We start from the raw sequence: 288,358 nt of genomic DNA, 5'->3' as shown, positions 1-288,358 counted from the left end.
TCTTAAAGGCACCTTCTAACATTGAAAAGTCAATGAAATATACCTGTAAAATGGAAATAATGTGTGCCCTGCTTAGTGCACAACACTGTTGTGAGGATTAAATGAGATAATGAATGCAAAACTATTTTTAAAACCAACAGTGCCAAAGAACCATAAGGTATTGTTATCAAGAAAAGTAGATTTCACTAATGCAAGAATTATAAGATGTATTCAAAAAGAAGTGAGCAGGTGGAATGCACACTGGAGAAGAGGTGATGATTGCAGCAATGAATTTAAGTAAACAGATCATGATAGCTACTTCCAAATACACCAAAAGTACTTCATCAGAGTATATCAAAATGCTCTCCAGATATCAATTCCTTATGTCTTAGGTTGCTTCCACAACTGTACAGATAGAGAAAATAAAAAACAAGTCAGGCTAGCTACATTATATATATGTGTGTGTGTATGCAGAAAGAGAAATACAATTTGATGGTATATAAAGTTGGTTAGAATTCTTTAAAACTTAAAGAGCTAGATAAATAGAAGATGCAGTTCTATGCCATTAACTTTGCAATAAGCACGTCATTAACTTTGTAAGGATATGTTCAATCTTCCAGATAGCAAGGGTTTGAGGGCATTCTGCAAGCGGAATTTTATTTAGTTTAAAAAAGTTCAGCCTCCCTGGTTTTGACATTTCTCAACTGGGAAAGCAGATTGGCTCCTGTAGCTGTCTGTGATCAGAATGAACCTCACTGTGGATAACCTGGACCATTTTCTGATAGGTTTAAGGTCCTGAGATCCAGGATTTCTGGGAAGATTAGTCAAAGTCAATAAGGCGTGAATGTTTTGTTGTGGTGGTGGTTTTGTTGTTGTTGTTTTGAGATGGAGGCTCACTCTGTCACCAGGCTGGAGTGCAGTGGTATGATCTCGGCTCACTGCAACCTCCACCTCCCGGGTTCAAGCAATTCTCCTGCCTCAGCCTCCAGAGTAGCTGGGATTACAGGCGCGTGCCACCACGCCTGGCTAATTTTTTGTATTTTAGTAGAGATGGGGTTTCATCATGTTGGCCAGGATGGTCTCGATCCCTTGACCTTGTGATCTGCCTGCCTCTGCCTCCCAAAGTGCTGGGATTACAGGCATGAGCCACCGCGCCCAGCAGGACTGAACCTTAAGAGGTCCTCTCCATCCTTGCACTAGATCTAATACTTTATCTCAGCAGGATTTGACTCCAGAAGCTATCAACATGGAAAAATGTGGTTTTAGTCAACATGTGCATCCCAGTCCTGAGAAGAATACGGAAGAAGGAAACAAATATTGAGCCTCAATTTCATGCTAGGCCCTGAGCTGAGCATTCTACCTACTAAATTCATTTTATCCTCACCACACTGACATATAAGATGTCATTACTATTCTTATTTTACAGATGGAGAAACTGAAACTCAGAGAAGTTAAATAACCAGCACTAGCTCCTTCGCTAAGACACAAACCCACTTCTGGCTCCCTGACCTTCTATGTGTGAAGTACACACATGGGAAACCACCATGGATTTATCAAAAGTCTTGCAGTACTTTGGGGAACATGATATCTTTTCCTTCAATTTATATGATGGAAAATTTCAAACATACGCAAAAAGAGAGAGAATAGTCTAATAAATGTCCATGTACCCATCACTCAGCTTCACCAAGTATCAAATCAAGGCCACACTTGTTTCACCAGGCCTCAACCTGATTCCACAACCACTCCCCTACCACTAGGTTATCTTAAAGCAAAGTGACATTGTGTCATTTTATCCACAAATATATAAATATGTGTCTCTTTAACAGAATCACAATACCATTATCACCCCTTTAACATTTAACAATTATCCCTCAATATCTGCGAATACTGAGCCCGTGTTCAAATTTCCCCAATTCTCATTTCATTTTTACGATCGTTTTATTTCAGCCTGAGAGGCAATCTTCTTGATCCAACTAAGGGTCCAAAGAGGAATCATGGATGCTTTCTACCTGTCCATCTTTGGCCATGATGGCTTTTAACCCATGGCATTCAGCTGCCTGTGTTCTACATCCACCTTCCACACTGGGTACCCAAGGAACATTCTGTCATCCCCTCAACAGAAATACACTAAACAAAACCTTAACATGTGGTGGATACCTAGCCATGGACAATCTGGGTGTTTGCGCCCTGGTCCTTATTCACACATTCAGGTGACCTTGCTCATATCCACTCACTTTCTGACCTTAGTTTCCACATCTGTAAAATGAAGGGTAAGAGTCATTATCTCTAAGTGCTCTCTTGGCCTGTCTCTGGTCCAGTGGATTCGCATTTGTAAATTGGCACTACTATGGCCCCAGCAGCCCTCTTTTACCAACCTAGTTGGCACCTCGTCCTCTCCCCTAAATGGCCAACTCTTCCCAAGCAGGCTTTGTGCCCTCTCTTGTTCCATGCCCACAGCACCTAATCCAGGAAATGCTGATGGACTAATAAGTCCCCTTTACTTTCTCAACAGGAAACCAAATTCTTCTCCAACGACTGAGTCCTATTATCTTTCCTCCTATTCTCAGACAGGACCAAGAAAGTGGTCAAGTCCAGTGTTTCCTCATGGCTTAGTTTCTTAGAACATTTAAAAATTTTTCAGTAGTCATATATTTATTTTAATGAGTAATGGGAAAACATACCTATATTAAATACACAGGCATTTTTAGACATGACAAGGATCATGATTGAACTTCAGGAGAACATTGATCCAGGACAAACTTGTTTTTTTCCTGTGACATTTCTCTGATCCTGATCAGAGCTAGCTGGATTTAATCCTTAAAGGAAAGCTCTTGGCCTTGTGAAAATTCTTCACCCTAGTCATGTACCCACTCAGGATGTTATTGCACCAATTTTTCCCCTACATTAGTGTCAGTGAATCAACTAATATTAATTTGACATCTACTGTGTTCCAAGCTCACAGACCCTGCCCTCAGGGAATTTCCAGTTGATTTGAAGAATCAGTGAATAGCACCAATTACTTTTGGTGCAAATGAGAGAAGTCAAAATGCAGGAAGCATTAACGCAGGCAGCAAGGTGTGGGGAATAGGGGACTAGAAATGATAACATCTCCAGAGAGTTCTGGCTCTGCACTATATGAATGCATGACCTTTACAAAGTCACTTCATTTCTGTGCCTTAGTTCCTAGAAAATGTGGGTGTTGACATGAATGAATCAGGGCCAACCCATATATTTTTGAAATGCCCAACTCTAAAAGGTGCTATTCACTGTTACTGCAGTGCACAACCTGTATAACAACCTCACCAACATCTGCCCTACTTCTCTCAGAGGGTTCGTTGTTCAGAAATAAAAGGAGACTTGGAACATTTTCTTTGTTTATAAAGAGCTGCAGACCTGCAAGGGCTTTTAGAAGAGACATTGCTTAGCATTTCTTTAGAGAAAGATTATATAGAACAAGAAAAAAAGTAACACTGAGTGACTATAATGTGTCAGGTTATATGCTAATTGATTTCTGTATTCATATGTAATATCTTACCCAAAAGAACTGGCATGATTCTGCATAAGATTACATAGCTAGTAAAGGAGTGGAACCAGGGTTTAAAATGAGGATATTTGACTCCAAACTCCATGTTTATTCTAGCACTTCACAATGCTCAGACATTTTATTTTGCATGTGCTAATATCATTACTTTGCAATGGTTCTCTTACAACCAGGCCTCTCCTCTCCCCATATGAGTAAGTTGCAATTATCTAAGCACAGTGACATATCCCTTGTTTTTGTGACATCCCAAGTCTTGGGAATTAGAAAGCAAATTTCACATGCAGTGGAGGCTTAATGAGTCCTTGGCAATAACTGAATCAACCAAAATACACTGAAAGATTGGGGGGAAATACTAGGTTGAACCATAGAAACTGTTAACATTTTACCATTTTTGGCCTACAAAAATGGCCATTTCTTTATCTTAACATATTTAGTGTATTTGATAAAGCTATATCCTCATTTCCATTCATATTTTAAGACTTTAAAATAGTCCCAGGGCAAAGCTGTTATGGTATGATGTAAAATCTATAAGCATGGAGTTTTCCTCACGTGAATTCCACAAACCCCTAGGTTCATCCATGTACTCCCTTAGAGGAAGCTCCCACCACCCCCTGCACACAAGCATGCTAGTGGTCCATTTCATCATCTTGAATATATAATCCAACAAGGGTAAAGGCCCTATATTTCCAGTAACTTTGGGCTCAAAAGTCCTTCCTTTGACTGCTCTTGAGAAAGTCACTTTGCCTCTCTGAATGCCACCTCTAAAATAAGCCTAAACATGGCTGCTCTGCCTACTTCCTGGGGTTCCAAGAGGACAAGAAAGTGGTAGGCAAGCTGTCATAAAGACTAAACAGATGGTCAGTTCTACTGGTAAGGTTTAAACATACCCGGCCTAAAGCGCTATGCAACGTGGAGGATATTTCTTCACGAAAGGGCTACCCAAAAACTAAGCATCTGAGCTCAGCAAACATATGCAGTTCCAGGATTCCAGACCTCCTTGGCCTATGTTAGAAGCCAGTTCCTTATCAGTAGGACTTCTCGACCAGTGGTATCGCTGGATTGGTTTCATGGGCCAAGCTAACCTGCCCTGATATGCTTTAGCCCTTGACAAGAGGTCTATGCCAATACAAAGCCCCAAGAATACCCCAGTAATATTCTCCTAAGCCTGGGAGGTACAGCCTGTGTAGCATGGTGCAACTGATCATGAAAAAAAAAAGATTGTCTCTTTCCTGGTCTCTAGGAAATGCCCTCACATAGAGATCCAGTAGGTAGGAAAGAAAAAGGTTGGCTTCTTCATGGAGGAATGGGATATGTAGCTGATGCAGAAGAGGAATAAGTTGGTTATGGGCTCATCATGCCTTCCCGTCGGGTGCTAGAAAGGTGCCAAGAGACTCTGTCCTCAGGGGAAATGTGCTCATAGCTGTAACCCAATGATGCATTAGTGCCAGGGATCCAGGAAGGGCTGTGGACACGAACATCGCCCTTACAGAAGCCTGATGTCCCACCTGTGGATTGGAATTCTTGCTTAGCATTCTTCGTTAGCATTAGGTCTGGCACCCTCCTTGGTCCTGGAAGGAAAATGCCTGAAATCCGCCACAACTGTGTCTTTGTCAGATCACCAACCTGGTGGCAAGTGAAGAACATGGGGGAAGGGGACAATTGAAAGAAGGGAGGCAAAAAGCAAAGGCCAAAGGGCAAAGGGAAAAGGGGAAGTGAAAGCATCAAAATCTCTTACTGGTGCTACAGGACTTGTAGCAACAGGTCTCTCTGGGTGGGACCTTCTGGGGTAGAATTACTGGGGTTGTGGTTTCCCATCCAAAGAGTTTGGGGATGGGATTGAACAGCAACTAGCCAGGCTTAGCTGACACACACTGATGTCTTTCCACCCCTGGAAAAATGTGGCTACCACAGCCCAGAAAAGATGTCCAAACACTGCTGATAGAGTCCAAGCCTGCTTAAACACCAACTTTGCCAACATTACTGAGGGTTACTATCAGAGAACATTCAGCCATCTGAGGTACTTTTAAAGCATGTAAAGTTGAGAGTCCCCAGGATTCTGGAAGGAAAAGCCAAACATGCTACTGATTTTCATATGAGATGACAAGGCTATGTCTCGTTATTTTAAATTAATTCAGCTCCCTGGTACCATGGCAAAGTCAATGGTGGTTTTAATAAATACTAACAGGTAAAAGGATAATTCACAAGGTAAATGTGATTGATGTTGATAGAATTACAACGTTAACAGCAAAGAGGATAAAGAAGATATCATATGTAATATGTTTGCATACTGTTTAACAGAGACTCTCCTGAAATCTTCCTGGGAATTCAAATTGGCAGGTGCCGTCAGCAGGAATTCACTGCTTCTGAGGAACAAGCCCAAACAAAGGGGAAGGAGAAAAGGCAACTGGGAAGGATGAAGGAGGCACCGGAGGGTGCTACTGGAGCCTCAGTCTGACCTGGTGTAGCTCTTTCATTAATGATCTAGGAGTAAACAATGCCTTAATGAAATTCACAGAGCACGTTCATTGGGGAAACGCGAAAGTCTGTGAGAACTGAATCATTACGTACAAAAGGAACCAGGAGATCAGCTAGCTTGGGCTGGAAATGACATTGATGGCTTGCAAGTTAATGTGCTGGAGGGGAAGAGATCAGAAAACACAAATATTTAACGTGAGGAAGAAAAACGGGAAATCAATGAGTCCTGAAAAGACCTAAGGGTGATAACAAGTAGTGATCACAGGCATTTGCAATGTAATTGAGAAGCTCAAATGCACAGCAAGGCTGGGAGCTGGGAGCCAGAGGCAGTTTCTGGAGACAGAGCTGCTGCCACAAGTCCTTTCTGAAACAAATGGAAAGTGGACTCCGTCCCAGAATAGAGCAGCTTTGGGCAAATACAAAATAAGAAGCCCAGAGATGAGTGGTTAAGATGTGGGGAGAAGACTCCGTCTCCAAAAAGCAAGAGAAGAACCACAGAGCTAAGATGCAGCGTGGCCCAGCTTAGTAGCATGTGCCCTAGTATAGCAGAGAACATGGGCACTGATTTGAGTTCAAGCCCCTTCCTCCAGCTCTGCTATTACTAGTGGGGTTCCTGGGGTTGCCAGTTCCTGTACCTGTAAAATCTCTACCTCACACTTGCTTGGCCCCGTGCCCGACACACGATCGCACCAACATTCAGTCAATATTTCTTCCTCTCCTTGCTTCCCAGATCAACCCTGTCCCCTAAGCCATGCGCCATCTCATTTAGGAAGGCAGAGTGAGCACACTGGTCCCTCTCGCAGGCCTGGTGGTATTTTGGTTCAGATCATCCAGTTGTAGACACCCACACCTGTCCCCCAGAGTGCCAGTCTTGAGCATCCTGACAGGTGTCCAAAACCTGGTGCATGGCTTGTGCCCTCTTGGCAGGTGTACGCATGAAGCTGCATCTGCCCATGTGAGGTACATGTGCCCAGACAGGAGATATCCTCTCATTCTTTACCCACTCTGTCCCACAAGACCCCAGCAGCAGCACCAGGTCCTCCAGCACAGGAAGTAGGCAGCCCCAAGACAAGCTTGAGCTGTCTTAAACCACCTTCTCTTCTCCTTGATTGCTGGGCTGTTTCTGGGAGTTGGGGAGAGAAAGTTGCGGTGGGTGTTGATGGAAACATCATTCCAATTTCTCTATCACATGACCGCTACTCTTTCAAATCCTATCCCCTCCTTCACACCCACCCCTAGGTTGGCATCCTCTGCCTGACCAAGTTTCTTAAACACCAACTTTGCCAACATTACTGAGGGTTCCTATCAGAGAACATTCAGCCATCTGAGGTACTTTCAAAGCATGTAAAGTTGAGGGGCCCCAGGATTCTGGAAGAAAATAAAGTTTATATGGGCTCTGAGGAATCACAGCAGTAATACACACTCTCGGGGGAGTAGTGGCCAATACAACTCCCTGCGTATTTCAGGTGGAAAGAATCAGGCCCAAAAAGATTCCTACAGCTTGTTATCCTGTTGAATGATCAGGGGGAAGTTATCATATATTCTGGCCAAGATTCATGAGCTAAAAGTAATAGAAAAGTGACTGTTCATTACAAAGTTATAAAGATAATGTGAAAATAAACATCCAGGATGTTTTCTTCTTCCATATTTTTGCCTCCCGCTGAACATACTTGCCTAGATTGTTATAATTATATATATGGAAGGCCCACCAGTGGTCAATCCTCCTCCTCCTACACATCCCTGGACAGAGCTCTCAGATAGTTACCTCTGCATTGGATTCCTCCATCCTACATTTCAACCCCTCTGGTTGCATGGCCCTGGTCTTCCAATGAGGCCTTAGGTGACTCTGGAGAAAGCAAAGGCACCCCTTTGTGACATAGCAGCAGTAGAAACAATTCAATCAAGAGGACTCCACTAAGGAAACAGCTGATTGTAGGCAGGAGGAGACCTGAGACTCTGTAGCCTGTAAGGACTTCACCAATTCATTGACCACAAAAGCATCTATGCCCATGGCCCCTACATCTGTCTTTGGTGCATAGCAGGACTTAATTCTCTTGACAGCTCCAGATAACTCTGTACCCCTTTGTCCACGGATGAGGTTTTCTTCTCATGGATTCATTCTTATGCATTTGATTCCAAGTCCCAGTTCTAATTCTCCCCCAGAAATCCAGAGTGATTGCACAACACTAAGCACCAAAAGATCTCGTTTTGAGAAGGCTGGGTTACTTCAGAGTATCATAGAAACTTGGAATGATAGGACTGGAAGTTCTTACCAGATCATCTGACCCAGCCACCTCATTCGTGGGAAAAAGAACCCAAGGCCTAGAGGGGCTATGTGGCCTTCCCCAGCACACCGCCTGCTGGCACCCAACACAAACTAGAATCGGAAGCCCCGACTATCTCTGCTTATTCTACAATCTCTTGCTAGAGTTTTGAAGGAGGAAGTGGGGGGTTATTCTGGCTAACACTGATAGGTTACATCCTTCTATGATTATCCCTACCTGAGATGGAACCACATTGATTGGAATTTCTAGGCTTTCAGGTCTGGTATCTCTTTTTCTTGTATAATTTGGCCTTGAGTGCTGTGGAAAAGAGAAAAGAAGATTACTGCTTCCCAGCTCAACCTCTGGGCCTCAACTGCTCGCCTAAAACACACAGAACTTTCTACTCATTTATTTCCCTCTTGTCAATTATGTACAATTATGAAAGTCTGAGTCTGAAAGAATGTGTAGATGATATCTGGCATGATGGTTTATCAATCTCTGAACAGATATTAAGCTAGATATTATAGTTGATGTAAAAGGCTTTTGAAAGTCTTTGAAGTGGAGATAGCTGTACCTGCTTCCCTGTCTAAGATGATTATTTCTATCTCAAGTAAAAAGCCATACCAATGTGAGTTGCCAGGTATAGGTCCGATGCAGAAGTTGGTCACCAAAACACTCAGAACATTCCAGAGGTGACATCACAAAACAGTGTGGTGTCTTTCAGAGCTCATGGTTTCTCTCTGAGCATCACAGGTGGGAATGAGGCATCTGACAGACAGGAAGAGCTTCTGGGGGCTGTGACTACTTGGCTGGTCAGGGTCAGTGTGACACACACAATAGCCCAAACATTAGCCCCCTGTTGGGTCATTCCAGCTGCCATTCGTATTCTCACTGCCAGGCTAAGTTGAGATCCCTATTCTCTCTCCAGAAGTGGCATCTTCTTGGAGTTGGGTCACTCAAGAAGAAAGATACACAAACTGAACTGTTCCCACACCAAGGGAGAAAGTGTATTCTGAGGTGTTTTCTGACACTACTCAATTCCTTAATTCTCTGACACCAACTGTGTGCCCTACAATTCAATTTCATCCTGATGCTATCTACCTGGAGTTAGTGTTACAGAGCTGAAGGGGCTCACTGCCCAATGCAATAGAAGCCAATACTAAAACACTAAGTTCTTTAAAAAAGAAAAACATATATTGAAAGTCAACTCCCAAGGAGACAAGAGTCAAGCTCAAATCTGTCTCTCTGTGCTGACATTAAGGTAGTATTTTTATTAGAAAAGTTTCAGAGGGTGGATTCTGAGATTAGTAGGTGATTGGTGGATGGAAACGGGAGGTCTGGAAAGTCTCAAAGAGTAAGAAACCAGTAACTAACAGAAATTTTTGAGTTCAGGATAGCAGATAAGAAAAGAAAAGCTGCTGAAACTCCCTCCACTTGTGAGATCAAGAAAAACCTGGCTGAAACTGGTTGGAACCAAGATGGCTAACTGGAGCTTGCACAGAATAAGCTTGCTGATGTCGTAGCCTGAATTTCCACCATGTTTCATACTAACTCCCCCTGAATTTGCACATGCAACTCAGGAGTTAACATAAGAAATAACTGTGCATGCCCAAGGACTTTCCAGACCTCCCTTTTCCTTACACCAATCACCTACTAATCTCAGAATCCACCCCCTGAACCTTTTCTAATAAAAATACTGCCTTAATGCCAGCACAGAGAGACAAATTTGAGCTTGACTCCTGTCTCCTTCAGAGGTGACTTTTAATATAAAGCTTTTCTTTTTTTCAAAAACTTGGTGTCAGTATTGGCTTCTAGCGCATTGGGCAGTGAGCCTCTTTTGCTTGATAACAAACTAGAACCCCAGGTGAGACGAACAGCCTGTCCAAGGTACTGTTGCCCCTAGTGATGTGCAGGCCCCCTTCACTGATCCTGAGTGGCCACCTAGACCAGTGTGTCCAGAGGCTCGACTATAGGGTCCCTGCTTCTCCACCATGGCACTTCAGGCTCCCTTGGCACTTTTCTTTTGGGAAAATAAATTGCTTCTGGATTAGACATCTTTCTGGTGAGTACCTTGTTAATATCCACCTGTACTTTTAATTGTCTTTGAACTCATCATAACGACTGTGGGTTCCAGTCCTATCCTGTGGTTTAAGATTATGGATGAGAGTCCCACCCTTGTCTAGGATTGTGGATTTGAGTCCTACCCAAGGGGGATTCTGGTCAGTTTAGAGTCCCAAATCTGGTGTATGTTCAAGTCCCAAAGAATTAAGGCAATACTAAAAAGCTACAGCCACTGAGATCATCTAGTCTGGTTCTGATTTTTGTTGGTCTGTCTGTATTTTTGGTCTGTGTAGCAATATTTGGCTTAACAGAGGTTGAAGACTGTGATGGCTACAGCAGAAGCCTTATGAGATCTCCAGACTCCTGCACACTCAATTAGAACAAAGCAACTCCATACACTAGAAAACCTGAAGAAAAATGGCACATGTAAAACATTTTCAGTCAATCCCTCTTTCTTCTTCTGTCCTTAAAGAGTTACCATGTAGTCTTCTAAGTTTTTTGCTTATTTTTTCTTCCTGACTACTTTGAATCTGCTGACTTTTCTGCTGGTGTTGAAATAAAACTTACTGTTCATGGTATTACTAGTTTCAGGTTACTGGCTGAAGAAAAAAAATGAAAGGTCTTTTAAAATCAAAGTGCCATGGAAACTGCTTTGCTCATCAGGGCAAATAAAATTTAGCCATGTGAACAGATTCCAGTTTTATCAGGAAAATAAGTTATATCCAACTGTCTTGTTTACACATATACATGCATTATGTTATATGTTGTGTCTATAGGGTACCAAATTAGCTTATAAATAAGAGAGTACTGATAAATAAATAAGCCCAAATGCTTTTCAAGTTCATTTCACTTTAATAATCTTTGGAAAATAAAAATAAATTAAAATTATTGATAAAATAAAAATAGATATGTCTTCAGAGTTGTCGGCATGTATTTTTGCCTGCGTTTACTGGTCAGCTGATATGTGCATCTGCTAGTTATTTTAAGATGTCCAGGTTTGGCAAAAAGTTATGAAATTACAAACCCGGCCAAAACAGAATAATCTTTGTTTATGTGATTCTTTTGATAAATAAGACTAATTTAATATTGTTGGTTTAATGAAAACAATGAAATCCTCTGATTTATCAGCAAAATATCTGTGTATTTCACTTTAAAGTTCTTGCTTAGGTGAACACCTGATATTCACAAGCTGTAAAATGGTTAACAAGGAAGTAACTTAAAATGATGACTAGCTTTGTCTAATGTCTCTGTTCTCATAACTAATCTAGATAAACTGTTAAAAACAAATAAATTAGATAAATGTAAATGGGATAAATGTCTGTAAATGAAATTCTTGTGTTTTTCAAAATCTTAAAGTTATGATATTTACTATCATACTTTACTTACTGAGCAGCTGGGTCACTTCTAATTAAGAAATAGATAAGGAAATGTTTCTAAAGATTAAAACATGGTTTTAAAATACATAAAATACTTGTAATATTTTATCTTAAAATACTGATATATTGCAGACAATTCAAGATTTCTTACTTCCTAGGTTCTTCCCTAAAATCCCTAAAATAAGGATTATTAAGAGTTAATATTGTGACATATATGTAATTGAAACTACTAGATACAAGAGAAACAATTCTATTTGCAGAATGTATACGAAAAATAGGATGTGCTTTTGGTAAACACACAAGAAGACAGGAATATGGTTTTCATTTAAGGGCAAGTAATTTTGCCTAGTTTAGAGGTTCTAAAGGATTGTTTTAAATTGAAGGAATAAAAAAAGTATAGATAAAACTAAATAAATATAAAAAGTTGAGAAAGAATGAAAATAAAACAAATTGTAAGAGCTTATAAAAGGTTTACAGAAATCTTACCTTGCAGTCAAAATGAATTGAGAATGAATAGATTTGTTTATAAGGTCTTATTAAAATTAGCTGCAATATTAAAAATGCGCCAATACAAAACTAAAAATTTTGGTTAAAGCAACAAAAGTTTTTGAAGTATTGATTTGCTCTCAATGATATTGCAAGAAATATTGAGTTTAAATTCTAAAATTAAAATGTCAGATTTATATCTCAGAAGTTCAACTTTTCCTGTGCCTTGTTACATATAAGTTGCAGATCACATTCATTATCTTCTGTTTTTTTCCCGTTGAAAAAAAATATATCTTTTTGCTTGGCTGGAATGATAACACTCCTCTTCAACTTGTTCATCAACTCTTACAACTTTTTACCCCAGTCCTAATGCTGTTCTTATGGCATAATGCTAAAATATTTATCTTAAAAGTTTAGAAAAGCAGTGTTTTCCTCAAATGTAATATAATTTTATACTCTTGGCTTTATGATATGTCTGAATTATTTCATATAACCAGGAAAACTCCCATGTAACTTTCGGTATTACTTTTGAGGTCTTTTGACTGTCATGCTAGTTAAATGAATAACTGTTATTTTTAAATGACCTGTAGTTCTGTTTTGATCAAATGTTTTGAACCATTTAACATCTTTGGTAGGATTTATTTTGTAAAACTGTATGGGAGACACTATCAAATGCTAAATAATACTAGATCTTCTTTTGGTTATGTTTATGGGTATGCTATTGATATAAATGTTCTAAGCATTACATAAATTTATAAAAATCTCATGCTATCAGTCATAATTTTGATATGTCAAATATTTTTTAAAGTTATATTTGTATAGATATATAATTAATATAAATATTCTTAAGATTACATTATTATAAAAATCAGATGGTCCTGATGTTATGCTGTCAATCATGGTTCTGGTTATCTTAAAATGCTACATATAATAGAAATAACTAAATTTTCTTGACAATCGAGAACTTTTATCAGATTTTAACCATGGCTAAGTTTTTGTAATCCACAGTTATTGTTTTGAATTCTTCTCTAAAAAGCTTTCCAATCAGCCAAAACCCAAACTACTTTTCATGGAAAGGACTCTGACAAGTACTCTTAAATACAGATTTCTGATAACTTTGGAGATAATTCCATCAGACTAGGAAGTCTTCCAGGACTCTGATTAAAAAGTTGCATGAGAATTGCTAACCCAACATCAAACTGAACAAGAATTAGTTACATGGGACTGAACTGATAGAGGACTAAAAAGATCTTTTATGACCTTTTCATTTGAAACATTGATGATCTCTTTATGTTTTGTTTTCCTGAGTCAAGAAAACATTTTCCTTTTGAACCATGTTTAACTTACAACACATTAGATAAAATATACTCTTGTGAACAAAAATTTGAGGCATTTACCTTTCTCTCTGATTTCTCCAGAACTTGGAAGCTGTTTGTGAGTATTCTCAATTTGTGGCAATATACTATTTGCATTAGTTTTCAATAAAAATTTATTTTCTTTTGTAATAGAACACAATTGGAGACACTGGTTATTTCACTAAGGCTTTGACTGGAATGACATGTTTTTAGGTATGACCGGAATGGAGGCTAACTTTAAAGCACCAATAAAAAATGACCCTTAAAAAGACTGGCCTGGTAGCTTGTCTATAAGGTTCCTTTACAAAGTTTCTGTCCTTGCAGTAAGTAAAGAATGTCACTTTCTGACAGGTCCAGCAACCTATTTTGGGACCCTGAGAAGAGAGGAATAATACATCCATTCATGCAGGTATTACAGGCACAATCTGATGGCAAATCTTTGGCTTGACTGATCTCAAGGCTTTTAAAAGTCAGAGATTCCTTATTTTAAAAGGTCCAGCAAAGCCTATTTAAAAACAAAAGCCTATATGGTGAATCATTATTCCTGCTGTACTTTATGCAAATAATCAGGCCAGGTATAATAAGACTAGAACTTATTTTATATACAAATTGGTCCTACAATGATTTGTCTTTGGTAAAAATGGGGTACTGGAGAGAGAGAAATTATGTTCAAAAGATAACTATATATAACACACCTGTCTCTGACCAGTAGGCCAAAGCCTTAACTTTCATCATTTGTCAGGGACCCTATGTGCACCTCCTGGATATACTTTTTTTTTTCAATGTGTCTACCACCCATGGGCTTATGAATGTGCTGACAGCTGGTGCATGAGAGGTATTTGTCTATTAGGTTATCTAACTACTTCCTTTACTATTTATATTGCCAGTGTTACTCAAGACAGGACTATTTCCTTAAAATTATTTTCCAGGACTAGACAAACCCTACCTGCAAACCAAGGAGATGGATTCTGGCTTATGTTTGGCAGGACTCTCTTGCCATGGTGGGGAGTAGACAATCATGAACATATGATTAGAAATCTGTCAATCACTCTAGGTAACTTAGCAAATGAAGCAGTTGAAGCCATAGCCAACCAACAAAAATCTTTAGGCTCTTCAGCCAGGATCATAATGGATAACAGAATAACCTTAGACTACACATTAGAGCAGGGAGAAGTTTGGATAGTAGCTAACATATCATGTTGTATTTACATGAGCACATCTCCTGAAGTTGAAATACATGTAGAAAAATAAGATAGCAAGTTGACTGGTTACAACACATTTCTAGAGAAGAACCAGCTGCCAACTGGTTCTTAGGTTTAGTTTCCTGGATCTCACACTGAATCCAATATGTGCTCTAGGGTTATACTAAAAATGGGACTTTCTCTATTTCTAATACTTATTGTCGGATATCTGGTAATCAAATTCTGTCTCCAATGCTATGAGGTGGGTGGATCATGAGGTCAGGAGATCGAGACCATCCTGGCTAACATGGTGAAACCCCATCTCTACTAAAAATACAAAAAATTAGCCGGGCATGGTGGCAGGCGCCTGTAGTCCCAGCTACTCAGGAGGCTGAGGCAGGAGAATGTTGTGAATCTGGGAGGCGGAGCTTGCAGTGAGCCCCGATGGTGCCACTGCACTCCAGCCTGGGCGACAGAAAAAAAAAAAAAAAGAAACCAATGCACTAGTAATACAAAATGTTAATATTAAACCAGATATTAGAGAACATCTTCAACCTAATGCAAAACAATTTCATTTCTGAGGCCCAGACTTGTATCCCTAGTCAGCAGGAAGAAGTTAGAGTAGTTGTCACCTCTCATCCCTCACAACTGAGGAATTTACATAGAACAGGGGGAATTAAAACTATGCCCCAAAGAGTTAAAGAAATCAGTGGTTAAATTCTTGGACTTACAGGATAACAGATAAGAAAATAGCTTGCTGAAAAGCTGAAACTGAAGCTGTGCCCCAAAAAATAAGAAGCCAGTAACTAACAGAAATTATTGAGTTTGCCAGATAACAGATAAGAAAAGAAACAAGCTGCTGAAACTCTCTCCATTTGTGAGATCAAGAAAAACCTGGCTGAAATTGGTTGGAACCAAGATGGCTAACTGGAGTTTGCACAGAATAAGCTTGCTGATGTCACAGCCCGAATTTCCACCACATGTTTTGTACTAACTCCCCCTGAATTTGCACATGCAACTCAGGAGTTAACATGAAGAAATAACTGTGCATGCCCAAGGACTTTCCAGACCTCCCCTTTCCTTGCACCAATCACCCACTAATCTCAGAATCCACCCCTTGAACTTTTTCTAATAAAAATACTGCCTTAATGACAGCACAGAGAGATTCCTTGACTCAAATGAAAAAAATCTTTGGTAATGTAATTAATCATCTCCTTGGTTTTACCATAAGCGGATTTTCTTCATTAAAAGCTGGCTTGTAATGTGGGTGTGGGACTGCGAGCAGGAAGGGATAGTGTCTCTGGATCTGCTGACCCTGGTCTATCTCTTGGAGTTCACTTTCAACATAAAGCTTTTCTTTTGTCAAAAGCCCAGTGTCATAGTATTGGCTTCTAGCGCATCAGGCATCAAGCCCCTTTTGCCCAATAACATTAGCATCAGATCCCATAAGTTAGGGGCTCAGTCCCACAATCCCACCTCACTTCAGATGCCAATCACAAATCTGAGCCTCCTGTACTTCTGATTGATCAGCTATACACATCAGGGGTTTCCACAATTCCCTCCTTGGGTCCAATAATTTGCTAGAATGGCTCACAGAACTCAGGAAAAATATTTTACATTATTACAGTTTTACTATAAAGGATACAACTCAGAAACGGCTGAATAGGAGAGATGCATAGGACAAGATATTGAGGATGGGGAGGCATGGAGCTTCCATACCTCTCTGGACATTCACCCTCCCAGCATCTCAAAGTGTTCATCAATCCAGAAGCTCTTTGAGCCCCATTGTTTAAAGGGTTTTTGTGGAGTTTTCATTACATAAATATGGTTAATTTAATCATTGACCATTGATAACTGAACTCAGTCTCCAGCCTCTCTCCCTTTCCCAGAGGTGGAGGGTCTGAAAGTTCCAACTCTCTAATCTAATTCTACGTGGGTTCATCTGGCAACCACACTCTAACCTCCAACAGTCATCTCAGTAGCTTAAACTCAGGTGTGTTCCAAAGGGCCTCGTTATGAATAAAGAAAGATAGTCCCATCACTCAGGAAATTTCAAGGATTTTAGGAGCTCTCTTTCAGGAACCAGGGACAAAGGCCAAATATATATTTTTATTATACCAGTGTAGAAACCGCATCAAGACCACAAGGCTCAGCTCCTCTGGTCTCAATTCTATCAGATTATTCACCTCTTGAGACTCTTAATGGCAGCCTTTTTGTGTATCTCAAGACTTTTATGAGCCAGACAGCCCCAGTTCCACATGACTATGCTTTTGTGATGGGAAGGGTGTGGTAGACCAGGGTCAGCAGATCCACAGACACTATAACTGCCCACTTGCATCTCCCACACCCACATTACAAGCAAGCTTTGCTTGAAGAAAATCCAATATACAAAAATTCAAAGATATATTTATGGAAAAACCAAAAAGGTGATTAGTTACATTACCAAAGGTTTCTTCATTTTACAAAGAAACTTCTCCAAGGGTTCATTTTTTCAAAATTTTTAAATTGTGGTTACAAACATGTAACATTAAATTTATCATTTAAACATTTTCAAATGTACCAGTAGTGGTGAGTATAGTCGCATTGTTGTGCAACTCATCTCTAGAACTTTTTCATCTTTCAAAACTGAAACTCTATGCACATTAAATACTAATTCCCCCTTTCCACTCCCCTCAGCCCTTGGCAACCACGCTTCTGCTTTCTGTTTCTATGATTTTGACTACTTTAGATATCGCATATGAGTAGAATCAATATATTTGTCCTTTTGTGACTAGCTTATCTCATTTAGCATAATGGCATCAAGGTTCATCTACGTTTTAACCCATGACAGAACTTCCTTCTTATTAAAGGATGAATAATATTTTATTATATATATACTACATTTTATTTATTCATTCATTGGTTGATTAATATTTGGGTTGTTTCCAGCTCTTGGCTATTGTAAGTAGTGCTACACAATGAACATGGGTACGCAAATAATACCTTCGAGATCTTGCTTTGAATTCTTTAGGATATGTACCCAAAAGTGGGATAGCTGGATCATGGTAATACCATTTTACATTTTCTGAGGCAACCTCACATTGTTTTCCAGATCAGCTGCACGATTTTACATTCCCTCCAACAGAAGGATTTCAATTTCTCTGCATGCTCACCAGTATTTGTTTTCTATTTTTCCAAAGGATTATTTGGTCAAGCATGGTGGCTCACGCCTGTAATCCCAGCACTTTGTGAGGCCAAGGCAGGTGGATCACTTGAGGTCAGGAGTTTGAGACCAGGCTGGCCAGCATAGTGAAACCCCATCTCTAATAAAAATATAAGATTAGCCAGGTGTGGTGGTGCACACTTGTAATCCTAGCTATTTGGGAGGCTGAGCCAGAAGAATCACTTCAACCTGGGAAGCAGAGGTTGCAGTGAGCCGAGATCATGCCACTGCCCTCCAGCCTAGGCAACAGAGTGAGACTCTGTGTCAAAAAAAAAAAAAAAAAAGTTTTTTATAAAAGCGGTTAAGTCCCATACTGCCTGAAAACAGAATTCCACTTTCCTTTACACGCACACCTCATAGAAGCACCTGCACATCCACCAAGTTATGGAAGAGGAGCTATGAACAGCACAAGGGAAACGTGGATGTCACCAAAGCAGGGAGGCCTAAAAGGAGCTGTACAAGTCGCTGGGCTTGCCGCCCGCTGGGGCTGAACAAGGGAGACTCAACAGAGAGGGACGCAGCTATATTCATTTCCTAGGGCTTCGGTAACAAAGGACTATGAACTTTTTGACTTGAGCAACAGAAATGTATTATCTCACAATTCTGGAGGCCAGAAATCCAAAACCAAGGTGCTGGCAGAGCCACGCTCCCTCTGACATCAGAGGGGAGGGTCCTTCCCTGCCTCTCTCCCAGCTTCTGGTGGTCATCAGCAATCCTATTCTCTGACTTATGCTGCAGCGCTTCAATCTCTGCCTCTCTTATCCAATAGTATTCTCCCCTAGTGTGTCTGTATCTGGTATCCTCTTCTTATAAGGATACCAGTCATATTGGATTGAGGGCCACTAGACTGTAGTTGGACCTCATCTTAACTAGTTACATCTGAAATGATCCTATTTCCAAATTAGGTCTCCTGGTAGGACTTCAATGCATCTTTTTGGGGGAGACATAATTCAACCCATAATAGAAGCTAACATTAACTCAAAGCATAGTGAGCACTGGTCCTGTGCTACTTTACATGGTTGTTTCACTTAAATCTGAGTTACTGACATGTATGCAGGCCCCCCCACTCTTGGGATATAGCCCCACCCTTGGGGTCCCTAAACCCATCACCCTGGCCTATCCCCAGCAGGTTCAGTTGAGCCACTTCCTCCCATAGGAGAGGTCTCCAGTGCACAAGCTCTACTCTGGAAGGATCCACATGAACAAAGAAATCTGCTAGTATGCCTGGTATGCCTGCATTACTACTACATGTTATATCATTCATATTTATTATTATTTCTGCTATGTTGTTTTGCCTACTCTTAGTCCCTCTGCATCTCCACACTTGTGTTTGTCTGGCGGCTAGTTCCAGTGTAGTAAAAACCCAACCCTGGCTCTGTTCTGAAGGCTGTATCTGAAGGAAGATACATCCCACCCCATTTAAGTCCCTCTGTGGTTTTCTAGCATGACCCCAAAGTTATATCCATGATATCAGGGGAAGCTGGTGGCACAGTCCACTCCTAGAAAGGAAGTCTTGCTAGTAGATGACCATGAAAACTGGTCTGGACCCACGGTGCAAATTATTTTTTTCCAACTGCCTCACCAATCGGTCCCACAGAGTCCTCCTTGGTGGGGCATCCAGGAGGCCCTTCTCTTTGTGATCTCCCTTCCTCCTCCCTTCTGCCACAGTCCTTTGCTTTTTTCTCTCTAGAGGCCTGGCTCCAGGTAGGGGGCAGCCCAGATCCTTCTGGGTCTCACAGTGGAACATGGTCAGCACCACTGTATCTCTGGCTGATAGTGATGGCTCTCACAGCATGACAGAGACTCACCGTCAGATCTGATTAAAGACCCTTTCCACCCCGTTCTGCAAGGAGGGTGCTAAAGGAAATAAAGAAGGCCCAGATGGACACACAAATTGTCCTGAAACATTGGTATAAAAAGAGCTCCTTTTACTGAACCCAAAGGAAGGGTACTGATACGAAAAAAATGAGGCTGTGAAAAAACTATGCAGCCATTAAAAAGAATGAGATCATGTCCTTTGCAGGGACCTGAAAGAAGCTTGGAAGTTGTTATCCTCAGCAAACTAACACAGGAACAGAAAACCAAACACCACATGTTCTCACTTATAAGTGGAAGCTGAATGATGAGAACACATGGACACTGGCAGGGGAACAACACACATTGGGGCCTGTCGGGGTAGGGGGGAATCGGGGTGGGGAAAGCCCCAGGAAGAATAGCTCATGGATGCTGGGCTTAATTCCTGGGTGATGGGTTGATCTGTGCAGCAAACCATGTAACAAATCTGCACATCCTGCACATATACTTCAGAACTTAAAATAAAAGTTGAAGAAAAAAAAAATAAATGAGCCTACAGAGAACAAGGTCGTGGCCATTGTACATCAGCAGACCCATGTGCAAAGCCAGAAGCCAAGAAACAGTTACTTATTTTATGTCTTCATCATCTCAGCTGCTATATCAAAATGTCACAGACTGGGTGGCTTAAACTACAGAAATGTATTTCTCACAGCTCTGGGGACTGGGAAGTCCAAGATCAAGATGCCAGCACTTCTGGGCTTACTTCCTAACTTGCAGATGATGTCTTCTCACTGTGTCTCGCATGGTGGGGAGACAGAGTTCTGGTTTCTCTTCCACTCCTTATAAAGACACTAATCCCATGATGAGGGCCCCTCATGACCTCATCTAAAACCTAATCACCTCCTAAAGACTCCACCTTCACATTTATCACATTGAGAGTTAGAGCTCAACATATAAATTTTAGAAGGACACAAACATTCAGTCCATAGTAGTTTATGACTTGAGCAAGTCACCCTACCTGTCAAAAGCTCAGTTTCCTCCTCTCCAAAGTGGAGAAATTATATCTAAGTTGACATAACATTCTAAAGAAGCTGACAGTAACCTCTCAATAAACACTCATTGTTTTGACTCCCTCGTACAAAATTACCTTTGACTCAAAATCTCTTGCAGCTGACACACAGTTAGTGCTTCTGTTAAAAAGGCTTGAAACTACAGCTTCTGTAAGGGCTTGTTTGTTTGCTTGCTTGATTTATTTCCTTTTTGTTTTCAAAGGGAGGAGCATCTTAAACTGGGCCAATCTGGTCCCAACCTCAGCAGTTGCCCATTAGCTGGGTTTCTTCCTCCTCTGTAGGGTACGCATCTGTAACTGAGTACTGAGAAGCTTCCCTGAGATCATGCCCAAAATGCCTGTTATTACCGAGATTAACACCATCATCAATCATCCACGTTCTGTGAGCATCTGCAATTGGGTGCTACACAGAGCAGGGAGGTAGACATGCCTCACAGGTTTGTCATCTGAACAGACAGATAGAGCAGAGACAAAGAAAAGGGCAAGCCTGCATCGAGGCTCTCCAGGCTTCTCCCGCCCGCAACTGTCTGATGATGAATCACAAGGAGAAATTCAACAAGCAGGAGGGCCCATTCCAGGGTGCAGGGCTCCCTGCCCTTCCCTAGAAAAATCACAGAAACTGTAGCTTTTGGTGCAGGAGTCAGAGGTGGATATGGGCTCTATGTTCTGGCTCTTCTCTCATTCTCATTTGTGGAAAAGGGGATGGGAAAATGGTGGGTGTAGCAAATTGACAGGATGCCTGTCATCTCCAAATTGCAGGATGCAATTGAAAACATAGGTCATTTTTGCTACCTAGGGCAGAGGGTAGCTCTACTCTGGAGCCAGAAGGGCAGCCCAAGTACAGCAAGGTCTCTTGGGCCAAGCTGCTCTTAGGACTGGCTGATAGCTCTTGCCTTCTGAGGAAGCAAGAGTCAGCAAAGGGCAAGAGAGGATGCTGGTGAGTCTATCAAGCAACAAATAAAGACCAGCTGTTGGAAGAGTCTGAGAGTGGAAGGAAGCAGAAAAATAGAATGGCAGCTCTCAGGAGCGTGGCCAAGGTGAGCGGTTGTTATAAGATAGAAGAGTCACTCACATTTGCAGGAATATCAGAAGAAACAATGGAGGTGGAAGGTGCCAGAAAGTAGGGCAGTTGGCACTCCCAAGTTCCAGAGGTAATCAGGAGAATAAATCTTGGTGAAGAATAAATCTCTTGGTGAAGTCAGGAAAGACCTTACGAAACTTTTCCTTCTGAATCCAGGAGCCGCTGTAAATTGCCCTGAAGCTCTGACATTCTCCCAATATTAGGTAATTTGTTTGCTTGATCCAAGAATGAGGCTCTATCAAAAGACAGCCCATGAAAAAGACATTCAGTCTCTAAAAAATGGTCTTTTATTTTGAAAAAAGACAAAAGAAGTGACTAGGGGGGTCTCTGCCCCCCTCCACTAGCCCATCCACACTCCCCCATCCTGAGATGATAACTGGCCTTGAGTCCCCAGCAGGGCAGGAGCCATGGAAGTGAATTGGACACTTCCAAATTAAGAGGCAGGTGGGTCTCCACTTCATTTCGACCAATAGCAGCAAACTTGAAGGCTTTGTTTATTAGGACAACTCTAATCATGTTTTATGCACATCTGTGTATTTCAATTTAACCAAAATTAAAAATTACCAGATTAGTTAAGTGTGTAATCCTGTAAATTAATTGCCAATTAGTTGCTCCCTAATGATAATGAAATGCTTACCAAATAGCATATGATCTCTGAGTAGTGCCAAATAAATTGATTAAAACATTTCTTCAAGAACTAACAAGGGTCCCATTTGCTCAGTTTCCTTGATAAGTTATAGTATGGTCAGGACTTTGAAAAATGGGTCTGAGATTGGACTTGCGTTACACTAAGGAAAGACAAACTTTCCAGGTGACCAGGTCAGAGGAGTGCTCACCTCCACACCTGGACCCCATTGCAGAGGTAGTTGAAAAGACACAGAATCTAAGTCAAGGTGCCTATGCTGGAATCCTGTTGCCAACCCCAGCTAGCTGTGTGACCTCTACTAAGCCTCAGTTTCTTGGTGATTAAATGGGTGTGATAGTTTTTCCAATTTTAGGTTGTGGTGAGGACTAAATTAAATAAGACAGGAAATGAAGGACTTTAGAGCTGTGGCAGGAAGGCTTCACCCACAAGGTAGTCAATATATATTGATTGATTGAAAACTTTAGGTGAACTCTATCATTATTACATTTTTTTTTCTTTTTTGAGATGGAATCTCACTCTGTTTCTCAGGCTGGAGTGCAGTGGCACGATCTCAGCTCACTGCAACCTCCACTTGCCAGGTTTAAGAAATTCTCATGCCTCAGCCTCCCAAGTAGCTGGGACCACAGGCACGTGCCACCATGCCCAGATAATTTTTTGTATTTTAGTAGAGACGGGGTTTCACTGTGTTGCTCAGGCTGGTCTATGAACTCCTGAGCTCAGGCAATCTATCCACCTCGGCCTCCCAATGTGTGGGATTACAGGTGTGAGCCACCGCGCCCGGCCTGAACTGTATCATTATTAATAAGGGCCTGCGCATTGTCTCTGAGCAAGGCACTATGCTTGGGGGTGGAGATAAAGAAGGAAAGGGAGGAAAAGGAAGTAGCAGAGGAGAGAAGAAATCAGATACCATCCCTTGCACACAAAAGGACTGTAATCTAATTAGACAACAAAAGTTAGGGGAAACAGGTATCATGATAACAATAGCCAATATTTCTTGAGTGCTTTTTCCTATGCGTCAGGCACTAGCATAAGCTCTTTACGCATTAAACTCCTCACAATCCTAAAAGAGAGTACTATTACTTTTAGCCCTATTTTACACATAGAAACTGAGGCACCAAGTTAAGTAACTTGCCTAAGGTCACTCATTAAGTGCCAGAGCTAGGATATGAGCCTCAACTCTGCACCCTTAATATTGCCTGTTGTATGGAGAGGAAGGGGGAATCAGAAGTCCTGGATTTGAATCATTCATACTATCTATGCAGCCCTAGGCAAATCACTTTACCCCTCAGACTCAGAGACTCCTCATCTGTAAAGCGAGTTCACATTCTCCACAGCACAGTTTATGGTAATCATGAAATAAGTTGAGTGAGAGTACTTTGCATTATGGCTGGCATGTGTTGTGCATGTAATAAAGTTTAGATGCACCTGAATCTGCCTTGCCATTTATACCAGAGCTTCTGCCAGCTAAAAATGCCCCAAGCTCTCTGGGTAAAACCTGGACACTGAATGTGCTTCAGACCCTCTCTGCAATGGATTGACTCGGAGTATTTCAAACACGGCATCAGGGAATTACATATGAGCAAAGGTAGTCTACAATCAGTGGGCTATAAAATCTTTTCATAATACATTTTATGGATGAAACATTTTGGGCATGGTTCCAGGCGGGGGTCTGGGAAGCTCAGCAGCCATGGCCAGCCACCTCAAGCTCAACAACACGGCCAAAATGCCCATCCTGAGGCTGGGCACCTGGAAGTCCCCTCCAGGCCAGGTCACCGAGGCTATGAAGGTGGCAATTGACACTGGGTACCACCACACTGACTGTACCTACACCAGAACAAGCATGAGGTGCAAGTGGCCCAGGAGAAGCTCAGGGAGCAGGTGGTGAAGCGTGAGGACCTCCTCATCGTCACAAGCTGTGGTGCACATACCAGGAGAAGGGGCTGGTGAAAGGAGTCTCCCAGAAGATATTCTGCAACCTAAAGCTGGACTACATGGCCCTGTATCTTATTCACTGGCCAACTGGCTTTAAGCCTGGGAAGGAATTTTTCCCATTGGATGAATCAGGCAACATGGTTCCCAGTGACACTGACATGTGGACACATGGGCAGCCATGGAAGAGCTGGCGAAAGCTATTGGCACCTCCACCTTCAACCATCTGCAGGTCGAGAGGATCTTAAACAAGCCTGGCTCAAAGTGTAAGCTGGCAGTTAACCAGATTCAGTGTCACCCGTACCTAACTCAGGAGAAGTTTATCCAGTACTGCCGGTCTAAAGGTATCACAGTGACTGCCTGTAGCTGCTTTGGCTCTCCTGACAAGCCCTGGGCCAAACCCAAGGACCCTTCCCTACTGGAAGATCCCAGGATCGAAGCAATCACAGCCAACCAGAATAAAAACTACAGCCCAGATTCTGATCCGGTTCCCCATGCAGAGGAGCTTGGTGGTGATTCCCTAGTCTGTGACACCAAAACGCATTGCTGGGAACTTCAAGGTCTTTGACTTTGAACTGGGCAGCCAGGATATGACCACCTTACTCAACTACAGCAGAAACTGGAGGGTCTGTGCCTTGGTGAGCTGAGCATCCCACAAGGAGTACCTCTTCCATAAAGAGTTTTGAGGCTGTGGATGCTTGCTTGTCCACAAGTGACCTACACCTGTTTTCCCTGCCTCATCTTTTCTTGCAAATATATATGGCCTGTGTCACTCAGAGGTGGAACAGCAACCTGAAGACAGACCATTGAGGGCTTTCCTAGCTTGATGTTGGGTTTGGAGAGCAGTACCCACAGAGTACAACTCTCTTCCTGTTTTCTTTGCCCTTATTTTTGCCCAGCTGGGGAAAGTACAACTTGAATACCCTTTTCTGACCAAGGAAAAGCAAAATGTACAAAGTCAAAATAGTGCCACTAATAGTTGAGTTTTGATGCTTGGAACTGTAATCCTTTCAGCAAGACTTCTCTTTGCCTCAAATAAAAATGCTTTTGTGGAAAAAAAAAAAACCACAACATTTTGAGCACAGATTCCTACAGGTATATATATATATATATATATATATATATTTTTTTTTTTTTTTTTTTTTTTTTTGAGACGGAGTCTTGCTCTGTCACCCAGGCTAGAGTGCAGTGGCGCGATCTCTGCTCACTGCAAGCCCCACCTCCTGGGTTCACGCCATTCTCCTGCCTCAGCCTCCCGAGTAGCTGGGACTACAGGCTCCCACCACCACACCCAGCTAATTTTTTGTATTTTTTAGTAGAGACGGGGTTTCACTGTGTTAGCCAGGATGGTCTCGATCTCCTGACCTCGTGATCCACCTGCCTCAGCCTCCCAAAGTGCTGGAATTACAGGCATGAGCCACCGCGCCCAGCCACTATATTTCTTAATTTAAAATTTGGATGCTTTTCCTATTAATATTATCATAGTTATACACATTATAAAGCATACTCAAAAATAAAATTTTAACAGGATAAACAAAGATGAAATAACAGTTTTAGATTGTTATCTTATTGATTAATACAAAAATCTTTTGCTTTCACAAAAATTAATTGTCAGTAGGAACATTTGTAATGAACACAGTGTAATTAACTGTGGTTATCTCTTAAAATCTTAATTTAACCCAGTGAACCAAAAGTCAGCTTCTAAGTTCAATTTCCCTGGATTTTTTGATTTAATGGCTGTCTGTTATCACTGAAAAGGGTACCTCACAGAGATCTGTAGATTTAAATGGAAAAGTACATTACTGACTGCAATTTCTAAGTCACAATACTCAATATAAAGTCCCATCCTCAAGCAATGCAAAGGTTTTTGCTAAAATTTCCACACTAAATTTCTATCTTTCCTCTTGTCAATGGTTATTCTTCAATACTCATTGACTGAGATGTTGAAGACATTCTGGAATTAGACAGTGGTGGTGGTGAATAGACTAAAAACCACTAAGTTGTACAGTTTAAAAGGGGGGATACTTTTAATTTTTATTTTTATTTCAATAGTTTTTGGGGTACAGGTGGTGTTTGGTTACACGGATAAGTTCTTTAGTGGTGATTTCTTTGATTTTGGTGCACCCATCACCCAAGGAGTGAACCCAATATGTAGTCTTTTATCCCTCACTCTCCTCCCAGCCTTCCCCTGTGAATTTCCAAAGTCCATTATGTCATTCTTATGCCTTTGCATCCTCACTTATAAGTGAGAACATACAATATTTGGTTTTCCCTTCCTAAGTTACTTCACTTAGAATAATGGCAGAATAATGGCCTCCAACTCCATCCAAGTTGCTACAGAAGACATTATTTCATTCCTTGGTATGGCTGAGTAGTATTCCATGGTGTATATATACCACATTTTCTTCATCCGCTTGGTTGATGGGCACTTAGATTGGTTTCCTATCTTTGCAATTGCAAACTGTACTGCTATAAACATGCGTGTGCATGTGTCAAAAAGGGGGGATTTTATGATATGCAAATTATCTCTATTTTTTAAATAATCATCAGAAGATTTTTGACAAGTGGGTCAAAACCCAGTGAAACTGTTTTTTTAGAAGATTTTAAAACAGATTAGAAATTTATCTTTCCAACTTTCTTCACTATAAAGATAGGAAAGTTTTTATAGGTTAACTTCTTATATCATTTGGGCAATAAATGCATAGAATGATGGAAATGTTTCTAAGCATCCATTTTCAAAACATTCTTGTTATTAAATAAGTTTCTTCCAAAAAAACCCTAACTCCCTCATTCTGTTAAAACACCATCTTTACTAGGAAAGAAAAAAAGTAATGTGCCTTATTTTTCTCTTCAAAGTGGCTCCTAAATAAGAGACTGTTAACAGCCACTTGGCACCATAAGAAAACGTCAGCAAATTTAGAACACTTGTCTTTTTGTAAAAACAGATGACTGCAAACAAGAGGTCTTCATGATCATTCTTTATCTTGGTGCAAAGTATTTCAAAGATCCTCTCATTTTACGTGCCTCTCTCACTGGTTTTGTTGTTGTTGTTGTTGTTGCTGTTGCTTGAGACAGGGTCTCACTCTGTCACCCAGGCTGGAGTGCAATGGCACAATCATGATTCACTGCAGCCTCGACTTACTGGACTCAAGTGATCTTCCCGCCGCAGCCCCCAAGGTAGCTGGGACTACAGGTGTGCACCACCACTTCCAGTTAATTTTTTAAATTTATTTAATTTATTTATTTATTGGTGAGGAATAATATATTTATTCAATGGAATGAGTAAAGTAAAAAATATTTGATATCCTTTCAGTCCTACCTGTTTTTAAAGTATTTTTTGCATAATAACAGCGTATCTATTGTGAATTTAAGTAGAGATGAGATTTTGCTGTGTTGCCCAGGCTGGTCTCAAACTGCTGAGCTCAAGCGATCCTCTGCCCTGGCCTCCCAAAGTGCTGGGAAAGTGCTGGGATTACCGGCATGAGCCATCATATCCAGCCAGCTCTCTCATTTTTTAAAATGAGATTAATTGCATCTGTGATCTCCTGTAACTCATTCTGCACTTCTGACTTCAACTGCTCTGCAACAATAGTTTGCCTGTGAGTTACTACCCAGTGAATCAATTTCCCAAGTGATGCTCTCCATACTCCTATCCAGCATCCTCTTTTAATTCCAGTGAAAGCTACCACTCCATCAAATGTCATTTTAAACAATTGTTCCATGAGAACATTGTTTCTTGTAGAGAAGTTATTTACAATTGAGAACTCATCTTTTCTGGCATATTTCCTATAACTGGTTCACCAAATAACAGCACTTGTTATGTTTTATTATCTAAGCAGAAGCTACATTTGTACTTCATCCAGCTGTAAAGCAAGCACTACTTGATTTGTTTCCATATTTGTTTCTTTAAAGTTTTCTCTGCATCCATCAGCAATATTTGCTGGCTAAAGGTATTTTCATTCAATCATTCAAAAAGGATATTTTGAGTATTTTGTATGAGCTAGTCACTGTTAACAGGTGCTGAGGAAGTAATGAACAAAATTAAGTTTTCATGGAGCTATGTTCCTATGAGGGACAACAGACAATGAGCAAATTTTTTTAAAAATCTAACGTATATCAGAGGTAAGTCCTCCAAAGAAAAGTTCAACTGGTTCTTGGGACAGGGAGTGATAGGGTGAGCCATTTCAGATGACGAAGAAGACCTCTCTAAGGAGGTGAGGTCTGAGCAAAGGCCTGAATATGTGGAAGGGTAAGCTGTAAATTATCTGTATCCAGCAGAGGGAGCAGCAGCAGGGGAAGGACCCCCAGGCAGGAGTTTCCTGGGTGGGACTGACCCACGGGAAGCCAGTGTGCCTGGAAGCAGAGAGGGATGGGGAAGTGGGAGGACCAGAGGACAGAGGGCAGCCTGGGAGAGGTCATGTAGGGCCTTGAGGGCTAGGGTGAGGATGATGGATTTCATCCTGAGCAAGACAGGAAGCCGGGGTAGGGGACTCAGCAGAGCGCAACACAGTCTGACTTAGGTTTAAGAAGATTTCTCCAGCCTACTGTGGAGAAAAGACTGCAATATGGCAGGACAGGAACAGGGGACCCATTTCAATCGTCCAGATGAGACATGGACTGAAATGCTAGTGGTGAGAGAGTCGGACATCGAAAGATTTGGACATATTTTGACATAGAACCCATGAAATTAGCTGACGCTTTGGATACAGGATAAGAGAGAAAGAGATAGGACACACATGGTTTTTAACGTAAACACTTGAGGAAGGCAGGAGCCACTTGTGGAGGAGGAGACTGAGGGAGACACAAGCAGCAATGATCAAGAGCTCAGTTTGGATGCATGAAGCTGCAGAAGACTAGAGATCCCGGGAAGGTGTCAAGAAGCCAGTCGCTTGTAAGAGTCAGGCATTACAGGGGAGGCGTTTGGAATGGAGATACAATTTAGGACTTGTCAGTATATTAAAAGCCTCGTCACTATATTTCTTCATGCATTATTTCAGCTGTATTTATTGCAGTAGGAAGAACAAGTATTTCCCGTGGTCGTATGCACCTTTTTTTTTTTCACTATCAAGAAACCTCAAAAGAGGCATTTAAGCACTTTCCATTACACTAATTAACATTTTGAGAGATACTGCACTGAATAGTACATGATTTTAGGTCAGTTAAAAAAAGATTGCAGACATTTTTATTGTCTTTTTCAAAGCATAATGGCTTCAACTCTTGCTAGCCAGTATCTCAAGATGTAACACAGTTAGGTAAGGGGTGTCATTAATGATTGTGGCTGTAAATTTGTGTTTATACATCTACTGAGCAACTTCACTGAAAAGGAGATAGTTCTGAATGCAAAACTGTCACTGCGGCCTTTTCTTGTTTACTCCTGCTTGCCTTATCATTACATTCAACCCACCCTCTCTTTGCTGACATCATCTTAAACCACGTGTCCATTTTGCAGTGACTTGCTGAGTTAAGACCAGACAACATCATCCATAAATCCACTTTGCCTGACACGTATAAACTGCCATCCACCATTGCAATGTGCAACAAGGGAAAGGTGGCACCCTCAACCTCTTGAGGAATTTGGTTTTTCTCAGGACACTCCCCTTCCCTAACAAGAAATGTGACCACTATTCACTCCACATGAAGGTGCCAGTGCCTGTCCATGCGTTATACATTAGCAGACTGTAGAGCTTAGTGTCTTTCTTTTTAGGGAAAATAAACATAAACAGAACTTACAATAGTTCCTTTTTTTTTTTTTTTTTTTTTTTGGAAACAGGGTCTTACTCTGTCACCCAGGCTGGAGTGCAGTGGCATGATCTTGGCTCACTGCAGCCCCAACATCCCAGGCTCAAGCGATCCTCCCGCCTCAGCCTCCTAAGTAGCTGGGACCACAGGTGTGCACCACCACACCTGGCTAATTTTTGCACTTTTTGTAGAGGTGGTACAATATTTTCTTCCACATCTCAGTGAATTACCTTGCGCATCCCTTGGAGCTCACATTCAGGGCTCACTCTCTCATCTAGTCCTTTTCACTGTCAAAGAAGGTGACAAATAAAGCTCCTACCATGTCAGAATGAGGATTGGCCCCAGCTCCTGGGCAAACAGAATTCCTAGAAGAATGAAAGATCAAGTTGAGTTCCTACGCCTAAAAAAGAAAACATTAAAAAGCAAGTGTCTCTTGTTAAACTTTAAAGGCTTACCTACAGACTATTAAACAATGAAAACTGTGCTAATTTTCTTTCCTGGGGCAATTGTTATTAAGTTGTTTTCGTAGGCTGGTCAAAACCTAACTGAAAAAAAGTTTATTTTTACCTGTCTTTGTGGCCTTCTTAATAAAATTGCCTATTCAAAGTGGATTAGGAACCTGAACTTCTTTCCTTAGGAAAGTTTCACACCAAATGTAAAAAAGAGAAAATGATATAGAAATTAAGTTTTATTTTTTATTTAATATTCTATCTGAAACTGAAAACTTTGAGTTTTACTTAGCAACAAAATAAGCAATGTTCCGTCTTCGGAAACACTAAGTCAACATAAGGTGAAAGACCTTTATTTCTCAGTAAAACTGAGATTTGAGGTGGCGGCAGGAATGTGAATGACCCTCCTAAATTTTCTAGCTCCAAATTACTTGGCTGCTAATCAACATAGGCAGGTCCCTAAATATAGGACCACATTTCTAAAACATCCATTTCTCTTATTATTCACAGAAACCCAAACTGGAGAACATGTTCAGTGAAGCAACCAGAGCTAAATCATTTGAAATGCATTAGCCAGTACTCGCCGCAAATTAATTTAACACCAGTCACACGTGTCTGGGTGATTTTCCCCTGAAAGGTGGTGTGAGTTGATTGGACCCCAGGAGGAACACTGCGCTGAATGGCTCAAGATTTACTGCTAACCACGCACTGCACAGAGAAGGCTGCGTGTTACTAAGGCCTCTGTGGAATTAGGGGGAACTGCCAACAAACCAGTGCAGAGTCTGCAAATGTCAGATAGAAGGAGGATGAGACATGATTTGGATATTTTTCCGAGAAGCAAAGACTCAGTTCATTTAAAAGAGTTTCCTTAAGGATAAAGGAAGTATCCAGAACCCACTCTAAGAAAGGGAAATGGCTTCATGCTTTCCTCTCCCATTCCCATACCTGCAGGAAAATCAGATTTCCTCATGGTCCTGTCATTTTCTCAGGCCTGAGAGGAGGGACACTTCACCACCGCCCCCTCCCCCCCTCCGCCCCAATCTCAGTGGGCTTAGCAAGACAAGAGGCAGACACCAGCTTCGGAGAGACGGGTAGGAGATGCATTTGGCCCGGTTCAGCTACTACTTTAGCTATAGATCTTGAACAAGTTTCAAAAATGAATGAAAGTAGCTTTTTATGAATATGGGCCCGATCTCCTGATTGCCCCTCCACAGCGGCTCCCTGCCCCTTCCTGCCCCTGAAGGCTGACCGGTGAGCCCCTTTGGGCTGCTGATGGACCTGTGCTCCCACCCAGGCTCAAAAGGCAAAGAAAAGGGAGTGGCTATCAGAAAATGGAAGAAGAGAGTAAAGAAGATAGCTCTGGCTTGAAAGAAGCAGTGGCTTCAGGTAAAAGGCTACTGCCAGTGATATGGACAGGAGATAGGGAAATGCTAGAAGAGGGTGGCTCCCCAACAAAGGCCCCACCCACAAGCCTGGACACCTGTGGCCCTAAATGAGAACAGGCATTCCTGTTTTTGCACCCAAAAAGTGGTCTTTTGGTATGCCACACCCCCTATCCTATACCCATATAAACCCTGAACCCCAGGCTCCAGCTCAGACCAGCAGAGGAGGAGACAAGACAAGCAGACAATGTGGAACAGCGCAGCAGAGAGAACTCGAGAGGAATTCAGCCAGGGTGGTCAGAGAGGAGTTTGGCTGCTGGACAGCCCACTCCAAGGGAAGATCATCTTCCCACTCCATCTCCCCTCCTTCCAGCTCCCTATCCATCCTGCCGAGAGCCACCTCCACCATGCATTAAAACCTCACATTCATCCTTCAAGCCTATGTGTGACCCGATGCTTCCAGGATGCTGGGCAAGAGAGCTCAGGATACAGAAAGCTGTCACACTGGCCCTCTGCCCTTGAGAAAAGGCAGAGGGTCCATTGAGCTGTTTAACACTTAAAGCCATCTGTGGATGGCAAGGCTAAGAGAATATTGTAACATTGGGGTTGCAGGCACCCACCCCAAGACACTACCATGGGGCCAGAGCCCAAAGCACCCACCCCAGCCTCTGCACCTGCGCATCTGAGTGCTCCCCCTCCTGCAAGGGGTTTGAGGCAATGGAACAGGTCTCCTGGGAGGGGGATCAGGGGACTCTCCCATTTAACCAGCCCACAGACATGAAGACACCACGGGGAGTGTGGGGAGAGCCAGGAGATGTGTACTGTGACTGCACCATCTTCCCACCCTCTGATCTCCTGTTGAGGGTTCCCACTGATCAAATCTAAGAAGCCAGAGGGGAAGAGAGTTCCTCAATGTAGTCGGCGTCCTGGAGCAAAGAGAGGGGAGGAGAGGATCCAGGAGCAAATAGAAGACAACCAGCACAGTTCCCAAATGTGAGAAACTGATTACAGCAGAATCGACATGAGGCACATTTTAAATATACACATGAATTCCTCAGACTCCCCCACTCCCAGTTTCAGAGTATGTCAGGGGTGGGACCTAAATAATTTACGTTAAAAAAAAAAAAAACTTGGCCAGACACAGTGACTAATGCCTGTAATCCCAGCACTTTGAGAGGCCAAGGCAGGCAGATCACTTGATGTCGGGAGTTCGAGACCAGCCTGACTAACATGGAGAAACCCCCTCTCTACTAAAAATACAAAAATTAGCCGGGCATGGTGGCACATGCCTGTAATCCCAGCTACTCGGGAGGCTGAGGCAAGAGAATCGTTTGAACCGGGAGGCAGAGGTTGCAGTGAGCCGAGATTGCGCCATTGCACTCCAGGCTGGGCAACAAGAAAGAAACTCCCTCTCAAAAGAAATAAAAATAAAATAAATCTTAAATGATTCCAAAGCACAACCATGTTTGGAATATCTGGCCTTACGAGACACACAAATTACCTTGAAGATTTCAAAGCAGGTCCCACAATCCCTTCTCATCACAAGATTAGGCCCAACAAGACCAAATCATCTTAGTTGGGCATAGTGGCTCATGCCTGTAATGCCAGCACTTTGGGAGGTTGAATCAGATGAATCATCTGAGGTCAGGAGTTCGAGACCAGCCTGGCCAACATGGTGAAATCCCATCTCTACTAAAAATACGAAAAATTAGCCAGGTGGGTGGCACACACCTGTATTTCCAGCTACTCAGGAGGCTGAGGCAGGAGAATCACTTGAACCCAGGAGGTGGAGGTTGCAGTGAGCCAAGATCATGCCATTGCACTCCATCCTGGGCAACAAGAGTGAAACTCGGTCTGAAAAAAAAAAAAAAAAAAAAGGAAGGAAGGAAGGAAGGGAGAGAGAGAGAGAAAGAAAGAAAAGAAAGAAAGAAAGAAAGAAAGAAAGAAAGAAAGAGAAAAGAAAGAGAATGGAAGGAAGGATGGAAGGAAGGAAAGAAGCAAATAATCTTCTATAAAGCAAGCAACTGCATTTGGTACTATTCTAGTGTCCTCTCTGGAGTGGCACTTATCAAAGAAAACATTGTGTTACTTTCTGTCCTCAAGTACTAACCCCTAGGACAGCTGAACCTAAGGATACATTTTATACACTTGAACTCATTATTGTCCTTTTACCTCCTGAGTAGAAAATACAAGTAATAACTCCAAAAGAAACACCTGATTCCTTGAAAATGCTTCACAGGAAGCCAGCCCCTCAACTTGAAATGGTATCAGGTTCCGATGGCTGAAGGAGACTGTATTTCCGCAGAGACCATTCATTGACAAGGCATGCCATTCAGAAGTTTCACTGAAAGATCATTCTCTCCATTATGATCATTGAAGTGAAGCCAAAAGGGGAAAAAAATTGACAGGCTGAACTCTAGAAACTTGGCTTCAGAAATGCCTATTAATCCAATACAATTCAATATAATAAAACTTACAAACTCCTGGTAATCCTCAAGGTGCTCTTAAAATTGAAATTGATTCTGTGAAAACTGCTTTCACCTACCATCATTAAGGAAAATTCCATTTTAACTCAATTCTGAAAAGGGAGGACATGAAGAAAAGTATCATGTCCAGGAATACAAAACATTATGAACACTGGGACCCCAGGAAGGCGAAACAGGAGGTCTGTACCTAATCCAGACCTTGCCTTTGCCTGCTGCTACAGGTTCCAGCTCTAGCAACTGCTCATTTTCCTAGGGAATTAAATGGAGAAGATATCTCATAATTTCCAATCACACAGCACAGTTATATGGCAAGTTGTTTTCCACAAAAGTAGTTTTATGGTTAATGCACCCAACCTGAAAAGAAGTTTGGGCAGGAGGTCGCGGGGCAGGGGAATTAAAGCAGAAGATATTTATTTCCTCACGTGGTCAGAGTAACAAAAACACTGCATTTAACTGCAGGAGCTGCAAAGTGTAAGTTTATCCATGTAGTATATGGGTCCCACAAGCCGTGGTTGGGATTGCTGGACTCCTGAGTCCTGTTCCCTGACAGGTTATTAATCTGCCGTGTAAGCTTGAGCCAAGACCCTGAAATGTCTCCTTCTATCAGTTTCCCACATGATACATGAAAATAAAAATATACCTACCTTTCAAATCCTATTAGATTCAAAATCCCTTTCTGTCCTGGGGTGTCCCACTGTATCCAGTAGATTATGTCCCTAAATGCACTGAAATGCTGCTTACAAGGAATAAGAAATCAAATGGTTGACAAGTGGTGTTTTAACTACTCTCAGGCAGGTAACTTTAAAAGCATTCATTTACAAGAGTGGCTAAGAGGTCAGGTGCTAGCGACAGACAGTTCTGTTTTCTTACTGTAACAAGAAAATTTTTTTGATAGATTAACCAACATTTTCTCCTTTCCCCTTAATTCCTATGATCCCATGACCCTTCTCCTCTGTGTGCCAGGACCTTCTGCATTTAGCACTGTGTCAACGACAGTTTATTGATGACCAAGGATGCATGTTCCCACCCCACCATAATGTGAAGATGTTGCTGGGAAGTGACTGCCCAGCCAGGGGTGGACTGCCTCTCCCACCCACCTTAAGCTAGGCAGAGGCCATGAGACTGAGTTCTGACCAAAGCATTGTGGGTAAAAATGATACACGCTTCTTCAGGACCATCTGCAGGATCATTAGCAAGACAAGGAACAGAATAGGATGCTTCATTCAACAGGAAGACTCCTTAAATCAATTCAGGGAAATAGACATGGCCCTCCTTTCTTGTGAGTCTTTCAGCATCACATACTTCCTGAGAAATCTGTGTAACTGCTTCCCTGACAAAAACTTGGCATGTGCCTCCTTAAAAATCAAGCTACGCATCTATTGACTGCCTACAATATGCCAAGATCTTTCACATACAAATACAAAATCTCATTTTTAAGAAAGGAAGAATTATCTCCACTTAACAGAGGAGAAAACTAGGGTGAAAAAGATGCAAGCGACTTGTCCAGCATCGTTCACATAGAATTCATTAGCACTGAGGTTTGAAGCCAGGGTTTCTGGCTTCGATACAGTGATGTTCACACCACTTCACAGCTTCCTCTTCTGGACAGTGTGCTCAGAGGAACCCCTAGCTCTCAATAGCTGTCACACTCAACCTTAGGCATTCAATACAAAATCTGAGGATGACAAATTGTAACCCACCTGTCTCTAAGGGGCAGCTTACTAAGATTCTGAGGAAAAAGAAAAGTTTTTTCTAAATTGTTTGATCTACATGAATGCATAGGCTACAGGGTCCGACCATCTGTCCTCCATTATCCTTGTGTAGCTGACCACTGCCAGGTGTCATGCCAGCCAGCATGGATTAATTAGTTAGTATAAACCAAGTCCAATGCAATTAATCATGCGAACTTGAACCCTTAATGTCCAATACTGCTAAAAAACATGCCTTAAACTCAGGACACTATAAAGAATTACCAAAATGGAGATAGAAATAAGGCTTTGGATATATGTGATTCATGTTTAAATCAAGCTTGATACACATTTGCCCACCAGGGACTCTCTCTCAACTTGCTATTGCTATCAATGAAAAATTTATGTGGCCTGAACACATATGGATTTCAGATAATGTGACCCACCGTAGAAGAACCTCAGACAACCCTCCCGTGAACCCTTCCCTTTGCTTGTTCCAACCAATTAGGCCAATACATTCCAGACCTACTGGCAAGAGATACAAGGAGTTCAATGCCGAGGTAACCATGGCAGCCCCCCAATGACCCCCTTGAGAAGGGCTTCCATTTGCCAACCCTATCCCCTCCATTACGGGACTACAACACATTTATCACCTTAGCTTCCCAAGTGGGCTCCCAGATTGTCTTTGCTATTGATTGTTTTAGCAATTTAGGTAAGGAATTAGAGTGATGGATTGGCAACTTCTTGTGTGCTTCTTTCTTCACTTCTTAAAGTTTGGTGCTAATTTAATCCATGTAAGAACCCTGTGTTGCTTGGGTGCCCTGATGGTGATTCAAGAGCTGGTTATTTATCTGCAAGACTTTTCAAAACTCACTGACTGTGCCTATGTCCCTGGCTGATGTAAGATGCAAGATCAGGTGCCAAGCCGGCACAGTGGCTCACGCCTGTAATCCCAGCACTTTGGGAGGCCGAGGCGGGCGGATCACGAGGTCAGGAGATCAAGACCATCCCGGCTAACACGGTGAAACCCCATCTCTACTAAAAATAAAAAAACAAAATTAGCCGGGCGCGGTGGTAGGCGCCTGTAGTCCCAGCTACTCGGGAGGCTGAAGCAGGAGAATCGTGAACCTGGGAGGCAGAGCTTGCAGCTAGCCAAGATAGCGCCACTGCACTCCAGCCTGGGTAACAGAGCGACATTCCATCTCAAAAAAAAAAAAAAAAAACAGATCAGGCACCAAAACCTTGTTCAGTCAAAAGCAAAGACTGTGAACAAATAAAGGAGCCAGTAAGACAGAAAATGCCAAAGCCAGAGAAGAAAAGCTTTGCATTGTTCTCCGAAGGATCACAGAGCTGGATTTGAGAGTCAGTGGGAAGGAGGGACTTGCACTTCTGTCAAGGGAAACCACATACCACAAGCATTTACCTCCTGCAATTCAACTCCCATGGCAGTGTGCCAGTTTATCCCAAGGCATTATCACTCAAATATGTTCAACCAAGGAAAGCCAAAAACAGGGATAAATGATCCTCACAGGAAACCAAATGCCAGCAAGCAGCTCCCTTCCCCCACTCCTCCTCTCTCCCTTCTTTCTCTTCTTCCTCCACTTCCTCTTCCTCCTCTTCCTTTCCTTCCTTCTTCTTCCTCCTAATGCTTTTTGGGTGATTCTGAAAATTTTCATTCCCTGGGCTGGAGTGATTTACTGCACTATGAATTCTAATTTTAACCTACTCCCAACTTATGGGTGACTGAGAAAAGCCACTGAGCCCCAATTAATTTCTTCAACCTCCTTACCCCCAAAAGAGAGATTGCCAAGGAGTTTTGCTAAAGACTTGACCATCTGAGACATGGCCACTTACTTAGACTTGAGCCAAAGCCTTTCAATCTAAGGAAGTGTTTCCTAACCTGATTTTCATTATTGCGCCACCCCCCAGTGGCCTTTTTCAGTTTTTTTTCCTAATTGCCCCCACCTATAAAATTTTAATACCACAGATACATAGATACTGTGTTTCAGTTTGTGCATTCTATGTATATTTGTAACTTATACATAAAAATAGTAAGACTTTTTTGGCCCCCAAGGACTACTTTTTGCCCTTTGGGAGAAAATATATAGGCTTAAATTCACACACAAAGTGTGACTGATATAGCAAGGCATGTCCTGTTGAGTGGAGACAATTGAAAGCCTAGTAAATGGTAAAAGGAAACAACTAGGAGAAAAAGAGTACAGCGGAAGCAGGGGGACCCAAGACCAGTTTATATATTTTATGATATTGTCAAGGACTGGACTTGAAACTAGGCCTCACAGACCCAGTAGTGTCTATTTATTGATGAACAGCATAAATATCACCTCCAATTGCTGAAACTACTGCCTTCCCCACAATTTAACAGGATCAGTCTTTAAAGGAAATATTATGCCAGGACTGATTTTAACTAATGAAAAAGGGCTTTATTAGAACAAAGCCCTTTCCTCTGCCCCTTCATCCCCACCATGGGACACCCAGTTGTGCTGTGTCCCTTCAGCTGTCCAGCAGTTCAACACCGGCCTCAACCCCCTCTGCAGTGCTCTGTGCTAGTCAGTCTATTAAAGTGTTCTGTAATTAGCCAAGAGTAATTTAGACCCATATTTGTATTCCTCATGTCCCTGATTTTCTAAATTATGTGAAGTTGTTAAAACACACACACACAGAGAGACAGAGAGATAGAGAGAGAAAGAGAGAGACTTAGCAGCAATTAACCGCAATGCTTTTAAAGCTTAGTTTTCATTTCATAGTTCTTTACGAGTCAGAAAAAAAAATAGCAATAGCTACTAAAATCAAGCCTTATTTTACCTCTGGTTAAAAAGGCAGCAAGTGGCTTGAGAGGCACTATTATCTAAAGCAACATTTGTGAATATTTTCCTTTTCTGCCTCATTTCTAGCTGTCAACATTTCTTAGACACACAAATACCATGGATGAAAATATATTTGGGAAAGATTGAGCCGAAGTGAGCATTGCTTATTGCTGTTTGAATGTATCCCCAAAGTTCATGTGTTGGATGTTGAAAACTTAGTCTTCAATACAACAAGGTTGAGAGGTGGCACCTTTAAGGTGGTTAGCTCGTGAATAGATTAATGCTGTTATCTCAGGAGTACCCAGGGTTAGTTATCTGAGGAGTACATTAGTTATCACAAAGTGGGTTCCTGATAAAAAGATGAGTTTGACCCCCTTCCTTCTCTCATGTTCTCTGTCCTTCTGCCCACCACCGTGGGATGATGCAGCAAGAAGGCCCTCACCAGAGGCCACCACCTTGATGTTGGACTTCATAGTCTCCAGAACTGTGAGAAACAAATTTGTTTCTTTATAAATCACCCAGTCTGTGGTATTCTGTTCTAGCAACACAAAAAGGACGAAGACACTCACAAAGATAGTGTTGGAAAGAATACTCAAGGTCTCTGACCACTTTTGGAATACCAGCATTTTATTTTCGACAATGCTTAAGTTTAGGACATTTAGTGACATCCTCATTTATTTTCTAGAACTGAAGACACTGAGCCTCTAAAAATGCAACCCTCAGAAGGGTTATTCTCAGACAGCTGAGATCAAAGAGTACAAGTAAGAAAGATGGAATCACTCAGCTGTCAAACACTTGTTGAAAGGGCCCTTGATTTACAGGAAGCTTGTAGACCTGGTTATTTTCGGCAACAGTGAGCATAGGACCCTCTCTGGAATTTAGTATTCACTTGGGGATCTGAGCTTGCCCCTGGGGTACTTTTGAGAGATTACTGCTCTCAAAGCTCAGTTGAGGATTCTAGACATCCAAGCAATACTGCAAGTCAGGGAGAAGACTTAGATGGCTGATGTAAGAAGAATCTACTTCATCATCTAATATTACAGAAAGATGGAGGCTGACATCTGGGAAGAATGTTCCCTCAACCACTTGCAGACACTAAGTGGCCACTTAAAGCTTTCTGTTCCCATTGTTCCTTTTAAGGAAGCCCTTGATGCCAATTTTAACCACATCTCACCTTCCACTTTTTTTTCATGGAAACTGCTCATTTATTAGCATTGGCACTATTTGACATAACGAGTTTCTGGTAAATATGCTGAGTTGCTTGGCAGTGACAGAACAAGGCAAGGTTCAGATGCACAAACAGCAGACTTCTGCTTCTTCCACTGGTTCTTGTTGTAGTACCAGTTGGCAGAGAAGTCCTAGACGGGACTGACTTCATGTCTAGCATCCTCTTGGTCTGCATGCCCACACTCTTCATCAAAGCTGCGGGGGATGAGACCATACACAGTGTTTCTCCCAGGTCAGAACAAGAGCTGTGAAGCCAAAGAACATGGCAGTGCCCACAACCATCTTCCACTTTTTCATGCCCCTGTTTATCCCAGCAAAGCTCCTGTTGAACTGAATGCAACACAACTCAACTTTTTCATCCATGGAGAGGTTGCTCCAGGAGGCTTTCTCCTTCTCCTTCAAGTCATCCTTGAAGGCAGACAAAGGGCTTAAATAGGCCACATCAGGCAAGGCAGTGAGCAGCCACTCTTTGTGATTGGCCTTAGATTGCTTCAAAAGATACAGAATTAGGCCAGGCATGGTGGCTTATGCCTGTAATCCCAGCACTTTGGGAGGCCGAGGCGGGCAGTTCACTTGAGACCAGTAGTTCAAGACCAGCCTGGCCAACATGGTGAAACCCCGTCTCTACTAAAAAGACAAAAACTTAGCTGGGTGTGGTGGCAGGCACCTATAGTCCCAGCTACTTGGGAGGCTGAGACAGGAGAATCGCTTGAACCTAGGAGGCGGAGGGTGCAGTGAGCCGAGATCATACCTACTGCACTCCAGCCTGGGCGACAGAGTGAGACTCCATCTCAAAACAGAACAAAAAACAAAAAGATACAAAATTAATCTTTATTCTTGGGCTAGCTTGTCCACTTGAGCTCACACATCTAAAATCCCCTTGTCTCATAGCATATTTCATTTTATCAGATAGAGACGTTCACAAGTCATCATGTTTGCCTTTTATCCTTGGCTGCCAGGAATCTCAAAGCCCAGTGTTATGCTTAAGTGCAGTAACTGTCTTTAGTGCACATTTTTTACCACCATCCACCAACTCCCCGTCCTATATCCATTACCCAGTATTTGGTCTTTGTTCTTTTAACTTCCTTGGATATACTTTTACAATAAGCCACCCTACAGCTTTTTTGGTGAAAATACAAATAAAAGAAAAAGAGCTAAATTATCTTTAAATGACTTTGCATTTTGGAGCAGCCAAAGTCTTTGGGATACCCCTGTGTTGAGATCCTTATTGAGAAAGGCTGCTCTGGAGGCCATGCGCTTTAACGGGGTAATTAATACAGCACATCAAAAGTCATAAAACCTCTACATGTAATGTGCCCTACATGAACTGAAAGTCATCTCTGCCTCCATTGGTGAAGTTCCCCATCTATAAAATGATGACAATGCTTGCTCCTTCTCTCTGTTACACTCGTGTTACGAGGATCAATGGGACAGCAACTATAAAGTGCTTTGAGCTCCTCAGGGGACAGTGCTCTATAACTATAATTACCATTATTGACAGCAGCAAGGAACTGCTGTAGGCTTTTCAAGAAATAGTTTCTTGTTCTCTGTGCCTACCACAGCTCTGCAGAGGTGATTGGAGCAGCCAGTGGGCTTGCGCACAGCAGTCTTCCTTTAGCTAGGGAACATACTTGCCACTAGTTCAATAAACGTCCAAAGCTCCAACACAAAAAGAGTGCTCAAAATGCAGAAAAGTTCAAAAAATGCTGAAAACAATACACTGTCACTACTGCCATTAAAGGAATATTTGATGCACCCCCCAGTGCATCAGTGTAAACTGGCATATTGTAGGGACAGCCGGCAGCAGGTGGCATAGGGCCTGGATCAGTACAGCTAGTCTACACAAAGATAATCCTTTTCCTAGTTAGAATATTCTTGTATAGGATTCCATTATTTACTTTGTAAAAAAAAAAAAAAGATGTCCACATTCATCAAGCTGTCTTTTTATACCCCTTTTGGACCACCTCTGGAAGCCTGAGTTATCTCAAGGAAATGCCCAGGCTCATGTCCATAACTTTGCCACTCTGCCTCCCGACTGTGACTCCTCTCCTTTCTCTTATCTGAGCTGCCGCAACATCATTTTCAGCTGGCAAATTCCTCCTTTGGACAGCTCTGATTTGTCCTCAGTCTGAAATATTTCTCTTTGCAACTGACAGAATTTTGTATTTCAAAAGCGCCATATCTTTTTATTCCTTCTCCAGTCCCTCTGTTTTGAATATTTTCTTCCAAGTCTTTTCTAAACCTAAAGAATGCCAGGACAAATTGTAAAATCAAACATCATTCACTTGACTCCAGAGAAAGTACATTTTGGCCAGGCACAGTGGCTCATGCCTGTAATCCCAGCACTTTGGGAGGCCGAGGTGGGCAGATCACTTAAGGCCAGGAGTTTGAACCAGCCTGGCCAACATGGAAAAACGCCGTATCTACTAAAAATACAAAAATTAGCCAGGCATGGTGGTATGCACCTGTAGTCCCAGCTATTTGAGAGGCTGAGGCAGGAGAATCACTTGAAGCTGGGAGGCGGAAGTTGCAGTGAGCCAAGATCGTGCCACTGCACTCCAGCCTGGGCAACAGAGCAAGACTTTGTCAAAAAAAAAAAAAAAAAAGAAAGAAAGAAGGAAAAAGAAAGAAAGAAAGAGAAAGAAAGAAAGAGAAAGAAAGAAAGAAAGGAGAAAGAAAAAGGAAAAGGAAAAGAAAGGAAGGACATTCTGTCTGCTATGTTAAAAATCTGGGCACTCATTAAAAAGTCAGGAAACAACAGATGCTGGAGAGGTTGTGGAGAAATAGGAATGCTTTTACACTGTTGGTGGGAGTATAAATTAGTTCAACCATTGTAGAAGACACTGTGATGATTCCTCAAGGATCTAGAACCAGAAATACCATTTGACCCCACAATCTCATTACTAGGTATATACTCAAAGGATTATAAATCATTCTACTATAAAGACACATGCACATGTATGTTTATTGCGGCACTGTTCACAATAGCAAAGACTTGGAACCAACCCAGATGCCCATCAGTGATAGACTGGGTAAAGAAAATGTGGCACATATACACCATGGAATACTATGCAGCCATAAAAAAGGATGAGTTCATGTCCTTTGCAGAGACATGGATGAAGCTGGAAACCATCATTCTCAACAAACTAATACACGAACAGAAAACCAAACACTGCATGTTCTCACTCATAAGTGGGAGGTGAACAATGAGAACACATGGACACAGGGAGGGAAACATCACACACCAGGGCCTGTCAGGGGATGGGGGGCTAGGGGAGAGGTAGCATTATGAGAAATACCTAATGTAGATGATGGGTTGATGGGTGCAGCAAACCACCATGGCACATGTATACCTATGTAATAAGCCTGCGCATTCTGCACATGTACCCCAGAACTTAAAGTATAATTTAAAAAAATCTGGGCACTCATGGAGTAATGTTGGTATTGTAAACAATGGCTCACCAAAAATTTCAAGAACTAAATGAAATGAGATAGCTTCTAGGTCAGAAGATTATAAATTCACAGCAAAAAGAATAATAGAAAAAGTATACATATACATATATGTTGTTCTAAGATTCATTTGGGTGCAAAAGAAAAATATACTGTCCTTAGCAACTTAGCATCCTGCTTCCAGCATAGCATCAGTGAATGCCAGGAAATGAGATTTCAGAATATCTGAAATTCAACTGCAAACTTGCATTAACACTTAGGAAAGAGGAGGGGAACATAAAATGACAAATTTACTTGGAGTCTTGCAGACTCTTTTTTAGCCAAATTGCTGGTTTGAGACAGCTCATCATCTTTGTAAGAACATGAACTGCAGACTTGTCACTTTCCCTGCGCTGCACTAATACAAGCTGAGTGATTATGTGTCTGCCCTCCCCAGTCAGCAGCTGGTTCCTGTTCTCTGCTATGCAGTTAGAGTCAAAGAAAAGTCCTCTCAAGTGGATAATGAAGGACTGTCATCAGGCTCTATGATTGGATAATAATGGAATAAATGTTATAGACGAGCAGCACCTTTGTGCAGGGAATACAAGTCTCACTAACAGAACTTGGTTGAAGGCCCCTCAAGCACAGCATTCAGCTAACAAAATGCTGCTTTTAGTTGCTTCTGTTCCCTAGCCTGTCCTCATGGACTGCTACCTCCTTCTTCCACATAATCAGGCTTATTTCAATTCAGCCAATCACTTAAATTGGGAGCACACCTCCAATGAATGCCCTCCCAGATATTCCAAGAAAAAAACCGAGATCAGGGTCTATGAACACTTTGGCATAGGAGTTAGTGTTGATCTGACTCTACCTGCCCATAAGGATATCAATAAATGCTTTGTGAGAAAAAATAAATGTACGGAATGATTTATTAAGTACTTAAATTATGGTTTTTTGTGCCCAGTACTTGGATTATTACATGCCTATAATAGTGTATTTTCATATGGAAACATAATTTAATCATCACAAGTAACCTATAGGCGTATCATTATGTTCATCTGAATAGGTGAAGAAACTGAAACATGGTATGTTATTTGCCCAAAGTCATGCAGCTGGTAAGAGTCTGATTCCAGACTCCGTGTGCTTAACTTCTACACTGTGTTGCTCCTGCATGTGAGCAAAGGCCTCCCCTCACAGAACTGCCTCCCTGAAGCCAACAACATCAAGGCAGACAGCCACATCTAGGTTGGAGAGACAGGCAATCAGAAGCTTCGTGTGCCCATTAAAATCTCCTTTCTGTTCTCTGTCAGGCCCTTCCCCATCAAATGCTGGCAAAGCGGCATGAAAGACAAAGGACACGCCAATGCCCTCAAAAACCCATCTTCTTGTCCCAGATAGAATCTCATCTGGAATTGTAATCCCTACATGTCGAGGGGGCGACCTAGTGAGAGGTGACTGGATCACGGGGGTGGTTTCCCCCATGCTGTTCTCATGATATTGAGCAAGTTCTCATGAGATCTGATGGTTTAAAAGTGGCAGTTTCTCCTGAGCTCTCTCTCTCTCCTGCCTCCACATAAGAGGTGCCTTGCTTCCCCTTCGCCTTCTGCCATGATTATAAGTTTCCTGAGGCCTCTCCAGCCATGCAGAACTGTGAGTCAACTAAACCTCTTTTGTTTATAAATTACCCAGTCTCAGGTAACTTTTTATAGCAGTGTGAAAATGAACTAATGCACTGTGTTTCTCCCAACTTTAGCCACTGTTTTTGTCATTCATCCTAGCAAAGCATTGAGAAAGGGGTTGCACTCCTCTGCAGCTGGGACAAGTTAAATTCTAGAGTCCCTCTGTCTCCAAATTTCCAGAACTAAAGTTCTTGAATTATCAAGAGAGTGCATAAACCAGTCTCTCTTTTCTGTATCTTTTTTTAAATTTTAGACTCAGAAGGTAGTATGGTTTGGCTCTATGTCCCCACCAAAATCTCATGTTGAATTGTAATTCCCAGTGTTGGGGGAGGGACCCGGTGGAAGGTGATTGGATCATGGGGGTGGATTTCCCCCTTGCTGTCCTTGTGATAGTGAGTTTTCACAGTATCTGATGGTTAAAAGCATGTAGCACTTCCCCCTTTGCTCTCTCTGTCTCTTTCCTGTCGCCATGCGAAGATATGCTTGCTTCTGCCATGACTGTAAGTTTCCTGAGGCCTCCTCAGCCAAGATTTCTGTACAGCCTGTGGAACTGTGAGTCAATTAAATCTCTTTTCTTTATAAATTACCCAGTCTCAGGTAGTTCTTTATAGCAGTGTGAGAACAGATTAACACAGGGAGTACATATGCAGATTTGTTACATGGATAATTGCATAATTATGAGATTAGGGCTTCTAGTGTACCTATCACCCCAGTAGTGAATATTGTATCCAACTGTTAATTTTTTTTAACCTATAAACCAGTCTTAAAGCCTAGATGCAGCTCAGCTGAGATGCAAGACTGAAGCCATCCTGCCCAAGGGATTGTGGTGCTTGGTTGACACCAGATACCCTGTGCCCTAGTCGTCATGTAAATATGCAATCAAGGAAATTGGCCTGGGAGGGTCCTCAAGGCTATTTATTCCAAACCTTGTCTCATGGTAGGAGACCTTTTCCCAAACCAATTCTTGCAATTTGGTTTCACTGTGTCAAATCCTATTTGGTTATGGTGGTATTATCTTTTTTTCTTTAAAAATAAACACAAAAAATAAATATGTTCTCAAAGGGACTCTGTTCCATGTCCTTAAAGTATGACTGGGTTTGGTAGTTCTAACTCCCTTTGTGTATTTTATTCCTGATTCTTACCTTCGGTTCACAGAGGACAAAAAAGGGTGGTTTATGCCCTCCTCCCCCACCACTGTGGGCCATACTAGCCTTTGAAAAACTAGCACCTTCGTTGCATGTGCCTGCTCTGTTCCTTCTTGCCCTGCCACAGAGAAATCTACAGGAATCAAGTTCACTGTCAAGCTAAAATAATTTCTTCAAAATTTATTGTCACATCAACATGATATCATCAATTGATGAAATTATTTTCTTGTACAGGTAAATTAAGACTAAACCAAACATTGACTTAAATCATTATCAGTAAGTCTATTCTAGCCTGGACAACATGGGGAGACCTCATCTCTACAAAAACATTTAAAATAAATAAATTAGCCAGGCATTATGGTGCCTGCCTGTGGTCTTAGCTATTTGAGAGGCTGAGGTGGGAGGATTGCTTGAGCCCAGGAGGTCAAGACTGCAGTGAGCCATGATTGTGCCAGTGTTCTACAGCCTGGGCAGTAGAGTGAGACCCTGTCTCCAAAAAAGTCTATATGCTTATTTAAATGTGATAATAGATATCAAACTGCTAAAACATTGTGCAGGATAAAGGGTGTATGTGTGAGAGAGAGATGTATATGATACATACATGCACATATATGTGTGTATATGAGATACATATGCATACATATGACTAATATGTGTGTTTAAGTGAAGTACTATTAGGTTCAAATAGTTTTTCTTATACAGCCCCCTTCAAAAAATTTCTCCACCCATGTGTATTAGGCATAGTTTCCAAATATGTTTAAATTGTCAGTCATCTGGGCCTGACAGCAATTCTTCCTGATTGACCCAACTGGCCTTTTTGTGAGAGGATGGCTAAGTGTCAGAGGGCCAAAGGATTCACTGTAAAATTCCACTGTATGAGGGCTCATCTCACATTCTCTGCCCGCACTCACTGACTCAATAGGGAATTTCTGCCAGAGGCTATTAAGCGCTTTTTTAAAGCTTGCTATGCTATTCAGTTATTCTTCTTATAAATGATTTCCTTCTCACAACAACTGAAATGATCAATCAAGAGAGGTTTTCTGCGGAGAAAAGAAGAAATTTTACATTCCAGTGAGGACACGTTTTCACAAATTATAACACAGGCTCCCACAGCCCACGGTAATGATGGCAAGAGCTTGCCAGAAGGCCCTGCTGTTTTGCTGAGGTATTCTTGTGGCAAGGCAGCAGTTGGCCAAAAGCAGAGACTCAACCCAAAAAGATCTAGTCAGAGAAAGCAAGATGGATGGCCTTCACGAATTATTAGGTGGCCAGGCCATTAAGCAATGACCATGACTTTCAGACCTCTGTTCTACCTTCAGAAAATCCAAGCCTAGGAAAAGAGACTCAAACAGAAAATTACTGCTCATCCTCAGCAGGTACATCCTTCCTGTCACCACCAGCCACCCACTCCTGCCCCATGGCAAAGGCCTTGCATCCTCTAGTGATGATAGAAGATGGAGCTAGAGAACATTTTTTACGCCTTCTGTGGACAGCACCATTAGCTTTACGTGATCTTCAACCACACTGAATGGAAATTTCAAGGCACTTACGTATATTTTTCTATATTTAACTTTTTTCAAAGTTCAGAATTAATATGCTCATTGTAAAACATGAAACAACATAAAACTATTCATTTCAGTATACCTCCACCATGCTTACACCCAATTCTCCACTACTTTGCATCCAGAGTCAAAAGCCTGGTATATATTCTTCTGGAACTTCATCCTCACTTACTTATATGTATTCATGCAGACATGCACATATACAAGAGGTTTTCTGGGTTTCTTTAAGGGTTTTTTTGACAATATAAAATCACACTCTATACATCATTCTGCAACTTGACTTTCTCCACTTGACAATATGATGGACATTTCTCTTTATCAGTTAGTGATTGCTGCATAACTGACTAATTTAATAGGGGGTTGCCAAACTACAGGCTGTGAACCAGCCATCTGTCTTTGTAAATAAAAGTTTTATTGGAGCACAGATAAACCATTCATTTTTTTATTGTCTATGGCTGGCTTTGCCCTACAACACAGAGGTAAGCAGTTGTGATAAAGACCATACGGCCCACAAGCCTAAAATATGTACTCTCTGGTCCTTGAAGAAAAAGTTTGCTAACCTCCAGCTTAAAATAGCAGTCATTTATTTCCTTATGATTCTGAAGGTTAGCAATTGGAGCAAGGCTCAGCTGGACAGTTCTTCTGCTGTTCTCCCCTGGGGTAATTCATGTGAAAACAGTCATTTAGCAGCTGAATAGTCCAAATGGCTTCACTCCCGTGTAGGTAGTTGGTGCTATCAGCTTGGCAATATGTGTCCAGCAGATGTCTTCACATGGTGGTAGCATTCCAAGAGAGCAAGCCCAATGCACAGATAAAAGCTTCTACTTGCAATATGTTTGTCCCATTGGCCAGAGCAAGTCACATGGCCAGGACCAGGGCCAGAAGAAGAGGAGACTGCACAAGCATATGGCTTCATTGGAGGCTATTACTACAACAGACTATTCTACCCTCAAGGTCAGTGAACATAGGTATCATCACTGGATATAGATTTAATCCTAGTTTTTATTCTAATTTCTCCAATCATAGTCATATATGTGCACAATAATATAATTTTACATGAATGGGATCATATATATGCTTGAGTTTAGGACAGCATTTTTTGCCTCTCTGCTTGCCTCCTCCTTTCTCTCCTCCCTCATATCAGCTTCAACACACACACACACACACACACACACACACACACACACACAGAAAGAGAGAGAACGTGTGTCTACTACCTAGTGTAAAGCACTCCATACTTTCCTCTGTGTTCATAAAATCTCACACACACCATTTTACCTAGATATGATCATATCATACATGCTCAGTGGTGACCTCCTCAATGGGTCAGTTCTGTGATGTTTTAGGAGTCAAAGCCCTTCCAATGATTGAGTAACCCTATAATTCCTTGTATTACATCTCTTTCTACAGAAAACACATGGAGTACTTTCTATTTCCTGCATTAAATCCTGACTGATACACTGATACAATTCAACCATTCCTTTACTGATGTGCATTCATTTTGCTTCCCAATTCTTGCACTACAAACAATGCATCGATAAGCATCCTTGACTTAAACCTTTTATTTCTACAAAGTACATTCCTATGAGATTGCATTTTGAAGAGGGCTGGTTTGAAAGGTAAGTGTATTTTTATCATAATGAATTGTGATAGATAAAAATTCAGAACACTTTTTAAAATGGCAATAACAATTCATATTTTTAGTAGCAATTTAGATTTTCTTGCATACCTGTCAGTAATAGGTGTTACCATTGTTTTTCCTTTTTGTCAGTCTAAAGTCATATTAATGTAGGATCTAAAGTAGTAGCAAATCATTTCCCTATTACTAAATCTGACCACCTTTTTCTATGTTTCTGGTCCCTAGTATCCGCTCTTCCATAGTACTTACTCGTATCTTTTTGCCCATTTTGGGGTTTGTTTCCTTTTCTTTATGTTTTTGTCAAACTTGTAAGAGATCATTATATATATAGATTTTAACACATTGTTGATGTAGTTTGGATGTTTGTCCCCTTCAAATCTCATGTTGAAATGTAATCCCCATTACTGGAGGTGGGGCCTGGTGTGAGGTGATAGGATCATGGGGATGGATCCCTCATGAATGGTTTAGAATCATTTCTTTGGTGATAAGTGAGTTCTCACTCCATGAGTTCACATGAGATCTGGTTGTTTAAAAGTCTGAGACATCTCACCTCACCCTCTGCCCTTTTATTTTCACTCTAACCATGTGACATGCCTGCTTCCACTTTGCCTTCCACCATGATTGTAAGCTTCCTGAGGCCCTCAGCAGAAGCTGAGCAGATGTTGCTTTTATGCTTCCTATGCAGCCTGTAGAATGGTAAGCCAGTTAAATCTCTTTTCTTTATAAGTTACACAGTCTCAAGTATTTCCTTATAGCAACACAGAAACAGCCTAATACAGAAAATTGGTACTAAGGAGTGGGACATTTTTATAAGGATACTTGAAAATGTGGAAGCAGCTTTGGAACTGGGTAATGGGTAGAGGTTGGATGAGTTTGAAGGGCTCAGAAGAAGACAGGAAGATGAGGAAAAGTTTGGAACTTCTTAAAGACTGGTTAAACGGTTGTAACCAAAATGCTCATAGAAATATGAACAGCCAAGTTCAGGCTAAGGAAGTCTCCGATGGAAATAAGGAAGTTATTGGGAACTGGAGTGAAGGTCATTTGTGTTATGCCTTAGCAAAGAACTTGGCTGCATTGTGTTCATGCCCTAGGGATCTGTGGAAGTTAGCACTTAAGAGTAAAGACAGGGTATCTGGTAGAAGAAACTTCTAAACAGCAAAGCATTCAAGAAGTGGCCGTCTGCTTCAAACAGCCTACAATTAGATATGGCAGCAAATAAATGACTTAAAGTTGGAACTTATATTTAAAAGGGAAGCAGAGCATTAAAAAAAAATTGGAAAATTCACAACTTGGCCATTTGGTAGAAAAGGAAAAGGCATTTTCAGGAGAGAAATACAAGCTGGCTGTGGAGCAGTCACTTGCTAGAGAGATTAGTATGACTAAAAGGGAGCCAAGTGCTACTATCAAAGACAAAAGGAAAAAGGCTTCAAATGCATTTCAGAAATCTCTGAGGCAGATCCTCCCATCATAGGTCCAGAGGCCTAGGAGGCCTTAGGTGTGGGCCACAGCGAGGGCCCCACTGCCCTGTGCAGTCTCAGGACACGGCTCCCCATATCCCAGCTGCTGCGGCTTCAGCCTCGGCCCAAAGGGCCCCAGATATGGCTCAGGCCCCTGCTTGGGAGAGCACAAGCCACTATAAGCCTTGGTAGCTTCCACATGGTATTAGGCCTGCAGATGCATTGAATGTAAGAGTGAAGGAGGCTTGGCATCCTCCACCTAGATTTCGGAGGATGTATGAGAAAGACTGCGGCCCAGGCAGAAGCCTGTCACAGGAAGAGAGCCTTCACAGAGAACCTCTACTAGGGCAGTGCAGAGGGAAAATGTGAGATTGGAGGCCCCACACAGAGTACCCACCAGAGGACTGCATAGTGCAGCTGTGGGAAGGAGGCTGCTGCCCTCCAGATCCCAGAATGGTAGATCCACTGACAGCTCACATCCTTAACATGGAAAAGCTTCAGGCACATAACTACAACCCCTGAGAGAAGTCATGGGGGCTGAACCCTGCAAAGTCACAGGGGCAGGGCTGCCCAAGGCCTTGGGAGCCCACCCCTTGAACCATTGTGCTCTGGATGCAGGACATGAAGTCAAAGGAGATTATTTTGGAGCTTTAAGATTTAATGACTGCCCTACTGGGTTTCAGACTTGTGCGAGGTCTGTAGCCCCTTTCTTTTGACCAATTTCTCCCTTTTGGAATGGAAATATATATCCAATGCCTGTACCATCATTGTATCTTGGGATTAAATAATTTGTTTTTGATCTCACAGGCTCATAGGAGGAAGGAACTCATCTCAAGATGAGAATTGGGACTTGGAACTCTAGTCAGTAACTAAAGTGATTCAGTCTCAACTCAATAACTTATGAGTTATTACTGCAACAAGTTAAGACTTTAGAGAACTATTGTGAAGGCATGATTGTATTTTGAAATGTGAGAGGAACAGTTTTGGGGAACCAGGAGCAGAATGATATGGTTTGAATGTTTGTCCCCTTCCAATCTCGTGTTGAAACACAACTCCCAATCTTGGAGGTGGGGCCGGGTGGGAAGTGAATGGATCGTGGGGGCACATCCCTCATAAATGGTTTAGCACCATCCTCCTGGTGATAAGTGAGTTCCCACTCAGCTGGTTCATGTGAGATCTGGTTGTTTAAAAGTCTCGAATCTCCAACCTCGCTCGCTTGCTCCTGCTCTTGCCATGTGATGTGCCAGCTCCCACTTTGCTTTCCACCATGACTGTAAGCTTCCCAAGGCCCTCACCAGAAACCAACCAAACGTTGATGCCATGGTTCTACAACTTGAAGAATGATGAACCAATTAAACCTTTTTGCTTCATAAATTACCCAGCCTTGGGTATTTCTGTATAGCAATGCAAAAACAGCCTAATACATCTGTCAAATGCATCTGTAATCTGTATTTTTTCTATATTATATATAATATAATAAGTTAAGCTTTCTTTTTATAAATTCTGGGATTTCCATCTTAATAAAATTTTCCTCAAATCCTGGGTAGTATTTTCAGCTTTCCAAATTTCTTTTATAATTTTTATTGTTCTCTTTTTGTATTAACTTTTTTCATTCTAGACTATGATATAAATTAGGAACAAATTTGATTTTCCTCAAGATGGAGAACCAGTTGAGCCAGCATCTTTGATTAAATAAATCAAGCTCTTCCTACTGAGTGGAATCCATTTCTAATTCTCTACTTTGCTCCATATTCTTTTTTATCCTGCTTATATCAGTTTGGTTTTATTACAGTGACTTTAGAATATGTCCTAAAATATGGTAATGGAAAGACTCTCTCACTATTGTTTTTAATATTTTTTAGCAATCTCACATACAGTTATCCTTTCAAATAATCTTTAACATCACATTACCCAATTCAAACTAGCAAACAAACAAATGCAACACTGTTGGCGTTTTGATGGTTAATATTAGATGTCAATTTGATTGGATTAAAGGATGTCTAGATGTCTGGTAAAGTATTGTTTCTGGGTGTGTCTATGGGGGTGTTGCCATAGGAGATTGATATTTACGTCAGTGGATTGGGAAAGGAAGACCCACCTTCAAGGTGGGTGGGCACCATCCAGTTGGCTGTCACCTCAGCTAGAACAAAAGCAGGCGGAAGAAGGTGGGATGAGCTGGCTTGCTGAGTCTTCGGGCTGCCTTCCTTCTCCCATGCTGGATGCTTCCTCCAACTCCGCCTGCCCTTGGACATTAGACTTCAGGTTCTTTGGCCTTTGCACTTTGGGACTTGCACCAGTGGCATGGCAGGGGCTCTTGGGCCTTGGGCCACAGATTGAAGGCTGCACTGTTGGTTTCCCTAGTTTGAGGCTTTCAGACTTGGACTGAGCTACTACCAGCTTCTGCCTTCCCAGCTTACAGATGGCCTATTATGGGACTTTGCCTTGTAATCGTTTGAGCAAATTCTTTCCAATAAACTCATATATATATATATATTTTCCTACCCTCTGACTAATGCAGAGCTCTAACTGAAATTGCTTTAAATTTATATTAATTGGGGGGAAATACTTTTATGATAGCATGTCTTCCCATCCATGAATATAGTATGATTGTTCATTTGTTCAAGTAATGGTTTATTTTCTCATAGGTGCTGTACATTCTGTTAAGTTTTTTCATAGGTATGTTATAGTTTTTACAATGACAGATAATGAAATTTTTAACCTTTACTTGGGTATTGATAAAATAGTGAAAGACATTGTTTTTCTGTATTTAGCTGGTATCTGAACACTTCAGCAAATTCTGCATTAATTCTCGTAGATTTTTACTAAAGACTCTGATTTTCTGAGAAAACCATCACATGGTAAGCAAAAAAGGGTTTTATCTTTTTCTCGTTGCTTATATTGATTAAAAAAATGCCCTCTATGACAATGCAAATTCCACTCTAAAACAATCAGCAATTGAGTTCAAATGAGAACAACATAACTTTTTATCTGCGAGCAGGGGTGGGAAACATGTGTAGGGGAGGTAGATGATGAATTCCTGTAGCCCCATTATTTTCTTAGACCAATCTCCCCAACAAACAGGAACCAAAGAAGTGGGAAATTCCCAGATTTGCTGCCAATGTCCTGAAGAGTCCAATCAACTGATATTTAAACTGGAGCACACATGTTCTATCAGTAGTCCCAGAATTGATTTAGACAATACACCCCAACTCCAGAATTCCCAGCTAGCTGCACAACTGATATCATGTTATTAACTCACAAAAATACAACTCCACATTCTTTACAGTTGAATTTTAGAAGATTCATTTATGGCATTATGGTAGGGTTTTACTAGTTTGTCTTCTTTTGCTTTGGTGTGTCTGGGGTGTGTGTGTGTGTGTGTGTGTGTGTGTGTGTGTGCATGTGTGTTTCGAAGTGATCTTTTTTTATTCCCTAGAACCTTCAAGAAAATTGTTGAATAAGAATGGCAGAAGAAGGCATCTTGGTGTATCTCTTGCTTGATTTGAATTGAATTAGCATCTGTATTTTATTACTTAGAATAATATTTGCTATCGGTTTTTGGTAACTGTTAGGGGTTTTAGTATTTGGTTTTAAGTTGCTTCTTTCTGATTAAGTCAGGAGTGTGTTTGGGTGAATGTAATAGAAAACCTGATTGTAATTTAAACAAGAAATTTAGAGATTGACAACTACTGGTGTTGATGTAGCAGCTCAGCAAAGTCAGAAATACATTTGTGACTGGGTTGGCCTATCTCTCATGCTTGTTGCCTCATGGCTGCAGAATGGCTGTGCCAGCTCCAGGCATCACAGTCACATTCAAGGCAAAAAGAAGGGAGAAAGGGATGGCACCAACTACTGATCTTTTTTTATCAGATTAGCAAAAGTTTTATTGGAAAACCTCAGCAGATTTCAGAGAGCATGAGTCACATGGCAAACTCTCACTTCAAGAAAGCAGTTACTGAACATATTTAACCTCAATAATTAAAGCAGTCAAGGGAAAAGGAGGTTGGAAATGGGTTATGGTTAACCAATTACAGTATGTGCCAGACATTCTAAACCAATTATACTTCACTAAAATCTAGAATGGGCTGCTAATTCTATCAAAAGATGTTTCAACATTGATATGATAATTTTTCCTTCAGTGATGTGATGAATTATGTGTATAGATATTTTTTTCTTTTGTAATTTTTAATTTTTTTTAGATATGGGGTCTTTCTATGTTGCCCAGGCTGGTCTCAAACTCCTGGCCTCAAGTGATCCTCCTGCTTCAACCTCCCAAAGTGCTGGGATTACAAGTATGAGTCACCATGCCCAGGAATAAAATATAATTCCTTATATTTTATTATGCTTGCACACTTTGACTAAACCCTAGTTGGTCATAGTTATTAGTTGTTTTTTAATTACTGGATTACATGTATTAATAATTTTTTAGGAATGTTTGCATACATAATAAAATTAGTCTATAGTTTTCTCTATACTATATCATTACCAATTTTTAATGTTAAAATCATACTGAGTTCACAAAAAGAAGTGAGAATACCTCCCTCTTTTCCTTTGATCTAGGATCATTTACATAATATTGGAATTATCTGGTCTCTAAGAATTAGGCAGAATTCAACAGTAAATTCATCTGGTCCTCATACCTTTTTCAACTTCTTTCATGGTAATTAATTGGTCTAGTCGAGTTTTCAACTTCTTTAGTCAATTTTAGTGACTTAAATTATGATTTCTCATGGGCCAGTAGTTGTGCCTTCACATTTGTATCATAATCTAAGATATATTCTCAATCTCTCTCTCCCTCTCTCGTTCTCATTCTCTCACCCTCTTTCTCTCACCACCACCATTAATCAGGCTTGCTTGCAAGGAATTTATTCTCACTTTTACTGATTTTTTAAAGAAATCATCTCATTTAACTTCCACATTTGGAGAAAGTTCCATTTCATTAATTTCAGCTCTCTGTAAATTGCTTTGTTACTTTTTTTCTAATTTCTTAAGATGAAACTAAAATCCTTGTTTTATGTCTTCTTTAATAATAAAGGTACAATGTGTTTTCATTTTCTGTCTTCTAGATCATTTGTAATTTCAATTTCCTCTTCAATTCAAAAGTTATCTAGAAAAGTCTTGATTTTCTCTTTGTTTTTTTTTTAAGTGAAAACAAGCTTATTAGGAAAGTAAAGGAATAAAAGAATGGCTACTCCATAGACAGAGCAACCCCAAGGGTTGCTGGTGCCCCATTTTTATGTTTATTTCTTGATGATATGCTAAACAAGGGGTGGATTATTCATGCATCCCTTTTTTAGACCACATAGGTTAACTTCTGGACATTGCCATGGCATTTGTAAACTGTCATAGTGCTGGTGGGATTGTAGCAGTGAGGACGACCAGAGTTCACGCTTGTCACCATCCTGGTTTTGGTGGGTTTTGGCCATCTTCTTTACTGCAGTCTGTTTTATCAGCAAGGTCTTTGTGACCTGTATATTGTACTGACCTCCTATCTCATCCTGTAACTTGCAATGCCTTAACCATCTGGGAATATAGCCCAGTAGGTGTTGGCCTCGTTTTACCCAGCTCCTATTCAAGATGGAGTTGCTCTGGTTCAAACATCTCTGACATTTCCCCCTTTCCTTTCATAAGAGAACCCTTAATCCTAAGGGTTGCAGAGGGATAAAGATCCATCTTCTGTAACTTCTTCAGGCTAAATATGGATAATGATATTCCTGCCTAACTGTGAGTGTCTCTTGTATTTGGGGTAGAGAGGAGCTCAGTCAGAAAGCATCAGTATGGTAAGGGCCATTCATAACTCTTGAGTTCCAACAAAAGGTGATACCTGGAAGTTTAATACATGTTCAATTTAAGAAAATATTCAGTAAGCTTGTCCTGCCTTCCTACACAAAGAGCACAACAGCAACTTATTCCACAACAACAGTAAAACACAATAAGTAAAATTATTCCAAGTAAACTAAATAAGAAGGCTTTCTATGAACTGGGCAACTGTGGAACCACGCTGATATGGGGTCGCTAGCTGACTCCAATGTACCCAAAATTAGAATATTGATCCATATTTTTACATTACCCAATCCCTCTTGTTTCTTCTGAGCAGCAGTCAAGAGACCACTGGTTGGTTCACAGGAATAAGTAGGGTTAGCCTAAATTGCAGAAACAAACTTAAAAACAACTTATGGGACTAAAATTTAGTAACAAGTGTACCATAGTTCTTGGAACATACTTCTCTCTCATTTCCCATTTTTACTAAAGACAAATCATGGTAAGACTGATTTGCATTATTATGCTTGGCCCAATTATTTGTATAAAGTGCAGGAAGAATAATTATTTTTCACATAGGTTCTTCTTAAATTGGCTTTGATGGAACTCTGTTCCATAGAAGAAATCTCAGATAAGACTTTTCTTTAAGCCAAGCCTGCCATGGGTTTATACCCTCAAATACCTATGAGTTGAGTAAATTCCTCTCCTCTTGGGGTCCCAAGATAACTTGGGGCTCCTGGGTCTGTAAGAAAGTGACATTCTTTACTTATCACAGGTCATAAACCCTGTACAGGGACTGCATAGGTAAAGTATGAGGCCAGTTCCCCAAGGGGCTTTTATTGGCTTTAAAAGTCAAGTTTGATTATTCCTTAAAGCATAGCATAGCATTCCAGTCAAAGTCTTGGTAAAATAACCAGTTTTTCCAATTGTGTCCTGTTACAAAAGAAAACAGATTCTTATTGTGCTTATGCAAATAACTATGTTCCCATATGTTAAGAATACTCACAGATAGTTTTCAAATTTTGGAGAAATCAGGTAGAGAGAAACAAATATGGTCCAAATTTTGTTCACAGGAGTATACATTACTCAATTGTTAAAAGCTGTAAATAGCTCAAAAGAAAAGTTTTCTTGACTCATATATAAAACTGTTTCTTCAGTAGTCTCAATTTCATATTACAGTGTTGACTCTTAGTGACTTTTACTTTTAGTGAAAACCTTAATAAGTTTGGGATTTTAATTATGTGCTGTGTGTAGAGCCTAGGACAGCAGACGGAAGCGCAGATAAGGTCTGATTCTTTCCAGCATCTAACTTCACGTGTGCCAGGTCTTACCTAGAAAAAGTCAGCCCCAATCAGTTCTGCAGTCTATTTCCTTTGGATTGGAGTCTCCTCAGTATCATCCCTTCCATGATTCACCAGAAACATGTTGCCAGACCCCACCGCTTACCAAAAGCTAGCCTTTGGGTTGGGGGTTTCCATACTATAGTCTCTTCAGTGGTCACCAGAAAGATGTTACAGGAAAGGGGTCCTGATCCAGACCCCAAGAGAGGGTTCTCAGATCTCGCGCAAGAAAGAATTCATGATGAGTACGTAACATGAAAGCAAATTTATTAGGAAAGTAAAGGAATAAAAGAATGGCTACTCAATAGACAGAGTAGCCAAGTCTTGATTTTCAAATAGTTAAATTTCTAGAGAGGTGAAAGCAGCAGTAAGAAGAATCTTTTTCTTATTATTTTACTGTTATTGGATTGTTACCAGAGAATGTGACCTTTGAAATCTCTATTTTCAACTCCCGGCCAAGATGGCCAAATATGAACAGCTCCAATGTGTAGCTCCCAGCAAGACCTAAATAGAAGATGGGTGATTTCTGCGTTTTCAACTGAGGTACCCAGTTCATCTCATTGGGAATGGTTAGACAATGGGTGCAGCCCATGGAGGAAAAGCAAAAGCAGGGTGAGGCATCACCTCACCCGGGAAGTGCAAGGGGTAAGGGAATTCCCTTTCCTAACCAATAGAAGTCATGAGGGACTGTGGCATTAGGGATGGTGCTATCCAGCCCACATACTACGCTTTTCCCACTGTCTTCACGCCTACAGACTGGGAGATTCCCTTGGGTGCCTATACAACCAGGACCCTGGATTTTAAGCACAAAACTGGGCGGCCATTTGGGCAGACACTGAGCTAGCTGCAGGAGGTTTTTTTCATACCACAGTGGCGCCTGGAACACCAGCAAGACAGAACTGTTCACTCGCCCTATAAAGGGGGCTGAAGCCAGGGAGCTAAATGGTCTTGCTCAACAAATCCCACCCCCATGGAGCCCAACAAGCTAAGACCAATGGGCTTGAAATTCTTACTGCCAGCACAGCAGTCTGAAGTTGACCTCGGATGCTCAAGCTTCATGGGGAGAGGGGTGTCTGCCATTACTGAGGCTTGAGTAGGCGGTTTTCCCCTCATAGTGTACACAAAGCCACCGGGAAGTTCGAACTGGGTGCCAAACCCACCGCAGTATGGCAAAGCTGCTGTAGCCAGACACCCTCTGAAGATTCCTCCTCTCTGGGCAGGGCATTTCTGAAAGAAAGGCAGCAGCCCCACTCAGGGGCTTATACATAAAACCTCCATCTCCCTGGGACAAAGCACCTGGGGGAAGGGATGGCTGTGGGCGCAGCTTCAACAGAGTTAAACGTTCCTGCATGCCAGCTCTAAAGAGAGTAGCAGATCTCCCAGAACACTGCTTGAGCTCTGCTAAGGGACATACTGCCTCCTCAAGTGGGTCCCTGACTCCCGTGCCTCCTAACAGGGAGACACCTCCAAGTAGGGGTCGACAGACACCTCATACAGGAGAGCTCTGGCTGGCATCTGGCAGGTGCCCCTCTGGGACAAAGCTTCCAGAGGAAGGAGCAGGCCAGAATATTTGCTGTTCTGCAGCCACCACTGGTGATACCCAGAAAAACGGGGTCTGGAGTGGAACTCCAACAAACTCCAGCAGACCTGCAGAAGAGGGGCTTGACTGTTAGAAGGAAAACTAACAAACAGAAAGCAATAGCATCAACATCAACAAAAAGTACACCCATGCAAAAACTCCATCCTTAGGTCAGCAACAGCAAAGATCAAAGGTAGATAAATCCACAAAGATGAGGAAAAACCAGTGCACAAAGGCTGAAAATTCCAAAAATTAGAATACCTCTTCTCCAAAGGATCACAACTCTTTGCCAGCAAGGGAACAAAACTGGACAGAGAATAAATTTGACGAATTGACAGAAGTAGGCTTCCAAAGGTGGGTAATAACAAACTCCTCCGAGCTAAAGGAGCATGTTCTAACCCAATGCAAGGAAGCTAAGAACCTTGATAAAAGGTTACAGGAACTGCTAACTAGAATGTCCACTTTAGAGAAGAATATAAATGACCTGATGGAGCAGAAAAACACAGCATGAAAGGTTCATGAAGCATACACAATATCAATAGCTGAATAAAACAAGAAGAAGAAAAGATATCAGAGACTGAAGATCAACTGAATGGAATAAAGCATGAAGACAAGATTAGAGAAAAAAGAAAGAAAAGGAACGAACAAAGCCTCCAAGAAATATGGGACTATGTGAAAAGACCAAATCTACGTTTGATTGGTGTACCTGAAAGTGACGGGGAGAATGGGATCAAGTGGAAAAACACACTTCAGGATATTATCCAGGAAAACTCCAACCTAGCAAGACAGGCCAACATTCAAATTCAGGAAATACAGAGAACACCACAAAGATACTCCTGGAGAAGAGCAACCCCAATACACATAATCAGATTCACCAAAGTTGAAATGAAGGAAAAACATGTTAAGGGCAGCCAGAGATAAAGGTCGAGTTACCCGAAAAGGCAAGCCCATCAGATTAACAGCAGACCTCTCTGCAGAAACCATACAAGCCAGAAGAGAGTGGGGGCCGATGTTCAATGTTCTTAAAGAAAATAATTTTCAACCCAGAATTTCATATGCAACCAAACTAAGCTTCATAACTGAAGGAGAAATAAAATCCTTTACAGACAAACAAATGCTCAGGGATTTTGTCACCACCAGGCCTCCCTTACAAGAGCTCCTGAAGGAAGCAGTAAATATGGAAAAGAAAAACTGCTACCAGCCACTGCAAAAACATACCAAAATGTAAAGACTATTGACATTCTGAAGAAACTGCATCAACTAATGGGCAAAATAACCAGCTAGGATCATAATGACAGGATCAGATTCACACATAACAACATTAACTTTAAATATAAATGGGCTAAACGCCCTAATTAAAAGACACAGACTGGTAAATTGGATAGAGTCAAAACCCATCAGTGTGCTGTATTCAGGAGACCCATCTCACGTTCAAAGATGCACACAGGCTCAAAATAAAGGGATGGAGGAAGATTTATCAAGCAAATGGAAAGCAAAAAAAAAAAAAAAAATCAGGGGTTGCAATCCTAGTCTCTAATAAAACAGACTTTAAACCAACAAAGATCAAAAAGGACAGATAAGGGCATTACATAATGGTAAAGGGATCAACGCAACAAGAAGAGCTAACTATTCTAAATATATAGGCACCCAATACAGGAGCACCCAGATTTATAATGCAAGTTCTTAGAGACCAACAAAGAGACTTGGACTCTCACACAATAATAGTGGGAGACAATAACACACAACTGTCAATGTTAGACAGATCAACAAGACAGAAAATTAACAAGGACTTGAACTCAGCTCTAGACCAAGCAGACCTAATAGACATCTATGGAACTCTCCACCCCAAATCAACAGAATATACATTCTTCTCAGCACCATATAGCACTTATTCTAAAATCAACCACATAATTGGAAGTAAAACACTCCTCAGCAAATGCAAAAGAACCGAAATCATAACAGTCTCCCAGACACAGTGCAATCAAATTAGAATACAGGATTAAGAAACTCACTCAAAACCGCACAACTAAATGGAAATTCAACAACCTGCCCCTGAATGACTACTTGGTAAATAACAAAATTAAGGCAGAAATAAATAAGTTCTTTGAAACCAATGAGAACAAAGACACAAAGCAGTGTTTAGAAGGAAATTTACAGCACTAAATGCCCACAGGAGAAAGCAGGAAAGATCTAACATCGATACCCTAACATCACAATTAAAAGAATGAGAGAAACAAGAGCAAATGAATTCAAAAGCTAGCAGAAGACAAGAAATAGCTAAGATCAGAGCAGAACTGAATGAGATAGAGACACGAAAAACCCTGCAAAAAAATCAATGAATCCAGGAGCTGGTTTTTTATAAAAATTAAATAGATAGACAGCTAGCCAGACTAATAAAGAAGAAAAGAGAGAAGAATGAAATAGACACAATAAAAACTGATAAACAGGAGATCACCACTGATCCCACAGAAATATAAACTACCATCAGAGAATACTATAAACACCTCTACACAAATAAACTAGAAAATCTAGAAGAAATGGGTAAATTCCTGGACGTATACACCCTCCCAAGACTAAACCAGGAAGAAGTCGAATCCCTGAATAGACCAATAACAAGTTCTGAAATTGAGGCAATAATTAATAGCCTACCAACCAAAAAAAGCCCAGAATCACATGGATTCACAGCCAAATTCTACCAGAGGTATAAAGAGGAGCTGGTACCATTCCTTCTGAAACTATTCCAAAAAATAGAAAAAGAGGAACTCCTCCCTAACTCATTTTATGAGGCCAGCATCATCCTGATACCAAAATCCGGCAGAGACACAACAAAAAAAGGAAATGTCAGGCCAATATCCCTGATGAACATTGATATGAAAACCCTCAATAAAATACTGGCAAACTGAACCCAGCAGCACATTAAAAAGCTTATCTACCATAATCAAGTTGGCTTCATCCCTGAGATGCAAGGCTGGTTCAACATACAAAAGTCAATAAACATAATCCATCACATAAACAGAACCAATGACAAAAACCACATGATTATCTCAATAGATGCAGAAAAGGCCTTCAATAAAATTCAACAGCCTTTCATGCTAAAAACACTCAATAAAGTAGATATTGATGGAACATATCTCAAAATAATAAGAGCTATTTATGATAAACCCACAGCCAATATCATATTGAATGGGCAAAAGCTGGAAGCATTCCCTTTAAAAACTGGCACAAGACAAGGATGCCCTCTCTCACCACTCCATTCAACATAGTATTGGAAGTTCTGGCCAGGGCAAGCAGGCGAGAGAAAGAAATGAAGGGTAAGAGAGGAAGTCAAATTGTCTCTGTTTGCAGATGACATGATTGTATATTTAGAAAACCCCATTGCCTCAGCCCAGAAGCTCCTTAAGCTCATAAGCAATTGCAGCAAAGTCTCAGGATACAAAATTGATGTGCAAAAATCAAAGGCATTCCTATACACCAATAATAGACAAACAGAGAGCCAAATCATGAGAGAACTCTCATTCACAATTGCTACAGAGATAATAAAATACCTAGGAATACAACTTATAAGGGATGTGAAGGACCTCTTCAAGGAGAACTACAAACCACTGCTCAAGAAAATAAGAACACAAACAAGTGGAAAAACATTCCATGCTCATAGACAAGAAGAATGAGTATCATGAAAATGGCCATACTGCCCAAAGTAATTTATACATTCAATGCTATTCCCATCAAGTTACCATTGACTTTCTTCACAGAATTAGAAAAAGCTACTTTAAATTTCATATGAAACCAAAAAAGAACCCGTATAGCCAAGACAATCCTAAGCAAAAAGAACAAAGCTGGAGGCGTCATGCTACCTGACTTGAAACTATACTACAAGGCTACACTAATCAAAACAGCATGGTACTGGTACCAAAACAGACATATTGTCTATTATTGGATCAATGGAACATAACAGAGTCCTCAGAAATAACACCACACATCTACAACCATCTGATCTTTGACATACCTGACAAAAACAAGCATTTTCTCACACATAAGTGGGAGTTGAACAATGAGAACATATGGACACAGGGAGGGGAACATCACACACTGGGGCCTGTCAGGGAGTGAGGTAAAAGGGGAGGGATAACATTAAGAGAAATATCTAATGTAGATGATGGGTTGATGGGTGCAGCAAACCACCATGGCACATGTATACCTATGTAACAAACCTGCACGTTCTGCACATGTACCCCAGAACTTAAAGTATAATAAGAAATAGAAATAAAAAATAAAATTTCTATTTTCTTCAATTTGTGGGGGATTCCTTATAACCAAATACATTATGAATTCTTTTGTTTTTTTGAACAGAAAGTATATTTGCTTCTTAAAGGATATACTATTCTAGACAAATCTATTAAAACAATTAATGTTGATTGTATTATTTAATTCCTCTATGTCCTTTCTCTTGTTTATCTACTATTTATGTCTGGTCAAATTTAAAAGGAATGTAAAAAAATTTCCTGCTCTAATCGCTTTTCCTGAATTTCTAGTAGATTGTACTATGTTGCTACTATATTTATGCATAAGGTTCTGTTTAGCATATATTCTTCATAAAAAGAAACTTCAGTGATTGCAAAATGTTTCCGTTTATCTTGTTGAATGTTTTAACCTTAAATTCTACTTTGCCTAGTGTTGCCATTTCTTTCTTTGCCTTTGCCTTCTGTCTCTTTGCCTATTATTTTGTTTGACTTTTATCGACTAACACATGTTTATTATAAATGTCATAGGACTGAGTGTTCTATGCAGATATTTTGGAATGCCTTTACTGTCCCTTCTTTCTCCCCATCTTAATTTCTATGTTTATGTAAGATAGTTTAGCACTTTATTTTCCAGAATATTATTAAAACTTTCTTTGTCTCTTGTATTTCAAGACTACTCATTTAGTATTCATATTACACACTTCCAATCTGACATTTTCCAGTAATTTTCTTTATTTATCTATTTTTAGAGACAAAGTCTCACTCTGCCACCTAGGCTGGAGTGCAGTGGTGCAATCATAGCAGCCTCAAACTCCTGGGCTCAAGGGATCCTTCCACCTCTGCCCCCAAAGCACGGAAATTACAGGTGTGAGCCACTGTGCCCAGCTCTCCAGTAATGTTTCACCGTAGCAATAGCTAAGGTAACACCAACTGCTGTAACAGATAAATCTTGAAATCAAAGAGGCCTGAGACAAGGTCAGATTCTTTCACATTTCTGTAAAGTCAAATCTCAGGGAGGAAACCCTGCTCTGTGCAGTCACTCAGAAACCTAGGTTGAAAGGCTTTCCCTTTCCAGCTCCTGGCTTCACCCCAAGTATCAGCATCTGACTGGCAGGGAGAGAAAGGGACGGCACAGGCCAGCCTGAGGGAAGCTTACAGCCCTTCCACCTGCATTCCACCAGCCAGATCTCAGGCCCGTGGCTACATCAAACTGCAAAGAAGTTGGAGAAGTGTAGCTTTGTTATGCCCCCAGGACGAAGTGGAAATATATTTGGCCCATAAATTCTAGTCATTAAATATGCAGTTAATGAAGAACTACTCAACCTCACTCAAGAAATCCAACCCAGTCCAGGCACAATGGCTTATGCCTGTAATTCCAGCACTTTGGGAGGGTGAGGTGGGAGGAACACTTGAGGTCAGGAGCTTGAGACCAGCCTGGGCAACATGGTAAGACCCCATCTCTCCAAAAAAATTAATTTAGCTGGGTGTGATGGTGCACGCCTATAGTCCCAGCTACTCGGGAGGCTGAGGTGAGAGAATCCCTTGAGCCCAGAAGTCAAGGCTGCAGTGAGCTATGACTGCACCACTGCACTCCAGCCTGGGCAACAAAGCAAGACCTCCTCAACTCAAAAAGGAAAAGAAAAGAAATGCAACCCAAAATCACCTAGTCACTGCATCCAGCTCAAAATCCAGAAACTTTCCAGTGATGTAAAGTCTTTTCCATCAGGAGAAGCTATAGCCCAGAGTAGCAGTGACCTAAGAAATAAAAAGACAAGTTTACTACCCCACCACACATGTACACCACACAGACCCAATCTGGATTATCCCAAGCAGAGACAGAATAACCCCGGTAAAAACTCGCTTTTGGAAACAGAAAGAATTGGAAGAGTCACAGTAGTTATGAGTCCACAAAGGTTGTGAAGGCTTGCTTGGCAGGAACAATGAAGGCCCAGCCTGAGGTTGGGGATGTTGCTCGCTGAGGCCATGATTTTATTCTCTGGATGAATAACTTGTTCTTATTATCCATGGCCCTTGGCCTCCATGCCTCTCTCAACTTCCTTGAAATAGTTGGTGAAAATGCCATCCCATTAATATGATATTTTCCATGGTACTAAATTTTAATTTAATTTTTACTTTTATTTTTATTTTGAGACAGAGTTTCACTCTTGTCGCCCAGGCTAGAGTGCAATGGCACGATTTTGGCTCACTGCAATCTCCTCCTCCCAGGTTCAAGCGATTCTCCTACCTCCGCCTCCTGAGTAGCTGGGATTATAGGCACCTGTCACCACGCCTGGCTAATTTTTGAATTCTTAGCAGAGACGGGGTTTTACCATGTTGGCCAGGCTGGTCTCGAACTCCTGACCTCAGGTGATCAGCCCACCTTGGCCTCCCAAAGTGCTGGGATTACAGGCGTGAGCCACCACGCCCAGCCTAAAATTTAATCTTAATGGGGACTAGTTGTTCACAGTATTTCTCAGATTTATCAAAATGTCTAGAAGCAGATGACCTTTGCAACTTTGCACGGTCTCCAATTTCTGGATTCGCATATTCTCTCTCTCTCTCTCTCTCTCTCTCTGTGTGTGTGTGTGTGTGTGTGTGTGTGTGTGTGTATGTCTCTGTGTCTCTGTCTCTCTCTCTCTCTCTCCTGGCTAGACACCATGGGCAAGCTTGGGAGGGATGAATTGAACACAGCAGAGCCTTCACAGCTGTGGACCTGATAGGAGTGGAGGGCCTCCCCGCAACCTCCACAATGTTCTCACGTGAGGGAGAGGTGAGCCTCCATTGCGATAAGCCTCTGAGCATCCAGTGCTGATCTGTCTCCATGGGTAATGTTCCTTAACTACATACTGGAAGTTTCACTGCTAACCATTTTTTTCTTTCTTCATTATCTTCCATCTTGCTATTCTAATTTTTTATTTATGTTTCTTTTTCTTTTTTTTCCCCAAATATTCTCTTCAGATGTGGATTATATATTCCTTAAATCATTGCATACTTACATACTTACAAATATATTTTTTTCCACCTAAAGTATGTAGCATATTTCTTTGGATCCAAGATTTCATCTATTGTAAAATGAACCATTATTTTATGTACCACTAAGAAAGAAAAAACACTTTTGATTCAATTAGAACATAATGTTTTCTTATAACTTGGAGATTTATTTTATAGTTATTGAAGGAGCTCTTTCAGGCTTAGACAGATATATGTTTTTATCATATTTTACTCTTGTACATTAATAAAAACGAGAATTTGGCCCAATAAATTGGGTAAGGCACTCCTAAAGCATCTTCCCATAGAATCCTAAACTGCTCATTAACTCTATTGTGACAACTTGTTTTCCCACAAAATAGCCTCTTCTCTACCATCGAGAGAGTTCCTGAAAGAATGCTCCATTATTCTTTCCAGGATTTTCATCCAAGCTACTAACATCCGTTCTTCAGATTTTGATGCCACCATTTTTTTTTAAATCTGTTCAGAATATTTCAACAGATTCATATGACAGTCAGTCCTGGGACTCATATTCATTTCTGGTCATTCAGTGGTTTGTTTCAAGCCACTGCCCCAGCCAGAAGTGGGCTAGGAAGCTCCGCAATCCCCAGTTGAGGCCTCACTCACACGTAGAGTCAGATCTGCCTCATCAGAAGGAGTAGAGGAGCTGGAGTTGGAAATGGAAGGAAGGTGGGATGCATTCCAGTCACCATCTTCCCAGAAAGGCCTCAGCTTTTTTCTTGTATGTTGATTATAAAAGATGAAAGATATCTAAGTAGCATATAAAGAAATGGTCAGGGTACACATACCATTCCATTTCTTCCCACCATTGGAACCATTATCTCACACCATGAGAAGCAGCTCAGCAGTTCACACCATAAGAACAGGTATCTGCCTATGGGAACTGATGTGGGATAGGAACAGAAGACATGACAAAAGAGGATTAGAAGCTGAAAATTCGGAATGGTTTTGGTACAAACACACTGCATGCCCCTCCCCTTCACCGCCGAGTAGAAATTCACATAAGACCAGCAAAATGAGCATTTCAACTTCTCAGGGAATTCATCCAGAATGAGGACTGGCCAGCATGGCTTAGATGATGGCCTCAGAGCCCTCCATTCGAACGTGGTCACAGCTTAGCCATGGACAATTTACTTAACCTTTGCTTCCAATTTCTTATCGGTCACACTAAAAAGATATTACCTACTTAAATGCGCTGTGAAGATTAAATGAGATCACATAAGAAAAACCACTCAGGGCCAGGTGCAGAGGAGGCCCTCGGTAAACCTGCATTCCTGTCCTAATTCTCATAATATTCTCACCTGCCCTAGGGGCTACTGTGGCATGATCTGGCTGGGTTCCCCAGGCTGACACACCAGAGGATGCCAACACAGTTCTTGGCCGTGCTTGAACCAATTCACTCTCCAATGTGTTGCCCTCAAATGCTTCAAAGTTCCTTGTTGAATCCAAGGCTGGTGGCTGCTGCTGCTCTTCAAATTTGAGTGACAAAACACGTGTAAAGTACTAAGAACAGGGCCACACACCTAAAAGTACCTAGTCAATAGGATCTATTATTCTCTTTGCATCTTCCTTCCACCCCTCCGCCACCTTGTCTGTTTCTACTGTGTAAAAGACGGAAGATAAACTGTTCAAAGAATCATGAAGCTAGTGAATGAGAGCAAAGGGAAAAGAAATGAAATGAGCAAAGTGAGGGGTGTGCTACAAAGAAGAAATAGAGAAATTTCCCCCTCTGATGCAGAGGAGAAAAAAAAATCCTGCAACACGGCAAACAATGTGGATAATGACATGGAAGATAGAATTTTGCATACTGAATCTGCAAACCATAATAGCAGACTCCAAAAGCCTACCGTATTGCTGGGTAGTTGTGTCTTGGTGTGCGCTCTGGGACACTTAAGTACCAAATTCTCACACTGTTTCAGGAACGAATGAACATAACCAGTGGGCATTGCCACTCAGAGTTCCAGAAATAAAAGTTCTCTAAGATGAGATTGCATCGGATCCTAACAGGCTTGGAACAGAAAACAGGTCTGCATAGATAGTCCTCTGTAGTGGTTTCAACCAGTCTTTCATTGACTTAAGTTGTCATCTTTCCAATGAGATGTGGAGAAGCCACCCTCTGGGGCTCAAAGTAAAGTCTTGACTTGCCCAAGAACCCAGCCCTCTCACTATTTATGTTTAGCAATAAATACCTCATGCAAAAATAATGACCTTGGCTCCTGGGGCTACTGCTGTTTCAGAAAGAACTCAAGTCACAGCTTCAGCCACCAGGCTGTCATCTGAAAGGGACACAGGTTAGTAAACCAAGTGGTAAATAATTCCTGGCTGGTACGCAGCTTCTAGTTTCCCTTCATTTAATTAGCTCAGCCAGGTAAAGGCCGAGTTGTTTAGAATTCTTATTAAACTCCTATTGGAAAAGTTAAATCAATTATATCCCAAATGTTTAGAAAACAAAACCATTACTCCAGAAGTCTCAGTGTTAAATCTCGGATTGAAAGAAAATATACTGTATGAGGCTGGGCACGGTGGCTCACGCTTGTAATCCCAGCACTTTGGGAGGCCGAGGCGGGCGGATCACGAGGTCAGGATATCGAGACCACGGCGAAACCCCGTCTCTACTAAAAATACAAAAAAATTAGCCGGGTGTGGTGGTGGGCACCTGTAGTCCCAGCTACTCGGAGAGGCTGAGGCAGGAGAATGGCGTGAACCCGGGAGGCGGAGCTTGCAGTGAGCCGAGATCGCGCCACTGCACTCCAGCCTGGGTGACAGAGCGAGACTCCGTCTCAAAAAAAAAAAAAAAAAGAAAGAAAGAAAATATACTGTATGATTTGTCTTAGGAAATATCAGCTTCCCAACCATAACCTCAACAAGCTCTGACTTAAATGGAGGCATAAAAGTGCTTCCTGCGGTACTCAGAGACAAGAGCTAATAATTCCTTTGTGAACTATGAAAGATATCTATCACTGAGGCTTTGTTGGCAGGAACACAGATTTAGGGGGTCAAAACATGAAGCATTCCCATTCCTGACCCCACCACATGAACCCCTAATTAATTATGAGTGACCTAATGTGAAAAATACTTTCATAACTGAAGGGCGACCTATTCCCATTCACAAGCAGACCACAAATCAGTCATAAATCCCGAAACACTAAGAAGGAGCTGCTCAGTTTGTATCTGTGTTGAACTTCCAGTGTTGCATAATTTATATCCAAAATCCACTCTCATACATCTACTAAAATACCCACTCTGACCTTCGCTCCCAATCCCAACTGCATCAAAAGGAACTATAATCACTGGAACGCAGGCATCCAATCACAGTTCTGCTTTCTTGGAGCCAGGCAACTTTCTTCCCTCGGTGAGTTCATCATCCCCTAGAACAGGTTATAAAAATTATTCACATTTTGAAATAATAATTCAAAGTCTCTTTATTTTACACTGTGGCTCATCATCCGCCTGGCTGAACCAAGTGAGAGTGTAGACAAACGGAGCGGCCAGATTCCACGGAGCCTTCCATTTACCACTGCCTTGAGAACACTGCCCTCAGATCCATGCTCACACCCTGCAATGAACCTGCCCTCAATTTAGCAGTGCTCTGCTTATGCCTCACAGACCTTATATCCAAAAGCAGCCTGAGCTAACTGGCAGCTCCTATCATCTTTTTATTACAGCAAAGCTTTGCCTTGAGATGCAAAACGTTTCTTGATTCCTAAAAGACAATGTTCTCTTTGCTCAGTGTGGCCAGGGGAGAAAAGCTTTGAAAAATTCTCTCAATCCCTGGATGCAGTTAAATCTGATCATCCTTAAATGCTGATGATACAAAGTTTACCTCTATCCCAAATCACTATACAAGCAGAGAACAAGAAACCCTGCAGCAAACAAGTGCACCATAAGAGGTTCCTTCCATCAGTTTCCAGGGAGATTCTCCAACGGGATCCAGGAAGAACTGTGAAGAAGGCTTGCTACCAATTGCCGCCAGCATTGGGGCAGCTCAGGATTTTCCTTGGCAGCTATGGGGTCATCTATGTCTAAGAAGGGGCTTGGTCCATCCAGGGTGGTAGCAGAGGGCTCTTGGGCTGGGACAACAGCTGAACTTGCTTCAGACCAGACATCCCACGAGTCTGCTTCCAGAGAAGCAGTGTTCTTGTGGTTGGCATTTATCTGCCTTGTTCAAGGGACTCAGTCAGTGACCCCCACAGTAGGGTGCTTGACTGAAGCTCAGTCCCCCCAATCCACAAGGAACATGTTGTGCTTGCCTCCCTACAAAGGCACATACAGCTTGTGAGTGTCACAAATGCAAGCTGACCACCATGCTAAAAACAAGGTAAAGGACCTTGAAGCACAACCTCTTTACCCTTTAGCTTATTAAGAGATTTAAATTTTCTAGGCAGGATATAACACAAGAAGGAAAAAAAAAAACTTCTATATGAGCCACCATGTACAGCAGAATTAGATCTGCTGTACAACCAAAGAGAGAGATCCACATGGTGTTTGATTTCTTTCTCTCTTTTTTTTCTTTTTAACTATTCAGGGATTATTTTTTTTCTTACGACACTCTCAAATGTGGTTAAGGGCTCTGTATAGTAAAGCCAAGATAGCAATGTGCTGATTTGTTTGTTCTTCTTATATTTCTGGGCCTGTAGATAATCCCTAGCCTACGTTACCCTGGGGTACGACTTCTTATGGCTGGATGAGGCAAAGAGCTTGAAGACACATAAGGGAACTATTCATCCTGGAGGGTGTTCTTTCATTCTTCAATTACAGAAGGACCAAAGGAAGCACTGCCCTGGGGGAGGAAACACTGACTATCAATATATGAAAAGGCAGGATTTTCAAAAACTAGTTTGCCCCTGTTGTTCTTTAGAAAAACGTTATCTGAGTTTCAATTGTCAGAGCCATTCACTCTTAAAATGAGAAGATGGAAATCCAAATGAGACTAAGAATTGAGAAGCCTTAACACTAAGCAGGACATGATGCACAGAACCTAGTACGAGTTAAGACCCTGATAAGGGTTAAAGCAAGCCCCCTGTCCTATCCCCGTGCCTGGGCTCTAAAAGAAGATAAAGGTAGTACCCTGCTTTGTAAAGAAAAAAGGTGCCCCTGGCAATTTTAGAGTATTCTGCCAAACTGTAATCTCTGGACAGATGTTAAAATGGATTTTCCCCAAGTCTGTTTGCAGTCATTGGAACGATATGAGGTAAAGAGAAGCCATCAGCTTGGTCTTGTGAAAAACAAATTGCTATCAGCCTAACCTCATTTGGCTCCACAGTGTAACAGGCAGATGCTAGAAAGCAATAGATGTTATCTCTGGAAGCTTCAGTTAGGCTCTGGGGTCTCTTATTACTACCAGCAACCTAAGGAATTGGCCTTTGAATGAGTCATTTCGAGGCCAGTGGCTGAAGAGGAGAGAAAGCCTGGCTTTGGGAATGAAGGAGCAACAGAAGGCAGGAAGAAAAGTGAGGTCAGCTCACTTCCCTCTTGATTCAGGGGTAGGCAGACACCAGACCTAGCTCAAAGTGCACCCAGGAATTCAGGGGGGGAGTGCTGCCTGTGGAAATCAGCAGAATTTCTCTGAGCTCCAGGGAGTAACTCTATTTGGTATCCTTCTGTTTGTCCCCTTTGATTCTATTGCTTTTCACTGCTTCCTCTTTACCAGGTTTTAAAAATGCTCTGCCAAAGTCAATGCTGAGAAAAGAAACAACAACAAAAGTTAATCTGCTTTTGAAACTCTTTTCTAATGTAGAGGAACATATCTCTATTCAGTGCTGGTGGCACCTCACAGTGGCTTTTGTTTCATCCTGGCAATGAAAACCATTTTACTTAGTCTTACTTTTCTAAACTTGAGCCTAACTAATGAATGTTTCGAAAATTCTATTCTGAGTTGTAAATGAGTCTTGAATAAGGTTTGGTAATGAGAAAGGTTAAATAAACTCTTGACTACGATCAAAAAGTGAGAATACATTTGTACTGTTATTGGTAAATCATAACCTTTGCTAAAAGTTTATTAAACTCCTATTGGAAACCTTTGGAACTGCTACAAGGTTATTAAACTCCTATTGGAAACCTTTGTCATTTGTCCTAGTTTGACAGATGTTTGCCTAGTTATCACATTCCCACTGGGAATGGTCCCAGTTTATGCCTGTTGTCTGAGCAAAATTATTCATATCTTCACTGCCATAAGGGTCCCAGGCTGGATGACAAATCTTACAGTCACCCCAGCCATAAATCACAAGGAAAACTTCTTTCCCATTGACCTCCCCTCCCCTAATAACCTTCTACTCCTTTCTAGCCCATTGCTTTTTTTAGTTATACCATAGATCATTAATAATGTATTTATGTGTATATATATATATATATATATATATATATATATCCCACTTATTTCCAAAAGAAATTAAAATGACTTGCAATGCATTCACTTGACAAATATTTATAGGAAGCCTAAAAGGTCCGTGAATACTACCTGAGGATATACCTATGCACGAAGCTGTTCAAATGAAAGTTAAAAGGAAAGGGAGGGTAATAAAAACCACAGAGAGCTGGGTGCAGTGGCATGTACCTGTAGTCCCAGCTACTTGGGAGGCTGAGGCTGGAGGATCACTTGAGCCCAGCAGTTCAGGGCTGTGGTGCACTATGATCACACCTGTGAATAGCCACTGCACTCCAGCGTGGATGACACAGTGAGACACCATCTCCAAAGAAAAACCCACCCAACCATATAGAGGAAGAAGATGACTAAGCTAGAGACCATGGACAAAACCATAATTCTAATTCCTCCTGTATTTTGACTTTGAGCTCCTAGCAGTAAAACCAAAACGTAAATTACAAAATGTATCACTTTGATTATATTTCCTGAGGACGTGCAGCTTTAACATGAAATATCTTTTTTCTCCTGACACTAAATTCCATGAGAATTTAATTATACATTCGATAAACATGTATTGAGAACCTACTATGTCCCAGGCACTGTTCTAGGTAGGTTTTGGAATATAGAAGTGAACAAAACAGAACAGATAAAAATCCTTACCTTCAGGGAGCTCACATTCCAGTAAGACAAGACAGACAATAAATAGAATACATCATGGGTGAGAAAGTGATAAGTGCTGTAGAAAAAAGTGAAGCTGAATGGGAAAAAAGAGCTCAGAGAGGAGCTGCAGTTTTCATACAGCTCCCTGTATACAGTTTTAATACATGGGGGTTAGGAAACCCCCCACTGAGAAAGTGACATTTGAGGAGAGTCGCAGAGGGGAAGAGGCAGCGGTTGTGTGGATATCTAGGGAAGAGTCTTCCAGACAGAAGGAAAAGCAAGTGCCCAGGCCCAGAGATGGGGGCACAGGAGACCAGTGTGGATCTGGCAACATGAATCAGGAACAGATGATGAGGACATCAAGTCAGGGTTGGGGCAGGGAAGGACGGGAAGTGGAGACCTTGGGGATTTTCCTCCCAAGAAGATGGAAAGTCACAGGAAGATTTTGAGTGGAGAAGTGTTAGGACCAGGCGCATTTTAAAGGATGGTTCTGGCTGCTGTGTTGAGCATGGATGTAGGGGAACAAAGGGCAGAAGCAGAGGGGTCAGTTAGGAAACTTGTGACGGGTTCCAGTCCAGAGAAGGTAAGGAGAAACCGTTCGATTCTGGACTGTGCTTGAGGCAACAGGGCTTGATAACAGGTTGCACGTGCGGAGAGAGAGAGAGAGGACTCAAGATGGTTGTTGGTTGCTTGGTCTGAGCGGTGGAGCTGCTGTTTACTGAATGACAAAGACTGAAGGAGGTGCAGATCATTGGGGGAAGATCAGGAGTTCACTTTGGGCCCCATTAGATGTGATATGCCTACAGGACATCCAAGTAGAAATGTCAAGTTGAGCAGGTGGTTAGATATGAATCTGGGGTTCTTGTGAATCCTTACACTAAAAACATTTAATTGTAAGGTGGATGGCTTTAACAGATCTTTTTGCCGAAAGTACAGAAACATTTGTTTTATGACCATTTTTATATTAGCCTGCAATAAAAATCAAGGGCATACTCTTCAATCATAGCTAAGTGAAGGCATTTCTGGAAGCAGCCAAGCTAGTATAGTAAATGTCCTGAAAGATGTTGCCTTCAGGAATCTAACTTGGAACAAGCGTAGAGCTTACTGAACCTGGAGGAATGGGCAGTTCACATGGACCTCAGGCCTGTCTCTTGCAACTGTGATTTCAAATTTGTCTTTGGCAAGGATGAACACTTTGTATGCATTCTCTCGGGCAGATGGTCAAATAACAGGACCAACTTTTTTTTTTTATGAAAGCAAAAGAGTCTGATACATTCCCATCCAGATCAAAGTCCATCTCACCCTTACTTGAAGGCAGGTCACTGGGATACCTGAAAGACCTATCAGAATTCTTATTTTAAAGGAGCTGTGAATTTACTCAGATGTCAGGCAAACCCAAAGCTGAGACCCTAGAATGATCAGCTGGTGTTTAGCAACAATTTGGAATTATTCAAATTAAGATTTGGTGTTTCCCTGGTGAAAGGATGGATCTCAGAAGGTAGCTTACACAGACAGATAAAAGGTAATTTTTTCCCCAGCCAAATAATAAAAGAATCTATAGTTCCTCCAGGCCACATCAGTCTAGACAAAGAAAAATGTGCAACTGTCGGAAATGTAGCATAATATCAGCAACATAAATGGAGACACTTATATCACTGTTCAGTTTCACCTTGAGAGCATAAAAATCACAACTTTTTAAAATTTTTTGAAAGCAGAAATTTAGTCTGTTTTGCTTAGTTTGTATCTATAACACCTCCTAGAACAATGCTACCACAAAGTAGATGTTCAATAAAATATTGACAAAGTAATGAATCATCAACAACAAAAAAATTAAAAAACAAAACTTATGAGCACCATCTTGTGGAAGGCCTTATCATGACAACAACCAAGACTCCAGTCACCAGCGAGTGGACATGGAAATGTCTGTGTGACAGGGATTTAGGTGCAATGGACTGTTGGAAGTGATGGGCTAGGACAGTTGTCCTGAAGCTGTGTTTGCACAACAAATATACTTTTTAGATTCAGGTGAGGTTGATAAAGATTATAGGGGGATATAGCAGCTTCCCCAAGCCAGCTCTTGGCATTGTCCCTGAGTATAATTGAGAGGTATAGCTTTCAAAAGTAGTCTTTGACAAGTTTCTCATCCCCATCACCAACAAAGCTTGTTGTCATAACCCAGCCTCAAATTCTTCCTTTGTGCTCAAGAGATGCTTGGGGTGTGGTCTAAAGAGTTCTTTGGACACTTCATAGGACCTCTGTCTTTCTATTCCTCCTACATTCCTCCCCATACCCTCTGATACTGGTATGGACTTGGCCTCTCTTCTGTTTTCTCCAACTTTCTCCACATCAGGAGGAGGAGGGGGAAAGTCAGAGATAGTCATCTGGTCACCTTCCACTTGCTTAGCTCCTATGGGATCACCAAGCAGAGCAGCCTTAGGTTCTCTGTGCCCCGCATCTCTTCCACTGAACTTCCCTTTTTTGGAAGCATTCCCACCCCTCTCCCAAGATCCTGGCACAGGTCACCAAGAGACAATGTTTAAAAACCCACTAACACATACCTGGTATGTGCAGGGTACTCATGATTCTTCAGGTTTTGTGAACACCTGGAGCTTATACAATTTGATGGACCCTCTTCAAGAAAAAGAATATAAAATCGTAAGTATGAATTTAGGTGCAAAAGTGAATATTTATTTAGAATGGGAAAAGAAACTGCAGGGATTCCCAAGCAAGTAGGCCGAATAGAACAGCTCTGGTCTGCAGCTCCCATCAAGACCAAAGCAGAAGGTGGGCGATTTCTGCATTTCCAACTGAGGTACCTGGTTCATTTCATTGGTTAGACAGTGGATGCAGCCCACGGAGGGCAAGCTGAAGCAGGGTGTGTCATCACCTTACCTGGGAAGCACAAGGGGTCCGGGAACTTCCTCCCCTAGCCAAGGGAAGCCCTGAGGGACTGTGCCGTGAGGAACAGTGCATTCTGGCCCAGTTACTATGCTTTTCCCACGGTCTTCACAATCCACAGATCAGAAAATTCCCTCAGGTGCCTACACCACCAGGACCCTGGGTTTCAAGCAGAAAACTGGGCTGCCATTTGGGAAGACACCGAGCTAGCTGCAGGAGGTTTTTTTCATAACCCAGTGGCACCTGGAACGCCAGCAAGACAGAACCATTCACTCCCCTGGAAAGGGGGCTGAAGCCAGGGAGCCAAGTGGTCTAGCTCAGAGGATCCCACCCCCATGGAGCTCAGCAAGCTAAGATCCATTGGCTTGAAATTCTCGCTGCCAGCACAGCAGTCTGAAGTCAACCGGGGATGCTGGAGCTCGGTGCGGGGAGGGGCATCCACCATTACTGAGGCTTGAGTAGGCAGGTTTTCCCCTCAGAATGTAAACAAAGCCACCTTGAAGTTCAGACTGGGAGGAGCCCACCACAGCACCACAAAGCTGCTGTAGCCAAACTTCTTCTCTAGGTTCCTCCTCTCTGGCCCCGGCATCTCTGAAAGAAAGGCAGCAGCCCCAGTCAGGAGCTTATAGACAAAACTCTCATCTTCCTGGGAGAGAGCACCTGGGGGAAGGGGCGGCTGTGGGCACAGCCGCAGCAAACTTAAACGTTCCTGCCTGCCGGCTCTGAAGAGAGCAGCGGATCTTGCAGCACAGCACTTGAGCTCTGCTAAGGGACAGACTCCTTCCTCAAGTGGGTCCCTGACCCCCGTGCCTCCTGACAGGGAGACACCTCCCAGCAGAGGTTGACAGACACCTCATACAGAAGAGCTCCAGCTGCCATCTGGCAGGTGCCTCTCTGGGATGAAGCTTCCAGAGATAGGAGCAAGCAGCAACCGTTGCTGTTCTGCAGCCTCCACTGATAATACCCAGATAAACAGGGCCTGGACTAGACCTCCAGCAAACTCTAGCAGACCTGCAGAGGAGGGGCCTGACTGTTAGACGCAAAACTAACAAACAGAAAGCAATAGCATCAACATCAACAAAAAGGACACCCACACAAAAACTCAATCCAAAAGTCACCATCAGAGAAGACCAAAGATAGATAAATCCACAAAGATGAGGAAAAACCAGGGCAAAAAAGCCAAAAATTCCAGAAATTAGAATGCTTCTTTTCATCCAAGCTGTGATCCAAGAATCAAAACTCCTTGCCAGCCAGGGAACAAAACTGGACAGAGAATGAGTTTGACAAATTGACAGAGGTAGGCTTCAGAAGGTGGGTAATAACAAACTCCTCTGAGCTAAAGGAGCATGTTCTAACCCAATGCAAGGAAGCTGAGAAGCTTGATAAAAGTTAGAGGAATTGCTAACTAGAATAACCAGTTTAAAGAACATAAATGATCTTATGGAGCTGAAAAACACAACACAAGAACTTCGTGAAGCATACACAAGTATCAACAGGCAAATCAATCAAGCAGAAGAAATTATATCAGAGATTGAAGATCAACTTAATGAAATAAAGCATGAAGACAAGTTTAGAGAAAAAAGAACGAAAAGGAACAAACAAAGCCTCTAAGAAATATGGGATTATGTGAAAAGTCCAAACCTACGTTTGATTGGTATCCCTGAAAACAATGGGGAGATTGGAACCAAGTTGGAAAACACACCTTAGGATATTATCTAGGAGAACTTCCCCAACCTAGAAAGACAAGCCAACATTCAAATTCAGGAAACCACAAAGATACTCCTCGAGAAGAGCAACCCCAAGACAACTAATCATCAGATTCACCAAAGTTGAAATGAAGGAAAAAATGTTAAGGACAGCCAGACAGAAAGGTCAGGTTACCCACAAAGGGAAGCCCATCAGACTAACAGCTGATCTCTCTGCAGAAACCCTACAAGCCAGAAGAGAGTGGGGGCCAATATTCAACATTCTTAAAGAAAAGAATTTTCAACCCAGAATTTCATATCCAGCCAAACTAAGCTTCATAAGTGAAGGAAAAATAAGATCCCTTACAGACAAGCAAATGCTGAGGGATTTTGTCACCACCAAGCCTCCCTTACAAGAGCTCCTGAAGGAAGCACTAAATATGAAAAGAAAAACTGGTACCAGCCACTGCACAAACATACCAAAATGTAAAGCCTATCAACACTATGAAGAAAATACATCAAAAAATGGGCAAAATAACCAGCTAGCATCACAATGACAGGATCAGATTCACACATAACAATATTAACCTTAAATGTAAATGGGCTAAATGCTCCAGTTTAAAGGCCCAAACTGGCAAATCGGATGAAGAGTCAAGACCCATTGGTGTGCTGTATTCAGGAGACCCATCTCACATTCAAAGAACACACATAGGCTCAAAATAAAGGGATGGAGGAAGATTTACCAAGCAAATGGACAGCAAAAAAAAAGCAAGTGTTGCAATCCTAATCTGTGATAAAACAGATTTTAAACTAACAAAGATCAGAAAAAACAAAGAAGGGCATTACATAATGGCAAAGGGATCAATGCAACAAGAAGAGCTAACTATCTTAAATATATATGCACCAAATACAGGAGCACCCAGATTCATAAAGCAAGTTCTTAGAGACCTACAAAGAGACTTAGACTCCCACACAATAATAGTGGGAGACATTAACACACAACTGTCAATATTAGATCAACCAGACAGAAAATTAACAAGGACATTTAGGACTTAAACTCAGGTCTGGACCAAGCAGACCTAATAGACATCTACAGAACTCTCCACCCCAAATAAACAGAATATGCATTCCTCTCAGCACCACATAGCATTTACTCTAAAATCAACCACATAATTGGAAGCAAAACACTCCGCAGCAAATGCAAAAGAACGGAAATCATAACAAACAGTCTCTCAGACCACAGTGCAATCAAACTAGAACTGAGGATGAAGAAACTCACTCAAAACCGCACAACTACATGGAAAGTGAACAACCTGCTCCTGAATAACTACTGGAAAAATGACAAAATAAGGGCAAAAATAAATAAGTTCTCTGAAACCAATGAGAACAAAGACACAACATACCAAAATCTCTGGGACACAGCTAAAGCAGTGTTTTGAGAGAAATTTATAGCACTAAATTCCCACAGGAGAAAGCAGGAAAGATCTAAAATCGACACCCTAAAATCAAAATTAAAAGAATTAGAGAAGCAAGAGCAAAAGAATACAAAAGCTAGCAGAAGACAAGAAATAACTAAGATCAGAGCACAACTGAAGGAGATAGAGATACAAAAACCCTTCAAAAAAATCAATGAATCCAGGAGCTGATTTTTTTAAAAGATTAACAAAATAGATAGACCACTAGCCAGACTAATAAAGAAGAAAAGAGAGAAGAATTGAACAGACACAATAAACGGGAGATCACCACTGATCCCACAGAAATACAAACTACCATCAGAGAATACTATAAACACCTCTACACAAATAAACTAGAAAATCTAGAAGAAATGGATAAATTCCTGGACACATACACCCTCCCAAGACTAAATCAGAAAGAAGTCAAATGCCTGAATAGACCAACAACAAGTTCTGAAATTGAGGCAGTAATTAATAGCCTACCAACCAAAAAAAGCCCAGGACCACATGGATTCACAGCCAAATTCTACCAAAGGTAAAAAGAGTAGCTGGTACCATTCCTTCTGAAACTATTCCAAACAATAGAAAAAAAGAGACTTCTCCCTAACTCATTTTATGAGGCCAGCATCATCCTGATACCAAAACCTGCCAGAGATACAACAAAAAAAGACAATTTCAGCCCAATATCCCTGATGAACATCAGTGTGAAAATCCTCAATAAAATACTGGCAAACCAAATCCAGCAGCACATTAAAAAGCTTATCCACCACAATCAAGTCAGCTTCATCCCTGGGATGCAAGGCTGGTTCAACCTACACAAGTCAATAAATGTAATCCATCACATAAACAGAACCAGTGAAAAAAAACAAATGATTATCTCAATAGATGCAGAAAAGGCCTTCGATAAAATTCAACACCCTTCATGCTAAAAACAATAAACTAGGTATTGATGGAATGTATCTAAAAATAATAAGAGCTATTTATGACAAATCCACAGCCAATATCATACTGAATGGGCAAAAGCTGGAAGCATTCCCTTTCGAAACCAGCACAAGACAAGTATGCCCTCTCTCACCTCTTCTATTCAATATAGTATTGGAAGTTCTGGCCAGGGAAATCAGGCAAGAGAAAGAAATAAAGCGTATTCAAATAGGAAGAGAGGAAGTCAAATTGTCTCTGTTTGCAGATGACATGACTGTAGATCTAGAAAACCCCATCCTCAGCCCAAAAACTCCTTAATCTCATAGGCAACTTCAGCAAAATCTTAGGATACAAAATCAACGTGCAAAATGATGAGGTTTTGGAATAAATCATGAGTGATGAAGAACAAAACCCTCACTGGAGCTAACAAGACCCATATGATCAGGCCATGGCCTACCTCCCTGGCCTCAGCCCCCGCCATGGTCCCAGCTCTCTCTCATCTACCTCCTCCCCCTCCCTCAAAGTGCTATCCACCTCTGACTGCCTCCTCTGAGGGTTTACCTGTGTAACATCTACTCAGCCAGATATCTGTTTAAGGACAACTTCTTCGGGAAGTCTTCAGTGATCCCCCACTCTGCAGAGACTAGGGCAGTTCCTCTTCTCATAACCCAAACACCCTATGCCAGCACCATCCAACAGAAAGATCACTTGAGCCACATGTGTCATTTCAAATGTACCAGTAGCTATGTTTAAAAAATAAAAAGAAACAAGTGAATGAATGATAAAAAAAAAAAAAAAAATCAACGTGCAAAAATCACAAACATTCCTATACACCAATAATAGACAAACAGAGAGCCAAACCATGAGAGAACTCTCACGCACAATTGCTACAGAGAGAATAAAATACCTAGGAATACAACTTACAAGGGATGTGAAGGACCTCTTCATGGAGAACTACAAACCATTGCTCAAGGAAATGAGAGAGGACACAAACAAATGGAAGAACATTCCATGCTCATGGATAGGAAGAATCAATATCATGAAAATGGCCATACTGCCCAAAGTAATTTATAGATTCAATGCTATTCCCATCAAGCTACCATTGATTTTCTTCACAGAATTAGAAAAAAGCTACTTTAAATTTCATATGAAACCAAAAAAGAGCCCGTATAGCCAAGACAATCCTAAGCAAAAAGAACAAAGCTGGAGGCATTATGCTACCTGACTTCAAACTATACTACAAGGCTACACTAATGAAAAAGTATGGCACTGGTAGCAAAACAGAGATATAGACTAATGCAACAGAACAGAGGCCTCAGAAATAACACCACATATCGCCGGGCACAGTGGCTCACGCCTGTAATCCCAGCACTTTGGGAGGCCGAGGTGGGCGGATCAGGAGGTCAGGAGATTGAAACCATCCTGGTTAAAACTGTGAAACCTGTCTCTACTAAAAATACAAAAAATTAGCCAGGTGTGGTGGCGGGCGCCTGTAGTCCCAGCTACTTGGGAGGCTGAGGCAGGAGAATGGCGTGAACCTGGGAGGCGGAGCTTGCAGTGAGCCAAGATTGTGCCACTGCACTCCAGCCTGGGTGACAGAGCGAGACTCCATCTCAAAAAAAAAAAGTAATAACACCACATATCTACAACCATCTGATCTCTGACAAACCTGACAAAAACAAGCAATGGGGAAAGGATTCCCTATTTAATAAATGGTTTTGGGAAAACTGGCTAGCCATATGCAGAAAACTGAAACTGGACCCCTTCCTTACACCTTATACAAAATTGACTCAAGATGGATTAAAGATTTAAAGTAAGACCTAAAACCATAAAAACCCTGGAAGAAAACCTAGGCAATACCATTCAGGACATAGACATAGGCAGAGACTTCATGACTACAACACAGAAAGCAATGGCAACAAAAGTGAAAATTGACAAACGGGATCTAATTAAACTAAAGAGCTTCTGCACAGCAAAAGAAGCTATCATCAGAGTGAACAGGCAACCTACAGAATGGCAGAAAATTTTTGCAATCTACCCATCTGACAAAGGGCTAATATCCAGAATCTACAAGAAACTTAAACAAATTTACAAGAAATAAACACACAACCCCATCAAAAAGTGGGTGAAGGATATGAACAGATACTTTACAAAAGAAGACATTTATGCTGCCAACAAACATATGAAAAAAAGCTCATCATCACTGCTCTTTAGAGAAATGCAAATCAAAACCACAATGAGATACCATCTCATGCCAGTTAGAATGGCAATCATTAAAAAGTCAGGAATCAATGGATGTTGGAGAGGATGTGGAGCAATAGGAACACTTTTACACTGTAGGTGGGAGTGTAAATTAGTTCAACAATTGTGGAAGACAGTGTGGCAATTCCTCAAGGATCTAGAACCAGAAATACCATTTGACCCAGCAATCCCATTACTGGGCATATACTCAAAGGATTATAAATCATGCTGCTATAAAGATGCATGCACACATATGTTTATTGCAGCACTATTCACAATAGCAAAGACTTGGAACCAACCCAAATGCCCATCAGTGATAGACTGGATAAAGAAAATGTGGCACATATACACCACGGAATACTATGTGGCCATAAAAAAGAATGAGTTCATGTCATTTGCAGGGACATGGATGAAGCTGGAAACCATCATTCTCAGCAAACTAACACAGGAACAGAGAACCAAACACCATATGTTCTCACTCATAAGTGGGAGTTGAACAATGAGATCATATGGGCACAGGGAGGGGAACATCACACACTATCGGGTGGTCGGGGGGGCAAGGGGAGTGGGGCCTATCCTTGCCCCTCCATTCCCCGGGGGGGCAAGAGGGGGTGGGGGGTGGGGCCTATCGTAGGGTGGGGGGGCAAGGGGAGAGATTACATTAGGAGAAATACCTAATGTAGATGACGAGCTGATGGGTACAGCAAACCACCATGGCACGTGTATACCTATCTAACAAACCTGCACGTTCTGCACATATATCCCAGAACTTAAAGTATAATGAGAAGAAAAAGAAAAGAAAAGGAAAGGCAAATTGAAGGCACTTCACAGAGGTCCTTCTGAAACCTCTGTGACAACTCACCAGGAATGCCTACATAGAAGTGGTTTGCAACCCAGCCTCCCACCACACCTGACCATTCTGCCACTCCTGCAAGTCCACTCACAGTGGCCAGGGCATGGGAACTTAGCTTTCTCCAACCCTTGGCCGCAGATCAACCCCTTGTGGGTCTCTCTATCCCCTTCAGGGCAGTTTGTTTCCCCCTGGAAAGGACTCGAGGGCAGAGGGGCTGTCATCCAGGCTGCTGAGGGCCTTGTCCTGGGGACCAGCTCCAGAGAGCCACCTGTCCCATCTCTTCATCTACGCACCCACCACAAGCTTAGCGCTGGACCCCAGGATTCTAGAAAGTCCCAGCCTGGAGGTCTGACGGGTACTGTCTCCATTCAGGGAAACACAATCCCCATGGCTGCAACTTCCCCCTGACACAGGCGACCTTCACGCAAACAGCAGGAAAACTTTCTGGCCGCCGCTGACGCTTGGTCCAAACAGTTCCCCGCCAGGAGAGAGGCTGGGAAAGGGAAGGCGAGGGCAGGTGCAGAGGCTTAGAATTCTCCGCCACGCACACACGCAGATTAGATGGGGCCCTGGGAGGCTGCGGAGTGCGGTTCCCATGGTAACCGAGAACTGCCACAAACGCCGGGGCCTGAGATCGAGGTGGATGCGCGCGGGCGCCTGGCTTGGGTAAGGGCTGCGCACGTTGGTGATGCGCTCCTCCTCCTCTTCCCCCCCCTTCCTCTTCCCCCTCCTTCTCCGAGGGAGAAAGCAGGGAGCAGAGTGGAGGGTCTGGGCAACAAAGAAGCGCCAAGTATGTAGACTTCTTTGTTTCTCTCGCCCTTTCTCGGCCTCTCCATTCCCTTAGCCTTTCTGACTTCTGCTTCGACCCAGCTTCTTCCCACTGTGAAGGCCGTTGTTGGGTCATGATATTTCTACAAATAAAGGATAAGGGGTCACTCTCTCTCCAGAGAGCCCCTAGCTCTGGGGGAAAGTGTGAGTGTGGATAGTATGACTTCTTTCTTGACAGCCTGCATATAGACCAGTCCCCCAACCAGGAACAAATTCCCCAGATCAAAAACTCCAGCCTTGCCCACGAAGCAGCTCCTGTGGCCCAAAGGCAAGTCACTCAGCTTCCCGTTTCCTTCCCCTGCCTCTCTAATGTGGGGGGTAAACAGCAGTCCTAACTGGCCTTCCAGGGAAATGGTGAGCAGTGACCAAGGTCAGTGTTTTTACAAGTGTTCTGTGCCAAGTGACGGCTCAAAGTCACCCTCCTTGAAAGTTCAAACCTGAATATATTTGAAATTCTATTTATAAAAAAGACCCTAGGAAATTATGTTGTAATGAGTGCACTGGGTGTCTGTAGTGCTAAAAACTGCACTGATTGGTCTAAGGGGGTTGCCAGAACATTTTGACTTCATGTTTGCCCCCTGGCATGTTTTAATGTGGATCCAGGCCAGCCCAGGCCTGGCACCATGGAATTCACGGAATTAGGTCATCAGTTGTTCCCCTCATGGGGGAAAGCAGCAAACTTCAGCCAAGAATCATGCAAGTTAATGAACAAGGTTATAAACAGCTATGATAGACGATAACAGCAACTAGAATGCATTACATTTGCAGAGCGCCATGGAATCCTTGGAGTCCTTTACAGAAATGAGGCTTCTCACCTTGATCCATCTAGGGTTTCCAAGCATCGGCTGGCAGAAGCCCAGTGACAGCCAAGGGTCGCCCACTCCATCTTCTTCACCAGCTCCCAGCTTGCTGTCTTAGCCCACCCATAACTCATCTCTTGAGTTTCCCCCATAGCAGGAGGGAAAGTGAAGTGACGGGGGCTGAAAAGTCCAAACCGGAAATTTCATTTGTGGTCAGCCTCCTGTGTGCCTCTCCTTCCGTTGGATCATCCATTCGATCCACATCCTTCTGTTGAAATCCTGCTACGTGCCTGACATGGTACCGGGCTACAGTCTCATGGGTGAGGCAGACACACAAACCAAGGAGAAGTGCAATAGGAAAAAGGCAGTGACAGAGCAGTTGGGAAAAGAGAGACTCTTTCTGGAAGAGCCTGTGTGTCTTCCCAGATGAGGTGACTTTGGGTTGGGTTTTAATGAGTGAATAAACTTGCTATAAAGTGATATGGAAATTCAAAAGAAAGGGTGGGACTCCAAATAAAATCCCACTCTGGAGGAGCCGCCAGAAATATGTACTGGATCCTGCAGAGAAAAAAGAGGGCCCATTAATATATTGAGGTCTCTGGTTGGAAGGGACACATACAACTGTCTACCAAAGCTCAAGGCTTCTCTTGCACCAGGAGACAGGGTGAAGCCCTGTCCTCCCATTTCTCCTGTTGGAGATGGGGCTGATGTATCCTGCTAAGACAGACCCCGGCAGCAAATTCCTCAGCCCTTCCAGACCTCAGCCAAGAATCTGTATCCATGAGTTCCCCAGCCCAGCATTGACTGGTCTCCTAGACCTTAGTAGTTTACCGGCCTCTTCACTTCTGTGTTGTGTAACTCAAAAAATCTTTGTATAGAAACATTTGCCTATGTTCTTCCTATCCCACTAAAAACAGCAAGTGTGAGTTTAATAACAGAGCTTGTTCTGTGTTTCATATTTAATCCCTCCAAACTCCAAATGTGGAACCAGGCATCTTTGCCCTCTCAGACTGATGCTTTCTAGGAGAAAGGGGTTGCTTAGGCAGCACACCCCAAGTCCCAAGCCTGCCTCTCAGCTCTATATCCATAGAAGATCCCCAGTCCAGTTTTGACTGGTGGTCATGATAAACTTCAGCTTTATGTTAGTTCACCGCTTCAAGTAATGCTTTTGGAGCATGACTATATGTGTGTGAGCGTGACTATATTCTGCACTTAGCCATGACCATGGGCTGAGTGCCCTGGGAGCTACACCTGATCATGTTCATGGACACAATTAACAAAATAAACACTGTCGATATTCCTCACCCAGGCCTAATTTTCAGAACCCCTGACAAAAGCTGGAGCTTGCAGCCCTAATCAAACCAGTCTGTACAACCAGCTTTTCTACAAGGTCTCAGAGGTTTTTGGAGGCACCGAGGAGAGATTCAGGTAGAGTTCCCAGGTACTATTAGGAAGCTGGTCCACAACCCACCAATTCCCAGAACTCTGTAGCCTGTGGCTGTGGATATTTTTTTCATTAGGAAGGGCTCACTGCCACAAGGGTACCCCTCTTTGAACAAGGATATAGGTCCAACATAGGATAACATGTCTACCGGGGTCAACCATTCTCTGTCCTGCAAAATTCCTAACTCCTGGAAACTTGAAAACTCCTGACACCTTGTGGTATGTGCAGATGAGCTCTTTTGCCTGGATGTCTGAAGAGTCCAGTCTTCACATTGAGGATGGCTTCTACGTGACCTGGGTAATTATGCTTGGAAGAAATCCACGAGCAGTCAAAACCTGAAAGTCCCTTTGCTCCTGGTCTTACCAGCCTTCCCAATGACTAAGTGGGGCAATTTCAGGTCATAAAAGATGCCCTTCCTCTCTGATTCTATGCCTCCCTGATCCCCCGTTGAAATCTAGAATGTTTGCTGCTTCTGTAGTCTGCCATGTGAAAACACAGACCCTCTAGCCAAGGCAGCTGCCCTTGATTCTTTAGGGAGGTCAGCAGCGGGAGGAAGAGCCCTGCTGGCCAGGCAGGTAGGAGGGAGGAGAAAAGGCTGTCACACGGGGCATTAACAGCATAGGCTCCTTCCATAAATAAGCTCCCCTGGAACATCCTCTGGCTAGCTTTTAATTAAGTGGGGACTGCCCAGTTCTCTCATGGGCCCCATACCCCAGGGGCCAGAGGTAGTGCTGGCATCTGCTAGCTCCCCATCATCTCCCCTTACAGATGATTTCTCTTCCAACTCCTGTTAAAACTCTCCTCTTTTCTCATTCATTACATAATCATACTATGTTGTATTTTATTTTCCTGTCTTTCTGCTTAAGCAAGAAGCTTTCTTGAAGACTATCTATAGGTGTGCCTTATGCAACCTTGTGGCCCCAGTGACTGACACAGTGTCTGGGACAATAAAAAGTTCTCAATAAATGTTTGTGGAAGGAAAGAGGGAAAGAAGAAAGAGAAAAAGGAGGAGGGAGACTTGGAAGCTTATCATTTTCAGAAGCACATTGGATGAGGTCTGGTGAATACACTAAATGATAGTATCAGGACTCACCAATATTTGGGCAGCCTAGAGGGGTGAGGCAAAACCTGCAAGATGAAATGTAACATCAATCCATGTAAATACCTGTATCCGGTTCAAAAAATAAGTAGAAGTTTAGCACAGAAGAAAAAACAGATAAAGAACATAAAAGCTACCTTCAAATATTTGCAGCTCACTGTGAAGTCTGGACTATGTAGCTTCAGGGAGCAGACCTCAGAAGGTTGGCTGTAAACCCAAGGGAAGAAGATTTAGCAGCAGAAGTGTGTGCCATTTGATTCATGCTAAGTATAGTGCCTGGCACATGGAAATGGTGGCTGCGATTTTTGTTATCCTTATTATTACAGTGTCATGGTCATTATTTATTATTTATTAGATCTGTCCAACAGTCAGTCTCAGGAGGCACTGAGCTCCCATCCTTGGAAAGCCAAGGTCATCACTGGGGAGCCACCTGTGTCTGGGGTCACCCCACCTGTGTGGGATGTTTGTCAAGCTGATTCCTAACCCCTGGCCTCCCCTTTTCCCTAATTCTATGACTCTAAGAACAATGCCCTGTATATCCTGGGTAGTGAAAGCTCTAGATGCAATTCCTGACTGAGGAAACTGTCTTTTCTATAAGGTTTTGCACTCTTTGCATTAGTTGCAGCGTGCCTCCCTCTTGCAACGCCACTGAAGCATCTCTTTGATGTTGAAAAACAAAATTGCTTTGTGTGAAAGCTTCTTTAATCTTATATAGATACAAATGCCTTGTATCTTTGGGGATATGCCAAACCACTCAGTATTTGAGAATTAATCTTATTAAAGAAAGCTCTGTTTAATCCCCACTGCTGTTTGCCAGAGATGTCAAATAATTCGACACCTGTTCCTGCTGCCGCTTTACTGTGCACTCTTCCTGGATTTATTGTTAAGGAAAATACATTAGCTTGACTGGGCTGGACAATGAGATTCTAGCATTCGGTTGGATGCTATAGCTATAGTAAATTTCCTTTATAAGTATTACCTCAGTTTCTTAATTAGTTAAAGAAAAGGAAAGAAAAGTTAGGGGTAGGGGATGCTTGCCTGTTGTGAAGAGTAACAAATGATATGATGAAATTGCTTCATTAACTATCTAACTCAATATGATTACTTATAGTAAAACATCAGTATTGCTAAGAAAAATGGGGTTCATATAAAGTAACTATTTGTTGTCTCTTCCCAAGCATATAGGAAACCCCTGTCCTTGATTAGACCTAGTCTGTAAAATATCTTTTGCATATAAATGTATATTATATATAAATATATATATACACACATACACACACACAGTCCTGCCACATAACATTTCACTGGACAGACCGTGTATACAACAGTAGTCCCATAAGATTATAATACCATATTTTCACTCTTCTTTTTCTACGTTTAGATATTTTTAGATGCACAAATTCTTACCATTGCGTTACAATTGCCTACAGCATTCAGTACAGTAACATGCTGTCCAGCTTGTAGCACAGAAGCAGTAAGTTACATCATATAGCAATAGACGGCACCATGTAGGTTTGTGTGAGCACACGCTGTGATGTTCACACTGTAACCACCTGACAGGTTCTTCCTGCCTGCTGCACAAGCAAAATCAATTCACAGAGACCATGGCACTGCAGTAAGAAAGAGTCTAATTGATGTGAGGCTGGCCACACCATGCAGGAGATGGAGTTACAACTCAAATCAATCTCCCTGAGCATTTGGAGGTTAGGGATTTTCAAAGATAGTTTGGGGAAAAGGGTTGGGGGTGGCTAGGCAAGGGGTTATTGCTGCTGATTGGTTAGGGGTGCAATCATAGTGGTATAAGAAATGGTTCTCCTGCTTGCTGAGTTACTTCTTTTGAGTGGGCCACAGGAGTAGTTGGCAGGTCCAGGTGGAGCCATAGGTGTCAGACATGCAAAAAACCTGAAAAAGACATCTCAAAAGGCCAATCTTAGGTTCTACAATAGTGGTGTTGTCTGCAGGAGTGATTGAAGTTGCATATCTTGTGACCTCCAGAATAATGGCTGGAAATCGTTTATGTCTACACCTTAGCAGAATTCAGCCTCCTCTCTCCTCCTGGCCTGGTGGTCTCTCATTAGCTTTACAAAGGTGGTTGAGTTTGGGGAAGGGCTATTATCATTTCAACTATAAACTAAATGTCTCCTAAATTTAGCTGGCCTAAGCCCAGGAATTTTTATGAGCATCTTGAAGGCCAAAGGCAAGACGAGGTTTGGCCAGATCAGATCTCCTTCATGCCCATGATTTTCTCACTGTTATAATTTTTGCAAAGGTGGTTTCAACACAATGGCAAAATTGCCTAATGATGCAGTTTCTCAGAGCATATCTCCATCATTAAGTGATGTATGATTATATAAAAATGTCAGTCAAAATGAACTCACTGGCTCCCTTTCTCCCAATTCACTTCTGGATCTTCTCAGTTAGGAGCTATCAGTGAACAATCCAAACACACAACCATATGAGATAATCACTCAGTTACTAATTTTGTCAATTATTTGTCGAGCTCCTATCAAATGCCAGGCACTATTCTAGCTGGTGGGAATACAATGGTGAACAAGAAAGCAAAGTTCCTACTCTCAAATCTACAAACCAAAGAACATGGTATGTTCGAGAGTAACAAATATTACGAGGAAAATAAAACAACATGATAATACATGTAGTGATTGGAGGTGAGGGTCGGGGGTGGCAGTGTTAGAAAGCCTTGCTGGGGAGATGACACTGGAGCAGAAACTTGAGAATGAGCCAGGCGTTGGAAGATCTTCAAATGGATGAAGAACTTTTCAGACAGTGGGAAGGGCAAGTGGAAGCATCCTGAGGTGAGAACAGGTTGCAGCAAGGGAAGGAGGAGTTCCAGAAGGGCAGGAGAGGATGTGGGGCCAACCTGGGTCGGCCCAGGAGGGCTTTCAAAGGGAAGTGGAAGCCACTGAAGGATGGCTGGGAGCAACATAGAAGCAGTGGAGCAATGTGGTCTATTTTATGTTTTTAAAAGCCACCTCTGAAGAATGGATTATTGGAAAGCAAGAGCCAAAGCAGAAAGACTGCCATAGAAAACGCTGGATTTGACAATGGTGATAACAGTGGTGGTAGAAGGAAGAATGGATTCAGGACGTTTTGTGGGAGGTGGTGCAAGAGGACTTATGGATTGATTCATGGGTTTGGGAGGATGAAAAAGAGGAATCAAGGGTGACTCCAGGTTTCTTCATCTGAGCACTCAGGGAATTATACCAGAGGTTCCCAAACTTTCTCTGTTCAGGGCACCCTCAATGTCTCAGTGAATTTTTCACGGTGCCCACAGGCCAAAAGAAATCCCTAAAGGTTTCATGTATTGAATCGTTACATCCAAATAATTTAATGAATATCTCATCCTTGTGTCACATATTTATGTCACAATTTAATACACAGAAATTGAAGGAAAAAATAATGCTTTTATTTCCTTAAATAGCCACTGCAGGGGAGAAAGCATAATTTATTTTCTTTCCCTTTTTTAGGTCCTTAGTAGAGACACTCTCCTGAAAACAAAAGTCAGATTACCAAAAAACATGCAAAAATGTATGAATGCTTGCTGTACCTATCATACAGGAGAGGACTCAGTTCAAAAGTATTTCTCTCTCAAGGCAGTGGCTTAGGGACCTTGCTTAAATAGTATTTTAACAAAGAGCCATAAATACCATGTAGTGACAAGACAAAGAAAAGAGCAGTTCCAGTCTATTAAAAAGCAGGAAAGTGTGTGAGAAGAGAGTAGAATCTGTTCCCAGATTCCTCTGGTGTCTGCTGCTGCCTTCTCTGGGCCAATAAGCAAATGCCATCTCCAATAAGGCAGGATTTTTGTGCTGCCATCAAGCAAACAGAGGCTGAGGCCGAGTGTTCCCCTGCATTTTCAGTGTCTTTAACTTAACAATTCTCAACATTTTGGAGGAAAATATTTTGATTTCTTTCTCCACAATGACTTACTAATGAATCGTGTGTACCCATTGGGCATTGCACAACTTCCCAAATCTTGGAATCAACTGGACGTGGCCACCCTCATTTCCTGTTCCATACTGATTTTGGGGTGGTGCTTGATTTTTATCTCAACAACTGCCACATGCCCAGCTTTACAAAATATGCCATAATTGAAAGGAATGTAGCATAATCTAAAGTTAGTTGATGTCCAACAGATGTCAAGTATCACTGTTTCCCTCAAAAATTTAAACTATAGTGTGGCGTCCCTGTGAGTTCTCTGCAGTGCCCAGGGAGCCTTGGTGCACAGATTGGTGATGCCATTTAGGGGTGGCGGTGGGGTTGGCAGAAGAGGCACACTGTAAGTAAGGGCTGTTTTGGTTTGATTTGCTGTTGGACATTCAATGAAAGCTAATGACCAAGGAACTTTAAGGGAGAAACATACCACAAAACTAAATTCATCCAATGTTAGTATAGAAAAAAATCTATTTTCCAGCATTATTAAGAAATATGTTTTTCTCTGCCCAACTTCCTGGATAACTAACCAGAAAACGTTTTTCTTTCAGCTGTGATTGTTGAAAACTCTCTGACTTGGACTCAGTTTACCCCCTAACATTGTAAGTACTCAGCCAGGAGCCTGACTGGGCTCCATTGTCTCATGTCTTGAAGATTACACGGTCATGATTTCAAATAATTCTTATGGTCCTCCCTGTTAGCCACTCTGTGATCCTAGAAACAGCCATGTCAAAATAGATCTCCGTGAAGTGGATTTTATTTTGCTACAGAAACAGCATTTTAAATGCACTGCATTTCTCATTACGAACAGGGCTTTCGATAAATTCTTGATGATACCACCAGTAGGGCTTCCAAAGAAATGTTTTTGCAGGGTTAAAGTCTCTTATCTGCAAGCTCTGAAATACAAAAAGTTCTGAGAACTGAGTCTTCCTGATAAGTTTGTGACACTCATTTTTCCACAAAACCTGACCTTCCAGAACTACACTGGGAGCAAAATCCAGCCTAAATGGAAGTAGAACTAAAAGCTTTTATTTATCCCACTTATTGTAAAAGTTTACATGTTTGTTGCAGAAATACTAAGACTCACCACAGTGTGCTTCCCCAGAGCCCTCTGGGGTTGTTTTTTTATCTACAATGTAATTGATATATCTAAATTCCACAGCACAACTGGCCGCAAGGATTTTGAACAAGGGATAGTTAGTCTCAGACACACAGGGTAGAGAGGAACCTATGGATCTTCTAGGTCAATCTATTAATTGCCTGGAGATATGTGGCAGAAGCAGCGAACATGTTCAAAATCATATACTTTTTAGGGGAGGTGCAGTGGCTCACGCCTGTAATACCAGCACTTTTGGAGGCTGAGGCGGACGGATCACCTGAGGTCAGGAGCTCGAGACCAGGCTGGCCAATATGGTGAAATCCCGTCTCTACTAAAAATACAAAAATTAGACAGGCGTGGTGGTGGGCGCCTGTAGTCGCAGCTACTCGGGAGGCTGAAGCAGGAGAATCGCTTGAACCTGGGAGTCAGAGATTGCAGTGAGCCGAGATTACACCACTGCACTCTGGCCTGGGTGACAGAGTGAGACTCTGTCTCCAAAAAAAAAAAAAAAAAAAAGTATACTTTTGGGATCTCAGCCAAGAAGACAGTGCAATTTCTCCTGCCACCAGCTGCCCACTACCCCACGAGGCAGCCTAAACATGTGCTCATAATTGCTGAAACCCTGGCATCTCAGCACAGTTAGTGGGTAGAAAGGTATTTTTCACACACCCCAAAAATACCCTTCTTCTGAGATCTGAAATTAAATATGGTATCTGTTATAACAATTATCAATAATTCTGCTTTGTTGCTGATAATTGTAACTATTTAAGAGAGGTTAATTGAAAGGTTCTTTATCTGACTTGAAAATTAGTGCAGTCAAGTTGTAACCGCAGATGTCTTTTCATCTCAGTGAATTTCATTTTAGCAAGTAGGAACTCTAAATATTACTTCTTCGTTCTTTTAAATAACTTTCATGAAAGCTTTTAAATATTTGAAGGAATCCCTTAGAACTTGAGTTATAAAGATTGCAAAGAAGACATATGTTGCTTATCTCCTCTTTTGTAGTATTTAGACTTTGGAATGAGACAGACATTGAATATCAAATACGGCACTAAGAAGCTATGGCCTCAGACCAGCTCACTGCCCTGGTTCTTAGTTGGTTAATAGGATAACTATACTTTGCCAGATTGTGTTCAATCTTTAAAGGAAAAAGGAAAAGGAAAATACCTTTTCCTGTTCTAGGCACATAGTAAGTGCTCAGCAAATGACAGAAACCCAACTTCTCCCTCCTCCTCTTCTCCCCCTCTTTACTTTCTTTATCAAGGAGAATTGTTGTTTAACCAGAGCTTGTGGAAGAGGCTGTGAGAGAGCTAAAGCCAATGCACAGGGGGAGACCTCTAAGAAGGTTCCCTGAGAAGGGCTGTCCTCCAAAACACACATGACAGTTGGCACTGGGGAAAGAACATTGCCCTCAGCAAGAGCAGACCTGGGTCCAGATCTTAGTCTAGCCACTTAGGACTTGCCTGACCTTGGTGGAGTTATTTGATTTCTCTGAACCTTAGTGCTGTCATCTATAAGATGGAGATGATAGTGTTTACCTCATAAGGCTGCATGATGAATCCATTAAACAGGGCATACGAAAGCACTTTGCAGCACAAAGCACTACACAAACAGCTAAAGCATAGAGAAGAAGCGGGGCCATACTTCAGTCTGGAAACAGAAGAACCTTTTCCTAATTTAGATAAAAGGAGAAGAAAAGGCAGATGTGGCAAATTACAGCCCAGTCCATGTGATATTGATGCTGGGCAGAATTCTAGAACATTTCACTTGGGACAGGGTACAGGCAGCAGGGCTCCCTGGAGAGTGAGGCGGGGGCACTACACCTCTCTGACCACCCTTAGAGATGGGAGGACACCTTGAGTGGATTGGGAGTCAGGGAACCAAAGAGGAGGGGCTTCAGGAAGTTGAGGGGGAGGGGCCTCAGGAGCAAAGTGGGAGTAGCCTCAGGGATTCCAGGGGCCAGGTCTCAGGGAGCACGTTGGGAAGAGCTTTAGAGAGTGGAGACTGAAGGGCCTCAAAAGCTTGGCCCAGCCAGCAGCCTGTAGAAAGAGCTGCTTTCATCCAAACCTTCTTGGGTTTGGTTTGTTTTGGTTTGTTCTTTTGAGACAGGGTCTTGAAACCAGCACAGTGGCTGATCTCAGCTCACTGCAGCTTTGACCTCCTGGGTTCAAGTGATCCTTCCATCTCAGCCTCCCACGTAAGCTAGGATCACAGGTGCACACCACCATGCCCAGCTAATTTTTTTAGGTTTTTTTAGAGATAGAGTTTTACTGTGGTAGCCAGGCTTCTTCTTGGTGTTTCTTTTTTTTTTTTCTTTTCAGCCAAAAATGTTTGTAGTAAGATTTTCTTTCTCCCACCTTTGGACTATTTTTGATGCTCAGGTAGAAAACAATTTTTTCTTTCAAACAAATTTTTTTTCACACCTGTAAATGAAGACTGTAAACTCTTCTGTTTCCCCTGAAAGCTGATTTTCCTTACCTATGAAGTGAGGGTGATGATGCCCACATCAGGGCTCGCCGTGAGGTTGGAGGGGGCCAGAGCTTTGGCCACACAGAACCTTAGCTCCCCTCCCACAGCCTCCCCTGACTGATGGATGGAGATGGGCAGCATGAGGGGCTTCTGCCACAGCATCCCTGGGGCTTTCTGGTTGGACATTTGTGTCAGTGGTTTGGATGAGGATACAGATAAGACTAAGCTGGGAGGAACAGGAAATGGCTAGCAGTCAATGAAAAATTATTTGGATGAGCCAAAGAAAATGTAACGTCCTGGTTAGAGGGGCAGGAGCCCCCTTCCTCTTTTGGAGTGGGTGTACTCCAAACATCCTCACAGATTTGGCAGAGTTCCCTCTTCTCAGATACACCACACCGCACCGTGAGAGGCGCCCTTGTCTCCACGTGTCTGGGCCTGGGCTTGGCTTCTGTTCTGGGCCACCTGTGTAGAGAGCCCTTGGCCCACAAGAGTGCATCTGGGGAGAAGACTCTAGAAACCTCACCATCCACAGAAGGGTGGAAGGAATGGGAAAGGGAGGGGCCAGTATTCACACATTCACTCAACATACATTGTACCCGCTGTGTGCTGGCCAGGGCCCTAGGCCCTTGGGCTACACCAGTAAATCAAACCAAGATCCCTGCTCCCAGGGAACTTACTTTGTAAGAGATAAGCAAGACAGCGCACACCACAAATGAATAAGGTACTTGGTACATTAGATGGTGAGAGGTGCTCTGGGGACAGGATGGCAGGTTAAGGGAGATGGTAAGTGCTAGGAACGGGCAGGGAAGGACCCAGGGCAGTGGGGCATGCCTCACTGAGGCACTGGGGAAGGGGGTGACAGAGGGAGCAGGACTGTGGCAGACATCTGGGGACAGGACCCAGGCACAGGGAGAGTAAGGGCCTTAACCAGAAATAATGCCCTGACCAGCACCTGGCATGTTAGGAAAGACCAGCAGGTCTAGGACCAGCAGGGCAGCAGCCAAGGGAGGCAGGGGGAGAAGAGTCAGGAGGACATTGCAGGCACTGAAAGGGCTTTGACTTCATCTGGGAGAGGGGAGCTATCACAGGGAAGTGAGGGGTCCACCCCACATCTTCAAAGCCAGCAACTCTGTGAAGAATAGACCTGTTAGGGGGTGTGATTGTTAATTTTATGTGTTAATTTGACTGAACTAAGGGAGGCTCATTATTTCTGGGTGTGGCTGTGAGGGTGTTTCTGGAAGAGATTAGCACTGGAACTGGTGGAGTAGGTAAAGAAGATCATCTTCGCCAATGTGGAGCCAATGTCCAAGCCACTGAGGGCCCAGCTAGAAGAAAAACATGGAGGAAGGGACAATTTTTTTCTCATTCTTCTTTGTCTGGGACATCCATCCTCTCCTGCCCTAGGACCTTGGAGGTCCTGGTTTGCAGACCTTCAGACTCCAGGACTTACACTAGGGGCCCCCCTCCTCCATGTCTTAAGCCTCCAGCCTTGGACTGAATTACACCACCAGCTTTCCTGGTTCTCCAGCTTGCAGACGGCAGATGGTGGGGCTTCTCGGCCTCCATAATTGTGTGAGCCAATTCCTATAATAAATCCCCACTTATATTTCTATATATATCCCACTGGTTCTGTTTCTCTGGAGAACCCTGAATGATACAGAAGGTAATTGCAATAATGCAGGCAAGATGTGTTCGTGGCTCAGAGCAGGGTGGGAAAATGGAGGGATGAGAAGAGGTGAGATCCTTTGAAGAAGGAGCCAGACTGCTCTCCTGGTGGATATGAGGTAGGGTGAGAATGAAAAAGAAGAGGCTTAGCCCAAGGGCTGAGAGGTCTGGGGAGGAAGACTAGGATCCCAGTTTAGGCACAGTGAGTTTGAGACGTCTGTTAGACATCCCAGCAGAGATGCCAAGAAAGCTGTTGGAGTTGAGCCTGGAGTCCTGGAGGAAAGTCTAATTGCTACCTTCAAATCCTTAAAAAGCTGTCATGTAGAACTCTTCCTCCTGGCTCCCCCAGGACTGAAAAAGGCCAGCGATGAGTGGAAGTCAAAGCAAGAAGACTGATTCAATCTGAGGACTTCTGGACTGTAGTTGTCTGGAAATTGAATGATGAGCTTTATAAAGCACAGACTATCTTACATTTTTAGATAACAACTTCCTGAAAGCATGGCTGAGAGTCAGAAAATGTGCTGACCAATTGTAAGGGTGGTTCTGTCTGGGCAAACAAAGTATCACTAAGAAAATCCCTCAAGTCAGGCCGCTTTCCCAGGGAGAGGTACCAGCCTCCTGAGGAAAAGGGAGCTCAACTCCGGCACTGCCCCAAAACCATCATTTCTCCTGGGACCCAGCCACTAGGACCCAGACTGAAGGACAGATGGACCCCAATATCTAAACCTCTCAGCTGGGCTGCAGACAGTCCCTGGAGCAGGGTAGTTGGAAGGCAAATCTCTTTTTTCTCTCCCCATGGCATGAACTGATTAAGGCCTCAGAAGGACCCACAACACACATTCACACACATAGATGTTTACACACACGCACCTTCAGAGCTGGTTAGGAATAACTGTGCAATAATTACAGTGCCTGACACTCCTTATGCCTGTACACACTGCCTCATTGCATCCTTTCAGGAGATATGTCCTGTTGTTCTCAAATGGGTCAGGGTCTGAATCACAAGTTGGAGCCAGGATGTTTGCCCCAGACACTGGGTATCAAGTTGCCGTTACTATTTATTCCACCTGTAGGCTTGTATTACAAATTTCTAAGAGAATTAAAGGGAGAGTGTCTAGAAAGCAGTTTCTTTTTCTGATCTTTGAAATGAGAATGCAGCTGACTGGACCCTTTTTACAAGGCCTGATGAGAAAATAGGAAGAAAAGACCCATCATCTGGAATGACGGTGTGCCATTGATAAATGCTCCCCTGGGCTATCCAGGGGACCGGCTGATTTTGATCTCTTAAGCAGCTACAAAAATCTGAGAGGTAGGGAGCCCTGAAGTGTAAGCCTTTGATGGAGTGGCCAATGCCTATGTGTGCTCCTCACCTCTCCCAGGGGAGGGCTGGACAGACTGGCTGTCAAAGAAAACCAAAGCTGGACAGCAATCAAAGCAGTAAAATATATACATTTTAAAATTGCTTAAAAATAGGCTGTCACTATGTTCCCAAGGCTTGTCTTGAACTCCTAAGTTCAAGTAATCCTTCCCGCTTCAGCCTCCCAAGTAGCTGGTACTATCAGTGCGCACCACCATGCCCCACAGTAAAAATATATTTTACTCACGACCTCTTGCAATAGGAGAAAGGAGATCCCAGTATAGAACCGGACCCATTTCTGAATACAGCATGGGCAAATGGAAATTTACAGCCAAGGACAGAGTGAGGAATCAATGGATAGAAAATTAACTCAGAGGAAACATCAAGGCATCATCGGGGTAGATGGGAAATTAACAAGAAACATCAGGGATAAAGGAGATTCAGGCTAAACCAGCCTGACAGGATTCTTGATGAAGGCAGGCCTAGGGCATGGGAAGGATGAGAAATCTGATCAGGTAACAAGGATGGTCAGATACGGAGGATGGGGCAGGATTCTTGCTAAATAGACTTAGCAGGTTTCTTGCTAAAACTGGACTTTGTAGAATTACCATTTAATCCACCAATTCCACTCCTGGGTATCAACCCAGAGGAAAAGAAAGCATTACATCAAAAAGATACCTGCAACTGTATGTTGATCATAGCACTATTCACAATAGCAAAGGTATGGAATCAACCTAAGTGTCCACCAACGGATGATCAAAGAAAATGTGGCATATATACAAAATAGAATACTGTGCAGTCATAAAAGAATGAAACCGTGTCTTCCACAGCAACATGGATGGAACTGGAGACCATTGTCTTAAGTGAAATAGGTCAGTCCACAGAAAGACAAATACCACATGCTCTCACTTCTGAGTAGGCATAGAGTGTGGAATAATAGACGATGGGGACTCAAAAGAGTGAGGGAGTAGGAGAGGAGTGGATGGTGAGAAATTATTATAACAAGAAATTACTTAACGAGGACAATGTATGTTATTTGGGTGCTGGAGACCCTAAAAACCCTGACTTTACTACACAACCTACGAATGTAACAAAATTATACTGATACCCCATAAATTTTTACAAAATAAAGAAAAAAAATAAATAAAATGAATCTGGATTTTACAAGGAAGTGCACAGACGAGTCTGGGAGAAGTTTCAGGAGCCTGACTAGAGTTTGATCAAGCAAAGAATCCTTGTCACCACTCTTCAATTGTTCTCGCCATCCCAGCTCTGTCTTAGGGCGAGGGAGCAGCAGCCAGTGGGAGTTAGAAGTAGACAGCAATAATAGGTGGTGTGTTGAGGTTTTAGATGAAAAAAGCTGAAGGGGCCTCCTTTACAATGGAAGAGGCTTCTACAGACGTAGCTGTGGTTGGGTCCCAAAGCTTTCCGTAGCTCACCCTTTGCCCCAAAAACAGTGTCCTCCACCATCAGCGCATGTATTATTTATACCTCGCCTCCTCCAAAAAGCATTGGAGGCAGCCTACATGAAAAACATTCATATACCACAGAGCCATAAAATGAAGGATAAAAGGGCAAGCCAACTGCAGGCACAGCTTCCATTCTCCGCTGCTTCTTAACTGTCTGGCGAATGGCCACGGAAATCCTCTTGCTCCAGAGTTGCTTTAATCCTAACATTTTCACCATCACCACTGTGAAGCAAAACTTATGGGAAGCCATCGTTTTGGACTAGACTCCTGCACTAGGTCCCAGTAGACAAGACCAAACCAGAACGGAGTCACTCATGCTAAGTGCCATATAACCAAACTGAAACTGTAAGGAAACAGATAGATCCCAAAACAGCACACTTTTTCCTGAAAATGGGAGATTCCAGTCTACCTGAGAATAATAAGCAAGTCCTCTCTCTGCTTTAACCCTTACCAAGAAAAGTAACCGAAGTAACCTAATGTTAGCCAATCCACTTTTTTTTTATTGCTCTGTTTCTGTGTTCCCACCTCACAGAGCCCACTGTTTTGCTACTGCCTGGTAGGAGCTCTCATTCTGTTTGTAGAATGGTTCTATTCATGAATCATGAATAAAAGCCAATTTAATTAATAACTAAATTTGTTGCAATTTTCTCTTGATGCCACCCAACACAAAATGCTTCATGATGGGTTTTAAAACTCTCCACGCACAGGCTCCACCTTTACTGCTACCATCTTTGTCATCTCTCTGCACGGCCAACTTTCCCTGCCCCAGGCAGATCCGGTTACTCCCTATCCTCAGCCACTGACCTTTTAAGTGATCAGGCTACCAGTGAAGCCTTGTTTTTCTCTCCACCAACTCTTTCAGTCAATTATTTCCCAGATTTACATTTTGTGAAGCTATCACAAGGTAGGTTCTCTGGAAATAGACTCTAAAATGCAAACTGCTGAGATGCAACTGTTGAGATACAAAATGTTTCTTGGGGTCAACCCCTGGAGAAAAAAGGGAGAGGAAGCAGGCTTGGGCCAGATGGAGACGGCACTTGTGGAGTAGGCTTGGTGAGCCTTGGTCAGCCTGCCGGAGAGCTCTGGGGTGAATGTGGCCTCTCAGAGGTGTGCTGCCTGGAGTTGACTGTGCTTTTCTACCTCCACCTTGCCTGGTCCTCAGATACAGGCTGTCCCAAGAATGGCATCACTATCAGAAAGGGACTCTGCAGCTGAGACACATCCTGAAGGAGCTGGCAGCTGGGGGCCACCTGTTAACCACACTCCTCACCACTGGGCAGCAAGTCCTTCTTTGAAAAGGGGATCTGGGCAGTGCACTTCTGTGTTCACTTCCCCAGACTAACCCTATTGGAATCCAGCAATCTAAGGGCTCCAACAGTGATGCGGGTGGGTAAATGTGCCATTTGCCCATGATGAATGGCCTTGTCCATCACACCCCTTATCTTGAACATCATGCTGCATTTGCTAAAATTGATCCTGGTGGTCTCATCTGGCTGGTTCCCTAGAACAGAGTTTCCCACTCAGACTGCCAGAAAGAGGCAGGCCAAGATATGTATCTCTTAAGTCCCCAGAGCAAGCAGAAGGATTCTGGGCCAGTTGCCTCTTCAGTCTGTCCTGTTGTGCAGAACAAATGTCATTTTTAAACCTTCAGGGTGCACTGCTGTAGAGCCACCTCCTCTTGGCCCTCCATTCAGTCACTGGCCATATGTTTACTGGACATCTATTATGCACCAGGCTCCCAGCTAACCAACAGAGATACAGGTGAGGAACAGGTTATAGAAGGTCACTATCATTGAGACACTTACACAGAGTGGAAGAGAAAAATTGAACAAGAACACACAGAAATGGACACATAATTAGACACAATGATAAGTGCTGTAGGAGAGAGTAACAGGGTGGGGGCAGGGGAGGAGGGATTGGGATAGATAAGGCCAGAAAGACAGGCAGGCATGGAACGGAAGTGACATTATATTCTAAGCACAACAGAAAGCCACTGGGAGATTTTAAGCAAAGGCAATCCTGATTTGATTTATATTTTTACAAGAAGACTCTTTGCAGCAAATGACTAGCAGAACAGTAGCAGGGGTCTCAGGAAAACCAGTAATTCAGTCTAGAGATGGTGTGTTCACCATGGGGAATCACAGTGGGCCACAGTGGAGAGGAGGAGGAGTGGAAGAATTCAAAATCTATTTTCAAAAAAGAATGACACTGACCCCATCCACCTTTAAGGAGCTTATACTGTTGAAAGGACAAAAGTGCAAACAATTTAATATAGCAAAATAGTTACTTTAATAAAAAAATAGAGAGGACATGGATGGAGCAGAAGAGGGAGCCTGGAGATGCTCAGTGTTAAAACATATTGTAGCATTTGCCTGGTGAGCTGAGGGCAGATGGTGCCGTGGGCGGGGCTGACAGTGCATGTGGTAGCCATGAGGACATGACCCACAGACTTCTGACCACAGGGGCCTTAACTGACCAGAAGCCCCAGTCACTGTGTCCATCCTACACTGTGGGAACCCCTTCCATTGTGTTGGTCACTTGTGTTTAGAAATCTATTTTTTGTGACTCCTTTCTCCCCAGATTTCAAGCTCCTGGAAGATAGTCTCTGTCTTATTTATTGTGGCAATAAATACTTAACAAAAAATAAAAATCTTCTCTAGCAATAGCACCACTAAACAATGATTGCTTTCCAGCCCTCCCTGTTGACTTCATATTGTGCAACAATGTCAAAGGCCTGGCCTTCAGGTGTGGTCTCCCCACCCAGCTCACTGAGGGTAAGCTTCCATTCCCTCTTCTTGTGCCTTTTTCACTGGCCACTATGTACTGATCTGCATACTTAAAGAGCCCTCCAAAGACTACTGAATGAAATAAGTGAACAAAAATGGGATTAAATCAATAGGCAGTTGCTATTACTGGCTAATAGGATTTTATTCCTTTCTTGGATACAGGATGATAAAGTGATGTTGGCTGCTGCAGAAGGAGTTCACCACCTACGACTTCCCCAGCATGTCTGCTGAAAATAATCAGTTATCAGGAGCATCACCTCCTCACCCTTCCACAGCTCCCCAATGTTCCACACAGACCTTGCCTTCAGAGAAAGAGGATACTGAAGTAGAAGTAGATGAGGAAAGTCTACAGGATGAATCTCCATTTTCTCCAGAGGGAGAGTCTCTGGAGGACGAAGGGTATCTGGAGGAGGAAGAGGATCTGGAAGAGGAAGAGTATCTGGGGAAAAAAGAATACTTGAAGGAGGAAGAGTATCTGGGGGAGGAAGAGTATCTGGGGAAAGAAGGGCATCTGGAGGAGGAGGAGTATCTGGAGAAGGCAGGGTATCTGGAGGAGGAAGAGTATATTGAAGAGGAAGAGTGTCTGGGGAAGGAAGGGTATCTGGAGGAGGAAGAGTATATTGAGGAGGAAGATTATCTGGGGAAGAAAGGGTATCTGGAGGAGGAGGAGTATCTGGGGAAGGAATCATATCTAGAAGAGGAAAAGGCTCTGGAGAAAGAAGAGAATCTGGAGGAGGAAGAAGCTCTGGAGGAGGAAGAGAATCTGGATGGAAAAGAAAATCTGTATAGAAAGTATCTGAAAGGTGAGTATCTGGAGGAGGGAAAGCATCTACAAGAGGAAAAGTATCTGAAAGGGAAAGAAGGTTGGATGAAGAAGAGTATCTGGAAAGGGATGAGTATCTGGAGGAGGGCCTCCCAAAGGATGGTAACTCTAGTTTACCAGGATGCCCAGGAAAAAAGCACAAACCTGACACAGAGCCAGAGCACAAATTGTCAACTCTATCCATGGTGCTGACAGGTAGGAAGACTCATTTACTGACAAAGTTCTGCTCACAACTATAATACAATAGCTTTGCCCCAAAGCACTGCACCAACAAAGCAGGCAGGAAGACTTCATAAACATAAAGCACCTGCTTATAATAATAATTGTTATTTGTATCTTTCCTTTTTCATATTACACAAGTAATATATGTCATTGCAGATGTTTTAGAAACTATATATAAGCAGGCCAGGAGCAGTGGCTCACACCTGCAATCCCAGCAGTTTGGGAGGCCAAGGCGAGAGGATTATGTGAAGCCAGAAGTTTGAGACCAGCCTGGGCAACATAGCGACACCTCATCTCTATAAAAAAATTTTAAAATTTAGTCGGGTGTGGTGGCACACACCTGTGGTCCCAGCTACTCAAGAGGCTGAGATGGGAGGATCACTTGAGCCCAGGATTTTGAGCAGCCTGGGTGACAGAATGCTCATCTCTAAAAAAAAAAGAGAAGAAAGAAAGAAAGAAACTATATATAAGCAAAAAGAAGACAGCAAAAATCACCACCACTTGACTATCAGATTTGATAATCACTTTCCACACTTTTATCTTCCCCAGACTTATTTTATATATATACACACACGCACATACATATATTTATATACACATATATATACACATACACACACACCTCTTTTGTAAGAGGATCATGCTTTATATTGTGTTTGTAACCTACTTTTAAAGATACACTTATTTATATATTTATATAAACACTGTATACTTACATGAATATCATTTAATATTATATATATTAAATACATTATTAAGCTTTCTACAAATCATTTTAATGACTGCATCACATTGTGTTGTGTTGATAAGCTATAATATTTTTAATCAATCTGCTATTATTGACCATTTATTGCTTCCAATTTTTTGTTACTTTTTAAAAATGGCATTTTGGTGCACTGCTTTATCAGAGATCTCTATTTCCTGGAATACATTCCTACACTCTGTTGCTAGGTCAACAGACACTGGTATGCTTCTCAGGATACCCATTCGGCCCCCTTAAAGGAATCATTTTAGTCTGTGGGTAAGTATTTGACTTTGGAGTGATTTTTCTCATCCAAGGGCTAAAATTTTTCCAACACTGTTTCAGCAACTGGCAGCATTTCCTCATGTTGGGTTTTATTATTTGGCAGCAGCCTCCTTGTGCTGTTTGCTAGCAGTGACTAATGTCAGCTTTTGCTCATATGCCCCTGCAGTGTCTTCTCTTGATGTCGTGACTGCATGGCCATATTCAACTAGGTACAGAAATGTAAAGGTTCAGGTCACCTACATCATCTTCATGTTGGCCTATAAGTAGAACTAAACTATTTTTCTGGATCCGGTTCTGCTACCAACTGCAAGCATCCTAGGCAGCCTGAATTTTTAAATTCCTAAAAATCTGATTACATACAACCTACATCCTAAAAGCTGGGTGTTCTCAGCAGCCACACAGGCATTTTACCTTTATGTCCCTCTCCATCAAATCGGATGTACCATCCTTGATTCCTACTCCCCTCCTGGAAATTTACTTGTTGCATTGGAGAGGTAATTCTGCTATTGCTGGGAAACTCTCTTTTCTGTGTGCCTCTACCATTAAGCTCTCTCTTGGAATCCTAATATCCCTGCTGTTAAAGTATCAAATGTAATTCTAATACTGAAAAATAGCATTCAGGGCTTTTTCTCTTGCACGGTATGAATCAAGCATTCTTAACATGTCCCCTCTATGTGCTGGATCTTTGTAAATATATTACCCACTAGAGTAGGACAAATACAATGCTGTCAAGCGAATGGAACTGTGTATAAAGCAAACACTTTGAAAATAAATGTCCTGCTAACAAAAATTGGAGAGGCACTGAAAAAACACTAGGGAGATGCTGAAATGCCTTTCAAGGCTCATGAAAGAATGTCTTGGTCTATGAAATTCTAGGGTTTCAAGACAGATTGTACAAAACAGGTTAAGAAAAAATTTATAAGAAATTTCTTAACTTTTCAAAAAAATATATCAATATTTTTATGTAGAATAGTCTCCTAATACCCTTAAGATATAACTCTGTTTACCCTTGTGTTGAACCTCAGTGACTAACAAGAGTGCCTTCTTCACCTATAGCAGATGCTTAGTACATGTAAATTGAATCAAGTGATCATATTCACTAACTAGAGCCAGTCACACTCACATATACATGGGTACACACACATTTTTTTAATCTTATCCATTAATTGGCATCTATAAAATGAGCCCTAGATATGACAAATGGGCTTATCTCTCATGCTGATGCAGTAACTGCTTGAGGTTAGTAGTGGAAAACTACGTTGAGAAGAATTCTGAGGCCTTGTCTGGGCTCAGCAGCAAAGAGTGCTGTGATCAACTAGTGATGTCTGCCACAGGAGCAGACAGTGAAGGGGGTGCCTGAGTGCCATTTATTTATCTACTTAATAGCAGATAGGAGTCTGTCATGAAGAGCACATTTTCCTTTCTCTCAGGAGCTTGACTGCCTAGGTTTGAATGCCAGCTCTCTCCCTTTCACTAGTTGCATGAGCTTGGGCAAGTGGCTTACCTCTCCATGTCTTGGTTGTCTTCATTGTAAATAGGAACAGCATTAGACCTACCTCATAGGATGTGTGGGAGGATTAAAGGGGTTTAATTGGGTAAATCATTAAGAGATATGCCAGGCACATAGCATTTTAGGCCTAAGCAAGTGTTAGCCATTATAAGTATTACTATATTACATGATGTATTATTATTCCCTTGCCATTGACTTGTGCCTGGCCACACACCCCTAGCCACAATACCTGCTTTGTGAAATGGACATAACCAAAAGACGAGACACAATGAACCAGGCTGTGGGAGGGATCTGCACCCTCCACTCATCCACCCTACAGGCCGGTCAACTTCAGAGACTCCCATAGCCCTGGACAAATCAGGTTACATCAGACTAACAACACCCGCCCACCTCTCTTCCTTAAAGGGTTGATTCCCCCCAGAGTTTACGGGGAAATCCAGTAAAATTGGGTGAGCAACTTGAATATAAATGCAGCATCAATTGCCAGTGAATAATTGGTTAGTCGCATCTGACTGGCCTGCTGGGGGAGTTCAGATTTTGGATGCACAAAATGGGCGTGAGTGCTGTGGTGTCCAAGTCAGAAAACCCAGCACACAGTGGAGTCTAGACCTTGGGCATGTCACTTACCATCTCTAGGTTTCAGTTTCCCCATGTGCAAAAACACCTTTCTCACAGTGGGTTGTAATAAGTAAATGAAGTAACATATCTGAAACTGCTTTGAAACTCCCCTGTACCACACAATTGTAAGGTATAAAATACTCTTCTAATCTTACAAGAAGAAAGGTGCTAGACGAGCCTCCAGGCTACATTGCTCTCCTGCTGCCATAGAACATGCTGCCATAGAATATAGAACATGCTGCCATAGAACATGCCATAGAACATGCATGTAGAGTGAAACCACCCCATAATGAGACCCCCTTTTAGTTTTTTTAGTACCCAAGACATTCCTAATGATAAATTCTGCCCTATGACAAAAAATGCTATAGAGATGTCCCAGTACATTGATTTTGATTCATCGTGTTTTTGCCTAATCTTTTGATATACATAGTGCATCGAATTTTATTTTCTTTACCCTGCTAGATCCTCCTCGGCAGCTCCGAATGCCATCTGACCTAAATGCTGTAATTCAGTTGCCATTTCCAGTTGAGAGTTGGTGTCCCAACTACCATTTCCAACAGGGAACCTAGCAATTCTGGAAATTTCAGAAGAAAGGTGCAAGAGATACTAACAAGGCAGAGAAGAGAAAGCCAGCCAACTTTTCATGCAAGGAAGTTCACTTCTGTGACCTTGAGTCAGCCACTGGTGGGTGGGGGAATGCTGAGCCCCAGAGCTGGTTGCTTCTGCCTCCAATGTGCTCCCAAAAGAACAGAATCATTTTCTGCACGTGTCTTGTCCCAGTGAAAGTTAGGGAACAGAGTCTGATGGCATAGGGTGAATATTGTTTATTTCACAATCTCTATCTCCTTTAATTGTCCCAACCATTATCTCTTCCTGCCCATGTCACAGATGAGCAACTTGGAGCTAGAAAGAGGGTATGTGACTACTCCAAGGTCACAGAAAATCATTAGAAGGGCCAAACTTTCTCTCCTCTTCTAGTTGCTTCTCCTCCTTTCCTCCCTTCCTTCCTCCTTTCATGCTTTGTTTCTGCTTTTTAATAAGTTATGTACCTATTTTAATTTTAGAAAAGTGACATCAAAAAACAAATATCTTCTTGTTCCTTTCTTTGAAAAATGAAAAATTTGAACAGTAAAAAGTAGAAAGACATCCCACGAACATTCAAATATAAATAAAGCTAATTCACACTTAAGTGATTTGTATTCTGTCTCTCTGCCGCCGTTGTTTGCATTTTTGGTAGTGATGGTCCTTGTTGTGTGGTTTGGTTTTTACTGTTTTAAACATGCTGTCTATACAAGTTAGTACTTTACTTTTGTAACTTAGTATTATAACTTCATCATTTGCCCATGTTGCTTAATTTTTAGAGACATCATTTTATTTTTTTATTTTTTGGAGATGTAGTCTTGCTCTGTCGCCCAGGCTGGAGTGCAGTGGTGCGATCTTGGCTCACTGCAAGCTCCGCCTCCCGGGTTCACGCCATTCTCCTGACTCGGCCTCCCGAGTAGCTGGGACTACAGGCGCCTGCAACTACACCCGGCTAATTTTTTGTATTTTTAGTAGAGATGGTGTTTCACCACATTAGCCAGGATGGTATTGATCTCTTGATCTCATGATCCGCCCACTTCGGCCTCCCACAGTGCTGGGATTACAGGCATGAGCCACCTCACCCAGTCAAGACATCATTTTAATAGCCAAGGGATGTTCCTTAATAATATTTTCTTGCATGGTTAAGCTATGGATAAGTGGAAGTGTTCACATTTCCCTTTCCAATTCAAATGTTCCGGTTCTCGTTTCTCTACTGCTTCCCCCGTTGCCATTTTGTATTATCAGACTTGGTGGCATAATTTATCCCAAGACTACAAGAAATTCCTTATGCCATATCATTCAAGGCAAACAATCAGGTGATTACATGACACAAGCAGGTCCTTTAAAATTAAAAATAATTCTTAAAATACATATATCCCCTGCACCTCAGTCACCTCTGCTGGACAGATGTCCTTCATCCCGATACAGCGGTAGGCTTCTGGGATAACCATAGAGATAAGCAAAGCAAACTCGAATTTCCAAAATCCATGATTGCCTGAAAAGTATCTTCTTGAGTTCTCACTAATTTTATAAAATTTCAACCTAGTAATTTTTAAAGGAAACCATTAAGAGACAATACTAAAGAAAAGTAAAAATAGAAAATTTCTGTAACTAGGGCCCTCTCCATGTACTTAACAACATATTTTTAAATAGAAAGAAAAATGCTTTTTTGCCAATATTGTTTTTTATTCTTTTTTCCCATAGAACCCAAGGCAAGTTATTCATCACAAACCATGCTTCTTCATGACGCAAGGTAATAGTTTTCTTTTGGGATAAATCAAGTGGAAACTCCTGCTTGGGGACAATGTTTCAGCAGCCCTTGGAGAACCCAAGACAGGGAGTGGCGTGGAGTAGGGGAGGAAGAAGGAGTTTAGTGGGGGCTCCTGGAAGTTACAACCCTGCTTGCCTCTGCCACTCAGTCACTCACAGGGGAGAGGCAGGTCCCAAGATCAGAGTCCTGGGTACTCAGAACCACTAGAGACGAAAGGGGCAGAGATCATCTGAGTCTGGAGAGAAGGTCTCAACCAGGAGAAACCGCAAAGGGCTCACAAGCAGTGCTCTCAGGGGAGCAGATGAATGAATGCCCCAAGGGAAGGTGCAGTCTGTCCAGGAAGAGAATAGGCTCAGGCATATTTCCAAGGCCTGAATTCTCATTCAGTGAATACTCATTAAAATCCTGTGACAGGACTTGGCACACACTAGACGGTCAATGAAATATCTGTGGAATAAGAGAGCCTCTGTGGAATATGCTGGGCCTGCTACGTGCCCAGCTGCAGGGGTACACAAGCTTTGTCCTTGGCTTTTTGTCTTGTCCCCTACACTTTCTCCCCAAAGGATAATTTATCTCCACTAGATCTAAAACAAGCATGGGGCCAGTTTGGTTATGGCAAGAAGGAGGAATGAAATCCCAGTTTTGCCAAGTAGGGGACCCATAAGTTACAACTTGAGGGCACAGGGCTTCCACGCAGGGCTGTCCCTTGAACCAGCGAGGCGGCCCCCCTCCAGCCCTGCACTGGCCGCTCTGTTTCCCACTGCACACCCCAGGGGCACTGCAAGGCCTCTGACAGGTAACTCCACTGCAGGTGTTGCACAAATGAGGGAGTGGCATTCCAAAGGCCCCCGTTCACCCCAATCGCTGACACTCAAAGCAAGTGAAGCAATGTGCCCAGACACAGTGAAGGGACCCAACAGTGATGTGACCACCTTAAAGATATTGAGAACTGGGGCTTTGGAGCCAGACTGCCTGGATTTATTTTATTTAATACTACAGGGCAGCCACTTAATCTCCTGGTACCTCAGTTTCTTCATCTGTAAAATGGGGAGAGGAAGATTTCCAGCCTCACGGGGTTTTGGTGAGGATGAAATGTATATTTACTCAGCGGGAGGCTGAACAGTGGCCAGCATACAGCACAGTCTCAGTAAGTGCCACAGATCTGTGTCATCCTCCGTTCTGCACCCCACGAACCGCCAGGTAGAAAACTTAGCATGCCTGGAACAAGAGTCAGGATTCCTGGTCAGCTTTATTCCAAACACACACACCCAGCCAATCCTTTGTTCATATTTCAGCTGAGGAGGTTTCCAGTGGGTTCCCAGGGCCCATGGAAAGCTGTGAGGATCAGAGAGGCCCTGGGGGCCCTTCCTCGTGTCCACACCAGGCTTGGGTCCCCAGGGGCCAGATCTGGGCCTCCAAGTTCTCAGAGAGGCCCAGGATATTCTTTACATGAGAAAGCTGAGAACCCAAACCTTCCACAGACTCCTTTAGGCAATAAGTGTTACATTCACACGTGCACGTGTGTGACAGGCAAGGGTTGGGGAAGGATAGCAGGTACAGATCAAGCGTGTCATGTGTCCCTTATAAACAGAAAGGCTATCAGCCACCCCAGGCCTGGAGCAGCTCCCTCTCTCACTTCCCCACTTACCGAAGGTCCTCCAGGCACGTGCGCGGCCTTCCCCTCACTAAAGCACTACAGAAGGAGGCCTCGAGCAGTCCAACTCCCCAGGATCCAGGATCCAATGGCTCCTCCCTGTGTCCTCTCCATTGCAACAGAACACAGGGCTAGTGTTCAGCCCAGTGGCTGGAACCCGGCTCTGCTTCCCAGGAGGTGAGCCCTGGCAGGAATCCCAGAAGGCCCTGCAATGATCCAGCCTGGAGCAGGCACGACAGACAGCGTATGGGGGGAAATGTACATGATAGTGGAAATGACCAGAGAGGCCAATATTGTGAGATAACTCTCTAAGTTTGTTTGGCAGATTTGATTTTTCTAAGTCCTTTCATGAGGACTGGCATCATCTCTGTGGGTCCCAGTGGGCACCAGATGAGTGAGGTACAACAGTCATCATCTCGCTAGAAGGATAAAGAAACAGGCCCTGGAGAGTCTCCTCACCTGGCCTTGGGGCCTGGAGCAAGGCAAGAGTTGACATGGGTCTAAGAAACTCACCTGCATCCGTCTGTTCTTAATCCCTGCGGTCACATGACCTAGGACCCAAACATCTGGCACTTGCTCAGGCACCCCTTCTTGACAGTGTGTCCTAAGAACATAGCTGCTCAGCCCCAGCCTGCTGGGCTAGCACAGACCCAAGCTCCCCTACTGGTCCCTCAGAGGCACCTGCAAGATCTGCCTGAAACTCCTACAGACCCTGAAGGGAGACTTCCTAGGGCACCCACCTGTGAGAAAAAACAGGCTTCTGCTCTCTCCCTCCACCTCTTTGCCTGAGCCCTTACCCAGACTCCAGCCATTACCCCACTCCCTGCCCCTACACTGAGTTCCCTGGTGCAGATGGGGACAGGCCTAACTTACTTCCTCTGCAAGAGCAACAGCAAACAAGTAACTTACCCCAAGTGCCTCTACTATGTTGCAAGAGCCAGCATTTAAGCTCCGGTGTCAAGAGCCGACACCAAAGTCTATGCCTTCTCTACCAACCATAGTCACCACCTATTTATATGTTGGGCATTTTGCCTTGTGCCCATCTCTGCCAATTGGGCCAGTTGACAAGAAATAACTCCAGGGACAAAACACCCCAAGGACTCCCTCATTCATTTGAATTAGTTTCTTGCCCCTAGTTAAAAGCCAGAGACTACTGAGAAAGAACATAGTGTGGGTTGATGTGTCAGGGTCATCCCTCTGGATCCTAAGCTGCCAGGTAGTGGAGCCTGCACCTCACACCCAGTGCCCTGTCCTCAGGCCCTTTCGAAAGCCTTTTTGATGGTGGTGGTGTTCGTGGTGGGCCAATTGCAGGGACAGACCTCAGTGCTTGATTTTAAACTGCTGCAGCATCTAATTCAGTATCTTTTCCACTCTGCCCAAAACAACTGTGAGGCAGGGAGAGGCACTAGAATAAGCAGGGTTGTGAGCCAGGAAGGAAGGAGAATGTTCTGGAACATCTGTCAGTTATGACCACCTGGCCCAGTGGCCTTTGAAGGCAGCCCCAGATCCTCTCACAGTTTAGTGAAGCGGCAGTGGCAATGTGTGGCTCTGCTGCCCAGAGTGACACACTGGCCTGTTTTTCATGATTCACAGCTAGTCTCTTCAAACCTCCAGATGTCCATCATCTGGGTCTGGAAGTCAAGAGCACCCCCTCAACCCCTAGCGCGCCTTAGAAGGGGTTCCTGACCTGGCCCCTGTCTGGAAATTGACCTTCCTGTTCTCCCCTCTGACAGGAGTCCAGACGCTGGCCCCTCTCAGGTGACCGCCTTCTTGACTGTCCCATTGACTTTCACTGCCCCTTCTCCCGTCTCTGAATCTGCCACAGAGTCTTCCGAGTCACTTCAGACATTGTACAGGAGGAGCCAGGCCAGTCAAACGGACTGGTGCTATGACAGAACTGCCGGTGAGGGAAGCCGTGCTCTGTCGGCAAGGCGCGGCCGGGCTCTGTGGGCTGGGGGAGGAATGGTTTTGCAGCATTTTGTGCATGTGAAATATTGTGACTCAAGTATTGCCTCTCATGCTAATGATATCCTACTGTTTCCTTTGCCCTCTGAGGTCTCATTTTGGGTAAGATATTAACTCCTCTCCTAGCCTTGCTTCCTGTTTCCTCCCATCCCAGATCCCCCTCAGAGAAAGAGCATCAGCAAAGTGCTGAAACAAATAGCTTCTTCCATCTTTCCGTCTCCTCCCCTGTTTTTCATTCGTCTTCCTATTCTTGTTCTACATGAACACAGGCACAATTTCCCTCAGGGACACAGACCATTTTCTTCCCAGATTACACACTGGCTCCCTGAGGTGACAGGCCATATCCAGATAATCATGTGGAAAATGGAAAATGGGACATGGGCCCACCTCAGACAGTCTCAGCATGGGGTCGAAGCCAGCCCTGATTCAGAACCCACCAAAACTATCCATGTAGTGAACTTTCATGGCTACAGCTAAGACACACAGGAGAGAGTCTGGCAAAATTGCATTAAGGGTCTTCATTCTCTACCCAATTAAACCCCCAAATCCTCACTCTGGGGACCCTGGGGGTGGAAGACCTAATAGCATTTCTTGCCATTATTAATGATTTAAATCCAGCTTTAGTGGGATCGATCCATTACTGATTCACAGATTTATTTCACATCTGTAGTCATGGCAGCAGTAAATTGGATTCCCCCGTCACCTCCGCTCCCTGCCCCTATCCATGGCTGCTATATTTTGTAGCTCCAATGTGGTTAAATGAAATTAGGAGCCAGAAACCCTATAAGGGAGAATGGAGAGGCAGAGGACAGGCACATACTGCCAGCGTGTGCTGAAGAGTGTTTCACAGGCTACATCGGTTCACTGGGGACCTTTTTCAGCATGTGTGCTCCCATGGAGCCCCAAGAACTGGAACCATCTCAAAGTCAGTAAGCATGACCACCGAGAAAATCTGAGCATTTATCTAAATATTCATAAGAAGGATTCTGAAAGTCATTTACTGAGTAATTGCCAGTCAAGTGCCAATGCTAAGCTTGAGAGGATGTGGGAGACGAGAAAGGTAATGGGAAAAGGCTGGGGTATGCAACGGAGGGCACTCGAGCCTGTTCACACCGCTGTGGACCCAGCCCCGAGAGGGGCCCCATTGAAATCATTGTTTCATCGGCTCTTCATTAGCATTATGAACAGAGCTAATCATGTCTGTGTTTCATTGAGATTGTAATCACCATGTATATTCGGTCTGTATGGGCACATTTTGCAGCTATGTCTTGGAATTCCTTAAAGCCAACATATACTGAGTGTTTAGTAAAAGTCTGACCAGCCACAGGAAACGTCCACTGATCAAATATTGTGACATTGGTGGCCTGAGCCAAAGATATGGACTGTGTTGGAGCCTCTAAGCCAGGCTCAATGACACCCCAGTTTCCTGCAGTTACTTGGGGTGGGGGGATGGTCATTAGAACAAAGATTGAAACACAAGGAAAGGCAAGCAATTCCCTAAAAATTCATGGAGGCTTTTCTTTCCCCTTCTGTCTATAGTTTCCGATCTATCTTTCTGGAGAGCATTGGTGGCAACAGGTATATGATTGTGTCTGGCCAATAGAACGGTGCAAGTGTGACAAAGAGGGACAAAGAATGAATAGATTAAGCAGCTCCTGGGCCCTGGGTCACCATTAAATGCCATGAGTATGTTTATGGGCTAGACAGCCAGTCAGCTATCAAGAAAGCCATGGAAAGGAATTTTCCATCTCCAATGCCACTAGGGTCAGGGAAGCCTAGGTCCTGTGAGCCCTGCTGAGAGAGGGAGAAGGCAACCAGCTACCTAGCCACGCTCTCTACCAACCATACTGAGAACTGACTTTGAAATGTTCCAGTTTTCACTCCAAACAAGCATACTCTGACGAAAGTCCCACATGAACCAGGGAGCACTGAGGAGTGTCCATGTTCCCTTGCTTGGTATAAAACACAGGCTGGCCACATGCCTGAAGAGGGCGACAAAGAGGAACCAGGAAGCACAAAACTCCAGGAAGGTAGGGAAGTGCAAAACCCAGTCAAGAGGAGGTGGAGGAAAGGGACGCAGGAAAACCATCCATGCAGGAGGGCAAAGCGGTCTTCCTGCAGGTAGGGTACACATTACTAAGGATTCCCAAGCATGGCAGATGCAGACAAGTAGAGCTTTCAGCCCAGGGAAAAAGCCACCTGGTCACTTGGAGAAACACAGGTGACCACGGCAAACACAACCCAAAGAACTGGGCACGTGGAGCTCAGGCCAGCAGAAGCCAGCAAAGAGGAGGCCAGGCATGGGCACTGCTGCTCCAGGAGGCCCAGAACTGGGCATCCCTGTCACCAAGCACTTGTGAAAATGTAGCTTTCCAGCGCTTATCAGAACCCCTGCCTGAGACATCCTGGAATCTGCATTCTTAACCAGATCCCCAGAGGATGCTCGGGGACACGAACAATGAGGAACTGGAGAACCCCTAGTTTAAGATGAATTGGTTTCAAGGCTCCCGCTTCCAAAGCATGATTTTATTATGGGATTGTTCAACCACAAAGAGTCAAAAATTGTGTTCCACATGGCTCAGCCTTTCTCGACAAATAGGACTTTGGCCAAATATGGAGGAAAAAATACCCAGGTAAATCCTTGGGACCTATGACTCCAGAGGGTGGCAGGTCTGACATGGAAAGGCTGCAACAGGCACAGGAAATGCCTCGTCATCCATATGAGGAGATGCTCCGGAGCACCAGAAATACTAGTTGTGGCCTCATATGTCTATCCAGGCACAGAGCAGAATCATAAACCAAGTCAGCCAGAAATTCTAACATAGAGCTTTACATCCATGCTCACAGAAATTCTCCATACTTAGTGCCTGGCACATAGTAAGCACAAATGAATATTTATTAAATACTTGTGAAATTGTTGTTGAACCCTCAACTGATTCAAGGTCAGATCATGGTGATAAAAGGGTATATCCTACTACAAAAAATTAGTCTTCGTAGGAAAAGAGCTCTGTAGATAGAACTATGTACGGAGAGACACTGTGTGTATAGAAATGTGGGTGAGAATACACAGAGGTGTAAACAGAGGTCAGATGGTGTATTAGTCTGTTTTCACGCTGCTGATAAAGACATACCTGAGACTGAGTAATTTATAAAGAAAAAGATGTTTAATGGACTCACAGTTCCACATGGCTGGGGAGGCCTCACAATCATGGCAGAAGGGAAAGGCACGTCTTACCTGGCAGCAGGCAAGAGAGAGAACTGAGAACCAAACGAAAGAAGTTTCCCCTTATAAAACAACCAGGTCCATGAGACTTATTCATCACTACAAGAACAGTATGGGAGAAATCGCCCCCATGATTCAGTTATCTCCCAGCAGGTCCCTCCCACAACACATGGGAATTAGGAGAGCTACAATTCAAGATGAGATTTGGGTAGGGACACAGCCAAACCATATCAGATGGGGAAGAGGATTGAAAGCTCTCAAAAGTGCAAACTGGTGTGTTTCCTTCAGTGGACTCAGATTTTGAAATATCACATGCAGAGGTTAAAAAGATGAGGATGCTGTCAACAATAAATGTAGGAAAATGGCTGTGAACTTTAAGAATAGTGTCAGGAAAGCTGAATCAATCCCAGGATAAACATTCTTACCAAAACATAATAATAATAGTGATCACACAGGCAGCAACAAAAGACAGAGGCCCATTTAAAATAGAATTGAGCCAAAAAAAAATCAAGACAGATAGGCTAGTACTGTTTAGTGTAGTGTTGATGAATGATTCAGGGAAAAATCAAGTTGTTCAATTGCTATTTAATTTTGACTTCACTGTGAAAGAAAATTATCCTCAAACTGAAAAGAGTGCAACAAAATTAGGTGAGAAATAGCAGGAACTAAAGATTGGTGAAAAGAAGTCAAAAGAGAATGGTAACTGCTGTCTCCTGATCTGGATAAAATATATTCCAGAATGTCTACATAGTGAGAGAACAGCTTAATCATGCTTCTGGTTTTTGAGGAATTGTGGGAAGTTGGTGAAATGAGTCTGTGACCAATGCGGGACAAATACTGAGAGCAAAATGATCACAAGAAACCAGCCTAAGATCAATAGAAGCCAATCACATAATACTGGCTTTTAGGTCACTTTTTGACAAGGTTATCAGATTAGGGAACTGTGGAAACCCCATAGGGCGAAATTCCACAAGACATTTCATTTCCAAAGGCTTCCTGATGTTCCTGAACAAGATAGAGATATATTAGGTGGGTGCTACTGTAAGATGATGTCATCACTAATAACTGATTGAACAGCACCACAAGATGCTGTTTCATAGATCAGAGTCAACCCAGTTTCCAGCAGAGAGCCGTGGGGCTCTGTCCAGTACAACATTTTTTATAATAGGCTTGGATGCAGATTTAGAAGGAAAAGTTATATTTGTAGATGCCCTGAAGCTGTTGAATGCTGAGGATAACATAATCAGATTCTAAAATATTTTGGCAGGCAGAAACATCGGACCAGAATTAGCTAGATGAAAGATATTGGTCATTGATATTAGATCCTACTATCAGGTCCCCAAAAACAGCAGGCTGGAGAAGTGCAGAGTGAGGAAGCCTTGTTTGTTTTTAGATGCTTTCTTCAACCACAAGCTCAATAATTCAATAGTATAATTGATGTCACTGCCAGAAAAGTTAACACAACCAGATACAACTGAAAGGTTATGTAAAGAGGATTTCATCCTGCTCTGCCCCGTACTGGAGGGCCATCCCTCGAATGGCACATTCAATTTGAGGGATACCACACTCTCTAAGAACTAGAAGCAGCTTGGTGGGGGCTCAACAGAAGGGCTGGTGTCCTGGACAGTAACCTGAAGACTACGTCACACAAAGAACTGCTGATGCAAAGAGGGATGTTAAGTCTGGAAGACACGTGACTCTGAGATGTAAAAACTGACTTTAAATATTTGACAATCTGCCACACAAAACCAAGACCTGAGTCTTACCCTCCAGACTGAAGGGCTAGAATAGGACACTAACACAATCCTAGGGAAATATTTTAAGAAAAGAAATTATTCCTAACAGTCAGAACTGTGCCATGGCACAGTGAGTTTTCTTGAAATTGGAGAGCTCCTTGTCTGTAGAAGTGCCGGCCTCTTGCTGAAGAACTAATAGGCACTGATATGGCAAGTGTTCAAAGTCCTCTTAACGCCACAGGCCTCAACACAAGTTTTTGTTTTTGTACCCTGTCCATCTTGAATTTAGGACACTCCCATAAGCTAATGGAGTAGTTTACTTGGCTTTTTCATCATGGGCCTCTTAGTCCTTGCTATTAAGAATGGAATGGGCCAGGGGCGGTGGCTCATGCCTGTAATCCCAGCACTTTGGGAGGCTGAGACAGGCAGATCACCTCAGGTCAGGAGTTTGAGACCAGCCTGGCCAACATGGCAAAACCCCGCCTCTACTAAAAATACAAAAAGCAGCCAGGTGTGGTGGCACACGCCTGTAGTCCCAGCTACTCAGGAGGCTGAGGCAGGAGAATGACTTGAACCTGGGAGGCGGAGGTTGTAGTGAGCGGAGATCGCACCACTACACTCCAACCTGGGCAACAGAGTGAGACTCTGTCTCAAAAAAAGAGAATGGAATGTAGGATGTGTATGTGTGTGTCTGTCTGTGAGTATGTGTACACACACATGTACACACATGTTTTTAGCATTTAGGAGTAGGAAGACAAACACCAGGGAAAGAGGCAAAAAGGAACAGGGATCATAAAGTTCCAGAAGATAGAAAACAAGGGTAATCAAGAACTTACAAAAGTCCTAAATATATATATACACACAGTAGCTTCCCATTACAAATCTTAGCAGATCTATCCTGGGCAATCCCCATGTTTCCCATCCAGTCCCCATTACACACCCCGTGGCCACAGAGCAGACACACTACTTCATAGAGTGACAGGCACACAGCATTGTGTGTCTACATGGCCTTGGAGCCACTTGGTTCTACAGTTCCTACAGCAGGAGGGATACCTCCAAAGTCTTCCTCTTACCCTGCCTCAGCCCTTCCAGCTATTCTGAGGACCAAAACTAGCCTCATGGTAATCAGAGGAGATGGCCACAATAGGGTTACATTTTCTGACAACTAATTTATTGCAATCCTAGAGTGATTTGCCAAAGCCAAAGAGGGTGGGGTGCAGTGGGGCATCTATATATGCCAGCTGTGCCACCAGCCTAAGTTCCCCCCAACTGTTGACCAGTCTTGGGTGCCAAGAAAGAACCTGAGACCCCAAATACCCAGTATGAACCCACTGGAAAATGTAAGGTTTAAATCATTAATAGCCACCCTCTTCTGCCTTTTAACAGTAAAATCTTTAAAATCAAAATCAAAAACAGAGCAAGAAACCACCACGAAGCCTGCTCCAGAAGGTAAAGTTTATGATGATTTTAAATGATCCGTAGAAGTTAGTCATCCATCCTGGAGAAGGTAAGAAGCACAGAATTCGCCTGTCCCCAGCCAAGGAGAGCATGCTGTTGGCCATTTTAGAACAGAGCAGGCTTAATGGAGGCCAATGGCCAAGGCATTATTTCTGGAATTTAATGTCGAGGCTCCAGGCTCAAGTAAGACATTGAGCCAGAGAGTTAAGTGCTCTGGCATTTTGAAAGGAGAGGAAACAATATTTATCACTGCAATTAGGAGGGAAGATAATGGTGTTACCCATACTTAGTTCATGCAATGACATTTACTATATCCCTACTGTATATGAGGCAGGATATAAAGTAGACAAAACCCATCTCACCCTCTCAGAACCTGAACTCTAGTGGGCAAGATGCAATAAGAATACAGGGAGGGGAATCAGTATTCGGTGAGCATATTCTGCGGGCCTCCAACTGCTGAAGATCAAGGAAGCCTTTTATCCCAAAACACAGGCACTCCACCCTGAAGCTTCCCAGATATCTAGGAGGTGATTTTTAAATTGATTCCATAAGGGATTAAAAGGTCTGGACTAGTTCACTATACCGTATCCTGTTAATAATTTTTCCTATTCTTTTTTAGAACGTGTTAACACTAAAGTAAGGCAAAAAAAGGAAGAAAATGGTGAGCATCTGACATAATACATCCAAAGATCCCTGCTTTCTTCAGAGTGCCCTGGGTGGGGAAGGTGCCCCTAGCAGGTGGCTCCCTCTCTGATCCAGCATGCCCCAGGGCCCAGAGGGGACTGAGGGGCTTCCTGGGCACACGGCCCCCAAACCTCCTCAAGAAGGAGGCTAAAACGAGAAACAGAGAGAGGGTCTCTGAAGGAACAGGACTGTAAGTCCATCTTCCTACTCAAAAGCTTGGGATAGGGACTCCCACATTTAAGAGCATCCAGGGGGTTGCTGGATTCCCTGAGGCCCTGGAAGCAGGGTTTGACTGGGATACCTGCACCTCCTCAGATAGACTAAGGGTCCTATGGCATCTTGGTAATGAATAAATTGGATCCCCTACAAATGGTGCATTAAATGTTTATTAAATGTTTATTAAGAGGGGGCTGGTTGAATCCTACGAGGGGGAAGAACAGGGGAGAATCCTTAGGGCAGCAGAATCCCAACTTGTGAGCACCACTCCACAAAACAAAAGCCTGCAATTAACCAGACCCATCCTCATTAGAACACAATTTAGGGACTGAGATTTGTTTTACTTGAATATAGGGGTAGTGGGAGAAAGATCAGGTCTTACACACACACAACAGCTGCTTATACCCCCATCCCCACCCCATGGCTTATCAAATAAACTCTTGTAAACTCTAGAGTATGCATCCCACCCAACCCATCGCACTGCCAGAAGGGTACTACTGATCAACAGTTTTCTCCACCTTATTCCATTTCCATAGGCATTTTAGAGCTACGATGCTCAAACTTTAATGTGCAGGACAACTACCTGGTAATTTTGTTTAAAAGCAGATTCTCATTCAGCAGATCTGAGATTTGAGATCTGACCTGTCTTTTTTCTTTAGACAGGGTCTCGCTCTGTCGCCCAGTGGCGTGAGAACAGCTCACAGCAGCCTCCATCTCCCAGGTTCAAGTGATTCTCCCACCTCAGTCTCCTAAGTAGCTGGGACCACAGGTGCATGCCTGGCTAATTTATGTTATTAAAGAGACCAGGTCTCACTCTGTTGCCCAGGATTGTCTCAACTTCTGGGCTCAAGCAATCCTCCCTCCTCAGCTTCCCAAATTGCTGGGATTATAGGCATGAGCCACCATGCCTGGCCAGATTTGGTCTTTTTAACAAGCTCCCTTATCCATGGACCACACTTTGAGTAGCTAGATTTTAGAACAGTTTATAGATCTGTGTCCATGGCAGCCACCAGCCCAACCCAACCCTTTAGCCATCTGCCTAGGATAGTGGGGAATTCACTGTGAAACATGGAGGAGGTAAAAACAGGATTGAGTTTCATCCATGTGCTTGTCAATCAGTGGCACTGGGTTGCTCATTTTGGAGCTAGTCCTGGGCTAGTCACTTACTAATCACTTACTGCTTCTCCCCTCCCTTTCCTCATCTATTGTTAAAGAAAAAATCATTCATTGACATTCGTTAAAGCACAGTAAGACTAAGTAGACTTTATTCAGAACCACTGTAAGTAAGTTTAGATACCACAGCAATCAGATTTTGCAGGAGGAGAAAGAGCTTGGGCTCAAGTCCAAATACATCATGGGCAACTGAGAATTTATACCCAAGGAGCAGGGTAGAGGTCAGTGGATGGAAAATCACTAAGAGGAAACATCAGGGGCATGGGGAATTCTGAATAAACCAACCTAATGGGATTCTTGCTAAAGACAGGTCAGGTTATCAGATATTAACCAGGTGATGGTGGAGGATGAAGAACCTCATTAGATATCGAGGGAGATCAGATATTGAGGGTAGGGGTTCTTGTTAAACCAACTTAGCAGGGTTCTTGCTAAAACTGGATTTTATAAAGAAGTGCACAGAAGGGCCTAGGAAAAGATTCAGGAGCCTGACTAAAGTTTGGTCAAGCAAAGAATCTTTGTCACGTAATATGGGAATTATAATATTTGCCCCTCAGGGAAAATACACACGGCTCATTTATCCCAAATTCAAGAATGGCAGTTCTGTCAAGAAAAATGTTAAGAGGCTGGGTGCAGTGGCTCATGCCTGTAATCCGAGCACTTTGGGAGGCCGAGAAGGGAGGATCACTTGAGGCCAAGAGTTTGAGACTAGCCTGGGCAACATAGCAAGACCTCATCTCTACAAAGAATTTAAAAATTAATCAGGCATGGTGGTGTGTGCCTGTAGTCCCAGCTACTCAGGAGACTGAAGTGGGAGGATTGTCACAGTGAGCCATGATCACAACACTGCAATTCAGCCTGGGCTACAGAGAGAGACCCTGTCCCTAAAAAAATTTTTTAATAAAAAAGAAAAATGATAGAGGAGAGGCACTGGAATAAGGAAGAGTTAAGATTTGTTCTTAATCCCAGCATTTTGGGAGGCTGAGGCTGGCGGATCACGAGGTCAAGAGGTAGAGACCATCCTGGCCAACATGGTAGAACCCCCTCTCTACTAAAAATACAAAAATTAGCTTGGCATGGTGGCACACGCCTGTAATCCCAGCTACTCCGGAAGCTGAGGCAGGAGAATGGGTTGAACCTGGGAGGCGGAGGTTGCAGTGAGCTGAGATCGCGCCACTGCACTCCAGCCTGGCGACAGAGCAAGACTCCGTCTAAAAAAAAAAAAAAAAAAAAAAAAAAAAAAAGATTTGTTTTTAATCAGACCAGGAGAAGACATGCTCCACCTGGGGAACAGTGTGTGCTAGCATTGACCTACATTAGCACTGGTCCTCTGAGCCACCCTCAAGATGAGTCTTATTGTCCCATTGCACAGATAAGGAGCTGGGATGCAAGGGGGACATGCAACAGTGACATGCCAGAAGTGGCCCAGGTTCCAGGTGACAGAGCCACCACTCGAACTTGGCCTGATACTCCCCCCAGGCCCTTCCCATCCTCTCATGGAGTGACTTCAGGAGGAGATAATGATATCACTGGAAGAGAGGTAGAGGTTGACAGATGTTCCCAAAGGGAAAGTTAATTAGAAATAAGGCTTTTTCTTCTCAATCAGCCCGTCACAGCTATGATACTGCTTATTACACTTGACATGTTGACAGTGCCCAGCCACGTTAATAAGCTTAATTATTACATTGACTCGAATGCTTCTGAGCACCACTGTTGAGTATTCAGTGCTGCCAAGTTCACCTTCTTCCCGTAATAAACACTTCCTTTTGTACCACCTCACACTATGCATTATTCAAAAAAAAAAAAAACTACTAAAATATGGCAATCGCAAATGATGGGAAGTTGCTGAGTTACCAGGGCCACAGCTGTACTCATCTCCATCTCGGGCAGGCACATCTGAGGCAGGCTCAGAGCACCTTCCGTGACAGCCTGCTCCTTGGTCTCTCAGGCCCCTTTTCTACTAGTTCATTCATTTCTCCTCTCTAATGCCACCTACAAGGAGCTTCCCCAGTGCTTGCTTGAATTCCCAAGGATTCTTGCTGGGTTTTCCTCAGTGGTTTTTTTAAAATGTCCTTGGTCGTTTCCATGGCAGACAGTTCAGGAACACAAAGTGTTTTTAGAATCAAGCTGAGCACACCCTTGCCTTTGCCCTGTTGTGGGTACCCCAGTGGGGGTGGCATTGTGTGCACCTGTGGGAAGTGATGGAAGAATTGCCAGGGAATTCTGGAAGCATGGGGCCCACCTCATACGCGGCAAGTCTGTCAGGCACAAGCCAAGGCTGCAGAAGAAGGTTTGCCAAGTAGAGAGGCCCCAAGACTGTGTGGGTAAACGCAGCCCCAGCTCAGTAAAATTCTCCATGCCAGGAGGAGCCCAAAGGAGTCAGAGTTTTTGCTACGGAGCCAAAATTGGGAAGAAGAACAAAAGTAATGTGTAGAGATCACAAAGAACATCCCATCTCTGTCCCCAAAGGCATAAGAAGGACACAAAATCAAACAGGATATCAGTCTAGGGCCAACCTGGCAGGGTTCCCAGGCTCTCCGGAGGGGCTAGCTAGAAAGGGTTGGTGTCATCAGAAGCTGAGACAATCGGCCACCATCATTTTCCTGGGGGCCCAATTATCATGCCAGAGCCACTTCCTCCGAGTTCTTCTCTCAGAATCACCTTCCCAGGAGTATGGAAGAGAGGCTCAAGTTCTACTGATCAATTCCACAATTCAGCTTGCACCCAGGCTCCGCAGAGCTCTAAGCCACTCTCCTGGCCCGGAGAGTCAGCAGCCTGCAGCTGACCGTTTTTAGGAACAAGGGCATTCACTGTCTCTGGAACACATTCTCCATCCAGCTCACTGGCTCGGGGATTCATTTCTTATGCTCTGATTAGTAATTATGAATCATATGCAAGTCTAGAAATTGGCAAATTTTGACAAGCTTGGTGGAAGACAGATATATTTCTTGAAATTTCCAAGTGAAAATCACACTCGGAATAAGTCTCCCTCGGAACAAAATTTAAAGTGCTTCCCACAGCCTACAAGGTCCTTTGAAAGCTGGTCCCAGCCCACCACCTGCCCACCTACTCCTTCCCTCCCTCACTCGCCAGACTCCTCTCTGACCTCCCCTCAGGATGTGCAACTTCATGTCTGCTCTGCTGCGGGCATACCATAGGGTTCCCCCTGCCGTGTGTCAAACACGCCCCTCCCACACTCACCTCAGGGCCTTTGCTCCTAGTCCTCTGCTGGAATGTGCGGGAATGCTCATTCTGCCTGCGTGGCCTTCTGCCTGCGAATTCCTTACTTCACTCAGGACTCATTCAAAGACCACTTTGTCAGACTGACCCTCACCAGCCACCAGGAACATACACTTGCTTTCTTAAGTCAGCCACTGAAACTGACCCTCTTATTCCTATTTTATTAGTACCCCCAAGTTGAGTTTTAGGTCATGCGATTAACCTATTTAACATCTCATTGATGATGTATGCATTTTTGGAAGGGCAAAGGTAAATACCATCAATCTATTTCTATTCTTTTTAAATTTTTTATGTTTTTGGTTTTCTTTCCACATGCCCTTCCTTTTGATGCTCCTTCCAAAATTGAAAGTCGTGGAGTTTGCTTCTAAAGAGAACTTTTGGGATGGTATAACAGATGAGTCCATTGACAAGCTGGAAGCAGAGGACTTAGATGAAAATGTAAGTTGGTTAAAAACTTGAGATGCCCCCCTTCCTCCAAATGTTAGAGCAGGGTGGCCCAAGCCCAGCCCAGCCCAGGCTAGCTGGCTGAGGTCTTGGAATCTGAGGACCTGGGTTTTCTTTTTGCCTCATATATCCCAGACTGGGTGTTAGAGAAGACAGCAACCCAGAAACTCCAGCAAGCACAGACAGAAAAGCCCCAAGGAAAGCCTACTCCCTCTACGTAGATGGGTCAACCTGGCAAGACACAAAACTCCAGATGCTAACCTCTCTACTCCAGGCAGGCACCACAGCAAATAGCAGTGGTGTTTCTCTCCCATCTCTGCAGGCCTGTGACCACCACCACCCTGCAGAGAGACCCAGAACCAGCCCTGGAAATTCAACAGGGTGCTCTCCCCATCTGTTCCCAATCACCAGAGGGGAGATGGGGAGTCATCTGGTTTCAATAAGCCTTACATCTACTGGATGTTTTCTTGTCTTTAAGACAAAATCTGTGTTATGATTTTGTAAATATGCCACATGAATGTTTTGCCTACGGGGGCAGCCTAGTGGCTCGAATTTCCTGCATCAACTTCCTCTAGGGCTGTTTCTGAGGGAAGCATTATTATTCATCCTGTCCTCGACTGCTAAGAAGACTTCTCAGATTGTAGGTGCTGACTACAATCCTAAAAATGAAATCTTGTGTCTCTGAAACCCAAAGTTAAGCAGATATATTTTCCTAAGTTTATAAAAGACAAAAAACTAAATATTTCATTTTTTAAATATTTTTAATTGTGAAATTTTCTGGTCTCAGTTCATATTTAGTCCTATATTCTATACTTGCCTCTATACAGCACTGTATTACCAAGATTTACTGAAATACTGCAATGAAGGGAGGAAAAAAAATGACATAAATTTAGATTTACTGCTTTGGATTTACAAAGGCAGGAAAGTAAACTCAGACATTTTGGAAAGATTTTTCAACTAGAGTTGAAACCTGAAGGAATTGTTTTAATTAGACACAAATTATTCAGAAACCTTCAAGGCTCCTGTCCATTGATGTTTTGCTATATCAGGTGGCACTGAATTCTCAGGTGACAGACACATCTTCCATGTGTGTGTTCTGGAAGGACATGGCAGATTTGGGAGCATTCCAGAGTTTTCCTTGGGACAGGTGGGCTGAGCAGGGGAGCTCTCATCACAAGCACCGTGCCATTCCAGGACTTTGCTACTAAAGGATTTTAGGCAAGGATGTGACACCATTAGACTTGTTTTTAATTTCTTTAAGTATTTTGATTCAAACTACCTAAATTGTCTAGCTTTTACATTGTGAAGCTACCATGTGCACACCATTTTAAAATATTGTAGTAAAGAAGGCTATGAAATAAATGTCTCAAGCCTCTACTTCCTTACTTTAATGAAATAACTGCTGTATACTGCTATTTATGTATCCTGGAAATTTTAACGCATATACACATATACATATATTTTAAAACACATGCATATCCACAAATGGAATCATGATGTACATTCTGTTCAATAACTTACTTTTCCCTTAATAATATATTTTGGAATGCTTTGGTATTCCATTACATCTTGTACCATAATTTAACTAGCGCCCTGTCAATGGATGTTTAAGTTGTTTCCAGTCTTGTATTGTGTGTGTGTGTGTGTACATATAAATATATGTATATTCAATGCAATGAATTGTACATATATTATTACATACAAATGCAAGTGTATGTAAAGAATAAATTTCTAGCAGGTGATGCTAGAACCAGAGCTATCTGCATCTTTAACTCAAAAAGCATTGACAAATTTCCCCACCAGTAAGTTGTACCATTTTCCTATTCCCACCTAGAGGGCATGAGAATGCCTCCTTCATCATATCTCCTTGACCACCAAGGGTCGTAATTCTGGCCCATCTGATAGGATGGAAATAGCATCTCATTGTTGGTTTTTGCATCTCCTCCATTATGAAAGATGCCAGGCATTTTCACAATTATTGGACATTTGTGTCTCTCTGTGACTGGCCAGTTGGTGTTGTCTTCTCTTCTACCATGTTGCTTATTTCTCTTTCTTTCTGATTTGTGAGGGCTTTTAATATATGAAAGACCTTAATTCCTTTTCTGACATACATGTAAATTTGTTTCCAGTTTGTATTTTGTTTCCCAACCTTCTTCTTGGTATTTTCCATGACAGGGTCTTTTTTTATGTGCAGGTAGTCTCATGTATCAGTATTTTCTTTTCTGATTACTAAGTATTGTTTCATGTGTAGAGAGGTCTTTTCACTCCTCAAAAGAGTTTTTATAATTCATTTGTGTTCTTCCAGCTCTCTAGGATCTCTTTAAAACTATGTGGACTTTATTTGGGGGAAACAATATGGCATAGGAGATCTAGCCAAAGCTCCCAACAATACTGAGTCCTTTCTCCAAGGAAAGGATCAAATTTGCATTTTTAAAGGTCACTCTGGTGGCTTTGTGGATGATGACTTGGAGGGGAGAGGCTGAGGGCAGGAAGATCAGTAATATGTAGTGGTACAGATGAACACGTGGGAAAGCCTGGCAGCTCAGGGCAGTGCCCAGCACAGCTGCCATGACATGGTACAGATTTCTACTCTATAGGCTGGAAAGCTGAAGAGCAGAAGAAGGGTACATTTGTAGGATGAGGTAGAAAGATCTATTGGGTACACACTGAGTGTTAAGTTTCTATAAGATATCCAGATAAAGTTCAATTGAAAACCAGAAATACACAATCTAGGTCCTGGGAGAAAGCTCTTGGCTAAAGATTTTGATTTGGAATCTGTATTAGTTTGCTAAGCCCTGTTGTTAACAAAGTGCCACCTTTGAGTGGCTTGAACAACAAAATTTACTATCTCATAGTTCTGGAGACTTGAAATCTGAAAATCAAGGTGTCAGCAGAGTTGGTTCCTTGTGAGGGCTGTGAGGGAAAGATCTGGCTCAGGTCTCTCTCCATGACTTGTAGAGGACCATCTTCTCCTATGTCTATTTACCCCATTCTCCCTCCATGCATGTCTCTATGTCCACATTTCCCCTGGCTGTAAAGACACCAGTCATACTGAAATAGAGCCCACCCTAAGGACCTCATTTCAACTTGATTACCTCTGTGAAGAACCTATCTCCAAATGATCATGGTCTAAGGGAGACTTCACAGACTTCATTGCAGTCTAAGGTATTGAACTTAAACATACGAATTTGGGTGGCAGGGAAGCGGGGAAACACAATTCAACCATAATAGAATCCTTAGCATACAGTTGAAGCCTTAAGACGGGGAGAGGATCACAAGACATTTTTTTGTCTGACTACTGCAGGTAGACAATACCCCCTGTCCCCCAACTCGTAAAAACATTCCAGCATTACCTGGCATTTACACGTGAGCCTAGGAGCTTTCCTGGTTTGCAGTTAGTGTGGAGAATAGTTTTTGGTAAGCAAGGAGGAATCCAAAAAAAAAAATGGTTGGGGGAATGATGTCATATCTTCTTATCTAAATGCCATAGATGGAAATAGGACCCCTATGATTAGGGGGTAAAGACTAGTCACTAACGAAAACTAGTCATGATACACATTGTGAAACTCTAGACACAGCAGTGCTATTCCAGGGTCCGGGTGACAAAGTATGTCCCAGGGCTGAGGAGTCCTTTCCTCCTGATATTTATGCCATTCTGTTCCCCAAGGATTGAATGCTGAGGGTGCTGTGGCAGCACATATTGCACAGACACTGCATTCCCAGGATAGGCAGTGATACAGCTTGGCAAAGCAGCATGTCTCCAAGGAACATGGTAGGCAGTAGATATGGACAAGTAGGGACAGAGCAGGAGGAGAAGAATGGAGTGAATGCCACACAGAACCTGCAGCTGCAATGGAGCAAATGCCACACGGCACCTGCAGCTGCAATGGGACGAATGCCACACGGAACCTGAAGCTGCAATGGAGCGAATGCCATATGGAACCTACAGCTGCAATTGGGCAAAAGCCACATGGAACCTGCGGCTGCAATGGGGTGAATGCCACACAGAACCTGCGGCTGCAAGACTTGTTTAAGTAAACTTCTGAGGCACATTTTGAGAGACTACCAGAAACCAGAGGGGTACAAACTAGGGAGAGGAAGCTAAAGCCCTCCTATTTGGAGGGGGTCTATCAACCTATAGTTCAGTTATTCTGACAACTTGACTTATTTGCTTTTTTTTTTTTTTTTTTTTTTGAGAGGGAGTCTCGCTCTGCCGCCCAGGCTGGAGTGCAGTGGCGCGATCTCGGCTCACTGCAAGCTCGGCCTCCCGGGTTCACGCCATTCTCCTGCCTCAGCCTCTCCGAGTAGCTGGGACTACAGGCGCCCGCCACCACGCCCGGCTAATTTTTTGTATTTTTAGTAGAAACGGGGTTTCACCGTGGTCTCGATCTCCTGACCTCGTGATCCGCCCACCTCAGCCTCCCAAAGTGCTGGGATTACAAGCGTGAGCCACCGCGCCCGGCCTGCTATTTTTAATTTACTATCACATGCTTGTTTTGTTTTTTTCTTATGGAGGCAGGGTCTCACTATGTTGCCCAGGCTGGTCTCAAACTCCTGGGCTCAAGTGATCCACTCGCCTCAGCCTCCCAAATTGCTGGGATTGCAGGTGTGAGCCACCATGCCCAGCCTTCATTTTTTATTTCAGTGATACATTTATGCATCACAAACCTTGCTGTGAAAATTCTTTTGGTTCTAAGAACCAGATATTAACCCAGGAGAGGTCTCTGGGCTTGGGAGACCTCATCACTGAGGTGCCCAATACACCTACCACGATGTTGGGGATTAGTTCCACTCTGTAGCCTAGGCAAGCAAATGGAATAAACCCCATAAGATGTCACATATGCTGGCTTCATAGAGTGGGGTGGCACAGTCTAGAGTACATCAGTTAGACCCACCCAGATGGTCGGCCATCCAGCAGACCACAACAGACACTATTTTCTGGAGAACAGAACATAAAATGCAAACAGAATGGGGACAGATCACCGGTCTAGATGAACAGAAAGTCACTTCATCCCAAAGGAGGGATTGTCAACAATGAGGAATTTAGAAGCAGGAATATGGGCAGCAAAAGCCTTCACCTCATCCTGTCCTGAAGCACTGATTCAAGAAATAGAGAGAGACAGGGCTCAGAGGCTAGGAACCAGGCAAGCCGGACCTAAAGCACCCCAGCTTTCCCCCAACCTAGAAACACTGGCCAGCCGTAAGCCATATCCTTGTATCTGTCCCAGATCATGTGCAACTTTGGATATGTTGGTCTTTCACTTGCTGTAAGAAGCTAGTGAGTTAATGGTATATTCTCCATGATCACACATTGAACAACAGCAATTTCAACCTGTCGGTGAGCAAAGAATAGGCAACATGACCGATCCCTGGCTGTCCTCTCTAAGAAACCAGCTTCGCTTTCCATCAAAAGGGATCCAAAACAGAAACTCTTGTGAGGACCCACCTATGGGTCAGTCCTGGTCAGCAGCATAGACATGGGAAAGAATGATCAAACTGGCCAAATAAAAAGGCACCTTGTGGACAAGTGCTGTGGCAGGCACCTTGTGGACAAGTGCTGTGGCCCACACCTGTAGTCCCAGCACTTTGGGAGCCTGAGGCAGGCAGATCACTTGAGGCCAGGAGTCCAAGACCAGCCTGGCCAACATAGTGAAATCTCATCTCTACTAAAGATACAAAAATTAGCTGGGCATGGTGGCACGTGCCTGTGATCCCAGCTACTCAGGAGGCTGAGGGATGAGAATCACTTGAATCTGGGAGGCGGAGGTTGCAGTGAGCCTAGATTGTGCCACTGCACTCCAGCCTGGGTGACAGAGTGAAACTCCATCTTAGGCAGCTTGTAACATCATTACTTTGGAAGAATCTTTAAAAGCAGAACTGCCCAATAGAGTGATGCACAAGGTGCTATGCTACTTTTCTGAAGACTCATTCTTCACATTGAATAAATAAATCACTACTGGGAGTTGGCCATTTGTAGAATGCAGAAAACCTGTTATGCTCTTAAAGCATGGAAGTATTTTCACATTCCATAGCCATCTCCACATTTGGAAAAAGAAGATAATTGTGTATGTTCTCCAAAGATATTTTGGCATATTGATGTTTAAAAAAATTTTTAAGGAAATTGAGGAACGAGAATAGAGTATGATGATCATGGAAATACTCTTGAAAAGAGTGATTGCTAACCATCCTATGGGTCTCGTTTTTTCTTTTTTTTTTTTTTTAATCTTCAACTTTTAAATTCAGGGTGCAGGATGTGCAAGTTTGTTACATAGGTAAACATGTGCCATGGTGGTTTGCTGCACAGGTCAGCCCATCACCTAGGTATTAAGCCCAGCATCCATTAGCTATCCTTTCTGTTGCTCTCCCTCCCCCTGCCCCTGGTTCCCATTTTTGTGTTTTTAGAATAATATGTTGAAGTGTCACACAGTACCTTTGGGAATCAGAAAAGTGATTAATAAATCATTAATTTCCATTTTCTGAATATTTCATTCTTTGATCCTTTTGTAGTTTTTGAATAGCTCCTATCAGACAGTATTTAAAACAATAATCAAAGACATGGCTGCTCGCAATGAACTGGAAGAGGATTTTGACATTCCCCTAACTAGGCTACTGGAAAGTGAAAACAGACGGAAACTCGTAATTATGTAAGTAACTGGTGAGGCCGAGTGATTGGTCAGTGGATTTGGGTATGCCAGAGGTGGCAGCAGGGAAAGTGTAAATTGAGCCATTAACAAAAAAGAGCAAAGTCAGGACCAGACAGATTCCCTGAGTCAAGGAGCAGGCACAGGCCAAGCGCCAGGAAAGGGTAAGATCCAGGGGTCAGATGGGCAAAATAATCCAGCTGCCAGAACAAAATCAAACTCAAGAGCAAGGACATTGCAAGCATGGGAGGTACAGGATAAGATCAAGGCAGATGGTGACAGAGGGTGGAAATTCAGAGCAAGAAAAGGCTTGCAGGGACCAAGAACTTATATAAAACTCTAGGGAGCAAAGTTCAGACCCCTGGCATTTAAGGAGAAGACACTGGGGAGTCAAGACCCGGGGCATCTGCCCACAAAATTCCCTGGCTTCACGCTAGGTGAGCTAATGCTTTTCCACACATCCTGAAGGAGGGAGAACCTTGAGCTTCACTGACCTAGGGTCATGGCCAGGGCCCCTGTAAGGTTATTGTAGACCTGTGTCACTGGCACCAGTTCTTTCTAGCTGGCAAGGCCCCAGGTCACAAAATGTTCCAGCCATTTGTACACTGTATTAGTTCATTTTCATGCTGCTGAGAAAGACCCAAGACTGGGCAATTTACAAAAGAAAGAGATTTAATGGACTTACAGTTCCATGTGACTGAGGAGGCCTCACAATCATGGCAGAAGGTGAAAGGCACATCTTACATGTGGCAGACAAGTGAAGACAGCTTTTTCAAGGAAACTCCCCCTTATAATAACCATCAGATCTCATGAGACTTACTCATTATTACTAGAACAGAATGGGAAAGACCTGCCCCCATGATTCAATTACCTCCCACTGGGTCCTCTCACAACACGTGGGAATTCAAGATGAGATTTGGGTGGGAACACAGCCAAACCATATCATCCCACCACCAACTCCTCTCAATCTCACATCCTCATATTTCAAAACCAGTCATGCCTTCCCAACAGTCCCCCAAAATCTTAACTCATTTCAGCATTAACTCAAAAGTTTACAGTCCAAAGTCTCATCTGAGACAAGGCAAGTCTCTTCTGCCTATGAGCCTGTAAAATCAAAAGCAAGTTAGTTACTTCCTAGATACAATGGGGGTACAGGCATTAGATAAATACAGCTGTTCCAACTGGGAGAAATTGGCCAAAACAAAGGGGCTATAGGCCCCATGCAAGTCCAAAATACAACAGGGCAGTCATTAAACCCTAAAGTTCCAAAATAATCTCCTTTAACTCCATTTCTCACATCCAGGTCACACTAATGCAAGAGATGGGTTCCCATGGTCTTGGGCAGCTCTGCCCCTGTGGCTTTGCAGGGTATACCCTCTCTCCCAGCTGCTTTTATGGGCTGGCATTGAATGTCTGAGGCTTTTCCAAATGCACAGTGCAATCTGTCAGTGGATCCACCATTCTGGGGTCTGGAGGACAGTGGCCCTCTTCTCACAGCTCCACTAGGTGGTGCCCCAGTAAGGACTCTGTGTGGGGGATCTGACCCCACATTTCCCATCCGCAGTGCACTAGCAGAAATTCTCCATGAGGACCCCGCCCCTACAGCAAACTTCTGCCTAGGCATCCAGACGTTTCCATACATCTAGACAGAGGTTCCCAAACCCCAGTTCTTGACTTCTGTGCACTCACAGGCTCAACACCATGTGATAGCTGCCAAGGCTTGGGGTTTGCACTCTCTGAAGCCATGGCCCAAGCTCTAAGTTGGCCCCTTTCAGCTATGGCTGGAGCAGCTGGTATGCAAGGCACCAAGTCCCTAGGCTGCACACAACACGGGGACCCTGGGCCTGGCCCATGAAACCATTTTTTCCTTCTAGGCCTTCAGGCCTGTGATGGGAGGGGCTGCTGTGAAGACCTCTGACACCCTGGAGACATTTTCCCCATTGTCTTGGAGATTAACATTCAGCTTCTCGTTACTTATGCAAATTTCTGCAGCTAGCTTGAATTTCTTCTCAGAAAATGGGATTTTCTTTTCTATTACATTGTCAGGCTGCAAATTTTCTGAACTTTTATGCTCTGCTTCCCTTAGTAAACTGAATGCCTTTAACAGCACTCAAGTCACCTCTTGAATGCTTTGCTGCTTAGAAATTTCTTCCACCAGCTACCCTAAATCATCTCCCTCAAGTTCAAAGTTTCACAAATCTCTAGGGCAGGGGCAAAATGCTGCCAGTCTCTTTGCTAAAACATAAAAGGGCCACCTTTTCTCCAGTTCCCAACAACTTCCTCATTTCCATCTGAGACCACCTCAGCCTGGAATTTTTGGCAGCATTTTGGGCAAAGCCATTCAACAAGTCTTTAGGAAGTTCCAAACTTTCTCACATTTTCCTGTCTTCTTCTGAGGCCTCCAAACTGTTCCAATTCCTGCCTGTTACCTAGTTCCAAAGTCACTTCCACATTTTCAGGTATCTTTGAGCAGCAGCTCACTCTACTGGTACCAATTTACTGTATTAGTCTGTTTTCACACTGCTGATAAAGATATGCCCAAGACTGGGCAATTTACAAAAGAAAGAGATTTAATGGACTTACAGTTCCACATGGCTAGGGGGCCTCAGAATCATGGTAGAAGGTGAAAGGCACATCTCACATGGTGGCAGACAAGAGAAGAGAGCTTGTACAGGGAAATTCAATAACATTCAGATCTCATGAGACTTTTACTATCACAAGAACAGCATGGAAAAGATGACCCCATGGTTCAGTTACCTCCCACCGGGTTCCTCTCACCACACATGGGAATTCAAGATAAGATTTGGGTGGGGACACAGCCAAACTATATCATACATACACCCAGCCTATGGTGCAGGCACGCTCTCAGCATGGAAGCCTGCTCTTTCCTTTATCCACTGTCAGAAACCTGGAGAGCCAGGTATGTGTTTGTGCCCCCATGGGTCTGTTGCAGACTCTCCAGCAGTGGCACCAGGGACAGGCTGGGTGAAACAAGGTGCCCTACCTAATCACGTGGGTAAGTTCCGGTGTTCACAAAAGTCAGGAAGAGATTGACTGCCAGCAACTTCCACTGTGGACTCAGAAGAGGCATAGGGCAAGAGACCCCCCAGGGCTTCTCTGGGAAATGGGAAGGCAAAACACAAAAAACTCCCAAGCTTTTGGATCAGCAAAAACAAACACCAAATAATATCTCTACAGGTTATCCCACTGCCTCTGTGCCATTTCCTCCCTCTCTTGCCATTTAGGCCTGTATCAAAGGCTGATTCTAACCTGATTGCATTCAACAGATATTTCATGTGCACCTACTATGTGCTAACCTAGGCTCTAGGGATAGAGTGTACCCCAGTCTCTGGTATTGAAGAGCCAGCTGATGGGGATTCCACTTGCTTGCAAAGGTGGGCAAAAAACAAGAGAGGAACAGCCAGTCTTCCCAAAAGGGCCTTGGGTGCCTCTGGCTAGATCCCCTCACTGGAGTTTAACTCTTATCTGTGTTTGGTATCCTGCTCTGAGCCTAAAGGATAGGCCCCCACTCCACCCATTCCTTGGTCCTTATTTTTTTACAGGTGCCAATAGGCTAGGTAACTGCTTCAATTCCATTAAAAGTCCTTGCATTATAAATGAATAACATTTGGTACAACTGGGCCATAGACTCATTCTCAAATCTCCCTATTGCTTCTAGGGTACGAATAAGGGAACCATTGCTCTTTGCTAGGTAACAGTGCAGCCCTTTCCAGCAAAGGATGTTTGCTTCCTGGAGATACTCTGGGCTAAATTAGTATGCCCTCTTCAAGGAATCTGATCTAAGGATTTAAAATCTGCAATGGCAAAGGCCTCCTTTTCAGATCCAATTAAGCCTGGGAAGCTCAATCTTTCTGGCACATTCCCTTTCAAAGGGGCTCTGATCTGAGAACTAGAAAACACAGCTGCCCTGGAGAGCACCTTATTTGGAAGGAAAACAGTCCATACCACTGAAATGCCAGGATGACTCACTCTGTGTGTTGACATGAGAGGGAGAAAAGGGCTTGATCACACTGAAGAACTGTGACTTGTGTGGCTTTCATGATAAGTCCTTTTGAGTAAGGTTATTTGAAAATGTCCTACTAAATGCAAAGGGGTTTCAGGTGGTTCTGGGTTTCACTGGAATATAGACAAGCCACAGAAAATCAAATCCAGCCCTGTGAGTTAACTCACAGGGCCATACTTGCATTTGGACCTCCCTCCCCTGTCAGCTGCCTCCAAGATTACCCTCACTGAATTCATTTAGAAGGGTTTAGGGTTCAGCTGTATGCCCTGGTTGTGGGTCAGACCATGAGGGAAGCACTAAGTGGATATCAGGCACCAGCCCTTTACTCCTGGGCATTGACTCAAAGGAAACTGGCCTAAAAAACAAAGCCATTGGCCCCATTCCACCTGCGAAAGAGACTCTGCAGGCTCCAGTATTGTCTGCACTGTGTGTGATGGCATGTACGCGTGAACTTAGTCTTGGCTTTTAAAGATGATCCACTTTACTTTTAGGTTGAAGAAAAATTATGAAAAGTTCAAGGAAACAATCTTATGGATTAAGAGGAGACGTGAAGGTAGGCACCACTCCACCATTTTCCACCAGGTGCTGGCTCTCTTGTCCGCATCCCACTGTCTCTCCCCTTCTGCATGTACGGTAAAGAAGATGGAAGGGCTCATTCACTCACTTCAGTGCCTACAGGGCTAATGTGGTCCTGGCTGCCAGGGATGAAATACCGAGCATGACAGATACTGTCTAGGGCCCCAATGAGTTTCTCTCTTGGTGGCAGGGGCAGGTGGGGGATCCGAACACAGAGCGAGTCACCTTGGCATTTCAGTGGTGTGGACTGTCTTGCTTCCCAATAGGGATGCTCTCCAGGGCAGCTGCATTTTCCGGTTCTCAGATCAGAGCTCCTTTGAAAGAGAATGCTCCAGAAAGAGTGAGCTTCTCAGGCTTCATTGGTCTATTCTTGGAAGGATAGACAAGAAAGTAGGGAATTACCATACAGAATGGTTAGGCCCTATGGTGGGAAGGGGACACTGTGGGACCACACAGTAAGGAATCTAACACAGATTTAGGGGAGTGGACTACTCCAGGAAAGGAATATTAATGCAAAAATTGGAAAACAAATAGCTCCTTTACCAAGAGACTAAAGGCACTTGGTGTCCAGCTATTAAGATTTGCAAATCGGCCGGGTGCGGTGGCTCACGCTTGTAATCCCAGCACTTTGGGAGGCCGAGGCGGGCGGATCACGAGGTCAGGAGATCGAGACCACGGTGAAACCCCGTCTCTACTAAAAAATACAAAAAATTAGCCAGGCATGGTGGCAGGCGCCTGTAGTCCCAGCTACTCGGAGAGGCTGACGCAGGAGAATGGCGTGAACCCGGGAGGCGAAGCTTGCAGTGAGCCGAGATCGCGCCACTGCACTCCAGCCTGGGCGACAGAGCGAGACTCCGTCTCAAAAAAAAAAAAAAAAAAAAAAAAAAAAAAAAAGATTTGCAAATCATGGAAGTTACCAGCTTCATGGATCTAATCATGGAAGGCTTCAGTGAAGGAACTAAGCTATCTTCATTCGAAAACTCAAAACTACAACATGGAATATCTTCCAGGTGACTGGACCCAATTAACACCAAAATGACAGCAATATTCATGGGAGACATAGCTAATCAATCATGGTACTTTTTCTTGCTGAGCCTTGTCTCAGCCTGATTGCCTCTCAATACAGTACTCTTACCCCCAGTACCAATTCATGCCCCTGACCTAACTCTTAAGGAATAGGGGCTTCAGGCCCTGCCTGCCTCTCCTGAATCCCGTGTCACCACTAACCCATCCCCACTCCAGCCTCCAACCACACAGTGCTTATGCTGGGACTCCTCCATTGCCTACTACAGATTTACCTTCCACTGGAGGTGGAAATCTTCTCAGCTTCAAAGCCCAGTTAAGTTCCCTCCCATGAGCTCTCATGGAAGCCTGTATTGACCTCAATGATGGGACACAGGGCGCTCTCCTAACTGACCTCCCCCTTAAGTAGTGAGCTGGGGCTCCTCACTCCCACAAAGAGCATGTTGGCTGATACCACAGCTAGAAGCCCCTCACCACGGCTCCAGCCACTCAGCTCCCACTGTTGTGTTAAGCACTTATCAAAAGACACCAGGCTTGTTTTTCAGTTGTCCTTACTAGTTTAGTTCCAAAATTCAATTGTCATAAAAATGGACAAAATGAATATAAAAAGAAACTTGTTGCTATGAAATGAAAACTAAGTTGAATGCTTTAAAAAACAAAACTCAGCCAGGTGTGGTGCCTCATGCCCATAATCCCAACACTTTGGGCAGCTGAGACGGGATAATCCTTTCAGGCCAGGAGTTTGAGACCAGCCTGGCCAACATGGCAAAACCTCGTCTCTACATTAGCCAGGTGTGGTGGCACATGCCTGTAATCCCAGCTGAGGCACAAGAATTGCTTGAACCCAGGAGCCAGAGGTTGCAGTGAGCCAAGGTCATGCCACTGCACTCCAGCCTGGGCGACAGAGCAAGATTCTGTCTCAGTCAATCAGTCAATCAATCGTTGGTGTGATTTGAGCAAAAATGATCACAGAGCCCAATCATCAGACCTGTACCTTGTCTTACCTTTGAAATGACATGTTGATATACACTTCCATTTTACCTTTTTTTGATGACTCCCTGGCTTTTGCCTGTTTTTTCAATTAGCAGCCACACCATTCGCTGGGTAAGTGCTCCTCTCATTATGTTGTAGTTCGCATTATCACTGCGTCACCCACTCATACCCCCACATCTGTACAGGTTGACCATCACTGTCATATCAAGATTACTACTGGGCTGACACACACTAGGCACTTGATAAGTACATGTTGAGTGAATGTGTGACCAAACAGAGTGAGCTGGAATGTCAGCTCCAACATTTCTCTCTTCAAAGGCCTTAATTTTCCCACTACCCAACAGCCTTCCTTACTGGGGAAAAATGGCAGATCTCCCAAACCCTCAAACTCCCTTTGGCACCTTGAGAGAGACAGACCTAAGTTTCCTTTCTCTTTCCCACCAAAATCTTATTCAATGCAATCATTGAATTGAATGGCAGCTCAAAAGTTAACAGAGATGACCACTTTCACATTTCATTTAATGACTGAACCAACACCTGAGAAGCCTGAGACAGAAGAAATCCAAAAGCCTCAACATGTTGTTCGTCATAGGAAGAAATTAGAACGAGATAAGGAATGGATACAGAAGACAGTGGTAAGAGGGGCAGTACATTGCTGTTTCTTTACTTTGCACAGGATTTTTTTGGCTCCGGTGAGGTGTGCATACACCACCAGAGAGCTGTAAGGAACAACACACAATGTAAACACAAAAATGCATCCAAGATATCAGAGGTACACCTGAGTGTGTGGGTTGTTGGCAGACCGACTAGGATTTTTACTAGGATTTATTGAAAGTCTTCTGCCTGCAGGGTCTCTATTAGGTAATTGGATGGGTTTGAGAGTGGAATAAAGGAAATGTATATTATATAGGCCCCAGCCAGACACTGCGGGCATGCATCTGTAGTCCTAGCTGCTTAGGAGGGTGAGGAGGGAGGATCACTTGAGCCCAGGAGTTCGAGGCTGCGGTGTGCTATGATCATGCCTGTAAATAGCCACTGTACTCTAGTAGCCTAGGCAACATAGTAAGACCCCGCCTCTAAAAAGAAAAAGATATATGTAGATCCATCCCCCTAACAAATTAGAATCCATATCAAAAATCAATCACACAGTGAATGGATAAATAAGCTGTGGTACATTCATACAATTAATATTATTCAGCATTAAAAAGAAATGAGCAATTAAGCCACGAAAAGTCATGGAGGAAACTTAAACACATATTACCAAGTGAAAGAAACCAATCTGAAAAGGTTACATGTTATGATACCTACTATATGACATTCTGGAAAAGACAAAGCTATGAAGACTGTAAAAAGATCAGTGGTTGCTAGGGGATGGGGGCAAGAAAGGATGAAAAGGTGAAACATGGGAGTTTTAGGGCAGTTAAACTCTTCCATATGATTCCACAATGTTGGATACATGTCATTGTACATTTGTCCAAATCCACAGAATGTGCAACATCAAGAGAGAACCCTAATGTAAACTCTGGGCTGTGGGTGATAATGATGTGTCAGTGTAGGTTCACCAATTATAACAAACTTACCACTCTCGGGTGGTGGGGTGTTGATGGTTGGCGAGGCTGTGCATATATGGGAAACTGTACTTTCCACTCAATTTTTCCATGACCTGCTCTAAAAAGTGAAGACTATACAAAATCTATCGCATGGTAGTATTTATAAAGACTGATACTATTATACAAAGATCTGAGTGAAAACTAGTCTCAAAATATTAGAGTCATTCATTCCATGCAAATGAACACCAAAAGTGAGCAGGAGTAGCTATTCTTATGTCAGACAAAACAAACTTTAAAGCAATAGCAGTTTAGAAAGACAAAGAGGGAGATTACATAATGATAAAAGGCCTAGTCCAACAGGAAAATATCACAATCCTAAATATATATGCACCTAACAATGGAGCTCCCAAATTTATCAAACAATTACTACTGGACCTAAGAAATGAGATAGACACCAACACAATACTCCACTGACAACACTAGACAGGTCATCAAGACAAGAAGTCAACAAAGAAACAATGGATTTAAACTATATCTTGGAAGAAATGGACTTAACAGATATTTACAGAACATTCTACCCAACAACTTCAGAATATACTTTCTATTCATCAGTGCATGGAACTTTCTCCAAGATAGACCATATGATAGGCCACAAAACAAGTCCCAATAAATTTAAGAAAACTGAAATTATATAAGCACTCTCTCAGACCACAGTGGAATAAAACTGGAAATCAACTCCAAAAGGAATACTCAAAACCATGCAAATACATGGAGATTAAATAACCTGCTCCTGAATGATTATTGGGTCAACAATGAAATCATGATGGAAATTTAAAAATTTTTAGAATTGAATGACAATAGGGACACAATCTATCAAAACCTCTGGGATACAGCAAAGGCAGCTAAGAGGAAAGTTAGTAACCGTAAATGCCTACATCAAAAAGTCTGAAAGAGCACAAATAGACAATCTAAGGTCACACTTCAAGGAACTAGAGAAACAAGAACAAACCAAACTCAAACCAAGCAGAAGAAAAGAAATAACCAAGATCAGAGCAGAACTAAGTGAAATTGAAACAAAAAAAAAAAAAGAAAAATGAAACAAAAAGTTGGTTCTTTGAAAAGATAAGTAAAATTGATAGACCCTCAGCAAGATTAACCAAGAAAAGAAGAGAGAAAATCCAAATAAATTCAATTAGAAATAAAACGGGAGATATTACAACTGACACCACAGAAATACAGAAGATCATTCAAGGCTACTATGAACACTTTTACATGCATAAACTAGAAGACCTAGAGGAGACAGACAAATTCCTCGTAATGTACAATCCTCCTAGCTTAAATCAGGAAGAATTAGATACCCTGAACAGACCAAAAACAAGCAGTGAGATTGAAATGGTAATTTTAAAAATTACTCACAAAAGAAATTCTACCAGACATTCAAAGAAGAATTGATACCAATCCCACTGACACTATTCCACAGGGAGAGAAAGAGTGAATCCTCCCTTAATCATTCTGTGAAGCCAGTGTCACCCTAATACCAAAACCAGGAAAGGACATACCAAAAAAAGAAAACTACACACCAATATCCCTGGTGAACATAGATTTAAAAATCCTTAACAAAATACTAACTAACTGAATCCAATAACATATCAAAAAGATAATCCACCATGATCAAGTTTCATACCCGGGATGCAGGAATGGTTTACCATATCCAAGTCAATAAATGCGATTCATAACATAAACGAATTAAAAACAAAAATCACATGATCATCTCAATAGACACAGAAAAAGCACTCAACAAAATCCAGAATCCCTTTATAATTAAAACTCTCAGCAAAATCAGCATACCAGGGACATACCTCAATGTAATAAAAGCCATCTATGACAAATCCACAGCCAACATAATACTGAATGGGGAAAAGTTGAAAGCATTCCCTCTGAGAACTGGAACAAGACAAGGATGCCCACTCTCACCCCTTCTCCTCAACATAGTACTGGAAGGCCTAGCCAAAGCAATCAGACAAGAGAAAGAAAGGGCATCCAAATTGGTGAAGAGGAAGTCAAACTGTCACTGTTTGCTGATGATACAATTGTATGCCTAGAAAACCCTAAAGACTCCTCCAGAAAGCTCCTAGAACTGATAAATTAATCCAGCAAAGTTTCCAGATACAAAATTAATGTACACAAATCAGTAGCTCTCCTCTATACCAACAGTGACCAAGCTGAGAATCAAATCAAGATCTCAACTCTTTTTACAATAGCTGCAAAAAGTAAAATAAAATACATAAGAATATACCTAACCAAGGAGGTAAAAGAGCTCTACAAGGAAAACTACAAAACACTGCTGAAAGAAATGATAGACAACACAAATGGAAACACATCCCATGCTCATGGATGGGCAGAATCAATATTGTGAAAATGACCATAGTGCCAAAAGCAATCTACAAATTCAATGCAATTCCCATCAAAATACCACCATCATTTATCACAGAACTAGAAAAAAAAAATCCTAAAATTCACATTTAACGAAAAAAGAGCCCACATAGCCAAAGCAAGACTAAGCAAAAAGAACAAATCTGGAGGTATCACACTACCTGATTTCAAACTATACTATAAGGCCATAGTCACCAAAACAGCATGGTACTGGTATAAAAATAGGCACATAGACCAATGGAACAGAATAGAGAACCCAGAAATAAACCCAAATACCTATAGCCAACTGATATTTGACAAAGCAAACAAAAACATAAAGTGGAGAAAGGACATCTTGTTCAACAAATGGTGCTGGGATAATTGGCAAGCAACATGTAGGAGAATGAAACTGGATCCTCATCTCTCACCTTATACAGAAATAAACTCAAGATAGATCAAGGACTTAAATCTAAGACCTGAAACTATAAAAATTCTAGAAGATAACATTGGAAAAACTTTTCTAGACATTGGCTTAGGCAAGGATTTTATGACCAAAAACCTAAAAACAAATGCAATAAAAACAAAGATAAATAGCTGGGACTTAATTAAACTAAAGAGCTTTTACAGAGCAAAACGAACAGTCAGCAGAGTAAACAGACAACCCACAGAGTGGGAGAAAATCTTCACAATCTATACATCTGACAAAGGACTAATATCCAGAATCTACAACAAACTCAAACAAATTAGCAAGAAAAAAAACAATCTCATCAAAAAGTGGGCCAAGGACATGAATAGACAATTCTCAAAAGACATGCAAATGACCAAAAAACATGTAAAAAAAATGCTCAACATCACTAATGATCCGGGAAATGCAAATCAAAACCACAATGTCATACCACCTTACTCCTGCAAGAATGGGGCCATAATCAAAAAATCAAAAAATAATAGATGTTGGTGTGGATGCGGTGAACAGCGAACACATCTACACTGCTGGGGAGAATGTAAACTAGTACAACCACTATGGAAAACAGTGTGGAGATTCCTTAAAGAACTAAAAGTAGAACTACCATTTGATCTAGCAACCTCACTACTGTGTATCTACCCAGAGGAAAAGAAGTCATTATACAAAATAGATATACTTGCACCCACGTGTTTATAGCAGCACAATTCACAATTGCAAAAATGTGGAACCAACCCAAATGCCCTTCAACAAACGAGCAGATAAAGAAACTGTGGTATGTGTGTATGTGTGTGTGTATATATATATATATACACATACACATATGTATATATGATGAATACTACTCAGCCATAAAAAGGAATGAATTAATGGCATTCACAGCAACCTGGATGGGATTGGAGACTATCATTCTAAGTGAAGTAACTCAGGAATGGAAAACCAAGCATCATATGTTCTCACTCATAAGTGGGAGCTAAACTATGAGGATGCAAAGGCATAAGAATGACACAATAGACTTTGGGGATTCGAGGGGAAAGGGTGGGAAGGGGGTGATGGATAAAAGACTACAAATTGGGTTCAGTGATTACTGCTTGCGTGATGGGCACGCCCAAATCTCACAAATCACCACTGAAGAGCTTACTCGTGTAACAAAATACCATCTGTTCCCCAAAAACCTATGGGGAAAAAAATTAAAGTAATTGAGAGTGAGCTAATAATCAGGTCTAAAGCTTAAAAAAGAGGCATTAAGGTGGGAATTTAAAAGATGTGATAGTCTTCATGTTTTCAGTAAATACATGTTAGAACATACTGTGCCCTAGGCACTCTGCTAAGTGCTGGAGATACAGAGGCAAATGAGACACAGCCCCCTCTCCCATGGAGCTTATATGTTCCAGTTGAGGAGAGAGTCAATACACAGAAGTACTATTTGGTGCTGTGTTGGTTATTGTTAGGAGCCATGAGGAAACAGCAGCAGAGGGGGCCCTCCAGTTGGGCTGAGAGAGGAGATGCTCTCATGCCTATAGAATAATCAGGGAAGGCCAGGGGACAAGTACCATTTGAGCCTAGGCATGTATGAAATGAGGGCGTGAGCCATGGAGACTCCTGGGGAAAGGGCATTCTAGATAGAGTCAACAAGTGCAAAGGCCCTGAGGCCTTTGCCTCAAGGACAGCCATAGGCTAGTGGGAAAGAAATAGGAAATTAGCTTGGGTGCCCAAGTCAAATAGAGCCACTGCCTCAAGGACACAAAGCTGTATTCGTCTGGACAATGCTCATCAGCTTCTGAAGCAAATGCTTCCCAAAGCCAAGTGGCTTAATGAATAGATGTCTATTTCTTTCTCATGTCATGTCTATTTTGAGCCTTGTATTTCTTTTCAGTGGCTCCCTTTCAAAGTGCATCTCAGGGATCTGGGTCTTTTCATCATAGGTCTCTACCATCTTGGAGTTGTCTATGTCCAGTTCTATGGACAAGAAGTGAAGCCAGGGTCCAGGCTTAAATTCCATTGACCAGAATGGGCCCCATGACCCCAGCTAGCTGCAAGAGAGCTGGGAAATGGAACAGCTTGCACTAAGAGGAAAAGCAATAGGACAGCTTTACATCATGAGTGTGGCCTCAATTGCGGCAAAAGTGGAAGAGCATAGGAAATCAACACGGTTAACCAAGGTATGGACCTTTCTGGCCTCCAGACAAGGAAGGAGAAGTTCAGTATTCCTTCAACTCTTGGGCCTGCATTGAGAAGGGAAGTCTGTGGGACCAGTCAGAACTCCTATGGACAGGAGAAGGGGGCTCTCCAGGTTGTAGCAGACAATAGTAAGGGTGTTGGAAGCCCTCATATAAAGTCTTCAGCTTTCTCCTATCCCTGGCCTCACTTCTAATAGATAAAAAGAAACCTTACTTGGCTTATTGCTCCAATTAGGCTATATAACTCCATGTTCTTCCACACTCCAGGCCCTATCCTGCCTCAGATCTTCGCCAGCTCTGGCACCATCTACCCTCCATGGCACCCCCTCCCCACTAACATCTAAAATGTCCTCCCTGCAGCCAAGAGGAAGATTCTCACCAAGATCTCTAAGCAGAGGATCCTTTCTCACCTACTATTCATGTTGGGCTGAACCAAGCACCCATGTGGTATGGCAGGGAGTGGCACATTTGGTTTTGTTTGTTTGTTTTACAAACAGGCAATAAATCCCAAGCTGTTTGCTGAGTGCAGTAGAACCTTCTGTGTGTGCTGGTGTTCAGGCCAAATCCAACCCCTCCAGGCCAGGACCCAGGGCCTCACAGCAGCCATGGCTCGCAGAATAGCTCTGGCACAGCTCAGGGTCCCCCCTGCAGGACTGCAGGAAAGGCCAGAGACATAGTCTCTTCACTCTGCACTTTAAGCTCTTGCCTCCTATTCTGTCCCCAAGCAAATGCTGATGAGCTTCAGGCTCTTAGACATGCTGTTTGTTATATATTTCCCAATGAGAGAACATGTGCCAACTCCAGCTCTGTGTAAGAGATTTTGCTTTGTCCATGGGGTTCTTATCATCGGAATAATTTCATTACATGACAAGTGAATTCGACGAACAGAAAGCATCTCAAGAAATTCTGACTTTTGGGTGGCTTTTGAAAATAAGACCTAAGTGACAAATACCCACTACTCATGAAAAATATCTGGACATTTCCAACAGGTCACCAGGCAAACCAACTGTGGGTATAATCCAAAGCACTTTTTAAACCAAGTCTCCACCAACAGATGGATGAAAAAGGAAAATGTAGTCTATATACACAATGGAATACTATTCAGCCTTAAAAAAGAGGGAAATCCTGTCATTTGTGAAAACATGGATGAACCTGGAGAGGATTATGCTAAGCGAAATAAGCCAGGCACAGAAAGTCAAATACTTTATGACATCACTTATGTGTGGAACCTAAAAACATCAAACTCATAGAAACAGAGAGTGGCCAGGGGCTGAGGAGTAGGGAAATGGGGAGGCGTTGGTCAAAGGATGATACAAAATTTCCACTAGACAGGAGGAATAAGTTTAAGAGGTCTATTGTACATCATGGGGACTAAAGTTAATAATATATAATATATATGATCATATAATATATAATATATATGATCATATATAATATATATTGATTACATATATTTATATATGATTATATATTATATATATTTATATTACATATAATTATATATAATCATATATAAATATATAAGTAAATATACATAAATATATATAATTATATATAATATATTATATATTGATATAATATATGATGCTATAGATTATATATTATATATTGATATTATATATCTACATATTATTATATATTTTATATATTATATATTGATATATTGATATTATATATAATATATATCAATATATTGCATACCTGAAAATTGCTAAGAGAGATTTTAAGTTTTCTCACCATAACAAAACATATGTGAGGTAATGATATGTTAAATAGCTTGACTTGGCCAATCACAATGTATACATATATCAAAGCATCATGTTATACAACATAAATATATACAATTTTTAATTGTCAATTAAAGAAAGAAAAAATTTTTAAAGGGCTCTTTTTTAGGTTTAAAGAAAAAACCAGTGCTTTGTAGACCAAATGTCCCAGGTGACTGGGAGCTTAATGGTTAGAGGCAGCATCAGGGATAAATCTGAAGCTTGGGGGTCAGATTGCTGGAGCCTGGCTCTCTCCTCACTAGATAACTTTGTGTAAGTCATTTAGCCTTTCTCAAACAGGAATAAATGATAGTGAATATTTTGTAAGGTCAGTATACTGTGAAATTAAGGTATTTAGTGCAGTGCTCGTCATAAGGAAACAGCCACTGTATGTTGGTTATATGATCATTGTCACTTTGAGGAGTGCTTTCTACCTGATGTCTAGGTGGAAACCAACAGACAGCTTTCTCTCAAACAGAACTGCGTCTCTGTCTCTTATCACCTTAAATTTTGCATTCTGCCAAAAGCTTTCTTTGGACAAAGAATTCTTCAGCTTTTTACAATAATAATTTGAGCCCACCCAGTGGCCACAGCACCCACCATGACCCCACCCCTCCACCCCTAAATTTAACTGGCAATGCAGTCCCCAGCTTCATACTGGTGTCAGAAGGGAGAGTCGGCACTTAATAAGAAATCAGGCCTCACTGGAGACATTCAAGCAAAGATTGGACAACTTCTTTTCGAGAACAGAAAGGAAACTCATGTGTCAAAAACGATGTCTAAGAAACATACTAAAAGAATATGGCTGCACAAATACCAGAATCTGATCAGATAAAACAGTTTAAGGAATGTCTCCCAACTTCAAGAAATTTCCAGAAAACTGCTTTTTTAACTGAGTTAAAGACTTCACAACAAGAGAACTAAAACCTGAAGTGACCACCTGCTCAAAACATTGCTTACAGAAATATTTTTAAATAATGCAAAGAATATCCATGAGATTTCAGGAATATCATTCAGCAGCCAGACAGGACTCCATGGCCAACCACAATAGAGAAGTCCTGATGGATGAACTTTTAATAAAAAATGTCCAATAGCTATTGCACTAGAAATGAGGACTCATCCGATAGAATCTCCTGAAAGCAGTAGCCACCACGTTAAACCGTCACTCATGACTGGCAAATGGAAACTACCGGAGAAACAAAATCTCTTTCCCTGGAATATCAAAATAGAAGGCCTTCTTGTTCAATGACAATAAGAGGCAACATTCGTTGAGGCCTTAAGATTCAGTAGCTGGGTCACTTGATTAGAAAAATAAACTATTGTTTCTTCGAAAAAAATTAAAAATAAAAATGGCTTGAAAATCACTGATCTGACTTCTAGTTAGGTTAATGTGGGATACTAGATAGTCTGCAAAGCCTTCCTGCTGCAAACACCTGGGAATTGAAATAAAACAGAAGAAGCATCCTTTTCAATGCAGAACAGAGAATGTAAGAAAGTAAAGGAAATAGCCAATACCAGAAAAAAAGAGAAAACTACAAAACCAGAAGAGTGAGCATGTGAGCCAGGTGTGTGTGCTGAGGAAGCAGGGGAACAAAGGGTCTTGACAATCCACCAACATGGGGACAGGAGAGAATTAGAGGACACACACCCTTTCCAAGCACAGGCAAAACATCTATTATAATTGATCACATGCTAGGTCACAAAACAAATCTCAGCAAACACAAAAGAAGGGATATTGTATAGGCTATGTTCTCTTGCCCCAGTGCATTTTAATCAAGAATAGTAATAACATAACCAGAAGTCCTCTATACACTGGCAAATTTAAGAACACCCTTGTAAATAACTTGTGTGTCAAATCTGAAAATATTTAGAATGGAGTAAAATGAAAGGTAAATAACTACACTCATGGGAAACAGCTAAACAGTAAATTGAGGGGAATGTTACAGCTTTTTTCTGAGTCTTTTTCGTGCTGCTGTAACAAGGAATCACAGACCGGGTAGTTTACAATGAACAGAAATTTATTGGTTCTGAAGGCTGGAAAGTCCAAGCTGGAGGGGTCACTTGTGGCAAGGGGGTTCTTGTTTCATCATCCCATGGTGGAAAGGCAAAATGAGGGCAAGAGAGAATGGCAGCAAGAGATCAAACTCGTAGCCTCAAGCCCTTTTATAATTGATATTAATCTACTGATAAGGTTAGAGCCCCCATGACCTAAATACCTCCCATTAGGCCCCATCTCCCAACACTATTGCATTGGGGATTGGATTCAATTTCCAACACATGTTTTTGGGGGGACACATTCAAACCATAACAGCTTTGAACACATATTTTAAAAATCTACAGCCATATCACCCTGAATGCTTTCAATACCGTCTAATCTCAGAAGTTAAGCAGAGTTGAGCCTGGTTACTACTTGGATGGAAGACTGCCTGGGAATACTGGGTGCCAGGGGCTTTCTTTTAAATGCTTTCTCTTAAAAAGAAGGAGGAGGAGGATGTGAAGGAGGAGTAGGAGGAAGATCTTGAAGAAGAAAGACAAAAACAGAAGAGTTTAGTATTCAATTCCAGGAATTAGAAAAATAAAATAGAATAACATAGAAAACCCACAGAAAGTAGAGGATATAAATGATAATGATATGAGCAGAAATTGATAAACTAGAAAACAAAGAAATAATGGAATAAACAAACCGAAACTTGGTCCTTTGAAAAGATTAATAAAATAGACAAACTTTCTGACAAGGTTGATTCAGAAGGTATAAATAATAAAGAGAATGAAAACAGGGACGTAACTACAGAGACAGCAGAGATTTCTTTAAAACACTATAAACTTAAAATTTTTATAACAATAAATTTGAATGTTTACTTAAAATGGACAATTTTCTAGAAAAAACAGTTTGCAAAAACTGATTGAAGAAGAAATAAAAAATTTGAGTATACCAGTGTTATAGGTTGAATTGCGTTCCCTCAAAAGAGACATGTCAGAGTTCTAACCCCCAGTGCTTCAGAATGTGACCTTATCTGGAAATAGTCTTTGCAGATGTAATGAGTTAAGATGAGGTCATCTTGAAGTAGGGTGTGCCCCTAATCCAATATGGTGTCCTCCTAAGAGGATGGCCATGTGAAGATACAGGCAGCACCACGTGAAGATAGAGGTAGAGTTTGGAGTGATGCGTCACAAGCCAAGGAATGTCAAGGATCTCTGTCTATCATCAAAAGCCAAGAGAAAAGCATGGAAGAGATTCCTCCTCAAAGCCTCTAGAAGGAACCAACCCTGGAGACCCTTTGATTTCAGACTTCCAGCCTCCACAACAGTGAGATTAAATTTCTGTAGTTTTAAGCTGCCCAGTTTGTGAGACTTTGTTCAAGCATCCCTGGGAATCTAATGCAATCGATAACCATTGGGGTGATTGAAATGACAGTTTAAAATCTACACACACACACAGATCCAGTTCAGCCTCCTCGTCATATAGACAAGTAAACTGAAGCCCCACAGCTCCCCAGCAAGTTGGTGAGGTAGCATGTGGCATCGGAGAGCAAGCAGATGGGGTTCACACCATGCTCTGCAGTAGGACAGTTGGTACCCATGCACTTTTCACACTTTTCATAGGCTTGTCTTTTCTTTCCAGGTGCATCAAGGTGATGGAAAATTAATTCTCTACCCCAACAAGAATGTCTATCAAATTCTCTTTCCTGATGGAACAGGCCAGATACAGTATCCACAGAAGCACAGGGATGCTCATATTGACATATATTGGCACCTAAAATGTCTATGATTCAGGGTATGGGGTTTGACTGAGGTGTGGGATTTGACTGAGGCCTGCATCATCTGCACGGCCCTACCTTTTCCAGGGGACCCCAAGGACTGACTACTTGTGCCTTAACCTTCTCCCAGTTATCCATCAGGAAACCTGGCTATGCTCATCTTATATGCGAAAATGAAAAAGTTCACATACGTCATTCTGGAAGACAGTCTAGAAGGGTGGATCCGGGCCCTTATCAACAACTCAGGCAACGCTACCTTCTATGATAAAAATAGTGACATCTGGTAAGCTTGGGTCATGAGTCCCTAACACTCCTGCCCATGGAGAAGCAGCTGGAAAAAGCGTGACTCCCAGACTGCATGAACTTCCTCCCTGTCTCAGAGTTACACATGTTGGAAATGGGAAAATTAGCACCATGATGGACCAGTCCGTGAGGTCCCTGACCGCAGAGGAGGCACAATGCTCTTCCTGCACCATTGCTCCTCCATGGGTGAAAAAGCAGTCAAGTCTCCACAACCACCACATTCTATTGGTTTCATCTCCTAAACACCTCTTAAGAGTCACCTTTGTGATAATTTGCTTAGGAAGACGCAGTACCTCCCTGTTCTGGGTGCCTCAGAGAGGAGGGTTTGGTGAGGGTTTGGAGACACACGCATACAGAGTCCATGGTCCAAAAGTTGACTTCTAAATATTTCACTATAGCTGAACTTAGTTCTTAAGTTCCCATTTCTGGTAATGGTGGAAAACCATCTTACCAATTCAAGACCACTCAGTCACTTCAAAATGTTTCTCCATCTCTTTGAGGTAAAGGACTCTCTTTTCAGGATTTTTTCCTTCCCTCCCTCTTCTAAGTGGTCATGGTGTGGGGATAGATATATATATATTTTTGGAAACGGAGTCTGCTCTGCTGCCCAAGCTGGAGTGCAATGGTGTGATCTCGGCTCATTGCAACCTCTGCCTCCCTGGTTCAAGCAATTCTCCTGCCTTAGCCTCTCGAGTAGCTGAGATTACAGGCATGTGCCGCCAAGCCCAGCTAATTTATGTATTTTTAGTACAGATGGTGTTTCACCATGTTGGCCAGGTTGATCTCAAACTCCTGACCTCAGGTGATCCACCCGCCTCTGCCTCCCAAAGGGCTGGGATTACAGGTGTGAGCCACCGGGCCCAGCCAAGGGGACTTAGATTATCTTGGATCAACTTTATACTTTCTTCTTGCTGGTCAAAGCCAAACATAATTCCAAAAAAGGATTTTCATTCTGCAGACTTTGGTTTTTAACAATATTTTCTCTGCCGTGAGTCTTTTTAGACACCATTTCCTGATTGTCTTCTTTGTTCTGGAGGTATCTGCCCTCCCCTGAATGCCTTGTGTATAGAAAATGCTGTCCAAGAAGTGGACCAAGGTCTTGGGTACAGAAAGCACAAAGGAGTGGGGCAAGAAATTCAGTTAATTACCTCAGAGAGGATCTGGTGACAGATCATCAAGCAAGCCAGGGAGGGAAGAGCTCCCCTTCTCAGTCCTATCAGCATGTCCCAGCCCCTCTGCACCTGAGCATCTGGATGAGAGACAGAATGTCCGTGTGTATCCCTTCACGGCACCCCTCATGCCTGCAAAAGTCAAACCACAGGGCCAGCCTCTCTCCCTCTCTCCGTGAATGGGCTGCCCTACCCCCAGACTGACTCCTTCCCCCAGGGGCAGCTGCTCCAGAGGAAAAATGTTACCCACAGAGGAAGGGCTTAGTCTCTGGAGAATTCATCAGCAAAACTGCAGTCTCGTTGACGCTAGGAGAAGATTTTATGGAAAAGCCTCCCAGAGTCATTTGTGAATACTAAGCCATTTGGTCAGGGCCGGACCCTAACTGCTAGAATTTCCTCCGCACCAACAGGACTTCTCCGTGGCGCCTCCGGCACTGGGAGGGACTTAGAGCCAAGCTATTTCAAGAGCTGAATACTTCTTAGGTCATTTTTTGATTTCCATTTCCTCAGGGAAGATGGAAGGCATGGCTGTCCTTTGCCAGGTGTGTGGAAACTAAAATCCAGCAACCGCCTTGACTCCCAGCCCAAGGGGTCTCAGGCCCGGCTTCCTACCTGGGTTCAGGGTCCTACACACTGTTGAGACCTGCCCAGACTCAGGGTCCCTGATGGATGGGTTCTACTCATTCAACAGTTCAGGATATTTTCACCCCCTGAGCAGGAACTTCCCAATTCTGACCATTTCTAGATGTTCCAGATCCCATCTTCCTAAGGGAGACTTAGCCCAGAGCTGGGCACCCTCAGGCAGGAGCAGATCTCTAACCCTAGGGAGTGGGGGATGGCCTAGTGTTGCTACTGGAATCCTAGGTTCTTTGGATCTCCCAGGATAGAAATCAAGAGAGACCACCAAACACAGCAGCAAAGGAAAGTTTATTTCAGCTTGTGCACAAGGGAACCAGCACTGAGAAAAGAATGGGCTACTCCCTGAGTGCAATGTGTGGGTTGGTTTTATAGGGTCTTCCTATAGGAAAGGGTTATGTTTATGACAGGGCATGTATAGGAGCAGTTTTTCTAGTGGTTGCACAGTGGCTCAACGTGCTTCTTCATACATCTTATGTAACATTCTCACTTTAAATCTCCACCCCTGGGTGTGGCTTTTAGCATTAGTTTAAGTCTAACTGCACATCCAGGGCTCCAGGGAAGTCCGCAGCCACCTGAAATAGGAGCTTCTTGGGTCTTTTGTTACTGATTGGTTAAGAGCTAGCTAAGCTAGAGCTTGAGTGAGGGGCTTTTATTATTTTCCTCCACACCACCTTAAAATCAGGAACCCACCAGCCTGCCCATCTCAGTGTGAGAACTCTGATGGGAGCCATTTAAAAGGTTAAACGCTAGCAGGATCTGCTCCCCACAGAGTGAAGTAAGAAGATTCTTCTCTTTGCTCTCCTCCCCATCAATGATAACAAGGAAATTTTAATGTTTTCTCAGTTATTGCTGTGTATAGACATTTAATCCTTACACAGCCCTCTGAACAAAGTACTATTATTATCTGCTTTTTACAGTTGAAGAAATGGAGGCATAGAGAGGTTAAGTGACTGGCCCAAGGTCACACAGTTTACAAGTGGCACAGTTGGACCTTGAACTGAGTCTGGCTCCAGAGCCCAGGTTTTTGTTTGTTCATTTGTTATTTTTATAATTTCAGTATGTATATAGCCTCTTATTTAGAGAAGGAGGAATGAGGTTGGACAGGCTGGGGTCCCAAGACAAAGGAACTTAGAAGTTTGCTTTTTGTTCAATGGAAAGTGGGAAGCAAGAGGAGGATTTGGGATTGAGTGACTGGAAGTCCTCTCCACTGGAGGTGAGCAAGGCTTCCCATAGCAGGCCTTTGAGCCACCTTCTCACTCCGATGAGGCCTCTGTGTTCCGTGAAAAGTTCATATATACAAAGTGACCCCCAAATGCAGAGAGAGCTGAGAAACCAAACAAGACAGACAAACTGGGTTTGTCTGTACAAGGTGATTTACTAGGGGAAGTTACAGACGGAAGTGCGGTCTAGGGTAGATGCAAGACAGGTATATCTCTGCACCAAAACCTCCCAGACCTGGGGCCTATGTCTTGGGGGAAAAGTACACGTGCCCTGGAAGGAATGTGTAGGCAGCTATGGGCGTCAAAGCCTGTCATGTATGCAACAATATCAAGGGTTGTTTTCAAAGAAAGGCAAAGTTTACAGTGAATAGATATTTCCAGATAAAGTGTAGTACATCGCCACACCCTGGACAGCTCGGACGAGACCTGGCAGACTGAGTAACCCAAGCTCCCCTAGCCCTCCTTCTCCAGACGAACCCAGGCCTCAGCACCCCTTTCTTCCTTCATGTCATTCCCTAGAGATGTTGCTGCCCCAAGGGCACTGATTCTAGGAACTGCCATTTGGGATTTGAAAAGCAGAAGCCAGGGCCAGAGGAACACAATGGGTTTGAAATGTCAAGAAAGGATGGCTCAGAGGGCAGGCAAGCCCCAGAGAATAGGGTTGGGAATGGATGAGAGAGAAACCCATCCGCCCTTCATTCCCTTGTACCTATCGATATGGGTGCCCTGCACAAGGTTGGGAAACAGGAATTCAGCAATGCAGCAGACAGACAAGGTCCCTGCCCTCAGAAGTTTGTGCTTTAGTGAGAGAGAAGAGATGATGGACAAATACAGTCAATTCTCATGAGTCATGGTAGTTATACTCTATAAAGTCACTGAGAACACTGAATTGGCCAATACTGAACCCCTTGCTCCTAGGGGAAATACATACATATATAATATGTAACGTGGAGCCAGGGACATGCCCAGAGCAGTGGGAAATTTGATTTCCCAGTGTGCACACTGCTGGCTGAGATTGAACAAGGCCACGCTCTGCCTTTCTGCTCAGCTCTCCTGCAGAGGCAACCAGAGGACACAGGTGTCCCTACACAGGGCAGTGTTGTACAAGAAGCTGCAGCTCTGGGGCTGGTGGGACAGGGTTTGAATCCCAGCTCTAGCAAGTGTTACTGGGATAGCCTCGCGCAAGTCACGACACTTCTGAGCCTCCTATTCTCTTTTGTAAAATAAAAATTAAAAACAAACCAAAAAAATGGTATCTAGCAGGATGGGCTGCTTTTAGGATTTAAGATGATAACCTATGTGAGATGTGTCTGTGTGCTTATTTCCCCTAGGAGCTATGGGTTGTTTTGGTATTTACTAAATCACTGGCTTTCTAGAACATAATACAGTGAACAATGAGAATTTACCATATCTATTCGTAAATTAAATGAAGGAAACCAACAAGGCATGGCAACAGAGAGTCCTGTAGGGAACCAGGGAGGCTGCTCAGCCTGAGGAGGTGATGTCTAAGCTGAGACCTAGAGGATAAGTAGATGCCAGCCATGCCACGTGGGGCAGGGGACCTTTGCAGGCAGAGGGTAGAGCATGGCAAAGCTGTGAGCAGGAAGAGCCTGTGCGTGCCAGGAACTAAGGAGAGGGAAGGAGGGCAGGACAGGGCCACATGTTAGAGCCAGCGCAGGGGACAGCGCCTGGCGTTGGGTTGGTTGTCCATGTTGGAGCTTCTCCTACCCATCAAGTCCCTGTCAGTCTTTCTGTGGCCAAGTGGGGAAAAAGAAAGGGAAGGAGGAGGAGGAGGAGGAGGAGCAGAGGCCCAGGGCTGAGCGCCCTGGCTGCCTGACATACTTTCTCTTGGTCCAGGTTGAACCTGAGCTCCAACCTGGGCTACTACTTCCCCAAAGACAAACGCCAGAAGGCCTGGAACTGGTGGAATCTGAACATCCATGTCCACGCACCCCCTGTCCAGCCCATCTCCTTGAAAATCAATGAGTACATCCAGGTACAAATAAGGAGCCAGGATAAGATCATCTTCTGCTTCACCTATGAACAGAAGCGGATTTGTTTAAACCTGGGCACCAGGTACAAGGTAAGGTCACGACTCCCCATACCCTCCACCAGGTGGGGTGCCCACCTGTACAAAGGCCACTGCTGGCTTGGACTGGCCCATGCCACAGGCCTCCAGGCTTGTTCTATATATGCCAACCCATATAAAAACAAGGCCACTTTGGTTTACCTGATGTTTAAGTACACACAAGTACATTCATGCGACTTCCCAGCACTGTGAGCTTAGGCTCTGAGGAAATTCACATTGAAATGCTCAGGCTAGCTGGGAAGAATGACTTGCACCTGTAACCCCAGGGCTTTGGGAGGCCAAGACAGGTGGATCCCTTGAGCCTAGGAGCTTGAGACCAGCTTGGGCAACAGAGCAAGACCTCTTCTCCACAAAAAAAAAAAATTAACTGGGCGTGGGCCAGATGCGGTGGCTTACGCCTGTAATCCCAGCACTTTGGGGGCCGAGGTGGATGGATCACTTAGTGCCAGGAGTTCAAGACCAGCCTGGCCAACACAGTCAAACCCCGTCTCTACTAAAAATACAAAAAAATTAGCTGATCCCAGTGGCTCATGCCTTTAGTCCCAGCTACTGGGGAAACTGAGGTAGGAGAATTGTTTGAACCCAGGAGACGGAGGTCGCAGTGAGCTGAGATCACACCACTGCACTCCAGCCTGGGCGACAGAGCCAGACCCTGTCTCAAAAAATACATAAGTAAATAAATGAATAAAATTAACTGGGCATGGTGGCTTTCTCACCTGTAGTCCCAGCTACTTGGGATGCTGAGGCAGGAGGGTCACTTGAGCTCAGGATATGATCCTGACAATAAAACACAGATGTCACCCTGCATTATCTCGCTTGACACTCGCAGTGGCCGTGTCAGAAGTCAGGGCCAGAAACAAGGGGGAGTCTGTGTCCCCAGGCCTGCTGTTGTGTCCTCTTACCTCCTCCCCAAACACACTTTTCTCTAGACAGATAATCTCCTGGAAGTTCGAGGCACACTCCCCAGGCAGGCAGGAGAGGACCAATGCTGTATTTGTTTCTTAGGGCTGCTGGAACAAATCAGCACAAACCAGGAGGCCTGAAACAACAGAAGTTTACTCTCTCACAGTTCTGGGCCAAGTCTGAGATCAAGGTGTCCATGGGGCCACCATCCTCCAGAGGCTCCAATGGGGGACGCTTCCTTGCTCTCCCAACTTCTGATGGCTTCTGGCATTCTTGGCTTCTGGCGGCATCACTCCAGTGTCTGCCTCCACCTTCACATGGCCTTCTCCTCTGTGTGTCTGTGTCAAACCTCCTCTTTTTTCTTAAAAGGACACCAGTAGTTGGATCTAGGGCCTACCCTAAATCCAGAAGGAGCTCATCCTGAGGGCCTTAACTTAATCATATCCACAGAGACCCTGTTTCTAAATAAGGTCACATTCACCAGCACTGGGGTTAGGACTTGGACATCACTTTTGGGGGACACAGTTCCACCTACTCGAAATGGTGAGGCTGGACCCCCGGAGCTCCAACTGTAGTGGGGGAAGAAGGTGGGCTCCTGAGACCCTTCCTGAGGACCAGAGTTAAAGAGAGGAATGAGGGTGTCCTTGGCTCCCCCCGTGAGGCCTAAGCAAGGTTCTCTTCCTGCTCAGCTCCCCCAGCGCATTCCACACGGAAGGCTCCACTTACAGACCCCCACCCCGCCAGAGAGGTGCCCGGGGCCCCTGGGAGCAGGACTGCCTTGGCAGACAGATGGATGGACATGTCCCCTGGGAATGAGGCAGATGGAGAAGTGGGCTGATAACAGCAGACTCCAGCAGAATAGATGCAGCTGTGTGCAGAGTAGCTGAGAAGAGAGGAGGGAGTGTGCTAGGTTTAGGGTGGCCAGACACGTCGGTTTGCTCAGGACTGAGGAGTTTCCTGGGACATGGGACTTTGAGTGCTAAAACTGGGAAAGTTCCAAACAGGCCTGGCCTCCTGGCCCCAGTAGGTTCCCTCGCCTGGAAAGCCCTCCTATTCTGCAGGTGAATAATGACATCCCAGCATCCTTGCCTATCCTGGATTTCTCAGAGCAGCCAATCCAGTGAAGAGGAGGCCAGCACTACCAAGCCCGAGTGGCAGGATGGACAGCATGAGGGCCTAGGGCACCGGCCTTTGAACGGCGGAGGGAGGAGGGCAGGGACACGAAGGCAGTGCCCAGCGAGGTTGCAGGAAGGGCTGCTGTGGGCAGAGAGACCAGGGGGCCTGACTCCTTGGAGAGCTAGAGTCCCAGGGAGGGGCAGCTGTGCCTGTGCAGGGCATGTCCCAAATGAAGCAAATCAGCACCAGTGTAACTAATCAGAGCCAAAGAAAGGAGACAGAGCCTGGCACAGAGCCTGGCACAGGGTCAGCCCAGGCAGGCAGTAGTGTGCCCGGGGAAGAACAGGCCCCTCCATGCCCAGCCTGTCCACTTCCTGGGTGATGCTAGCCTGTGGTCTGAGCCCATAGTCTTCTATAAAATGGACATAGGTTATTACGTGGCTAAAACAATAACAATATTGTGTGAAGACATTTCATATGCATAGGAATGGAGCACACAGGTATCGTCCTATCTTATCCCCTCCAGGAGACTCTGTCCTCAGTCTTCTGCAGGCTGCAGGCCCAGGCAGAACTTGGCATAGAGGTGGCCTCCCTGGGCCAGGCCTTCATCTCAACAAAACCCAGATACACTCCCAAGGAACCCAAGGTGGAGGCGGGACTCGCGGGCAGCCACTGTGAGGCATCCCAGCTCTTGCAGGGCCCCATGGTCGGGACCCCATGGAGAGAAGCCCGGCAGCCCCAGGAAAGCACCGCCTTTGGAGGGCAGGCTGCGCCAGGGCACCAGAACTGCTTTCCCTCCAGTTTAGGGCCAGGCATGGGTGTGGCCTCAGCCCACATCACCATGGTCCACCTGACCACAACACCAGCCAAGTGAGCGTATTTGGAAGCAGCAGGAAGGTGGCAGGTGGCGGGGCTGAGAACACAGATCTGCTTTCTTGAGTGAAGGCTCAGGGAACACTTGGTCCTGGCCACAGGAGGTCTGGCCTGGGTCTGGGGCACCGTGCTCAGGCAGCGTGCATTCTCACCCAGTCCTCTGTGAATCCCCGCAGTTTGTGATCCCGGAGGTGCTAAGCGAAATGAGGAAGAAAACCATCCTGGAGGCAGAACCTGGCCCAAAATCCCGGAAGATCCGGGTCCTTCTGGGGCAAATGAACAGGCTCCTGAATTACGTGACCATTCCTGATCTGGAAAACTTCATAGAGGCCGTCAGTATATCACTGATGGACAACAAGTACCTGAAAAAGATGCTCTCTAAACTCTGGTTTTAGGGCGGGGCTTTTCTGGCATCCACCTAATGCCTTGGGAGCTCCGGGGAAAAAAAACCCAGAGACCTGTTGACCTTTTATGAGAGTTGATTTGTAATTTGGGACCTGTCTTAGCTCCTTGGTTTGAAATAAACATTTTTGGCAGAAGGGCTGACAGTCTGTGGCTGAACACAGAAAAGGCTTGACAGCCCTGACCCAACAGCACGGAAGCAAGTTGTCGTTTCAGTGACATGTCAATGCCTGTCCTGCCTTCTTCTACGGTCACTCACTCCATTCTTTTGTGGCTTTCAGTACGGGCCTTGACTCAGGACAATGACTGTGCTCACAGCCAAGCTCTGTCTGTTGTTGGCTGTGTGATCTTGGGGAAGTAGCTTTATACCTCGGTTTCCTCATCTGTAAAATGGGCCTAAAAATAGCAACGATCACCACAGAGTTGGGAGTATTAAATTAGTTAATGCACGTACAGTCCCTAGAACAGGGTCTGGCCCATAGGAGCCACTCAGTGTCACTCCAATTACTGTCAGCTTGGCCCTTCCTTCACATCTAGGCAGCTCCTGGGAAGGGTCTGTGAGACAGTCGGGTAGGCTGAGTGTCTGCACTTCCTTGGGCTGCAAAGGCACAGCCCCTTCAGCTTCCTCAGGCCTTTCTCTTCATGATGCTCCCTATTGTTACTGAGACTGCGCACGAACAAGGCGGGCCCCGTTGTAAGCACTGTGCAAGCTGGAGCTCGTGTGGCTCCAGGATGTGGGCAGTATTTTCTCAAGGACACTGGGATGCAGAGAGGTTAAAGGACTCGCCCAGGATCACACACCAGTACATGATGGTAAAGACTGGCATTCCAGCCTACTCGACTACAAAGTGACATCACTGTGGTGATAATATGATTATGTTTATGACCCCGCCACCACCACCACTCCAGGGCATCTCAAAGACTGAAGGCCACTCCAGGTGCTACTGCCCTTATCCTACCTTGTTGCACGGTCCCTACCCACCCCCACCCCACTCTAGGGAGCTCTGGAGGCCAGTCCCGGCCACTCAGCTGCTGCTGACTTGGCACAAATCATGCATCAGCCTTGGGGGGTCCAGCCGCTCCTCCTGGTGTTGGAGCCTCTGGGCACCACCCCAGAACACAGCGCCTCCTCCTGAGGCTGAGAGAGGGGAGGCTACATGTGGCCCAGTGCCTAGATCCCCCACACTTCCTGCACGGCCCCAGAGGCTCTCTCCAACCCTGACCTCATCACACCTCGTCCACCCCTGCCAAGCCAGAGGGAAACCCAGATGGCAAACCCACACCGGCCCAAACCCAGTCCCCAAAACCAATAGATGACTGAGAGCCTGAAAGGACCCACATGCCAGCTCCCCCAGGAACTGGGTGGGACACTTGGGGTCACTAGTAACAGTTACCAACTTGAATAGCTACAACAAAAGGGGAAAATGTGTCATCTGGAGAGAAGAACACTGACCCGAACTGAAGATGCGATGGGTCTCGGAAATGATTGGAGTAGAGAAACTGCAGACCCCGTCTTTCTGCCTCTCAGTCTTCGACACCCATCTTGTCCAGGAGACGTTTTCTACGCATCTCAGGTCACATGGCTTTGTCTCCCAATCACTCTCAAAAACACCCCAGTGGTCTCTGCAGTTGGCCTTGATTAAATCAGGAGACCACCCTTGGTCCAATCCAGTGCAGTAAGAGCAGGTGGGATTATGTCTTGTAAATGGCTCCCAGCTGATCCCAGAGCATGAGTAGGGGCAGCTGTTTCTAAAAATAGGAGAGTTGAGCTGGGCAGCCCCCCAGGGGATGATTTTATACAATCTCAGGACACCTGCAAACTTCCCGTAATGACCTGAGCTCCAGCCTCAACCAAGACAGTATAGAAAACCCCATGACTGGCCAGGTGCAATTCCAGCAATTTGGGGGGCCAAGTTGGGCAGATCACTTGAGGCCAGGAGTTAGAGACCAGTCTGGGCAATATGACAAAACCCCACCTCTACTAAAAATACAAAAATTAGCTGGGTGTAGTGGTGCATGCCTGTAATCCCAGCTACTCGAGAAGCTGAGGCACGAGAATCGCCTGAGCCCAGGAGGCAGGAAGGTTGCAGTGAGCCAAGATCGCACCACTGCACTCCAGCCTGGGTGACAGAGTGAGACCCTGTCTCAAAAAGAAAGAAAAAAGAAAACCCCAGGCCAGGTGCAGTGGCTCACACCCAGAATCCCAGCACTTTGGGAGGCTGAGGCAGGTGGATCAACTGAGGTCAGGAGTTCGGGACCAGACTGGCCCACATAGTGAAATCCCATCTCTACAAAAAATTAGCACGGTGGTGTGCACCTGTAGTCCCAGCTACCTGGTAGGCTGAGGTGGGCGGATCACCTGAGCCCAGGAGGTCAAGGCTACAGTGAGCTGTGTTCATGCCACTGCACTCTGGCCTGGGCTACAGAGTGAGACCCTGTCAGAGAAGAGAGGAGAGGAGAGGGAGGAGAGGGAAGGAAAGGGAATGGGAGGGGAGGGAAGGAGAGGGGAGAGGACCCTTCCTCTAGCAATTAGCCATTCTCTACTGTGAACAGTGACACCCAAGTGCTACCTTCATGGCCCTTCTCCCTGAGGCTCTCCCACTGTCTGCCACCAACCTCCACTTAATGCTTTGTCCTCACCCCCAAACCATCACCTGTGCAGCTGACCTGGGACTAGGACAATCAGGCTGTCACCGGCAGGGTGCTACATGTCACTTCCTTGGCCTGACAGTCACACCTTGCTGGTGAATGCTGTCATTGGCTAACACACAACAGTTCCTTTGTTGCAAGGTAATGAGCCATAAATGACTACTGTGGTAGCATCCCTTTATATAGCCACAAAGTTTGAGTGCCTGGTTAGTTCCGCACCTATGCTCAGGGTGCACAGAAACCCCTGTCCTTACCACACATCAAAGACAGAAGCTCCCAAGTGGATCTCAGCAACACACAAGTCATCCCTAGCCAGGGCGATGGTATTGGAAAAACAGAGGGAAAAAATTAAACAGCTGTCTGGGATAAAAAATGCACAGGACTTGGTAGTAATGGGATGATGTGGGGAAGGCTGCATGACTTGGACAACAAAGTCACACAACACTTATAGAGCATCTCTGCAGACACTGTTCTGGGTGCTGCGTACGAACAAAACAAAGTTCCTTTCCCAAGGAGTTTGTGATCTGGGTTGGTGGGAAAGACAAAAAACAAACAAGCAAAATACATCATGTGTCAGGTACAAAGACAACTAACGCAGGTGAGGGGAACAGCAAGTGCTGGGGACTGGGACTCGCTATTCTATAGAGCAGGGTTTCGCCACCTCTGCTCCACTGACATTTAGAGCTGGATGATTCTTTGTGGTCGGGACTATCCAGTGCTGTAGGATGTTCAGCAGCATCCCTGGTCTCTACGCACTAGAAGCCAGTAATACCCCACCCCTAACACACACACACCAGTCACAACCAAAATGTCTTCAGATACTGCCGTATATCCGGGGCTGGGGGCGGGGGCAGGGATTGCCACTGCTGCAGGTCATACTTGGGTTTTTTGGTTTTGTTTTCTTATGGCCCAGCACATCTATCTTGGCAACTGCTCCATGTATATGAGAAGGTATATCCTGCAATGTTAGGGTTTCTGAATTTACTAATGGGAAACAGGACCATCCGGACTGCGATTCATTCTATAAGATAGCTGGCCTTAGACTCTTCCTTAAAAAAAAAAAAGTCAATGTCAAGAAAATAAGCATATGAAAACTCTAAGAGTAGTGGTCTAAGCTGAAAGGAACTAAAGAGACATGACAACCAAGTAAAATGTTGAACCCAGGATAAAGAAAAGCCACGAGACATTTTGGGGGAACAATTAGGGAAGCTGAAATATGGACTTCATATTAGATACTACTGAATTTCTTTTTTAGGTGTGATAATGGCATTGGGTTATGTAGGAGAATGTCCCTATTCTTTGGAAACAGATGCTTAATTATTTAGGGGTATAATTTAACAGTAAAGTGTCACAATGACTGCAACTTCCTTTCAAATAGTTCAGCAAAAGAATATGTATGGGTGTGTTTGTATACACTAATAATGAAAAACCACTTGATTTCCTTTAACATGTGTAAAAGTGCCCAATCTTATAAGACAAGTTATTTTAGAATATACATAGAAAAAAATGTGGAAGCTATATGCCAAACATTCAACTGTGGTTGGCAATTATAAGTTGTCTTACTTATAACAGCAGAAGGAAATTTAAAGATATGGTGTTGTTAAACCAGGGGAAAAAAATACAAATATTTTTTGAAAATAGAGGGAAGAATACAATACTACTAAATTTCAGTACAACTGTGTATGTCAGTACTATGCTGACATTACTCACGAAATTGTCAGTTTCACAAAGAAAAAGTTAAAATGTCTTTTAACTAAGGAAGCATTAAGATGCTTCAAAAATGTCTTTCCATAATAATTTTCTTGCCAAAGGAATTTATACAGTACAAGTAAAACTGGCAAAATCTGAGTAAGATTGATAAGAGTATATTAATGTCAATATCCTGGTTGTGATACTGTGCTATAGTTTTGCAAGATGCTACCACTGGGGGAAGCTGGGCAAAGGGTACATGGGATCTATCTGTATTATTTCTTAAAACTGCATGTCAGTCTGATACAAGTTATCTCAATTAAAATTTTAATTAAAGAAATTTTCCTCAAGGAATCCACACACATACCAGACACATGAGGACAAGGTAGGAAGCAAAAATCTTTATTTTTAAAAAATTCACATTTATTAAAAACAGCAATTTCTAGCCAAATAATATAAAGCATTTTAAATTATTTGAAAGTATTTACACTCTTTGTATAAGTGAACACTTGAAACTGTACAGATTTAAACAAATAATCATTTAGCAAACAAGTTGGGTCACTATTACTTAGCACTTTGTAAGGTTTGTGTGTTTCAGAAATAAAAGATCAAAACACAAGAACCAATGTCATTAAATATTTTTATAAGAACACACTCCACTCTGTACATCAAATTAAATCAGTCACAGTACTTACTGTACAATAATCATGCCCTCATTTCTTTGGAAAGGCTATTAAAAATCAAATGTACATATAATACACAAAACTGAATATTTTACAGTTTATTTCATTAAACATGTATTTAAAAAACAGTTAAGTAAATACAATCCTCCTAATTCATTCATTTCATGGCAAAGAATGAATATGGGCCCTCTTACCTTCTACCTTCTCAAAATAGAGAGTAATAAGCTCAATCAAGCAACATCCATCACCAATTTAAACTGAGTGGAAAGGAAGTGACCTGTTACAAATGACAACAATCAGGGTAGGTAACCCATCTGCACCCTGCAGAAGTGCTGCCTCAGTACGTCTAATGAGTTACAGGTACCCACTGCACCAAAAGGTCCCCTGGTCCCATTCCAGAACCCCTGACAGTGTCCACCTCTAGACTAGTGTTTGAAAAACTCAGAATTCTTTTTGAACTAAGAAGCTGGCTGCCTTAACATCAGCAGCAAAACCAATCAGGAAGTAGGAATTTGTTGGAAAATTCATAGATATGCATAATTTATGATCCCTGATATGGTGTGGTAGTTTTCAGATGTGGATAGTGTTTGTCATCCTTAGGTTTGCTGGTAAAATGTATTCTGCTGTAGCTGGGCTAGAGATCCACACAGCTGGTCCATAGCACAGCACAGCCAGCTGAATGAATAGACAGGACATGAAAGTGTTTGCTTTTCAAAGAACTGCTAAAACCAAAGGCAGTGTACAGAAGGCTGGTGACCTGAACCTTCATTCAGGAGGAACACTACTCCTCGGGTTTCCTTCTCTCCTTTATGCGCCAAATTTAAGACACCTTAATTGGTACTTCACACTCACAAACACACACTATCATACCATGAAGATATCATTAAAGACACCGCATGTATCTATGATGAGAAGGCTGCAGCTCCTTGCTTTAGAACTGTCTGCACCTAAGCAATTCAAGGGGCACAGATGCTGGAGCTTCACACAAAGTCCTTATATCTTTAAACTACCTCACATCAGAGAAAAGGATGACACCCCGAATTCCCAGGAAGGCAGAATGTGTTCTCAGAAGCAACCAATGTACTCCAAACTCAACTTCAAAATGACAGGAGAAACATTACATTAAATAAGAGCATAGAAATAACAGTTCACTGTGGAATGCTCAGTGGTTAAAAGTGTTACAGTGTTTCACGTTTTAGCAAACCTTACTCTTACAGGCCTTCTAATTCGCTGTATTTCTGTAAAGTTCTTTGCACTACTTATTGTAATCTATTTTTATTGCACACTTTTAACAAAGAACCATTTCACTGCATGTCTGCCCTAGCTCTCTCTTCACATTTCTTGTGACCATTTAAATGAGGCAGTTATCACCAATCACAGATTAATCTTTGGCATTTTGATGTTTTAGAAAAGAAAACACCGATCCTGTAACACTTTGCTTCTATTTCATTCTGCAGTCAGCACTGAGCAGCACGCTCGTGTGGTTCTTGGGGACGTTCCCACATGCGATTCCTCGGTGTCCTGCAGACTGCAAGACTTCTCAGCCTGCTCCTCCCAGACAGACCATTTAGGTGCACAGCCCAGCTGGCCTGCTTATTTAGAAACTGACAGCAGAAGGCTCAGCTGAAAAGCAAAATTAAGAGCTATGTTAGTTCTCCTATGGAATACCGTCCTCAAGAAAAGTCAAGGAGGGAGGGGAACCACAAGGGTTGAAAAACCTCAGCATCATGCAATACAACCAGGTAACAAACCTGCATATATGTACCCCTTGAATCTAAAATAAAAGTTGAAAAATAAAATAAAATAAAGCAATTAGAATGGAAAAAAAAAGTTGTTTAGAGCCCCAAAAATAGAATGAGAGAAAAAGACCAAGATTTTTATGAGACCAGTAAACATGGCTGTAAAGTAGAAACTGGCCCACAATGTTGGTGTATTTCTGAGGCAGCCACTGGGCACTGGCATTGGGAGGCCCTGTCACACTTCATCACCAAACCTAGGCCATCAAATCACTTAAAATCCAATGAGAATAATGGCAAAAACGACATACAAACACTGACAAGGATAGAAACATATCTCCATAATCCACTGTGCCTTGTTCTACGCAGTGTGTTGTTGGAAGAGTTTTAAGTTGTCCTTTAAGTGCCTTTTTAAAATGCACAAGAACAGACATGACAAGTGAATTTCAACTCACATGCCAATTTTGACCAACTGCAGGAGCAACCTGCCCACTCTGTAACAGAAGACTGGGACACCAGAGCCGGGTCACAGCAGTGATAGGAGGGAAATGGCTGCCTGCACTCCAGGTGTCTGACACCCAGGCCTTGGAACCTTGCGGGTAAATGGACATGCCTGTGAACCGTTCTATCAGTACAGCTGCTTTGCTGATGCAGATCATCACCCCGATGTCATTTATAAATGAGTGCTGTCAGAAGAGGGATACAGAATCACCTCTGTGCTTTCCCTGCCAAAGTACAAAGGCTGAATGTAATCATGATGAAAGAGACAACACCAAATGCAGAGACAGTCTACAGAATAACTGGCCTGCCAAGGTCAAGCCAGGCTGTCTAACTGCTCCAGGTTAAAAGAAGCTAAAGAGATGTGACACCTGACAGCAATGCATGACCTGGGACTGGACCTGGACTGGGGAAATGTCAGCAAGAAGATCAGCAGGAACGGTACCGGGACTCTGATGAAATGTGCATATGAACTGTGAATTAGACACTAGTATCAATGTTAAGTTTCCTGTTTTGGTAACTATACAGGAGTAGTGAGAGAATTTCCTTGTTCTCAGGAAATACACTCTGAAGTATTTAGGAGTACAGGAGCACAATGTCTCTCAACTTTCTCTCCAATGATTTAAAAGTGGGGCTTGAGGGACAGGGAAGGGAAAAAGTGAGGAAAATGAAGCAAATGGGGCAAAATGAAAATGGGGTAAAGGATATAGGGGCACTCCTTACACTATTCTTGCACCTTTTCTGTAAGTTTGAAATTATAACAAACTTACAAAAATAATGTCTTCTGCCATAAAATGGATCTTATGATCAAGTACTCCACATCTACATTCATGCAAGTGACTATAATTGGAGAAAAAAAAAAATAGACAACTAGGTTGAATGGTCTCTCTTGGATTCATATCCACTAAACTCACCCGAGCCTCTCTCCTCCCTCTCGGTGATGACCTTGCTTCTTATTTCACTCAGAAACGTGAAGCACTCAGAAGAGCACATCCATGAGCTCCCGCCACATTCACAGCCCCCATCCATGCCCATACACTCGGCCTCCTCCTGTTACCATGACTGAACCCCCGTGTGTCTCACAAAGGCCCCACCCTGCCTGTTCCTGAAATTCCACCCACATTCTCAAGATATTTTCCCCTCCTTGTAGATCTTCCCCCATGAACACAAAAACACGCGTTTTTCTCCTATCTTTAAAAAAAACAAGTTACCCTGTGGAAAAATGTGGCCGGGCACGGTGGCTCACGCCTGTAATCTCAGCACTTTGGGAGGCCGAGGCGGGTGGATCACAAGGTCAGCAGATCGAGACCATCCTGGCTAACACAGTGAAACCCTGTCTGTACTAAAAATATAAAAAAAAAAATTGGCGGGGCCTGTAGTCCCAGCTACTTGGGAGGCTGAGGCAGGAGAATGGCATGAACTTGGGAGGCTGAGCTTGCAGTGAGCCGAGATCGCGCCACTGCACTCCAGCCTGGGCAACACAGCGAGACTCCATCTCAAAAAAAAAAAAAAAAAACAATGGAAGGATAACCCAATAACTAATAAAAAGAGTTATCTATAGGGGAAGGAAGGGAAAGGCTGGAGGGGATTGGAAAAGGAACAAGACTTCTCCCAATGTACCTTGTTCTGTAATTCTGACTTGGAAACCATGCAAGTATTTTATATCATTAAGAAACAAAATTAAATCAAAACAGAAAAAAAAATAAATATTGAAAAGAAACCCATTTATATATCGAGTTAGTGGTACAATCATATAGAAGGTAATCACTTCAAATAAATTATTAAGAAGTATTTTGACTGTACAAATATCCTAGAATGATACAAGTATCTTTTTAAAATGTGACCCATCTATCCACATAAAGGAATATATACAGCCATAAAAAGGAAGCTCTGATACACACAACACGGATGAGCCTTGAAAACATGCTAAGTGAATGAAAGAAGCAGCGATATGAGGCCACATATTGTATGATTCCATTTAATGAAATATCCAGAATAGGCAAATCCACAGAGACAAAAAGTAGAAGACGGGGAAATGCAGGATCTGCTAATGGGTAAGGGGTTTTTGGGGGGAGTAATGAAAATGTTCTGGAATTAGATAGTGGTGATGACTGCACAACTTTATGAATATACTAAAAACCACTGAACTCTGCACTTTAAATAGATGAATTGTATAGTATATGAACATCTCAATTTTAAAATGACCTCATTTCTCCTTCCAGCTACCACTCCATCTTTCTCCTCTCCACTACAGTAACACTCCTCAAAAGAGTCTGGCTGGGTATGGTGGCTCATGACTGTAATCCCAGCACTTTAGGAAGCGAGGCAGGCAGATCACTTGAGGCCAGGAGTTCAAGACCAGCCTGGCCAACATGGTGAAACCTTCTGTCTACCAAATACAAAAATTAGCTGGGCATGGTGGCAGGTGCCTGTAGTCCCAGCTATTTAGGAGGCTGAGGCACGAGAATTGCATGAACCTGGGAGGCAGAGGTTGCAGTGAGCTGAGATCACACCACTGAACTCCAGCCTGGGCAACACAGTGAGACTCCATTTCAAAACAAACAAACAAAAAAACAAAAACAAAAACAAAAAAACACAAGATTTATCTACACTCACCATTGCCTAGTCCTATCCCCCCAGTTTCTACCCAGCCCAGTCAGGCTCTTGCCAGCCTGATCAGTCTCCCCACATTTCCTAGTCCTTACCATATACTAAATTTCTAAACTAGATATAAAATATCCTCCACAGCACCAGGCTACTCCTAATACATACTGGGTACTCAATAACTTCCATTTTTTTAATCTGGAAGTTATTAAAGAACTACAAATAGGGTGCAGTGTATACTGCTCGGGTGATGGGTACACCAAAATCTCGCAAATCACTGAAGAACTTACTCGTGTAACCAATTGCCACCTGTACCCCAATAACCTACAGAAAAATCAAAAATTTTAAAAAAATTGTATTTCTCTTATTACGCATATTTCAAACAAAATTATTCAGCAAGCTAAATGCCACTATTTGAGTCTTTTACAAACAGGTCATTCTCTTAAACACAGCAATATTCATATCAGAAAGAATTAAACAGAATTTTAATCCTGAGATTAACTGAAAATTCTAAAACTATCCCCCAAAAGTTTGAGAGAACAATTCAAAGTCTGAATTCTTACTCATCAGAATAAAAGAAGGTACTATTTTTTAAATTAATACTAAAACTATGTTTGCTCAAAGACATTATCTACTCAAGTGAAATAACCAAGAGGGCATAAAAGTAACAAGGATCTTTGGTCTACCCATTACCTGTTCCATAGATGGACAGGCAATGATCTGGATGTCTTCAGGGCTGAACTCTTCCTTTAACAGAGCGTGGAACTTCTGGAAGACTTGCTGAATATTATTCTTAGAAAGGAGGAGAGGAGATCTTATCAAGTGAGTTGTCTTAAACATGAAGCACCATGAATGTTAAATTGTAATGATATTTGCCAAAGCGAGTGGAAGCAATGTATCTTTCATGATATTACCAAAGATGCATAATTTGCTCTTAATATTTCAATGCTGGCATAACCTGATGAAGACTTATCAGATAATGCTTCCCAGGAAGACTAAACTCTAGCAAGCCTTGTCCCCCCAGAGAATAATTTTAAGGGTCTTCTGCAGCAATTTCTTACACAAAAGATAATAAAGTTCCTAGACACATAAAATATACTTTAAAAATCAACCAATGCCTTGGGTAAGAACAAGAGCTCAACACAGAGCTGGAAGTTATGAGCCCTAAATTTGCTCTGACATTTAATCCCTTGGTTGCCACTGTAAGCCATTTATTTCTACTACTCACCAGTAAAATGGGGCATAATTCCTGAAGTACTGCTCTCTTGAGAGCTGGGCCACATGCAATGTAAGGGTCTGATTTTTTTGGTTTATTTACTAATTTCTACTTTCAATAGTAACATTAAAAACTTAAGACAAAGTGACAGTGGGAAAAAAAGATAATCAAGACAGAGGCAGACTTTGTAAGCCTTTCACGGATCATAGTGATTATTCAACTTCACTAGAACAGTACATCAACATTTCTAAATGTCTACAGGAAAAGGAAAATGGTAAATGAGGCAAAGAATACTTGAAGTCACCCGCCAACATTCAAATGAGTTATCTGATACTCACCCTCACAGGTTTAAACAAGATGAACTCGGTATCTTTATTGGATAGGTACAAGGACATACTTCTCAATGTCACAGGCAGCTTTGTTTTTATTGTCTTATACGCAGTTGCCGCAAGGTCATTGACCTTTGCTGGAAATAAATTAACCTCATTAGTGTCACAAAGTAAAACAAAAGAAATATTTCCATTTTAATTCAAAGGGGAATAAAGGGAGAAAAAAATAGCAGAAGACTCTTTATTTCCCCAAAGAATTTCTTTCATTTTTATAGCTTATTTACCAAGTTTAATCATAAGCCCTATAAACATTCATTAAATATCTACTATACAAAATTCTAATCCCAAGGGCTAAGGCAGTAAAATAACTCCCGTAGCATGCTTCAGGACATTCATAAGAGCTGTAATATGTACATTTGGAATTTGGAGGTAAGAGATTAAAGTTAAAAAAAAAAAAAGTCATTTTCAGAGAGACAGTAGTAAGAATTACTTCATAATGAATGAGTTTGTTCATTTGCAGAAATGACTCACAGTAAGAGATGCTTAGATCATTCAGAAAATATCCACATATATTTAAGGGGAATTAAATATCTATTTGTTATATTCCTATACTGTATTATCAGAAAGGGAACAGAATCCCAAAAAGTTATAACAAAAATAACTATGAAACCCAAGTGTCATGTCTGAAGGAGTTACATAGAAAAGGAGAGTAGTAATCTGTATGAAGTCTTTAAAAGAAGTTATCTAGAAAACTACAAAGAAAAAAGACTACTAATCATTTCAAAGATGCTCAGCCTCACTCATAATTAAATAAATGTAAATTAAAGCAGTGAGATATTTACAGATGATTAGCAAAAATTACTAAGATTGTGATATCCATGTTTGTCGAGGGTATAGAGAAACAGGCATCTTTGTGTACCGCTGATGGAAGTACAAGATGGTTCATGTCTTTGGAAAAATATTAGGCGGTATCTAGCAAAACTGAAAATGCAGATACTTTTTCCTTTAGCATTTCCACTGCTAGAAATTTACTCGCAGATATACTAAAAAAAATACCAAGATATGGGTATACAGAGATGTTAAGAGTATAGGGAAAAACAAAAACTGCAAGTAATTTAGGTTTCCATTACAAAAATTACAAAAGAAATCATGCTATAGTGATGTATTCGATGCATCCAATAAATAGAATGGATCAAGCTGGATATGCTATACAGAAAGGCCTCTAAGATACATAAGAAGTGAAATAGCAAGGGGTATAGTACAATCTCATTTGGATAATATTTTTAAAGTCCACATATGCTAGTAAACATGTAAACAATTTTGGGAAGGAAACTTTAATAGTAGTTGCCTCTGAGAGAAGGACTAGTTTGGAGGTAGAAAATATAATTACTTTTCGTTTTATAGCTTTTCATAGTTCAAATAATATACCATGTAAAAAAAATGTTTTAATTGAGGAGGGTTGCAGTAAAGCAGGGTAAGAAAGTACCAATGCTCTTGCTACTGGAAAGGGGTCCTGATCCAGACCCCAAGAGAGGGTTCTTGGATCTCATCCAAGAAAGAATTCAGGCGAGTCCACAGTATAAAGCAAAAGCAAGTTTGTTAAAAAAGTGAAGTGGTGAAAGAGTAGCTACTCCATAGACAGAGTAGGGTGTTCCCAAAAGTAAGAGGAGTAACCTGCCCACCCTAGGTACAATGCTTGTTTATATACAGGATAACAAAAAACATCATGGGGATATGTACTCTGCTACAAAGGTTTGTGATAAAGGGTTAATTTTTCTTACTTACTATATTTTGCAAGAATCAATGTTATTATCTTTAAAGCAAAATTAGGAATGCTTTTGTTCTCAAGATATCAGGATATCAGGACATTCCTGGGCCTGGGTGTGTTTAGTAAACGTTATTAATCTGTTTCCTTAAATGTAAACATCTAGAGGCTAGGAATACCTAACCTCCTGGTAATGCAGCCCAGCAAATCCCATCCCCATTTTTCCTAGCTCTCTCTCGAGATGGAGTTGCCCTTGTTCAAATGCCTCTGACACACTCAGGAAAAAAGAATAAATAATTCAGGAACTGCTTATTTTTCATTAATAGATGAAAGCTCCTTCAAGACCCTTACTTCCATGGGCTCTAGTTCTATCATTACTAACACACCTCAGGGATCACTAAATCAGTCTTCAGAGCCCTTGATAAGCAGAAAGTGGGTACACAGGCTGGTGACTAAAGTGTCCTCTAATTCCTAAAAAAGGTTTCTTCGTCAGAGTAAATGAACAAATGGGCATCCTAATTTATAACTCACTCTCCTGTGAGTTTGTTTGATCATGAAATGATCCCTGAGAACTTGACCAAGTCTGAATGAACCAGTAACCCTCAGTTTTTAGGGCAGAGGGGCCCAAGACAGTTCCTAGATTGTCCTCAATGCTCCCACCCCAAGGGGCCATAAATCTCTCTTTGGCATTCAAGTGTGGGCTTCAAGTACTACAGATTCATAAAAACCAACTCCATACCTCTGCTATGCCTAAATGGGATAGAAGATACAACTACAAAATAAACTGAACTGTCATTGCTGTATTCAATAAGATCTCCTCACTAAGAAAGAAGGAACTGGGTTAAATGACAAAGCAGCAAGTCCTACTTCAATCTGTCCTTTTGTCTACTCCTGCCAGTTTCCTTTTATCTACTCCTGCTTTACTATGACAATTCTAAATTCTAGTAATGCTTAAGAGCACAATACATCTCACACTTTGAATCCTATTAGGGTTCCACTTGAGAAAATGACAGTCCCTATTTTGAGAGAAAGGATCTTTCCAAAGGGGAAAGAGCAATACATTAATTATGCATCAAGAGACTGGGCTTAGCTGTACTGGTTTCTACCTTTAAATCTTAAGAAAGATTTATCATACCCAAGAGTTTCATTTACATAAATGTTCAAAATAAAAATCAGCTCCTATTTCTAACTAAGCCCTATAAGAGCAATTGGAACCTTGAGTCAAAGGCTCCAATTAATCCCCAAATCATCAGAATTCCTTCAAGAAGTATGCTGAGTTGTGAACTGAAAAGTTGTGAACTGAAAAGTCAAAGTCTTGACTGTGAGGAATCAGAAGAGGTGGTTAATATTATGCCTGACTATGATTAGAATTTCCAGTATTGTCGGTAAAAGAACCTGATTTTCTGTCTTCTGACAGAATGTACTACTGTATTAAGTGTGCTTTTATAGTAAGATGTCAAAGATTTCTATTTCACACACAACACAAACGTTTAAAATAATAAAGACAACGGAACGTTCCTTGTCTGCATCATGGTAAACGAAACACCTAAAGCATGTCACAAAGTTTATTTGCAATAAAACAAATGAACTCAAACCTATATTGACATCATCAAAGTTCACCTGAGGAACCTTTGAAATAAAATCCTATCTTCCAAGACAACTGACATTCTCTACATTTACAAATCTTCCTAAGTGATACATAGCTACTCTTCTAATTTCTCAGTTCAACTTCAAGTTAACCTAAGGCATTCATAATTAAAAATTTTGAGGCCAGGCATAGTGGCTCAGGCCTGTAATCCCAGTATTTTGGGAGGTTGAGGTGGGCGGATCACCTGAGGTCAGGAGTTTGAGATCAGCCTGGCCAACGTGGTAAAACCCCGATTCTGCTAAAAATACAAAAATTAGCTGGGCGTGGTGGCGGGCACCTATAATCTCAGCTACTTGGGAGGCTGAGACAAGAGAATTGGTTAAATCCAGGAGGTGGCTGCAGTGAGCCGAGATCATGCCACTGCACCCCAGCCTGGGCAACAAAGCAAGACTCCATCTCAAAAAAAAAAAAAAAAATTAACATTTTGGAGGCTTTGAATAGCTTCAGTCCTTTTTCCCAAAGAAAATGAATACCTAACAGATATAATGCTCTTTCAATATGGAAAACCAATCATATTAAAAAGTTGATTCCAGATTAGGTGCCTGTGCATAGCCAATTTTTCATGGATGCAAAGCCAGAATCATTTTTTGGATCTCTCTCACTAAGTGGAAAGCTGCCCTCCAACTTGGACACAGCTTACCCATAATTAAAACACTCATTCTTTCATCATTTTGCCCATTTTAGTTTCAAAGGCTCTCTATCACAATATTGGCCAGAGAATGGCCAGAAATATCAATTTAACAAAATGATTTATTCTGGTTTAATGGCAACTTGAAATGCCGCAAGATGTACCAAAAATAACTCACAAAGTTAGTCATGATTTTAAATGTCTAATGCTAAAGACCAAAAAAACAACCAAAACCCTCCAGCACAAAAAAATTTACATTTAAGAAAGAGTAAGATTGGGAACATCTCAAATACATCTGCCAATCAGACAATAGTATTGCCTGCCAACTCCCAACTGACGCCTCAATTTTTACAATTTTTTTTCCCAATACTCTAAAATGTCAACAGAGGATAGCTTGGACAAAATGTGGAACCAAATAGTGGCCCAACATTTCTTCATACACTTGAAAGTAGGTACACTCGCCATAATTTCTTCATATCAACCACAGTATTTTCATCAAAGCTTGAACACAATGAATAGTGGGTGTACAGAAATCAACAGACTCAAAGGGTTTCCATCTTAGCCATATTTTATTTTTAACTGGGTGATTTAAAAAAAAAAAATGCTTCCTTCCTTGGAATGCTTGCTGAAATGCAAGTAGTGCTAACCAATTAAGACCTGTCAGCTCCAAACTGAATCCTGCATTAACTCAGATTGCAGCACCCCAGAATGAATAGGAAACCAACTCCAAGCTGTCACAGTAAGGACTATATAAATGCAAATTAATAACATCCTAAAAAAGAAATCCAAAATGGTCAAATCAGAATACCTGGTTGTGCCCAAGGCTGCTGTGAGAGAGTATACTTGGGGCCTCCCTGACTGGCCATTGTTTTTAACGCTGAAACCTAATAGAGGAGACAAAAAGAAAAAAAGTTTCATTTCATCAATGACAAATTAAACTGGTCCTGCTCTCAAGGGTGGTACTGCTGTGAAGGGATACACAACACCATTTAAACCTATTAAAACACAATGATCATCAAATGTGCAGCCCTAACAAAAATGCATTATCTCATAATCCTTTATAAGTAATCAACATTTTTAGTAAAACTTCTTTTGTGATTTCAAGGCATATGGTCATCTTGCTAAAAATCATACCTAAGTCCTGAGGCATTCTATCTGAAATACTTCCCACTAGGAAGACAAAAATGAAGCCCTAGAGAAATGTCAACACAAAACAGGTGTCTCTTAAGGGGACTGTTACGTCAATATTAAATTATTTTTGTATGTAACTAGAAAAATGTCACCCTAGCTGGATAAAATCTCCTTTACATATGGAGGATCATTTTTCTTATATCACAGGCAGAGAGAATGTCATTAAAACAAACAAATAAGATTTTCAAATACCATCAAAAAGTCACATATGACCGACCAATCAGTACTAAAGATAGACCTGAATGACCGTCTTCCAGTCATCTCTTTTCATTCCTTAGCAGCAGTATAGAGAAGTGGATCCAAAAAAGGGCATTTAGCTGCTTGAACAAGACTGTTTCTAAGACAGTAGCTGTGGTGGAGCTATAGGGTAGCTGGGGAGGGTAAGAGAGAGAAACTGCATAAAACATGTTTTAAAATAGACAGTCATGTGCCAAAGGTGCAGTCCATGGCTTTGGCCTCACGGGAAAGTCTCATTAGAAAAACCTGAGCACCAGCTCTAGATTTCTCATACAAAAGGTCATACAAACATTTAGGCAGACACAGGGTATAATGGGCAGACACAGGGTATAATGTTGACTTGGATCTCTTCAGCCTCCCCTTTATTTCTAGTTTCTATTTATCCTCCTGGACCACTCTAGGCCTTTGCTCATACTGCCTACCTGTATAAAATCACCTCTTTCCTTCTCTCACTCCATCCCTCTTTGTATCTTTATTTTTTGAGATGCACTTTAAAAAATGAATCATATATATTATAGATACTAGACACTGCTAAAAGAAAAATACATTCACACTTTAGTGTATGTTATCCAAAATATTTTCCATTGTAAAAATATAAATATACTAATGTGTATACATTTACAAATCTGGGAACAGTGTTCTGTGAACTTTTTTCCCCACTAAATCTACATTCTGGTCATTTTCCCACATCCAACAGTTTTGTTGTAATAGTAATGGCTGCCTACTGTTGCACTGATTGCTCCAGAATTTAACCAATTTCATAACATATATTTAGGTTTCGCACAAGTATTTTTATGTTAAAAACAAATATAAACTAGTATATTCATCTCTATTTACTATCCAGATAGTTTACTTATCTTTAAGTCAAACCTCAAAGAGCATTTGCTTCAAAAGTTTTCCCCAATCAGCCTCATTTTTTTAAGGCTAGTCAAATGAAGCCCCATCTTTTTAAAAATTCCTACACAATGAACAAAGACCCATCATCTCACAATAACATTGCTGTATACAGTTTCATGTTTACCTATTTTTCTGTCTTAACTTCCCTTTAGGTTATACCTCGAGAGCAGGAATTAAATTTACAGATCAAACTCCATTACATGCACTAGATCAAGAAAAAAAATTTAAGTTATAGTGTTACTGAGGAAATTAACAACACTTCAGAGGGAATATTAAGAATAAACTTGTAATAATCAAATCGCTTGAAAGAAAATGAATATTTTCTACATATAAGTCTGAGTTTTTAGCATAAACTGGTCCCATCAGAAAAACAAAACAAAACAAAAAAAAAACACTTTTCAGCTTAGCTACAAAACCTGGAATTATACTTCCTTTAAAATGTCTTAATTTAGACTTTGTGCTAAAGCAAAATCTTCACCTCAAATTTGTTAAACTGTACTACAAAATAACATTCCTGCAGCAAGCACTTTACAGATACACATATGATCTTGTTTTGTCTCCTGATAACCTTAAGTCAGAAGGTGGCAGACACAGCTGCGGGATCTAGGGCTCAGCTGCCTTGACACAAAGTTCTTGCTTTCTACTATAACCACTACCATCCCAAGTCCTACTTAAGAGTTTGTTTCAAGCAACATTTAGTACAATGGAATTCTAGAACAATAAAAAAGTATCAACAGTTTTTGAAGTTTGGTAGAAAATAATCTAAGCCAAATGTTTTCACATGAGCCTCTACTCCTAAGCCTTAGAATAGTATTACATTCCCTCAGGGCAAATACTTAGAGAAGAGGTTATTTTTCCAGGGGCAGGAAATGAGGCAACAGAGCATATATGCTCTTCTAGTACTTATTTTATTTTTTCTCAGGAAAGACCAATAATTATACCAAAAATCAGGTATTAGAAACCAGACAGGTGAAGATGTTGTAGAAATGTTTATCTCATGAATACTCAACCCGTTTCTCAACCTGTCAAATAAAGATGCTTCTCTTACTCCAGGTTCCAGGGATGTAGGAAGAATTAATGCATACAAACTGTTTCAACAAGGAGCACAGAGGAAGAAGCTACATAAACAACAAGGCCAATTTACAGTAGATGAAAGGGATCCAAATCAGACCCCAACTCTTTAAGCTCAAAAACAAGTCTTCTGACAACCTAAAAATATCCTCTACATGGTAATACATCTATATTGTTAAAAATCAGTCCAAACTTAGAAACAAGCTGAGGACATTTTGTTGATGAGGCTTACATCCAAATGATAAATACCGAGACCTACAAACACACATCCAAATGAGATGAAAGACTGTTTCCCATCTGTACCTATGGGTGTTGATTTTCCTGCAATCGTTTATCAAGGGACAAGCATTATAAAATGCTAACTAAGGCCAGGCACAGTGGCTCCTGCCTGTAATCTCAGCACTTTGGGTGGCCGAGGAGGGCAGATCCCTTGAGGCCAAGAGTTTGAGACCAGCCTGGTCAACATGGTGAAACCCCGTCTCTACAAAAAATACAAAAAAAATTAGCCAGGCGTGGTGGCACACACCTGTAATCTCAGCTACTCAGGAGGCAGAGGCAAAAGAATTGCTTGAACCCGGGAGGCAGAGGTTGCAGTGAGCCGAGATCGTGCCACTGCACTCCAGCCTGGGTAACAGAGCAAGACTGTCTCAAAAAAAAAAAAAAAAAAAAGCTAACTAAATAAAAGAGGCATGAGATTCTGCACTTGCAGGTAATTAACGCTGAGGTTTACCTTTAAAGAAAATCATTTTAGATGAGTTCATGTCCTTTGCAGGGACATGGATGAAACTGGAAACCATCATTCTCAGCAAACTATCACAAGGACAAAAAACCAAACACAGCATGTTCTCACTCACAGGTGGGAATTGAACAATGAGAACACATGGACACAGGAAGGGGAACATCACACACCAGGGACTGTTGTGGGGTCGGGGGAGGGGGGAGGGATAGCATTAGGAGATATACCTAATGCTAAATGACGAGTTAATGGGTGCAGCACACCAACATGGCACATGTACACATATGTAACAAGCCTGCATGTTGTGCACATGTACCCTAAAACTTAAAGTATAATAATAATATTTAAAAAAAGAAAAAGAAAATCATTTTAAAGTTTTCTATAAAGTCTTCCTCTTTCTCTGCTATTCAGAATGCTAGTAACAGTCACTAGGTAAAAAGTGAAAAATCTTTGGTCCATAAATTTTAAGATGCAGTGTCTGAAATGGTTGAGCATGTGTGTGTGTGTGTGTGTGTGTGTGTGCGCGCGTGCGCACGTATGTATCTTTGTCTCTGACTCACTCTACGCCACAGGATGAAAGGGAACTGATTCTGGAATATGACACCATAAAAGGGAAGCTCAGTCCTCCAGGCTGCAGTGTCCACTCAGTAGAAACTCAGTGAGCAGCAGTGAGGGCCCAGGGTTGACAGAGGAAAAGGGAGGCAACTACAAGTGGTCTGAGCAAGGGCAGCAGAGACTGATCACGTAGGATGAGACTGGCTTCTAATGGGGATGAGAGGCAAGGCCTTTCCCTTCCCAATCCCATTACGAAGGGAATATAAAAACAGGTCCATGAACATTTGTTCAGGGATCCCTGCTATACGCACGTAGCATGTCCATGGAGAACCATTACATAATTCAGACTTGGAATATTTTCTACATAAACCTCTATTTCCCTTTTCAAAAAAAAAAATGTTTTGAGACGGAGTCTTGCTATGTTGCCCAAGCTGGTCTCGAACTCCTGGGCTCAGCCATCCTCCCACCTCAGCCACCCAGAGTAGCTAAGACTATGGGCATGTGTGAATTTTTATTCTCTTGATTTCTAGAAAAACTGTGCTGTTCTAAAATAACCCTTTAATCCTACATTTCATTATAATCAACTTGCTTATTTCAGAAGATTCATTCTGCTGTTCTGTTATTGTACAATATTCATCTATAATACTTCCCACCAGTACTACTGTGGATGTTCTCCCAGAAATATACACTACAATCTACCAGCTTGTTTTTCACAAGGGTAGTTTCAGTAAAAACTGTAAGTTATCTGTAAATTACAAAGTACCAATACTCAAACCTTTTTAAAAAAATCAAAACCTAGGAGAAAGCATTTCTATCCCCCTCCTTTTTTATGGTTTTTGTGGTGGGAAAAAAAAATGCATATGCACACATGCCAAATTCTTGGAATAAAATCCACTTAACAAGCAATATATGCCAGTGATAAACAAAAGAGTACTTTAACATTTCTATGCATTTTTGGCCTTTCTAATTATTTTTTAAAACTCGTATTTTCTGTCTTTACCACAGGCTTCAGGCATATTAGCACTGATGGACCCAACAAGAAGTTTCTAATGAACAACTGCATAGCTGTCTCCTTGTTATTTCATACATATATCCTGTCTGCCCAGTTAAGATTAGTCAAATCTGAAAATAAGAGCCATCATATTTTTATTCTTTTTATGATGTCCTCTGATACAAGTCTGGGGTAAACAGTAGTGGCTTAATAAATAAAAATTTCAAGACTTTTTCTTTATTTCTTTCTCTGTTTTTTTATTTTATTTTTTTTTGAGACAGTCTCACTCTGTCACCCAGGCTGGAATGCGGTAGGATGATCTTGACTCACTGCACCCTTGACTTCTCAGCTCAAGCAATCTTCCCACCTCAGCCTCCCAAGTAGCTGGGACTATAGGCACATGCCACTACACATGGCTAATTTTGTTCATTTTTTGTAGCAACTAGGTCTCACTATGTTGCCCAGGACTGTTAACCAGTGTCAAACTCCAGGGGCTCGAGTGATCCTCCTGTTTCAGCCTCCCAAAGTGCTGGGATTATAGGTGTGAGCCAACACACCCAGCCTAATTTCAAGACTTCTTAAATATCTTTAAGTCCTTAGTGATGACGCTTAAATTTTGTTTAAATGATTAGGTTGAAACAAGAATGTCAAAATAGCCATGATCTGCTTTTCTCTTGGCTGGCATTCGCCAGTTAATGGATTTTAGCTTAGAAGACAGAGAGACAGAGAGAATATACTATCCACACATACAGTCAGTCCTCACTTAATATCAGCAATAGGTTCCTGAAAACTGTGACTTTAAGTGAAATGACGCACAGTATGTCCTCAAATAAAGTCGTTTCCTTCAACGGTTCAACATTGTTTCATTATACTGTTGATGAGGAAAAAAAAAATTGGTTTCATTTTATGTTGTTTCACTTAAAGTCAGTTTCCAGGAAGAGACCACCGATGTGAAGGAGGACTGACTGTACATTAAATCCATGTATCTGACAGTTAACAATGCTATGTTATAAAAGTCTTCAGTTCTCAATTATCCATGCAAAATGGAAGAGAAAAATGGCATGTAAAACAAAGAGGAAAACAAATCACCCATTTTAAGAATAGGAAACCCTGATTCCCAGGACTGTGGTTGCTGCCATGCAGGTCCAGGAGAAAGTGAGAGTCCCAGCCCACATGCAGATAACCTACAAGGCAGATAAACAGAACACAGCTAACCAGGGGTCAGCTATAACTAGCTTTATTTACAATATTTCGAGTCTTCCTCTTAAAAACAAAAACTGTGCAAGCATATCTAAAAGTCCATAAACCAAAAAGCTTCCATAATAGGAAACACAGTGATTTCCTAGACAGAATCATTAAGACTTGGGCTTAATATCTCCTTCTGCCAGAGTTTACACAAGAGAGTAATTCAAAAGGAAATCTAGGGAAGAATGCAAAATGACTTTACCAAATAGGCACCAAGGTCTATACCTTTGTCATGAACTCCTCCAGCTGTTCTATAAACAGCTTGGTCTGCTGCTGAATAAACTGCTCACAGGCCGATTTCAGATGACGGTCTACGTCTTTTTTAGAGTCAAGATAATGTTCTCTTATCTCAGGAGTACCCTTAAAAAGAAGATAACAATTTCCTCCTGTTTTTATGTGCCTAGAAATCACCAGACACGTAAAGAATGTCGTTTATCTCCCACCACCAATGAAACAAGACTCCTTCTCACCTCCAACAAGAACTCTATCAAGGCATTGTTGCTATTCAGCCTAAAAAATCTTGGAACAGTCATAGGGTTCAGGATTTTAAATGCTGCATCTGTGAAACAAAATTACTCATCCAGTGAACATGTAAAGTTTCAACAGCAAAGCCATGAGTAACATACACCAGTTCTCTACCACCACAAGGCAAAAAGCCAATTCACCTTCAGCAACTCACCTCCATGAAAGGCTGAGAGTGAGATGAGTACCAATGATGGCTACAGTACTCACAGAGTTATTTTCTAGAAGTTCAAATTGCAAAATGACTATTAATCTCAATTATTCACTTACCAAAAAAAAGAAAAATGATAAATGGTAATCGGCACCTTAAAATTTCACTGCTTTACTTTTAGGGTATTAAATAGGTTTTTAAAAAATACTCATATACTTACCCAGCTTCTTTGTTAAAATCCTGGCTGGCACAGAAATTTATTCATTTGAAGCAGAGTAATAAACTAATGTGTCAGCCAAGAAGAAAACACCAAAAGGACATATTTACCCCTTAACCTCCAGACTAACTAGAATTTATGTAAAGTATTAGCTGAGGTCTCATTGATGTTCAAATGCAATACGATATAATGTTAGTCTTGAGAGGTTAGAGGCGTAAAAGTAAAGATAGCAAGTATTATTAAGTGAGTAAGAAAAAAACATCTCTTTGCTTTGCCAGACTAGATAAAGCAAAGCATGAAATGCTTCTAAACCTGGTTTTGCAAGCACACACTACCATAATACTTACTGCATTGACCCTGGTAGTAATGAAGAAGACCCTCTCTCTATCAGTTCAGTATTCAGAGTAAAGCTTTAGTAAATAGTTGTGTCTGCTGTCTTTTCTATAAGACCCCTCAAAGATTCTGTCTGCACAGAATCAAATCATCATATGGTAGAGATACACAGGCTTTGTAATATTTGGAGGAAAACACACTTTCAACCAAATTTTGCCACAATCTCAAGATATTTCACTTTCTCTCACCTCAGTTGATCTACACTAGAACCAAGCAGCAACAAATTACAACTTAGAAAAAAATGAAAGAAAGTAAATCAACCCTGCTCTATCCCATCACTTAAAGTAAGAACTGTCAGAAGCTGGGAATTCTTCAAGGTGTGAGAACATCATTCCCACACCTCACACTGAAAGGAATGAATGAAATCAACCAGAATGGGTGGGAGATGGAAGCCTCTGATGAGAATAAGCTTTAAAAAAACTATGTGTTCTGTAAAGGCAAAAGCCAGGAAATCTGGCTCCTATTTAAAAACCCAAACCAAAACAAAAACACATGGTGTGCCACTTCCAAGATTAGAGAAAAAAAAAATAATAATTTAAAAATTTTAAAATCACAAAGTACATAACACACATGCTTTACAGAACCAAAACATATTCTCTATGGTGGACAAGAGAGAGCACTAGAGAACGAAAAAGAGCAAACTGTTTTAAGAGGGCTCATCATGAGGTTACACTGGCTCTTGGGTGAGTTAAATCAAATCCACTATCAGATAGGCACAGGAATTGGGGAACTAAAAACCTGCTATCCTTGAACATCCTATATTTGGGGTTCCTCTAAACTGTAACACATAGAAAATAATTTGAGTGACCGTTTTTTAATTGCCCCAAAACATTAGAGAGAAGTTAACTGATTACATAAATGAATGGCTTAAGGTATCAGAGCATAAATCTCTTAGAAATGTTTAAGATAAAGTTTACATAAATTTGTAAGTAATTAGGGGACATGAGGGATGTTTATGGTATATCCTTAACTGCTTAAGATCAATTATCTTAGAAATTAACTACTCTGATCTTTTAGAAATCATCTCCTACTAATTCAGAGACAAATCATTAGGATGGATGAATCATCTTTCTCAAGATGATTCAATGTCTACTACCAACTCAAAGATCCTATCTTACATGATTGCTGATTTAATACCACTGAAGTTTATTTAAGCACCTGAAATTTATAAAGATGTTAACATATATTTTCATTCCTTTTCGGTCTTAATGATCTTGATAACCTCGTGAAGGTATCATGACAAGTTCATTATGCTCATTTTACCTAAAAGGAAGGTGGCATGGGGAAGCTAAAACACCCACCCAAGATCACACAAGGGCCAGGAAATGATGGGACAGGTAAAACCCAATGCTTTCAAATTCTTAGATAAGTACTCTTCTCATTTTACCCAGCTGGCTTCCTGAATTTTCATAAACTGACGAACTCAACTCAGTGCTTAAAATCATCCCAACTAGTTGATATTACTTACTTAGGAAGCAGTTATTATACAGATTTTTCACTTTTTAACTGGTTGTAGGAATATGTGGCAGAGTCTAAATGAGTCTAATATTATAAACTGAAATGTCCAGATACAGTTCCCTTCATAAAGAAAATACAGCAAGTTAGAAGTCATTAGCATGGTGACAGCTCAGCTTAGTATGAACAAGTAACATATTCAGCAAGCAAAGCATGCAAAAAATTGCAGATGAACATAAAATAAACCTAAAACCTGTGCTGACACATCTGGACAGATCAAACACACCCAAGTGTGCCAGCCAGGACAGCAAAGTACCTCTAGTTTTCTTGAGGTCCAGGGAAATTTCCTTAATGGTGAATTCAGTGTGAAATGGAGCAATTTGTTCACGAAGTATCAAAAGGTGCTTAATTAAGAAAAGTTGTCCATCAATCTGAGTCTAAATTATAAGACAGAAAAATGGATATGATCACATATTAAATCAAAATAAAAGCATATAAAGCATACATTATTAATCAACATTAATCTACCTAGGTTTACAGCCTATGGTGTCAATTCTCTTTTGTTGTGCAATGAACTCTCCCCATGCTAGAATTAAGTTAAAAAATCTTGCTTCAAACTCTTATTTGCACTGTCACTTGCTCTACTTTAAAAATCCAAGAAAGACACAAGGCTGTAAAGCAACACATTTACAAAGAGAAGTCCAATCTACTTTCATCTGGTGCAGAGGTAGAAGAGATGATGCAGCCTAACAGTGGCCAAGAGCAGAGGAGGTAAAGAAAGGCTCAAAGAATAAGCACAATCCTGACCTGGCCTGGCATTCTAATTTCTCCTCAGGAACATGGCTTTCACTATTTGGTCAAAGTGGTTTCGATATCTAGAACATCAGACATACTTATATTTATACAAATGTAAAATGATTTGGGGTTGCCATTTTGGATCCTCCTGCCACCAACAGAGCTCTGACTACCCACATCCCTGAAGGTCCAGCATGTCCTTCTGCCCTCTCAGGACCATCCACGAAAGTCTTGTGATTCATGATCAGTTCTCAAACCTCTGACCCAATCCTCAAATACTGAATAATCATAGCTCTCATTTCAGAAAAGAGTTTGTATATTAATAAGAGCAAGGCTGTATTTGCTCCTTCTTCCTGTTACTCAAGGCAGAATCTTATTTTGAAAATACTGCTAATGAAACTTTTATATTACCTTAGGAAAAGATAAAGTTATCTTTCAGTAAGCAATATAAATTTTAAAGGTGTTATTAAATGAAGATTCCTTCCCAGTCTCGCTTACTCTCTCCACTGATTTTAATAAACATGATCAGTGACTTATGTCATGGAAAGTCACTCTGCATACGGGAACACAGAGCACCAGGTAAGTGGGAAATGCTACACATTTTAAATACTTGCTCTATTTTTAAAAGACCTAACAACTCTGATGCCAAAAATAGTATCATATAGATTTTATTACTTCACTAAAGCTATTGTAATCCAGCAAATAGTATCATGTTAATTTGTTGACAGGTGCTCAGTTTAAGTATGTAAGAACAATTTCTTGCCTTAAAAAACTCTTTAAGACATTAATCCATTTTCACTGATCACTTTTTAAGATAAAAGTACACAAGCTTGACCAGGCGCGGTGGCTCACGCCTGTGATCCCAGCACTTTGGGAGGCCGAGACAGTCAGATCATGAGGTAAGGAGATGGAGACCATCCTGGCTAACATGGTGAAACCCCGTCTCTACTAAAAATACAAAAATTAGCCGGGCATGGTGGCGGGCGCCTGTAGTCCCACCTATTAGGGAGGCTGAGGCAGAAGAATGGTGTGAACCCGGGAAGCGGAGCTTGCAGTGAGCCGAGATCGCACAACTGCACTCCAGACTGGGTGACAGAGCGAGACTCTGTCTCAAAAAAAAAAAAGTACACAAGCTCAACCATGAAAATAATAAGCTAGTGTCCATCAAATTGAGAGCTTCCCCATACATATTTAAACCTCTTATAATATGTAGGAAGCAGAATTAGATAAAAGAGGATGGCCTACAGATAATGAGGGCAAAAGACCGAACTATCAAAAGGCTTTTCATGCCTCCCTTAAGAGAAAGGACATGGCCAGGTGCAGTGGCTCACGCCTGTAATCCCAGCATTCTGGGAGGCCAAGGCAGGTGGATCACTTGAGGTCAAGCATTCAAGACCAGCCTGGCCAACATGGTGAAACCCTGTCTCTATTACAAATGCAAAAATTAGCCGGGCGTGGTGGCACACACCTGTAATCCCAGCTACTTGAGTGGCTAAGGAACAAGAATGGCTTCAACCCAGGAGGTGGAGGTTGCAGTGAGCTGAGATAGCGCCACTGCACTCCAGCCTGGGTGACAGAGTGAGACTCTGTCCCAAAAAAAAAAAAAAAAAAAAGGAGAGGACAGTGGTACAAGAGGACATAAGCCTACGAACTTTTTTAAAAATTAGGTCATATTTTTCCCTCCTGAGATCTGAGAAACATCGGATCACTGTAGAAAATAAAGAAATGTATAGGGAATGAGAGAAAAAATCATCCATAGTCACCTAAAAGCTTTCACTGTTACATATTTTCTTCAATGCATTTTATTACATAGTCATACCATATTATCTGATTTGCATCTTAAATATCTGTTCTTAATCTGTTTAAGTTAAATTTTACTGTTTCATTTTTAAAAATTTAATGACTGTGTAATATTGTTATATAAAACATGCCACAATTTACTTAACCATTTCCTTAACATTAGACATGTGTTTTCTAATTTCACCTATTATCAAAAATGTGTGGGCACAGACTTGGAAATACTTGTTAAAACTTAAATCTGCCTGTCTGTAACTTTATTTCTAGTCCCCATGTGAAAATTTCATTTCACCTCTCCATTTCATGAATGAGAAAAATATAGTGGTCACAAAGATACAGCTTTCCTAACAACAAGATCCCAAATTATTCTGTGGAGAGAGATATATATATAAAATGTATATATCACTTTTATATATATAATTTATACGTATATATTATATATATAATTTATACGTATATATTATATATAATTTATATGTATATATTATATATATAATTTACACGTATATATTATATATATAATTTACACGTATATATTATATATATAATTTACACGTATATATTATATATATAATTTACACGTATATATTATATATATAATTTATATGTATATATTATATATATAAAAGCCTTGAACTTAAAAGTCAAGTTTATAAATCCATATATCAAAAAAAGTTCACAGGATTTGAACACGCCAAGTGGGAAGAAAATTTTGGCTAGAAACAGCTCCCACAGCTCCTTCCCTATAGGTGACAGGTATTTTAAGAGGAGAGTTAAGCAAAGCAACACTTTTGAACATGCTCTACTTCCTGGGGAAAAAAAAAAAAATCTCAGGGTCTGTGGGAGAAGCACATGCCAGCAGCCTTCAGCCCTAGATTTTCTGGATTAAAAACTATAAACCGCTAAGTGCGGTGGCTAACACCTGTAATCCCAGCACTTTGGAAGGCTGAGTCAAGAGGACGATTTGAGCCCAGGAATTTGAGACCAGCCTGTGCAACATGGTGAGATCCTGTCTCTATAAAAAATAAAAAATTCAGCCAGGTGCCTGTAGTCCTGCTGCTCGGGAAGCTGAAGCAGGAGGATTGCTTCACCTCAGGAGGTTGAGGCTGCAGTGAACAGAGATCATACCACTGCACTCCAGCTTAGGTGACAGAGTAAGACCCTCTCTCAAAAAAAAAAAAAAAAAAAAAAAAAAAATAGGCCAGGCACAGTGGCTCATACCTGTAATTCCAGCACTCTGGGAGGCCGAGGTGGGCAGATCACTTGAGCCCAGGAGTTTGAGACTGGCCTGAGCAACATGACAAAATCCTGTCTCCACAAAAAATACAAAACTTAGCTGGGGCATGAAGGTAAATGCCTGTAGTCCCAGATTCTTGGGAGGCTGAGGTAGGAGGATGGATTGAGCTCAGGAGATCGAGGCTGCAGTGAGCTATGATCACACCACTGCACTTCAGCCAGGGAGACAAAGCAAGACCCTGTCTCAAAAACAAACAAAACTGTAAGCCATACAGTCATGGTGACTCCTTCTAGTCACACAACCCAGAGCCACAATTACCTGTTCTCAAAATTGACTGACTCATTTCCTCCATGTAAGAACATTCAACTATTTAAAACATTATCGTAGAGATGATTATAAATTGTGATGTTTCCTTGAAAATGCTTTCTTGGTATTCCAGGGAAATAGTACCATTTCCCCAGTGGCTAGGACTACAACAAGAAACCTTTACCCTACAGAATGTGTAACCTAAGTACCACTTTTGGTACTTTAGCAAAGTTGGACTCTCTTATATAGTACAGTCTTTATTTAGCACTATAATGAAATAACAGTTTCTCTCAAAGAGCCTCAAAATTCAATCATGTTAAACAAATCCTACTGCCAAAACAGCTTTAAACTTCTGTGCCTATAAGTAAATGCTATATTCCACAATATTTTACCAGGAAACAGGATTTCACCTAACACTTCATCAAACCTTGTTTTTGCTGATAGACTCTGACGCTCCAAGTAAGGACTGAATGCAGGCAGACAATGCTTCCTGTGATAATCCTTGGAACACTGCCCTCTGGTGGAATAAAAGAGAATAATCAGCCTGTGGCACTTGACAAGACAAAAAAAAAAGGAAAATCCTAGGCTGTAAGTGCAAATAACAATGCCTGCTTGACCTCATGGTTGGATTAATTTACTACTTGTATTATTCTTCCTGGTTTCCTATTCCCATGCAACCTTTCTAGACCAACACATAGATATGTAATATGCAGTCATCTCTGGAAACACTCATGTGACCCTTCAATAAATATTGATTAGCATGCTAGGCACTGTGCTAGATGCTAGAAATATAGGCAGGCATGGTTCTGACCTCATGGAGCCTTCGCTCCAACACGATCTTATGTGGGGCTGTTTTTTAAATCTCTAAAACCAACTTTAAAACAAACCTCAGTAAATTCACTTCTAAAAATACATCAGAATTGTATTTTAGGAAACCATGTACATGGCTCTTCATTACAGTATTATTTAGAACAGCCATAAACTGGAAATAACATAAATGTTCAAAGACAGGGGACTGACAAATAAAATACAACTAAATCTAAATTATAGAATACTGTTTATGAAATCAAAGAATGCTGAAAGAGGCGGTGAAATTCATAATGGAGTTTAAAAAAAAAAAACGGGTTACCAAATGGTATGGGCAGTATGATTCTTTTTTTTTTTTTTTTTTTGAGACGGAGTCTCGCTCTGTCACCCAGGCTGGAGTGCAGTGGCGCAATCTCGGCTCACTGCAAGCTCCGCCTCCCGGGTTCACACCATTCTCCTGCCTCAGCCTCTCCGAGTAGCTGGGACTACAGGCGCCCACCACCACACCCGGCTAATTTTTTTTGTATTTTTAGTAGAGACAGGGTTTCACCGTGGTCTTGATCTCCTGACCTTGTGATCCGCCCCCCTCGGCCTCCCAAAGTGCTGGGATTGATTCTTAATTTAATTCTGCCATTACTATCTTCCCAGAGGTGTGGCATGGTGGTTGGACCAGGACTCCTGTCAGTCCCCTTGCTTCCCTCCCAGCCTCCATTCTACATAAATATGAGCCTATTCATTATTAGGCCACTGTCCTGGGCCCTGGTCTCTGACTTGATGTTATTCTCTTTTTACATTGCTTCTCCCCATTCTGTGGTTTCCCAAAAGGCTATTACTATAGGAAGGAGAGATTGGAGCTGCCACCTGCTGGGTCACTAACCCTGCCTAAGAAAGCTTAAGATGAGCAGCTTAGACCAAGACCCTCGCCTTCCCCTGCTCAGCCTTAATGTATTTTACACTGGATTGTCTTTCCTCACCTTTGATCGGTAAGACTAAAAGTGTTAAGATTTGAATATAAGCTAGGTGAAAAAAGAATAAGCAAGCCTAAGGCATAAGACAAAACTGGCATAGTGACCTCCTCAGGCCTACCTACTATTTAGCTAAAATCGCTGTTAAGCACCCTAAGAGGATTTACTAGAGTCTGTGATGACAATGGGTTCTATGTGGAATATGCCTCCTGTGTATTTTCCCTGGGATCCTGACTCCACTGCAGGAAGTTGCTGAATCTTAGCCTAATATCATTATTCAATAAACCGAACGGACACCCTGGGGAGGAAGAGATCCAAACCTATCTCTGGAAGAGATCTCATCAGATGGGCAAAAAGGCTGAGACATCTAAGTCTGTAGAGGTGATCTGGGCCCATCCTTAAGAGTCCCAGAACTGGGCAAAAGGCACTTTTGGTAGCATTTCAAAATCTATGAGCACAAAGCCCAGCAATTATGCATTTTAAATTAAATATAGAGTAGTGTACACTCTACTGACCCAATGAAACAACTGTGCAGTCCTAGGACTCTGGTATAAAATACCTCTGTGGTGTAAGGGTAAATGCATACTCCTTTTGAACCATATCCTTAAGAAATAGTGGCATCCAGACAATTCATTACTTGACTGCTATATTTAATCATTGCTCTAAATGCAGTCAGGATCTTCTCCTCAGGAATGCACATATAAAACAGTCATGCAAAATTTGCCCACAATTATCCTCCCTTGAGGTGTCCATAGAATCCCCAAAGCCCATTACTGAATTATAAGTTTCTATAGAAAGTTCAGGTTAGAAATTCCTAAATTAGCTTGACCTCACGTTACTTCCATATCTAAAAATCATGATTTTAAGAATATCCAACAAAATACTTTATCAAGATCTTAAAATGTAAATTAAAAAATATTTCAAGTGAAAGAGCAAGCAATTCACAGTAAAGATACACGTACATCTATGCATCTGTATAATTTGGAGAGACAGACAAGAGTTCTTCGCACCGTAGGATACCACATTCCATGAAGATCTGCTGGAGAAATTGTGGTCTGTGGTCTAGGATTGAGGGATTCTGTTGAACCTAAAACCCAAGTGGAAAAGAAGACACATTTCACACATGTGGATGTTTGTCTTACAATAATTTACATGGCAACTATAAACTGCTTATTCTCATTAGCTATCAATAGCTAGAGGGCACCAATTTTTTCCCGCCTCAGTTTTCATCAAGAATACTCCAAGAAATCTAAATCAGTGACAGGCAAGATTTAACACAGTAAGTGAGAATACACATGAATATGGACATACATACATTCCAGCTTCATATATATATGCTCAACCCAAGTTGCTTTTCCCAAATTGTGATCAATAATCTTTATGGAACATAGGAAAAGCATAATCACATTATAGAATGCAGCCATTAAAAAGGAGGCAGATCAGCCGGGCACAGTGGCTCACGCCTGTAATCCCAGCACTTTGGGATGCCAAGGCAGGCAGATCATGAGGTCAGGAGTTCGAGACCATCCTGACCAATGTGGTGAAACCTCATCTCTACTAAAAATACAAAAATTAGTCGGGCATGGTGGCACGTGCCTGTAGTCCCAGCTACTCGGGAGGCTGAGGCAGAAGAATCGCTTGAACCTGGGAGCCAGAGGTTACAGTGAGCCAAGATCACGCCACTGCACTCCAGCCTGGGCAAGAGTGAGACTCCACCTCAAAGAAAAAAAAAGGAGGCAGATCTCTATGTAGTCATGAGGAAGAAAGCAGGTGGGAGCCTGTGGAGGTGGGGGAGTAACAAGAAAACAAAGCACTTCTAAAAAGGGGGATTAATCACAGCAGGTTCACCTGTCAGCCTGTCTTCCTCACTCTGAGTCAAACCACATACAGGCCTAGTTAGTACACCCAATTCCCAGGTGACCAGAGCGGGCTTCCCCCCAGCACTGGGAAGGTCAGAAAAGGCAGACTCTAGCGACTGTGAGGAAGAGCGGGTGGGGAGTGTGGTTGGGCAAAGACACCTCTGTAAGGGAGGCACAATCACTTCTCGGTCGAGGGACCAAATTTCAAATGAACCATGAAGAGTGGAGCTGGTATAATACTTTGAGACAAGAGGTGATATTGAAAGATGGACTACGCATTAGAGGACATTAGCAAACTCATTAAATTTTTAGTGCAATAATGGTTTATTGTTAAATAAAAGATGTCGTTATTTTTTGGAGATGCTGAAATACTCAAGGGTGAAGTGTCAATGATGTCAATAATTTAAAATGGTTCATAAAATATATACTTACACACACACACCCCAACACTGTATACAAATACACACATACACATATATGTGTATATGTGTGTGTATATATATGTGTGTGTGTGTGTGTATATATGTATATATATATAAATATATATAAAAAATAAAATGTTAAGTCTTGAATCCAAGTTGTGGGTATGGGTGCTCGTCATTCATCTTTCTTTCAACTTTTCTGTATATTTGGAATGTTTTCAATAATAAGAAAATAAAAGTAGATCTATGATACACTGGTAATAAGTTACAGAGCAAACATTAATTCCTTTTTATAAATGGCTATAGCAGCATATGCTTACAAGAAGGCCTGGAGGTTGTATAGCACAGATTTGAGGGGAATGGGATGAGGGAAATGTTGAAGCTTAGTGCTTTCTTTCCTTTTTTTTTTTTTTTGAGATGGACCTAGGCTCTGTCACCTAGGCTGGAGTGCAGCGGCACGATCTCGGCCCACTGCAACCTCCGTCTCTTGGGTTCAAGTGATTCTTCTGCCTCAGCCTCCTGAGTAGCTGGGACCACAGGCTCATGCCACCACACCCGGCTAATTTTTTGTATTTTTAGTAGAGGCAGGGTTTCACCATGTTGGTCAGGATGGTCTTGATCTCCTGACCTAGTGATCCCCCCACCTCAGCCTCCCAAAGTGCTGGGATCACAGGCATGAGCCACCACGCCCAGCCTTTTTTTTTTTCTTTTTTTCTGAGACAGAGTCTGGCTCTGTTGCCCAGGCTGGAGTACAGTGGCACATTCTCGGCTCACTGCAACCTCCACCTCTTGGGGTCAAGCAATTCTTGTGCCTCAGCCTCCCGAGTAGCTGGGATTACAGGAATGTGCCACCACACCCAGCTAATTTTTGTATTTTTAGTAGAGATGGGGTTTTGCCATGTTAGTCAGGCTGGTCTCAAACTCCTGACCGTGGGTGATCTGCCTGCCTCGGCCTCCCAAAGTGCTGGAATTACAGGTGTGAGCCACCGTGCCTGGCCAGTACTTTCACTTTACAATTCTGTAAGCTTTTTTTCCAAAAACAAGTACTACTTGTATAATTTTTTTTCTCTCTCTCTCACCACTCCTATTTAACTTGTATAATTTTTAAATTTCTTCCATAAGAGCTCACTTTAAACTAACATTTAATTTGTATTAAGTTTCTTAAAGAAAAAGAATAAACAAATTACATCAAAGAATATTTAGGAGATGAAATATTTATAGTTTTCCTTAGGAATATGGTATGTGCAAGATCCCTTCTTCAAAATAAAGTGCCAAAAGAATTCCCTCAAATAAAAGTTTAGTCAAACAAATGTGTTTAAGTACTTTAAAGCCAGAAGTCAGCTTGTGTTCATTTTTTTCCCTTTCCTATGTAACTAATACTAGTTCACCGGGGCAAACCATCAAAAGCCAAGTGCCCTCTGGATGCCTCTCCTGAGGAGCAGAGCAGGCCCCGGGACCAGGGCTTCTCCCACAGCCCTCCTGCATGTCTGCCTCCATCATCCTCCGTGGGCCTCACCTCCCCCTTACTTGCTCTACATACAAAACAAAGCTGTGCTTTTTGAAGGTACTGATAACTAGTCTCTACACAAGATGGGTCCCTCCACCAATCTGCCCTGACACCTCCTTCTATGCCATGAACTTCACATCATTTAAAGCCCTCCTTTCAGAGGCTTCTCATTCTCTCACTTCCAGCTTTAGAGGTGGGAACCAGGGAACCAGGAAACCAGGAAAAGTGATTATGACGTACTCTTTTTGGTTTTGCTCCACTTCCTACCTGACTCAGAGCCTTGCTTTCTACCCCAAGTTCTATCGCCATTGTGATAACACTGATAACTGCACAGATGACGAGCTGTTCATCCTTACCTTCTCAACTCCAAAGACTTTCTCTTCCATCCTCACACCCCTACCCCAGGGGCAGATTTTCTTAATACTTGCAGAATTACATTCTTACTACTTTCTACAGACTTCCTTCTTCCTCTCAACTATTCCACCTCTAAAGTTTTAAAACTTAGCATGCCACTTTATAACCACAATGTTCTTGAGATTTCGATCTTCTCACCTGTTTACGCAAACTACACTGCCAACCCCTCCTCCTCTGACATCAATCACACTCTCTCACTTGCCCACTTCTGACCTCGCTGGCTGTTCCTTCTTGGTGGGCTTAGTTTACTCCTCTATCTCCATTTGCTCCTTAACGTCAGCACTGGCTCAGTTTCTCTCCCAAGACGTCTGCTACAGTCACCCTACACTCTGTCCTAGGATGATCTTACACAAGCCCAAAGCATCAACTACACCTCATCCTTTATTTCTAAATCAGTCTTTCTCTCTACAGCTCTAGGGCAGTGCTGTTCAATAGAAATATAATGTAAATCATAAATGTGACACAGTAAAATGTCACATTTTAAAAAGTAAAAAAGTTAGCCAGGCATGATGGCATGAGCCTACAGTCCCAGCTACTTGGGGGGCTAAGGTGGGAGGTTGGCTTTAAGCCCAGGAGGCAGAGGTTGCAGTAAGCCAATATCACGCCACTGCACTCCAGCCTGCCCGACAGAACCAGACCCTGTCTCCAAAAAAAGAGTAAAAAGAGGCCAGGCACAGCGGCTCACGTCTGTAATTACAGCACTTTGGGAGGCCAAGGTAGGAGGACTGCTTGAGCCCAGGAGTTCAAGACCCATCCTGGGCAACATAGCAAGACTCCATGTCTATTAAAAAAAAAAAAAATGGCTGGGCATGGTGGCCCATGCCTATAATCCAGCACTTTGGGAGGCCAAAACAGGAGGATCGCTTGAGCACAGAAGTTCGAAACCAACGTGGGCAACACAGTGAGACCTCATCTCTTTGAAAGAAAAAAAAAAAGTAAAAAGAAAGCAGGATTGGCCAGGCACAGTGGCTCACGCCTGTAATCCCAGCACTTTAGGAGGCCAAGGCAGGCAGATCACCTGAGGTCAGGAGTTCGAGACCAGCCTGGCCAACATATAGCGAAACCCCATCTCTACTAAAAAATACAAAAATTAGCTGGGCATGCTGGTGCGCACTGTAGTCCCAGCTACTCGGGAGGCTGAGGCAGGAGAATTGCTTGAACCCGGGAGGCGGAGGTTGCAGTGAGCCAAGATTGCACCACTGCACTCCAGCCTGGGCAACAGGGTGAGACTCTGTCTCTCAAAAAAAAAAAAAGGAAGCCGGATTAATTTTAGTATATTTTATTCAATCCAATATGTCTAAAATATCATTTTAACATGTAATCAATATAAAAATTACTAATAAGATATTTTCCATTTTTTTTTATTTTTCTGAGATGGAGTCTCACTCTGTCACCAGGCTGCAGTACAGTGGCACAATCTCGGCTCATGGCAACCTCCACCTCCAGGGTTCAAGAGATTCTCCTGCCTCAGCTTCCCGAATAGCTGGGATTACAGGCGCATGCAGCCACGCCTGGCTAACTTCTGTATTTTTAGTAGAGACGGAGTTTCACCATGTTGGCCAGGCTGGTCTTGAACTCCTGACCTCAGGTGATCCGCCCGCCTCGGCCTCCCAAAGTGCTAGTATTACAGCTGTGACCCACTGCACCCAGCCTGTTTTCCATTCCTTATATCATACTAAGTCTTGGAAATCTGGTGTGAATCTTACACAATTATGGCACATTCAGACTAGCCACAATTACAGCACATTCAGACTAGCCACATTTCACATGCTCAATGGCAGTGGCTACCATATTGGACAGTACAGCTTCTAGAACCATATAATACAGACCCTCTCAGTTGTTCCACATGGACCTTATTCAACCCTCACATCTGAGGTGCCATCAAATTCTACTGATTCAAACTTCTAACCATATCCCTCATCTCTGTATTTCTCTCCATCCCCCCCAACACCATCCTGGTTCAAACCACCTTTATCTTTCAAATGGAAAAATATAACAACTTCCTGATCAGTCTCTACAGTTCTGCCAATAACCCATTACTGCCTCATTGTAATGCCAGTAATGGGTTAAAAAGTAGGCTTTAGTGGGGAAAGAGAAAACGCACAAGTCCGGGGTTGGCAAGACAGAAATGTACTCTTGTCTCTCCAGTACTCATAAAGAGGTATACTAGGACCAAGAGATGTACTAGGACATGGTATGGGTTCTATTGAAGAGGAGGAAATTTCAGCCCTCTGTGGGTCCTCCCTCCTACAGGGCAAGCGTGATAAAATGGCTTTGTCAGATGGGCAATATCCAGCTGCTTGACAGTCTGGATTTAGTGTAGCAACTGTTTATAGAGTAGACTCAGAACACCTGATGATGCCCTTCACCTGGGGATCCTGAGGTAGCTGGGGCTCTTTAAAGCCCATGGAGTTACAGTACCTACCTTCCCAGTCATCCCATGGGGAGCTAGGCTTTAGGGCCACTCTTATAGCTGGGTGGGGAAGGGATGGCTTACTTCCCATCTAGCTTGCTGTCTAGGTCCCTGATGAGTATCCAGGGTGATTCTTGGGACAATTTTGCTCTTTGTATAACATGTACCCTAGTCCAAGCCATTCCACACAACGGTGTCAATAATATTTTATTCCAGTCCCAGACACTCAGTATGTTTACGAAATGCAAATCTGATGGTCCAGTCACCATGATACACTATGCCAGCTAGAAGTCCAAAGGCCATGAGACTATCACATGACATCTATCCCTATCTGGCCTATTTTACCTGCTCCTTCCCCACATACAACCTGGGCCCGAACATACCAAACCACTTGAATTATGCAAAATAGCCATGGTTTTCCATTCCTGCATGCCTTCCTACATTCTATTCTATCTTAAACAAACTTACTTCACCTGGCTCTCTCACACTCTTCATAAAAACATTATAGCTCTCAGACACCACACCCCACATTGAGTCCACCTTCCCACACTCAGAGCTCATCTCCCTTCGCAATTTCCATGCCCCTCATCCATGGTCCAAGGGCACCCTGTGCAAACCATCAGCATCTCACTCACCACTGAATTGTCTGTGGCTTGGCAATCTCCCCCCATAAAGTGTGGGCTCCTCAAAGGCACAAGTTGTTTTTCATGCCTGGGACAGGACAAGTCCTCAGTAAAGGTTTATTAACCCAAATGAATAAATGCTGGCAGTTAAGACATCATAACATACCAGATTTTGTCAGACTGTTAGACTCTCCTTCTTCTAAGTGAACATCTGAAAATGAAGCTTCTGAAGGTACCTTCTTCTGTTCATCTTTCAAACTCTGTGCAATTTGCTGTATAAAGACATCAGAAGGAACGTTATCGTTTTCAGCAGTGTTTGCAACATGAACATGTTCTTTATACAAAGTATATATTTTTTTAACTTCACATTTGGAAACTATTCAGATTTAAGGCTGGATACATTCTGAATATCAGAAATGTTTTTGTTCAAGTAACTGGCCAATCCAAATGACAGGCTTTTTCTTTATGTGATAATAGCTACAGTATGCTATTTTTGAAACAGATATTTTTTAAAAATTAGCATGGACTCACTGCCTAAAGAATATCATACAGTATACAAAGGAGACACCAACTACTAAATTAGTAATGAAAATCCCACTAATTTACATTAATTATAAAGGTGGAAATACACAGAAATGAAGACCTAACAGTCATTTAGTTACTGTCAAAAAGAATGGCCAGTCATAAAAATGAGACAATGGACTTTGGGAATTCCGGGGCAAAGACTGGGAGGCGGGTGAGGCATAAAAGACTCCATATTGGGTACAGTGTACACTGTTTGGGTGACAGGTGCACTAAAGTCTCAGAAATCACCACTAAACAACTTATCCATGTAACCAAAAACCACCTGTATCCAAAAAACTATTGAAATTAAAAAAAAAATTAATGGCCAGAGAATTGATTAGGAAACAGACTCCCCACCACACAGACCAGTCCACTCATTCTGCGTGCAGAAATTGGAAAGTACAGCTAATCCCTAAACGGCATGCAGATGTCACAGCCAGACCACTCTTATACCCCAGTCCCTCACCAAAAGAAAAACAAAGTAAGCATATTTACTGCAAGTGGTTACCCTTAAGCCAAAAGGTCTACTACACAAGGGAGCATCCAGGATACAGGCCATGTAATGACTGAATAAACATACCAAATATACCACTAAATTACAATGTGAGGGAAGCATAGAGAAAACTTTATCACCTAACGTCCTATCAGACACAGCAATTAAAACAGGCATTCTTATCTATAATACAAAAACTGATATTCCTAATGAAGGCCAGGAGGGGAGGAAAAGGAGGGAGCACCATTGGCTAGATCAGGCTGGGAAACAGACCTAGTCTTCATCATACCTGCTTTGTGGCCCTCAAAGTCAAGGCAGCTCCTGCAAATGGACCACCCATCTGCTCCCTGTTGTTATCCGCAATACCAAGACACATAAAGGTAATTCCTGCTATGGACCACAGAAAAGAAACAGCCTCCACTGCCTGCCCTACAAGGGAATCTGATCCCTGCAAGGTTGATTCTGTACATTATTTAAAAAGTAACAACATATAAATAATTAACATAACTAGCCAAAAATACAATAAGTTTAAATAGAAGTCAGAGGAAGAGTTGTGAGTTTAGGAGAACATCCTCAAAACAGGTAAGGGCATATTTCCAGCCTGTTAACTTTAAAACGAACATACCTATTATTACACATTTATCCACCTAGGCATTGAAATAAATTAGGTTAAGTCAAAATGCTGGTGAGGATGTGGAGCAACAGGATTGATCTAGTATACACACGTATTTCTATGCTGTCACCTGAGAGAGCTTAAAAGCAACAATACCCCCGTAGCAATGAGCACACCTAATGCCCAGATCTGTTTCTAATACAATCCTTCAATAAAGGAACCAGCACTCCTTGAAGAAACGGTCGATTCTAGGACAGAGGCAGGAAATATACTGATGCAGCTGAAGTTCTTGCAGTGCCAGGAAATAAGGAAGTTCTCAAAATAAAAAATCTACATAAATGAGTATGTCAAAAGGACATAGGAGCCAACTGAAAGAGCTCCCAGTGGTGAAAGCTGGAGCAGCAAAATGAAGTACCAGTGAACTATAACCCAAAGTATGAATAAATATCCATAAGCCCACACTGACATCAGTAAGTGATTGAATCAACAAATTGCAAAAAGAGACAAATCTCCCTTACAGAAAAGTTCCAAGTATTTACATAGATACTTTGCCCTCAAAAAAGGTAGAGCACAACCCACTCCTTGAGCATGGGTTACACATGGGACTTCCTTCCAAAGAGTACAGTGTGGAAAGTGGAGGAGTAACTGCACGGTGGTGAAACCTGACAATACTACTTCAGCCAGATGGTCAAGTTCAATATCAACAGTGAACATTCATGTTGAAAGGCTGTACCCTTAATATGATGTAATAACAATGGCATTTTACACCACTGTGGTTTTCCTCCCAAAAACCCAAAACACTAGTCTAATCATAAGGGTAACATCAGACGAATTCCAACAAAGGGGCATCATATAAAAAGCTTGAAATACTCATGACAACACTATAAACCAGTTCTCAACACTGCTAAGTCATCAAAAACAAGAAAAGTCTGAAAAACTGTCACAGACAAAAGGAGCCTAAAAAGACATAAAAACTAAGTGCAATGTGGTGTTGTAAATGGGATTCTGGAATAGAATAAGACATGAAAAACACTAAGCAAACCTGAATAAACTATGGACCTTAGTAAATAAATACCAATGAATCACCACTGGTTCATTCATTGTGGCAAATGTATCATACCAACAGAAGATCTTAGTAATAGAAGCAACTGGGTGCAGGGTATATAAAAACTCTGTACCACCTTCTCAATTTTTCTGTAAATCTCAAACTATCTTACAATATAAAGTCTATTTTAAAAATAAAAATAAAAGAAATTAGGACATTTGACATCCAAGAAAAGCAGTCTAAATGGAAACAGGATAGTATCTGAGCCACATCTGACAACTTTAACAACACAGACTGGCACTTTGTGACAAAAGATATGCTGATGAATACAGGATACACTTAGGAAGAAATTATCTTTAATCTATTTTCCACAGATATTTAGGTCTACAGCACTCCTGATATAAACTAATTAAGCAAGATTAGTGTTTAGACCTGGCAAAAATTAGATTACATTTTTTTTAAATTTAATAGCTTACAGATTTCTCAAGATTATATTTTTTTAAAATATGTTAGAAACAGGATGACTTAGCAAAATTATTTCAAGGGACATTTTTTAAACTAACTAGCACCAAAACTGCCTTTGGAATTTTTCAAATAAAATAATCAGGCCTCCAATTTTTTTTTTTTTTTAGGCAGTGTCTCACTCTGTGACCCAGGCTGGAGTACAGTGGCACAGTGACAGCTCACCCCAGCCTCCATCTCCTGGGCTCAGGTGATCCTCCCACCTCTGCCTCCTGAGTAGCTAGGACTACAGCCGCCACCATGCCTGCCTCATTTTTGCATTTTTTGTGTTGCGCTTTCACTGTGTTGTGCATTTTTGTGTTGGGGTTTCACTGTGTTGCGCAGGCTGGTCTTGAACTCCTGGGCTCAAGCGATTCGCCCACCTTGGCTCCCACAGTGCTAGTATTACAGGCGTGAGCCACGGTGCCTGGCCAAGACTATTTTTAAAAAGTCAAATGTTCTGTTTTTAAATATTTCAAGGGTTAAATAAATGACAACAGCCACTGTCTATCATATGACTACCAGCGTTAAGTGCTTTCTGGGTCATTATCTTTACTCTTACAACAATCCTCCAGGGTCAGTACTATGCCTGTTTTACAAATAATTAAACATACTAATAAAAGATAAGAAAGAGCTACTAACTGGGCTGGGATTTGAACCCAGGTCTATCTCACTCTTACATTTCCCCCTACGCCATGCAAATGGCAAACTTACATGGGCAAAAATCTCTAAAGAGATTTGAAATCTGCAGATTTATATTTAGAATCAAATGTCTGACAGCAATCTCATTGTATATCTTAGTAGGATATATTCTAAGAACAAAAGTAGTACAAAAATCTTGAATTAAGTTTGCTATTAGTCATGGCATTAGTGTTATAATTCTGAAACTATTTTGCGTATGTTGTAACTTGAAGCAAATGAGTAAATACATTAGAGGTGCTGGGAGCCAGGGTTTCTTCTGTGGGACTGGAAACACAAATACGAGATATGGGAAAAGGAAGAACCCTGTGGAACTGGACCTGAACTGGAGATTTCAGTATGAACTCATGATATTTTAAAATGTATATTTTCTAGCTCTTTAAAGAGAGCTAGAAGTAATCCACCACTAGAAATGAGCACACCTAATACTCAGATCTTGGTTTCTAAATACCACCCTCTTTCCCCTTAAGGAACCAAGGGTTCCTGGAGAAAGAGCTGACCATAGGTCTGGAGCAAGGAATGTGAAACATTCCTGGAGCAAGGAAAAGGTGAACGCCTGGATCATCTTGTGCAAGAAAACAAAGGACTCTAGATTGACCAAGAAAAAAAGAAAGACGATTCAAATTACTAGAATCATATGGCATTGCAAGGAGCCCAAAACAGCCAAAACAATTTGAAAAAAAAAACAAGAACAAAATAACAAAACTGCTTCCCAAGTACAAAATTTATTACAAAACAATTGTAATCCAGACAGTCTGGTGCTAGCACAAGGATAAGAAATAAAGATGAATGGAATAAACTTGAGAGTCCAAAAACAAAACAAAACAAAACAAAAACAAAAAAACATTCATCTATGGTCAACTGATTTTCAACAAGGGTGCCAAGACCATCCAACAGACAAATACTAGCCTTTTCAATAAATGATGCTGGAACAACTGGATTGCCACATGCAGAAGAATGAAACTGGACCCCTACTTCACATCATATACAATTTCTTGAAATCGCTTGAACCCGGGAGGCGGAAGTTGCAGTGAGCCAAGATGGCGCCACTGCACTCCAGCCTGGGCGAAAAGAGTGAAACTATGTCTCAAAAAAAAAAAAAAAAAAAAGACATCTGAAGGACAAATGGGGAAATTTCAATATGGACTATATATAAATAATATTATTGAATTAATGTTAATTTCCTTAAATACAAAAATGATACTGTGGCTATATGAACAATTGTCTTTATTCTTATGAAATAAGAACTGAAGTACTTAGGAATGAGGAGTCATGATGTCTGCAACTTTCAAATGGCTCAGCAACACACACACACAAAGAGATAAAGTAAATGTGATGAAATATTAACAACTGGTGAATCTGAAAAATAAGTTCTAGATACTTGATGATATTAAGGAACTACACTGTTTTTAGGTGTGATAATTATATTATGGTTGCGTTAAAAATAAAAATGCCCTTAACTTTTTAGAGTTACCTACTGAAAGTTTTCTTTTTAATTTTGTTATTGTTGTTTTGCTTATTTAACCTCTTGACTCGATTTTCTTTTGCTCATTGGTTTCTGCTACTTAGAAGGAGTAACCCAGAATCTATTAACCTTCAGGAGTGTAAAGTTATATTCCGTCCTGCTTAGCCTTCAGTGGTCACACTTTTTTGTTGTTGTTGTTGTTGTTGAGACGGGGTCTGGCTCTGTCACCCAGGCTGGAGTGCAGTGGCGTGATCTCGGCTCCCTGAAACCTCTACCTCCTGGGCTCAAGTAATCTTCCCATCTCAGCCTCCTGAGTAGCTGGGATCACAGGAGCACACCACCACACCTGGTTAATTTTTGTATTTTTAGTAGAGATGGGGTTTCTTGCCATGTTGCCCAGGCTGGTCTCGAACTCCTGAGATTAAGTGATCCTCCCACCTCAGCCTCTCAAAGTGCTGTGATTACAGGCATGAGCCACTATTCCCGGCCTGAAGTATTTACTAATTGAAATCATGTTTGGAATTTGCTTTAAAATAATTAATGGGGGTGAAAAGGAGTATAAAAAGTCTAGCCATGTTGAAGCTGAGGTAATGGTACCTAAGAGTTCATCATATTACAATTTCTACTTTTGCTTATATTTGAAAATTTCCATTTAAAAAGTTCTAATTCTGTTTCAATACTAATATCTTAGGCATTATTTAAAGTCTGTCCAGAGTGCAAAGAAAATGAAGACATATATGGAACTGAAAGATCAGGAAGATAAACCCAAGTCTTCAAACCATAAACTGGACACTTGTACGGTATAATTTTGAGGAGACGGCCTCCAGGGTTTTTATGAGAGAGCATGACACACGGTTACATCATCACCATCAACCTGGTGGCTCCTACATCATCGACCTTCTACTATGCCACTTATTCAAAAAAAAGAGAAATCACAGGAATCACTAATTCAATTTTAAAATTGAGAATGTGTATTTCCTGCCAATGGGAAGAGAATGGAATAGAATGTTTATAAAACCTAACTTGAAGGGGCCGGGTGCGGTGGCTCACGCCAGTAATCCCAGCACCTTGGGAGGCTGAGGTGGGTGGATCACGAGGTCAGGAGATTGAGACCATCCTGGCTAACGCAGTGAAACCCCGTCTCTACTAAAAATATAAAAAATTAGCCGGCTGTGGTGGCGGGCGCCTGTAGTCCCAGCTACTCGGGAGGCTGAGGCAGGAGAATGGCGCAAACCCATGAGGCAGAGGTTGTGGTGAGCCGAGATCGCGCCACTGTACTCCAGCCTGGGTGACAGAGTGAGACACCATCTCAAAAAACAAAAAACAAAACAAAACAAAACAAAAAACATAACTGGAAGGAAAGAAAACCTAACAAACTATTTTTAATTCTTTTAAATTTTATCTCCTTTAATTTTTATAGCAAACTTATCTTGATTTTACATTTTGAGGAAGAATTAAAAAGAAAAATCCCATTTTAACTAGTAAAAAACATCTAGGCTAGGCACAGTGGCTCATGCCTGTAATCCCAGCACTTGGGAGGCTGAGGCAGGTGGATCACTTGAGCTCAGGAGTTCGAGACCAGCCTGGGCAACAAGGGGAGACCCTATCTCTATTTTAATATATATATTTTAAAAATAATAATAAATAAAACATCTAAAAGCTGTGTGGGGGCAGACGGGAGATCAAGTAAGGAGATCCTACCTCCATCATGACTAACTTATCGGGATATGCCAGATCTCCAGGAGCTGGTTTATAGCCCGTGATGTCCGTCTGAATATAGATGTGGGTTCGGTAGACGAGTCGCTCCTGTACATCTTCTAACATCTGCTTAACTCCAGCTGCAAATGCCCCCAGTTGCTCAGCTGATAAAAAAAGTGCAATCATCCATTCTTTTAGATTTAGAAAAACACTTTCTTTTAAACAAGCAAAGATGTTACTAAATTGTTCAGAAACAGTACGAACCACTTTTGCTTCAGAGGCTGTGATTGTATTCTATTTCAGCATGACTCAATGAGCTTGGAAAAGTTTAATGAACGTCTTTCAATTTCCTCAACTTTAAAACTGGGCAGTACTCTGTTTATATTATTAATATGAATAATAAAATCTGAATTTTAAGAGTGCTTTGCTCTTTAAAAGTTATTTCATATAGCTTCAGACCAAGCCTAAGAAATTGCTAAGGTAGCTTATTAACTGGGCTATCATCATCCCCATTTTACAAACAAATTGAGTACCATAGATATTAAATGCCTTGTTAACATTTTCACTGAGAAAAGTAAAAAGTAAAATAAAGTATGAGTTTACATAGTATTTATTTCTAAGATGCCATCAGCAAGGCACAGGGGCTCACGCCTATAATCCCAGCATTTTGGGAGGCAGGCAGATGACTTGAGCCCAGGAGTTCAAGATCGGCCAGCCTGAGTAACATGGCAAAACTCCATCTCCATAAAAATACAAAAAATTAGCCAGGCGTGGTGGTGCGCATCTGTAGTCTCATCTACTTGAGAGGCTGAGCTGGGAATCACCTGAGCTGGGAATCACCTGAGCCTGGGAAGTTGAGGCTGCAGTGAGCTGTGATCATGCCACTGCACTCCAGCCTGGGCAACAGAGTAAGACCCTGTCTCAAAAATAATAAATAAATAAATAAAAAAGATGCCATCCATGTTAAGACACACTAGTAATCCTGTAACAGCCTTCCAAAAGATAGGGGGTTAAAGATAACACACAATCACATTAGGCGAGGCACGGTGGCTCATACCTATAATCCCAGCACTTTGGGAGGCGCAGGTAGGATGATCACTGGAGTCCAGGCGTTCAAGCCCAGCCTAGGCAACACAGTGAGACCCTATCTCTATTTAAAAACAAAGAGGCCAGGTGCAGTGGCTCATGCCTGTAATCCCAGCACTTTGGGAGGCCGAGGCGGGTGGATCATGAGGTCAAGAGATCGAGACCATCCTGGCCAACATGGTGAAACCCCATCCCTACTAAAAATACAAAAATCAGTTGGGCATGGTGGTGCGTACCTGTAGTCCCAGCTACTCAGGAGGCTGAGGCAGGAGAATCACTTGAACCCGGCAGGCAGAGGCTGCAGTGAGCCGAGATCGCACCACTGCACAGAGCGAGACTCCGTCTCAAAAAAAAAAGAAAAGAAAAAAAATCACATTAATTTTGGCCAGGTGCAGTGGCCACACCTGTAATCCCAGCACTTTGAGAGGCCAAGGAGGGCAGACTGCTTGAGTCCAGGAGCTCAAGACTGGCCTGGGCAACATGGCAAAACCCCCTCTCTACAAAAGAAATATAAAAATAGCTGGGCGTGGTGGCATGCACCTGTAGTCTCAGCTCCTCAAGAGACTGAGGTGGGAGATCACTTGACCCCGGTAGGCAGAGGTTGTAGTGAGCCGAGATCGTGCCACTGCACTCCAGCCTGGATGACAAGAGTGAGACCCCCCAACTCAAAAACCAAAACAAAACAAAAAAAACATAAGAATTTTAAAATCAGAAGCAATAAAAAATTTAGAAGCAGTAAAATGTGAGAAAATGAATGAGTTAAATGCAATTGAGTAACTTTGGAAGAGTAACAAATTCAGTGTCTCAATGAAAGCCAAAGTGAGGACAATAAATTCTGTGAGTAGAATAATTACTTGAAGGGTTTTTTTTTTTTTTTTTAAGACAGAGTCTTGCTGTTGTTGCCTGGGCTGGAGTGTAATGGCACAATCTCAGCTCACTGTAACCTCCCCCTCCCAGGTTCCAGCAATTCTCCTGCCTAAGCCTCCCGAGTAGTTGAGATTATAGGCACCTGCCACCAGGCCTGGCTAATTTTTGTATTTTTAGTAGAGATGGGGTTTCACCATGTTGGCCAGGCTGTTCTCGAACTCCTGACCTCAGGTGATCCACCCACCTCGGCTTCCCAAAGTGCTGGGATTACGGGCATGAGCCAGTATGCCCGGCCTAAAGGGTATTTTTTAAAGGTACCTAGGTACTATTAGGAAAATCATGTTCTCTATGACAATCAAATCAAATACTGAAGAATATAACAGATGGACAAAGTAGAGCTATTCCAGAGAACCGCTTTTCTTTATTTGTAATTTCAAAACAGATCAAATATTATTATGAATATACACAAAAACAATTCCTGTTTTTTAATCAAAAGTATACAATATATTCAATTATTTATTTATGTATTTTGTATTCTGGTAACAGTGTGCTAGAAATGCCTAACCCAAAAGTAATGATGTGTTCTATCTGGATTCCAGATGCCAGAAAGAAAACTTGACTATAATTATTTTATTACTAATTTTACCCAGATTTTAAGATTCTTTCCCTATCTGATTGTGTCTTTAGTGACAGAATAAGGTGCAACTTCATTCAAGAAGGGGTAAGGCATCAAGCCAAGCTTCAAAAATATTAAATGTATGTATTTAGCGGGGTGAGGGAAGAAACACTTTTTTTTTCAAATTCATTGAGCCAGTGATATAACTTAAAATGATCATTTCTACTCATTTACCATTGTTCTGCACATGATCTTCAAGCACCTCATTTTTAAGAATCCCACAAAGTTCCGACAGAGTCTCTAAGTGAATAACATGAATGATCAATGGCCTGAAGACATCATACAATGACACACACAGTTTCTCCAAAAGCTCACTAAAATGAAAGAATAAAAATGTCTATTAGTAGTAGTTTTTTCAGGATTTTCTAATAGTTTAGAAATCCTCATTGATTTCTTCCACTCAATAAGAACAATAAGTATCTACTGGAAAATAGTATCTGAGGACGTTACAGAATGATAAGAGAAAAGCTGAAAGTAATTCTAGAAACAGTTTTTGCTTTAAAAGCTCAGAATCAAGCAATCCACAGCAGTCAATTCAAAGTAGCTACCCCCAAACAAAAGTCAACCTATTACAACTTTTATCTATTTCAGCAACAATTTTCTATATGTCCTTTCAAAAACAACAAAAAGTATTTCAGAAGACTTAATTACCTTTTATATTCTACTTCACTATCAATCAAATGGTAACTTTTTCCCCCAGGAAAGACAAGTTTAAAATTATTGAATACTTATAGATTTAGATAAATAAAATTCAAAGTACTTTGGTCATATGCCAAGTATTTTGAGAAATTTTAAACATTTAAAAAGAAAAACTTAAGTTGTCTCTATGCTTCATACTGTCAATGGTACTCTTCTATACACGGTATTTCATCAAAAGTGATCACTTCAACTAAAACCATAAAATACTTTTCTCTTCCTCATTACAAGAGTCATAAGCTTGGAATGTTTGTAAGAGTCAAAAGAGTGAACATGAAGAAACCAAAAGTGACTAACAGTGGATCTGAAAGACATTTTGAGAAAAATAAAGAAAAGGTTATTAAATAGTATCTGTATTTTTAAATCTTTTCATTAGTTAGAATCAGAGAATTTTTTAACTAGAAGGAATTATTGTACTTAGTGGAGACAAGGGGATCTAGATCCCGAGGCTACAGAATTCTGTATAGATTTCTTTCTATCACACCATAATATCTAAATAATTACATTACAAATAATACAAAAGCATGTAAGTTGCACATTTTAGAAAATAACTTTTAAGAAAATATCTGTCCCACCCAACAATATTCTGTTCACAGACACACACAAGTTAAATCATTCTCCAGTTAATGATAGAATACTCCTATAATATACTGATTCATTATGGCCATTAGCAAGTTAAATTTTATGAATAAGAGTTAGATTCCATGTCCACCTACTCTAATTTTGACGTTGGTTTTGTGAAAAATTCATTGTAAAGTTGGTGTTCATCCTGGCAGACATGAACCATGAAGGCACAGCCACTACGAACCTGCAGTAAACAAACACACACCACCTACAGTTAAAGACACACAACATTTCTGATGTTTATGAAACAAAGCCTACACTTTATGTGCAGAGATTACACATACATACTCTTAAAACATCTTACTGAGGAACAGAAAATGGTTGGTTTTCGATAGATGACTGCATAATGAGATTATAGGTGACTTTTATTTTCTTGATGCTTTAGTTTCTAAACTTTTCATAATAAACACAAATTACTTTTCTAGTTCAAAAGCATTTCAAAAAAGAGCTCTTATGCATTTTTATAGTAAAAAAATTTATAGTATGAATAACATTACACTAAACAAAAAAGCACTTCTGCAGCAAAAGCTAAATTGTTAATATAAATCTACAAACTTTGAAATCTCATTTTTCAAGAACAATACTTATTTGTGAATCTTCTTATCTCAAAAAATAAGTAAAAAATGAGAGTATTTTGCAAAGGTGAATAAGGCTAATTACCAAACTAGATTTGTCATAATGAAAAACATGCTTTTTTAGTTAACTATGGGCACCAAAACTTATTTAACCAAGTATAGTTTCTAGGATATCAACATAACTCAAGAGGAAGATTTAACATTAAACCAAAACAAGTAGAAACTTACCAAGGCACAGTGATCTCTATTATTTTGGCTGGTTAACTCTGCAACAGTGCAAGCAATACTAGGGCCCAAAAGGAGCTCCCGCTGATCAAGGTAACACTGGTGGATATCATTTAGCAGTTGTTGGTATCTGACAGAAAGCAAATGAGATTAAACTTTTCATTTCAGATACGTAAACTAAATTTCATCTTAAATCCCAGTGTAGGTTGCCAAACCTCTTTTAAAGCTATAACGGTCACCTCTCATTTGCCCACGTTAACTATTTAATACTAGAAATACAGACATAAAACAAAAGCAAACCATAATGAACTGTGACGCCATAAGCTTTATCTTTTAAAGAAAGCTTTCTTTTCCAAGAATAGGAACCCCACATCTGCCCAAATAAGAAGGAAATCCTAGTATGGGAAAAACTGCTGTCACGTAAACTTGCTAAGTCTGTGACCTTGCTCCCCAAAATAAGCTGTATGTTACAAGAACAAGCTGGAAGGCAATTGCTCATACAATATCAGAGATAAAACCAGATTTGGAAAAACAGTACTACAAGACAAAGGTTCATGTGGAAATCAGATTAACTTCTAGGTACTTACTCAGGTATTTTTTCAGATCGTAGTTCTATTTGTTCAATAAGAGTCTGCAAAGTAAGAAAAAAATGCATTAAAAAACCATCTCTGTTATATTATCCATTACTTTCTGATTATAATATTAATTGTATCACATACTCAGAAAAACTGTAAATATAAGAAAGTTAAAAATCATAAAAATCACTTATACCAAAAATTCATCACAGCATTTCAGTATATTTTCTTTCAGTTTTTTTATATCCACAGTTCCTATATTTTTCTTTTTAAGTAAAACTGTAATTATACTACATATTCTGCTTTATAATCTGTTTTTTAAAAATTAACATTATTTCATAAACATTTTCCTATGATTAAATACTTTTCAATACTAGATGAAAATGTATAGAAGGCCTTAGCATAGTACCTGGTACCTAGTCAACATTCAATGAATCATTGTAAGCCTGATTTAAAACATTATCCTAAAAGGCTACATAATATCCCATTTCTACTGATATCTAGGTTGTTTCTGAAGAATCAGAGCCCATTTGTGAAGAGCCTTGAGTGAAACTAGAGGGTTCCAGCACCTGCTCCTTAGTAGCTGTTTGAGCCCAGGCAAGCTGGTTCACTTCTGAGATTCCACTCCCTACTGTATAAAACTGGTGTAATAGCACCTACCTTCCAGGTGGGGACCCCAAAACACCAGGTCAAAAGAGGTATGTATTTTTATGGGCTTTTGGTCTATTCTCCTAAACTGTTTTTTAGAAAATAATCCAATTACATTCCTATCAGCAGTATTGCCTGTCTCATAAATCCTCAGAAGCACTGACCATAATCTGCCAATTTATGACAGACAAAAGTCACCCAGCCTTAACTTGCATATATTTTCCACTAAGTGAATATATTCACTTAGAATATATTATTTTGGTAATGTTATAGAGTAAAAAGCTTACTATTTTTTCAAATATTTAGCAAATCTTCCCAATACCATGTAGAAAACTCCAGTCCTTCCTTTTTTATTTGGGATGTTTCTTAATATATTAAGTACCACAACTTTCCATTCCAATCTGTCAGTGAATGCTTGAATCAATGACACTGTATTTTTCAAAATTTTCTTCTTTAGTCTTGCCTATTTACCAGATAAAGTTTAGAATTATGCAAAAAAAAAATCCATTGGAATTTCTGCTAGGAGTACATTCTAACCAACAAATTACTCTGGGAGAAAGTGACATTTTAAAAATTAAATCACCCCAACCAGGAAGAAGATGGGCTTACCATTTATTCAGTCTTTTATAATTTTCTGTCTAGTTTTGTCATTTTCTTCATCCTTATATTTGTTAAGGTTACTGCTAGGTAAGTATTTTATGCTTTTTGTCACTGATATAAATGGGACCCCATCACATATATTAATTTGTTACTAATGGTATGTAGGAAAGCCACTGATAACTATATAATCATTTTATAATCACCCACCACCCTGAGCCCTCTCATCTATACCTTTTCTTTTCTAATCAAATTTTTATCATTAGTATTTGGCTAATAAGCAAAAGCAATCAATCAGGCACAATCTCAATCTCATGCCATAAACTGACATCCAGTTAGACATCTGTTAGACATCTAGGTTGTACACATATTCCACATATATATTCTATAAACAAAACTAAGTTTCTCCCATTTAAAAAAAAAATTCCTTTAAACTGGCTGGCTTTTTTTTTTTTTTTGAGGCTGGGTCTCACTTTGTCAAAAAAAATTCCTTTCAACTGGCTGGCTTTTTTTTTTTTTTGGGACAGAGTCTCACTTTGTCATCCAGGCTGGAGTGCAGTGGTGCTATCTTGGCTCACTGCATCCTTGACTTCCTGGGTTCAAGCAATCCTCCCACCTCAGCCTCCCAAGTAGCCAGACCACAGGTGCACGCCACCATGTCCAGCTAATTTTTGTAATTTTGGTACAGACAGGGTTTCGTCATGTTGCCCAGGCTGGTCTCCAACTCCTAAACTCAAGGGATCCGCCCTCCTTGGCCTCCCAATGTACTAGGATTGCAGGTGTGAGCCACTGTGCCCAGCCATCAACTGGCTGACTTTCAAGACAGAAACAAGCAAGGAAGTGAAGTCAGTCAGCAAAAGTAGATTATTTCTAGAAACTTCACAATGAGTAGAAAGAATATATATGCACCAGCTTCAGTTAAATGTATCTCAGATATGTTATAAAATATAACATATATTGATCTTTGCCCCCCCATGCTATTAATCAAAATAAATACATCATGGATTCCTGCTACGCAGAATGAATAAGGCACATACTCAACCTCATGAAATATCCTACCAATGCATTAATTCACCCCCTAATCTCATCTGGATTACTGCATAATCTTCCTTAGTAATGAGGCCTCCCTGTCTCAAATCTCTCTTAACCATAATCCATTTTTTATATTGCATCCTTAATCTTTTTTATTAATACATAATTGCACATATTTATGGGGTACATGTGATATTTTGATACATGGATACAATGTGTTATGATCAAATCAGAGTGTTTAGAGTATCCACCACCTCAAACATGTATTATTTCTTTGTGCAGGAAAAATTTCAAATCTTCCCTTTTAGCTATTTTGAAATATAAAATAAATTGTTAACTACAGTCATCCTACTACACTACTGAACACTAGAACTTATTTCTATTAAACTGTACATTTATACCCATTAACCAACCTCTCCACCTCCCCTCCACCCAACCCATCCCAGCCTCTGGTATCTATCATTCTACTCTCTACCTCCACAAGACCAACTTTTTTAGTTCCCACATGAGTGAAAACATACAATATTTGTCTTTCTGTGCCTGGCTTATTTTACTAACTTAATGACCTCTAGTTCCATTCATGTTGCTGCAAATGACAGGATTTCATTTTTTGTTACAGCTGAATAGTATCTTATTGTTTATATATACCACATTTTCTTTATCCATTCATCCACTGATTGACACTTAGGTTGATTCCGTATCTTTACTATTCCGAGTAGTGCTGCAATCAACACAAGTATCCCTTTGATATACTGATTTCCTTGCCTTTGGATAAATACCCAGTAGAGGTATTGCTGGATAGTATGACAGCTCTATTTTTAGTTTTTTGAGAAATCTCCATACTGTTTTCCATAACAGCTGTACTAATTTACATTCCCACCAACAGTGTATAAGAATTTCCTTTTCTCTGCATCCTCACCAGCATTTATTTTATGTCTTCTTGATAACAGCCATTCTAACTGGGGTGAGATGACATCTCACTTAGTTTTTATTTACATTTCCCTGATGATTAGTGATGTTGAACATTTTTTCATATAACTGTTGGCCATCTGTATAGTCTCCTTCTGGGAAATGTCTACTCAGCCTCTTTGCCTACTTTTTAATGGGATTATTTGGGGTCTTCTTCTGTTAAGTTCCTTGTATATTCTGAACATTAGTCCCTTGTCAGATGAATAGTTGTAAATGTTTTCTATCATTCTACAGGTTGTCTCTTCACTCTGGTGATTGTTTCCTTTGTTGGGCAGAAGCTTTTAAGATTATTATAGTCCCATTTGTCTATTTTTGTTTTTGTTGCCTATGCTTTTGAAGTTTTAGCCATAAAATCTTGGCCTAGACCAATGTCCTAAAATATTTCCCCTATGTTTTCTTCTAGTAGTTTTATAGTTTCAGATCTTCAGTCTTTAATCCATTTTCTTCTGATTTTTGTATGTAGCGAGAGACAGAGGTCTAGTTTCATTTTTCTGCATATGAATATCTAGTTTCCCCAGCAATCATCCTTTCCCCACAAAATGTTCTTGGTGCTTTTATCAAAAATCGGTTGGCTGAAAATGCATGCATTTATTTCTGAGTTCTCTATTCTGTTCCATTGGTTTACATGTCTGTTTGGCAAATCTGACCAAATAACTCCTCTGTTTAAGATACCACTTCATTGGTTCTCTACTTTTCCTACATTAGCACAACACGTAACATTCCTCATGAGAGAGTCTTTGAAGCATAAAGATCTCTCCCAAAATGTATGTCTTTTATGTCTCCTACAACCTTCACTATATGTGCTGTTCTCTTTATCAAAACACCTTACTGGTCCCTTCAAGACCACCAGCCAAGCGTTTAAAACCCATCTATCATCTTCATCTAGAAACCGTGCCTGAGCATCATAGGAAAAGCTAGATGCTTCCTGCTCTGTGGACTTCAAGAACCTAGACACAACACTAAGATACACTGCTATAATGTGGAAGGACAATGTCGACCTTTCATTCAAGTTCACTTCCTCGGTATAAACAAAGAGCCTAACATACAACAGTACTTCAAAAGGGCAGATGAACAAATTTCATAGCAATGTCCTAGTTATGTCAATAGACTTACTCTGACTTTGGGTGCAGCAGCTCGAAATTTCACATAAAATAATGTGAAGGCATTGTCTGCATTAGGTACAGATGAAGGATCCTAAAGAAACATGGAGGAGGATAAGGAAGGAAGATAATTAGCAAACAAATAATTGAGAAAACCCAACAGCAACCATTTCCTATGGCTACTGCTTGGCCTGTATACCAATCAAAGCTTAGGGAGAAAAATCTCAGGAAGATTAAATATTATTATGGCTACACATGAGAAATAATTAAATGGAACTGTCATCCCTCTCTCCTTTATAGTTAAAATTAACCTTAAATTATTTAAATTTTGGTGGTAAACAGATCTGAATTGAGATTCACATTCTGCCACTCACTGAATGTAGGACACTGGCCCAAGTACTTCATCCCTCTAATACTCAGTGCATCCATTAAACTCCTAAAGGCTTGGTGCAGCTCAGTAGCAAAGCACTAGCACATAATAGGTACCAGTCTTTATGAGCTATTAGTTTCCTAAACTTACTGAAAATTTTGCAAAATAAAAAAATATATAGGTTAGTTGGTATATCAGCTAAGAACAATGTGAACAGTAAAAATGCAAGCCAAACGTCACAAGCTTTGAATGGAAAGTTCAAGAAGACACTCCACATTCTTTAGAAAGTAAGCTTAAAAACCAAAACATAACGTTTATGGATTTTATTTTCTTAGGAAAGGAATATTTTCAATGACCATCTTAGCTTATTCTACTCTTATTTTCTAACCTTACACTCTGTTAATTTTCCACCTAGAATCAACTACAATCCGTAATTAACTAATTGATTTGCTTCTTTCTGTACTGGTTATTTCTTTTGAATATAAGCTCCATGAGGGCAGGGACCTTATTAGCTCCTCTTTGTTTCTATACAATTCCTAATATAATATCGAGCATTAGGCAGTGCTCAATAAAAATGTCTGCTAAATATAGAAAAGTTGAAAAATACAAAAAAGGGTAAAGAAGAAAATTTAAATTATGCATTATGAGATGCATAATTATGAATATGAATATGAATATGCTTCAAAAGCATATTAACCCACCACTCAGACAGAGCCACTTTTATGATTTTGGTATATTTCCTTCTGATATTTTCATGAAAAAGATAGAAAAGGAATGTTTTAAGAGACAATTTGTATCTTATTATTCATCATATAGTACTGAATACTTCTCACACTATTAAACATTATTTGAAAATAACATTTGCAAGGGATATTTATAACATAGTCATTTTTCCCTACTATAAATAAAAAGCTGTAGTACATATTCTTAACAAAAGATCAAAATTTTTTGGTATTACAAAGTACTAATCTCAGCCAAAGATTATGGAAGATGAATGAATCAAAACAACAACAATAACAAAAACCTGTTGTTGAGATCAGTTAACTCACCCTTTTCAGTAACTGACTTGTGAGGGTCTGTAGTGTGTTCACAGTATATGTCTTCATGAGGTGCAAAGCTTTAGAAAGACACTGTTTAAACTTCAGCAAATATACGGGATAATCTTTAAAATTAGGCTGTAAGGAAAAGAGAAATATTTACAAAGTGGAAATGAACACAGACAAAAAGCAAGCTTTTAGTGAAAACCAAGGTGTCCCTATGTAAAGCAATATACAAAGTTCAAAAACAGGTTTCATAAAGATCATAAACTCCATGAAGATGAATAAATACTGTGACTGTCTTAGTCACAGTCAAACCCCCTGTGCCTGGCACAAAGTAGGAGCTCAATACATATTTGCAGTTGTTAGTAAAAGATATTTTCAGCACCCCACGGACTTCAAGGCTAATATGTAAGACTCAACTAGGAAAAGAATAGGAGTTAGGGGAAATAAACACAGCAATAAATCCTGAAGAAACAGAAATAGAGGGTGATTAAATCAAAGGGCTTGTCCCTTTATTTCCCCACAAGTAACACTTTCTGTTTCCAAAGAAATACCAAGCACGTCAAGACGCCAATTTAAAAATGGCTCATCCTGTTAGATGGGATAAAGCTGAGTCAGCCAGGATGCGTTCCATTCCAGGGGCTGTTGCGGGAGCTAAAAGTACTTTTTACACCACTGCTAATAACGACTAAGAATTCACTACAACTTTTCTTTAATATGTTACAAATACATATTTTTCCCTTGGGCAGAAATAATCACTTTACAGCACAAGAAGTGATATAATAGGAATGTTTGCTAAATACAGAAAAGTTGAAAAACACAAAAAGATAGAAACAGGAATAGGAATCTAAAGATTTCTTTAAAACATGCAAAAATACTCTGACTTACATGAGATGAGATATATGTTATACAATCATCTAACTTGGCCAGCATAGGTATAAATCCGTCACTATTCACCGACAATGTAGGGGAATTCAATTTCTTTAAGAGAAAAAGAAAACAATCTTAATTCATAAAAAATGATACAGATAAAAGTTGGAAACTATGGATTAGAGTCAGCATATTTGCCTTTAGGACATAACATGTCTTTATAATAAATTTTAAAAGTCACCAAAATATCCTCAAATGTAGCCCACACGTACAATAAAGAAGGGACAAATAGAAAAAGCATACTGATTTAATTCAGTTTATTCCTAATAAGCTTTTATGGGACTCTTCATGAATTAGGACATGGTATATATTACCCCACTATACAATGTCATATTCAAATAATATATGAAATACCTAGATTTCTCACTTTCTGGTATACAATATACATAATTTTTCTACTTGGAAACAGTGGTGATTTTCCTAAAGATTAAACGATTAACTAGCAGTCATACTATATTTAGCAGTCATACTATGAAAGTAAAATACAACCAGTCAATCATTTCTTATCCTGATATACAAATAGCTTGGGAATGAACTACTTTCCATTGCATTCCATTGTTAACTAGTCACAAGTTTTAGTTCTATGTCTTTAATAAACCAAATACCTATGATTAAATGATTTTAATAACATGACTTATACATAGTTATGATTAATTTATGAGTCAGAAACACAGAACTATAATTTACACACTTGTCTTTATTGGAACTATTATACTTTATTGGGATGCAACTATACATTTTGAGGACTATACTTTTCTTCAAACTAAACATGAGAATAAGTTTTAAAAATGTTTTGACTACTATCATGGTAGCATAACCACAGCAAAATCTAAAACTGAATATTTCTTCTTACGATCTTCTTCAAAGCTTACAAATAAGAAACTATAAGAGGTAGCCAATAAAGAGATTTTAATACCAAGAATACAATTTAAGAAATACATCTTAACTCAAATATTTAAAAATCTGAACTGGTAATGATATCTCCACCGTCTACAAATAGGAATATCTACCAGCAAGCAAGCTAAGTTAAAATATCACTCAAGCCAATTTATAGATTTAAAGATTACACAAAGAAAGGCAAAAATAAAACAAAAATCACTAACTTTGTAAGAAGTAAAGAACAATGCTTACCGTGTTAATAGTTTCCAACTCATTAAAATAGGAAAGCTTTTGTTGAATGTTTTCAGCCAGATCAACAAGTTCCGACTTGCATTTTTTAAAAGAGAAAAATCCATTATTATAAGAATATAAGAATCAACATGCCAGTCTCAAAGTTACACTAAATAGATTTACATTAGACACAGAGGTTTACATTAGACACAGATATGAGAATTCAGCTCAAGTATTTCTACAATCATGAACTAAAATAGGGGATAATATTACAGTAAATTTTATATGATCTCTTCATAAAATAATAAATGATCGCATTTTTAAAACACGCAAAAGTACATACAGAGAAAATTATGAGATATACTAACTTAAGTGTTCTAGCTCTAGGTCAAAAGTAATCAATCAGTTGATCTTTTCAAAATCTCACCATTGGTACAATCACTATGCTTCTTTGAAAAGTGTCAGTAGCTGGGTGCAGTGGCTCACACCTGTAATCCCAGTACTTTGGGAGGCCAAGGCGGGCAGATGACTTGAGGTCAGGAGTTTGAGACCAGCCTAGCCAACATGGTGAAACTCTGTCTCTACTAAAAATACAAAAATTAGCCGGGTGTGGTGGCACACGCCTATAATCTCAGCTACTTGGGAGGCTGAGGCAGGAGAATCGCTTGAGCCCAGGAGGCAGAGGTTGCAATGAGCTGAGATCACACCACTGCACTCTAGCCTGGGCAACAGAGCAAAAAAAAATAAAAATAAAAAATAAAAGTGTCAGTAATAAAGAGTGGACAGAGCAAACCAACATAGCCACTGCATTTGGAAATTATACTGAGACCTAACAGCTCAAAACATAAGAAGGCTTGCCTTTGCTATTCACATGCGCTTAAAAAGTAGGCTGTCAGTCTGCATGCTGAGCACAGGGCCTCAAACACAGCAGAGTTGAACATCTTGGAGAAATTAAGAAAATTAAAATAAAACTGTATTCATCTATTTTAAAATATTAAATATAATGACTGATCCTCTCTCTTACTCCAAATTACCTGTTCTTTTAGGAGCTGTTCACAGGCTTCATGTAGGGTTCCTGTCTTATTGGACACAAAAAGATACTGTTTCTGCAAAGACTCCAGATGCTGAAGAGCACTGTTTACATCATTCAATATAGCATCACACTGCTCCTGAAACCCAGACAAGTAATCCCTCATCTGTCTAGAAAACAGAACCAAAAGGGGATTGGCAATAATCTTTTCCCCCATTAAGCACAGTAAAAAAACAACAAAGCCTCATTTTTCCCAAAATGTTCGAATTTCAGGAGGAAAGTCTGACCTACGCACGTAAGTTGATTATATTAAGAAATGTACCAAAAGTTATGTCATAAACCGTTTCAATACTTAAGAAGGCAAATCACTAATACTATAAGTAACAAAAGGAATTAGCCTTGAAGCCATAACATGGCTTTTCACATATAAGGCAAGGAATCACTGGCTCAACTTCTAAAGACTGGGACACCAAAGCCATCCCAAGGCACCAAGTAAGGCCAATCCTTCAGATCACTTCCCTCTTTGAAAGATGGTGTGATGTCATGGAAAGAATTCTAGACTTAGAATTAGAAGACCTGGGTCCAAGCCCCAGCTCTGCCCAGTCTGCAAGAGATTAAGCAAGTAATTTATTATTTCCAGGCCTCAGGTTGCTCATTTGTAAAATAAGAATAGTAATATCTTTCCTCACACAGCTGTTATGAAGATTAAATGGGATCATACATTAAAGAGTCTACCACACTGCCTAGCAATAAATGCCATCAACAAATCAATACACTGAATGTGGACACGCAACCCACAGCCCCCAAATCAGCTAGAAACTGTACACTGTCACTTCTCCCATGCTGTCAACATCCACTGACAGAAGTATAGTTACAACCAACCTAAGTGGCCATCCTGAAAGTCTTTCGGGGATGTTTCTCCTTCTAAAAAGGAACAAACACCTCCTGGAATTCCTCTACAACTCCTACCTGAACCTAGTTCTTTCTGGAGTTATCTAAAAACTAACATCTATCCCTCCTAACCTATTAATTATAATGTAATTCTTTTTGTTTTTAATCACACAACTTCTAAATAACAGTTTTAAAGACCCAAATCTTCTCACTGGCTATTCTTAAAGAATATATGGCTGTTACAGTTTTCTTAATACTTCAATTTTATTTAAAGACACTGATTATGAAATGCTTCAGATGACTGTGATCTAAAAATTAAGATATTCAACAAATGCAAGAGACACACATACCTATATTTAGTTCCTTCATCTTGATCCATCTGAGTTTGCAGCTTTGCAAACCATGAGAAAAACTGGAAAAATAGAGTATTATATAGTGAACAAAACTAAAACTGACAAAATTAAAAGTGGCTACATGCTAAACAGCAAGTCAAAAGGACAGACACTAGCCAAGTTTTATTGTTTAGGGCTCAGACAGAATCAGTTTTAAGCCAGGAGAAAATAATTTAATTATATCCACAATATCCATATGCTAGGAAAAGCAAAGGATATTAAAACATTGGCCATTTCACTGGGTGTGGTGGCTCACACCTGTAATCCTAGCACTTTGGGAGGCCGAGGTGGGTGGATCACCTGAGGTCGGGAGTTCGAGACCAGCCTGGCCAACATGGTAAAACCCCGTCTCTACTAAAAATACAAAAATTAGCCAGGCGTGGTGGCACACGCCTGTCATCCCAGCTACTCGGGGGGCTGAGGCAGGAGAATTGCTTGAACCCGGGAGGCAGAGGTTGCAGTGAGCCAAGATCGCAGCGAACCGAGATCATGCCATTGCACTCCAGCCTGGGCAACAGAGCGAAATTCCGTCTCAAAAAAAAAAAAAAAGGCTGGGCGCGGTGGCTCACACCTGTCATCTCAGCACTTTCGGAGGCCGAGGCGGGCAGATCACAAGGTCAGGAGATAGAGACCATCCTGGCTAACACGGTGAAACCCCGTCTCTACTAAAAATACAAAAAATAAGCTGGGCGCCTGTAGTCCCAGCTACTCAGGAGGCTGAGGTGGGAGAATGGCGTGAACCCGGGAGGCAGAGCTTGCAGTGAGCCAAGATCATGCCACTGCACTCCAGCTTGGGCGACAGAACGAGACTCTGTCTCAAAAAAAAAAAAAAAAAAAAAAAAAAAAAGGCCATTTCAGATGTCTTAAGGATTGAAAAAAAAACAAACAAAAAACTGGCCATTTTCACAGTCAAATTAAGGAGGAGTATTAAACATACAATAAGTAAAAAATGAATATTTCTTCCTAATAGGCTAATGCCTACTTGCTATAATCGTTTACAAAATTTGAGTAGGTAACATAGTGCTTTGGGCAAATATCAATATTAACGTTATCTAATAAGAACTGTGAGGCTATAACTCAAAAATAATATTACAGAGTGGTTTAAGAATATGGACTGTGGGGCCGGGCATGGTGGCTCACGCCTGTAATCCTAGCACTTTGGGAGGCCGAGGCGGGCAGATCACGAGGTCAGGAGATTGAGATCATCCTGGCTAACAAGGTGAAACTCCACCTCCACTAAAAATACAAAAAATTAGCCTGGCATGGTGGCGGCCGCCTGTAGTCCCAGCTCCTCGGGAGGCTGAGACAGGAGAATGGCGTGAACCCAGGATGTGGAGCTTGCAGTGAGCCGAGATCGCCCACTGCATTCCAGCCTGGGCGACAGAGTGAGACTCCATCTCAAAAAAAAAAAAAAAAAAAGAATATGGACTCTGGTATCAGCTAGCCCTGGATCTGAATTCTGGCCTGAAAAATATCTATTATTTAAAAGGGGCATGTGGGGAGTTGACCTTAAACAAGTATGAAGAAACTTTTTGGGGTGATGATAGAAATGTTTTATATCTCAATTATAGTTGTTAGTTACATACATAGGTATATACACTTTTCAAAACTCATTGAGCTGACACTTAAAATGAATACATTCTATTGTACATAAATTATAAGTTAGTATATTTGTTTTTTTAATTTTAAAGAGAGAACAGGTACAAGTTTCATCCAGAGGACTTTTTTTAAGCAGGCCAAACAAGTTCATAGATGTGGTGCAAGACTACCTTCAAGTGAACTTGAGAACACTGAATCTCAAGTAAGATTCAATGTCAAGGGTATACAGGCTTGCCATGTACCTTGGCTATCATTTGCTGAGCATTTACTGTGTACTTGCTACACAATGAATTTACATGCATTATCTTATTTAACGCTCACAAAAATCCTATGAAATAATATATAATTATCCCTGTTTTATATATTAGGAAACTAAAGATCTAAGAAGCTAAGTAATTTGCTTAAGCTCACAAAGATGCTAAATGATGGAGCTGACTTTCAGGTGCAGGTCAGCCTAGCTCAGGAACTGTAATTCTTCATCAGTTTGCAGAACTGCCTCTCTCAACTTACTATATATGTAATCCAGTTCCAACAGATGTACTTTATGTTTTATTTGGTAAATGCCTCAACTTTGACTCTTAATAGGAAAAGAAAGAGGAGACAAGGAAAGTGGCAGAAGAAACTACTGTAAGTTTAGGTTTCCAATTAGGAATGAACAAAAACCAAGAAAAAATTACACATGCTAAATTACTGAAAAATAACTACAAATGTTAATATAAAAAGAATATTTGAGTTTTTAAAAAAAGGACTACCTAGCAACAAGTGAGATGGAGGGGCACCCATGTACACACTGAGGGAACAGGTTAACAGAAGACAGACATTGGGGGAAGTCAAAAGTGCGTAAGACATTAAAACCTCAATAATCTATCAATGTCCAAACATGGAATTTCATGCTTTTTTTTTACCTATATCATAACTATAATTGGGCAATAGATTCATTTAAAACACTTAAACAGCCACAACTAATGCCAAATCAAGAATGTTCTAGAAAGACTTGATGTTAATTATGGTGACGAATGTTCAGAACTTTTAATTAGGACTTTTTTTATTAGCCTTGTCTTGAGACATCTGAAATAATCAAACATCCTTAGAAAAGATACTGCAATTCACCTGCTGTGCGGTTTCAATTCTTTCTTCTTCCATTCCTAAGGAAGTGAAGCCCTTCAAGAGAATGTCTTCTGTAGATTCAGGCACTACTGAAGTCAGTTCAATGGGCAGTGACTGGGATGTTAAACTGCACAAGTCTTCAATTGGAAGCTTGAAAAAAGAGAGTCACAAAGATATTTAAGTGACTTGAAAATTCTCTGAACTTAACTCAAGATTGGGTTTCCATCTCAGTTGTTTTGAAAGAGAAAAGAAATATTTTCCATTAAATCATATTAAGTTAATAAATACTATATAATACTAACACTTTAGGCTCTATGTTAAATGCTCATCTCAAAATATAAACATGACACTGATGTCCCACCATTAGTAAGCTTTTTTTTTTTTGGTGACAGGGTCTTGCTCTGTCATCCAGGCTGACATGCAAGGTGCCACCTCAGCTCACTGCAACCTCTGCCTCCAGAGTTCAAGCCATCCTCCCACCTCAATCTCCAAGTAGCTGAGACTACAGGCATGCAACACCACGCCCAGCTAATTTTTGTATTTTTGGTAGAGTTGGGGGTCTATACATGTTGCCCAGGCTGGTCTCAAACTCGTGGGTTCAAGTGATCCTCCTACCTTAGCCTTCCAAAGTGCTGGGATTACAGGCATGAGCCACCACATCTGGTCTGAGTTAGCTTTCTAATAAGGGTGGTAAATCTGTGCTAATCCACACACATTTTCTCACTTGAGCCTCTTGTGAACTACCACCAGGCAAAAAGAAAACCTGTGTGCTATTGAAAGTAGCTTGCCCTCCCCAGTATCTAACACAAAAGCCTGACCAATAGGATTAACAAATCACACCCAATGACCGGGTTCAGTGGCTCACGCCTGTAATCCCAGCACTTTGAGAGGCAGAGTTGGGTAGATCACTTGAGCCCAGGAATTTGAGACCAGCCTAGGCAACATAGTGACACCCCCATCTCTACTAAAAATACAAAAAAAAAAAAATTAGCTGGGTGTGGTGGCATACATCTGTGGTCCAGCAACTTGGGAGGCTGAGATGGGAGGACCACCTGAGCCCAGGAGGTAGAGGTTGCAGTGAGTCAAGGTCGTGCCACTGCACTCCACCCGGGGTGACAGAGTGAGGCCCTGTCTAAAAAAATAAATAAATAAATCACACCCAAGAATTGATTAGAAATAAACATTACCTCCTCCTACCATTTCCACCCACCCACTGGCACATCTCACCACACCTTCCTGCTGACAAATTTTGAAATTACAACTGAATAGGAAGAATTTTAGAGTTTCCCATCAGTTTCAGAAGAGGCCCACAGACAAGGTCTCACTTTGTCAATATTAGACCTACAGTACTTTCTAGTTCTCCACTACCAAAGAAAGACCAGGTGTTAATTTATTTATAGGCATACAGACAAACTGTTTTTAGACCAAAACAAAGAGAAAGTAGATGCTGGGGAAAGTAAAAGGGCCTAATTGTTCAGGTTCAATTCCAGTTTTCAGCCCTCAGTTCTTAGTTTATGACATTTAAGGTCCACTGATAAAAGACAAGATCCAAGGTCTTAGGAAGTTGCTGTCCTGTCTACTTTCTAAACATACAAGTTTCATCTGAAGATAGCATTTTCTCTTCAAAACTAAAATAAGCTAGATGCAAAATGCACCACTAATTCAGAAACACTGTCCTTTAAAAATAGTTTTTTTGTATATGGGTTCAAATAGGGCTATACTTATGGTACAGTAAAGTACATTACAATGCAGCCTAGTTAGAATCCTGCTCCTGTTCATTTATAAGCTGTGTGACATGGGGCAAATTACTTGATGTTTCTAATCCTCAATTATCTTCTCTTAGCTGATACGGATACACTATCTGTATCATAAAGCTACCATAAGGAGTAAAAAAGAAGCCCGGGCACAGTGGCTCACGCCTGTAATCCCAGCACTTTGGGAGGCCAAGGTGGGCAGATCACGAGGTCAGGAGATCGAGACCATCCTGGCTAATACGGTGAAACCCCATCTCTACTAAAAATACAAAAAAAAATTAGCCAGGCGTGGTGGCGGGCGCCTGTAGTCCCGGCTAGTTGGGAGGCTGAGGCAGGAGAATGGCATGAACTCGGGAAGCGAAGCTTGCAGTGAGCCGAGATTGAGCCACTGCACTCCAGCCTGGGCAACAGAGCGAGACTCCATCTCAAAAAAAAAAAAAAAAGAGTAAAAAAGAAAACAAAGATGTGGGAAAATTGGCTTTTTGGAATGCTGGAACGCTGCAGACAAAGTATTTAGGAAGGTCCTTGATCTGCTTTCTCCCCACAAATGAGCCTGGCTCAAGAGTCAGGAGGGTCCTAGGTGTAGGTAAACAGGTCTTGTTAAGGGTATCACTTGTTCATGTAAACTCTTTCTGAATGGTAACACAATCCCTGAGTATAAAAGGACTGTGGCCCAGCAAGAATTAAGTTTCTCAAATCCCGTAAGAATTTATCCTGAGTCTAAAGCGTCATCAGCAACTGTGTGTCACTAGGGGTTCTGGAGGACAGAGGAAGCTGTGCTGAGATAAGCCGCATCTACACCTGCTCTGCAAAACCCTTCTAATGAGCAACATGAGCTGTCTCCTTGGGGAGCCACCCAAGACTCAAGGTAACCCACCTGAAGCAATGCTGCATGTAAAGCACTTAGCACAGACCTGACACATTGTAAGCAATAAATTTGAGTACTGATATTATATTATTATTATTCCTATCTACTAGCAGCAACAGAGTAAGTTTATAAATCTAATCACCTTCTTGTAAAGCCATCTTTACAAAATTGTATTTTATTAGCAATAAAATTTAGTTCTATATGAACAGATCATCACAAATTCAATCACAAAATTCTATCAGCACGGTTTAGATTATATCTAAGGGGGGCTGGGGTGATATGGCTCAGATTTGGAAAATATACCAGAAAACACATGAAAGCTAGGCTAGGATGAAGAAAGCTGAAAGAAATGTTGCTTACACCCTCACAATAACAAAAAGCCAAATAATCCACAAGATTATAACTAGTCTTGAATCCATCAGTGTTGCAGAGTAACCAAGTAGATAAAAATCTGGGGAGTGACAGGCACCTCCAGGAAGAGACAGGCTGCAAGCACTGGCTCACCTGTGGCAAATCATGGGAAAAAAGAGATGGCAAACATTACAAGAGGAAACAGGCTGCGCGCGGTGGCTCACGCCTGTAATCCCAGCACTTTGGGAGGCCGAGGTGGGCAGATCACGAGGTCAGGAAATCAAGACCATCCTGGCTAACACGGTGAAACCCCACCTCTACCAAAAATACAAAAAAATTAGCCGGGCATGGTGGCGGGTGCCTGTAGTCCCAGCTACTCGGGAGGCTGAGGCAGGAGAATAGCATGAACCCAGGAGACGGAGCTTGCAGTGAGCCGAGATTGCGCCACTGCACTCCAGCCTGGACAACAGAGGGAGACTCCATCTCAAAAAAAAAAAAAAAAGAGAGAGAGAAAACAACTCAATCAAGAGATAAAGCAATCAACAGAGCCAGACTCAGATGAGCAAGAGACTAGAACTATCAGACAAGGAATCTAAAATAACTGTGATTAACATGTTAAATGCTCTGGTGTAACACACAGAGAAGAAGTATAAACAGCTAAACAATTTCAACAGAAAACTGAAAACTGTGCCAAATGGAAATGTGAGAAATAAAAATAATGGTAACAAAGATGAAGAATACCTGCAATGGGCTCATCAGTACACACAACACGGTTAAGGAAAAAAAATCAGTGAACTTGAAGTTATGTCAATAAAAATCACCCAAAATAAATCATACAGAGAAAACAGAGTGGGAAAATAAAAACTGAACATAGCATCCAAGAATTGTGTGATGGTATCAAATTATATGAAATGGGATCCCAAAAGAAGCAGAACGAGACAGAACAGGGTGGAAGAAATATTTGAAGAAATAACTGTTGAGAACATTCCAAAAATAATGAAAGATATAAAACTACAGCTCTTAAGAAATTCAAAGAATCCCAAGCAGAATACACACATACACACAGGCAAACCCCTCTGTGCACATCATATTCAAACTCTCAAAAACCAAAGATAAAAGCTTGAAGGCAGCCAGAGGGAAAAAGACATATTCTATATAGAGAAATAAAGGTAAAAATTACAGCAGACTTCTCATCAGAAATTACACAAGCCAGAAGACAATAGAGTGACATCTTTAAAGTGCCAAAAGAAAAACACTCAACTACACCTATAGAGAATAAATGTTTAAAATGTAGGAGAAATAAGGATTGTTTAAAACAAACAAAAGCGCCAGGCGTGGTGGCTCACACCTGTAATCCCAGCACTTTGGGAGGCTGAGGCAGGTAGATCATCTGAGGTCAGGAGTCCAAGACCAGCCTAGCCAACATGGCGAAACCCTGTCTCTACTAAAAATACAAAAATTAGCCAGGCGTAGTGGCGGGCATCTGTAATCCCAACTACTCAGGAGGCTGAGGCAGGAGAGTCGCTTGAACCGGGAAGGCAGAGGTTGCAGTGAGCCGAGATCGTGCCATTGCCCTGCAGCCTGGGCTACAAAAGCAAAACTCCGTCTCAAAAAAAAAAAAAAAAAAAAAAAAAAAAAAAGCTGAGAGAATTCATTACCAGCAGACCTATACCACAAGAAATGTTAAAGGACATTCTTCAGGCAGAATATAACACTAGATGAAACACGTATCTACCCAAAAAACTGAAGTGCTCCAGAAATGATAAAAATGAAGGTAAATATGACAGTTTTTCTTTTTTTAATCACTCAGCAAGAAATGTCAAAAGCAAAAGTAGTAACAATGTATTGTGGGCTTATAACATATGTAAAAGTAAAATGCCTGAAACAATATCACAAAACAGGGAAAGGAAGAAATGGAAGAATACTGTTCTGGGTGTTTTTTTGAGACAGGTTCTTGTTCTGCCACCGAGGCTGAAGTGCTGTGGTGCAATCACAGCTCAATGCAGCCTTGATTTCTGGGGCTCAAGCCATCTCCTGCCTAAGCCTCCCAAGTAGCTGGAGCTGCAGGTGTGCACCACCACACCCAGCTAACTTTTTTCTTTTTTTTTCTTTTTTTTTTGTAGAGACGAGGTCTCACTATGTTACCCAGGCTATTCTTGAACTCCTGAGCTCAAGCGATCCTCCTGTCTCAGTCTCCCAAAGTGCTGGGATTACAGGGGTGAGCCACCGTGCCCAGCCAAAGAATCCTGCTGTAAGGCTGTTATACCATAATGAAGTGGTATAATATTTAGAGGGAGGCTGTGACTAATTATAGTACAGACGCTCCTCAACTTATGATGGGGTTGTGTCCCAATAAACCCATCAGAAGTTGAAAATATCCTAAGTATGTGGCTCACTGGGAGCTGGGGCTCACTGCCATGCCCAGCACCACAGGTACACTTTCTACTGAATACATGTAGCTTTCACATAAAGTCAAAAAGTCATAAGCTGAACCATCATAAGTCAGTGACCATCTGTATATTGTAAATCCTAAGGCAACCACTAAAAAAACTGAAAATACACAGAGGACCTGGCAAACTTCAGTCTTCCAATATCACCTAGACCCATATCCATCTGTAATTCAATTTCTTTTGAGAAAAACGATTATAAGTCTATCTGAAAGAATGTAGATCAATGTCAAAATCCCGGTTGTGACACCAGATACTATAGTTGTGCAAAATGTTACCATTGAGGGAAAGTGGGCAAAGTGTACAGATCACAGTATTATTTCTCATTACTGCAAGTGAATCTACATTATTTCACCTTTTTAATAAGTAATGTAATAATCATATTCTCCCATCAGAGTTCATGAGGCCTTACACTGCATATTCTAGTACTACCTCACAACATATAACAAATTCCAGATAAAAAGTATAATTCCTTTTGTTCCAGAATCATTTATAATACATAGAGCTGTCCTTTTAAGTGTATTTATTTGAATAGGTAATAAATCTCAAGGCACAAAACTCAAGGGAGTCAGTGAAAAGTCTCCTTCCCCTGGAACTCATTCTCCAGCCATCTAGTTTCCTCCTCAGGGGCAGGCTATCAATGTTACTAGTTTCTTAAGTATCTTTTCTAAGCTGGTCTATCTATGCATATACAAAGGAAGTACACCTTTCTTAAACCCAAATAACAGTATACACACCTCGCCTTTTTCACTTAATGTGCAACATTTTAAAATGTCTCTTCAACAGAGTATAAGGAAAAGACAGAATTTACTCTTACATTGTCATTAATTGTCATTAAACTATAAAGGGGTGCTTATTTTTAAAGTCTCAAGAATACAGAAGGATATTTAAGTGAAAAGCAAGTCTCCCTTCTTCCCTCTCCCCTGCTCGTCCAATTCTTCTTCTTTAAGCCAATACCAATGTTTATAATTTGAGAGTTTTTCTAAGGAATTTGAGGGTAAAATGAAGAACTATAAAAGTAGAAGGAACCAAAGAAATAATTTTGAATTTTTGATCAATCTTTTATGAAAATTATTCAAAATATATGAATATAATTGTTTTTAATCCAAATCATCAGAAGAGTTGAAATGAAAAGCAACATTCTCCCCTACCCTTGCTTTTCACCAGTTTAACCATTTTCAGTATTCTTTTATAGTAACTCTACAACTCTTCAAAAAAAAAAAGATTTACTGCTTTGTGTTTGAATTCATCAATTTTAGGTCCTATATATATACTCTTACTTCACCATGTAAGATGAAGAAATTAGTAACTCTATATCTGTTCCCTGTTTACTCTCAAATTCTGTCACCTGTACTCTTTTTTAGATTATCAACTTTTACAATATTTGCACCTGGTTCTGTGATTAAGTCTTTAGAATGATTTTTAAAAGGATACTACATGCTTCCTGCCTTCTATAAATATGCCCAACTTTCAGATTCATTGATACCATCTTTGGTTTTGGTGTGCCACACATTTATTACTGTCATTTCAAAGGGATCTAGGGATGTCATACACGTGTGCTCAGTCTGTTATCTTGAACCAAAAAAAGTTTATCTTCTAATTAACCAGAAAATAAAATAATTTGAAAACTCTACTTGAGAAACTACTATAGATATTCCAGACATGTTCTGTAACCTAGATGTGAATATATTCTAAATTTATGAGTATTCTATTTGATTACTTCAAGTACAAATACTACTTTTAATCATAAGAACTTTAAAAACTAGAGGCAAAAGGAGGCTCGCTGTTTCCTTGTTCTAATACAAAACCATCTTCTCTCAAACCAAGCGAGAGAGAAGCCATAATGCAATCACTTCAAACAAATCATTTTTTAAAGTAGCAAAACAAGTTGCTTTTTAATAACATATGAGAAAATGCCCCCATTAAGTAGACTAGGCAGCTGCCTTCCTTTCTCAAAACACCTGGTACAGAATGACAAGTCAAAAAGGGGTGTGGTGGTATCAACACACTTTCCTGTTCTGACCTCTCATTCACTTCTAAGGAGGAGGTGACTGAATGCCTCCTGCTTACCGGCACTGTCCTGGCTTCCAGATGGAGCAGACAAATACCATAAGAGAGAGAATACAGTTCTAGATTGTTAATGGGCCAGTGCTGCAGAGCTACTGTATAGTTTATGCAAATGGAGACACTAACATTAAATAGTAACTACAATAAATTCTCAAGCTTTGCCTGACCAGCTGAGCAGGTCCCTGAAATAACAAGTTACATACCTTTCTCTCCCAAGCTTTACTTCTTGCAGAGCTCTGGGTTGGAGAAAACCACTTTTATAATCAATCTGATCAATTAATTCCCTAAATGAAACCTGATGTTATGTTCTCTGCTTGGAGCAAATTACTGAAGAGGTATAGGTGGAGTCTCAGAACCTTCCTCAAGGCACTTAACCTCTCCTTTTCTTACCTTTGGTCTGAATGACACCTATACCAGCTCAGCATCACAGGATTCTAATCTATTCTTTTAAGATGTTAATGATTTCAAAGAAAGCACAAGAATAATAGCAAGTAACTTCCCATGTGCACCTTGCATACGTGATTTCACATAATTCTCACAACTCCCTATGAGATAAGTACTCATCATGAGTTAAGTTCCCATTTTATAAAGAAGAAAGTTAAGGCTTAGAAAAGATAAACATCACATCTAAGGTCACACAGCCTACAAGAAAACAACAGATGTAACAGTAAATTAGAGGTAAATGTCGGGGTAAATTATTTTAGCATTTTATCAAGAATTACTAAATTCAACAGAAAGAAATAGGCCCCTCACTACTAAGTTTGCCCTGGCTACAAAAGTCTACCTAATATTCTATTGTAAATTATTTTCTCTAATGCCAAAAAAGGCATAATTCCTTTTTAAGATAAGACTAGTTCTCTTTCATAAAAGAGAAAGCTATTTTCTAAAGAAGTTAACATCTTTATGATATGTACTTAAGAGTTAGTTGGCTTCTTGCTATTCTACTAGCCTGCTCAGTTCCAGTTGTTCAGGAAGTAATTTATCTCGTGAAAATTGTGAAACACTACAGAAAATCCTTGAGTTATACTGATTGGACAAAATGAAAATTATGGCACTCTCTTTTGGTGCCAATGTTAAAAGAGTAGTATAGGGCTAAAAAAATTAATTCCAAAGTCTTTCCAACAGACATATAAACACTTCAGAAAAGGAAAATGAGGGCTGTAAAGCTGAAGAGCAATGAGAACCGCCTTCTCAAAGATTCCAGGATGTGTGCATAACCAGCTCGGCCATTGTATTTTTTTTTTTTTTTTTTTTTTTTTTTTGAGACAGAATCTTGCCTGACACCCACCCAGGCTGGAGTGCAGTGGTGCAGTCTCGGCTCAGGGCAATCTCTGCCTCCCAGGTTCAAGTGATTCTCATGCCTCAGCCTCCCAAGTACCTGGGATTACAGGAACACACCACCACACCCAGCTAATTTTTGTATTTTTAGTAGAGATGGGGTTTCGCCACGTTGGCCAGGCTGGTCTTGAACTCCTGACCTCAAGCGATTCGCCCGCCTTAGCCTCCCAAAGTGCTGAAATTACAGGCGTGGGCCACCGCACCTGGCCTCAGCTATTGCATTCTCACAGGAATCCAATACCAAGCTGCACGTACCAGAAGACCCTCACTGAATTCTCGAACTCATTAAGCTCATCCCCTACCCATGACCTTATGCTGTACTTTCTTCCAGCTGCAATGTTATTTCTTTAGTCTTTATAAGGCTAGCTTCAGGTATTCATTCCATCATCAGTTCTCACCTCAGATTGTCACTTCCTTGAAAAGGCCTTCCCTCTTTCTCTAAAAGGGCACACCTCATCCCTTTCTGTCACACCATCCTATTTGATTTTCCTTATATTATGGACCACTGTCTGAACATACCTTCTTTGTTCTTTTTTTCCATGGTCATGATCCCCACAATTATGTCAACTCTATGAGGCTAACGATCTCATCTTTCCTATTTATCTATCTTCAATACCTAACTCAGAGTAGGGACATAACATATGCCATGTGGCTAATGATAAATATGGAAGAATGGGGTGAAAATGAAAGATTCCATTTAGTTCATTCCAAACGTTCTCCTTCATGCTCAATGAGAATAATAGTTTATGACCCATGACAATGAAAACAAATTTTTTTGTAGAATATGTATCTCCCCCATCACACCCTCAGTGCTATTAAGTCCAAGCATCCTGCTGCAGTAGGAGCCAAATCAATTATAAACAGACTGGAAAATTTATAGAGCAAACAACTTTTATTATCCAGAGTATAAAAGAGTTTGATAGCTAAGCCAAAGAAATTTCCACCTGCTCCTTCATTTATTTCAGATCCACTTCCGGTACCACATCCTAGAGGTGGAAAAAGAAACCCAAGAAAGAACGCCTATTTGATGGCTGAGCATACAACAGTGAATGTGAAGAGAACGTTTAAATCAAACCTCTAAAGTTGGAGGACAGAAAAAGTTGAAGACTCTAAACTCAATCTGCATTTGGACACAATTCCAAATCGTATAAAAAGAATGCTTCAGGCCTGGCACGGTGGCTCACGACTGTAATCCCAGCATTTTGGGAGGCCGAGGCGGGCAGATCACTTGAGGTCAGGAGTTCGAGAACAGCCTGGACAACAGGGCGAAACCCCATCTCCACTAAAAATACAAAAAATTAGCCGGGTGTGGTGGCAGGCATCTGTGATCCCAGCTACTCGGGAGGCTGAGACAGGAGAATCGCTTGAACCCAGGAGGTGGAGGTTGCAGTGAGCCGAGGTCGCGCCACTGCACTCCAGCCTGGGTGACAGAGCGAGAGAAAAGAATGCTTCCAACATCAAAAGTAACCATCACCACTGCTTATATAAAATAATCCTCCTAAACCTGGCCCTCAAAACGGGAAAACGTTTGTCAAACATCTGACAATTCATGTTACTTCCTGCTATTACAACTAATTGAATTGAATCACACAAGAAGCAGTAGTGCATAATATCCTAATGGTAACTGGATTAAACACATTGACTCTTAACACCGAAAACCAGCACTGCTTAATAATGTACCGAGTCAGCTTTCAAAAAAAATTCATTTTTATTGCTTTGCAATACGTGAAATAAATCTGATCTCCCATAACCTGCACTTGATTGAGAGCTCATAGTTCAATGTGCGATAAATGAAACTCACTCAGGACCAAGTTTTGGTCTCTCCAAGACCCCCATGGACAAAGCAACCTAGGTGATTCATTAAGGCGGTAAACGGGCACGCGCTGGAGACTGTCCTGCAGCACAGCACCTCGGGTTGGCTGCCTCTCCTTCTGGGAGAGAGTGGGCAGCAGGATTACGCCTCGGCTGACAGGACGCCTCGTCTGGGGCAAGACGCTCGGTGCAAGGCTCCGGGCCAACCGTCCCATGCTGCTGGGGGAGGACTGGGTTCCGGCGAGCACCAGCCGCAGGACACCCCCGGGCAGAATTAGAGTCGGGGTCGCAGGCTGAGCGAAGCCTGACAGCCTGGGAGGTGAGAGGCCCCTCCCACCGGATCCGCCACCATGGCCAGGGAGGAGTGGAGAGATATCCTGGGCAGAGGTTGGTGAGGCCGGGGTCCTGCCGGGGCGCCCGAGGAGAATCCCAGCCCCGTCGCCCCAGCCCGGTTCCTGCCCATCACCTCACCTCGGCTGGCACTGGCAGGTTTTCTGCCGCCGCCTTCAGCTCTAACACCGAGTCCGTCTGCCTGTCGGTCAGCGGCGCCGTCGTGTCCGGTCTTCGATCCCAGAGAGCCAGCTTTTCCCTAGCGTCCCGCTCCGCCGCCGCCTCAGGCAGCAGCAACAGAGCCGCCTCCGCCATCGCCGCCGCCCTCGCGGCCTTCAGCAGCAGCGGGATGGAGGGGACCCCGACACAGAGACCCGGGCCACTTCCGGGAGAACCGGAGCTTCCAACACTGCACCGGCGGCGGGGCGGGACGGAATGCCCTGATCCCGGAAGCGGTTCCGCAGTGTGGGGGGCGGGACCGAGGCCATTACCGACGTGGCTTTAAATGGGTACGACTATTTCCGGTTGAAACGTAGAAGGTGGAGAAGACAGGACCCAATGGAAATAGAAATGCCCCTACCGGAAGTCTCTTCCTCAACATCAATAACTTTATTGTTACGTGTTGTACAGATTATTGACAACTGCGCTAAATCACCCTGCTGGCAGGAGACTTGGATCTACACCTCTCTGCTTACAGCTGGGTAGTCTGGGTAGAATGTGTGGAGTGTATGATTTCCATGTTGGCATGTTGACAATTTATGCCTCTTGGATCAAAACCAAAAGCATAAACTTTTCCAACATCCAGTAATTCCCCTACTAGAAAACTAATTTATGGAAACACATAAAAAATTCAAAGATATGTGTATCTCAGACATCATTAATGGTATCAAATAACTGGAGACAACCTAAATGTCCAACATTGAAGAACTGGATCAAGAATCTGTGGTACAGGCCAGGCGCGGGGGCTCAGGCCTGTAATCTCAGCACTTTGGGAGGCCGAGGTGGGCGGATCACCTGAGGTCAGGAGTTCGAGACCAGCCTGGCCAACATGGTTGAACCCCATCTCTACTAAAAGCACAAAAATTAGCCAGGCATGGTGGCACATGCCTGTAATCAGCCTGAGAGGCTGAGGCAGGAGAATCTCCTGAACCCCGAAGGTGGAGGTTGCAGTGGGCAGAGATCTCGCCACTGGATTCCAGCCTGGGCATCAAGTGAGACTCTGTCTCAAAATGTATAATAATAATAATAATTGGTGGTACAGACATGTAATTCTACTCTACCATTTAAATCATATTGTAGATTTGAGCAATAAAATAAATAATGATAGTATTAGATCATAATTTACAGAATAAAATAAATACCCATGAGTCCATACTGCTATAAATAAATGATTGAATAAATAAATGGTGGAGAAGAGACAAGCTTCTACCTTACAGAAGAATTCCAATCAGTAAATGTAGAAAGAGTGAGAAAAATAAAAAATCATCATTAGGACACCACGGTAATAATTGTAGCAGGCAAGATCTAAGGATGAATGCTAAAACGATTGGGTGAAACTTAAAGGAGAAACAAATTTGCATAATCCCAAAGAATCTCCCTGAGATATCTGTTAATAACAAGAGGGAATAGTAACTTCATCTATTAATAACAAGAGGGAATAGTAACTTCACAGAGGAGAAACTTGACAGACACCACCTTAACCAAGTGATCAAAGTCAATATCATGAAACTCCTGACAATATGGGTTGAAGACAGGATATAACTTCTGTGGTATTCTTGTCAAAACTGCAAAATGTCATTCTAATCATGAAAAAAGATCAAACAAACTCAAATTGAAGAGCGTCCTACAAAACAACTGACCAGTATTCTTCAAAAGTGTCAATGTGTCATAAAAGACAAAGGAAAGACTAAAGAACCATTGCATTTTGGAGGCTAAGAAGACAAGATATCTCGATGCAATGTGAGATCCTGAAGTAGATGTTAGGACAGAAAAAGGACATTTGTGGGGAAAATTATAGAATAAAATATAGAAAGTCACATAAGGTCTGTAGCTAGGTAATAGTTTTGTACCAACGTTCATTTCCTGGTTTTGATTACTGTACATGGTTAGGTAAGATGATAACGTTAGGAGAAGCAGGGTGAAGAACATACCTGAACTACTCTTGCAAGTTTTCTTAAGTCTAAAATTATCTCAAAATAGTGTTTAAAATCTCATGTTATAGAAAATATATATTTGTTTGGAGAAAATGATTCTGATATAATTAAAGCATTGAAGCAGTATTATGATCCTGTTGGCCAAAAGGAACATTTCCAAAACACTGACAGATGGTTGGAATTACTGATAATTTTCTTCTTTTCTTTTCTTTCTTCCTTCCTTTTTCTTTTTTTTTTTTTTGTAATGAGTTTTGCATTTTAGAATAAGAGTTTTTTTTTATTCAACCCAGCTTCAGAGCACTGTTTCCCCATCATCAATCCACCACTATTTTCTAAAGAAAGTCATCTTATAGATATGTGTAGACATATGACGCTATTTGCCTAAATGCCTAAAACATAACTTCTCGTCTTCAAACCAGAGTGATCTTTAGTTTCACAATTCTCAAAAATAAGATTAATCCTGTTGAATTTTGTGATGTCAGCTCTTTACCAAACATCATCCTTCAAGGGCCAAATGTAAGCAACTTCTCTCCCAAATGTGTTGCTACTGGAGATTTTCCTAAATCCTTGATCACTCCACTTTCTTCTAAGCATGATTTTCAGTTCCTTTTTGAGACAGGATCTCACTCTGTCACCCAGGCTGGAGTGCAGTGGCACAATCATGGTTCACTGCAGCCTTGACCTCCCCAGCTCAAGGGATCCTCCTGCCTCAGCCTCTTGAGTAGCTGGGACTACAGGCACGGGCCACCACACCCAGCTAATTTTTTGTATTTTTTGTAGAAACAGGGCTTTGCCGTATTACCCAGGCTGGTCTCGAACTCCTGGGCTCAAATGATCCACCTGGCTCAACCTCCCAAAGTGCTGGGATTGCAGTCATGAGCCACCTTGCTTGGCCAAAATATTTTTACTAACTGGTGATTCATGGTGCTACAGGGATGCAAGGTAGGTCATCATACCTGTGGAAAAGATTTGGGCCAAGGCCGGAGGTTTAATCAGGTCAAATGAGGGGAGAGGAAGGAAGACACAATGATGCCTGATCTATTCTTGCATGAGGAATTGAGGGAGCCAAGGAAGATAGCCATGCCTGGAGGATCCAGCAGTCACCAGCTGGCTTATGGAGGACATGAGAGGAGCCAATGGAACAGACTAACAGCAATATTTATGGGGTATTTTAATTGTGTAGAACAGTAGCATAGAAGTATATATATTTAAACAATGCAGTGTTGCTCAAAATCTAGTGGAAAGTGTGGTATACGAGATGCTGAACCTTCTACTTCATTCTAGTTTTCTTTTCTGTATGAAGAAATATTGTCTATTCCTCCACCACCACCCAAAAGCACAAATTTCCTATAATGGATTCACTGTTATTCTCTGTACTACAAGTCAAATTTCTTCCTGTTTCTAGGTGATGTTTAGCTTACTCCCAGAAGGACTGGACAACATGACGAATACAATTGCAGTTCTTAAAATATGTTTATTTAAGTATTGGTAATTGTTCCCATAAAATCACTCAAATTGATAGAATAAACATATATATTGAGTATATCTATACATGAAAGATTTAAATATATATTCATATTGTGTTTGAGAGAGAGTGAGAAAGAGCTAGAGAATGAGAGACAAGATTGCATAAAATATCTTGGGAAAGGGACAAAGATAGTCAAAGGAGTCTTATCCCCAAATGATTAAGGTTCCCATATCACAGTAGATGATACCTTGTTTGTAAGATCTTATTCAGATTTCAGTTTTGTTTGTCAAAATAGCATGTCTATGCATAAAAGAAAAAAACAAAATAAATTTTTAAAAACAGATTTCAGTTTTGATCTCTTGATCACAACCCTGTACATAAGCAGGGTAGGGGTTATTATTTTCCATTTAAAGATAAGCAAATAAAACACAGGGAGATGAAGTGCGTTGTCAAAGACTTTTCAGAGGGTGAAGGAAAAGGACATTTTTTGTGGCGGAGGTTGATATGCTCTTTTTAGAGGGAAATTTGCCAACACCTATCAAAATGGAGGCTAGAGAAATGGAGAGTGAGACAGAGGGAGAGAAAGAGGGAGAGAATATAGTCCTTGGATCCAGCCATTCAATCATTCTATCAGTGGGAAATTATTCTAGAGAAATTCTTATGTATGCAAAAAAGTACATTTACAGGACAGTTTTTAATGGAGAAAAATTGGACACAACCTAAATATACGTCAATAGGGGCATAGTTTTGTTCCTGTTGCCGATCGCTGTATAAAAAACTAATCCAGGCCAGGAGCAAGTGGCTCATGCCTGTAATCCCAGCACTTTGGGAGGCCGAGGCGGGCAGATCGCCTGAGGTCAGGAGTTTGAGACCAGCCTGGCCAACATGGTGAAACCCCGTCTCTACTAAAAATACAAAAATTAGCCAGGTGTGTTGGCAGGCGCCTGTAATCCCAGCTACTCGGGAGGCTGAGACAGGAGAATCGCTTGAACCCGGGAGGCAGAGGTTGCAATGAGCTGAGATTACTCCATTGCACTCCAGCCTGGGCAACAAGAGTGAGACTTTGTCTCACACACACACAAAAAAACTAATCCAAAAATTGTGTGCTTAACAATCACCATTTTATTATTATCTCATGATTTTGTGGATCAGGAATTTCCAAAGGGCACGTTAGAAAAGATGTGTCTCTGCTCACAATGTCTGGAGCCACAGCTGCAATGACTCACATGGCCACAGGCTGGACAGCTGGAAGCTGACTGTGGATCTCTACATCCTCACATAGGCTCACAGCCTCTGTGTCCCCTGTCTCCAGCCGGTCTCTCAAGCATAAAGACCTCAGGGCATTTGGACTTCTTTCAAACCTGGCTCGAGGTTTGAAGAGGCTGTTCCCAGAGTCTTCTTTTCACCTTCATGGAAGGTCACTTGTGCTGACAGAGAGAGAGAGAGAGAACACCAGCACACCACCCTGGACCACCCAGATCCAAGAGAAGGGAAATTGACTCCACTTCTGAATGAGAGCAGCTGCAAAGAACTTGTAACATTTTTAATCTACCACAAACCTGATACTTTACAACGATTAAAAGGAAGTATTTTGTGGATTCTGCTTCTATGTAATCTGCGGATTACCTAAAGTCATGAGAAAATTTTCAAAAGTGATTAAAAAGTTATTTTGGTATAGTGATGGTCTCGCAAGTATACACATATCCCAAAATTGATCAAATTGTACATTTTAAATATGTAGTATACACACGCACATGCAATGTACTTCAGTTATACCTTAATAGAACTGAAAGGGAGGGGAGAATTGAGTATATCTGTAAGTACTGACATGGAAGAAAGGTCACCATATATTACTGAATTTAGAAAGCAAGTTACATCAATTACAATATGAATGTAATTTTGTTCCCAGAACCAAGCCAGGTTCGGCTGCGTTTTCTTGAGGCCCAATAATGAGAAGCAGACAAACTAGGAAAGAAGGGAATTTATTGCTGTAACTGGATACAGGGAGAAAGCCGGAGATAATTCCACCAGACCAACTCAAAGTGTTACAATTTTCTTAGTGCTTATATAGGTTGGGATTATATGCCTACATGCAGTATAGCATTCGCCTAAGTCTACTGGTAACTAATTTTGTTTCAACTCGAAGGTCAGAGGCAAAAAATGCTTGCTAAGTCTGATTAAAAGGGCTCCAGTACCTTCAAGGCCTGTCTACTGTGGTACCGGACTGATTATTTTTATCTTATCTCCTTTGTAGCTTGGTCCGGAGAGCTGCCTTAGACTCTCCAGTGAATCTATTCAAACAGCTGCCTCTGTTACCTTGACTTGTCTCAGATTCCGCTGACCCTGGCGCTAGGAACGTAAGACTGTCTCTATTATTTTGACTTGCTCCAGGTTAGGGAGAAGCCTATGCAAGGCTCCTACTGACCATATGTTTCATTTCTAGCTAGGATGTCTGGGCACTGGTTTCCCTAGGTTTAACTACTAGCTCAGTGTTAAGGCAGTGCTGTGGATAGCTATCTGTAACTGGAGTGCTATGCAGACCTGTCTGTGTGATTGTCATGCAGGCCTGTGTGATTGTCAGGGAGAATTGGCCTGCCACAATTCCATTTCTGGTTCAAAAACACAAACACACAGAGTAAAAAGGTCTGAAAAAACACGCAGCAAATTGTTATTTCTAGTTAACCTCTACGGGTTGGATTGGCAGAGCAGGTAGAAGAGAGTAGGATAAGGTCTTCCTTATTTTAAAATTATTGAAAAAGGCCGGGTGCAGTGACTCACTCCTGTAATCCCAGCACTTTGGGAGGCCGAGGCAGGTGGATCACTTGAGGCCGAGGGTTCGAGACCAGTCTGGCCAATATGGTGAAACCCCCATCTCTACTAAAAATAGAAAAAAACTAGCCAGGCGTGGTGGCACACACCTGTAATCTCAGCTACTTGGAAGGCTGAGGCAAAAGAATTGCTTGAACTCGGGAGGCGGAGGTTGCAGTGAGCCAAGATCACACCACTGCACTCCTGCCTGGGTGACAGAGCAAGACCCTGTCTAAAAAAAAAAAAAAACAGATTATTGAAAAAGCGTTGTTTTTTAAAAATGAATATTGAACTGAAGATCAGAGTGAATTCTAGTTCTAGCTCTGCTGCAACTAGCTCTGGTTATGTAAATTAACTTCCTATAAACATGTATAAAATGTACATATTTATAGCAATACTTTACATCGTATTAACACCTATTCAAACCCACACATATAGTCCCTGTGCCCCAACTCTCCTTCCAGGCTGAGGTCCAGGGCAGATGGCCCACAGTCTGCTCTGGGCCAGTGGGCACAGGCAGTCACCTGCAGAAGGGGAGCTCTCTTCTGCTCCATCCTTAAGCACATTAGACAAGGCGTGTTTTCCACTCTGCTAGGGCCCCTCTTTATGGCACCTACCTTGTGTTCTAGAGGACTGTTTTAACACATAATACTATAAAATGTTTGCAATTATTATTGCCAGACTAATGCCCCATACGGAATCATTGCCATACGCCGGAGACACCCAACTCATTTGAGCTAACACAAGTTATAGAGGCCTCTTCCTGCTCCTCCCTGGAGTCAAGGCAGGTGGAAACAGCTTCATAGCAATTTTGACCATTGTCTGGGTAAAGTCTGCAGGCTTTATTCAGGCTTTCTAGCACAAACCAGTGCCTGGCTATGTTCCCAAATGAAGGCTCTGATCTTTTAAGAGCAGAATTTGAGGCCGGGCGCAGTGGCTCACACCTGTAATCCCAGCACTCTGGGAGGCCGAGGTGGGTGGATTACCTGAGGTGGGGAGTTCGAGACCAGCCTGATCAACATGGAGAAATCCCGTCTCTACTAAAAATACAAAAAACTTAGCTGCGTATGGAGGTGCATGCCTGTAATCCCAGCTACTCGGGAGGCTGAGGCAGGAGAATCGCTTGAACCCAGGAGGCGGAGGTTGCTGAGAGCCAACATTGCGCCATTGCACTCCAGCCTGGGCAACAAGAGCTAAACTCTGTCTCAAAAAAAAAAAAAAAAGAATAGAATTTGAAGTTGGAAGAGAATTTTAAAATCTTATAATCAAGCCCTTTCTGTCTACAGAGGAGCAAACTACAACCTGTAGAGGTAAAGCAAGCAGCCTAATATCCTGCAATCAGGTGGTTAACATCAGAGTCACCATTAGAACTTAGATATCCTGACTGTGGCTGACACCCTTTATATACCACAGTTTCTCCAAGTTGCCTGTTGTACAAAGCCCTTAAAAAATCTGCAGATCCCCAATGTTGATGTAAATAATTGTATTATATTGCTTAAGTATGAACAAAATAAGACTTGACATAAGCTTTGGATGTTTATACCAAAATAGACATGCAAGTTACATGCCAACAGAAATATAACTAACATATAACGGTATATAACCAATAACATTCAGATTAACAACTCAAGTGAGATGTGGGATATTATTTTGCTGGAAAACAAAATTGCTTCTGGCAACACGAAGACAGTCCTGACTACTGCTATACAGCTGCTTGGGAGTTCACCGCACTTCTGTTATACCAGCAGCATGCTGTGTTCCCCGCCATTTGAACTACTGGGAAGACTTGACTCAGGGTAAATCCCTGATCCATTTTTCCTTTATCTGGCTTGTACATATCATTTGCATATTAAAACAACCCTGCTGTTTTTTAGTAGCTTTATTAAAAATATTCTATATGCACAAACAAGGAGGGTGGAAGCTGAAATCATGTGGTAATCCTAAACTATAAAACTGTCATGTTGGTAATCCAGAATATGCATGAATATAGTTTTAAGATTTGAAATGAGGCTGGGCGCGGTGGCTCACGCCTGTAATCCCAGCACTTTGGAAGGCTGAGGCAGGCGGATCATGGGGTCAGGAGATCGAGACCATCCTGGCAAACACGGTGAAACCCAGTCTCTACTAAAAATACCAAAAATTAGCCGGGCGTGGTGGCAGACACCTGTAGTCCCAGCTACTCTGGAGGCTGAGGCAGGAGAATGGCATGAACCCGGGAGGCAGAGCTTGCAGTGAGCTGAGATTGTGCCACTATACTCCAGCCTGGGCAACAGAGCGAGACTCTGTCTCAAAAAAAAAAAAAAAAAAGAGCTGAAATGAAAACAAATATTTTAAAAATGTAATCACAAGCTATAGTTTGAGAAAGACTGCACCACATCCTACTGTATACTGCCCTAATAAAGACATAGACCATGGTTAAACTTTCCTATTACCTACTACAAGTGTCTGCAATTCCACGTTTCTTTGCTTGTTAGGGTTTTTCACCCAGTAATATCTTAGAATAGGCCCCTGGAAATGGAAAAATGCCTAAGAAACAAGGGGCAGAGGTGCTCTAGATCAAGGAAGGGGAGAGATAGGAAAGGAGACGGCAATAAGGATCCAAAGACCTCCTTATAGTGAGTGCTTCATAGCCTCGCCATGGTCAGCCCTCCTCAATGACTCAAACCTGGACACTGCAAAGGACCCCTGCTAACAATGTGGCATTGCAAGAATAGCTCATGTGATGGTTTCCAAAGCACCTCTCATCTGCTCCTCACCTTCACTCGGGTAGGTAGTTGGTGGATATTATTTTTTGCCTTATTTAATGAATGATAAAAACAAACTTCAGGGAGGTTTGTGAGCCGCTCAGGATAACAGTTAGTAAAGGGCAGACCTGTCATTGGAACCAGGACACTGGGCAGGACCTTCTCTTTTCCCTCTACGCTAACACAAATGAAAGTGAGCGACATGAAGACGTACATTTGAACCCATTCGTACTTTTTTGTCACAGGACATTTTAGCAAGCATGAGTTCCAAGGATGAGCATTACAGCGGCAGAACTGCTTCCCAGCATTCTATGGTACTTCAAGGTTGTACTAGTGCCAAAACACCAAACATGGCGTAAAAGAGGAAGAACGTTAGAACACACAGACTTCTCAGATCATTTTCCATTTTACTTCATGGCTTATAAAACAGCAAAGTTACAAAACGGAATAGTTCAAAAGAAATTATTCTTATACACAGCTGCATGTGTACAACTGCCTCGTGAATTTTCAGAGCACGTTCATGTGGAATTGATGGATTTCTTTATGTATACTCTCCAGCCTATTATCAGAAGAACCACTTCCCTTGCTATAGGTTTCTGTAGCTTCAAGGGTCTGAAGATCTGTTTTCCTTTTCAAATTATTTCCTTTCTTACTCACTTTATCAATTTCTTATTTACACATCAGTGACTGTATAAATCACTGTAAACCTTGACAATTTGTTTAAATGTAGCTAAGGCTTTATTTCATAATAACAGAAGAATTAGACAAATAGTACCCCAGCTTAGAATTCAGAATCAATATTTAGAATCAAGGCATGTTTTGAAGAAAGACATAATTACCTTCCAAAATTTCAACCTCAAAAAGCTGTGAACTGCCTCTTTGCTAATAATAAAATTAAAACACATGCAATAAAGTCATGTGTAAATGTTGGTAAAAATATTTTTGGAAATATCTATCACTAGCCTTGAAATGCTCACTTTTTTTTACTTCCTTTTCTAGGGCTTTTTCATAAATTGATAATCTCTTAAATTTTTTTTAAAAAGCTTTATCTACAAAGATGTTCACAGCAGGATATTAATAAACATTTAGAAACAATTTAAGTGTAGAATTATGGTAAATTTGCTTGACGGCTTACTAGACAGTCATTTTAATTACATTTAAATTTTACTCGTGTTTTGTTTTTCAAATGTTTTAATGAGTATGTGTTATTTATAATGATACACATATATCATAATTATGCCTATATGTTTGTTGTGTGTGTGCATGTGTGTGTGTGCTTATTGTACAGCATTAGAGATCTCATAACATTACAGATTACCCATTCATTCATTCACTCATCCTCTTATCAAATATTAATTGCGTGTTGGGTTCTGTATTAGTCCGTTTTCATATTGCTGATAAAGACATACCTGAGGGCCAGGCACAGTGCTCACGCCTGTAATCCCAGCACTTTGGCAGGCCAAGGCAGATGGATCATTTGAGGTCAGGAGTTCAAGACCAGCCTGGCCAAGATGGTGAAAACCCATCTCCACTAAAAATGTAAAAATTAGCCAGGTGGTAGTGGCACACACCTGCAATCCCAGCTACTCAGAAGGCTGAGGCAGGAGAATCACTTGAGCCTGGGAGGCAGAGGTTGTGGTGAGCCGAGATGGCGCCACTGCACTCCAGTCTGGGTGACAGAGTGAGACCTTGAATCAGAAAAAAAACAAACAAACAAAAAAAAAAAAAGACATACCCAAGACTGGGCAATTTACAAAAGAAAGAGGTTTATTAGACTTATGGTTCCACATGGCTGGGGAGGCCTCATAATCATGGCATAAGGCAAGGAGGAGCAAGTCACATCTTACATGGATGGCAGCAGGCAAAGAGAGAGCTTGTGCAGAGAAACTCCCATTTTTTAAAACCATCAAATCTCATGAGACCCATTCACTATCACAAGAACAGCATGAGAAAGACCCACCCCCATGATTCAATTACCCGCCACCAGGTTCCTCCACCACATGTGGGAATTGTGGAAGTTGCAATTCAAGATGAGATTTGGGTGGGGACACAGCCAAACCATATTACATTGTGTGCTGGTCTGATATTCAATACTAAACCAGAACATTTCCTGTATTCAAGGAGCTTACAGTCTGGTAAGGTAGACAGACAAACACTGGTGAGTGCAATACAATATAAAATGTGGTATCTGTGAATAAGCATAAGAGGGAAAGCAAGGAAGAAAAGCATCTAATCCATACTTGGACGATGAGGGTAGGTTTTCTGGAGAGACCTTTAACAGTGCTTGGCATACAGCAGATGCTCAATAAATATATTTTGAATGAATTGGGATCTGAATAGCAATAAGACAGAGAAGGAGATACTTTTTCAAGTGAAAGGGAACAGTATGTGCTAAGGCCTAGAAGCAAGACCGTAGAACACCTGTAGGGAGTAAAAAATTTGACAGTATGATTAGAATTTGAAGTTGAAAGTAGAAAGATGACAAGAAATGATGTCAAAGCGGTGCATAGGGACAAGACTGTGAAAGCCTAGGTGCCATGATAAGGAGTTTGGCCTCTGTGCTGAGGAGATCGGGCAGTGAGGACATTGCCCATTGGCTGTACAGAAAAGTCCCAGACAGTGTGGCACATGCATTGACCAGAAGCCAATCCAGAAGTGGGGACACAGAATAGAGGCTGTTTGAGTCATCTGGACAGCCTGAATTAGGAGTGTTGGGGGAGATGGAGAGAGGAGGGTGAAAGGAGGAGATATCGAAAAGATAAAGCCCACTGGGATTGAGGTGTAACTGAATGGACACGAAGGAGTCAGGATGTCTGGTTTGGACACATGGGTGTGTCCTTCACTGAGAGGGGAGCACAGAAGAAAATGGCTTGGCAGAGGGCGATGAGTCCAGTGTTTGACATAAAGCATGCTGAGAGAATGTTTTCCACATACACACAGGTCCCTGTCTATTCTAATGAGCCAGACTTGAGTATCCACCACCTGAACAGAGGACTGTCACAGCAGATCCAACAAACAACCGTGTCACATGGACAGCTTTTGAGCTTTAAAAGCAGCCACTCAGTTGTAAAACAGGTATTGGGAAAATACACCCTCTATTTTTGTCCTACCTTAAGAAACTAGGTGTTTTAGAGAAGAGAGGGCGTCCACAGAGGGGAGCAGGATGGTGTCTTGCTGCAGGTGTTTTTGAGAAGGGGTTCTACCATCTGGGTGGTGGGGATGAGAGTAGTTCATGAATGTTCTGAAAGCAGACAAAATATATCTCTTGCTTCCTAAGTATGGTGGTAGAGAATGAAAAAAGCCCAGAGTACTCCCAAGTCCTACTAGAGTAGCACATGAACAATGGAGTAGGCACACGTGAGAAATTCTGTAGGCAGCTTCACAAAGACCCTTCACACAGACTCAAGCATAGTGCAGGGAACGACAGATGCTATTCTATCTCCAAGGGTGGTAGAAGAGACCATGGAGCTAGAGTTGGGCCTGGAGAAGCCTGGAGTCCAGCAATTTGGGTACCATTACAAATGGCTAGATATCCCTCAGTTCTCAGCTTTAATGTCTTTCTCAGGGACATCTACTCTGCAGCCTGGGTGAGGTCCAGCCTCCCATCATATAGTGCTGGGGCCCTGTGCTCCCCCTTGTCAAAGGATAATTTTCAGAGCATGGCTCTCATATACATGTGAAATGAAGGAAGCCCTGCATGGTGGCACATGCCTGCAATCCCAGGCACTGGGGATGCTAAGGCAAGAGGATTGCTTGATGCCAAGGAGTTCAAGACCAGCCTGGGCAACACAGCAAGACTCTATCACTAAAATATTTTTTTAAAAAAAGAAAGAAACCAAGAAGTAAATCAAACAGGGGAAGAAGACTATCAAAAATAGCCAGGCAGATCACAAAATAATCATATAAAACTATACAGTTGACCCTCAAACATGAGTTTCAACTGTGCAGTTCCACTAATACATGGCTTCTTTTCAACCAGAAACAAATTGAAAATACAGTATTCACAGGAGGCAAAGCCTGTTCATACTGAGGGCCAACTTTTGGTATATGCAATTTCTGCAGGGCCACCTGCAGGACTTTAGTATGCATGGATTTGACTATATGCAGGTGGCCCTGGAACCAATCTCCTTGCATTGAATAGCAAGGGATTACAATTATACCAATGTATAATTGTAATGATAAATTTAGTTTTTTTAAAAATTGTATTTTTTAAACAATCCTTAAAACTGAAAAATATTATTATTGGAATCAAAATAGATAGGTAAATAGTTGAAGAGAGAATTACAGTAAGTTGGAAAATAGATACAGAGACATTTCTCCAAATACAGCATGAGACAAGAAGATGGAAAATAGGAGGTTTAGCAACATGGAGGAGAGAACTAACAGACTGTATTTGGTTAGGGTCCCATCAAGCAACAGAATTTATCTGAGATTGTTCAAATAAAGAGACTTTAGAAAAGGAAATAATTACAGAGGTGTGGGGAGAGTTAAGGAGACCAATAATAGATGTTGAGGCACTGTATTAGTCTGTTCTCACAATGCTATAAAGAACTACCTGAGACTGGGTAATTTATAAAGAAAAGAGGTTTAATTGGCTCATAGTTCTGCAGGCTGTACAGGAAGCATGGCTGGGGAGGCCTCAGGAAACTTATAATCATGGTAGAAGGTGAAGGGGAAGCAAGCACATCTTCATATGGCCAGCAGGAGAGAGAGAGAGAGCAAAAGGGAGTTGCTACATACTTTTGAACAACCAGATATCATGAGAACTCTATCATGAGACAGCACTAGGGGGATGGTGCTAAACCATTAAAAACTACCCCCATGATCCAATCACCCCCCACCAGGCCCCATCTCCAACACTGGGGGATTACAATTCAACATAATATTTGGGTGGGGACATGGAACCAAGCCATATAAGGGACCTAGAGACTTCGCAACAGTGGGAAACCATTACCACCTGTAGGGTGGAAGAGACAAGGTTAGAAAATAGTGTTAGCAGAGCCCAATGAGAGTTGTAGCTGTGGAGGAACCACAGCTATCGCCAGGGACATGGCAGTGAAGCAGGGAGAGCATGAAAAAAATACCATCTTCTCTCTCCGCCTCCAATTTCCTGCTAGTGTTTTTCACTGGCTAAATGCAATTGGAAGCCAGAAGGTAAGGGAATCTGAGTAATGCAGTCTCTGAGTCATGCAAGAAGCCAGCATCCAAAAACATAGAGCACAGCACAGAAGTCATAGATCTGAGGGCAAATGGAGATTAACCATCTTGTCCTTGATCATGGATTCAGGATTTCCAGTCCTGGAAGTATATACATACTGGCTGGAGTGCTAAACACTTGGAAGATTTTCTTTTCCAACTATTTTTCAGTGACACTCATGACTGGGGCTGCCACAGTGTGGCAATTCATTTCTATCTGCTGCCTATATATTGTTCAGAACCATCAATAAATGATACCTCAGTTTTTTCTTTCTCTGTCGACTGGCCGTGGGGAAATGCCTATGATGCTACAGGTGTGGTCTGAGGGAAAGGCAGCAGTAGATATCTGAGCCTTGACTCATGCCTTCAGGAACTGTTCGAGCTTGACACTGTATATACCATACCACCTCCATTTGATGACAGTGCTGTTGTGCACACCCAGTTCATGATTAGGTCCCAAAGTCAAATGTCCAGTTTTTAACCAGGACCCAGTAACAAGAGCTATTTTTCAAAGAGAAAAAAGTTATTTGCAAAAGATAACATGGATTTGCTGCAAACCCCCAGAGGTCTGCACTGTGATTCTCCTATCAGGGCTGGCTGAAGGCTCCATACAGTGTCTCTATCTGCCTTGGACACTTTAGGCATATGTGACAGAACATCTTGCACAACAGCCTGAACTTGCTGCAACCCTTCTCTTGCTCTGGGCCCCTCTCAAAACTGGCAAACTTACAAATTCCTTCATAAATGGGACAGGGCAGCATGGTCAAATGTGCTATATATTACCTCCTAAGAGACCCATCAAGTATTTTTTTTTACTCTTTCCTAGCATAGGAGTACATGATGCAGCAATTTGTTTTCATTTGAAGGAGATAACCAACATGCCTCAGGCCACTGAACTCCTAGAAATGTCACATGCTCAACATATTATCTATATAATGGACTAGTTCTGCATTTTATAGGATGTTGTGATTATCAAGATCCCTGAAGCCTTGCTTATGACAGACAGGAGAGTTGCCATAGACTTGAGCTCAAATCGTGAAGAGGTACTGCTGTCCCTGCCATGTGAAAGCAGATGTCAAAAGCCATTTTGATTTACTCTAGTAAGAATAACACATTTGAAACAGCAGCAGCAATCAATTAAATATTGATAATAAGCAATGGAGAGATAACAGGAAATCACGTAGAATATATCAGTTTGCCAAATATTCTGGCTCCTTTCCTACCGAGGAATCATACTTCCTTAACCCCAGTCTTGTCCACGTGACTTGCAAATGAAATGTGAACAAAAGTGACATGCGTCACCTTTAGACAGAAGATCTAAGAGCTGATGTGTGCTTTGTTATGATGTATTTTCCCTCTGCCATAAGACTAAGCAATGTTCCAAACAGAGGCTGATCCACAGCCTCAATCTGGAGTGAAGATAAAATGGAAAAGAGCTTCAGTCAAGCTGCAGCGGACACATAGCAAGAATAAGAAATTAACTTTTGTTGGCCAGGCGCAGTGGCTCACACCTGCAATCCCAACACTTTGGGAGGCCAAGGCGGGAGGATCACTTGAGGTAAGGAGTTCGAGACCAGCCTGGCCAACATGGTAAAACGCTCTCTCTATGAAAAATACAAAAATTAGCCAGGTGTGGTAGGGGGCACCTGTAATCCCAGCTATTCGGGAGGCCAAGGCTGGAGAATCGCTTTTACTCGGGAGGCAGAGGTCGCAGTGAGTCGAGATCATGCCATCGCACCCCAGCCTGGGCGACAGAGTGACACTTTTGTTGTATGCCACTGGGATTTTTGATGACGCTACCAAAGCCTAAAATAGCCTGACCCAACACATACAGTCTCAGAGATTAGCAACAGTTCCGAGTCAGTGTTCAGCGATCCTGAAACAGTCCCAAGTATTTTCCTCTCCCATGACAATGGCCATGGGTCTCTTAGGGCTTGAAGAATGATTTTTAGAATATATTGCAGCAATGTCAGTGGGCTCCAGGTCTGCGAAATTGTTCAGCTCCTAGAACTGGGGGAAGGGCCATGACTATTGTGGTGATCCAAATTAGAACTCTGCTTACCTGATAATTTCCAATTATGTAGATCAACGTATATTTTAGTAGGCTGTTTTATTCCTAGAGATACGACCAAAGACCCTCACAAGTCAAAAACATTCATTTTACCACTGTGGCCCTGCTGCCCATGAAAGTAACTGTGCCCACTGTGTCTCTGGTGTTAAACACTGTCACTTGGTCTCTGAAATAAGGAAGGCCATTTAAAGAGTAGCATTTCTTATTGTCACCCCGAGGAGGCAGAGGATACACACTGCAAAGCTCCTAAAGGGAAATAAGAGCTCTCCTCCGCACATTTTTTTTTTTTTTAAGAGAAGGTCTCACTCTGTCACCCAGGCTGGAGTGCACTGGTATGATCACAGCTCACTGTGGCCTTGACCTCCTGGGCTCAAGCCATCCTCTCACTTCAACCTCCTGAGTAGCTGGGACTAGAGGCATACACAACCATGCCTGGCTAATTTTTTAATTTTTTATAGAGATGGGGTCTCCCTACATTGCCCAGGCTGGTCTCAAACTCTTAGGCTCAAGTGATACTCTCGCCTTGGCCTCCCCAAGTGCTGGGATTACAGGCGTGAGCCACCACACCCAGCCTGCACATTTCTTAAAACCTCATCAAAGGGAGTGTCCTCTGGGCCTTGAGGGATACAGTCAAGGGACGAATTTTTTTATAATCTTAGTGTGAAGGTGCACATATGATGCAAAATGACAATGGCTGCATGAACGTGATCCCAACTTGTTCCCGCCAGGGTCAGGTGGCTAACTTCATAGGATATTCTACCTGGCTCTGTCTGCCCTCCTACCTAGTGGTGAACAGAGTGCTGGCAAATGTTTAACAGCCAGCTCTCCAGAGCAAAACCAAAACAAAACAAAGGCCTGATTTGTAGCATCTGTCAGTATCTGCAGTATAAGCAATCCCATTGTGTCTGGAATTTATTTCTTCTGGTGGGTTCTTGGTCTCACTGACCTCAAGAATGAAGCCAGCCGGGCGCAGTGGCTCACGCCTGTAATCCCAGCACTTTGGGAGGCTGAGGCGGGTGGATCACAAGGTGAGGAGATCGAGACCATCCTGGCTAACATGGTGAAACCCCGTCTCTACTAAAAATACAAAAAATTAGCCGGGTGTGGCAGTGGGCGCCTGTAGTCCCAGCTACTCAGGAGGCTGAGGCAGGAGAATGGCATGAACCCGGGAGGCGGAGGTTGCAGTGAGCCGAGATCAGGCCACTGCACTCCAGCCTGGGCAACAGAGCAAGACTCCATCTCAAAAAAAAAAAAAAAAAAAAAGAATGAAGCCATGGACCTCGCAAGTTGAGTGTTACAGTTCTTAAAGGTGGCGCGTCTGGAGTTGTTTGTTCCTCTCTGTGGGTTGGTGGTCTGGCTGACTAAGGAAATGAAGCCGCTGACCCTCGCAGTGATTGCTACAGCTCTTCAAGTTGGTGCGGACCCAAAGCAGCAGCATCAAGATTTATTAATTAAGAGCGAAAGAACAAAGATCTCCCAGCGTTGAAGTGGACCCGAGGGTGTTGCTGCTAATGGCTCCGGTGGCCAGCTTTTATTCCCTTATTTGGCCCCCGTCCATGTCCTGCTGATTGGTCCATTTTACAGCGTGCTGATTGGTCCATTTTACAGAGTGCTGACTGGTCCATTTTTACAGAATGCTGATTGGTGCATTTACAATCCTCTAGCTAGACACAGAGTGCTGACTGGTGCATTTACCATCCTCTAGCTAGACAGAAAGTTCTCCAAGTCCCCACCCAACCCAGAAGCCCAGCTGGCTTCACCGCTTACCATCATGGCCAATATCAAGTTATCAACAATGTCAACATGCAGCTGGGAAGATGTGCAATAGCACATTTTACAGTATTTCTACCAGACAGATACAACAGACAGAAATAACCTCAAGAGCACAGACACTAGTGAATAATTAGGAAGTGGTGAAGTTTATTTATTGCCTTTGTCTTTAATATAATCTATTTAACTATGTTTATATAACTTAATTGTTAATAATGTCTGTAACAACCAGCTCACAAAATTCCTGAAAGTGTGACAATCTGCTCTCATACGCTGCTGGACCAGTTCCAGCACGCCACTGTTCCTGCCCCAGTTGTGGGATCTGCTCTAACCTCCAGCTACCCCACGCCTCAGCATTCAGTCACGGTGAAGGCATGGTGGGCAAAATTCTGAGTTACATGGTCACACCAGTTTTTTGTTTGCTTGTTTGATTTTGTATGTTTGTTTGTTTAGAGACAGAGTTTGCTCTGTCCCCCAGGCTGGAGCGCAGTGGCGTAATCGTGGCTCACTGCAGCCTCAAACTCCTGGGATCAAGAGATCTTCCCACCTCAGCCTCCCAAGGGGCTGGGACTACAGGCACATGCCAACACACCCAGTTAATTTTTTAAATTTTTTTTTTTTAAAGACAGAGTCTCACTCTGTCGCCCAGGCTGGAGTGCAGTGGCACGATCTCTGCTCACTGCAAGCTCCGCCTCCCAGGTTCATGCCATTCTCCTGCCTCAGCCTCCCAACTAGCTGGGACTACAGGTGCCCATCACCACGCCCGGCTAATTTTTTGTATTTTTAGTAGAGACGGGGATTCACCGTGTTAGCCAGGACGGTCTCGATCTCCTGACCTCATGATCCACCCACGTCGGCCTCCCAAAGTGCTGGGATTACAGGCGTGAGCCACCATGCCCAGCCAATTTTTTAAAATTTTTTGAGGCCAGGAACAGCGGCTCCTGCCCATAATCCCAGCACTTTGGGAGGCCGAAGCAGGAGGATCTTCTGAGCCTAGGAGTTCAAGACCTGCCTGGGCGATATAGGGAGACCCCATTTCTACAAAAAATTTAAAAATTAGCAGGGTGTGGTGGTGCATGCCTGTAGTCCCAGATACTCAGGAGGCTGGGGTGGGAAGATTACCTGAACTGGGAGGTGAAGGTTTCAGTGAGCTGAGATCGCACCATTGCACTCCAATCTAGGTGAGAGACCTTGCCTCAGAAAAAAAATTGAGCTCCTGGGCTCAAGCAATCCTCCTGCCTTGGCCTCCCAAAGCACTGGGACTTTTACAGGCACCACCAGTTATTACAGAACTCAAAAGCAACTGTGGACTGGACCACTCTGTATTGTGTTCGGTGAGGCCGTGCCTGTGTATAGATACAGGAATGCTGAGGAACAGCACTGAAGAGCGACCTAAACAGCAATCACCAACTGCTGGCGTTTGGCTTTGTTCCTCATATGAAAGGATTCGAAGCCCAGGGAGTAGGCTGGTTGAATGAAAAATATTTGCTTGACACAATAGTTGCTACTTCTAGATCAATTCGGGGAACTATGGGAGCCTTTCACAAGTATGAAAAATCCAAGTATTCAGATGGAAGTTGGGGCTCTTATCTTCCAGCTTGGGCCTGTACCAGGGCTACAAGGACATACAATGCTAAATAAATTAAAAACCAAAATCTCCTCAAAACCATTTATTTCAAAAAAGTTCTGGAGATGGATGGTGGTGATGGTTGCACAGCAATGTGAATGTGCTTAATGTCACTGAACTGTACGCTTAAAAATGGTTAGGATGGTAAAGTTTTATGTTATGTATACTTTACAAGTAAAAAAATTTTTTCACCTCAGCCTGAACTGAACACTAGCTGACAGACGTTTTGATTTCTTTGACCATCAAGGAATCTTGGCCAAGCACGGTGGCTCACATCTGTAATCCCAACACTTTGGGAGGTCGAGATAGGCAGATCGCTTGAATCCAGGTGTTTGAGATCAGCCTGGGCAACATGACAAATCCCTGTTTCTAGTAAAAATACAAAAATTAACCAGGCTCAAGCCATGATCATGCACCACTGCACTCCAGCCTAGGTGACAGAGCAAGACCCTGTCTAAAAAAAAAAAGAAAGAAAGAAAGAAAGAAAGAAAGAAAGAAAGAAAGAAATCTCACAGGCTGAGATGGAACTCATTCTTCTCATGAAGAACTTGGCAAGCATTATACAGAGGGGCCATAGTCTGGAAAGCAGGGGATGCTTACAGACATATAAGTTGTTTCCAGTGTTTTGCTCTTGGTACTCATGGTTCCACTATTTACATCAACCTTTTGAGAAACAGATTTATACACTGTCTTATATTTCCCTCCTTTGCTACGGAATGCATCTACTTGTAACCTACCAAAAATTTACCCTGTCACATTTCCCCAGCTGCTGGTTTAAAAATAAATATCCTGGATTTAAAGCCAATTGTGTCTAACAGGTACCACCATCCAAGTGAGGATTTCACTGTTCACAGGCATTTGAGACACACCAGCAGCTGGCGTGTCTCACTGCTCTTCATATGGAGGCAACCATATATGGGTAAGTCATTTAGTCTCTTAGGTAGGAGAACTGAGGCCAATCGCCCCACTTTTAGGGCTGTGAAACTGTTCTGTATGATACAATAATGGTGGATATGCGTCACTATACATTCGTCCAAATCCACAGAATGTACAACACCAAGAGTGAACCCTACTGTAAACTATGGACTCTGAGTGACAATGATGCATCAAATATGTTCATCAGTTGTAATAAATGCACTGCTCTGGTGCAGAATGTTGATGGTGGAGGAGACAGGGGTACATGGGAATCTCCATACCTTCCATTCAATTTTGCTAAAACTACTATAAAAAATAAAATTAAAGAAAAAGAAAAAGCTCCCCTCTTTCACCAATTTTACCATTTATTTATGCTTTGTGAAATGGAGTCTCACTCTTGTCTCCCAGGCTGGAGTGCAGTGATCTCAGCTCAATGCAACCTCCACCTCCCGGGTTCAAGAGATTCTCCTGCTTCAGCCTCCTGAGAGGCTGGGATTACAGGCACATGGCACCATGCCCAGCTAATTTTTGTATTTTTAGTAGAGATGGGGTTTCACCATGTTGGCCAGGCCAGTCTCAAACTCCTGAACTCAAGTGATCTACCGTACCTGGCCCCTAATGTTAGTTTTTAAAGAAACGGCTATGTTTAATTCACATGCTAAAACAGACACCTACAGAATACTTCCAAGTAAAAAGATTAATGAACCCACTTCGCATTGAGTTAGCTGGTTGTTTTCTGCCAAACAGGTGTCCCTGCCTGGTCCACAGTTGACCAAGGATCCCTGCATCTGCCTCTAGCAACACCCAACACTGTATGAAGGGTTGAGGGGGTCTGACAGTTCACGTCACTGACATCCTCCCACTGGTATTTCGAATGCCAAGCCAGCCCTCAAATCAAGTTCACTGGCCTCGACTGAGCTGCCAGGTATTTCATACATGGGTGGGGGGGGATGGGGGGGGTGGAGGGGTGGGGGAATCCCACAGGTGCCAGGCATTAGTAAGATTATCCCAGCAACTTCTCCATGCAGAGAGAAATGTCTGCAGCTGCAACACTATTTCTACTCCAGCCTTCTAGACTCCATGTAGTTTGCCTTTGTTTGAGTGTTTCTATTTATCTGAAATAACCAGAAATCATTTTTATTATTATATATTACTCCAGTTTATTAAATAAATGAAACAAGGCTTATGCCACATATTCCAACAATGTTTAAATAAAGAGCTTGAAATATAAAGGCTTATGAAAACTTCATACTCTTTATATAATGCATACTATTTCTAGCACATGAATAAATATAAAGGACAGGAGCCACTTTTTATATTACGAATCCACAACATTAAGCATCAATGATTACACAAATCCATAATCACACAAACAAAAAAAACCATTGGTTATAAAAACTAGAATTCCTTTTGGCATATTTAAGAACACCCAAAGGTGGGGAGGGACTTATAGCCAGACCCCTGAAAACAAGGGACCAAGTCTCCCAATTCCTTAAGTTGTTTCTTGGTTAGAAGCTTCAACAATTGCATTAACTCTTTCAAGAAACAGAAAAAGCAGGTTAAGATCCTGTTCAATAAGGCACTTAATAAGTCTACACTGAAGAAATACTATGCTTTTATCTTAAATCATGCTTAAGTTTTACCATGAGGTTTGAATTTCTTTCCACCTTGGTAGGAACATGTACGTAATTTGAATAAACTGGTACTAATGAATACTGTCTGACATTCGCTCTTTACATGGTCTTTAAAATGAATTTGCTTCTACTGTTTTAAAAATTGTATGCACATTTGAAAAAATTAAATTTTTCTACATTAAAAAAACAGTGTTTCAAGAAAAGCAATCTTTAAACTCAAAGAACTCAAAAGTGAAAGCCTCTCTATAGAAAGTCTTTATAAAATCAATGGAATGTTTTGGAAAGAAGAAAAAATCCTAAGGTATAGTTTAGAACAAGCAGCAAGGCCTGAATGAGCTCTGGGGTCCTCTGCTGCCCTCTAGGGTTGCCCCGGGAGAGCTGGACTTTCACCTGAGTCTAAGCAATTAACAGGTAACCCTACCCCACCACACCAACCCCACCTTCTTTCATCCTCTCTTTTTGATGACTTTGTCTTAGCTCTCACTTTTGGAAATAATAGTCAAAGGGACCATTCATTCATAAGGAAGGCAAGGGAAAAATGCCTGGGAGGAAAAATTATCTGATCCTCCAAAAAACCCTGCATTCCTTCTATTCTGTCTCAACAAAAAGACTGGCCAAACTGGGAATTTGGCCGCACTACTGTGGAAGGAGAATGCCCTGGAGCCCCAGCTAGCATGTATTTAATGTTATTCTCAAAGGGGGAACTGAAAGGAACGTCCTGTGGCTGCCCCCCAGAAGTGGAAGTTCTTGGGGTTCTCACAGTCATCTTTTATTTTGAAAAGACTAAGATAAAGACAAGAAGGAAGAGGGCTCTTTCTCTGAAACAGGTTAAAGAATAAGAAAATAGAAAAAGAAAAAAACAAGAGGGAGAATGATTTATTGTGTCTATAGAAGGAAAGAAAAAGGGAAAATATTACATACCACCTATCAGAAACTAGCTAAATAGATGCACTAAAGAAATCATTTTTAAAATTTCAAGCAGGTATTTTCCATCCAAACTAAACAGGAAGTCCAAGACAGGCACAACATAAACTAAAGTAAAAATTGGAAACCTAGAAAAATCAACTCTTTGATTCACTACCAACATTTTGCTAAGGAAAATGTACTAAAGCCTGAACTTATGCAGTGTTCTTTCTTCAACAAGACCTTAACAAAGGGCTTCATTCACAATTACCATGAGAAGCCCATGATAACATGCCCCTCTTCCACATAGACTGTTTAGAACTGTTCCACAGCATGATGTAAACACATTTGCCTTTCCAGTCAAGTAGCAGCAGCTACTATTTGTTCTTCATTTGACCCTCTACATCAATAGACGTTATTATCCCCATTTTACACATTGGGAAATACATATGCTTTGCTAAAAATCATAAAGCTAATTACTAACATGACCTAAGACAGAACCTAAGCTGCTTGAAAACACCCCCCACCAATACAGACCTTGCAACCTTCAAAGCCAACACATAACACCACCACGAATTTAGAGATTATTACTTTGTAACAATTTCTCACAAATGTCAAGTCTTTAAAGCTTAAAATCACTTATTATAAGTGGAAGATCCTGCCAAAATAGGAAATTATAAAGCAGTGTGATATTCCTAGGATCCATTTCCTGCACCGTTTATACCTGGGGTTGAACAGTCCAGGTCTCCATACATGAAATTTCTTCAGTTGACAAGGAGCAAAAGCTCCCAGAAATTCAGAAACCATAATACCTTCTCGGAGGCTCCCTTCCATGGTTCCAATGAGCTTTTCTAGAGCAGTCTGATGTTCTCAGTCATGAGCTGAGATGCATCAGGAGCTACTCTCCCTGAATAAAACAATACATCGCTCCTGATTTTCTTGCAAGTTTTCTTTAGCAAGAAACATGCATTTCATATATTATCTCTGAGGTTGAAGGGCGCTTCAATGGTAAAGACTAGTGTTTGGATGTTAGTTTATGCCATTAAACGTTTGATGAAGAGCATCCAATGCCAATACACAGCAATCTCAACTAGCCCAGTCTTCATCTGTTGCTCACATCCCAGAATCTGTGATGAGCCAAGCAGTGAGAAGCAGAGTGAAACACAGGAAGCTTTGCTGTTTCAGAAGCTACCATTTTCAGAAAGATGTCTCACGCAGCCTTGACTTGTCACAAATCCAATTTCTTCAACTGCTCGTATGTCACAAAGAACTGTGGTTATGGGTTAAGGATGACACAGAAAATGCCATCTTCACAACTCCAGTGCGTAACAACAGACTTACAAATGGCACACTTAATAACAAATAGGTACAGGCAGACCCACGCTATGGACACGATTAAATAAAAGGAGTTCCATCCTTAACCACATCAAACTATCTGCCCATAAGCCTTCCAAGGTCAGCTTGGAACAGAAAGATCACAGCTGAGATATGTAAATCCCCTGGTATCAGCCTCTTCTGAGATGGCATCTACACTGATTAGCTTTTGTGGCTTTGCTATGGTGGAAAAACTTTCCAGCACAGTAAGCTTTTGAGAGAGAGAGAGAGAGACAGTTAGCAAGCCCTAGGACGCTCTCCTCAAAGGCTTCCACTATGCATCCTTCCTTGGGAGGAAGGAGCCGATGAACAGCAACAAGAGGACGGCAAAAGCCAGCATTCCTGCTTCATCACTCTGCCCTTCGGTGTCTAATTAACTGCCTCATGGGCGCGGTGGCTCACGCCTGTAATCCCAGCACTTTGGGAGGCCAAGGGGCAGGTCACTTGAGGTCAGGAGTTCGAGACCAGCCTGGCTGACATGGTGAAACCCCATCTCTACTAAAAATACAAAAATTAGCCAGGTGTGGTCGTATGTGCCTGTAATCCCAGCTACTCAGGAGGCTGAGGCAGGAGAATTGCTAGAACCCAGGAGGCGGAGGTGGCAGTGACCCGAGATCATGCCACTGTACTCCAGCCTGGGCAACAGAGTAAAGACTCAGTCTCAAAAACAAAAAAAAAGTTAACTGCCTTTCCTTTCCTGCCTCCCACTGTGGCACATAGGAAGCGTGCTGGCCTGCCAAACAATTCTGGAGCTAATTCCTGTTTATCTTCAGGCACTTTCTAAGATGAGCATTCTAAGACACTGTTGCCAACCACATCCTTCCCAAGGTGGCTAGGGCTATAAAGCCAATCCTCTCTCTCTCTCTGAAATCATAAATACCCTCAGCTTCTAGAACAGAGTCTAACTAAACCTTTTTAGTAGTATCATCACTTTTGAATAATACCACCATCAAAGCAAGATTCAGTGTCTAGCACAGACTTTACACTTCCTAAAAAAGAAACTACGTAGTGACTTCTTAGCATCAGAGGAACTCAAAATAATCAGAACCTACTTCTAAATTATAATTAATAACATTAGAGTTTATACAAATAGTATTCTTTAGCTATATCTTTTTTCAGATCTATTGCAACAGAAAAGGATACAATGATATTCCAAGGACCAAGTCTCAACCAATTTGGCCAAAAGCCTTTATAGAGAGCAAAAAACCCTTCATTCTTCCATGTCTGTTAAAAGAGGAAAAAAAAGTTAACTTCCAACTTTCTAATTGTGCCAAATGCATTAATAATTAGTGGCCAGGCCGGGCGCGGTGGCTCACGCCTTTAATCCCAGCACTTTGGGAGGCCGAGGCGGGCGGATCACCAGGTCGGGAGATCAAGACCATCCTGGCTAATGCAGTGAAACCCTCTCTCTACTAAAAATACAAAAAAGAAATTAGCTGGGCATGGTGGCGGGCGCCTGTAGTCCCAGCTACTCGGGAGGCTGAGGCAGGAGAATGGCATGAACCCAGGAGGCAGAGCTTGCAGTGAGCCAAGATCACGCCACTGCACTCCAGCCTGGGCGACAAAGCGAGACTCCATCTCAAAAAATAATAATAATAATAATTAGTGGCCAGACTGATTTATTTTTCTTAAAAACAAAATCCTGTTTGGAAGGACTGCCTGAGAAATCTTTGCTCTTTAGAGGCTTCCGTGTGAGTGGAAGACTAAGGCTCCATGCCCAACAACCCCACACAAAGGATTGAATGAACTCCACACAGAGGAGATAAACAGTGTTGAATGAGTAAAAAATTAGATTTAATTCCAATTAGGGTCTTTTGCTTCCGTGCCATGTGGGCTTGGCTCCTGAACAGGTCACAAATAAAGAAGCAATAGTGGTAGAGATATCATTCAGAGTACCACTATTTCCCAAGTTGTCGGGTGGATGAATACGGTAAGTGTCTTTGCTTCATTAAGGCAACACCTGAAGAGTAAAATGTGCTAGTGTCATGTCGGAAAACAGGAACCACAAAAGTGGCCCCTGTAGCCATAAAAAAGAAATCACATTCTTTGCAGCAACATGGATGGAGCTGGAGGCCATTATCCTGAGCAAACTAACGCAGAAACAGAAAATCAAAAACCACATGTTCTCACTTTTAAGCGGGAGCTAAACAATGGGTACATACGGACATAAAGACAGAAATAACAGACACTGGGGACTTCTAAAGGGGAGAGGCTAGAGTTGAAAAATTATCTATCTGGTGTAATGCTCACTATTTGGGTAATGAGTACATTAGAAGCCCAATCTCCACCACTACGCATGTGCCTATGTAACAAACCTGCACATGTACCCCCTGAATCTAAAATACATTAAAACTTGAAAATAAATAAATATCACCTTAAAAAAAAAGGGGGGGGGGCTCCTAATCTGACTACTGGCAATCTAGTGGCAGAGACAGGTGAAAATGTTCACCCACTCATAAAACAATAGGCCCAATTATTTAAACTGAGAATTAAAGTAAGATTGATGTGTTCCTTTAACAGAGATGTCTGAATGAGGGATACTCACATTAGTTTGACTCAATAGGAAGAAAGTACATTTTGGAAGGAGACCCAGTTCTTTTATAATCACAGGAAATATTTCCTCACCTTTCACAGCAGAATGGAGGTATAAAGAAAACAACATTGTATTTATAAAAGTTAAGCATAGTGTGGCAAAAGTGGTCTCCCATATGTACATCTCAGGGCTTTAAAGCATCATTCATCTTAGTTTTAGTAGCTTTCATAATTTAGTTACTTCTTAGATCAAAAAAATATATAATTCACAACCCTGCAGAGACAGACATTTGCTCTTACCTGTAACAAGCAATCCAGGGTTCCTGTGTAGCCAGAGCATCTGCCGTCTCGAAGGACTCTCTGATTCATCATACGTGTCCTCACAACATCAACAGGGTTTGAGGCCAGGGCCCCTGCCAGACCACAGGTGAAGCTTGAGCTATAAAGACACCATTGGAAAAAAAAAAAAAAAAAGGTTAACCACCACTGAGCTACAACTACCATCAAAGGCAGAAAACAGCTTCTGCCCAAGCTATGGGGTTTTCTTGTTTGTGGTTTTCGTGTTTTGTTTTGTTTTTTGTTTTGTTTTGTTTTGTTTTTGAGACGAAGTCTTGCTCTGTTGCCCAGGCTGGAGTGCAATGGTGTGACCTTGGCTCACTGCAACCTCTGCCTCCCAAGTTCAAGCGATTATCCTATCTCAGCCTCCCAGGTAGCTGGGATTTCAGATGTATTCTACCACATCCAGCTAATTTTTTTTGTATTTTTAGTAGAGATAGGGTTTCGCCATGTTGGCCAGGCTGATCTCAGACTCCTGACCTCAAGTGATCTGCCCACCTCGGCCTCCCAAAGTGCTGGGATTACAGGCATGAGCCACCATGCCCAGCCCCAAAACTATGTTAAACTAACATGTATCAACATGAAACATGTCAAGAAGGGCCGTATCTAGAGAGCTTGATAAACTGCTTACATATTAGCACCGATTATACTAGCTGATAAATCCCAGCCACAGCTAAGAATACCTGATATTCTAGAATGTCAAAGGATCATAAAACATAAAGGAAATCCTCCAAGGATGATCTTTTCCATCTATTTACCTGTAAGTGGACATCAGAGTAATTCTAGCCATATTGTAACTATATCATTTCCTAGAGATCAAAGAAAAAGACCTTCTTACTATAATGCCCCCCAAAGGTCTTAGGTTCTGCTATATTTTCAGTCCCATAAGACTACTACAGACCATACTTTATATCAATTAACCCAGAGCAAGGTTTCTCAGCCTCAGCACTAGCTATATCCCTGGCCTGTCCCCACTAGATGTCAGTAGTATTCCCCCAGTTGTGACAATCAGAACAGTCTCCACACATTGCCCACCAATGGATTATGTATGATTTTATATATATATATATATATATATATGATATATCCATACAATGTGATAATCTGCAGCTATTAAAAATAAATGAAGGCCAGGCCTGCAATGGCTGACACCTGTAATCCCAGCACTTTGGGAGACTGAGGCGGGTGTATCACTTAAGTCTAGAAGTTCAAGACCAGCCTGGGTGACATGGCAAAACCTCAGCTCTACAAAAAATACAAAAATTAGAAGGGTGTGGTGGCATGCACCGGCAGCCCCAGCTACTTGGAAGGCTGAGGCAGGAGGATCACTTGAGCCCAGGAGGTAGAGGTTGCAGTGAGCCGAGATCACACCACTGCACTCCAGCCTGGGTAACACAGTGAGACCCCGTCTCACATAAATAAATAAATAAAGTCTGTAAGTACTGACATGAAGTCTGTAAGCACTCAAAGATATTTGGAATATGTTGTTAAATCGTATTATATTTTAGAAACAGGGTCTTTCTCTGTTGCCCAGGCTAGAGTTCCGTCACCCAATCAAGGCTCACTGTAGCCTCACCTTCCTGAGCTCAAGCAATCCTCCTGCCTCAGTCTCCCATGTTGCTGGGACCATAGCCACGCACCATCATGCCCAGCTAATTTTTTAATTTTTTGTAGAAACGGGGCCTCATTTTGTTGCCCAAGCTGGCCTTGAATTCCCAGGCTCAAGTGATCCTCCTGCCTCGGCCTCCCAAAGTCCTGGGATTACAGGCGTGAACTACTGTGCCCAGCCTGTTTGTTAAATTTTAAAAAGCAAATAAAAGAATGTAAAACATGATCTTACTTGTGCAATAAAGTTCATATAATACACTTTTGTAGACATATTTGCATACACATAGAAAACGCCTGGAAGATACATATCAAACTGTGAACAACAGCTGCCTATGTAGAGGAATAAGGACTTCTACCTGGTCCTGCTTCACTTCTGCATTGCAACTTTTCAAATACGAGAATATAATACTTCTATAATAAACTTTCCTTAGAATTTCTATAGTTTTTTAAAAAGCCGTAAACATACAGGAAGTGGGTATACACAGTGTCTCCCATCAAGCCCGAGAGAATAAGATGCTTCTTGGTGATGTCATAGACCGGCAGCTCCACACCAACAACAATAGCAGCCCTCTGCGCAGTAAGGGACACACCCTGGGTAAAAACATTAACAATAAAAATGATTCTGATATGCCTCTGTAGAACAAGCCTTGCAAAAGTGCAAAGGTTCTAATCTATAAACTATGAGCAAGGTTTATCTTTTCCTCTGGGGAGGCAGAAACGTAGAGTGACAGGGTGGAAAAGATCACACGGCAAGAACTCAAAAACTCTGAAGTCTAATTCTGATGCTGGCATTAACTATATGACCTTGGGCCAGACTTTGGCCAGGACAAGTCACTTCTCAGAGCCTCCAGTTTCCCTGTATGAACTGAGAGATCACACTAGATGATCTTTAGGGGCTATTCTATGAACTGACAAGTCATTAGAATACTAGGAAATAACACGCTACACCACATGCTCGCCTAATAACACAGACTTCAGTTACAAGCCAAGAAATTGTATGGATCAAAACACCCAATGGAACTGTAAACTAAAATCCTTCTCCATAAGAATTAAAAAAAAAAAAAGAGCAAAAGACCAAACAACAACAAAAAAAGTGCTTATCCTTCACACAACATCTTATACATAAATTATTCAAAAGGAACTTTAAAAATCATGACATAGGCCAGGCGCAATGCCTCACAACTGTAATCCCAGCACTTTGGGAGGCCGAGGCAGGCAGATCACCTAAGGTCAGGAGTTCGAGACCAGCCTGACCAACACAGTGAAACCCCATCTCTACTAAAAATACAAAAATTAGCCAGGCATGGTGGCGCACGCCTGTAATCCCAGTTACTCAGCAGGCTGAGACAGGAGAATCACTTGAACTCAGGAGGTGGAGGTTGCAGTGAGCCGAGATCGTGCCACTGCACTCCAGCCTGAGCAACAGGGCAAGACTCCATCTCAAAAAAAAAAAAAAAAAAAAAAACATGACGTATTCCCTATATTCCCATTTTATAGATAGGGAAATAAAGAAGGATATTTTCATGGGCAGAAGATGCCACTCTTCTTCCCTTACTCCATTACAACACTTGGATTAAAATTAAGTGATAGAAATAGAACAAATAAATTCAAAAAAGGAAAAAAGAACTAAATAAATCAGTTTGATCCATCCTTCTGGCTTACCTTCCACAGTCCTCTTGTCCCCTCTTGCTGGTAAATGTTCATGAAGTTGCCTATCATTCCTCCTTGAATGGTGTTGCTTTGCGCTTGCATCCGAATCTAGAGATTATTTTAAAGATCAACATCAGAAAGAAACTACCACAATCCCACCCACAACCAATGTATACCTCTGACAGTCAGTCCGTCAGTCAGTTGCTTAATAACCATTAGCAAGGAAAAAACTGTCATATAAAATACTGCTATAATGCTACCTTAAAATGACTAAAACGTATAAAAATTTATTCTTAGGAACTCTGAGATCTCCAAAAAGCATCTAGGAGGGTCCAGAGTCCTACGTACAGCAGTTCATTAAATGTCAAAAAAGAAATTGATTTTTGTAAAAAAAGTCTTTCTAGAAGGATAGAAAACAGCATACTTCCCTACTATTATATAGGTGAGAGAAAAGTTAATTTCAAAGGTTTAATATAATTAATGAGTTATCCAGTGTACTTGGCAGCACTAAGCACAGGCAAGCATAGTTCTTAAATTAGCTGCTCCAAGCCACTACAGTCTCCAACCAGCTGAACCAAAAGGTATGCAGGTGAGCTAGCCAAGTGAGAGTCACATGATACCTGTTACACTCTGTTACACTTTAATTAGTGGAATCCACATGACCAAGATTCCAAAATAAAAATAATGTTTGATGTAGCTCTTTGCATTTTTAAGAATGAAAAAAAGATGTTTTACTACAAAATGTGTACCTTATTTTTGTTTAGGGAGCAAATACATTACCACTAACTTCTAAAAGAACTGTTATTGCCACACTAACATGGGAAAATAAACCAAGATACAGGAACTGCCTTCCCATAAGGCCTAAGATATAATTAAGAAATTAATAAGACTGTGAATATTTTTCTCTAGCTCTCTTACCCCAACACTGGTAAACTTATGGCAAAGGTATCTTGTATTTCTTCCTTACCCACGAGGTCCCTTTGCTACAATGCATATATAACTGTAGTGTACCCAGAACACTGCAGATGGCTGTAATGCTTGTCAGAATCCCCCATTAGATTGAAGGCTCTCTGAGGGCAGGGTCCTTGTCTTACTCATATTTGGATTCTAACCACGGCATATACCAACTGGTACAAGATGGAAGCATAGAATACCAGTTAAATAATGGGGCAGAAAAAGAAAAGAGGGGAGGTGGGAAAGGAATACTCTGTGAGGGTTCAAAAAGTAAGTCATGCCGAATTTTTATTTTATTTAATTAGTTGCTTCCAAAAAAGGATTTAAGGAAGCTCTATTCCTAGTATTTTCAATAAGGTCACCTAATGTGTTATGTAATCTAATTGTAGTAATTAAATTTTTTCATCTGTATTTCCTGAAATAAAATTTAACAAAGAAGATGCAGGCCGGGCACGGTGGCTCACACCTATAATCCCAGCTTTGGGAGGCCAAGGCGGGTGGATCATGAGGTCAGGAGTTCAAGACCAGCCTGGCCAAGATGGTGAAACTCCATCTCTACTAAAAATACAAAAATTAGCTAGGCACAGTGGCAGGCGCCTGTAATCCCAGCTACTCAGGAGGCTAAGGCAGGAGAATCGCTTGAACCCAGGGGGCGGAGGTTGCAGTGAGTCGACATCGTGCCACTGCACTCCAGCCTGGGCGACAGAGTGAGACTCCATCTCAAAAAAAAAAAAAAAAGATGGATTCAAAAATAGTCATTAATGAGCAGCCTAGATTTGTGCAAAACTTGCAGTCCATCTATATTTAATGAACCAATAAAACAAGGAAGATTTTCCATGAAAAACGAAAATGAAATGCAGTCCAAGCCTAAATATTTTTTTCTCCTTAATCACCAAAATCTTTGTCTCCAAAATGAGCTCTACTTTTGAGCTCATCTGTATAAGTGGAAAACCCACCTCATGGACATTTAAAAGTTAATCTTCATGGCACTTAAATTATAAACAGATTCACATATACACAGATGTTACATTCACAGATTCCATTACCCGAATGTTGTTCTCAATAAGAAAATGTGGAATGTGCCTGTAAGATATAGACAGCACAGCTTACTTTCAAAACATCAGTTGGATTAGCAATGGTTGAAGATATGACTCCTGAGAGAATTCCACATATCACATTTATGGGTAGAGTTTCATCTGTAAACAATGACACATTATTTGACTCTACATATTTAGAGTTCTTCCCGTGAGAAACTCAACTATAGGTCTAACTTATCTACACATTACTTGTTCACCTTAAGATTTAAAAACATATGCTTCAGGCCGGGCATGGTAGCACACATCTGTAATCCCAGCACTTCGGGATACCAAGGCGGGTGGATCACTCGAGGTCAGGAGTTTGAGACCAGCCTGGCCAACATGGTGAAACCCCGTCCCTACTAAAAATACAAAAATTAGCAGGACATGGTGGCAGCTGCCTGTAATCCCAGCTACTTGGAGGCTGAGGCAGGAGAATCACTTGAACACAGAAGGTGCAGGCTGCAGTGAACCAAGACCATGCCACTGTACTCCAGCCTGGGCAACAGACCAAGACGCCATCTCAAAAAAATAAAAGTATGCTTCGTGAATCAAGTAATTTTAAAAGAATTAGAAATTTCACTAATGAAGGAATTTTGCTTTGCAAAATTTATTGATATCTACATGTGATTTTATTTTTTTTCTCTTGAGACAGGGTCCCACTCTGTTACCTAGGCTGGAGTGCAGTGGCACAATCACAGTTCACTGCAGCCTCGACCTCCTGGACTCAGGTGATCCTCCCATCTCAGCCTCCCCAGTAGCTGGGACTATAGGCATGCACCACCATGCCTGGCTAATATTTTGTATTTTTTTGTAGAGATGGTGTTTCACCATGTTGCCGAGGCTGGTCTGGAGCTCCTGGGCTCAAGTGATCCGCCCGCCTCAGCCTCCCCAAAGCACTGGGATTACAGGCACGAGCCACTGCACCCAGCCTCAATTCACATTTATGTATAAATACAGACCATCATAATTAAGATGAGCTATATCTGTTAGGACAGTAATTCCTATGAGATAACATGATGACTTATTTGGCACAGAAAGTTTTTAAAGCACATCATATGTATTTAGTCTGAAATATCCTTAAGTATTTCCAAAGCATCTTAGCTCTTGTTCACCACTCTCATATAATAGTGTCTGGTACTCATCCCATTGTGAAAAGAGATGAAGATGGACAGTTCTATGGATCAAAACAAAGCCACAGAACCAAAAAGCAAGAGTATTAGCATTCAGTGTTGTTAATATTAAGAAATGTATTCACTGTTTTCCTGAAAAATAGATGACAATTCGTATGATTTTAGCACATTTTAAGTTGGATGGAATGGTAACAACACATCCCCTGGTCTAGGCATTTTGGAGATGGGGACAACTAATTAAATGTTTGCAGAGATGGTTCCTTTTCATTATTTCTCCCCTCAATTGAGCTGATAACCAACTTGCTTTCAGCACAATTAACTAAGACTTTACACCCAGAGTTCTTGTAGCAGTAGGAAAGTCACAAATCAGCTGAAGAAAACCTGCTCCAGAACCACTTGAATAAAAAGACAAACAACCCACCTCCTGTCCACAGTGGAAAACAGATTCCCCACTCACCTTCTGGGCGTTCAACGAACAGTCGCTTCAAGCTCTGGTAAGTGCCTATCTTGATGGTGCCATAGGATGCCTGGCGTAACATCGCGGGGGCAATCCTGTTAAACCAATGTACAAAGGGACAAAAGAATCTAAAAATCACTTAACATCGGCTAGGCAACCCACACGCACAGTGCCATCCATAATCAAACTACGTTCTCTAAAACAATTTTTTTTTTTTTTTTTTGAGATGGAGTTTTGCTCTGTCACCCAGGCTGGAGGACAATGGCTTGATCTCAGCTCACTGCAACCTCTGCCTCCCGGGTTCAAGCGATTCTTCTGCCTCAGCCTCCCGAGTAGCTGGGAATACAGGCACCTGCCACCACACCTGGCTAATTTTTGTATTTTTAGTAGAGACGGGGTTTCACCACGTTAGTCAGGCTGGTCTCGAACTCCTGACCTCAGGCCTCGGCCTCCCAAAGTGCTGGGATTACAGGCGTGAGCCACTGCACCCGGCCTCTAAAACGATTTCTTAAAATTCAAAATCCAACAAAAACACAGGTGGGTCCAGATGTGCAAAATTATTAGCTCACTAAGTGAAAGCCTGGCCCCTCATATTTATTCTCAATGAAAATGTAAGTGAACAAGTTCAAGACAGAATCAGGAAAAATAAGCCGACTTTCCTCCATCTGATATGCCTGTCCTATTATCCTCTCCAAACCACAACCATGTGGTGGCATCGACACTCCCCAGCTGTCTTTCTGCATTTCCCCACTTCCTTCTTGAATTGCAATCAGGGTTTCTGCTGCCCTCACCCTCAAAACTCCCCTCTTCAAGGTGACCAACTGACATCTTTGTTGCTAAGTTAAATGAGGCTTTTCAAGTAGGATCTTCTATAAGCTCTTTGCAGTGTGTGCCACTGTTTACCCTTTGTCCTACTTGTGGCTGTCTCCTCCCTGTTCTGCTGTAGCATCACCCCCTCTGACTTCTTTTCTTTTCTCTACAGCATCCTACCTGTGTCTGCTGGGGTTCCCCAGAAATCTATCCTATGCTTCTTCTCTCCTTACTGTACATGCTCCCTGTGTGAGCTCACCTACTCCCAAGGCTTCAACTGCCATCTAAAGGCTGGCCAGGCACGGTGGCTCATGCCTGTAATCCCAGCACTTTGGGAAGCCAGGGAAGGCAGATCACTTCAGCTCAGGAGTTTGAGACCAGCCTGGGCAACATGGCAAAACCCCATCTCTATAAAAAATACAAAAGTAGCGCCAGACGTGGTGGCTCACACCTGTAATACCAGCACTTTGGGAGGCCGAGACAGGTGACGGGTGGATCACTTGAGGTCAGGAGTTTAAGACCAGCCTAGCCAACATGGTAAAACCCCGTCTCTACTAAAAATACAAAAAATTGGCCGGTTGTCATAGCTGGTGCCTGTAATCCCAGCTACTCGAGAGGCTGAGGCAGGAGAATTGCTTGAACCTGGGAGGCAGAGGTTGCAGTGAGCCTGGGCAACCAAGTGAAACTCCATCTAAAAAAAACATTGTGTGTGTGTGTTTGTGTGTGTGCAGCTAGGTGCGGTGGCTTGTTGTGCCTATAGTTCCAGCTATGTAGGGGGCTGCAATGAAAGGATCACTTGAGCCTGGGAGGTAGAGGCTGCTGTAAGCCATTTTGTGCCACTGCACTCCAGCCTGGGTGGCAAAGCAAGACCCTGTCTCAAAATAAATAAATGAAAAATAAAATAAAAGACTGATGACTCCAAATCCATGCTTCCAACATGGATCCAAAGACACATTTCCAATCTTCCTAGATTCTCAATTTAGATGTCCTGTGTATACCTTCAGATAGGGTCCCATACTGAACTACTTCTCTTCCTTCTCCAAACAATCATCTCTCCTCTTGTGTTTCCTAGACCAGGGCATGGAACCTCCAGCTACACACTGGCAAAAACCAATTGAGACATTAGCCTTGGCTCCTCCTTCCCTTCTACCTGCTTCATGTATGGAAACCTCATATTAGGTCACGTAGTGCTATCGATCCTACACCCTAAATAGTTTTCTAGCCTGTCTTCTTTTTCCTCATCCCCAAAACCAATTCAGATCCTCATCTAGTCTTCCTACATGAAAGCCCTGCTTCTTAGTGCTCCCTGTCTCTTAATTCTTTCTCTCCGTGGCAGGCAGGTGATGTTTACAATGTAAAGCTGATCAGGTCCATCCTCCTACTTAAACACTTTCAGTGGCTTCTGTCTGCCATAGATATAGCAAACTCAAATGCTGAAGGTGCCAAGAAAGCAGATGCCATGAGTGAATGATCCAGGCTGGGTCGAACTGCACACACATATACTATGTGAGTGACAGAGGTTTTGTAAACCAGAGACAGTATCCTTCACCCCAGCTACTATTGTCATAACTGAATGAATGCAGGCCTAATGTTGATTTCTCTTGAGAAGATGGAGTCCCAGATTTTTATGTGCAATTTCTCATTTCTAAAATATTGGCTCAATTAAAAAAACAAAAACCTTTGGGGATTGGTGGATCCATGGCAGGGCTATGGGTCACCAGTTTGTGGTGTGGTATACTGGAGAAAATCAAGATACTTAGGGTGGCATGAGGCTGTCCACGTTCTGTTCCTGTAGGTATTCTGATATAGGTCTCACTCACTTTCCTATCCAGTGCCTACAGAATACTGTTCATTAAATACTGAAAGACTGGAAAGTAGTTCACTGCAACTCTTATCAACATCATATAATTTTCATTATGGCAAAAACCTCCTTAATTCAGAATATCTAAGAAAAAGAGCTACTTTCAAAGAGTGAAAAACTGAACAGAATGTTTTTAAACAAACAATTTTTTATTGTTGTCTGTCTGTACTTGAATATAGTAAAACAGTTTCACCAAAACATCTGCTACCTAATATATATATACTTAGAAATTAGAGTTGAAATTAAAAGTGAAAAATCTACCATGCTATTTGCTCTTTTCAAACACACCTCAAACTTTTTACTTGTGATCTGTGCAGTCTTGGTCTGAAGTCTATACCCATGTGAAACAGTGAACAGTGACACAGAAATGCACAAAGGCCTACTCACCCCGAGTAGAGTGCTTTCAGCCCTTCTTCTCTGCCTATCCTCACTAATGCGTGCAACATTCCTCGATATCTAATTTCCTTAAATTTTGCATCATTCGTCTGGCCTTGAATCTGGAGCCGTGTCTTGGTTAAATCAATTGGAAATGTACCTTAAAATTTAAAAAGAAATTCACTTAATAAAAAGAAATTCCACTAAATAAAGGATACGTAGTGATATATTACTGAGGAAACATTCAGACTACAATGTGAACTAAGAAAGTGATTAAGAAATGGCACTTTGCAATCTTGTTTATATTTTTAAAAATTGAGGAATCAAAAGATTAATAAAACCCAAAAAAATGCATAGATATATTTTCCTTTATCTTTTTATTTATACCTCATCTTATTCTATATAGGATTTGGGTAGGCTGCATGGTTGCAGAAAGCAGATACACGGTATGATTTACCTAAACAGGAAATCCATTGAAAAACATGTTACTATTCTGTATATAAGTGAAGGTTAAAATGGGGTTGAATGTGAACAAAGAGGTAAAAAAAGTTCATTTTCTAAAGGGGTTTTCCACTTGGGGAGTGTTTTATAGTCTAAAATTAATCTGGCCAGGCACAGTGGCTCATGCCTGCAATCCCAGCACTTTGGGAGGCTGAGGTGGGCGGATCACCTGAGGTTAGGAGTTCCAGACCAACCTGGCCAACATGGTGAAACCCGGTCTCTACTAAAAATACAAAAATTAGCTGGGTGTGGTGGCAGGCACCTGTAACCCCAGCTACTCAGGAGGCTGAGGCAGGAGAATTGCTTGAACCCAGGAGGCAGAGGTTGCAGTGAGCTGAGATCACGCCACCATACTCCAGACTGGGTGACAGAGTGAGACTCTGTCTCCAAAATAAAATAAAATAAATCTGATAATGCAGATAAATATGTTAAATACTGTACCTAACAAATAGTCCACCCAAATATATAAAACCCATCCTCAGACAGTAACCTTGATTCACTGTGTCAACGGGAAAGCCCACCAGCACAGAGAGCCTAAGCTGGTGAGTGGGTGGTTACCATGGCTCATCCAGCTTACCCACCTTGGCCTCAATTCTCCCCAGTACCACAGGGGCAGTATTCTATCCTTGGACAGCATGACTGAGCCCTGGAAGCAATGATGTGTCCCCAACCCAGCACAGGGCATTCAACAGCTGCTCAATCAGTGTTTGTTGAATGAATGATTCCAGAGAAAAAACAAACAGGATCTGATATGGAACCCAACCGATGAGGAAGTCACAAATGGGAACTGCATAATGTGCATCATCAGAAAGTGACTAGATAACTACGGTCCATCTCATCTGGCTCAGGAAACACCCTTGAGCTTCTCAAACCTCTTTACAGCCGAACAGGTTAACAGTGGCAAAGCTGGGGAAAGGACAAGGAAAACGGACAGACACAATCCAAAAATGATTCATAAAACTTGTGTTTGGGGCTGACCACCGTGGCTCATGCCTACAATCCCAGCACTTTGGGAGGCCGAGGCAGGTGGATCTCTTGAGCTTGGGAGTCGAGACCAGCCTGGGCAACATGGCAAAACTCCATCTCTAATAAAAATACAAGAATTAGCCGGGCGTGGTGGTACACATCTGTAGTCTCACCTACTTGGGAGACCCGGGTGGGGTGGGAGGACCGCTTGAGCACGGGAGGCGGGGCCTGGAGTGAGCCGAGATCAAACGACTGCACTCCAGCCTCAGCAACAGAACCAGACCCTGTCTCAAAACAAAAACTTTTTAAAAACTTGTGTTTGGTCAATAGGATCAACCTTCTCTCCACTAAACTTCGAACCCTAAACTGCTAATAGCAGCCAAAATGACTATTTTGTCTTAAAAAGCATTACCAAAAGAAAACTTTTTTTTTTTTTTTTTGAGATTGGGTCTCACTCTGTCACCCAGGCTGGAGTGCAGTGGTGCACACATGGCTCACTGCAGCCTCGACCTCCTGGACTCAAGCAATCCTCCCACCTCTGCCTCCCGAGTAGCGGGGACTACAGGCCTGTGCCACCACACTTGGCTAATTTTTTTTTTTTAATAGAAGCGAGGTTTCACTCTGTTGCCCAGGCTGGTGTCAAACTCCTGGACTCAGCCTACTAAAGTGCTGAGATTATAGGCCTGAGCCACCACACCCAGCTAACAGACATTTTGAATTCTGAGACAAACATTTCTTCATCTCACATTCTACACTTGAACTACATTCACATCAAACACCATCACACACAGCAGGCCACGTGATCCACCACCTCAGCTCCTTACCGCACTCAGCAGTGATGGAGGCCAGCCCCCCATACACAAACGGCTTCCAGTTGAGGGCTGACATTCTCACACTGTCTCTTCTTTGATTTATAGAAACATTGCCTCCAACGCAGTTTTTCCTGGACACAACAATAAGATATTATAAAGCTGTAACTTCTCACACAGGCAGTTTCTTCTCCAAACTCTTCCCCTAGGTTTTATTTGAAGAGTGCTATCACCAAAACCTCCTGCAGCAATTCCCAAGGGGAGACTCCCCTTAATAAGGCAAAGCACCCCTATTTCCTAAACCCCAAATCAGCAATTTCCAATCTTACATTATCAGTGGTCTTAATTTTTACTGTGACCTCAAGAAGTAATCAGCTACTCTGATACCTTGGTATGCGTGTATGTATTCAGTGTAGTGCAGCGGAAGCTGTTTTCTGGGAAGTCTATTTTATCTTAAATCTATTCTTCACGCAATAAGTATTTGCAGCGGGCATGGTGGCTCACGCCTGTAATCCCAGCATTTTGGGAGGCCAAGGTTGGAGAATTGTTTCAGCCCAGGAGTTCAAGACCAGCCTGGGCAACACAGTAAGACCCTGTGTCAAAAAAAAAAAAAAAAAAAGTATTTGCTATTCATTCACTGCTATCTTAGTGAGTCCTTACTGGGGGAGGGCATCACATCCCTCAGGTGCACTGAGGCAGACAAATGTTGCAAACTTGTGTCATAAGCTAAAATGACAATTACTTAAAATTACAAGCTACTTCTTTTTTTGTTTTTTTTTAAGACAGGGTCTCACCCTATCACAAAGACTAGAGTGTAGTGGCACAAACATGGCTCACCGCAGCCTCAACCTCCTGGGCTCACGTGATCCTCCCACCTCAGCTTCTCAACTAGCTGGGACCACAGGCGCACACCACCATGCCCGCCTAATTGTTTTATTTTTTGTAGACTGGTCTGTAACTCCTGGACTCTCTAACTTCCAGCCCTGGCCTCCCAAAGTGCTGGGAATAGAGGTGAGAGCCACTATGCCCAGCCACCACAGGCTACTTGTAGTCTACATTCTATAAATATCGGCTCACTTCTCTTAGCCTTATTACGTTCCCAGCTGTGGGGCAGCTTGGCATGAGGAAAGAGGCTGACTCTGGGGTCAGAGCCACCCCACACCCTTCCTAGAGAAGTTCCTGCTAACCTGAGTCTCGGTTTTTTTCTTCACCAACACCATCATCACCACAGCAGGCAACACAACCAATTAGGGGTACATCCATATTTTTATTCACTAAGTTAAATAAATGTCAAGCTGTAGGCCTGTTGTGGGGATTAAGCCATATATATTTTAAAGACACTCACAAATGTTGCCCTCCATCTTCCTTTTCCGTAATAAGACCTTGCTCACTGTGACGTGTACTCACATGCCACAGCTCAGGCCCTTCACATTCATGACATGTTCTGCAGTTGTATGTAATTACAGCTGGTAAATGTGGCCTCACACCCATTAACAGGAGAATCATATGACTAATACTTTTGTATATATACTATCAACTATAGCTACTGTTGGTTTAAAATAAAATTTCTAACTTTTCAGTCATTATTGGCAAGCAATATGCCAACATGTTTACTTTGCCTGTGTTTAGGAATTTCCCAAGTCTCCTTTTCCCAGGAGAGGACTACCACAAGTCACCACTGCCCAGAATATCAGTTTCCAACACTAGGACCCCCACAGAGCACCTTGAATAAATCTATTAATCATTATTCCTTGTTTATGGATATTAACCAAATTCATAGCAGTTACAAATGAGTAAAATAGAAGGTTCTGTAAGAATGAAACATGAAAACCACTGTATGTTTTTAGGTATTTCAGTACTAAGGAGCAAGCCCTCTCCCAAAAAACTCCTCTCATCTCCCTATTATCCTTGAAAATATTTAATAACTGCACTTAAGTAATTCTTAGCCTTATTAAATTCATAACTCATATAATAATTAAGATTGTAAGAGACTGTGAGAACCTATTAATAATAAATCCAATAATTCATTTACCACCCAGTACTAACTTCCTCAACCCATTCTTAGACTTAGCTGATTGCAGATTAAAAAGCAAAACAAAGCCAGGTGTAGTGGCACGCATCTGTAGTTCCTGAAAGGATGGCTTGAGCCTAGGAGTTCAAGACCAGCCTGGGCAACAGAGTCAGACTCCATCTCTTTTTTTTTTTTTTTTTTTTGAGACAGTCTCACTCTTGTCCCCCAGGCTGGAATGCAATGGTGCAATCTCAGCTCACTGCAACCTCCACCTCCCAGATTCAAGTGATTCCCCTGCCTCAGCCTCCCAAGTAGCTGGGATCATAGGCATGCACCACCATACCAAGATAATTTTGTATTTTAATAGAGACAGGGTTTCGCCATGTTGGCCAGGCTGGTCTCGAACTCCTGACCTCAGGTAATCCACCTGCCTTGGCCTCCCAAAGTGCTGGGATTATAGGCGTGAGCCACCGTGCCTGGCCAGCTAGTTAAGTTTTAATGAGATTTGGCTACTTTTTCCTCTGTCGGTTTTGATATTAAGTTTTCAGTTGGTTAGGTTAAAATCCAGAGGCTCTGGGTTAATACTAATATGCAAATACTCAACTAGAGCTAAAAATGTGATGGAATTGCTTCTTCACAGTTTTCAATCACATGGGATGAATCACAAGCCCATTCATTCAGAAGTACCACCAATAAAACTTTTCTACAAATTAGTATCCACTCCTGGATCAGCATCCTATAAGCAAGTACTTCTATTCAATTACGATTTTTAAAAGTTAGCTAGTCAGGAAGTAAAAACAACTTTTTGGCCTTTCTCTTCCTTTCCAAAAGCTAGGACTAGATATCTAAGCAGTTAATATTACTGGAACTTATCAAGTTAATGTTTGCTGAGTAAAAGAATAATTTGGCTTAAATACGAACCAGAGAGCCGCAGTACACGGGCAAACATCCAAATAAGGAAAAGGGGTCGGGCGCGGTGGCTCAAGTCAGTAATCCCAGCACTTTGGGAGGCTGAGGTGGGAGGATCACCTGAGGTATGGAGTTCAAGACCACCTGGCCAACATGGCAAAACCCAGACTCTGCTAAAAATACAAAACTCAGCCAGGCACGGTGGCGGGTGCCTGTAATTCCAGCTACTCAGGAGGTGGAGGCAGAAGAATCGCTTGAAACTGGGAGGCGGAAGTTGCAGTGAGCCAAGATCTGGACACTGCATTCCAGCCTGGGAAACAAAAGCGAAACTTTGTCTCAAAAAAAAAACACACACACACACAAATAAGAAAACGGTTCTAGTTAGGACTGGAATAAGTAAGTAGATGTCCACTAAGCTGTACTGGCCACAGCAAGCTGTGACAGGGCTATAGGTATCTTAGGCTGAAATCTCTGTTCAGTAAACTAACCCATTTCTTTGTTTTGGAGCTCTTTCTGAAGGGGAGTCTCCTGAAACACTTCCTTAAATTCCAAACACAGTTGTTTGGAAAAATCCCAACTGGATCTACAGAAGTCCCAAAGCTGACAAGCCAAGACAGTTAGAGAGATTAATGTGTCCTTAGCAGTCAATAGTGTCTGGGCAGCATCACGGGGAAGGAATTACAACTTTGCAGAAATTCCAGTGTCAGGCAGTGGCTGTAGATCACTTCTGATTTTACAGTCCTCTTACAGCCTTGTTCTCTAAGCCACGCTAAAACCCAGTAATTCCTTACTTCTCCTTGCTGCGTTATGAACATAATACTAACACTAGCAGTCATCCCTGAATACCTGCTGTTAGGCATTGCTATACATTTTCCTCACAGTTCTATGAAAGAGGTATCATTACCCACATCTCACAGCTAAGCAAACAGCCTCAGAGAAGAAAAGTAACTTCCCCTAGTCAAAGCTACCAAATATTCAAACTAAGGTCTCTCTGAAGGATCACATGACCCTTCCTCTAGGTATTACTTTGCAGACACTATCTTCCAAGGGCTGTTAAAAAAATATCGGTGGGTGGCAGGGTAGGGAATTCTATACATTCAGAATAAATATAGAAATTTCCGGCAGAGGAAATAAAAAATTTTATTTTTAAAAATGTTAGCTGTTGGCCGGGTGTGATGGCTCAAGCCTGTAATCCCAACACTTTGGAAGGTGAAGGAGGGTGGATCACTTGAGGTCAGGAGTTCGAGACCAGCCTGGTCAACATGGTGAAACCCCGTCTCTACTAAAAATACAAAAATTAGCTGGGCATGGTGGCAGATGCCTGTAATCCCAGCTACTCAGGAGGCTGAGGCAGGAGAATCGCTTTGAACCCGGGAGGCGGAGGTTGCAGTGAGCTAAGATGGCACCATTGCACTCTGGCCTGGGTGACAGAGTGAGACTCCATCACAAAAAAAAAAAAAAAAAAAGAAAGCAAGCTGTTGGTGACTCACTGAATAACTGAATAATTTTTTTTTTTTTTTTTTTGAGACTGAGTCTTGCTGTCACCCAGGCTGGAGTGCAGTAGTGGCGCTATCTCAGCTCACTGCAACCTCTGCCTCCCAGGTTCAAGCGATTCTCCTGCCTCATCCTCCTGAGTAACTGGGATTACAAGCACGTGCCACCACATCCAGCTAATTTTTGTATTTTTGGTAGAGATGGGGTTTCACCATGTTGGTTAGGCTGGTCTCGAACTCCTGACCTTGTGATCTGCCTGCCTCCGACTCCCAAAGTGCTGGGACTACAGGTGTGAACCAAGGCGCCCGGTCCAAATATTTTTTTTTAAGTTAAAAACAAAACAGGCCGGGCACAGTGGCTCATGCCTGTAATCCTAGCACTTTGGGAGGCCGAGGCGGGTGGATCACCTGACGTCAGGAGTTCGAGACCAGCCTGGCCAACATGGTGAAATCCTGTCTCTATTAAAAATACAAAAATTAGGCCGGGCGCGGTGGCTCACGCTTGTAATCCCAGCACTTTGGGAGGCCGAGGCGGGCAGATCACGAGGTCAGGAGATCGAGACCATGGTGAAACCCCGTCTCTACTAAAAATACAAAAAATTAGCCGGGCGTGGTGGCAGGCGCCTGTAGTCCCAGCTACTCGGAGAGGCTGAGGCAGGAGAATGGCATGAACCCGGGAGGCGGAGCTTGCAGTGAGCCGAGATCGCGCCACTGCACTCCAGCCTGGGTGACAGAGCGAGACTCCGTCTCACACACACACAAAAAAATACAAAAATTAGCCAGGCATAGTGGTGGGTGCCTGTAATTCTAGCTACTCGGGAGGCTGAGGCAAGAGAACTGCTTAAACCTGGGAAGCGGAGGTTGCAGTAAGCCGAGACCGCGCCACTGCGCTCCGGCCTGGGCAACAAAAGCGAAACTCCATCTCAAATAAATAAATAAATATATAAATAAATACAAAAAAAAGTGAAAAATACAAATTAAAAAAACAACAACAAAAATGTTAGCTGGGCTAGTCACACATACCTGTAATCCCAGCTACTTGGGAGGCTGAGGCTGGAGAATAGCTTGAGGCCAGGGGTTCAAGACCAGCCTGGGCAACAGAATGAGACGACCATCTCTACTAAAAAAATCCAAAACATTATCTAGGTATGGTGGTACGCGACTCTAGTCCCAGCTACTCCGCAGGCTGAGGTGGAAGGGGCACATAAGCCCAGTACTTCAAGACTGCAGTGAGCTAAGATCACGACACTGCACTCTAGCAGCCTGGATGACAGAGCAAGACCCTGTCCCAAATAATAAATAAAGGTTAAAAACAAGTTTTCTGAATGAAATTTTCTATGCAAATTAAGAATTTCAAAGGATTCTCCCTACGCTTAGGATATATGCTAAGTTACACATCTTGTCTACATTTTCTCTTACATGGTTGCTTAGTATTTATTTTCACCCACCTGACCTCATGTGTACAGCTGTAAAGGGAGGTAATTAAATATAATACTAGCTGTTCGTACTTTTGAACGCTTTCCAAGTTTCTCTTATTTATTTATTTAGAGGCGGAGTTTCGCTCTTATTGCCCAGGCTGGAGTACAATAGCATGATCTCGGCTCAATGCAACCTCAATGCAGGCATCCGTCACCACGCCCAGCTAATTTTGTATTTTTAGTAGAGACGGGGTTTCTCCATGTTGGCCAGGCTGGTCTCGAACTCCTGACCTCAGGTGATCCGCCTGCCTCGGCCTCCCAAACTGCTGGGATTACAGGCCTGAGCCACCGCTCCCAGCCGTTTCTCTTATTTAATTCTTGGTAAGTTCTTTCAGTTTTACTTCCTGTTCCCTTTTTAGTCTGAAGTCTTAAAACTGTAATCGCACAGCCTTTAAGCTTCTGTGCTCTCATACATTTATTGTTCCTTGCTGGACCGACTGCCCTTTCAATAATGCCCTTTCATGAACTTTTCCTATTTCCTATTCTTTTTAAAGGTGCAGAAGGAAAACTAAGCTCATCAGACTTACAAAAAGCCGGGTTTAAAAGAAATCTTCGAAATCATTATCTCGTTTCACGTTAATTAACTGAGCCCTCGGTCACAAAGCTTCGCAACGGCAAAAGCCAAAAGCAAAATTCATGCCTTTCAACTTTCTCACTACCCAAGTAGGACCGCAAGCCGAATCCGCAGGGCAGTGCCAACATTGTTTTGCTACTCTTGCGCAAAACAAAAATGCTAATCACTGCAACTGCTTTACATGAAATTGCACCTAGAAAGACTTCAAAACCCAGAGGTACATTAACTTTCCAGGCAATTTCCTCCCAGCCTGTGTGCCACGAGCGATTCCGAATGTGGTGTGCCCTCTCCCAGAGTGCGAAGCTCGCGGGCGCTCAGGCTGCCGTTTGAATGAACCCACGAGTGGGAGGGACGCACAAGCAGGGTTGCAAGCCCGGGGCTCGTGTGCAGACGCGGAGATGCCAGGACGGGCTTCGCACTCGGATCTGAATGACCCTGGAACAGGAATCACCCCACGCCAACAGCGATGGGGGCCCCGCGGCACCGGCCCGACCCAAGGAGGAAGCAGCCCGAGAAGCAGAGCCCTGTCCCCAGTCCCCGGAACCTCGCGCCCCGCCGAGCCCGGCCCGGCCTGCGAAGTGGAGAGCACAGGGAGCCCCGAGAACGCCCGGTTGCAAAGGAGGCTCCTCGGAAATCGCAGCCCAACCCTACCCCAGGCCCGGGTTCCAGGAGCCGCAGAAAAAGGAGGACCGGCGGGAGGAGGCGCAGGCCAGGACTTACCTGGCGGCAGCGGCCCCGCACCTCCTCCAACGCGGACTCAGTTGGAACAAGAACCGCAGGCCGCTCGAGAAAAGGAAAAAATGCCTCCGCCGGCGGGGCAGACCCAGGAGCCTGCACGCAGCCCCGCCCCACCCCGCCCTCGCAAACATGCCGACCTCCTCAGCTCCCATTGGTTTCTGCCAGCACTAGCCACGCCCCTGACCACCCCAGATGGGGACACGGAGGGGCGGGGCCAGTCCCAAGTGCCTTTCAGGATCTTTCCCTGCTCCCCTGCTGCTGCCTGAGGAGGGAGCTGCCCGGGACTCGGTGACACCTGATGTGGCCTCCGATACCGACTGGGAGGTGGAAGAGAAATTTGGGGAACGCATCGAGAACGTGGAAAAGCAACCTTCTCAGGGGGCGGTTCTCTGTGCCCGCGTGAACCTTCACAGTTGGATGGAAGTAAACTTGCCCTTGTTTTTTTATACCCCAGCTTTCAGCTTGAAAATATACAGATTAGCCGGGCATAGTGGCGGGCGCCTATAATCCCAGCTACTTGGGAGGCTGAGGCAGAAGAATCTCTTGAACCTGGGAGGCGGAGGTTGGGTTGCAGTGAGCAGAGAGCGTAGCACTGCACTCCAGCCTGGGCAACAAAGCGCGACTCCGTCTCAAAAAAAAAAAAAAAAGCCGGACCTGTGGCGGGCGCCTATAATCCCAGCTACTCGGGAGGCTGAAACAGGAGAATCGCTTGAACCCGGGAGGCGGAGGTTGCAGTGAGCCAGGATCACGCCACTGCACTCCAGCGTGGGCAACAGAGTGATACTCCCTCTCAAAAAAAAAAAAAGAAAATGTCCAAACAGAACAAAAAATTAAAAGAACCATACTATGAGTAGAAACCTTTACATATATAATATATATAATATACATATATGTAAATATTTATATATTAATATATAACATTTTTAACGGTATTGCAGTGTTCAAGTATACCCAGGTATATTTTTGTTTTGTTTTGTTTTTAGACAGAGCCTCACTCTTGTTGCCCAGGCTGGAGTGCAATGGCGCCATCTCAGCTCACTGCAACCTCCTCCTCCCAGGTTCAAGTGATTCTGCTGCCTCAGCCTCCCAAGTAGCTGGGATTACAGGTGCCCATCACCACGTCCGGCTAATTGTATTTTTAGTAGAGATGGGGTTTCACCATATTGGTCAGGCTGGTCTCGAACTCCCGACCTCAGGTGATCCGCCCACCTCGGCCTCCCAAAGTGCTGTGACTACAGGCGTGAGCCACGGCACCCAGCCATGAACTCATGATTTAAACATATAACTGGGGCCGGGCACAGTGTCTCATGCCTGTAATCCCAGCATTTTGGGAGGCCGAGGTGGGCAGATCACCTGAGGTCGGGAGTTCGAGACCAGCCTGAGCAATATGGAGGAACCCCATCTCTACTAAAAGTACAAAAATTAGCCAGACGTGGTGATGGACACCTGTAATCCCAGCTACTTGGGAGGCTGAGGCAGGAAAGTCAGTTGAACCTGGGAGGTGGAGGTTGAGGTGACCCGAGATCACTCCATTGCACTCCAGCCTGGGCAACAGAACGAGAGAAAGGAAAGGAGAGGGGAGGGGAGGAGAGGGGAGGGGGAGGGGGAGGGGGAAGGGAAAGAAAGGAAAGGGGAAAGGAGAAAGAGGGAGGGAGGGAGGAAGGGAGGAAGGAAAATGCATATGTATAAAACTTGCATCTGTTGATGCAAAGTGCTACTCCAGGAATCTTTATATCCCTTGGTTCATTCAAGACAAAGAAATGTTATTTCCATTTTACAGATGATGGAACAGAGATTTCATGAGATAACTGGCCTGTTACAGAACCAGGGCCCAGAGCCATCTCTCTCTCATTTCCTTCTCCTGTGTCTCCAGCTCAGGCCCCAGGTTGAGCTTAAACAATCTCTTTTCTGTCCTCCAACTTGGACTCTAGGTGAGTACCTGGATTTTTAGCCACGCACTGTTTTGAAATCAATAAAATTTGGACCTGTTTGAAGTATCCCCTGAATTCTGGCCATAAAAACAAATACAATCCCCAGCCTGTGGGGGAAAGTCATTGGAATGCTTGCCTTTCTAGGGCAGGGAAATAAGTACATGACCCTTTCTACCTCTCTCTCACCTCACTAAGTCCTTTCCAGACTCATGATTGTGTGGCACTACATACAAAGTACTGGATTCCTCCCTTTCCTGTAGAGCTTTTGGACACCCAAACTCTACCATTACCCTAAGCCCCACCAGCCTGTGCTAATACTCACATAATACTTAGAAATACACACGAATGGCCAACCTTCAAGTATGAAGATCCATTTGTGGATTTTTTTGTGCTTTTGTTTTGTTTTGTTTTTCAAGACAGGGTCTCGCTCTGTCACCCAGGCTGGAGTGCAGTGGCCCAGTCACAGCTCACTGCAACCTCGGACTCCTATACTCAAGCAATCCTCCTGCCTCGGCCTCCCAAAGTGCTGGGAGTACAGGCATGAGCCACCATGCCTGGCCAAAGATCTTTTTGTAAGAAAACTGAATTTTTAAAAAATTTGGAGTCCCTGTAAAATAGATGGTAGTATTTTCAGTGTCCATTATGAAAATGCATATTGAATTTGTGGGAACCCTGCAGTAATCTTGGGTTCCCCCAAGGGTCTTGGCCCGGGGATTGGAAACTATTTCTCTGGGGAATAGTAACTTGGTTGCCGCAGCATAACCAGTTTAGAAACAAGAATAACAAAAAAAGGCCAGGCGTGGTGGCTCATGCCTGTAATCCCAACACTTTGGGAGGCCGAAGCAGGTGGATCAACTGAGGTCAGGAGTACAAGACTAGCCTGGCCAACATGGCGAAACTCCGTCTCCACTAAAAATACAAAAATTAGCCGGGCATGGTGCTGCCTGCCTATAGTCCCAGCTACTTGGGAGGCTGAGGCAGGAGAATCGCTGGAACCTGGGAAGCGGATGTTGCAGTGAGCTGAAATCGTGCTACTGCACTCCAGCCTGGGCAACAAAGCGAGACTCCATCTCCAAAAAAAACAAAAAAGAATAAAAAAAAAGTGGTAAGTCCAGAAATATACCTACGAACTATTCAGTGCTAGTCCCTATTGGAAGCAACTTCTTTTTTGTCTATTCTTTGCCTTCAACTTTCCCCCGATTTGGCTCTTTGTGCATGTTTTTTATCTGACCACAGTTAACACACCCAGGTAGCAATATGGAAATGAAGACCTAGGTTCTACTCAATCCTGGCCACAACTTTATTAGCTCTCTGGCCTTGAGTTAATTACAGTCCTCAGTTGCAAAATGGAAACAATACCCTCCCTACAGAACGTTAAATGAGGCGACGTATGCAAAAACATACTTTGTAAAATGTAAGTGCTGTAGAAATGTCTTTGAATTCATCTGGCCATGGCACTCACCAGCTTAAAATTCTTCATTGGCTCCCCAGTGTCCTCAAGATTAAGGCCCCTGACGACATAACCAGTTCCCTATCCTCCTCACCCGTGCACTTGCCTATTAATCCTACATTCTAAAGTCCGGCCATATAGTCATTTCTCAAGTAGCTGGACTTTTATTGCCATTTAGGCCTTTTATTAGCAAACTGTTAGAACAGTAAGATCCACACAGCCAAAAGCCCTCACTACACTCCCTTAGGTGGATGATGCCAATCTCTATGAGGAGCTGGGCAGCAGGAACCATTTTTTACCCACAGCATGGTTTTCATCATCTTGGCAATTGTGTGTGCACTATATAGTGGCAATAAATAACAAATGCTTTGGAATCAACTACAATTTGATAAATGTTTGTTTAATTACATTAAACTACAGGAATGATGCAGATAATATGGACCTGCATCTTGTCAAGAATGAGTCTCGCAGGTTTTTCTGGATGGTTGGTGCTTGCAGAGTGAAAGGGCTTAGTCAGACCTTTTAGGGGTAACATTTGGTGGTTGGCGGAAGGAGGAGGTTGTATCTGACTGAGACCTCTGGTCACCTCCTCTCCTTGGCAAAATGGAGCAGCAATGAGCCATTGCTACTCCTAAGAAGAACACCTGGATAGGCCAATGTTCCTAGCTGGTGTACTGGGAATGAGCCCATAAAATTCTTTATCATTATATTTTATTGCAGCGGTTCTCAATCTCAATCAGATTTTGCCCTCCAGGAGAAATTCGCAATGTCTGGAGTTTTTTGGTTGCCTCAACTAGATGCTTGCTACTGGCAAGTTGGTAGGGACCTGGGATGCTGCTAAACATTCAACAATGCCCAGGAAGGTGGCAATAGTACTGAAGTTTTAGAAATCCTGTTTTATAGGAATGTTGCTTTGGGCATTTGTTTTTCTTGGTTCCAGGTGCTTTGTTGAGAATGCATCTTTTGTGTAAGTCACTGAATGGTTGTATAAAATACTCACAGCTCCCCAAACACAGGGATATTCCCTTTTACCTCTGCAACTTGGCACACACTGCATTGCACCTGTTGAGTTATTTCTCTTGCTAAGTCCTTCTCATCCATCAGGCCTCAGTTTGGACACCATGTCCTCCAGGAAGTCTCTCCTAATCCCTAAAAACTGGGTGAAGTGAGTGCCTGCCCGCTTTGTGCATCCATGCTGCTATGAAAACAGTTACTGCACTTCAAAAGAATGAGCAGTTTTCTTGACAGTCTTCCCATGGAACAGTAAGCTCCTTGGGGTAGGGACCCAGTCTTGCTCACTACTGTATTCTTAGTGCTCAGCATAGCAACTGGCACTGTGGGCCCCCAATAAATATAAGCACATTTGGAGAGTCTCTATAATTTGAGAGTTGGCAGGAAGACAGAGGTCAGGATGGAGGCTTTTTCAAATTGTCTATCCCTTCCCATTGATATCACCACAGTTGTAAGCCCTGCTCAAAAGTATTTCTGCTTCCTTAGATGTGTTCCATTAGACACAATGGTAAGAACAACAGTGCAGGGAAACTGATGTGAAGTCTGGTGAGCTGTACTTAGAAATCTGGTTTATTTAATTTTATGTTACTCTCTGCATTTATTTATTTTGATATGGTCCATGGACCAATTTATCCAGTTGCCTGTGTTGGTATAGCCCCAGAATTAAGAATAATATATATATATATATATATATATATATATATATATATATTTTTTTTTTTTTTTTTTTTTTTTGGAGAGTGAGTCTCGCTGTATCAACCAGGCTAGAGTGCAGTGGCACGATTTTGGCTCACTGCAACCTCCATCTCCTGGACTCAAGCGATTCTTGTGCCTCAGCCTCCAGAGTAACTGGGATTACAGGTGCCTGCCAGCATACCCAGCTAATTTTTGTATTTTTTAGTAGAGGTGGGGTTTCACCATGTTGGCCAAGCTGGTCTTGAACTCCTGACCTCAGGTGATCCGCCCACCTCGGCCTCCCAAAGTGCTGGGATTACAGGCATGAGCCACTGTGCCCAGCCAGTTTATATATATTATTTATATATTAAAAATATATAATATATATGTATATAAAATATATATGTATATATTTTTAAAATATATTTTAAACATATTTAAATAACTATGTTTAAAATATAAATATATATTTTAAAATATATTTAAATATGTTTAAAATATAAATATATATTTTTTAAATATGTATATTTAAAATATATATATATATTTTTTTTTTTTGAGTTGGAGTCTCACTCTGTCGCCATGCTGGAGTGCAGTGGCATGATCTCGGCTCACTGCAACCTCCGCCTCCCAGATTCAAGCGATTCTCCTGCCTCAGCCTCCTGAGTAGCTGGGACTACAGGCGTGCACCACCACGCCCAGCTAATTATTTTATTTTTAGTAGAGACGGGGGTTTCACCATGTTGGCCAGGATGGTCTCAATCTCTTGACCTCGTGATCCACCCGCCTCAGCCTCCCAAAGTGCTGGGATTATAGGCGTGAGCCACCGCCCCCAGCCCAGTTTTTATATTTTTTAAGTGGCTACATTTTAAGTGGTTATGTAAGTATCTACAGAATCTCAATTTTGCCTCCTGGGCCCTAAAGAGTAAAATCTTTGCAATCTAGTTATTTACAAAAAATGTTTGCTGATCCCTACGTGAGCCTTTAGCAAAATTTGCATTTAAATATTCCAGTCTGGTCTCAGCTGTGCCTTATAGTTTCCTGAGCCTGTTGGGGTTCATTTGGTAAAGGGGAAATGGCACAGCCTGTAACAGCCATTTGTAGCAGAAGCAACTGTCATGAGACCTTCAGGAAGACCTCCTGACAGCCTTACCGGATACTCTTGTAACAAGATTCTTTTAATACAATCAGTACAATGTATACACTTTACCAAATTCTTTTACACCTTCAATTTAAAGTCACAAGTATAAAATCAATTGCACATTTTAAATTGAAATTGCAAGGTAATCTGTGAGATTCCCTTCGAGGATAATTTCTTTCTTTACTATTACACTTCGCATGAATAGCAGACACACATAGATTGTCTTACACTTAATGGTTAGTACTAAAAATATTAGTACTATGGGTTTGATTTAGCTTGTCGTTTCTATATTTAACTCTAAACCTTCCAGAGTTACATGATCATATAACAACAGATTTACCAGCTCAGATGAGCTGGGTAATTGGATGATGAAAAAAAAAATCAGGACATTAATGAGATTATTTATCTTGAAGAGATCTGAGACTGGGACCCAGGACTAGGGACCTATACTAGGCTGGGTCCCAAAACTGATATCCCAAAACATGCTGCTTTGACATGCTGAACTGAAGAAGAGGCCACATCTCTCTGACTTTCCTCCCATCTTCCTATCTCTCAATCCTCTGTCTCTCCCAAAGCATAGGATGAAGTTCTTCTCTGAAGGTCCTTTGTCTGCCTAAAGTCTGGATCCACCAAAAAAGAAAACAATTACCTCTGGTCCTTTCCTTAAGTTTTCATTGACTGAACTCATTGCAAGAAGAAAGACTGAACTTGGCCCATACACCTGGACAGACTTTCGTCACAAACCACTGTTTGCTCATTGGGCCCAACAGAGTTTGTCCCAGGCCATTGTATATTTCAATTCCATTGACTTCCCCTGAAAATTATTTACTACCTTCCTAAATCATCCACGTTTCCCCATCTCCCTTTCACTCAAGAAGAGGATATATAATCATATGTACCCTACTGTGTGGTGAGGAAATCACTCTGTGATTTTCCCCGATGCACATTAATAAATTTGCCTGGCATTTCTCCTATTAATCTGCCTTTTGTGAATTTATTTTCAGCGAGGCTTCAGACAGCAAAAGGGAAGTTTTCCCTTGGCCCCCTACAATTTTTTGTTTTTTCTTTTCTTTTCTTTTTGAGACAGATCTCATTCTGTTGCCCAGGCTAGAGTGCAGTGGCGCCATCTCGGCTCACTGCAACCTCCGCCTCCCAGGTTCAAGCGATTCTCCTGCCTCAGCCTCCTGAGTAGCTGGGATTACAGGTGCGCACAACCATGCCCTACT

The 288,358-nt window shown here is 42.0% G+C and overlaps 5 protein-coding genes and 1 pseudogene across 7 annotated transcripts in view; 3 read left to right on the top strand and 3 right to left on the bottom strand.

Annotated features, from left to right (window-relative positions):
- The window catches only part of CBY2 (chibby family member 2), a 12,256-nt gene extending 3,181 nt beyond the window's left edge, over positions 1 to 9,075 (bottom strand). Inside the window, exons 1-2 of one of the 3 annotated variants that reach the window (XM_003270053.4) lie at positions 8,884 to 9,075; positions 8,497 to 8,577 (exon numbers count right to left, since the gene is read on the bottom strand). In XM_003270053.4, the coding sequence (XP_003270101.2) occupies positions 8,497 to 8,577; positions 8,884 to 8,958 (156 nt within the window). In that variant the 5' untranslated portion in view covers positions 8,959 to 9,075. The other 2 variants (XM_004088128.2, XM_012506864.2) reach the window with 2 other exon arrangements.
- A 15,122-nt stretch (positions 9,076 to 24,197) lies between these two features.
- Positions 24,198 to 25,125, top strand: LOC100580958 (annotated as a pseudogene).
- Positions 25,126 to 84,761: 59,636 nt separating this feature from the next.
- On the top strand, positions 84,762 to 159,697 carry ERICH6B (glutamate rich 6B). Its single transcript, XM_030813357.1, has 15 exons — positions 84,762 to 84,814; positions 92,822 to 92,872; positions 103,278 to 103,918; positions 109,602 to 109,650; positions 113,056 to 113,225; positions 119,633 to 119,695; positions 120,324 to 120,365; positions 125,364 to 125,452; positions 131,966 to 132,102; positions 136,615 to 136,676; positions 139,196 to 139,350; positions 150,706 to 150,791; positions 150,972 to 151,124; positions 156,030 to 156,255; positions 159,330 to 159,697. Exons 3-15 carry the CDS (start codon positions 103,336 to 103,338, stop codon positions 159,546 to 159,548), a joined length of 2,034 nt encoding a protein of 677 aa, XP_030669217.1. The 5' UTR covers positions 84,762 to 84,814; positions 92,822 to 92,872; positions 103,278 to 103,335; the 3' UTR covers positions 159,549 to 159,697.
- Positions 159,698 to 164,274: 4,577 nt separating this feature from the next.
- Positions 164,275 to 234,441, bottom strand: COG3 (component of oligomeric golgi complex 3). Its single transcript, XM_003270050.3, has 23 exons — positions 234,132 to 234,441; positions 223,027 to 223,173; positions 220,276 to 220,337; positions 219,039 to 219,204; positions 218,026 to 218,100; positions 216,853 to 216,945; positions 215,974 to 216,099; positions 214,568 to 214,648; positions 210,221 to 210,264; positions 209,637 to 209,763; positions 208,926 to 209,017; positions 207,688 to 207,827; positions 204,888 to 205,048; positions 197,973 to 198,078; positions 191,531 to 191,655; positions 189,224 to 189,313; positions 184,978 to 185,098; positions 182,394 to 182,482; positions 182,149 to 182,283; positions 175,809 to 175,884; positions 170,969 to 171,096; positions 170,108 to 170,206; positions 164,275 to 166,199 (listed from the first exon to the last, which is right to left on the bottom strand). Exons 1-23 carry the CDS (start codon positions 234,303 to 234,305, stop codon positions 166,170 to 166,172), a joined length of 2,487 nt encoding a protein of 828 aa, XP_003270098.1. The 5' UTR covers positions 234,306 to 234,441; the 3' UTR covers positions 164,275 to 166,169.
- A 21,435-nt stretch (positions 234,442 to 255,876) lies between these two features.
- Positions 255,877 to 281,013, bottom strand: SLC25A30 (solute carrier family 25 member 30). Its single transcript, XM_030813356.1, has 10 exons — positions 280,907 to 281,013; positions 273,737 to 273,855; positions 271,458 to 271,605; positions 268,400 to 268,494; positions 266,844 to 266,929; positions 264,792 to 264,887; positions 263,596 to 263,720; positions 261,486 to 261,624; positions 259,797 to 259,877; positions 255,877 to 258,549 (listed from the first exon to the last, which is right to left on the bottom strand). Exons 2-10 carry the CDS (start codon positions 273,798 to 273,800, stop codon positions 258,508 to 258,510), a joined length of 876 nt encoding a protein of 291 aa, XP_030669216.1. The 5' UTR covers positions 273,801 to 273,855; positions 280,907 to 281,013; the 3' UTR covers positions 255,877 to 258,507.
- On the top strand, positions 280,585 to 282,921 carry LOC105739173 (translation initiation factor IF-2-like). The gene is made up of 2 exons (XM_012504035.2): positions 280,585 to 281,347; positions 282,798 to 282,921. The coding sequence occupies exon 1, from the start codon at positions 280,585 to 280,587 to the stop codon at positions 281,188 to 281,190; it is 606 nt and encodes a 201-aa protein (XP_012359489.2). The 3' UTR covers positions 281,191 to 281,347; positions 282,798 to 282,921.
- Positions 282,922 to 288,358: the final 5,437 nt, after the last annotated feature.

The sequence above is a fragment of the Nomascus leucogenys genome, chromosome 5 (genome assembly GCF_006542625.1).
Source record: "Nomascus leucogenys isolate Asia chromosome 5, Asia_NLE_v1, whole genome shotgun sequence".
Classification (NCBI taxonomy): Eukaryota; Metazoa; Chordata; class Mammalia; order Primates; family Hylobatidae; genus Nomascus; species Nomascus leucogenys.
The sequence above is the reverse complement of the archived record's forward strand: the minus strand, read 5'-3'. Positions and strand labels throughout refer to the sequence as shown.

Excerpts from the sequence above, each read along its gene's own strand:
- COG3 (XM_003270050.3), bottom strand. The coding sequence starts at position 234,305 with ATGGCGGAGGCGGCTCTGTTGCTGCTGCCTGAGGCGGCGGCGGAGCGG. Across the intron at positions 216,946-218,025 it reads AGTTGGAAACTATTAACACG|AAATTGAATTCCCCTACATT; the intron begins GTAAGCATTGTT and ends TTTCTCTTAAAG. Across the intron at positions 182,284-182,393 it reads TGATAGAGTTCTTGTTGGAG|GGTACTCCTGAGATAAGAGA; the intron begins GTGAGAAGGAGT and ends CTTCTTTTTAAG.
- LOC105739173 (XM_012504035.2), top strand. The coding sequence starts at position 280,585 with ATGCCAGGACGGGCTTCGCACTCGGATCTGAATGACCCTGGAACAGGA.
- SLC25A30 (XM_030813356.1), bottom strand. The coding sequence starts at position 273,800 with ATGTCAGCCCTCAACTGGAAGCCGTTTGTGTATGGGGGGCTGGCCTCC. Across the intron at positions 271,606-273,736 it reads CTCCATCACTGCTGAGTGCG|GTACATTTCCAATTGATTTA; the intron begins GTAAGGAGCTGA and ends TTAAATTTTAAG. Across the intron at positions 264,888-266,843 it reads ATCCAACTGATGTTTTGAAA|ATTCGGATGCAAGCGCAAAG; the intron begins GTAAGCTGTGCT and ends AATAATCTCTAG.
- ERICH6B (XM_030813357.1), top strand. The coding sequence starts at position 103,336 with ATGTCTGCTGAAAATAATCAGTTATCAGGAGCATCACCTCCTCACCCT. Across the intron at positions 119,696-120,323 it reads CACGAAGCCTGCTCCAGAAG|AACGTGTTAACACTAAAGTA; the intron begins GTAAAGTTTATG and ends ATTCTTTTTTAG. Across the intron at positions 125,453-131,965 it reads CAGAGGACTTAGATGAAAAT|TTTTTGAATAGCTCCTATCA; the intron begins GTAAGTTGGTTA and ends ATCCTTTTGTAG.